Source organism: Schistocerca americana, chromosome X, assembly GCF_021461395.2.
Source record: "Schistocerca americana isolate TAMUIC-IGC-003095 chromosome X, iqSchAmer2.1, whole genome shotgun sequence".
NCBI lineage: Eukaryota > Metazoa > Arthropoda > Insecta > Orthoptera > Acrididae > Schistocerca > Schistocerca americana.
Genome location: NC_060130.1, coordinates 238,563,599 through 238,851,956, shown reverse-complemented (window position 1 = coordinate 238,851,956; position 288,358 = coordinate 238,563,599). Strand labels below are relative to the sequence as shown.

The following is a 288,358-nucleotide window of genomic DNA, read 5'->3' as shown; positions in this document are numbered from 1 at the left end:
CCACCCTGGTCGGCCTGAGTACAAAAAAGACGAATATGCTTATGTTTAAAAGACAGTGACTGACAAGTGGTGTACCAGCTGCCTCATTCTGTCTCCCTCAGAGCCTTTAACAATTTTCCCAAAAATTTTGGTTATGAATATATACGCGCTCTTTTTAACACGGCACTCACTACTCACTCCCAGAAGTTCCCTAACTGTAACTCAACCAGTCCATCACAGTAAGTGCTTCATACGCATCCACCCCAACTAACCCATTATCACTCACTCATTCATCCCTACTCACTATCACTACCTATTTGTGTTTTTCTCTCGCTGTCTCCTCTCTCACACCCACTCTCTCCTTCGTTCCATCCTATTACCACTTTCTTCTCTCACTGTTCCCCTCTTCTATCTCTTACTGCTTCTCACTGCTGCTGTCTCTTCTCTTTGTCTCTATATCTCTGTTCCTCGTTATTATCATACACTGTCATTATCACTGGCTCTCAACCACTTCCGCTTTCCCCTCCTCCCAATTCATCTCCCCGTGGCGCTGTCTCCTTCACTCTTTTCCTAGCACTGCTCAGTCTACATCTACATCTACATCCATACTCCGCAAGCCACCTGACGGTGTGTGGCGGAGGGTACGTTGAGTACCTCTATCGGTTCTCCCTTCTATTCCAGTCTCGTATTGTTCGTGGAAAGAAGGATTGTCGGTATGCCTCTGTGTGGGCTCTAATCTCTCTGATTTTATCCTCATGGTCTCTTCACGACAGATATGTAGGAGCGAGCAAGATATTGCTTGACTCCTCGGTGAAGGTATGTTCTCGAAACTTCAACAAAAGCCCGTACCGAGCTACTGTGCGTCTCTCCTGCAGAGTCTTCCACTGGAGTTTATCTATCATCTCCGTAATGCTTTCGCGGTTACTAAATGATCCTGTAACGAAGCGCGCTGCTCTCTGTTGGATCTTCTCTATCTCTTCTATCAACCCTATCTGGTACGGATCCCACACTGCTGAGCAGTATTCAAGCAGTGGGCGAACAAGCGTACTGTAACCTACTTCCTTTGTTTTCGGATTGCATTTCCTTAGGATTCTTCCAATGAATCTCAGTCTGTCATCTGCTTTACCGACGATCAACTTTATAAGAATATTCCACTTTAAATCACTCCTAATGCGTACTCCCAGATAATTTATGGAATTAACTGCTTCCAGTTGCTGACCTGCTATATTGTAGGTAAATGATATGGGATCTTTCTTTCTATGTATTCGCAGCACATTACACTTGTCTACATTGAGATTCAATTGCAATTCCCTGCACCATGCGTCAATTCGCTGCAGATCCTCCTGCATTTCAGTACTATTTTCCATTGTTACAACCTCTTGATATACCACAGCATCATCCGCAAAAAGCCTCAGTGAACTTCCGATGTTATCCACAAGGTCGTTTATGAATATTGTGAATAGCAACGGTCCTACGACACTCCCCTGCGGCACACATGAAATCACTCTTACTTCGGAAGACTTCTCTCCATTGAGAATGACACGCTGCGTTCTGTTATCTAGGAACTCTTCAATCCAATCACACAATTGGTCTGATAGTCCATATGCTCGTACTTTGTTCATTAAACGACTGTGGGGAACAGTATCGAACTCCTTGCGGAAGTCAAGAAACACGGCATCTACCTGTGAACCCGTGTCTATGGCCCTCTGAGTCTCGTGGAGGAATAGCGCGAGCTGGGTTTCACACGATCGTCTTTTTCGAAACCCATACTGATTCCTACAGAGTAGATTTCTAGTTTCCAGATAAGTCATTATACTCGAACATAATACGTGTTCCAAAATTCTACAACTGATCGACGTTAGATATATAGGTCTATAGTTCTGCACATCTGTTCGACGTCCCTTCTTGAAAACGGGGATCACTGTCAGCTATGTCCCGCTGTCAATATGTCCCTCTCTTCCTCTCGCAGTGCCATTTTCTCTGTAGGCGGCTGAGCCAAGACACCTCTGCGTGAAGTCAGGATAGTTGTTGGAACCTGTGAAGAGTCAACGACGCCAGTAAAACATAAGAATTCAGTTATTAATTCAAAATGTTTACAAGTTGTCGTTCTTCTGCGGCAGCGTCAGCTATTGCTAAATCAGCTGCGTACTGGATTCTAGCTGACGTCCGTCGAGTCACCTCAGCGTTTGCACACCCAGGAAGTGATGTCAGCGACCCTGGCAGAGTGGCGGGTGCTGGCTGCGGCACAGCGCGAAGTGCTTCTCGCTCCGGCTGCGGAGTGTGCTCGGTCCCACTCTGAATTCTACGAGGACCCTCCACGAGTACTACTTGGTGTCGGTAGTCTTGTGTTCGGTTGATCTCCTCCCTACCCCTGATAGGTTTCAGCACCGGAAGGCGCCAGAGTGTTGACCCCAAGAGGCCCTGTTACTAACTTCCGCATTGAAGTTCGATGGCCCGCATCTCGTGGTCGTGCGGTAGCGTTCTCGCTTCCCACGCCCGGGTTCCCGGGTTCGATTCCCGGCGGGGTCATCGATTTTCTCTGCCTCGTGATGGCTGGGTGTTGTGTGCTGTCCTTAGGTTAGTTAGGTTTAAGTACTTCTAAGTTCTAGGGGACTGATGACCATCGATGTTAAGTCCCATAGTGCTCAGAGCCATTTGAACCATTTTTTTTGAAGTTCGATGTTTGCAGCACTCTGCGATGTGATGTTGTCGGAAGGCAATCAGTTTCTCTATCAGTAGATGGCAGGCTGCGAGCAGCATGACGTACATCCGGTGAAGGCCATCATCTTCAGTACATCTTCAGCGAGTTCATAGACTATGCTGGAGCATCTATGACATACGAGGGCTATCCACAAAGTACATTACGTTTTGGAATTAAAAATAAATAAAATATTGGAATTTTTTTAAATTATATACAGATGAAAGCCACACTTAAATACTACTTTTCTACATAGTTGCCATTTAAATTAAGGCACTTATCGTAGCTATGGACGAGCTTGGAAATTCCTTCGTCGTAAAATTCGGCCGCCTGCGCCTTCAACCACGTGGTTACTTCTTCTTGAAGCTGTGCGTCGTCATCAAAACGCTGCATAGCCAACCACTTCTTCATTGCTGGGAATAAGTGGAAGTCGCTCGGTGCCACGTCGGGGCTGTACGGCGGATGAGGAAACAACTCCCACTTAAAAGATTCGAGAACTTCACGAGTGGCATTTGCCGTTTGGGCCCGGGCGTTGTCGTGAATCAGCAAGATCTTTGAGCCCAACTTTCCCCTGCGCTTGTTTTGTATTGCTCTTCTGAGGTTGTGCAGAGTTTGGCAATACCTTTGAGAGTTTATTGTAGTGCCTCTTTCCTGGAAATCCACAAAAATCACACCTTTTCTGTCCCAAAAGACAGTCGCCATCACCTTCCTTGCCGACATTGTCTGCATGCATTTCTTGGGTTTTTGGGGGAAATTTGTGTGCCCCCACTGCATTGACTGCAATTTTGTCTCGCAGTTCACATGCTTAACCCACGTTTCGTCGCACGTTTCGTCGCCAGTAACGATGCGATCGAGTAATGAGTCGCCATCTTTCTCGTAAGCGTTCAAAAACGTTAACGCTGCAGCCATTCGCTGATTTTTGTGAATCTCTGTCAAGATTTTTGGTATCCATCTTGCACAAAACTTGTGGTAACCAAGCTTTCCGGTAATGCTTTCGTGCAACAAACTTCGTGAAATTTGTGGAAAACTCATAGAGAGTAACGTTATTGTGAAATTACGGTTTTCACGGACCGCGGCATCGACTTTTACGACAAGTTCGGCAGTCACTATGCTGGGTCTTCCACTTCGCTCTTCGCCGTGAACGTTAGTTCGGCCATTTTTAAATTTTATGACCCATTGACGCACTCCACCTTCAGTGATTATGTTGTCCCCATACACTTCACAAAGCTGCCGATAGATTTCTATCGGTGTACAGTTTTTTGCAGTCAGAAACCTTATTACAGCACGCACTTCACACTTCGCGGCATTTTCAGTTAACGCTGACATTTCAAACTGTCACAGTAACTCACGGAGTATAGCACGAACTTCTCACTAGCACGGCAGGATGCCAACTGAGCGGCGGAATGCCATGACACCAAGATGGCCGCGCTAGCCTCGCCCCTAACGGACACAAACGAAAACGTAATGTACTTTGTGGACAGCCTTCGTAGATTCACTACAGCGCCATAGTCAGGGAATCGAACGCTATTGCTGTGAACACCATCGATCCCAATTATCAACTCATGGCAAGATATGGAGAGCTGGAGTATTTAAAGGGAGTTAGCGTGACGCTATGACAAAGCTGGGTTCGTAATGATCGAATGTGTCCTCCTTATTCTGCTACGTTCACTTAACAGGCTGTTAGCTGCTGAGTCGGTCCCTCGCTTTATGAAATAGATACAGTTTCTTGCATCATGCCTTACGAGATAACAAACATACTTACCTCGCATCCTTTGGTTTTCCGTCCTGTTTCCTGTTGAATGCTTATTCCTTACTCGGCAGACATTGTCGTCAACCTGACCCACTCATGACATAATGCCTCGCTTCTGGCATGATCTGAATTTGCCGGAGGCGATGTGATTGAGTTTTAATAATTTTTTTTTTCTAATTTCTGCCCCTTAGTATTCTGTGCCATAACAGTACAGTGTTATCTATCGTGAACAGTACAGGCAGTGCACGTATTATTAGATGCGTGTCTGCTGCTCTAAGAGCCATCCGAACATTTCGCCAGTTGGCATGATCTGAATTTGCCGGAGCCAATGTGATTGAGTTTTAATAATTTTTTTCCTAATTTCTGCCCCTTAGTATTCTGTGCCATAACAGTACAATGTTATCTATCGTAAACAGTACAGGCAGTGCAAGCATTATTAGATACGTGTCTGCTGCTCTAAGACATGCTATGTAACATATTGTGCATACATAGGAGAAGAAATCCAGTTCCATTCTTTTACACTATTTCTAGAAACAATAACTACCGCAAAGTATCAAGGTGTAAGCATCGAGAGGGACCTAAAGTGGAATGACTGCATAAAGCAAAAGCAAAATAAGATGCTGCACTGCGAGAAATTTTAAGGAACTGTAACACATCCACGAATGAAGTGGTTAACAAAACAATATTACTGATAAAATCGCATACGTGATTAGTTGTAACTGACCTGCGAAGTAGCCGCATCAATAGAGATGATGTTGTGGATAGTGCTGGAAGCTCCATTAGGCGGCTAGGATCGCATTAGGTTGGTATATCCCCTTTGAAAAAGTGTAATATAAAATGTCGGAAAAGAGACGACGTGAAATGTCATTGGTCAAATTTTAACGAACTAGGAAACCATTTTGCCACCACCGTCGTATATCTGCATATCGATGCTATGGATACGATAAAAGAGATTAGGGCATGGAAAAAGGCCATATAGACTGTCACTTTATTATTCGATCAGTGGGTGGTTGCAATAGGAAAGGAAATCGATAATAATGTGTAGGAAGACCTACAGCCATTGGTGGAAACGGTAACGGCCATACAACACCTAGGAGTACAGTGACCTAAAGTGGAATGAATACATTAAACAAAACCATATGCCGAGGGGGGGGGGGGGGTATATTCTGAAATGTATCCACAGAAGAAGCGCTTTACAAAACATTTATTCGACCGATACTTTTGCGAGACTTGCTCGTCATTCTACGACCCTTACCTGGTTAGACTAATTGAAGAACAAATGCAAAATGAATGTTTAGTCGGCACGTCTCCTGCGGCATATGCTACAAGAGGAGCGATTCATTTTTTTTTTCCACTGTGGTATTAGTCGACAAGAGGTGGTGGTTAAGACAGCTTTCTATCTAATGAAATGGTACCGTTGCATCGTGATCGGGTTCTGAGAGAATTACCTATAATGTTACACTATACGAAACACTCAAAGTACATAGAATACTATATATAATGCATAGATGTAAAAACAACTTGAGAGTTACTTATGTGGATGTTCGAACGAATATCATGTCGACCTCTGTGAGTATCAGGCCATTTTTGCATATCGCCCAGAGATTCCGAACTACAACTAGCGCTTTTCTCCGGAAAGAAGTATAAGTAATGGCTTTGTTTCCCAAATAACTACCACTACATGTATGTGCACTGCACATGTTGGAGGAGATGTACGCTACCCTAGGCAAAATCCGACATAAAAGGCATTCAACTCTTGAATACCACATGAGAAATATGAAAACTGTAGTTATTGAACCCCTAAATCTCTTCATGTGCTCAAAGTAACTCTGCATTGTGTTATAACCTCATGAGAAGACATTGTTGTGGAAAGTAATGCCGGTCTGTGGGTATTATACTAAACAACGTACAATTAAAGGTACAGCAGCAAGCATTATTTGGTCATTATTCTGGAGAACTTTTAATTTGTCTTTCCTATAGTCTTGCCACTGTTATGGGACTGTCTTTTAGAATGGAGCTGCAAAAGATATGTGTGGTGTGCGTACTGTAAGACCTTCGGTACACACACCATCAGATTATTTGACTTGTCGCTCTAACGAAGTAGGCGAGTGTCAGCAATATGTCTCGTGGTCTTATCGTGGTGTGTTTATCTTCCGCCGTTAGGTCAGACGATAGAAATGCCACTTGCACACTTAGAGTAGCAGACTGACGGTGACAAACTTTAATCAGAACTTGATTAATTTTCACACACATTTATTAAAATAATAACAAGCATAAAATTACTTGACTTGATTCTGGATGCTATTTACAATTGACAATCTGAAGTTCCTTTGGTCCTGGTACGTTAATATTATTCTCACATATCTCTGATACTTGACAAAGTGTCTATTCATTTATCTTCATGGCTGTGTACAGGAATAAGGAAATGTTCGGGAAGCAAACTGGACGACATGCCCAGTGAACCGAGCGCCAGGACAGTCGAGCGATCCGTTGCACTTCTTTGGAGAAGGCACCAAACTGAGCGCCAGTCACACAACGGCTAGGTCTTGGTTGGGCTTTCTCTGACGCTCTGCGGGAGAGCTTCCTGTAGTGACCAATTATGAAAAATCTTCGTACATCCATATTTAAATTGTATGTTGGTGGGACATCAACTGGTATAATTTATATTAAAAATGAAACTCCTTCAGCTGTACTTAAGATTTCATATTTATTTGGCTACTAGTTTCGACGTTGCGTCAACGCTATCTTCAGACCCTATATAACACACCATACACAAAACAAACAATGTGAGCATCAGTAGTCTGTGAGCTATTGTACAAAATAAATATATCATAAACATATTATATAAAGGACGAATTCATTAAAAGTAGTTACATTTCGTTAATTTTCATTAAGATGCAATTTACCTTGACATTAGCAATTCATATGGAACAAACAAGTACAAAGGAGGTTATATATACACGATTATTTCCATTACAGATCAATACCAGACAGTTGAATAAAATGGGGGTATATATAAAGGTGACAAACCGTTACTCTTAGACATAATAATATAGTCATAAAACAGTACTGAAATTGTGTTAAAAGCGAATAATAATACCCTAAACCTTTCTTTGTGTGCACAATTTAACTAACAGGAAGGAAAATATGCATTGCCAATCAGACATACGTAAGATATGACTCCATTGTTTACAAATAGTGAAAGGTGGAAAAGGTGGAAAGGAGTTACCTTTGCATAACGCTGTATCGTCATCACTATAAAGTAACAAAGTGAAATAGGTTACTTGAACAACCTCATTCATAACGATACGAAACACAAGTGAGGAGGAAATGGAAGAATGGTATGGAACCCAGTTAATATACTAAAAGGTAGTCAATGTTGTAAAACAAATACACTAGTCAATTCATGAATCTACTCATTCCAACAAGAGAAATGTAAGCTAACATGCCACCAAAATATACCATTTCAATGTCGGTGCCTCATTTATTGCCACAACCCAGGTCTAAATTAATCTAATTCTAATAGGCCTGCATTAGTAAAAGGACGATCAAGTACATAACAGTGCTCCAAATAGAAGTGAACAGGGTGTTGTCAGTCAACACAGTTCGTCACATACGTAAAATACTCGTAATTCCTCTAATAACTAATTACTAAAGAAGAGTACACAGTAAGATATACAAAGTACAACTCTCGTATTGTTATACGTAATCTAGTCAAGGGTTGACATAAGTCAACAACAATCCCTGAAACGCCGAATCACTCACTTACTTGGACGACTAAAGTCTAACATTTATATCATCACTACACCATAAGTACTCACTCATTTCTCCTATCCTTATAAACCTATTCTTGTATAAAATTACTAGTTTAAGTATATTGACTATTCACGCATTTACGAGAACGATTATGAGAGTGGGGGGGTAACTATTCTGAGTAAAAGGTCCATCAAATGATTAGGATAAAACTGGATTATAGCACTGACTCGTATAAATGAAAGATGATAATGTGTCAAGTATAGATTGTGTCTAAGGGACGCTTGTTCTTTCATCGAAGTGACAACACAGTGACCTCCGCAGTACATACAAGCGAGTACAGAAACATGAACTACTTGTCTTGTAATCAATACTATACGGAAAAATCTTCACACCAGGGGAATCAATCCAAATATACGAGATTCGACGCAGTGTAGAGCCAAAAATCTTTCTTAATGATTAGTATAATGGTTACCAGACATCCGCTAACCGTTAACAGGAGGATATATCTCGCGATGATGCATTATGTGATCGAAGGAATAATGTCAGTCATATTACAACACTACATTTGTAAAGACCTAAGATATTATTTATCCACATTAACGAAACAATTCAAAGCAAGGGGTTAGTTACTGTTCATACTATGGACATTAATGTTCTACACTCGATGTCAAAGGCTACCAGAAGTAGTGGTTCTAATTGCAAAGACGGCTACTGATCAAAGAATTTGGAGTCCAATTACACAATCGTCACTACTGTGCAATAATCATGGAACAGAACACATCGGCATCATTATTTCATCACCAAACTACAACTACAGCCTCTTGCATTGTTTAACCATAGGTGGAATATAATCGTATTTTCTCAGGTGAGAATGTCGTTACTGTCGCTGTCAGTAACATATTTCAAACATCTGACGATCCTGTAGTCACTACTAATATATGGAATTATAACGCAAAATACAGATCTCTGTACGGACACAAAACGTTCCGGATCAAAGACGTTCATTATGAAAAATTGTCATGACGGTACCAATAATCAAGGTGTAATTGAACTTCATGTTAATGTCTACAGTGGAACGGGAGGCATAAAGAAAATGTCTATACTGAAGGTGAATGTCCCACTTTGCCTAACGTTACGTTCCTCCAGCACTACTAGCATAATCTTCTAAATGAACAGTGATAGGGGAACTAAATACTTTAATAAATACGTTAACTATACAAATTGGCACGTAGTTTCCTATTCGATATTGCACAAAAATCTACCATGTTACCTTATTTTATAATATATCAGGTACACGGTTATTCTGTTAAAATAATCCGGTAAAGTTCAGAAGCGACATACATAGGGGGAGCGGGTGCCTTATAAGCACGTCGTTTACATAACCATGTTCGTAGCAAACGTCAAACTCGTGACCTTCAAGCCTACAAGGAAGATAAGTCATTCCGAAAGTGACGTGACAGTAACACACGGTATACGAATAGAGGAACGGTCGTATTTCGTTGTTGCTACTTATGGGACGTCTATGTAAGCAACATTTTACAAATAACTCACTTCGATGATATTATTTGTGTGTGGCTAAGTACTAGAAGTCCGCGGTGAGACCAGTACGTGCTCCACATGGATGGCGGCCAGTAACTAGTGTGAAGTTTAAACCAGTGGGTCAAAGGTAGTAAACAGATAACTCCATCGACTAAGATGCATTGCCAAAGGAGAAGCCAACTTATAGTGTCGAGAGTCGTTATTTTGAATGCAGAATGTGTGAAAGTCGCATGGATACGATGTAAACTACTCCGAATCAAACTCGAAACTCTTCACCGTGATTATATTATTAAAGTAACTTTATCATTTGGCTGAAGAAAGTGAGAGACCTTTCATACGCACGAAAGTGCAGTTGATAAGTCATACATTACACATCGAGTGTAACGAAAGAGGGGGACAGAGGTGATGTGGTAATAAAGTAAAAAAGTAAAAAACGTGAGCAAAAGTTCAAGACACTATGGAATACTTCATCATATGTGTGATTGCAATGCATGTAGGCTGTATATCAAAATAGTATTCAATCCACATGCAGAAAATACTATGGTGTCACATGTTTACACTTGAACAATATAACAATCGTTCACAGACTTAATTGTCCACATATACAGACAGGTTGTAACCTCCCCCTCACTTATCGACCTTAATGACAGTGAAAAATGAAACCGCGTGTACCTAATGGGAATTTCGGAAAACCAATCGTCACCGAAGTTAACCTGTCGGTAAAGAGGGAGGAAAGGGTTACATCTAAATGAAAGGAAAAATGCAAGTGAAACTGGTGGAAATTAATTTTGAAATAGGGATAAAGTTAATAAAGAAAGTAAATGTGCGGCCGTTACGTTAACAATCAACTAGCGGTAATTAGATATTTGAGATTTGGGGGAAATTACGGTCGCCAGTCCTATGGACAATTACTATAATAACTGAAAAAGAAAGGTTATTACACATATAATTAGCACTAGAAGCGTGGCAACTGAAGGTTGACACGTGTAGTGTGAAAACTGAAAGTTTGTCAGAAGTAATAAATTTCGCTACACTTAATTTAGCAAAAGAATTAATGAAACCGGAAAATCGAAAGTTAATTTAGTGACTGAAGTTAATAGTGAGCTTTCTTTCTGAAGCACATCGAAATACAGTTAGTCTTGGACTACCTCAACAATCATTTCTAAAGCTACTTGAATCTACGCAATTTAGAAAGAAGAGATTTAACTTTGAACTTGAATTAAACGATTCTGAACAATTAACAATAGTAAAATTTAGTACGTACCAAGCTGAGCTGCAGTCACAGGTAAGCTAAAATACGGTAACAAAACTCGCACTCTTAATTTGTGCTTGTGTAATCTAACTATTGTAGCCAGCTATGAATACTTAAATTGAACTTTGAAATTAAAGCAGTGAAATGGAATTATGCTGGCGTTTGAATTTCAACGACACTCGGGTTCATTTCGGAAAAGGAAGGGACCCTGCTTGGCAATGCAATTGGGACAATGAGCAACAAAGGTTCATGCTAAGTTGCTGTAATTTTGCGAGGCAAATGGAACAATTTGAAAAGCTGAGGTCTGCCATACAGTTCTGAAACTTTACGTGCTTTTAGTCTTCCTTGTTGGTTGATTGAAGGTTTGAAGCCGTCGATCGAGGAGGTGGCGACAGTCACTCATTGCCGGCCGTCGCTGTTGCAGAAGCTGGATGTTGGCGCGCCTTCTTCTCGACACGGTCACCAGGCGAAACGGGCTCTTGATGTGCGCCAGCTAATGCTTCCCGTCCGCGACACCATGTCAGAAACTATCATCGCGAGTCGAGCGCAATCACATGCTGCCAAACTCCGAAAGCGCGGCAACTCGCGGGAGCGTCACACAACACACCTGCTCCACTCGCTACTCCAGCCAGACTCCCACAGCTCTGCCCGCGCTCCACGCGGCAGAGTTAACACTACCAAAGATCTTACACACTTTGAGTCTTCACACGACCTATCGATGTAATCGTTCGATAGCAGTTTTCCCTAGGCAAGACCCAGCGTAAAAATACAAATAATATTTACGAAACAAACCAATTATACATCGACATAAATGCATAAATATATATATACAAATAGTAAAACAATTACAACATGTAAAGACACAGAAATGGCATATATTCAGGTAACAAAAATAAGGAAAACAAATTATAGTAAAATAGATGGAAATAGGAGGATATGCATTTCCGGCGTTACACGTGCCCCACATTGTCTGAGGATGTTCGTGTAACGTAAACAGACTCAGAAAATGTCCAAAAAAAAAAAAAGAAACAGCGGAAATGCATATGCTCAAAACATCAACAAAATGTAGCATTCGCCTAATTTACCATAAACCAATTTTTAAACGATAATAATTGAGTGGAGACACTCCTAATCTTATTCCACTCTGTCATCTTGGTCAAAATAAAACAGGTTGACAACATATTAAAATTCATAGAAAACATAGAAAATGGTTTAGCTATTCTAAAAATCTAAATTCCTAGTAGTATCAAGAAATGGAATACTATTTACAAAATTAATCAGATTACATGATCATAGAAAACAGGTATATCAAAATACGCAAATTAATAATTAATTACATAGAATACGTATTTTATATAAACTTTTCATAATTAATATTCTCGTCATGAGTGTGCACTTAACGCTAAACAAGAAAATAATATACAGCAGATCGACAAAAACATAAATATTGACAACAGAATTCTTTCATATCAGCTGTCTGGGAAGAAAAACAACTCCGCCTTCCGTACTCGCAAGTACAAAGAATGCCGACAGCGGCACCAGAGCCGACAGCGGCACAAGAGCCGACAGCGGTTCCGCCCCGCCAGTATTGTTGCGCCCGCCTGTGCGGCACGCTTGATCTCTCTCGCCCTTGTAACGGCATTTCCAGAACGTCCGTTTCACTGAATTCCTTCGGTAAAACTCACTCCCGAGCAATCTCAAGGAGTCCATAAACACTATCACAGTGGATAACTCAACACTGTCCATCATTACACGCATGTACTAGCCTGAAACTTAAAACAGCGTCTAAGTACATCGGCAGTGACTAGTAAATCACATATTTATGGAATCTTACAGCTATTTACAAAATCATATTTACATTCCTTAATCTACTGTGACTCAGCTGAAAACTTAAACTAGCAGCTTGGATTTTTCAGTTGATTAGATCATGATTAAATTGATTAAAATTAAATTGATTAATCAAAATTAATTACTTATTAATTACAACTTCTTTAATGACCTTGGTCAGTCAAAAGCATGGCAATCTAGCAAATCGTTACATCTTACACTCTATTTTACATACTGTACAAATTACCCCTTCTGTGGTATTAATCAATCCTAGGCTGGTACAATTTCAGGTCTACAATGTTCCGTATACCTAATAGTTTTCCAGAGCTTGGATACTCTAAGCAATAAGCATTTGTGTGAGGTATACCAATGACTTTATATGGTCCATTATAAACAAACTTAAATTTAGAGATTTCATTATCTATCTCGCTCGATTTCTCATGAGCTTTTACAAGTACTAAGTCTCCGATTGCAAACTTAGCAAAACGCACTTTAGCGTCATGACGACGTATGCGAGCATCGGCTTTTAGCTTCATTACTTCTCGCAAACGATCTTTTTTCACACAAATACTAATGTCAATCCGTGGAGGGAATTTGATTATCTCTTCCACTAAACTTTTACTTCTGTCACCCAACAGGATTTCCTCTGGAGAAAATCCCGTAGATTCATGTCTCAGGGTGTTCATAATTCTCTCAAATACTGCTACATATTTGCCCCATGCCCTATGGTTGTGATGGCAATAGGTACGGCAAAGTCGGCCTAGCTCGCGCATATACCTCTCAGCGGGATTCCCAGCCGGACAATAAGCTGAAATATGGATCACCTCGACCCCATTACTTTCCATGCCTTCATTCCACAACTTAGAAGTAAATTGTGCCCCATTGTCTGATAGAATCGCCTTGGGCTTACCAATATGAACAAAATAATCGTTCACAAGCTTGCTATAGACCGCTTTGGCTGTAGCTTTCCTAATCGGGTATAGTTTGATGAACTTGGAAAAAGCTTCTAGCACTACTAAAATGTAGGCGAAGTTTCCTGATGACTTGGGCAAAGGTCCGTACAAGTCCACACACAGTAATTCAAAGGTGTCGTTAGGCCTTATACTTTGCATAGGACCACGACTCGTACAGTTGGTAACCTTCACCTTCTGACATAAATCGCAAGTTTTCACTCTGTCAGTAACGCGTTTTAACATGTTGTTAAAATGCGCTACTTCACTCAGCTTTTCCGTACATTTCTTTGGTCCACAGTGACCATACGCCAAATGGTAGTAGTCAATTATTTCCGTGACGTATTTGGTGGGCCAGCATACCCGCCAAATATTACTATCTTCACTCTTACATATGTACAAGATATGATCGTGTATCTTGTAATACTTCCTTAATTTTTCTTTTTCTGGACTCCTTTCATCATATCGGGTTTTCACCATATTTAAACAACCGTCCTCGTTCTGATGACGACGTAGATTCTTACAGACGTTCATTATTAATTTACGTCCCTCAACTTCTTTAAAATAGTATAATTTGACCACTCCATCTGCCTCATCTTTCAATAGACCTTGATTAGACTCGGGCAAACGCGACAGCGCATCCGCTACGCAATTGTCGGTCCCTTTTACGTAACAGATGTCATAGTTAAATTGCTGTAAATACAGTGACCACCTAGTCAGCCTTTCGTGAAGTAGTTTACAATCCTTCAGATAAGTGAGCGCCTTATGGTCCGTATGAATAATCACCTTACGGTCCCATAGGTAACCCTTGAACTTTTTGAATCCCCACACGATAGCGAGACACTCTTTCTCAGAAATCGTGTAGTTTCGCTCACTTTTTGATAAAGTTCGACTCGCGAACGCTATCGTCCGGTGTTCCTTATCCTCTCCTTTACCAACTTCTTGGAACAGTTCTACCCCCACCCCATAATTCGACGAATCCGTTCCCAGATGGAAGGGTAGCGATAAATCAGGATGAAATAGTATGTTAGATCTTAACAACTCGTCTTTTAAAATCTCGAAAGCGGCCTGACACCCGTCAGTCCACACAAACTGAACGTTTTTGCGTAAGAGGTTATTCAAATTTTCATCATTAAACACTTGTCCTTTTACAAATTTACGGTAAAATCCTGTTAGCCCTAGAAAACTTTTTAACTGTTTCCTAGACTTGGGTGGAGGACAATTCCTTATTGCCTCTAGTTTCTCTGGGTCCTTTGTAATACCAGCAGTGGTAATTACATGCCCTAAAAATTTCAGTTCCTGCTTCACAAATTCGCATTTCTTTAGCTTTAGAGTCATTCCGCCACGGCGCAATGCTCTAAAAACTTCATCTAACAGGTCACAATGGTCATGCCAAGTGGCATTGGCCAACAATAGGTCGTCAACATATACAGTTAATCTTGAACTCAAAGCCGGTCCTAGCACTTTATCTAGGGCCCTGATGAATACGGACACAGATATATTAAGTCCAAACGGCAGTACTCTATACTGATAACACCTGCCCGCAAACAAGAAGGCGGTGTATGGCCTAGATTCTTCTTCGAGTTCTATTTGCCAGTAACTAGCCGTCAGATCGAGGCTAGTCATGAATTTAACGTCATGAAAACGTTGCAAAATGTCCTCCATACTCTCTGGTCTGTCTGTTTCACGTTGAACGACCCTATTCAACGTGCGTGCGTCAATCACAATACGCACACTACCATCCCGTTTTGCTACAATGACCAAACCGTTATTATATGGACTCCTACTTCTTTCAATCACTCCCCATTCGATCATCTTATCTATCTCCCGTTGCACTGCTTCCTTTTTGGACAGCGGTATAGCATACGGTCTCACGAAGAATGGTTCGTGCGGAATCACATGCAACTTGCATTTGCATTTGTCTGAAAACACACTCTTATTCTTCATTATTACTTCATACAGGCCTCGTCTTTGTCCGTGTGTTACGTTTGACACACCGTCTACAATACTTTCCAATTCACTTTCTACACTATTGTCAATGCCGAGATTCCTCACATTACAGTAGTTCAAATTCATACCTACGTCAATAGCATCCGGCCAGTTAACAATGTGTATAGGCTGGTATTGCCTATGCACACCGTCTCCTGCCTCGTCAAAACTAACTACTATTGTTATATCTTGTGACGTACATGTCAAAGTTTTGCTTTCGCAATTAATCACTGCACGGTACTTTAATAGCCAATCTAACCCGATAATTACTTCCGTAGTCAAGTCTGGCACGACGACAAACTCTTGTTCAAATCGTGCCCCACATATCTCGAAGTGGACAAAAATCTGTTTTGTGACCGGTTTACTGGCCTTCCCAGTAGCACCGATAATTTTCACTCCTGTTACTGGCATAACTACGATGCCAGGTCTATCTTTCAGTAACTCAAATATTTTCCCAGATACAACACTCAATTCTGCACCGGTGTCAATCAACACGTTTAGTTGTAGGTCGTGCATATTAACAGACACTACTATCTGTCTACAGTTGTCCTCGACTGTTTCTTTATTTTCCCACAGTAAATCCTCGTCTATATCCAGGTCATTCCAGAAAAAACCATCCGGCTTTGATCCCAAATCCGGCTTATCTGGCGGCTTTTTCAGCCTCTGTTCACTTACAGTTTTAATTTCAACACGTTTGTCCTGAGGCTTCGTCTGTAGCTTCGCCTCCAATACCGAAACCTTTTCCTGTAACTCGTCAACTAGCGAGTGTTGCTTTGCTATCAATTCACTAATTGTCACCTTCGTTGATTCCTCTTTAGCCAGATTGATCTCATCTGCCAATCTACCTGGAGAAATGTGCCCAGTAGTATCTGCAATTACTTCCTCTAGATCTGCGCAGCCCACACTGTTATCGTCTGACCGTATAACGTCAGCTCTAACCTCATACACACTGTAATCTACGTGGTTTTCTACCAATCGTGTCCGGCTATCACTAAAATTTTCGCAATCTTTCTCCTTAATACTTTCGCAATGTTTAAACTGGAGGTTTGCGTCGGATGGGTCGGCTACTTCTACGACTGAAACTTTCGGTAAGGTCTGCCGGTTAGGGCCAGAACTTTCCGTTACTACTTCAACATCCAACTCTTGCGGGACGAAACACGACCAATCTTGCTCGTGCTCCCCATTAACATCAACTATTTCTAGTAAAGTCTGCCGGTTAGGGCCAGAACTTTCTATCATTTCACAAACACTATCTTCCTGCGGGACGAGACGCGGAAAATCCTGCACGCGCTCCCCATAAACACTTCTCCCATACAGGCCCCTATAATCTCTTAGTTCGTCGTATAAGCGACCGAACTGCCTTAACCAGACCTCATCCCTCTCTGCATCCCCTCGCTCGATGACGGACGTTTTATCCGACATCTGGTCTTCTCTCAACACTTGCGAATCATTCTTAAACTCAATCTCCAGTTCCGCTGTGGGTATTACAGCTGCCACTTTATAATCGATTTCCGGAACACTACTTAAATTGTTCTCACTGACAGTGAATGTACTTCCTACTGCCGTGTATACAGCTGATCTACTACTTGTGGGCGCACTCCTTTCTCCTAACACTGGCACACTCTCCGGCCGTTGATTATTCCACACGGAATTTTCATATCGACGACACCTGGATTTTCTCCTGCTATTGGGCCGCCAAAATTTCTCCACGCCCGGTCGGCCCCTCACCGGCGCGGCTAATGGTTTCCCTGTCTCGTCCCAGCAGATACGGTCCCCGGATGCTGCTGAGGCGGCTGATCACACCCTCTGGCGTTATTACTATTCTGTGAAGCCCGTATCACGTTAGTATGATACTGGTTTCCGTCATTCCTGTTATTATTTGCATTTTACCGATTGTTATTACGATCCGAACCATTATTGTTATTGCTGCCATGGTTGCGGTATGCATTATTCCCATGGTTGTCGTTGTGGTTGCTGTGGTACCCGTTGCTGTTACCACGGCCTCTACCACTGTCGCGATTATTGCGCCAATTGTCCTCGTCCTCAACTCTTTCTAGGAAATCATTTATTGTTCTGTAATTGCTTCCTACGTAGCGTTTTGTATCATCTGGAAGCTTTTTGTAGAGTTCCCAGACTATTTCGGATTCCGTGCGGCGATCACGCAAGTATTCCAACTTGCGGATCCAGCCCTCACAAAACTCCTTCATCGAACCGCGCGAATTCGCATCGAAAGGCCTCGATACGACAAATTCGCGCCAGACACTTTGCTGTTTTTGCTCTGACCAGTATTCAGCCAGAAACAAATTTTTAAATTCGTCAAAAGTCAGGACCGTAATGTTGAGGTTTAAGCCCCAACGCTTGGCATCACCAGCCAACACATCAATAATCGCATTAATTTTTCTCTCATTAGTCCATGATCTGGGTAAAACTCTTTCACAATTCTTAATGAAATCCGTCGCGTGTATACCGCCTTTTTTCAAGGGGTCGAACCGCTCCTCTTTCGTCAACAATTCCGAACTATGTGCATAGATTGGCACATAGCTCTGTTTTTCGTCAAGTTTCTTTTCTAATTCCGACACTCTCGTAATTACTTGGCAAGTGGTTGTCGCAAGCGTTTCTACTTCCCTTTTTTTCTCTTCGCAGGTATTAGCCTGCTTCGTCACTTTGGTATCTACTTCGGATACTAAAGCCTTTAAAGTTTCCACCTTCTTTTGATCCTCTTTTTTCACTAATTGAATTTTTTCCGTCATCTTATTCTCGATGATCGGAGAAACTGATTCTCCTACACTTTTCTCGATTCTGCTAATTTCGGAATAAAAACGAGTATTTATGCTCGCAATTTCCGCCTGAACGCCTATCATTTCCTGTTTAAGATTACCGATTTCGCTATTAATCACAACAATATCTTCTTTGATTTTATCAACTTTTGTGTTAACAACTCCAACATTGTTGTTAACAACATTAATAGCTTTGTTGTGACTGTCTAGCTTTCGTTCAATTTTTTCAGACTGAGCTTCTTGCTTGGCCGATTGACTCTTGATTTCGTTAATCAAAACATTCAATAAATCAGTTAAATTCCCGGAAACTACCGGTTTTACTTCCGTAGCGGCTTCCTCTTTAAATGTCCCCCCGTATTCGTCATCAAGGGATTCACATTTGATTTTCACTTCCGACTCCGAAACATTTTCTAAAGTGTGGAATTCCATTTCTGCTCTTTGTTGCGTTTCGGCGGTCGCGTCTTTCATGCTAGCCGCCTGTCCCTGAACAATGGGTACCGCGGTGCGCGTTTCCCACTGTTCGACCGATTGTTCCTTATCCAAGCCTACCAAATTTTGATAATTGTTGCCTTCACTCATTTTAATAATTTTCAATATAAATGCCAAATCTCAAATCTAATTAGGATTCCTCACACTAATATTCTCACTGACGTATCGACCATTTCGTAACCAGTACTTTGTTACGAGATTTGTACAATGCAAAATTCGTGTCCAGAACAACCTCAAATTTGAAGATTGTCCTGTCACCAGGTCGCCACGTGTAACCTCCCCCTCACTTATCGACCTTAATGACAGTGAAAAATGAAACCGCGTGTACCTAATGGGAATTTTGGAAAACCAATCGTCACCGAAGTTAACCTGTCGGTAAAGAGGGAGGAAAGGGTTACATCTAAATGAAAGGAAAAATGCAAGTGAAACTGGTGGAAATTAATTTTGAAATAGGGATAAAGTTAATAAAGAAAGTAAATGTGCGGCCGTTACGTTAACAATCAACTAGCGGTAATTAGATATTTGAGATTTGGGGGAAATTACGGTCGCCAGTCCTATGGACAATTACTATAATAACTGAAAAAGAAAGGTTATTACACATATAATTAGCACTAGAAGCGTGGCAACTGAAGGTTGACACGTGTAGTGTGAAAACTGAAAGTTTGTCAGAAGTAATAAATTTCGCTACACTTAATTTAGCAAAAGAATTAATGAAACCGGAAAATCGAAAGTTAATTTAGTGACTGAAGTTAATAGTGAGCTTTCTTTCTGAAGCATATCGAAATACAGTTAGTCTTGGACTACCTCAACAATCATTTCTAAAGCTACTTGAATCCACGCAATTTAGAAAGAAGAGATTTAACTTTGAACTTGAATTAAACGATTCTGAACAATTAACAATAGTAAAATTTAGTACGTACCAAGCTGAGCTGCAGTCACAGGTAAGCTAAAATACGGTAACAAAACTCGCACTCTTAATTTGTGCTTGTGTAATCTAACTATTGTAGCCAGCTATGAATACTTAAATTGAACTTTGAAATTAAAGCAGTGAAATGGAATTATGCTGGCGTTTGAATTTCAACGACACTCGGGTTCATTTCGGAATAGGAAGGGACCCTGCTTGGCAATGCAATTGGGACAATGAGCAACAAAGGTTCATGCTAAGTTGCTGTAATTTTGCGAGGCAAATGGAACAATTTGAAAAGCTGAGGTCTGCCATACAGTTCTGAAACTTTACGTGCTTTTAGTCTTCCTTGTTGGTTGATTGAAGGTTTGAAGCCGTCGATCGAGGAGGTGGCGACAGTCACTCATTGCCGGCCGTCGCTGTTGCAGAAGCTGGATGTTGGCGCGCCTTCTTCTCGACACGGTCACCAGGCGAAACGGGCTCTTGATGTGCGCCAGCTAATGCTTCCCGTCCGCGACACCATGTCAGAAACTATCATCGCGAGTCGAGCGCAATCACATGCTGCCAAACTCCGAAAGCGCGGCAACTCGCGGGAGCGTCACACAACACACCTGCTCCACTCGCTACTCCAGCCAGACTCCCACAGCTCTGCCCGCGCTCCACGCGGCAGAGTTAACACTACCAAAGATCTTACACACTTTGAGTCTTCACACGACCTATCGATGTAATCGTTCGATAGCAGTTTTCCCTAGGCAAGACCCAGCGTAAAAATACAAATAATATTTACGAAACAAACCAATTATACATCGACATAAATGCATAAATATATATATACAAATAGTAAAACAATTACAACATGTAAAGACACAGAAATGGCATATATTCAGGTAACAAAAATAAGGAAAACAAATTATAGTACAATAGATGGAAATAGGAGGATATGCATTTCCGGCGTTACAAGATAACCCTATATATATAAATAAATGCATCTAAATGTGTAAGATTTCCTGGTTAAACAATATAAAACAATGACAGTCATACAGTTAAAATAGAATACTAACCATCGAGTATGACAAGGGTAAAATATGTGGGGTACGTGGGCTCTTAACTACATAAGAGATTCCGAAAATTATCGAAGAATGCCTTATTCTTTGATTCGACCTGATCATTTAGGAGGGTCAATGGTTCTTTCTGTGACGAAATGTAAATTTCTAGATCTTCTAATTGGTCCATAGTCCCCCCTTTGTCTACAAAATGCAGTATTTTAAAATTCTTATCAATACTCGTGACATGCTGGTTCTCGGTTAGTAGATGTTGTTTGAACGTTGAATTTTTTACAGTGTGAGGTGTTGTGAGTTCTCGGTACCTTTCCTTAAAACTTCTTCCTGTCTGGTCAATGCAAATGCATTCACAATCATCACAGATAATCATATAAATCTCAGATTTCTGGAGTGGTTCAGAGTGCTCAACCGAGTGTGTAAGTAATCTAGACAGCATGTCTTTGTTTCTAAAACATATTTGAACGCCAAATTTGTTAAAGGTCCGTGCAATGTTATGGGATATTGAGCCGATGAAGTCCATACTGGCGAAAGATACATTTTTACTTTTATTTATAACCTTTGAATGAATGCTGTCGACAATTTCGGGTTTGAAGCCATTATTGTAAGCTATACCTTTAAAGACACTTGAATAAAATAACTCTCGAACGTTACACATTCTTCCTGCTCCTCCTCACTTGTGTTTCGTATCGTTATGGATGAGGTTATTTAAGTAACCTATTTCAAAAAAAATGGTTCAAATGGCTCTGAGCACTATGGGACTTAACATCTATGGTCATCAGTCCCCTAGAACTTAGAACTACTTAAACCTAACTAACCTAAGGACATCACACAACACCCAGTCAGCACGAGGCAGACAAAATCCCTGACCCCGCCGGGAATTGAACCCGGGAACCGGGGCACCTATTTCACATTGCTACTTTTAAGCGATGACGATACAGTTTTATGCAAACGTAACTCCTTTCCACCTTTCCCACCTTTCACTATTTATAAACAATGGAATCATACCTTACATATATCTGATTGGCAATGCATATTTTCCTTCCTGTTAGTAAAATTGTGCACACAAAGAAGGATTTAGGGTACTATTATTCGCTTTTAACACAATTTCAGTACTGTTTTATGACTATATTATTATGTCTAAGAGTAATGGTTAGTCACCTTTATATACACCCCCATTTTATTCAACTGTCTGGCATTGAGAATGAGATTTTCACTCTGCAGCGGAGTGTGCGCTGATATGAAACTTCCTGGCAGATTAAAACTGTGTGCCGGACCGAGACTCGAACTCGGGACCTTTGCCTTTCGCGGGCAAGTGCTCAACCAACTGAGCTACCAAAGCACGACTCACGCCCCGTCCTCACAGCTTTAATTCCGCCAGTACCTCGCCTCCTTCCTTCCAAACTTTACAGAAGCTCTCCTGTGAACCTTGCAGAACTAGCACTCCTGAAAGAAAGGATATTGCGAAGACGTGGCTTAGCCACAGCCTGGGGGTTGTTTCCAGAATGAGATTTTCACTCTGCAGCGGAGTGTGCGCTGATATGAAACTTCCTGGCAGATTAAAACTGTGTGCCATACCGAGACTCGAACTCGGGACCTTTGCCTTTCGCGGGCAAGTGCTCTACCAACTGAGCTACCCAAGCACGACTCACGCCCCGTCCTCACAGCTTTACTACTGCCAGTAACTCGCCTCCTACCTTCCCAAACTTTAGAGAAGCTCTCCTGCGAACCTTGCAGAACTAGCACTCCTGAAAGAAAGGATATTGCGGAGACGTGGCTTAGCCACAGGCTGGGAGATGTTTCCAGAATGAGATTTTCACTCTGCAGCGGAGTGTGCGCTGATATGAAACTTCCTGGCAGATTAAAACTGTGTGCCGGACCGAGACTCGAACTCGGGACCTTCGCCTTTCGCGGGCAAGTGCTCTACCAACTGAGCTACCCAAGCACGACTCACGCCCCGTCCCCACAGCTTTACTACTGCCAGTAGAGCACTTGCCCGCGAAAGGCAAAGGTCCCGAGTTCGAGTCTCGGCCCGGCACACAGTTTTAATCTGCCAGGAAGTGTCTGGTATTGATCTGTAATGGAAATAATCGTGTATATATAACCTCATTTGTACTTGTTTGTACAATATAAATTGGTAATGTCAAGGTAAACGGCATCTTAATGAAAACGAACGAAACGTAACTACTTTTAGTGAATTTGTCCTTTATATAATATGCTTATAATATATTTATTTTTATACAATAGCTCACAGACTACTGATGTCTCACATTGTTTGCTTTATGTATGGTGTGTTATATAGGGCTTGAAGATGACGTTGACACAACGTCGCCGGTTACGGGTGGCCGAGCGGTTCTAGGCGCTTCATCTGGAATCGCGCGACCGCTACGGTCGCAGGTTCGAATCCTGCCTCTGGCATGGATGTGTGTGAAGTCCTTAGGTTAGTTAGGTTTAAGTAGTTCTAAGTTCTAGGGGACTGATGACCTCAGATGTCAAGTCCCATAGTGCTCAGAGCCATTTGACACAACGTCGAAACTAGTAGCCAAATAAATATGAAATCTTAAGTACAGCTGGAGGAGTTTCATTTTTAATAAAAATTGTGAAAAAGGTTTTATGTGATGGAGATAGGGGGAACCTTAGCAGAGGGTGCTATTGTCTGCCGAACGTTTGGGACGGACAGTGGAAATCACTATTGGGCAGGTGAAAAGAAAGCGCCGAGCCTTTAAAAACCACTGGATGCCACAAATACTTTGTTTAGAAATGTAAGAAGTGTGGATACTGGTTCATATGGAACTTCTTCCCAGAGTGACTGACAGCACGGCAGTGCTGAAAGGAAGTTCGCTTAATGGCTGAAGAAAGAGAAAGAGTAAGGAATGGCTTTTTTCCGGGTAAATAGTTAGGAAGAACGTGAGTGGTTAAGCAAGTTAACGACAATCTAGGGAAGGGGAGCTGTGCTCTCAGGGACGCTTTTCTAGTGGCCGGAGCGCACAAGAATTAGAGTCCTGCCAATCAGGGCTACCTCGTAACGAAAAAGGCTGTAAAGCGAGGATTCCTTGTTGTGCGCCGTTGCACAGTAACCACACAATTCATCTGACTCTTCTCTCCACCAGCTCGCCTCACATAGCTTCCCCTTACGACGCCAACTTACAAAGAAGGACTCCGGCGCTACCGCAGAGTGAGGCCGCAGCATTTCTGCCCCCAAGGGAGACTGAGCCACTTCTACGTGAGATGTAGGGCAAGTCATTTCAGCTACACCCTAGAGCTTCACTCTAACGATTTATTTTGCAGGCCACAAAGTACTTGCTTCCAAATTCCACAATAGGTGCGAGATAAGTGTCCAAGGAATAGAAAAGCAACTGGAATCACTCAATAGAGGAAAGTCCACTGGACCTGACGGGATACCAATTCGATTCTACACAGAGTACGCGAAAGAACTTGCCCCCCTTCTAACAGCCGTGTACCGCAAGTCTCTAGAGGAACGGAGGGTTCCAAATGATTGGAAAAGAGCACAGATAGTCCCAGTCTTCAAGAAGGGTCGTCGAGCAGATGCGCAAAACTATAGACCTATATCTCTTACGTCGATCTCTTGTAGAATTTTAGAACATGTTTTTTGCTCGCGTATCATGTCATTTCTGGAAACCCAGAATCTACTATGTAGGAATCAACATGGATTCCGGAAACAGCGATCGTGTGAGACCCAACTCGCCTTATTTGTTCATGAGACCCAGAAAATATTAGATACAGGCTCCCAGGTAGATGCTATTTTTCTTGACTTCCGGAAGGCGTTCGATACAGTTCCGCACTGTCGCCTGATAAACAAAGTAAGAGCCTACGGAATATCAGACCAGCTGTGTGGCTGGATTGAAGAGTTTTTAGCAAACAGAACACAGCATGTTGTTATCAATGGAGAGACGTCTACAGACGTTAAAGTAACCTCTGGAGTGCCACAGGGGAGTGTTATGGGACCATTGCTTTTCACAATATATATAAATGACCTAGTAGATAGTGTTGGAAGTTCCATGCGGCTTTTCGCGGATGATGCTGTAGTATACAGAGAAGTTGCTGCATTAGAAAATTGTAGCGAAATACAGGAAGATCTGCAGCGGATAGGCACTTGGTGCAGGGAGTGGCAACTGACCCTTAACATAGACAAATGTAATGTATTGCGAATACATAGAAAGAAGGATCCTTTATTGTATGATTATATGATAGCGGGACAAACACTGGTAGCAGTTACTTCTGTAAAATATCTGGGAGTGTGCGTACGGAACGATTTGAAGTGGAATGATCATATAAAATTAATTGTTGGTAAGGCGGGTACCAGGTTGAGATTCATTGGGAGAGTGCTTAGAAAATGTAGTCCATCAACAAAGGAGGTGGCTTACAAAACACTCGTTCGACCTATACTTGAGTATTGCTCATCAGTGTGGGATCCGTACCAGGTCGGGCTGACGGAGGAGATAGAGAAGATCCAAAGAAGAGCGGCGCGTTTTGTCACCGGGTTATTTGGTAACCGTGATAGCGTTACGGAGATGTTTAATAAACTCAAGTGGCAGACTCTGCAAGAGAGGCGCTCTGCATCGCGGTGTAGCTTGCTCGCCAGGTTTCGAGAGGGTGCGTTTCTGGATGAGGTATCGAATATATTGCTTCCCCCTACTTATACCTCCAGAGGAGATCACGAATGTAAAATTAGAGAGATTAGAGCGCGCACGGAGGCTTTCAGACAGTCGTTCTTCCCGCGAACCATACGCGACTGGAACAGGAAAGGGAGGTAATGACAGTGGCACGTAAAGTGCCCTCCGCCACACACCGTTGGGTGGCTTGCGGAGTATCAATGTAGATGTAGATGTAGATACTGTCTTCCATAATTCTACGTGTTGCCTTCAGCAGTCCGTCAACAAACTTATTTCACAGTGACCATTCAGTACTTATGTGATTTCTTTTCAGTTTCCCCCAATACCTATGTCAGATTAACAGATTTAAGTTCGCACAGGCTGCTTTGTCGACATGTTGCCACAGGATGCGTTTATGAAATACACTCCTGGAAATTGAAATAAGAACACCGTGAATTCATTGTCCCAGGAAGGGGAAACTTTATTGACACATTCCTGGGGTCAGATACATCACATGATCACACTGACAGAACCACAGTCACATAGACACAGGCAACAGAGCATGCACAATGTCGGCACTAGTACAGTGTATATCCACCTTTCGCAGCAATGCAGGCTGCTATTCTCCCATGGAGACGATCGTAGAGATGCTGGATGTAGTCCTGTGGAACGGCTTGCCATGCCATTTCCACCTGGCGCCTCAGTTGGACCAGCGTTCGTGCTGGACGTGCAGACCGCGTGAGACGACGCTTCATCCAGTCCCAAACATGCTCAATGGGGGACAGATCCGGAGATCTTGCTGGCCAGGGTAGTTGACTTACACCTTCTAGAGCACGTTGGGTGGCACGGGATACATGCGGACGTGCATTGTCCTGTTGGAACAGCAAGTTCCCTTGCTGGTCTAGGAATGGTAGAACGATGGGTTCGATAACGGTTTGGATGTACCGTGCACTATTCAGTGTCCCCTCGACGATCACCAGTGGTGTACGGCCAGTGTAGGAGATCGCTCCCCACACCATGATGCAGGGTGTTGGCCCTGTGTGCCTCGGTCGTATGCAGTCCTGATTGTGGCGCTCACCTGCACGGCGCCAAACACGCATACGACCATCATTGGCACCAAGGCAGAAGCGACTCTCATCGCTGAAGACGACACGTCTCCATTCGTCCCTCCATTCACGCCTGTCGCGACACCACTGGAGGCGGGCTGCACGATGTTGGGGCGTGGGCGGAAGACGGCCTAACGGTGTGCGGGACCGTAGCCCAGCTTCATGGAGACGGTTGCGAATGGTCCTCGCCGATACCCCAGGAGCAACAGTGTCCCTAATTTGCTGGGAAGTGGCGGTGCGGTCCCCTACGGCACTGCGTAGGATCCTACGGTCTTGGCGTGCATCCGTGCGTCGCTGCGGTCCGGTCCCAGGTCGACGGGCACGTGCACCTTCCGCCGACCACTGGTGACAACATCGATGTACTGTGGAGACCTCACACCCCACGTGTTGAGCAATTCGGCGGTACGTCCACCCGGCCTCCCGCATGTCCACTATACGCCCTCGCTCAAAGTCCGTCAACTGCACATACGGTTCACGTCCACGCTGTCGCGGCATGCTACCAGTGTTAAAGACTGCGATGGAGCTCCGTATGCCACGGCAAACTGGCTGACACTGACGGCGGCGGTGCACAAATGCTGCGCAGCTAGCGCCATTCGACGGCCAACACCGCGGTTCCTGGTGTGTCCGCTGTGCCGTGCGTGTGATCATTGCTTGTACAGCCCTCTCGCAGTGTCCGGAGCAAGTATGGTGGGTCTGACACACCGGTGTCAATGTGTTCTTTTTTCCATTTCCAGGAGTGTATTATTGAGAATTAAACATTTTTATCAGAATTGCGAATATATAAAATAAATGATTATTAATACAATTTCATTCATTTAAAAACCACCTGCGCCATTAAGAAAAGTTCCATTTAAACTACAGTCTTCATAATATATAACATGTGAAGCCCCAGCAATTGTCTCCTTCATTTGAAACAAAAGCTGTTATTATCTTCAGTTCCTCTCTTTCTGTAACTGTTACATCACAGTTTGGCAATCGTCCAACAGTGTACTCAACTTTCGTTATTTATATAATGGTAAACCCTTTCCGCAATATAGCGAAAGACAGTACTTTGCAGCGTAACTCTAAAACAGGACTGACAGAAGTTGTGTAGGCTCTCTCTTTTATGTTCATATGTCACCTAGAAGCTTTAACATACAATTCATTACATAATGAGCTTTTAGTAAGTCTTGAGAATGAGAAAAAAAGGACTAAGTAGCAATAGCAGATGTTTGGTTTTTTAACAATGTCAGTGTCAAATTCTTTCGTTGCGGAGGAACCAATTGCAAATAACCACTTTTTCTACTGTTAGTCATGATTTTCTTTTTAAATAAATGCTAAATAGTGATGGCAGATGCGTTTTACATCAAATTACATAGTTCATGGGTCGAATAAATGATGTAATCACGTCTTAACAGTTAAAATTATGCTTCATTACACAAAATGGAGATGGAATGTTAATAGTAACATTTCTTTGCTGAATATATTACAGTTATCAAATTATTAAAACATGTCTGGCTGGTGTTAAGACGCGACCTATCTGTTCTCATTGCTGCTGAGTGGAAAAATAACAGTAACTCTCAGCATTTTCCTCATCCTCGAACAGAGCTGCTGGATGTGCTATTGACGCTACACCGCTGACTCAGCTAGAGATGACGGCGTGGGCTGGGCACTGTTCGGTGAAGCCTGCAGCCCAGGGCATCGCAGAGGCAGGACAGCCATGGCGCAGGCAGGTGCAGAAGTAGTGTAGGCTCTCTCTCTTGTGTTCATATGTCACCTAGAAACTCTAACACACAATTCATTACATAACGAGCCTTTGTTAAGTCTTCAGAATGAGAAAAAATGGACTACATAGCAATAGCAGATGTATGGTTTTTTAACTGTGTCAGTATCAGACTCTCGTTGCGGAGGAAATGATACCAAGTCCCAGCTGGGACATTGCCGCACATCTAGAGTCCCAGGATTGTGGAGTGAGTTGCTGTCCAGGATGGCGGCTCAGTCCTCGGTGTCGCATAGGCGAAGGCCTTCCAGTTTATGGCTGAGATAGAAGTGCCGTATGGAGCTCAGCACCAGCCTAAATATCCGCCTTTTGGACGGATACCTGCAGACCTAACTTCAGCACGTGATATGGAGGATGCATGAAGAGCTGCAGTTTGTCAACGACATTATCTGTGGAAGATACCATCCCACATTTTGTTTGTTTCTTATACGACATCGTTATTATTCCTGTCCTATCCTGGTGGTGGTGGTCATGGTGGTGGTAACCGAAGAAGTGTGGGAAATTGTTTAATCATGGTATATCAGTGTAATTTACCGCTGTCTTGTGTGTGACCTGCAGTGAGTTCAAATGGTTCAAAAGGCTCTAAGCACTATGGGACTTATTAACATCTGTGGTCATCAGTCCCCTAGACTTAGAACTACTTAAACCTAACTAACCAAAGGACATCACACACATCCATGCCCGCGCAGGATTCGAACCTGCGACCGTAGCAGCAGCGTGGTACCGGACTGAAGCGCCGAGAACCGCTCGGTCACAGCGGCCGGCCCTGCAGTGAGTCTTTTTTAATGTACATGTATGTCTGTATAAACGTTCCTACGTGCCATGTCTTTAATATTCTGCTGCTTTTACACATCCTCTGTCATCTCATGTGTTGGACTCACCATGGGCAGTTTTGTAGTGATGACATAGAGTGTCACCTAATTTTTGGATTATAAATTATAGCGATTACTATATGAGTGTTGTATGGATCGAGACAGCCATGTTATCGCTGTGGATGGCTTTGATAAACATCCAGTAGCCATCTTTCGTCCTAAATTATCCTTATTAAGATAAGGCTAAATACACAGGTGGCAATTTTTAGGTTATAAATTATGGCAATAAAGATAAGATATGATGCATCCCTTTCTGGAGAAACATCCACAGAAAAAATCAAGTAGTCACAAAATCTGACAAATTTACTGATAAATATTGTTCCAAAACTTCTCCAGTTCCTGTGAGTCTCAATGGAACAAAAACAAAATGAATGAAAGTTCTTCGCCAATGAAATAAGTTAGAATTTCAAGTTCACCAAATAAATAATTAAGTTCCACAATGCTTGAAATAGTCAATCACTTTAAGGAACCAAATAAAGCAATATTCAAAACTTGAACCTGACCAGAAAAAAGCCTTGCTCAACTCGGTTTTAGTAAACAAATCTGCAGCCAACTAAAGTTTATTGAAAGAACAAACACTTCACGGAATCTTAGATTGGTACTACAATTACTAAGTATAAAGTGGCCAACAGTGACAAAAATTTGTAAGTCCGACAGGGATAGAAAAAATATAGTCTAACATTACCTTGTCAATTAGTAGGACAACAGTACAAATGATACCAAGTCCCAGCTGACACATTGCCGCACATCTAGAGTCCCAGAAATGTGGAGTTGGGTTGCTGTCCAGGATGGCAGTTGAGCCCTCGGTGTGGCATAGGCGAAGGTCTTCCAGTTGCTGGCTGCGATAGTAGTGCCATCTGGAGCTCACCACCAGCCTAAATACCCGCCTTTTGGACGGATACCTGCACACCTAATTTCAGCAAGTGACATGGCGGATGCATGAAGAGCTGCAGTTTGTCAACGACCTTTGCTGTCGTCGTGTACACTAACTGTTTCCCTGCCAGAGTGCTGTTTATTCACTCTGCTGGCTTGGCCATTGAGTTCTGTGATTGCAGAGTCCCACATCATCTGAACTGTAGGTACTGAGCTTGCTGCAACCTGTGTGATGTACATGTTGCACGTGGTGTCGTTGGCATCTGCTGTCTAGGGGGCACCATGGCATTCCTACTACCCCCGCCCCCCATGGTCACAGAAGGAGAGAGGTGGAGGCAGACCGCAGACATCAGAATCTTCAGCACAGTCCGAGTCCTCTGTCCCATGGAGGGACAGAGCCTGTCAGAGATCGACACCGATAGGGGTGTCGTACAGTATTTTCCAACACCCCGCATCACTCTAATGCATGTCAGCTAGTGCAGATCCTGGAGAGATGGTGTCTACTGGGTTGCGTTACTGGAAGAGAGAGTTGTGTAAGATTTCCTGAGGAAGACATGGAATCCCAACAGGGCGAACCCAGCTGATATGTTTTGTGCGCTGGGTGCCATCCTGCAACTCGACGTCTAGCATGACATGGGCAAAGGGGCATGTAACAGTAGCAGGGAGCCACTGCGATTGAGCTCAGGAGAAGGAGAATGTGCAAAAAGAATCTTGTAAGATAAAGCGATGGCCTTGATCCTGTGGAGTGCGTGAGTTTGTTAGATGGGGCTGGAGAACGGAGAGTTGCGAACGGTGTGGTCACCCAGGCAGTTTTAAAATGAGCTAAGAGCCATCCTGTAGTGTGGCTCTGTAAGAAGTGAAAAACAAGGTGAGGGCATTATCCACAGAATGGTGACTGCGAAGTTTCGCCACCTCTTTTTTGAATATTCTAAAAAGAATTTGACAGCTAGGTTGTTGGAGGCTGGATGAAACGCTGCTGTGTGGATGAGGGAGATATTGTTGACAGTACAAAACATAGAGAATTCGTAGGATGTAAAATGAGGTCCACTGGTCATGACTGTAGTCTCCAGAATGCCCACCTAGTCAACAATGTGCATCAGGACTTAGATGCTATGAGTAGAGGACGAGGAAGCTATCTTGATAACGAAAAGGAAGCCAATCTAGCGTCAATGACCATGAGCCACAAAGCTCCCAAGAATGCAGCAGCAGAATCAAAGCGCATCTGAGATCATGGCGTGGAGGTAGTTAGCCAATGAAAATAATGTAATGCAGAGGCAGCCTGCTTGCTCTGGCATGTGGAGGAAGACGTCACCATATCTGTGATAGTGGAGTTTACCTCGCGAATAAAAATGGTTCAAATGGCTCTAAGCACTATGGGACTTAACATCTGAGGTCATCAGTCCCCTAGAACTTAGAACTACTTAAACCTAACTAACCTAAGGACATTACACACATCCATGCCCGAGGCAGGATTCGAACCTGCGACCGCAGCAGCCGCGTGGTTCCAGACTGAAGCGCCTAGAACCGCTCGGCCACCGCGGCCGGCACCTCGCGAATAGACATGTTGGCATGCCACCCTCTCTGTAACAAGAAGAACTCCCGTGCATCCGCCATGGACTCGACACTGCAATGCATGAGGATGATGACGCACATCTTTCCGTTGTCAGCTTGAATGAGGATGATGCCCTGGAGGGTAGAGAGCTTCTGCCAGTGGGCTAGAGGTAGACGGGACAGTAGGTCAGCAACAGCATGATGCATATTGATTGATACTTAAATTCATATATGTAGTTGGACAGGAACAGCAATCAGCATTGCAGGTAGTGCGCCGTCTTGGTTGTGATGGGCTGAGAACTTGAACATCAGCAGCAGAGGTTTGTGGTCGGTCAGAAGGGTGAAGTTTCTGCCATAGATGAAGTAGTGGAAGGATCTGAGGCTGAAGATGCACTTGTGAGTCCAAAGGGAAGGTGGTTGTACCTATACAAGCGGACGGAAGTATTGATGACTAACACTTCGTGGGATGTGGCGTCAAGTGGAAGGTGAAGGTATGCATTTCAGATGACACCTTCGCCTCCAGCAAGCTACACAACACTGTCTTCCTTCTTTGAAATAGGGTACGATTCTATAAGAGATTGAAAATTCACTGTTGTACTAAAATCACCACAAATCCAGAGGGCGCCATTAGGCTTTTCAACGACAATGATGGGGGCTACTCATAGACAGTTCGAGATAGGCGTCTAAATCCCTTCATCTTGAAGTCACTGTGACTCAAGGCAGAGTTCGTCGTCAGCAGCAAACGGCACCGTATGAGCTTTGAAAAAATAGCTGTGGATATTGAGTCGGCCAGTGTGGCCGTGTAGTTCTAGGCGCTTCAGTCTGGAGCCGCGCGATCGCTATGGTCGCAGGTTCGAATCCTGCCTCGGACATGGATGTGTGTGATGTCCTTAGGTTAGTTAGGTTTAAGTAGCGCTAAGTTCTAGGGGACTGATGACCTCAGATGTTAAGTCCCATAGTGCTCAGAGCCGTTTGAACCATTTGTGGATATTAAGGTGATGTGTAGATTGTAGTTGGTGGTCCTAACGGAGAGTGAAGAAAACACAGATGGAAACGTGGAAAAGGATTCAGAGGTGTATGAGTCGAGGTCCAAACCGCTGATGTCTGAGCCAGTATTGTGAATTTGCAACCCCAAGGCAGTGAAGAGATCGAGACCAAGTAAATTAAAAGTACTGGGTATGGTGACCACAGGGATCTAGGGGGTGAGACCTGCTGGTCCGTATTGTATCTGGGCAGGGAAGGAGCCCAAGACTGAGATGAGGTCCTTGCCGAAGCTGCTTAGGGGGGTGCGAAAACACTGGAGGGGAAGGATCCCTACTTTTTGATAAGTGAGCCAATCAATGACGATGGTGGAAGACCCAGTATCAATTTGTAACTCAACAGGGACCCCATATAGCACCACTGTAACTGACATCAACTTTATAGAAAATGGGAGGATCAATTGCATGAACAACACATCAGGGCGACTGGAGTCCTCGACTGCAACACCAAAGTCCTGACAGTCAATGCACGTCGAATCGACCACCAGAGCAGATGCGGAACGGCAAACTTCTGCCTTGTCGTCCGATTTGTTACATGCTGAGCATCTCACCCATCTGTGCGAGCATAGTTGTGTTTAGTAGCTAATGAAGCACTGGCTACATGACAGAAGTTGGCGAAAACAGCGGAGGCCTGGTTTCCTGTTGTTTAGACAGGGGAGGGCCACTACGAGACAGCCAGGATGCAAAAAAAGGGCTAGTTCCTGCTGTGCTACCAACGAAAGCTATGGCTTTCGAAGGTACGGATAATAGGGAGACATGCCTCCAGGAACGTAACTTTGAGCTTCAACAAATTGTGGCACAAAGCTTCATCGGAAGAGTTGACCAGCACCTTGTCTATCATGAGGGAGGAGGTGACAGATGGTTTGCACTGACTATTGGCACAATGGAATCGACACTCCTGAGAGGCACAGTCCGTTCCCTATAGGATTCAGAAGACAACTTGTGACAGTAGAAAAACTTGTGCTGGGCTGCCGCCACATGCACTTGAATGTGCAAAACACTTGCTTTCTGCGTGGTGTGAGGGAGCATGGGGCTTAGGTTTTGGGTGCTACTGTTGGATCAGCTGGTAGAATGACAGTCTCCCATTGGTAAGGAAGAATGTGTGTTGCTGCATGTTACCTCTTATGTAGTGGATGACGAAGGGTTGTTCCATCCGGCCCAATGTAACAGGACCATATTTCCATCCTGTGATCAAACTGTTGAAATAGTTGAGGCGTTGGTCAGGTGTTGTGCACAGAAAAGTCAGTCTGTGTAAGATGGTCAGCAAATTCTGGCGCTGACTAGCGGAATGCCATCAGCTGCTCAAAGAGAAGTTCATTGGTGTGTTGCGTCCTCTGAAAGAGAATGAACATTGGATGTGTTAAGTTCACTTACTCTGCATCTGTTGCCATGACTGAAAGTGTCCATACAGAAAAAGAGCTATCTGAAACAAGTTATGTGTAAAATGTCCGTTATCTGCTCGTCACTATCTGATATATTTCGTTGTAGGAAAACATCCACAAAACAAGGCAAGCAATCACAATCATACAGATTTATTGATAAACATTGTTCCAACACTTCTCCAGTTCCTGTGAGTCTGAACTGAACAAAAGTCTCCAAAAACAAAATGAATGGAAGTTCTTCGTGAATGGAGCTCCTTTAGAGTTCCAAGTTCACAGAATAAATAATTCAGTTCCACAATGCTTGAAATAGACAATCATTTTAAGTAACCAAATAAAGCAATGCTCAAAACTTTACTTGAACAGAAAAAAAGTTTTGCTCGGCTCGGTTTTAGGAAACTAGTCTGCAACGAAATTCGTTTTATAGAAAGAGCTAACACTTCACGAAATCTTATACAGATACTTTACTTGCTGAAGTATCAAGAGCCCCACGGAAATGAAAATTTATGTCTGACAGGAGTAGAAAACTTTAAGTCTGACCACGCGGCTCCTCCCGTCGGAGGTTCGAGTCCTCCCTTGGGCATGGGTGTGTGTGTTGTCCTTAGCGTAAATTAGTTTAAGTTAGCTTAAGTAGTGCGTAAGACTAGGGACCGATGACCTCAGCAGTTTGGTTTGGTCCCATAAGACCTTATCATAATTTCCAAATTTTTTTAAATCTGACGCTATCTTGTCAGTAGACCAACAGTACAAATTATCGTGCTATATAGCGCTGTAGCTGAGGCTTTGGTGCAGCATGTGGAGGTCATGTGCTGGCCTAAACATCCGCCTTGTGTGTGTTCGGAACATGACACAGTAGATGCATGAAAAGACTTCTATCATCACCATTTATGCCGTCTGCTGACCTGGCCAGAGTACTTTTAATGCCATCAACTGCGCTCGCTGCTGAGTTCTGGGGATGAGAAATGCCATGTCACCTGAACTGCAGCTTGCTGCAACTGGATGATATACATGTCACATGTGATACCGTCACTGCCTGCTGTCTAGTGCGCTGTGGCAAGGTAACATAAATATAGAGTCAGAAGTGTTATGATAAAGGGTTATAAATTATACTCATGAAGATAATTGGTTGTGCCAGCAATTATGAAAAAATCCCACTATTTATACAGCTCCTAATTGACCTAGAGATGTGGATGTGCTAGAAGGAGAAACGAGGTGACCTTGAAAGTGACAGGTGGTGTTTGTTTACATAAGGGTCATCAGTCATACCACCAGTAATGATATAGCCCCACTACCACTCTATTGCAGCCATATGATTACGTGCAGAGTTACAATTATAATTTTATATTCATGTGGTTTCTGTGTTTCTAGATTGAAACTATTTACAGTCCTCATGAAGATTTAACCTCCAACCGGTATCTCAACTAATGTAGACATTGGTTGGTAAGAAATGTAACTCAAGTAAATATACATCTCTAACAGTTCACACCACAGTTTCACATTATAATACCGTTTACTCTTCTTTTCTGGAAATCTGTACGCACAGGATCTTTAATGGATAATACTACCATCTTATCCTCTTTCTGAGCTAAAAATCTCACTCGTTATCGATAGATTCTAACTCATTTTTTCAGACAAGCGAACGGTAGGTTGCAGTACACAAAAAGGGAGGAAAACATCATCGCCATGATCTGGATGCCAGCTGAAAATGTGTGTGTTATGTAGGGGTGTAGATATTTTTTTCTTCTTGGGGGGGGGGGGGGGGGGAGAGGGGGTAGTTCCTTTCATGAACAAGATGTTCACTCAGGTAAGTATCGCAAAATATCAGCAGTTGAACTATCATAAACTGTTTCAACGTTTAGAACTGAAACACAGGTTAGGTCTACTGAAAATTTTGTTCCTGTGGTAGCGAGTGGCGTTGCCATGTTGAGAGGTGTGCAACAACATTCAGGGAACATTTTTACTGACTACATAAAATCTTAACTTACAAATCAAAATCAAGAGACATCCCTCATAGTTAACCATACCATACAACAGACACCTTACAGTAACCTCAAAACACGGCCATGAAAAGAAAATTTAGAATAGAAACACTTATACACAAATCTATCAGATTCAGTTCTCACAGTTTCTAGTTGCGAATGAAACACCATAAAAATCTTAGATGTGTGCTGCCATTTACATTTGCCTTTTTAAAATAATTACATAACGTGTATTATTATTTCAAATCCAGTTAGGCCCTTCCAAAAATAAAATAAAAATCATCAAACAGCATAGGAACACAGAATGGTCAAAATACGGTCATCCTAAATACTTAATTCTCAGAACATTAGGAATAAGGGGGCTAGGTATTATCACAGATAGACTTAGGAAAAAAATATTGCCATTCAAATGGCAACATAAGCTCATGTGTAACTTTCATGATGTCAGTAATGAACAGAAAAGATTTGTACAAATAAGAACACAATCCCCTTACAACTTGTCAACAGCGAAATTTATAGGAGGTCGAGAACCGAGTACCCCTGACACCCAGAAAGTTGCTGGCGAGCCAGAAATGCAAGAAGCCAAAATTACTCCTGTCAGAGCACAAAAATGCGAACATGTTTCTCTTTATAAGATTCTGACAGGATAGTTGGGAACCAGCTGTCTCAACTTTCATTTCGCCTTTCTCACGAAAAATCTCGGCTCTCTTAACACAGAACATTCTATTTCTTTAATAAATCCTTTCAACTGATGTCTTTTTCTAATTAAGCCTTCATACTACGCATCTCCATCTCACTGCATTGTGTACATACGTCTCTCCCACCGTCTCCTATTTTCCCATTGATTTACAGTATTTTCCGCTGCCACTGTCTTCTCTCTCAGTTACACTGTCTAATTTTGTCTTTCTTCAACACTGCCACTGTCTCCACCGTAACTCGGCAGCTCAAAAATTCTAGAGGCACCAACTTTAATTTTCCCCAATAATCACATGTTAAAAATTTCGGTCCAAAATGCGCCCTTCGCTACACCTACGTGTTAAAGTTCACGATCTGGGAAGCAGATCCCCCAATTGTCTGCATGGTCCCTACCGATCTATATTTTTTACTTCCATTTTATGCACTCTTCTGCTGCTACTGCTTCTATCTCCATCCCACTTCCTTCTCTCTTACTGCCACTGTCTCTTACTGACCATCAATATCACCCCTCTCTTTGGGTCCCACTGCTATTGTCTTCATCCCTCTCTCTTCCTCTTTCGCTACCACTTTCTCTCTTCCCCCATCGCCACCTCCTCTCTCTTACTGTCCCACTGCCACTGTCTCCTCTCTCTTCCACCGTCAATGTCTCTCTGCTACTCTCTTTAAGCACAAGAAAGCACCAACTTTTAGAGACGAACATATTTGCCTTTTTTTCTGGTCTGAAAGGAACGTCTTTCCGCTGGTCCTCTTCTTTTCCCTACTACACAAGGGAGTGCTGTTTATTTTAAACGAATTCTACAGGTAACTGAAGTTTTGACAGTTTATTTATAAATTTTGACACATATAGACAACAAATAAGTATACATAACATAAGGTTAACACAAAATCGTTTGTTTCACATTTATTTCTGGATACTTTGTTCATCAATCGCAATTCACCGGAAACACCTGACTTATGATATGTATCTCGAAAGAGTGAAAGTGTTATTAGAAATATTTTACTGAATTTGCAGTCTTCCCTTACATAATTTTTGGCAGTCATTTTAAGTTATTTTCAGGCACGTTAAGAACCTTTTTAGCCCACTTTTTGTCGCTGCAGCATCACTTTAGCCATATTTGTATAGACGTTAAGTGTCCATTGTACAGAGGCGGCACGTCATAAAGATGTATTGGTGAAAAAATGCTGATAAAAACATAGTTGGGTGACCTCAGAACTCTTGTGATGACCCTAGAACCCTTCCCATGTTTTCATTACATCAGGTAAAACTGCATTTACGCCTTAGATTCGACGAATCCCCCTGAATAGACTTTATAGGAATGGCCATTTCCAGAACCCAAAATACATGGACTCTCGGTGTTTTCTCAGGAACCACCAATGGACAGATGGGGCTTTTATGAGTAGCCTAGGGTCCTCCCTAGAACATACCTAACGCAAAAGAATTAACCGATTTTCTAATTTTGATTGGGCTGTGGGAAGTGGGAACTGCTTAAAGGTATTCAGATGGTCGCTAGGTCAAGGGTTATCAGAAACACATGATCCCTTATCTCTGTTTTCAATACAACCGGAGATATGACACCCTGAAATATCGCTTTTTACCACACGTCTTTATGGAACATATTGTCATTCACGGACCTACACACTTCAGCTCCATTTCATACAAACTAAACCTAGCCAAAACTGAACCAAGGTAATATGCCAGCGACAAATCTTGTTGGTAAGTGCAACTTGTTCAAATGGTTCAAATGGCTCTGAGCACTTTGGGACTTTACTTCTGAGGTCATCAGTCCCCTAGAACTTAGAACTACTTAAACCTAACTAACCTAATGACATCACACACATCCATGCCCGAGGCAGGACTCGAACCTGCGACCGTAGCAGTCCCGCGGTTCCGGACTGCAGCGTCTAGAACCGCTCGGCCACCCCGGCCGGCTGCAACTTGTCGGCATGTTTCCATGCTGATAGCTAGACAGGGGAGAGCTCACACAGAAAGCCGTGCCACCAGAATGGGCCCCAGAGAAGCCCCCTCAGTAGACGTTACTACATGTTAAAAAAATGGCTCTGACCACTATGGGACTTAACATCTTAGGTCATCAGTCCCCTAGAACTTAGAACTACTTAAACCTAACTAACCTAATGACATCACACACATCCATGCCCGAGGCAGGACTCGAACCTGCGACCGTAGCAGTCCCGCGGTTCCGGACTGCGGCGCCTAGAACTACACGGCCACCGCGGCCGGCACTACATGTTAGATGTCACAACATTGCAAAAAAACAAGAAAGTCTTCAGTGTAAAAGAAAGCTCGAGTTAATTTCCATATCTACTCACATTCACCAAATTAATGTCCAAAATTCTGAAATATGTACCCCAATAGTGGATTTCAACATCTGAAATTCTACAAATTAGGCCTAAAAATTGATGTCGTACAATAATCCAGACCAGCTTTATAAGCGCAGAAATCTACGTGTTAGTTAAGCAGGCAAACAGGCAGACCGAATGTAACTACTCATAACACATCTCAAAAGAAAATATTTCCGAGGCAGTGCAAAAGGTACATCGCTCGCTGAGATTAATACATGGAAAACCCTTTCTGATGTCACATTATTGAACAAAAGTCTGCAAAGCACTGAGTTAATATCCGCATACAGGGCCCGAAATTCCGCAATATGCACCCCAAAAGTTGACATTTCAGAATGTCCGCTTAAAAATGCCATGTCGTAAAACTACCCTAAGCAGGCTTACACCAGCAGAAAAACAAGTATTACCTAAGTAGGCAATAGACAGGCTGAATGCAACTGATGAGACTCACCCTCAAATTAATTATTTCTGAAACAGTGCAAAAAGTACGATATTCGTGTTGTCGACCGAGGTTAATATACCCTCTAAGTACGTATATCCACATTTTTAAATACTTCTCAGCCATCAGTGTAGGACGAACATAGATAATGTATCGTTTTACTCACTAGAAATGTTATAAAAGAAGTTATTCATTGCTAATTATTGTTGTTATACAGACAAAACAGCCCTACGAAAGGATGTATAAATAACAACTGTTTGCAGTCAGGAGGCTACTTACAAGCTTTATAGACGGTATTTGTTCGATATTATTGCCCAGAGTATCCTAAAAAATACGTCAATAGCGCTGTTCACGTTGTTAAATACGTAAATACGTTAAGCGAGAATTCAGTGTGTGCAGTTGCATTTCTGCAAACTATGGCTTGTAAAAATGAAAATCAGTAACCACTGCAAACACATGCATAACACAATTGTCTTTTTAGGAAAGGATGGAAAGAGTAAGTTGTTTTTTATTACCAAAATAGTTACTTAGACAACGGAACATGTAGCCTACAGCTCGTCAACACACGATCAAAGACGATAACAGTGGTAGATTTGACATCTCAAAAGACAATGTCAGAGTCGACATCTCGGAAAAAAACTATGTATCATAATATACTGCGAGACGGCTCAGACTTTGCAATCACAAATTAAATATTGCTGCATCTAAATTGTCTGTTTAACCTATTAAAATACATGTTTACTGCAATATAACCGAAAACGTCACGAAAATTCAATTTCGCGCGATTTGCAAACACAAAGTACCAACGTAATAGGCGTATGCCTAACACAAGACTTTGTATGACCACCCTGCATTGCAATAAAGGCTAAACACATGACACAACACGGGTTAAAGTGATGCTAATCTCTATAACGTACAGATATGTAGATGTGGAAGTCATTATGTTCCAAACAAAATTTGTGGAGCCGACTGGAAATGACATTAGAGATTCTACCAAAACATTGATACTACCACAACTGGAATATGTGCTTAACATCAAGCCCTTAACCACATCATTCGTGGTAGGACTTCCAGTAAGTGAAGCTTAAACAAAATGCACTTACACACTACAATCGTAGAAATGGAAGATTGGTCAGCTTTGAAAGAAAAAAATGGTTCAAATGGCCCTGAGCACTATGGGACTCAACTGCTGAGGTCATTAGTCCCCTAGAACTTAGAACTAGTTAAACCTAACTAACCTAAGGACATCACAAACATCCATGCCCGAGGCAGGATTCGAACCTGCGACCGTAGCGGTCTTGCGGTTCCAGACTGCAGCGCCTTTAACCGCACGGCCACTTCGGCCGGCAGCTTTGAAAGAAGACCTTTCGACGTCGTGGGCGTGACTTTATTCACACCATTTCATCTACTAGACGCGAAACCTGTTTTCTTTGTACCCTCCTCCAGTGCTCCTATAGATTAGTACCAGCTATTATTCTTGCCTTGTTCGCGTCCATTACATTTCGTTAGGGCCTTAGTTACCAGTAGGACTGGCAATGTGCTTTGTGAATAATGTCCAAACAGGGTTACTATTTGCCGGCCGGTGTGGCCGTGCGGTTAAAGGCGCTTCAGTCTGGAACCGCGTGACCGCTGCGGTCGCAGGTTCGAGTCCTGCCTCGGGCATGGATGTGTGTGATGTCCTTAGGTTAGTTAGGTTTAATTAGTTCTAAGTTCTAGGCGACTGATGACCTCAGAAGTTAAGTCGCATAGTTCTCAGAGCCATTTTTTGGTTACTGTTTGTATGTATCCACATGGTCCGACTACTTACGCCTTTCAACATTGAGTCTGGTAACCGCATGCTGTTTAGTACGTATCTCAATGCATTATTATTATTCTATTTATGGGGCTGTGGAAACATCACATCTGTTACCATTGGGGAAACAGTGTAATTTGAAACCAAACATTTCACAATTAGGGGTGTCAGGATGAATCATGCAGAACAATATCTATCTGAGGGGTAATGTGCATTAGAGGCAACAGTGCACAGGACTGACTGCGTGTTTATGCTGTATGTGCTGCCCATCAGACAGGGATTAGTTGTGAGCGGAGTAACTCGCCCATGACAGACTCCAATGTACATGCGTACACGTATCGAATTATCTCATTGTAAACCTCCAAGCCAGTGTGGCAGACGTATGGCATACACGAACGATGAATATGTGGATATGCTTCTGGTACTTGGTGCATCTGATAACTGGGTTGTTGCCACTCGTGAATATGCTGCTAGATATACTCATCGACACCACCCAATGTGTTTCGTCATCTGGAGCTACGAATTTAGGAATCAGGTTCTCTCCTTCCACCATCACTTGACAGAGGTCGTCCACGGACCCGCCGTACTCCAGCTACGGAGGAAGCTATTCTGGAGGTCATACACCAAGAACCTCAGTGAAGTACACGTGGTGTAGCAAGGCAGCTGCATGTCTCACAATGCACAGTTGTCAATGCGCTGCACGAGCATCACATTCGCTTTGCTGTTAATTTCTGGACCGAAATATTTGGCGACAGGTATTTGGGCCCTACATGTTGCCTCACCAGTTGACTGCACGAAGATATCATGCATTCCTCTCAAACTATCTACCTGATATGCTGGAAGATGTTCCACTACATGTTCGGCGGAGGATATGGTTCCAACATGATGGTGCACCTCCACACTCTGGAATTAATGTGTGACAGTATTTGGATGGAACATTTCCAGGGAAATGGCTCGGACATTGAGGTCCAGTTGTATGGCACCGCGTTCACCTGGCCTAAATACCCTGGATTTCTTCCTGTGGGAACACCTGAAGGAGCACGTGCACTCCACTCCACTGACGAATGTGGGAGAATTGGTAGTATATTTTCATTCACTCTTTTTAGTGTGGACATAGCTTAGCTGTATGATCTGGAGGGCTGCGCAGTGTTTGAATGTGCAGGGAGGTCGCTTTGAGCATCTGTTGTGCTGAGGACAACGTATTCTGTTGTGAAGGTCATGCGGTCATTAATATGGATATTATTATTGTCACTGGTTGCTAATGTGCGACATCTGAGCATTCATATTACGTGTAGTATAAATGACAAGTAGACGTGTTATTGTACTGTGCTATCATCTTTAGCATCTCGAAATTGATACTATTGTTGTAGTTATTCTGTCCGATGACAGGTCATCTGTTTCAACCATCTGTTTCTTATTTGTCTAGCCATGTATTTGTTATGTTCCACGTTACAAAATATTGTAAATTTAGGACATATGCGAGCTAAGAAACAGTGTATACTACAGTATGAAATGTCAGTATGAAATTAGCACATAAAAGAATGCACCCCAACCTAGGATCGAACCCTCGACCTCCTGCATTCTAACCCAAAACTGTATCCCTCGCACCAACTGTACAGCACGATTTATATGTACTCACAGAGGTAGTTACCATATGTGTGGTTACAGTATTGCCAGGCTGCCACTCTTTAACATCCTTTTCCTGCCGGGTTTAATCGCCAGACGAAATTTTGTAGCAGACATTTTTTTATCGCTGGCATTTGAGGAGTCGTGCTGCGAATCCCAATTGCGCGAATTCTATATATATATATATATATATATATACTTCATAATGTTGGTGGGTAGAGTTATGAATTGCGCATGTGGCGCCTAGAAGCCAAAGGGTCCAAGAAAAAAAGCATTATTTCGAGATAATTGAAGTTAAAGTTAAAAAAAAATCCAGTAGGTCATGTTTGGAGTTAGGTAGTTTTGTTTACATTATCATACATCTCAAGGACATAGTTCATCATAAAAGCATATTAAAACATTATTTTGATTATACATAAACATATTTTTATATGCTGGAAGTTCACCATGTTTTGCACGCTGCACTTGTATCTCTTGTACAGCTGCACTTGGACCCCTTGCCTTCTGAATGTAGGTCAATAATGAAACTATTTTGAAAGTAGAAAAGCACTTATATTTATTTTTAAGTACTAAAATTCTGTATTTCAAAAAAATAAAGATCAATCAAAAAATACACAATCTAAAAGGTGGAACAAAATACAAATTTTCATTTTCATTCATCCTCATCAGTTTCATAAACATTGTCCAGAGCTTCATCTTCTTCATCCCCGTCACTTAGTTCTGGCTCTTTATCACGCTGACTTGCTGCTTGGGCTTGAAGCCGAGTGGCTACATTTTTTAGCTCCAAATAAAAGGGATGATGGATGGGTGGTACAAACTGGAGCAGCTCTCAATCAGGTCTTTCACTTTTTGTAACGGAATGGACCGTGTCTTGAAAGGAGGATATAAGACGAACATCAACAAAACCAAAACGAGAATAATGGAATGTAGTCGAATTAAATCGGGTGATGCTAGGGGAATTAGATTAGGAAATGAGACACATAAAGTAGTAAATGAGTTTTGCTATTTGGGGAGCCAAATAACTGATCATGGTCGAAGTAGAGAGGATATAAAATGTAGACTGACAATGGCAAGGAAAGCGTTTCTGAAGAAGAGAAATTTGTTAACATTGAGTATAGATTTAAGTGTCAGGAGGTCGTTTTCGAAAGTATTTGTATGGAGTGTAGCCATGTATGGAAGTGAAACGTGGACGATCAATAGTTTAGATAAGAAGAGAATAGAAGCTTTCGAAATGTGGTGCTACAGAAGAACGCTGAAGATTAGATGGGTAGATCACATAACTAACGAGGAGGTATTGAACAGAATTGGGGAGAAGAGGAGTTTGTGACACAACTTGACTAGAAGAAGGGATCGGTTGGTAGGGCGTATTCTGATGCATCAAGGGATCACCAATTTAGTATTGGAGGGCAGCGTGGAGGGTAAAAATCGTAGAGGGAGACCAAGAGAGGAATACACTAAACAGATTCAAAAGGATGTAGGTTGCAGTAGGTACTGGCAGATGAAAAACCTTGCACAGGATAGAGTAGCATGGAGAGATGCATCAAAACCAGTCTCTGGACTGAAGACCACAACAACTTTTTGTGGTTTTAGTTTAGGCTTTGTTGTTGCTGGTTGTAGAGTTGTGAGCTTTGCAGGTAGTTTTCCAGTTGTGTTTTGTTTCAGACTTAGTTGACTGCATGGCTATAGGTATCCTGCCGAATACTTGTAGTGTACGATGCCTGGCGTACTCTTCTTAAATTTAAGAATTTGCATTTTTCTGATGCCTTTTACCTTTTGGGTGAAAACGTTGTTCAGGGCATCAATATCAACAAAGTCTTCATCTCTCATTTTAGTTACAATAAACTTCCGAATTGCTGATGCTACTAGGTTCGCCCAGTCGTCCGGAACGTTCATGTCTCTGTTGTCGTTTTTTTTTTTTTCTTTTTGATCTCTATGTGCCCAAAGTCTCAGTCACATTCATTTTACGAGTGGCCAGGTACAAAGTAGTGCTGGGTGACTGACTGTCTCAGTGGGTGTGTTTCTTATTACGTACAACCAAAATTTTGACGTCAATTGGTTCTTGTTCTGGCCTCAATGTATTTGATGTAGCTACGGAGGGTCTTGATGTATTTTAGAAGGCAACTCATTATTTCCTGACACCCCCTGCTGGCTTGTCCCTCATGCCACATATACATGTTTCTGGTACCATCTTTGAGATTGTGGACATTTATGTTACATGTCCACAGCTGTCGCATATAATACGCTTTGGAGTTTTTAACTGCAGGCGTTGGCATTATTCTTTGAAGGTCAAAAAAGGTCGATGCTGTATCTTTTGCCTTGTTTTTGGTGCTTTTTTCTTTTAATTCTTTTATAGCTTCAGCCTTTCTCAAGTGTGATTCTTTTTGTTTCATCGCCAACTTTTTTTCTTCTTCTGTGCCATGCAAAATTTTTATTTGGAACTTGTCGCAAGTGACACAGGTATTTGTCTGAGGCCTATTAAAACCCATATTAAACTTTGTGTTGAAAGTTTTTCGATAGAAGCTTTATATTTCCGGCACGATTCCTCTTTCCTCTTATGACTCTTTGTACAGCTTGTACATAATTGTTATGTTTAATTCTGGATTAAGGAACTTTTTGTTGACAGCTTTTGCTCTGCTGTAGTGACTTGAGTACTCAGGGAAGCTTCTAATGCGTTCTTCAGTAACTGCCACTCTTTCTGCTGAAATTTTGTTTGCAGGTTCCGTTTGACGTCTTTTGTCCTCACAGAGCCACACATGATGGGTTTTCTTTCCTTTTTGGAATAATATTTCTCACTCTTTTGTTTGATACACCAATGGTTCTCAAAAAAAAAAAAAAAAAAATCTCTGCTAACTCTGTAGCCATTAAGGTTGTATGTAACTGAGATGTCTTTTCTAACAACAGCTAATTCTTTTCGCCTTTTGATAGAATTCAGTTCTACACCACTGTGTATGTAGGCCGTTTGCAGTTCCCAATCAGCTAACTTCCAATATGCTTCAAATATGACTTGGCTTTGCTCTTGTGGAATATTTTCATTGCACTTTCAACGACACTTGTGGTTATACTCAAGGACCTACTTCGATGCATGATATTTCGATTTATGGTCACGATAAGCCTTGCCGCAGTTTCGTAAATTCTTGATTTGTTCTCGCTTCCAGAGTCCCGCTCTCCGAGCTCGTTTTCTTCCAGGTTGCGTCGGTGGTGGTATTGCACTATCTGGTAAATCCTCGATAATTCCCCCAACCATTTCAGCTTCTGATATTCCAGCTAAAAAGGAAAATTGAAGGATAGAAAAGGGAGTTACGTTTAGAGTAAGAAGCCTGGGTTAAGTTAGGCAAGGAGTTACATTAGGTTAGAGTAGGGCTATGAATAAACAAAAATATGCTGGTAAGGTAAAGTACGTTTTCGTTATGGATTTTTCATATCAAAGGCATAAAAAATAAAATTAAACTCTCAATATCAGGCTACCACGTTCATCGCTTTCACTTGTAGTTTCATCATGACTTCTGGAAACAAAATTGGGATCCGCATCAATATCATGTCCGTCTCGAAATAAAGCAGCATATAAGAAATTCAGACTAGACTAAACGAAGAGTTTTTTTAATCAGCAAATAAAGAAATATCTAGGAAGGTTGCTAACCTGACTCAGACGAATCTTCACGCTGGTCACTCATATTGCAATGAACTTTTAACTTTTGATGTTTTAAACAATTCTCTTTCAGTTTAAAAAACAATGAATTGGTTCAAAACAATGAGAAATTATAGTTTTACTGTAAACGCCAAAATTCACTTTAAAAAAACTGTTAAGTTTGAATAATACACATAAAATTGACTAAAAACATGTGACACTAATGCTCATTATCTAACAACAACAAAACAATTTGCTCCTTTATTTTGGTGGTGCAGGAATCCAAGTGACAACTTGGACCCTTAGCGCTCCAAACGACTAACTACCATCAAGAGTTGGTTTAGGGGCACCTTGCTAAAAGACGATACTAATTTATTACATTTTTCTCTACATATGTAGACATTTTTCAATACAAGCTCATTTTTTTCTCCTCCATCAAAACCACATACTTTGTGGTAATATTTGTCAAATAATTTTCTTTTATGCACCCTAAATGGGCTGCTGTGAAATCACCCATCTTATAGCCAACACACTGGCGATGTTGAATAATACCAGGCACAGTAGTACTGAACACATTCTTCACATCATCAATTAATGGATGTATCTGAACAGCAGCAAAACATATCGCCTCACATTGCACTTGGATGTTCGCAACATTTTGTTTTTTAATAATGTACAATAATTGTCATACAATTCAATAATTTAAGTGCAGTGCCACTGAAAACACTTACTACTGATGCGGTAAAATGCTCAAAGCTGAAGAAGACATTCATGTTGACATTGGCATTGTTTGGTCTGAACTCATTGGTTAATTGGCTCCCAACGTTCAATAAACTATCACACAAGTGATACCATTATATTTGCGTGAGTCGCACCATTTCTATGACATACCACATCCTCTACTTCAAACTCCACCTGCCATAACCCAATGACAGGAGAGATGTCAACACTGACACGCTGCGAACCACAGCCACTTGAATAAAACGTTCTAATGGACAACAACGCCGCATTAACAACTAGGAAACATGGTGGTTTCATATGCATGCATATAGTCCTTCCCTTCCCACAACCCTTGCTCCCACAACTGTGACTCTTGATATCCACTGTTCTGCAACTGTCGAGGACTGGAATCACAGTGCACACTGCTGCATCACGTGCACCTGCAATGGAGAAATGACGACTCAACACAGCAATACCATGGCTGCTGTGACCTGCTGGTGCGACATGAGAGACAGTTCAGGTCCGCAAGGCTCTTCTTGGTATCAGCCAAGGTTGAGAGAGACTGAGAACCAACGACATGACATTGTGCCTGTTGGGACCTGTTCATGCAACCAGAGAACAGTTGGATCTCTCACTTATCAACAACTGCTGTGCCGCACCTGCTGGAGACAAGTTCACTTGTCAGACCCTGTATGCAGATCAGTTTATGTATTGCATGATTTGGAGTTTACCATATACAGAGAGGCTCAAAAGGGACACTAGAACCAACTAGCAATCACTGTTGGCACTTTGGACGTCGTATTGATAAAGTCTACAAAATTATTTCTCCCAGTCATCAAAAGGAGCACAGATGACATACATTAAATATTTACCTTAAGCCTGTAAGTGAGGAGGCGGAAAAAATGAAGGAAATAAATCAAAAATCAAAAAATTATTTATTGAGGCATGTGTTATTTATAATACCAATATCACCAACAAGGTAGTCATCGTTCTCCATTAATAATGACAAACCAAAGCATTTGTTGGTTGGTCTCTTCTTCCTCCCTGATAGCTACAGGGATGTTTAGCACAGTGGAGGAATACATGTTAATACTTTCCATTACCACAGATGCCTCCTCTTACACTCTAAACATCAAAGATGGCAGTGCTTCTGATGGCATTATCTTCCACTCGATCCTTCCAAATTAGCCTGCATTTGCCGTCAAATTGTAAACTCCTAGCTCAATTGCGCAATTCTATCTGTGTGTGTGTGTGTGTGTGTGTGTGTGGGTGTGTGTCGGTTTCTCACAGGCCTGTCAGACGTCGGGCACTGAGCATCATGTGTCAGGTGTCAGGGGTTAGGCAACCAGCACACCTGTTTGCATCTATGTACTGTTGTTGGGAGATAATAAGGTAACACCTCCTTCTGACATGCTGATACAACACATAATAACCAGTGCTGCAGTAAGATAGGTGTAAAGCCAGAGGAGAAGAAAGGCACACAATGTCACTCGCAGGTAGGCAGAACCACCTACAGGAAACGATCAAGTGATCTGCAGTTTTTAAGGCTTAAGACAGAGATTAAGAGATCCGTAACATATTTTTATACTATGATACCTATGTAGTTTGTGAGTTTCTCGACGAGTTTTAGAAAAGCAATGTATGTATTCTACGTATCACAGTTCAAATGGCTCTGAGCACTATGGGACTTAACATCTGAGGTCATCAGTCCCCTAGAACGTAGAACTACTTAAACCTAATTAACCTAAGGACATCACACACATCCATGCCCGAGGCAGGATTCGAACCTGCGACCGTAGCGGTCGCGTGGTTCCAGACTGTAGCGCCAAGAACCGCTCGGCCACCCCGGCCAGCAATTACCATAGTGTTACATATTACATAGCAGCCAGGATGCATCTATTTGCATCTTTTGGTTTTAATGTTTAACAAAATTATTATGCTGATCAAAAATGTTATTACGGAGGTGCTTCGCGAACTGAAATGGAAATCTATGGAGGGAAGACGACGCTCATTTCGCAAGGCACTACTGCGGAAATTTAAAGAACCGGCATTTGAGGCTGCTGCAGACCGATTCCACTGCTGCCAGCGTACTGTACACTTCGTGTAAGGACCACGAAGATAATATGAGGGAAATTAGGACTCGTACGGGGGCTTTTAGACAATCGCTTTTCCCCCCACTCTGGTTTAAGTGGAAATGTTCAAATGTGTGTGAAATCTTATGGGACTTAACTGCTAAGGTCATCAGTCCCTAAACATACACACTACTTAACTTAAATTATCCTAAGGACAAACACACAAACACATGCCCGAGGGAGGACTCCAACCTCCGCCGGGACCAGCTGCACAGTCCATGACTGCAGCGCCCTAGACCGCTCGGCTAATCCCGCGCAGCTATCATGCTGTGCTACTTGGTTTAGTGTGTGGTATCACTGACATTTCCCACACTTTTTCAACATTTAGGCATTCTTTCCATATTCGATACATAAATGTACAATTATAAATATGCTCTCACTGCTAATTAACCAGGTGTGATTTGCTCAGCTGAACATCAAGATATTAACCCTTTAATGCCTAAATACATTTCTTCATGGAAGAAAAACATCAAAAATAATGTCGCTCTAGGCACTGGCGCTCGAGAACAGCTCCAGTTACACTTATTACAGTGGCACTGGTATGATGCGAATTCGCAACGCCTGGCGCTAAGAGGTTAATGTCTATGAGTCAACTTTCTACCCAATTCTTGCAAAATAATCTTGAGTTAGTGATCATATTAGCAACGTAGTAGTAAATTTTGAAAATTTGTGTTAAGGACTGTGGGACCAAACTGCTGAGGTCATCCATTAAAAAAAATATTCAGGTGAACTGAATTCAGGTGTTCTGAAAAGTCGTTCAAATTTTCATTGCCCTGATGCCAAACAACAAAAGTAGCATCTACATACCTGAAAACACACAGGTTTCCAGCGGCCGAAACCAAGGCACATTCCTTGAAGTCTTCCATAAGAAAATTGCCAATAATATGTGACAATGGGCTTCCCATTGTAACTCCATCTGTCTGCTCATAGTACTGGTCAGTGAATAAAAAGTACCCAGTGACAGTCTTACGATAATCGAGATTGAGTTGTGATAGGAACCCAGTTGCCATCTGTTATTGCCAATTTGTTAATGGGAGACTTCGATGAATGTGCCTTGGAGACGGCAGCTTTGAAACCGGCGTGTATTTTTTTCATGTATGTAGATGATACTTCTGTTGTTTGGCCTCGATATCGATTAACTGTGCACCGGATGAGTCGTGATAATACACTACTGGCCATTAAAATTTCTACACAAAAAAAGAAATGCAGATGATAAACGGGTATTCATTGGACAAATATATTATACTAGAACTGACATGTGATTACATTTTCACGCAAGTTGGAAGTTGGTTGCATAGCTACTGAGAAATCAGTACCCAGAACAACCTCCTCTGGCCGTAATAACGGACTTGATACGCCTGCGCATTGAGTCAAACAGAGCTTGGATGGCGTGTGCAGGTGCAGCTGCCCATGCAGATTCAGCACGATTCCACAGTTCATCAGGAGTAGTGACTGGCGTATTGTGACGAGCCAATTGCTCGGCCACCATTGACCAGACGTATCCAATTGGTGAGAAATCTGGAGCATGTGCTGCCCAGGGCAGCAATCGAATATTTTCTGTATCCAGAAAGGCCAGTACAGGACCTGCAACATGCGGTCGTGCATTATCCTGCTGAAATGTAGGGTTTCGCAGGGATCGAATGAAGGGTAGAGCCACAGGTCGTAACACATCTGAAATGTGACGTCCACTGTTCAAAGTGCCGTCAATGCGAACAAGAGGTGACCGAGACGTGTAACCAATGGCACCCCATACCATCACGCCAGGTGATATGCCGGTATGGCGATGACGAATACACGCTTCCAATGTGCGTTCACCGAGATGTCGCCAAACAAGGATGCGATCATCATGATGCTGTAAACAGAACCTGGATTCATCCGAAAAAATGACGTTTTGCCACTCGTGCACCCAGGTTCGTCGTTGAGTACGCCATCGGAGGCGCTCCTGTTTGTGATGCAGCGTCAAGAGTAATCGCAGCCATGGTCTCCGAGCTGATAGTACATGCTGCTGCAAACGTCGTCGAACTGTTCGTGCAGATGTTTGTTGTCTTTCAAACGTCCCCATCTATTGACTCATGGATCGAGACGTTGCTGCACGATCCGTTACAGCCATGCGGATAAGATGCCTGTCATCTCGACTGCTAGTGATACGAGGCCCTTGGGACCCAGCACGGCGTTCCGTATTACCCTCCTGAACCCACCGATCCCGCATTCTGCTAACAGTCGATGGATCTCGACCAACGCGAGCAGCAATGTTGCGATACGATAAACCGCAATCACGATAGGCTACAATCCGACATTTATCAAAGTCGGAAACGTATGGTACGCATTTCTCCTCCTTAACACGAGGCATCACAACAACGTTTCACCAGGTAACGCCGGTCAACTGTTGTTAGTGTGTTTGTGTATGAGAAATCGTTTGGAAACTTTCCTCATGTCAGCACGTTGTAGGTGTCGCCACCGGCGCCAACCTTGTGTGAACGTTCTGAGAAGCTAATCATTTGCATATCACAGCATCTTCCTGTCGGTTAAATTTCGCGTCTGTAGCACGCCATCTTCGTGGTGTAGCAATTTTAATGGCCAGTATCAAGGTGGCATCGATGTCTAAAGACTTTTTGCCTTATGTAAAACAAGGTTGGTCGTGTTTTGCGCAAATATGATGTAAAGTGTCGTTTTCGACCACCATCTAAGACTGGGATCCTTTTAGGTTCCGTAAAGGATTACCTTGGTTTGTGCCGTGCGGTTAAAGGCGCTGCAGTCTGGAACCGCAAGACCGCTACGGTCGCAGGTTCGAATCCTGCCTCGGGCATGGATGTTTGTGATGTCCTTAGGTTAGTTAGGTTTAACTAGTTCTAAGTTCTAGGGGACTAATGACCTCAGCAGTTGAGTCCCATAGTGCTCAGAGCCATTTGAACCAACCTTGGTTTGTGTAAGATGAGTGTCTCCCGTATTCCTTGCAGTTGTGGCTCGTCGTATGCGCTCTGTCTTCAGGCCACAAGTGGCCAATTGGGACCATCCGACCGCCGTGTCATCCTCGCCGAGGATGCGGATAGGAGGGACGTGTGGTCAGCTCACCGCTTTCCCGGTCGTTATGATGGTTTTCTTTGACCGGAGCCGCTACTATTCAGTCGAGTAACTCCTCAATTGGCATCGCGAGGCTGGGTGCTCCCCGAAAAATGGCAACAGCACATGGCGGTCGGGATGGTCACCCATCCAAGTGCCGGCCACTCCCGACAAAGCTTAACTTCGGTTACCTGATGGGAACCGGTGTATCCACTGCGGCAAGGCCGTGTGGCTCGTCATATGTTGGTCATCATAAAAGGACTGTGGAGGACCGGTATACTGGGCTGAAAAAAATCCGCCACTGCAGAACAGTGTCTTGGCACCCGTGATCCTATGGCATACAGCAACAGAGATTTTGGTCCGCACTTCCAGTTATTGGGATAGTGTTAACAAGGAAGCAGTTTAAATTAAATTAGCAAGTGACCATATACATAGAGATGGTGGCTTTTGTTTAAATTCTGCATGGAATTCAGCCCTCTCCTTTGCCAAAAAAACAAGAAAGACAGTGTTTATGCTATTTCACCTGTGATTTATTAATTTCACTATCGATAGCTTCTGACACTGGTCATCTTTGGTTTGTGATGGTGATAGTGTCTACAGTGCGCGCGCGCGTGTGTGTGTGGTTTTTTTTTTTCTCCGAAAACCGAAGTCTTAAATGCCTTGCAAAGTGCTTACTTGGTGCAGTCATGTCTCGAAAATGACAGGGCGTGCTCCAGTCGAAATATCAGCGCCAGTCGAAATATCAGCGGCTGTCGCCGACGTCATCTGCCTCCATTCCTGTAAGTTATGTGAATAGCTCAATGTTTCGCTCTTAATTTCTTCTGCCGCAAAGAATTTGACATGTTAAAGCTTAGTCTAGTGAAATGCAGAGTTTGTGATAGCAAGGCCTCCATTATATCAAATGTCAAAATTCTTCCATATGTTTAATGTTTGATGCCCTTTCCGGATCATCTAAAATTATAGCAAATGTGCTTTCCAAGCTTTCAAAATTTCATACTTATATTTCAAAAATCTTGATACTAGCTTGGCAGCTGAACACATTTTCAGTCACAAAGGACTCTTTCTGGAAGAATGATGTACAGTCACTTTGCTCTAAATTGCATTCTCCTTACAGTTATACAGTAAGTGTCTCAAAATATTAAATTTTTACTATATACTTGCGTGGTTAATTAGAGAAGTTTTAAATTTCGTATTTAGGAAATTGTTCACACAGGAGACTCGTACAGACATACTGTCGTTTGGCCATCGCACAGAGTCCCGTATGAACGGCACACAAGGAATCTTCCCCGGCACACAGAAACAGCTGATATAGTTCAAAACAAATAAGTCGCCAGGTCCGGGCAGAATTCCAATTCCGTTTTACAAACAGTACTCTACGGCACTGGTCCCTTGCTTAGCTTGCATTTATTGCTAATCTCTCACCCAGCGCAAAGCCCAAACGACTGGAAAAAAGCGCAGGTGACTCCTGTATGTGAGAAGGGTAAAAGAACGGACGCGCAAAATTACAGACCAATATCTTTTACATCTGTTTGCTACAGAATTCTAGAACATATTCTGAGTCCCGAGTATCACAAATTTCTTTGAGAGTGAAAGAGCTTACGTCCATGAATCAGTATGGTATTGAAAACATCGCTCATGCGAAACTCAGCTTGTCCTTTTTTCACATGATATACTGGATGAAGGGGAACAGGCAGTTCCCGTATTTCTAGATTTTCGAGAAGCATTTGACAGAGTGCCCCACTGCAGGCTGTTAACGAACGTTCCCAGAAAGAAGAGTGGCACGAAGAATTCCTAAATAATAGAACTCGACGGAAAGTGTTCATCAGAGACAAGGGCATCGTCAGCTGTGGCCCAGGGAAGTGTGACAGGTCATCTAATAGTTTCTATATGCATAAATTTTCTGGTAGATAGAGTGGGCAGCAATCTGCAGTTGTTTGCTGATAATGCTGTGGTGTACAGGAAAGTGTCGAGGTTGAGTCACTATAGGGAGATATGAAATGATGTAGACAAACTTTGTTGCTGGTGTAATGAATGGTACTAGCTCTAAATGTAGAAAAATGTAATTTAATGCGGATGAGTAGGAAAAACAATCCGTAATATTGTATTATGGTAGGGAAGGCAAGTGATTGACTTTACTTGACTGGGAAAATTACAGGAAAGTGTGGCTCATCTGTAGAGGAGACAACATATAGGATGCTAGTGCTCGAGTGTCTGGGACCCGCACCACGTCGCATTTAAGGGAGATAACGAAGCAATTCAGAGGCAGGGTTCTACATTTACTACCAGTAAGTTCAAACAACTTTCAGATGTTACATGTATGTTTCGGGATCTCAAGTGGGAATCCGAAGGTGACGTTGTTTTAGAGGAACACTAGAGAAAATTTAGACAACCGGCATTTAAAACTGACTGGAGGACGATTCTACAGCTGTAAACGTATCTTTTGCATAAGAACCACGAAGGTGATACCTGAAATTAGGACTCATACAGCGGCATATGAAAGTAAATTTTCTCTCTCTGTATTAGCGAGTAGAAAAGGAAAGGAAATAACCAGTAGTAGTTGTAGTAGTAGTACAGTGGTTTGCTCAGTATGTAGACGCAGATGCAGGTTGAGTGGTTGTTGGAGTTAAAAGGACCAAACTGTGAGGTCGTCAGTCCCTTCATCGTATCTGTAAAGACCCAGGAATAATACTCAGAAGAAGGATACGAAAGTCAGATCCTGGGAAGCCCGATTGTAAACAAGATACGATAACACAGAGATAAAATCATGGCGATGTAAGAGGTGAGTGAGAGGGCTAAGCTGGACGAGCCGCTCTGTCCACGAGGCAGTTGGAGGTCCATGGAGCATGGTATGAGGTGGAAGACACACTTTCTGCATCCCAGCACCATCATGTCACCATCCGCTACCCCAAGAAAACGAGCAGCATAGACAATACGATAAAATTTTAAGAAAGATCAAACACTAAAAACGACAAACATAAAAGAACAAGAATAATAAATAGATGGGAAGGGTATGGGCCAGACGTGACCATCGAGCAAGAGCCATCATGGGACCCCTGGGCCAGAAAAGTCAGTAAGTCCAAAGAACCTGACCTTGCAGAGACGAGTAAAAACAGTTGATGGCATAGAGTTGACTGAACGTCCAGTTCTGGGACCACCATTTCTAAAATCGGCATCCCGCTAGCCACCTTGGCCAAGCGGTCGGCATGTTCATTCCCTAGGTTTCCACATGTCCAGGAGTCCAGACAAGGACGATTGGCTCTGTAGCTTAATGGAGGTCAGAAAGAAGATCCTGAATCGTCGTGACTAACGAGTGACGAGGGTAGCACTGGTCTATAGCCTGAAGGCTGTCCAGGGAGTCGCTGCAGATTAGAAGTATCTTGCCAGTGTACGAAAAAGCATGACTAAGGGCATGTTTGATGGCTACCAATTCACCAGTGAAGAAACTGCGTCCATTTGGTAAGGAGCGAAGTTTACTGCAACTTGAATATGCGTATGCAAACCAGTTCCTCCACCAATTGTTGAGCCATCAGTGTAGACCTTTCCCGAACCTCAGATTGCATGAAGGACAGCCAGGAACAGTTGGCTAAACACTGTGGATCAACTGAATCTTGCAGTCTGAAGCATAAATCAAGTTCGAGGTACACGCCATGACGATGTACGTGATTGCTCTATAACGAAAGGCAACAGTGGGGCAGTTTGAGTTCAGAGCAAAGACGTAGTTGGACTGCAGTTGTGACTCTAGTTCTGGGTCTCTGTTGTGGGAACTGGACCTCCCTGCTAGGAAAAACGGCATGATAGTTTGGATGCTTGCGGAAGCTGCTAACATGTATAGCATAATAAACTAAGTAGCTGTTGTTGGCACCTGATCTGTAGTGAAGGGACACCAGCCTCCACAAGTAGGCTGTTCACAGGGCTAGTTCGAAAGGCTCCTGTTGGAAGTCTAACACCACAGTGGTGTATTGGGTCCAGTGACCGCAATGCTGAGGGCTATACCGAACCATATGACATACTCCCATAATCAAGATGGGACAAGATCAGGGTTTTGTAAACCTGCAGAAGGGTAGTGCAGTCTGCATCCCCAGCTGGTGTTACTGAGACAGCAAAGTGTATTAAGGTGTAGCCAGCACCTTTGCTTAAGTTAGAGCAGATGGGGAAGCCACATCAGCCAGGCATTGAAGGCCAGTCCCAAGAAGCATTAAGTCAACACTACATTGAGCAACTGGTCATCGAGTAAAGTTTGGTTGTGAATGAACAGTAGGATGGTGACAGAAGAGCAAGATGCGAGCCTTTCCAGTAGAAAACTAAGAGCCACAGGTGAGGGACCATAACTGTGCCTTTTGAATGGCACCATGCAGTTGCGTTCTGGAATACCCACACTAGAGGAGCAATAGTAAAAGCAAAAAATTGTCAGTGTGCAAGGAGGGTGTTAATGAAGACACCACACTTGCTGCAAGACCATTGATGGCTACTGAAAAGAGGGGGCACTTAATGTAGGATCGTGTGGGACCACACTCTCTTCGATTTGGAGGATACTGTGGGAAGTACTGTCAAGAACCTGGAAAGTATGATGTGACAAGTTCTGGACAAAATTCGAATCAGGCCCTGGAGATCCCACTCATGTAATGTGCAAGGATGTGGCATCGTCATGTGATGTCATAAGCCTTTTGCAGGTCGTAAAAAGACAGCAATAACTTGATGATGTCAGTCGAAAGCCGTTTGGATGGCAGACAACAGGCAAACCAAATTATCAGCAGTGGAATAGCCTTGATGAAAACCACCCTGTGACAGAGTCAGAAGACGATGTATATTACATCGTAGATCAGTCTTAGCATAATTAGTTATAAGCGACAACATAGCTCACGAGATATTCACTTCTAAAAGCATACTACATCTCCACTGCAGGAACCTCGGTAGTCTCACAAGTCCGCACTCCGAAGTATTTCTATCTCTTGCAACCACGCGCAAACAGCTCCACTCTCAAAGTCCTTACGCCGACTCCACATGCTAAGACTGATCTATGATGTAATATACATCGTCTTCTGACTCTGTCACAGGGTGGTTTTCACCGAGGCTATTCCACTGCTGATAATTTGGTTTGCCTGTTGTCTGCCATCCAAACGGCTTTCGACTGACTTTTTGAAAAATCTCTTATAGGGAAATGTACCACCACATGTGATAATTTGGAAGGAAACTGCAGATGTTTCCTTGGTTGTGTAACACACAAGGATTAATTACAGGAGATATTTAATGTTACAATGCACTGAAATGTGGGCAGAGGGAAAGCCACTGCCCTGCCTAACGAGGTGTACAAGACACTAGACCTCAACACCACAGCAGCATTCTCTAGTTATCTTAAGGTGTCTGCCAGAATGGGAGGTATCCTCCAAATATTGTCCTGAGCACTGGTCCATTACCAAACTACTCATTACTATACTTTATTTCACTATCATTTAATGTTGTGAACTTGCCAATACACACAGTGAAACTGACTTGATCAGATATGCTGAATTTTGCAGAGAATCAGGTTTTGACCAAGTCACCAGGAGCATCACACGAAGCACCTTTGCTACAACTTTAATCCCTCCCATTATGACAAATTTAGACATTCTAGCATTTTGAAAAATGTTATGGAACTTCATCCATACCTACTGAATTATCACAATCAACTGGAATTAGGATTTTTCTGTGTCTTCAGTGCTAACTATTTCATCATTTGGGATATGACTTGAAAGTTTTGTTTTAAGAGTGTAGGAAATTTCTAACTCAAAACAGACACCATGAAAACGACAAATGGGAAGATGCCACACCTCTCTTCTTCCACCCCCCCCCCCCCCTTTCTTTTAAGTGAACCCTCTGGTGGGAAGTGTGTATAGAGGGTTATCTTCTGATTCATCTCACATTTTATTCAAACATACACCTTTGCATCTTTCTGATGCTAACAGTTGACACAATGGTAAGTTTTGCACCCTTTTATCTTCAGAAACTCCAAAGCACTTGTTATTTTAAATGTACTGCACACTAAATTTTACACACTAAGTTGTAGAGTATAGACCTATAAAGTCATCTAAGCCAGAAATGTGAAATATTTCATAGCCAAGTACTTTGTTATTACACCATCTCACCTGTTTGGCTGTATTGGAAATGTAAGGTATTTATAGTGAGTGCGGAGTCCATGAGCCAAGAGCATGATAGCATCTTCATGAACAAAGCAGAAAGCCCTGACTGAGCAACCCAACATTACAGTTAACCTTTAGTGGAGTCTGCACCAAATTTGTTTTTGTGCCAAACATAAGCAGCAACAAGGAGTAACTCTAATTTCACAAACTCTTACGAAGTCTTGCATCCTGAAGTAAGGTTTCCTTCTCTAATGATGCCAGCTCTCAGATCTTTGTTTCAGTTCAGCAAGAAGCCAATTTCTCACTTTATTACAAAAATACAAATTTTTATGCGCTATACCGTTGTGTTGACTGCTGCACACTGGCAGCCTCATGGATGTGTGTCTAATATTGACGTTGTATGAGCAGCAGCTTGTCATTTCCACCAAATGTCAGACTGCCAAACAAGCCAAAGAATATGTGCATTTTGTTATGGTAGGGGGTTATTTAGGGATAAAGAAATTTATCAGCATTTCCATAGTGTTACGAATAATGCTAGGAGTATTGTTCTGTCAGGGGTCTCATAACTATTTTATGTGTGGCAGCTTGTTTCTAAAGTATTTTTAGCCAACAATTCAAGTACAGTCATGATAGAATACACTTCAGAATATGCTTGGTTGTATTTGAGGAGAATGCAGGTGGATGCCACCCCCACTATTTTGATTGGGTACACTGTCTCAACATTTTCTCACTGCAGTACCTCAGTTTCATTGTCCCTCATTCTGTTATTCTCAGTGCTTTTTGTAACACTTAGAACATTAGCTATGACTTCAATCTAGCATTGTTAAATCACCCACACTGAGAAAAATGTAGCAATGAACATGAGGTACATGGCATCAGGCATATGTCAAGTTACTGCACAATGTCATTTTAGATACATTTCAACAAATGGCAACTAAGCAATGGGAGAATTGATACATGGCAGACAATGGGACACAGCCGATAGTTGAGTCTACTCTTTCTTCCCTAGTATAAGAGAGTGGATGAACTTCAAATACATAAATCCAACACATGGAATTGTGCACTTTCTGAAGTTCCATGACCCACATCCTGTTCATCTCCACAGGTATGGCCTAAAAGACACTTGTGCCTGTTGTGAGAATGGCACACCTGAACACTTATCTACTATGCCTTACGGCAAGAAGGGTTTAGGGACCCAGGATGAACAGTTAATACACAGACAAGCAGACTAACTCACAGATGAAGTATCTTGAGCACTACATGCAGCATATGAACAGGAGTGACCATATGCTAGAGTAAGACCGGCTCCATATCAGACTAATCAGCAGTACATAGTGTGCAACACAGAAGCACATGGAATCTGATGCTATATCCCACACAAAGTGGAGATGAGATAAATATACGAACATAGCAAAAGCACACAATGGTTCTACAACACTAAATCAAATCAGTCAGATAATTGAACTATGTAGCTGTTTATACCATTTTGCAACACAATATCTGAAGATTTGACATTTCTTTTGCTGCCTCAGGTCTGATAGGCTTTAAGTTTTCCCGAGCTCTTCCATCTGACTGAGCTTACCGACATTTAAAATTGTCTGACAATTTTCACTGTTACCGTTTGGAAACTAATGCATTAATTAATTAGGTTTCAATTTAAGTATCATCACTGTCAAGACAACAGATTTAACCATACACTCAAGGTATAATGGAAGGGACCATCACATATCTCAGCCAGAATGCCATCCGTTTTTCTATTAAACAATTTCACATTTAACTACAGCCACAACCTATTGTGTATCTTATCAAAGATAGCAAGTTTTGTTTCAACTGTGTATATGCATTTGTACTTCAGAATTTGTTTTATCCTTTTGTAAAATAGTAAACAATGTACTAATAACGCTGACTTGTACAAGTGTAAAATCAAAATGTATGACCTATGTAACAAGCAGCATGTCTTTACTTGAGATATTAAGAGATATGTACCATGTTCACAGAAATTTAACAAAACTCTTCTTCCTTCCACTGATGATGCAAATGAACTCTTCAAATCAAGACGGTAAAAACCATTTCCACTACCTTGTTGAAATTTCATTCATTCAATGATGCAACACCTCTTATCCACTAATGTGGCAGTGTGAAGCAAACAGTATACCTATTACTTTGTCATTGTCACGCCTTTGGATTGTATGTTCACAGTCCCATTGTCAGCAACTTTTATGTTATGTCACATCCAGCTTAAGTATTGCAGCTCAGTTTTGTTCTTAGTGAAGTTGCAGATGCAATGAACAGTTCTACCGACTTCTACACTTCTACAAATTACTTTTCTATTTGAAAGCCTCGCATATTACGTTAAGTGATAGGTGTGCAAGTTGTGCTACTAATTGAAGGGTATGTTTTCAGCAAAGTAGATTGCTTCAGTAGATCGATTTCCAGAGTTTCAACAACAATGATCCATGTGGTATGAAAGAATTAAACAAAACAGACGTCTACATCATATACAAATAGTATCAACACAGGTATTTGATGTTAAGGCAAGTTATGTGTAGTAATTCCTTGTTATTTGTAGTCCTAAAACATCTGTCAGAATTCTAGTATATAGAAGGACTATGATGAAAGATGAGTTGTTACTGCCTAAGGAAGGCAAGCTGGGGTGTTCCATGTGTACAGATGTGCAGAGTATACAAGCGAGCAATGACAAGGGAAGTACATTTCTAAGGAATGGGGTATTATTTTGGTGCCCAGTGAACAAGCTCTGTTAACCGAGAAAAGAATTCTTAAATATAAGAATTGAAGCCCGCTTAAGCAGGCAAGGAGAAAATTTTCTAGAAAACCTGTAAGCTGAGATTTTTGGAAGAATTAGGAAAATGTTTTGCAAAGCACATTTTATAACAAAGAAGAAACCATATTTAGACTTCCATGAGCTTTTGGATTTGCAAATTTAAAATAGTCTCTACATGGACAAAATGATTCCCAGTAAGTTCAATTGTGCCAAAATCTAGGACTGCATTGTGGACACTAAGGAAGCAGCTCTTCATCTAACACCAACAAAATTTATGAGTGTACATTTGGGACTTTGCAATAACTTAATAGTGTATTTAAGGTCAAATTGGTGACTAATGTCAACAGCCTTGTCTTGGGTATCACTGACAAACATACGCAGAAACAGAAAAAAAGCTTTAATGTGTCATAGCATGGTTTTTCAGGTTATTTGAATGACTGGAGCAAACAGTGATAGTGCTGATGTTACAAAGGAATTCAGTTCTTGCAGAGTAACTGAAGGTCAGGTACAAAACCAATTCATATGGAAGTATCTGTGCCACCGAATTTAATTAGCAGTTGCCAATGAAATTTAGGAGGTTCCTGTTGCAAACCAAGCTTTTTAGTAAGCAGTATGCATTGTACAAACAGTCTCCAAAGAACCTTAACTATCAATGTTGGCGACAAGTTAAGTAAACATATCTTAAGCATAACTGTGTGGCCTCATGCTTTGGAGCAGTGCAAACAGTGTGACATCCTGCCAGGTGCTCAATGCTCATTTTTGTTGGTGTTTTACTCATCAGTCTATAAAATAAAATGCAAGCAAGGGCTGAAAGGACTGTAGGACATTATCAAGCCTCAAGTTTGTGCGCAACATCAATAAGAGTCACTGAACAATTTAAGGAAATGCCAAGTGCTTGCATAAATTAAACAAAGCTATTCCAAAATGGAAATTCAAAGACATGTCACTGGTTCCCAGAAGGTAATCAAGACACCCAGATTAATAGCCAACAGTTTTATCAGAGCATTAGTGACAATTTTTGGTGAAGCCTAATTTCAAGTGACATTAGTTCAAATTCATGTACAAGCGCTTCTGGACACTTAAAATCAGCCCTGACACTGGACACACAACGGGAACACTAAGAAAAATGTTTACTCTTTTTCATTACCAAATGTAGTAAGAAGGTTTAATGCACTATGTTGTCAACAGGAGAGAACATTCCTGAAACAAATGTGTTGGCACACTCCCACTGAGCACACTAGACAGAGGCTTCACACCTGATTAATTATGACATTGTGGAATTTACTTTCTACCTCTTGATTAATCTTTGTGACATCTGCTGCATCTGTGTAAACAGAAGGGTAGCCTCAAAGTAAGGATCAAAGTAAGGATCAAAACTTGCATGCCTGCCGAGAACAGTGAATGCAATGTGCAGCTGTCTCAGTGATACCTAAACATGTCTTTACGTCAAATTCAACACTGGTAGTAAGTGACGGTTGTTAAACACTCACTGGCATGAATATTTACACATGACCTGAAGTTCAGCAGAGTAACACTAAAAACTGTACATTACCTTGTACATTCAGACGTTTAATGCAAAAATCAAACTTCCTTTTTAAAATAAGCCCACATTCTGAAGTAACAGGATATTGCTGAATGATCAGATGCACAACAAACAAAATTAAATGCTTTCAGTATTTTCATGTGCTGGAAGTCAAACCACTGGAATTTGCTGTGGAAACTTACCTGTTCATTTGATATCATAATGCAGAAAAGCATCAAACTTATGTGAAGCCTTCTACTAAAATACATTTGAAAATGTTTGTCATGTAAAAGTAAACAATGTGACACTCAAGATACTAGGGGAACCACAATGAAAATTGCATGTACACAATTTTTTTTTGTGAAATAGGAATGGGAAGTGAAACATTTAAGTAATAAGCCCCAGTAAGATCAAATTACTTTATATTTCAATTAACATTTATAAACATTTCTCCACTGGAATGACGACCATGCAGACACAGCTAATCAACTTCCAAATATAAATACACTGTACAGCAGATCTTATCACTCAGCTGACAGATGAAGGCACAAAATCAGTTTTAACAAAATATGTGCATCTATTTTCAATGAAAAATACTGAATCTTGGATTAATTGTGGCAATACAATGAAGCATACACATTTGATGGTAAAAGAAGAGTTACACACCTCACTAAATACATGATTCCTACATACAAGGCTTATTACATAGCATATCACTCAACATCTTCAGAACATTTACACCCAAGGTTTCAGTAATACACCAAATAGTGGATCCACAGAATGCATTCACACCACAGGAAGTTTATTATGGCATAAGCCAAATGAAAAATGTTCGATACATTTTAAAGCCTACAGCAACGCTGACAAATCTGCAGTCACATCACGGACAAAGTCACTTAATAACCCAAAAGGTCAGAATATTCTAACTATGTTACAGTGCTTAAATAAACTCTTCCGCAGCCTAAGTACAGTTTAACCTTATGGGAAATACAGTCCTGACAAACCATTCTGAGCTATTTTTGATATAGCTCCAAAGGCGTTCATTTGTAAGTAAACAAGTTCCCATTCGTCAAAATTCAGAATAAAAATGCATTCTTTTCAGTCACGCACAATAACATTACTTTCAGCACAAAGCAGTTACATTACTCTACAACAACATATTCGAGTGAAATCGTGAAGTTATAGAACTCACTGTAGCGTGACTAAGTAACGTCTGTAGAAAAATGCTAGAGCTCAAGAGGTACAGGTACAGCCACAGCCACACTTGTGGCGGACACCCGTGTCCAATTCAGCACTATATTGAGGCATACTTTTGTAAATATTCTGAAATACGTGTATATGACATTCACTGGTCATATCAATTTTCTATTTGTCAAATATGGCTACAACAAAATTGGAGCAAAAATGAAGGATAACAGCAATCTGAAGTACAGGATCCTCTGGTCCAGTCTTTACGGCAGTAATACGAATCACTATCTGTGACACTATTACTATCTCACCGTAACAGTTTTTCGCAAACCACTGCCGTTCTATAGCCCCACAATCTCCACGGTGTCCTCTTACAATACACAGGGTGGCAAACATGTGGCTCTGACAACCGGTTACAGGGGTTTAGAAGTATTGAGGAACTGCAAAAGAAATGTTCTAACAGAACAGAAGGGTACAGACATTTTCAGGACAAAGACAGACATTCCACACATCCTCACGTCCAGCACAAACACTAGACGGTAATCTGAATACGGAAATCTACAGAGCTTATTGTGAATCTTTCAAACACAGCTATTACAAAACTAACACTTCGTCTACAAACCTAGATTTGCCAGTAGATGCGCTTTCGAGAAGAGCTGTCGAACTAAATAGCACAATGAAAACTTTGTGGGGAAAGTAAAAGTTTCGGAATTTTAAAGCTCTAAAGCTCCGACACGTATTTCCAGGGTGGAGCAGGTCTCCACGACACTTCACAAGAGCACTGCACAGCGTCAGTACACGCGATCTTTACAGCTCACGTCCAGCTTCTTCATGGCTACACATACACCTTGTACTTAACACAACTCTGTGGAGAGCGTTCGAGTAGGCAGAAAACGGCCACTAGCACTGGCGGAGATAGAATCTCTAACCGCGTCCCGCCGCACCGCGCACGCCCCCCTACACACACACACACACACACACACACACACACACACACACACACACAGTTTGTAAACACAGCCTTTTTTCTCATGACAGGAAACGACTAGATTAAAAAACCACACGGTGGCTCCGGTGCGGGCGGAGACGTGGCGATGGTGTTCAGGCGACGCACGCAGGCTTGTGGCGGCTCCAGGGCGGCTCTGCGGCTGCCGGCGCGGGCGACGGTGCGGCGGCGATGGCGGCAGTGGGGGCGGGGGCGCTTGCGGGGGCGGCTTGCTCCTGTGCCGGCTCCGCGGCCAGCCCCGCGGCGGGGCCCGCCTCCGGCGTCTTGGCGGCGGCGGCCGGCGACGACCGCTGACTCAGGCACTGCTCCAGCTCCACCAGCTGGCCCATGAAGTTGAGGTTGGGCGAGATGATGGGCCGGGCCGACTTGACCAGCTTGTACGCGTCCACCATGCTCAGCAGCTTGTGCTTCATGATGTAGGCGATGGCGATGGTGGCGGAGCGCGAGATGCCGGCCTGGCAGTGTACCAGCACGCTCGTGCCCGTCTTGCGCGCCTCCTCTGCAACAGTATCGTGTTCCTCACAACGTGCACCGTATCAATTTCAAAACGTCAAATCGTCAGACCCCAAGGTTGCGTGCATGTACCAGAAAGTGAACGAGTGCTATGTTTAATACATCTACATGATCACTCTGCAATTCACATTGAAGTGCTTGGCAGAGGGTTCATCGAACCACAATCATACATCTATACCATTCCACTAACAGCGCACGGGAAAAACTAACACCTAAACCTTTCTGTTAGAGCTCTAATTTCTCTTATTTTATTTTGATGATCATTCCTACCTATGTAGGAATGATACAGGGTGGTCAAAAAGTCAGTATAAATTTGAAAACTTAAACCACGGAATAATGTAGATAGAGGGGTAAAAATTGACACACATGCTTGGAATTACATGGGGTTTTATTAGGACCAAAAAGTTCACAAAATGTCAGACAGATGGCGCTGGACAGCAGAACGTCAGTAACTGCTACCGTGACGGGTGAGGTACGCCGATATGTTACACAATCTCATTCTCAGCCTGGCTCATAAACACCTGCTGGAACGTACGATGTTCATGCAGGATGGCGCTCCACCCCATATTGCTAGACGCGTGAAAGCAATCTTGTGCGCGTCGTTTGGTGGTGATCGTGTGCTCAGCCGCCACTTTCGTCATGCTCGGCCTCGCAGGTCCCCAGACCTCAGTCCGTGCGATTATTAGCTTTGGGGTTACCTGAAGTCGCAAGTGTATCGTGATCGACCGAAATCTCTAGGGATGCTGAAAGACAACATCTGATGCCAATGCCTCACCATCACTCCGGACATGCTTTACAGTGCTGTTCACAACATTATTCCTCGACTACAGCTATTGTTGAGGAATGGTGGTGGACATATTGAGCATTTCCTGTAAAGAACATAATGTCTGCTCTGTCTTACTTTGTTATGCTAATTATTTCTATTCTGATCAGATGAAGCGCCATCTATCGGACATTTTAGAACTTGTATTTTTTTGGTTCTAATAAAACCCCACGTCATTCCAAGCATGTGTGTCAATTTGTACCTCTATCTACATTATTCCGTGATTTATTCAGTTTTCAAATTTATATTGACTTTTTGATCACCCGGTATTTTCGCATTCGGAAGGGAAAGTTGGTGACAAATTTCGTAAATAGATCTCGCCGCGACGAAAAACATCTTTGCTTTAATGACTTCCATCCCAACTCGCGTATCATATGTGCCACACTCTCCCCTATTACGTGATAATACAAAACGAGCTGCCCTTTTTGCACCCTTTCGATGTCCTCCGTCAATCCCACCTGGTAAGGATCCCACACCACGCAGCAATATTCTAACAGGGCGAACGAGTGTAGTGTAAGGTGTCTTAAGTGGACTTGTTTCATCTTCTAAGCGTCCTGCCAATGAAACGCAACCTTTGGTTCGCCTACCCCACAATATTATCTATGTGGTCTTTCCAACAGCAGTTGTTAGTAATTTAAACACCCAGGTACTTAGTAAAATTCTCAAGGCTGTCAATTCAACTATTTATCGAGTAATCGAATTCCAAAGGATTTCTTTTGGAACTCCTGTGGATCACCTCACACTTCTCGTTATTTAGCGTCAACTGCCACCTGCCACACCATACAGCAATCTTTTCTAAATCGCTTTGCAACTGATACTGGTCTTCGGATGAATAGGTGGCAGCGACAGTTTTCTGCGTGTATAAATGTTTATAGGGAAAATCAGAAGCAGGAAACCAGTAGCCCGATGTGGCCCTAATGAAGTTTTCCTCTACTTCACACCAAAAAAAAAATCAAGTTTGAAGTCAGTGGAAACAGTACTTCTTGGAGTAACTTTTTCGAACTTACGCTACCATCGCTATGAAGTTGATACCGTCGAGGGCACCCTATCCTAAACTCTTGGCACGTTCTGAAAGACTGCCGGACCACCCACCGGCCAGTAGTCCTACGACAATGTGTAGGCTATCTGAAAATTTTTGCTGCATTCCACATTCCATCACCGCGCTAAGACGTCAAGTTCTGTTTTTGCTCTACCCTGTGTGGCGTGCCTAGTGATCGAGTCTTTTCTACATGTGTTAAAAAAATTTAACCGAACGCGTCTTTTGGTTGCAACCAGTTAATTTACGCTAGCGATTTCTACAGGAACCTTTAGTAACTAAATAAGTTGGTTGACATGTGAGAAAAAGCATTTTCAGAATGAAAATTATATCCCAGTCCTCTGGCAGAGCAGATGTTATGATTAAGACTTCTTAGGCACATTAAATTCTCTATGGCAATACAAAGCTAAGGCCGGTATTACACTATCAAATTTCTTTGTGAAAGATTTGATCAAAGATGTGATCAAATATTCAGTCAAATATATTTGACAAAGATCTTTGACGTAGTGCTAGAAGGGGTATTACACTGTCATATTTTTCGTCAAAGTTCAAGCGGGCTGACAACTTGTTATTAACCGCTGCAGTTGCTTGCACCACAACTGCACTGTGTGCATATGCGGAAGAGGGGAGGGGAGGAGGGGGGGGGGGGGGGGGAAAGGAAACGTACCTGGGTGAAGCCGTGGGGTTTACGACGACACGATAAAAGCATTCAACAAAACTTGTTACGTGAGCTTATAGTGGCGGACGTCAAGTCGTATATCAATTACTTAAGAATGTATGAGCATACATTTCTGTATGTGCTCAATGAAGTGTATCCTCTTATCACAAAGAACAATATTCACTTAATAACTACCAAATCTGCAGAAGACAGGCTCACTGCAACATTACCGGAGAGGGTTAGGTTAGGTCTCTAATCTTCGTAATCTATTTTCGTATTCAGCGTGCCTCACGTTGTAAAGCGCATCATCAGCTTCATACATCTCTTAATTTTGTAGTTGTCGGCACACACAAATAGTATTCACCGGCAATGTACACAAAAACACTACAGACGACAGAATGCAGCTATGCTAGCGCTCCATGTGGTAACATGTCACACTGCTGTGAACAGAAGACAAGCAACTTCTTTGACCAAATCTACAGCGAGGCCCTAGATTTGATCAAATATTGGACGACATTTGACAAAGTTCCCTATTACACCATCAGATATCGTTGAGAAAGATTTTGGACAAATATTTGACAAATTTGATAGTGTAACACCGAGCTAAGGCGCAATATACGGGTGAAGCACTTAAAAATATAGTATTCGTGCAATTATGAAGTGTTTCTGAACTATCGTGCAAGTGCGTCAATCCATGTGGACTACGTGCTTGCGGCCTCCAACTCTGCGGGAGTTACATGAGAATATGTGACTCCATTCGCTATCGGCCCACACATTCGGTGTAGCGAGTGACAGCAGTGCGCAGGCGCGGCGCAGCTGGCCGGAAGCGGTTGGCTGTGAGTCATTCACTGCCTCGTCCTCGCTGCCCATGCGTACATCTCACACGAGGATGTGCTGGGAAAACTAACACTGCGTGCGCCACATCCAATTTCAGTAAGACACGAAAAATTCGCCACACACTAATGACATTAGTAAATACGAGAATAGTTTCGTTTTATGCCATGTATAGCACGACGAACTCTTAGTACTGTAAAATGGAAATAAATTTTTGAAACGCGTCAGACTACTCAAAAACGTTAACTGGTGCAGTTCTCGTACTTTAATATTAATCGACAGTCACAAGCTTTCCAAAGACATAGCCTATGACGGATGAGAACCTCCGAACAGAGCTAATTTGATAGCCACAGCCAATTCGCTTCCAAAGCTACTGTCTACAAGGAAATACCGTCGCCGGACGATTTACAGGAATGCGAAACGAGTTCGTTGTCTGTTCAGAGATCACGAGCATTCCATCTGTAATAGGATCATTTCCTGGTGGAGAACTTGCGTCAAAACCAACCCACGGATGCAAAGCAGTTTTACCATTCTATGTTCTTATACAGTGAAGAACACTAAGGTAATAGGATTGTTAAGCTACTGGAATCATATTTAAATGCCTCAGAGGTGAAGAGTGCCAACTTTTCTGTATTGGGGTAACACGTGATATAGGAAAAGCGAATGATCGAATTAGGATTCTGAGGAAGTGCGACATTTTTAACTGTGCTGCAAATAAGTTGTGTCAACTGGAGTTATTGCCCTATTCTTTCAAGCCCTTATCGAGTAGGAATCAAAGACTATTCAGCGACATCCTACGATAACAGCAGGCTAATAACCGACCACACGAAAGTAACTTCAGGGCGATCTACTTAGAACTTTAGTTCAAAGAAGTTTATGTAACAGATCTGCCATAAATTTGTGTAGCTCATAGGAATAGATCAGGGCGCGTACTGAGTTACTTCACCATCGCTCCACCCGCGAATTGGTACCAAACGCCTTCCGTCGTGCGCTAGGGACCTGTAGAGATGTGAGTGCTGAAATGCCAACCTTGTTTAGGTTATAACAGCTCCAATGAGAAGAATTTAGTGAATCATGTGACCCTGTTTAACTCTCTCAGACTTAATACAAGCAAATCTTAGCTGCTGGAGTGCGATTGTAACGCCGCATTTAATTCACGAAAAAGATAACTTACTGAGAACATCAATATTTTACGTATCGGATCTAGGCGCAATGCCTGTTACTTCCACAACTGGTTTAAGAAATCGATGTTTTTTGTGACCAGAAAATCCAGAGACCGCAACGCTCAAAATAAAGCAGTAACACGAAAGCGTATGTTTTTTAAACTCACTATCTTAATATAGGCAATGTCTGGTAGTGATTGCTGTCTATGGAAGTTAGCTCACTTCTCCAATTCTAGAAACCAACATTTCTACCTTGCATTCAGCCCACATGTATTCCAGTGAAGTTTACAGTTTTTATATGTTTGCCACCGTCAGCTAAGTTAAGTTAACTTCCACTTTTTCGACATTCAATCAGTAACTATGCAAACTCTTCTCACCTCCCACCCTGTCACAGTATTTCTTCCCCTTTAACCATGACAATTATACCGACTGAACATGAACCTCCGTTTGGAGATCGCAGTGGCTGGTGGATCCAGCCTTTGTGCTCCAATAAGGATAGCTTGCACGAGGCCTGATTAACGCTACGGAAGAGAGACCGATAACTAAGCTACTTTCAGCAACATACACGCCAGTGCAGTAAGGTCAGCCTCTTTCTATGAAGGAAAAAACCAGCAGTGGAGTACAACAAACCGGTTTGCACATTACCTACTACCGAAATGGCTACGCCTCTATTCAAGACGCACTTTTCTTAGTTTTATCAACTTAAGAATTTAGCTTACGCGTTATATATACACTGCCTGACAAAAAACGGGTATGTAAATAATTAGAGCTCCAATTGTTTGTGACAGAAGGTCTAATGAAGAGCGTTAGTGTTGTTATAGTGTCCTTACCAGGCTTGGTAGAGCAGTTAAGGGACACGAAGCGTCGCAAGGGTGAGTGATCACTGAAGCACACGGAGATGGCGCGTACGAGTGCCAAATATTTGGATTGTGGATCTCCATTTGGCCAGCAGAGACCAAGCAATGGACAACTGCTAAAGTGGGTCATCTCAGCCTGTTGATTTGAGAACAGCAGTAGCTGAACTTCGGAATTTCTGACCAGTGTACAAGATGTCATTCACAACACGAACGGCTCCTAGTATGGTGCGGTGACAGTAAATCTTGGACTGCTGGTGAATGGCATCGCATTGCGTTCAGTGTAATTGCTATGGTGGTCATCCAAGGTAGTGCAGAACCGCGAGTAGTGGCGACCTAGGGGAAAGTATTTTTCCTGTGATCTGGAGAAGCACAGCTGTTATCTCGCGAGGTCACGCCATGGGAAGTCATTGCGTATGACTTCAGGTCATGGCTGGAACTGGGGCACGACGCTACACCACCGACATCCTGCGTCCTTATGTGTTATCCTTCATGCGACAGTATCGTGGTGCCATCTCCAAAGGAAAATTCTCGTCCGCAAGTAACGTTTCTTTTATGAACTGTCTCGTCATTAAGAACTATCGTGGCCAGCAAGATCCCACGTCTAACCCCGACAAAAATATGGGCTCAGCTCAGACATCAGACCCCACAAGATGAATGACCAGTTACGAAGCGGAAAAGCTTGCCTCTGGACAGAACGGCTTTACGAGACCCTTCGCAGCTGAATCAGTGCAGGCAATCTGGCCACAGAGGATGCAATGCCATACTAAAAAGTGGTCCATATTCCCAAATTCTTCGTGAACTATTCTGTAGCAATCTAAGTAACAGAACATACCCTCCTCTTCTGGGTGCTTCACTACAGCATATCACACTGGAAATAGAATTTCGCTTTTATCTTTCAGCCAACGTAATACTGAGACACTTAGCGTTCGGCGTGTGGCAAGCTTTGGACCAGGGCCTGGGGTAAACGCACTCGCCAGGATGCCGCAACCATTTGCATACAAAGCCCAGCGGATCGCGTCAGCAGTGTCTTCTATTTGTGAGACTGGTCTTACGCATGGAGCTCTGCTGCCTCTAACCGTAGCGTAGCTACCTAAGGAAATTTAAGGTTCTACACCTTACTGCGTTTTGCAGGTGTTCTGCAAACTTTCAACACTCGTACCAGCACGCAGGCGAGCGGTAATGTGGTTGCAGTGCTGATAGGGGTGCAGGTACGAAGAGGTATGAAATCTTGTCAGCGGAAGACTTCTGCAGATGTTAACTGCCATAGAATAACGAAAACGGGAACAGGGCACTAAGATCCACGTGGCTCTACACCCAGTTCTTGCGACGACTTCGACCAAATCCCTGTAGGACACAAATTGAAAAATTACACCTCATCTTAGCGAGTCCATGATTTGCAGCTGTCCAATACTTTCGAATCATTCTGCGCATCAGCGTTTTAAAATTATCAGTCAAGGTCAAACGGCACGCAATCCTCACGCCACGAATTACATGTTACGCGACCAGACGCTAATTTGTACCTATATTGAACTTACAAATTAACTGCAACGGAGGGCAGTAACCGAAGGCTAATGTCACGAAGCTTCTGTAATTTTGACATCTCAGGAGCTGAAACATTTATGACTAACTGCTTAACAGCGTGTATAACGCAAAGGAGTAGCGCCCGTGCGTAGCACGAATTCGATAATTACTTGCTAGATTTCCGGACGTGTGCAGCACCAGGTCACTATGCACAGGCTGCACGAATCCAGTAGATTACGGGACAGTGGCTTGAGGGCGCCACATGTGTTCCTTTGGGTCCAGGTCGAGCTACTTTCGTGGGCGAGACGACTTTTTCACTATTGTGCACAGTGTGGGATAGCGATGGCATCAGTTAACTGAGCGATAATTCAACAGGCAATGGTGGTGGCCTAAACCATGTTTTCCACTCACCAACAAACTACTGCTCAGCGGTCCATAGAGTATTATTCCGCATGCAGCTTGTCCGCTAAACCTGTTTTGACGTTATCTACCGTCTGTGCTGGGATTATTCCTTTCCATTTCACGTCTGGTCTACAGCGCTATAGAGGATGAGCGTATTTTCAAACGGAACATACCTACGAGAGCGCCCGGGTTCATAACTCTTAGACGAGCACTCTACACTGAGTAACGTTTTACGCGACTGGATTAATGCTTAATTCCCTAGCTTAATTCATTAATTTTTATATACTTCATTTCCATTTACTGTTTTCGTAATCTAAAAGACGTTGGAAATTTGATTAAGAAAGCCTGTTCTTACTAGGGAAGACGTTCCGAGTAATAGGTCTCTACAACCTTTTGAAACTTAATTATTGTGACTATCATTACAATATGCGAGCCTTATCCAACCCCCATTACGGCAACCTATGCGATAACCTTACTAAGCATGTTCAGATTGACGGTCGACAGCTGCCATGTACAACCTTCGTTGAAGACAATCATTTCATACTTTCACATTTTCCGTGCAGTTTAGCTCCACCATAGCCGCCAGTTCTTCGTTACACGAAATTTTCCCTAAAAGAAATGTCGACCTGGAGGTTTATTTGAGCAGCATAGTGTTTCAATAGGCACGGTATGGTACTGTTGCCCACCTCTGACCTTTGAACTGACTGAACCTGCTGGTTATGAAGGGACCTTCAGTTTAAGGTAGATTCTGAAACATGGTTTAACTCAGCATTTCTCACATTAATAGATGTTGCTACATGTGTAAAAAGTGGGAAAAGAATTTTAGGACCGACAGGGGATCGAACCGTAGACCAATTTATTGTGACTACCACTGCGGTGGATTAAATCATGTCGGCTCGACCGACAAGTATGGTACACGTCCGCCAATTAACTCTTCGGAAAAATGTTACTAGGAGATTCTGCGCTAAACTTCTCCAGCCGCCGTACAAGCATCTTTAATTTCTCTTACAGGTTTGCATAGATACTGCACCAGTGGCCATTCCACCAAGTCTGATCTCAGACTAGGTTTGTCACTATCTGTACTATAATCCAATGTAACTACGCCGCCTCCATCGTAGAAGTGGAAAGCATTGCTGTGATACATTTACACACGATCCTATCGCATCATATTGAACGTTATGCGTGGCGTGAAAAGCCGCGTGCCGTTGGCTCCATCAGTTCACAAACGGCCGACAGCAAGGTGCTCTAGTTGCAAATGCTAGTGTCAGCCTCACACTAGTTCTGATGACTGGCATTAACTACCTTTCCACTTTCTCAAAGACAGGACAGAGCATCCGCGTGACAATGTTTATTATTGGAATTCCCACTTGATAACGGGCAGGCACTGTTCTAACACATGTATCATTTTTCTGTTGCCCGAGCAGCCACGATGACGTTTAAATCAGACGTGACCTGCAGTACGCGCGCTGTTCTATTTCATCGGTGTACGTCCGAACGCGCGTTCAGATTATTTGACGTACGTAATACTGCTTCTCGCGTTCCCAACATCTCCGTTAAGTACCTTTTCCACTGACCTCAGTAGCACGTTTCCGTTCGAATTCGAAACTCGTGCTAGAAATTGGGGCCCTAAACATTGGAATCACGGAGTTTTGCGCGTCACGGTTTATAACGCTTCGCCCGCTGCTTCGCTATCGTCCTGCCTGTAGCTTATCCGCTAAATACCGAATGTTAGTCGTTAGTATAATTCTCTGCTTGTGTGACTGGTCAAAATGGTGACTAGTTTACACAGAAAGTTAATGTTTAAGTGCAGAGGCAGCCAATACTATGAAACTGTTCCAAATCATGAAAAAATTTTACAGCTTGGAATGAAAAGCAACCAGTCACTAACAAGCGACAAACTGGAAAATTTTAGGATCTCCCTTAATGTCTCATGAAGTCTATAGAACGCTAACTTTAGATAATTCGTCCTTGGGTGGCAGTATTTTCTTTCCCATAATTTGCTCCTCACAATGGCATCGCCTGCAGCAAACAACCACATACTCTATGGGTAGCACTAAAGAACTACAACTACTACTACAACAATAATCATTCAGAGAGCCTGAAGTTCGTAAAATCTGACTGCATTCACCCTGAGTTACCAATTTCGTTCATCTTTAGTATGATTTTAGTACACACAAATTTATTAATACGATGTGTCTCAGAAGTGTCTTCGAAAACTAGCTGCTCGAAAACTAGGCTACATTTCTTCCTTTCCTTTCACTCTTTGTTACTGTTATGGACAAAATTACTTTTGTAATCTTAGGTCGTGGGTCATACGATTTACAGGTAAGCAAGAAATTACAGTTACTCTTAGAAACCACTGCGGAGCACAGATGAACCATGAAAATGTGAATCTTGTGAGCTACAGTCAGCAGCATTTTGACACTGCATGAAAGTGTAAAAGGAGCCTTAGTTTCCATTACTTTCGCAAATACAGCGGCGACTGGTGTTCAGGTAACCACAGGTGACTAACAATTCGATTCAGTTATCCGCATTAGATGCTATCGTTAATTACTGCAGACGTAGCAACGCGTCTGAGTTAAAAGCTGCATGAGTACCGCAGTCTAGCAGTAAGTACTGGGCGTTGCTCTTAACTCGAACGCGTTGTCACCAGCCCAACAATCGACTGACGTTATCTGACGAGCGGCAAGTAATGTCAGAAGCCATTTTCCGCACAAATTTCTGTGGACAGTGGCAGTCCTTAGTTACCTCCAAAGACGAATTACGTGGAACTTACTAGTTAATATTAACAATTAACATACCATCAGATTATCCTATAACGAAAGTATATACGCCTGTGCTACGATCGCAGGTTCGAATCCTGCCTCGGGCATGGATGTGCGTGATGTCCTTAGGTTAGTTAGGTTTAAGTAGCTCTAAGTTCTAGGGGACTGATGACCTCAGATGTTAAGTCCCATTGTGCTCAGAGCCATTTATACGCCTGTGTTACTTATAATGATACATAATTCAGCAGTGGTGAATTTACTCACTGGTCATACCACACTAGAGTCCATTACCGCAGCAACGTATTTTCGCTGTGTGTTCCCGTCTTGCGCTATTTCCTTCAATTCACCTTTAATACCTAGGCTCCTCGAACCAGCCTTCACGTTGTCCTTCCATCTACGCCTCTGTCTCCCCACAGGACGTTTTCCCTGTAAGTGCCCTACCAGTACTCTGCGCGCTGCCCTGCCCTCATCCATTCGAGCCACGTGACCCGCCCATCACAGCCTCCGTGATTTAATAATACTGATTATGTCAGGGCGTGAACAAACTACGTGAACCTCTTCGTTATGCAGTTTTCGCCACTCTCCGCTAATGTCATCCCTTTTTGCTCCGAGAATTTTCAAAAAATGGTTCGAATGGCTCTGAGCACTATGGGACTTAACATCTGTGGTCAGCAGTCCCCTAGAACTTAGAACTACTTAAACCTAACTAACCTAAGGACATCACACACATCCATGCCCGAGGCGAGAATTTCTCAAAATTTTGTTTTCAAATACTAATTCTACACGTATTATATAATGTAATTGGTTGAATTGGTGGGTGGCTAGAGACCAAATAAATGCAGTAGGAGCAAATGTCTAACACTATAGGGCTTTAATAGTCACGATTGTACGTTATCGTCTTCCTCAGACCTTCGAACTGAGTTACCCAGACAGTTTTTGGGGGTGGATCTTTAGTTCAACCTCGACCCCAGCCAGGGTGAAATTATTTTTCCACATCGCCAAAGGACGAATAACTGTACGTGACATAAAAACCAAGGAATAACAGAAGTTCGAACCCGAAAACTCTGAATCCGTATTCTAGAAGATAATGACTGTCAGCTTGGATTAGTGTGCTCACCGATGAAGTCGAAGGCCTCTTCGAAGTACTGCTTGATGTTCTGGTGCGTGGAGTCGGCGGCGGGCAGCTGCTTGTAGGAGATGTCTGGCGCGGCAGGCGGCGGCTGCAGCTGCTGCGTCACGTTGAGCACGCGCGTCACGCCCAGGCGGCGCAGGCAGTCGAGGTTCTGCGCGTCGCGCGCGTTGCCCAGCACGAGGAACGGCAGCACGCGCGACGCCGGCGCCTCCTCCACGCGCTCCGCCGCGGACGACGACTCCGCGTCGCCGTCCGCGCACAGCAGCGCGTTCTCGCACAGCGCAGAGTGCCGCCGTTGGAACTCCTTGTGGCCGCCCGCTGAAAACAGTCACATCTGTGCAGTTACTGTTTCCAAAATTGCCAATAAACGTGCACAAAAATCACTGCAAAATGAATGCTCGCTTACAGTATTATAGGATGACTGAGGACGACCGTCTCAATCACGGAGTATCAGGGCCTCCGTGCTAACTCATCTCTTACGGGAAAGTAACGAGAAAAATGTCCGAAAATTGACAGCACTTAATTCCTGTACTGCCACATAAAATTATAATCACGAACAATTTAAATTGGAAGGAATACACAAAATGTGGGGAAGGCTGACCAAAGACTGCGTTTCATTGGCAGGACACTTAGAAAATTTAACACCCACAAAGACTGCCTACACTACGCTTGTCCGTCCTCTTTTAGAATACTGCTATGCGGTGTTGGATCCTTACCAGATAGGACTGAGTACATCGTAAAAGTTCAAAGAAAAGCACGTTTTGTATTGGCGCGAAATATGGGAGAGTCACGAATGATACAGGATTTGGGATGGACATTAAAAGAAAGGAATTCTCACGAAATTTCCATCAACTTTCTCCTCCGAGCGCGAAAATATTTTGTTGACACCGACTTACATAGGGAGGAACGACCGCCAAGGTAAATAAGGGAAATTAGAGCTCGTACGGAAAGATATCGGTGTTCATTCTTCCCGCGCGCTATACGAGATTGGAATAATAGAGAATTGTGAAGGTGGTTCGATGAACCCTCTGCCAGGCACTTAAATGTGATTTGCGGAGTATCCGTGTAGACGTAAATGTAAAATGGGCAAATAGATACTAAATAGCGATAAAAATCTCGCCGTTAAATTACGGGGACGACCAGGGCTTGCTGCAGTACAGATAGCTGCGTCGGACCCTCCCCGAACATGGCGAGGAAACTCGTCTCGCGATTCTTAATACATCTGAGGTGGAAGCCATCGGTTTGGGAGTAGAGCGAAGCTGGAGATGTTGTGGTCTTCAGTCCTGAGACTGGTTTGATGCAGCTCTCCATGCTACTTTATCCTGTGCAAGCTGCTTCTCTCCCAGTACCTACTGCACCCTACAGCCTTCTGAATCTGCTTAGTGTATTCATCTCTTGGTCTCCCTCTACTATTTTTACCCTCCACGCTGCCCTCCAGTACTGAATTGGTGATCCCTTGATGCCTCAGAACGTGTCCTACCAACCGATTCCTTCTTCTAGTCACCATCTAATCTTCAGAATTCTGTAGCACCACATTTCGAAAGCTATTCTCTTCAAACTGCAATCTTCGAGCGGCCACCCTTCTGTAGTGCCCTATGTATGGCACGGAACGTCGACATACCTGTGGAAACGTCTGACTCCTTTCAGTGCTATAAATGTGCTGCGTTTCTGTATCAATAGGAGACAAGCGTATCTTATCACTTTCTCATACAGGCAACTAAATCTCCGATGTAGAAACTTACTACCGGGCGCACAGCCACGGACACGCACTGCTGTTAAATACGGACACGGGTGTTGCTTATGACCTGTTTCCCTTATTTTCACCGGAAGAGCCAACACTTCCGGGCAAGCTTCAACGCAGTCTTAACGAAAGGGGCAAAGTGTAGATACTGCTCCCAATTTTTCTTTTCGAATTAAGTTCTTGCGAGATTTCATTCTGACAGTCTCCGGTCATTTGACATGACAAGCTACGACTCCATCGCGTATATACGTTGTACGACGATTTCACGTTTCTCTACAGCCTGCACAAGGTGTCTTCAATACCTAATCGGAAATATTTCCTCATATGTAATCCATCCAGATTGCAGCAACACTATCCTAAATAATACAAGCGATGGTCCATCTAGCACACCAAGATGTTACCTGTGTCTGCAAATTATTCCGAAGGCTAACATGCTGTAATTCCAGGCCCCTGTGGACGTACTGTCCGTATTTAACGTCTATGCCTAATGGAACAATCTTTGTAACTTATAACACGAACTACCCTCTTAGTTCTATCCGTGCCGGAATATTTTGGGTGAAAGCGCGCCGATTTTCTGCACGATCTCGTTACTAGGGGGCAATGTCTTTACAGGTAGATCACAACGTTCCGATTGCCACATAACCGATAACACCTGCTTTTGAACTGTACCCAATGGGTAATTTCGTAAGCCCTATAGCGTAAAATAAGTTTATCAGCACATACGGCTGTTCACACGATCCAGAGATAGTATAGAGCGACGTGCGTCAGACTATCACGATGAAATTGAGCCCAAGTTTTACGATAATTTCGCCACTGAATTTTCTTCCATCGCCTTGCCACGTCCCTGCAAGTGTACATTCCGTTTCATTGTGTGTCTACATTTTATGAGTTTGTGAAGTCAACTTAAGACGCAGAAATAGTAACCACCTTGCTGCACCGACGTACACTGATTAAATAAGTTCGTGACTTCCCAAATTAAAAACCACTGTCTGCACCAACAAAGGCAGATATTTATCAAAGTCCCAACGCCTTCCTTAATAGAGAAAATGGATGTTAATACCAATAAGGGCATCATCTATGCAGCTGAGGAAGTAGAAGCACAGCCTTGCAAACGTAGCACATGGGTCGTACGTTATTACAAACGACTACAATATTCAGATGTATTATAAAATTTGTTATTTGTTAATTTTGCAAGTAGTTTGCTTACAACGACCCACGAAGCAGGAAGTGTGAAAAATGAAAATTCCGCTTTAATGCTTTCACGATTTTCATGGAGGCTTGACTCAAAAACATTGCCTCTAATAGCTTTGTTCAGCCTTTGCTGATCACCTTCAGAGAAAATTGCAAGAATTTTATCGTGGTAGTGCTTCAGTCAGCGATCAATTGTCAAAATCTATTCCAGAAAATGATTCCCATGCGACTTACTGGTAGACAGCCCCATCTTGGGCTGCCACACATTTCAATTTTGTAGAAGTATTTAGCTGTGCAAAAGATTTGTTCTCTCTATGTTACCGTAGGTCGGAAACACGCAAAGTCAAATGGTGTAAAGACAATACTCAAAAAATCTGCCGACCTAACTAAATTCGTATGCGCCATCATGTGACGAAACAACTTTGAAATATCCGTATTAACAGTAATTTAACACCTAAACCTTCAGATTCCAGACACTCTGATCGGTACCAAACACCGTGTCTGTAGGGTATCAACCAAACCACCGATTTAGTTCGTGCTGTGTGCTGATGTCCAGTAGAACATGCGTAAACGGTAATTAAAAGTAACACCAGAACTACGGAGTACAGGCAAACCATACCTGAAGTGTGAATGTTCAGCTCTGGTGAGTTGACAGAGCGCCACATCGTGGTACTAAAGGTCACGAGTTCGAAATCCACTGATATCTTTTTTTACAGATTACGCGTGAAATTGTTATATGGGAGAACAGTTTTCTGCCATGTAAAAGGATGTTTCAGAGTTTGTAGCAATGTTCTTTTGGCAGTCTGCTTTCGCTTCGTTAGTTGAAGGTAGTAAACAGTTGATTTATATAGATAGGTGTTTTATCTATACAAATTGACGCTGTGCGTTTGCTACTTTCAACCAACGCAGCGGAAGTAGACTGCTAAAAGAGCATTGCTACAAACTCAAACATCCTTTTACATGGCAGAAAAATTCTCCCACAATCTCACGCATAATTGTTAAAAAAAATCAACGTGTTTCGAACTCGGGACCTTTAACACAATCTGACGCTCTACTAACACCAACCAGAGATCTACACATTGAGCTTTCACAGGTATGGTTTGCCTATACTCCGTAGTTGTTACTTTAATTACCATTTACGCATCTTCTACTGGACGACAGTACAAACTAAATCGGTGTTTTGGTTGATACTCGATCGAAACAACGTTTTGTACAGAGCTGAGCGTCCATCTGGAGGTTTGGGTGTTAACACCAACAGACTGGATTATCCACGACTGAAAGTAACTGTCGCGAAGAACTTTCAAGAAATTGATAGCTTGTTTCTTTTGTTGCGTTAAACGTTTGCCACAAGCCATTGATAAAATCGACAAAAACAACGTAGGACGGCGCATTCTTCAGCTGTCGGTACGCGTGGCAGCTACCGGAACGGTGACACGTCGAATTCGTGCCGTATGTGCTGTCTCACTGACAGCTCTAAATCTCGACAGCGAGTTTCATCACAATGTAGTATCCTTCCAAAGCCATAACATCAGTATCAGAGGAGCAAAATGTTTCCACAATTGTTTCCAACACATTTTACAGCCTATCAGATTCAAACTAATGTTTCTCTAAACATTTTTGGTACAAATGTTTGTTTTTATACAAACTTTAAAGTGCGGCCTCGTAGCAGAGATATCGTCGCAATTAGTGAAAGCATTCTCCACTACGAAAGACGCACCGCTGCCGCGGACCAAAGCTATCTAGAAAACCCAGCTACAGAGAACAGAACGTAATGCAAACCGGAAATAGTGATAGTATCCAAGCGAGCAAGATTCATTTCTGCTAAAAGGCAGTCCATGTGACTAAAGCGATACCGTAACAACCTCAAGTCTGTTGTGATCTCCGTTACGTAGTCCCAGGTCTCGGGTTTATACCAGTAAGATGACAATTCGGTTGAGTGCTGGTGAAGCCGATGAACGTTTCAAGCTAAGTTTACAACAGATTGTCCATAAGTGTAGCATAATGTTCCCGTTCGCGACATGTTTAAACAGTCACATTTAACACTTCACAAAAATCAAGCAAGGAAAATTCAGAGAAGCATACTGGATAACATACTAGACTGATGAGTCGTTTATGCATGTTATGTACATATATCGCACAAAATATGGGAAACGTGAAACGGTGAATCCCACTGCGAAATTTTTTAACAGGGCGTTCCTACCTGACTGCCTCTTCAGCATTACGGTGGCGCTATTTGTAATCACTAGTGGCCAGGAGAGTCACTGTCATTCTCTTTACAGCCTCGGCAGCTGTGAGCAAGCGAGCAACCGGCCATTCCATTGAGGGCCGGGCGTGAGTCAGCTGCCGTGAGTCACACGTCTGACTCACCCGCTATCAACAAGTGCTGCGCCTCCTTCCGCCCTTCTTCAAACACTTCTGTGCAGTCTAAACGTAATCTCCACTTTGCAGACAGTATACCCGTCTGTCAATTACCATTGCGTAGCCTCCGTTGAGTCAGAGGCAAATGGTTTCACGATAAACAATTCCAATGTTTTCGTTTTTAAGCATAGCAAACCGACCCCAGCCAATGATCTGAAGACTAATTCGTTGTATCAACGGACAAAGTAGCGCTATCTTTAGGACATAGTAGCGCACCTACTGAAGACAGAAAAAGCACCACAACTAACCTAGTTTAACGTAGGTACCCAGACGAAGATAGCTACTTCAACACTGAACAGCGTCTGCATGCAAGTTTTTAACACTTTCACAAAAACAAAAATACAGCTTAAAACGGAAAGAAACGCCACACTTTACCTACGTGTTACATTAAATCTGTGAGCTACTGGGTAGCTGTGCGTAATCTAGTCTCATTTCCGGGATAGACAGCTAATAACTACACAAGTATTTCAATGTTCTGTCAGAATACACATTCGAATACGAAGAATGGGATTTGAGACCCTTTTTGTCTAATCGATTACGAAAAAATAACTGAAGAATAGTACAGAAATGAATTATTCTATGTCACTCGCTCACTACGTGTTGAGATGGTAACGGAAAGAAAAATCCGCATGGGGAATGAGAAGCTTCTACTTAAAAAGCTTTGGGGGAGAAACAAACAAAGCGCTTTACTAGAGAAATGCTATGCTACATACCCCAGGAATGCAGCGGCAGGAACCTTAACACTAGACACGGCGCGTCCTTCTTCATTGCTACAGCAATACCGACTGCCAGCCGCCAGGAACAGGGGCCAGCGGCCAGATGTGTCACGCTGACGTCAGCCCCCCCTCCACCGCGCTTGCTGGCCATGAAATCGCCCCTCCCGCCTCGCCAGCGCCACACACGGCAGATCCCAATTACGTCAAGCACGATGAGTCGCCTAGGAAATACGCACAATTTGGCATTGTCGAGTAGTCTCACACGCTTTCCCTTGGCTGCCGCGCTTCCTCTATATTCAATATAACAACTCGCTGCATTTGGCGGACGTCGTAAAGCGAAATAACTGTTTCCCAAACTCGCGACACCGGTTGTCAGTTGAAATTCTAAGCGGACATCTTCAGCCGTCATAAGTTACTGTAAATGCCAAAACGATCAGTAAAAGATAACACACGGCAGGAAAGATTGAGCAGTACTATCAGGTTCGTGCTAAATCGAAGTTTCAAAGTACCCCACTAATGTCATGGCCACAGTTGAGCGAAGTGCAAGCTAATGGCGTATCTCCATTTACGTTATAACCCCCCCCCCCCCCCCCCTCGTGAGTTTACGTTTATTTTCTGCACAGGCCTTCCATATCTCAGTGCTGATAAATCGTGTGTGGCGCGAACGAAAGAGCTTTTTTGTTTGTTAACTTACAATCATCTATGAAGCAATAGTTACAGTAAAGCTATTTTGTGCGTCGAGTAAAAGTGAAAAAAGAGTTTTAATATATGATTTCAGTATTGTGAGCCCTTAATGGTATCCACATTTAGGGAAGTAGCTTGTTCTCTTTAGAAGCGCAGTTTTTATTTTCCTACTATAATTTACCGTTATTAAAGTTCACTAATCGTGTACAAAAAAACTAGTATCAAAGAGGAAATACATACATTTTCTCTTTATACCCCCCGGGAAAGATCCTTTTCGTCTCGTACAGGAGTAATTTCCGAGTGCACATGTAACTTATTTCGTTCATCGCAGATTCCATGGGTTCCCATAGATGACGGCAGTAGCGCTTGGAGGACTACTGGCAAAGCGCATGCCTAGAAACCGAAAGGTCGTGGGATCCAGCTCCCAATCAGAAATTGAATTTTTTTAGTGTGCCATTACGCTAGCCTTGACCGCTCAGTGATGGGAAGATATACCAGGAACGACAGGTGGTTCGAATCCCGCGTTGAACTGTAGATATACTGGGTGGGGGCATGCAAGCCGCCGAGGTGGCACCCAACTGAAAGACTTGCACCAGATCGCTGAACATGCCTCCTAAGGGATTCCTAGTCAATCATGGCATACGGCTATTTATTTATGTTTTATGAGGATAGTTTTACGTCTTCAGTCACCGGTCTAATGGATATCCCGCAGACGTGAGAGCTAGAGTCAACGCTTATATAGATATAGCCACTGAGCCAAAAGATTACGACCACCTGCATAATAACGTACTGCAGCCGTTGTGCGTGCCATGGATTCGACAAGTCGTTGCTAGGTTTCCGGACCTCAGTGGCTCCAGATGTCTACGCCCATAAATTACGGGCCGACGTCTTGTCGGTGCGGAGCTGGCACTTGATGTGTTCCATTGTGTTCAGATCAAGCTAATTTGGCGGCCAAGGCAACAACGAAAGTTCAATATCGTGTTCCTCAAATCACTGTAGTCCGATTATGGCATTTGTCAGGGACAGTTATTATCCCTCTGGAACGTAGCATCGCTGTCGGGCAAGATATCGAGCATTTAGGTATGCATGTTGTCCGCTATAATGTTCATGTAGCATGCAGCTGCCATGGCGCCTTCAATTACTACCACAAGTCCAACTGAAGCTCACGTTAATGCCTCCCATAGGGCACATCAAAATCTGGACCTACGAGCTGCGTTCGTGGTGCAGAGCATGTTTCGGGCAACTATCGCCTGGATAACGGCCTATCTGGACACGACCTTCGACCTGGTGCAAAGAGAAACGTGATTCATTCGACCAAACGACACGTTTCCGTCGGTCTACGATCCAAACTCTATGATACCGTGCCCACTGCAATCTTATGGGTCAATGTGGGAACACGTATGGGTCATCTGCTGAACTCTATTATCAACGTGGGCGGAGTGCTGTGCTTCTGAACACTTGTGCCTGCATCAGAATTGCAATCTGCCACCAGATTGCCACATATCGCAGCCTATGCTACTTTACAGAGCGCGCAAGTCTCCGACCTGCACATTTTGTGATGAGAGATGGACGCCCTACAACTTGGGGCCTGCTCGTGGTTTCTCCGTCGGTCGACTACTTTCCACACGTGCTCACGACAGCAGCACGCGATCTTCCCACCAGTTTCTCCGCTTCTGACGTGTTCGTTCTCAGGTGGCGGGCCATAACTTTGTCAAAGTCGCTTATGCCAGTGGGTTTCCCCTTTGCGGCTCGTGTCGTGGGTACAATGATTCGCCACTCTTTTTCTGTATTTTACTGTGTAGTATGGGACACTTCATCGTGTCACGTTAAACAAGATAAGATTTCTTTATCTATTTCTTCGTTTTGGGGAGGTTTTGGAGGGCATCTGGGACTCTCAAACCCACCACCAGTGGTATGTATCAAATGGATGGGGCGTTAACCTTGAGGAATAAGCGTGCACGGAATTTCGTAGCGGTGCCAAGCCACCGGCTCCGCCACTCCGTCTCTTGATGTTGCCTTGTTTAGACTCAGACTCAAAAAGTTCGTAGAAAGTTGCAGAACTTTTCCTAATCGCTTCATAGGTGATTTCCACGTGGCTTTCGGTGTGGAGATCTACTATCCTCTTTTATTGGTGCGTGCGCAGTATACTGCGAAGGTATATATTCGTAGGACCTGTATCTTCTTGCACTGTATAGGGCTGGCTTTTCTCCACACTGAGCTACTACAGACGATCTTCGCTTAAACAGCGGACTTAAGAATCTGAGACTGGTAGGCGTGCGTGCCGGCCGGGGCGGCCGAGAGGTTCTAGGCGCTACAGTCTGGAACCGCGCGACCGCTACGGTCGCAGGTTCGAATCCTGCCTCGGGCATGGATGTGTGTGATGTCCTTAGGTTAGTTAGGTTTAAGTAGTTCTAAGTTCTAGGGGACTGACGACCTCAGCAGTTAAGTCCCATAGTGCTCAGAGCCATTTGAACCATTTTTAGGCGTGCGTAAATAGACACTGTTAACAAAAGGCATCAATTCTGTGGCCGTACTTGTGGCGATGCTGGGTAGGTCCTCAGCGTGGGCGTGAAGAAGAGCTGCTTGTCTAGCAGGACGCCAAGTATCGAACCTAGGGACTAGTCGAAATGTAGGTACGACGGTCTGTTCATACTGAAATGGTTACAATTAAACTTTCGGTACTTGAGAGGGCCCTCATGAAAAACGAGTGATTGTAGAACAATAAAACTTTGTGGAAACAATTGTAAGAACAAGTGGAAGAGAAATAACGAATAAACCATTAAATGAAACACATTTTTGATTTCCACATGAGAAGGTAACATTTGTTAACTGTGTACCATATTTACGTTGCTCAATGTGAGGACCATCTGCATCCATGACAGCCTGGAACAGCACTAGAGATACAATTTCACAAGCGCTCGCAACACTTTTCGAACAGTGGACCACGGAATGTTCAGCTGGCGTGGAACGGCTCGTGCACTGTTTGAAGATCACACAATGCGTCCAGCATTCTCAGCTATGGCAACTGTAACTTCTTTAACAAATTGTGGCGCAATCGGCTGTCGGCCCCTCCCAAGAGCAATTCCCAAATCGCCAGTTGAGTCTAACTTCCGAACCACCTTCTCAAACCCCGGTGTGGAAAGAGGACCTCCCCGTATTCTTTGAAAGCGTCGACACTCGCGACGAGCAGCAGCACAATTGCTGTTGTTTTGATAACACAGCTTTACGAGTAAAGCCGTGTCCCTCTTGCCCAGGCCCGTATAGACCGTCTGTAACTGTAATGCAATCTGATGCTTGTGTTTCAACCCTACGTTGCCGTACGAGTACCGCGCCTAGCCGCAGGTAATGACACTAACACTACAGACAACACAAATCCAGGAGGGCACAGTCTGAAAATCATACACGTAAAGTTTGGTACTCATATGGTAAGTAGTTTCCCGTCTATACTGACTCAAGTTCAATTACAACCTCCCTATACAACATCACTGTCATCTACGGGTTAAGTTTCATCTCTTTGTGACGGCACCAATCGCAGGTCAATTCTGACTGCCTCTGAAAACGTCGTATATTAGTCGCAGGGCGTCTGCCAGTCGTGAAGAAAGTGGTATCATCAACGAACTGGGCCAACTGAACGTTTGGGACCGTAGATATGTCAATTACACAAAGTGGGAAAAGTACCAGCGATGAAACTGGGTAGGCCGGCAGTGGTAGTTTTTGCATCCTATCACCTGTCGGCAACCCACACAACCACTTGCCTATCGTGGAGAAAGCTGACGAGAAGTCGCTGGTAATAGTTACTTTTGTGGTCTGTTCTCGTATCTTCCGCAGAAGGTTCTCACGTCACATCTTGTCATGCGCACACCCATTGTCACGGAAGACCGTGGCCGTAAATCGACTTAAGCTAAAGTTGGAGGTGATACGTTCCAACAGACGGAGAAGTTGCAATTCGGCGGACACTTTCTGTTGAAAGCCAAATTCATCGAGGCGGATAATTTCGTCTGCTATTCGCTTCTTTGGAATGTGTTCCAGTAGCTTGGTCGCACTTCTGAGTAAGCTTATTGGACGATAGTTCTTCTGGGCCGTCTTCCACTGGCATGGAAATTAATAGGTCTGTTGATGGGCGTTGTAAATATGCATAAGAAGCACGAGAGGCTTACGTGGTAAATTCTTGAGGCTGAGACTCAATATTGCAACTAGCCCAGCGGACTTGCTGTTGTTCTGCTCCTTGATGAACCCTCGAACCTCGCTGGGCGTTGTAATTCGTGGATGATAGACAGAAGGTAACTCAAGTTAGGAGACTGAGCAAAGAGAATACTGCCATTTTCCATTTTATATCGCTTCCCTGTGTTATCATTCCTCATTTGTCAGCCACCGGTAGCTGAGTTGTTGCCAGCACGGTAGCTCAGCGTGTTCGGTCAGAGGGTTAGCTGCCCCCTGTAATAAAAAAACCGAGTTAATCGATCACCAATGTACATAAACGGATGTCCTACGACGTCCGCCCTGAGGAGATTCAACGAACAAAAGCGAACAAAATGAGACTAAAAAAAATAGTGGTCAGCGCGACAGACTGTCAATCCTAAGGGCCCGGGTTCGATTCCCGGCTGGGTCGGAGATTTTCTCCGCTCAGGGACTGGGTGTTGTGTTGTCCTAATCGTCAACATTTCATCCCCATCGACGCGCAAGTCGCCGAAGTGGCGTCAACTCGAAAGACTTGCACCCGGCGAAAGGTCTACCCGACGGGAGGCCCTCGTCAAAAATGGTTCAAATGGCTCTGAGCACTATGGGACTCAACTTCTGAGGTCATTAGTCCCCTAGAACTTAGAAGTAGTTAAACCTAACTAACCTAAGGACATCACAAACATCCATGCCCGAGGCAGGATTCGAACCTGCGACCGTAGCGGTCTTGCGGTTCCAGACTGCAGCGCCTTTAACCGCACGGCCACTTCGGCCGGCAGGCCCTAGTCACACGACATTATTATATTCCTCCTTTAAATGGTACTACAGTCTCCAGAACTTTACCACCCATGTGGTTAATGTTGCTGCTGCCTTCTTTGCTCTTGCACATGAACGTTAACTCGCATTGATTCAAATTTAAATAGAGGTGCTGTTGAGTACAACACGTTCAGATACTGTAAGTCGTTCTGCATCGCCTTTGACCCGTCTGTAATAGGATAATAAACCACATTACACTAACGACCTAATGATTTCCATTTCGGTTCGGGAAAACTACGCAAACGAGTCACACGCTACTGAGAAATCATTTCCTGAAAGATCATTCGTAAGCCGCGCAGTGCAAGAAAGTAGGGGAGGCGGCATTGACGTAAGCCTGTACTAGGACAAGCGGTGAGTCACTGGAAACTAAAAATTGCAACACAGGGCAGCGTCGCCGCGTGCGTGCTCCGCGCGCCGACTGCCACAGTGGATGGTATTTGCGTTTCAGCGCAGAGCATATCGCACACCATTACTACTTATTCCGCCTTTTGTCCCACAACAACCAACTCAGTTGTCAATAAGGCACCATTTCGCGCATCTGACCACTTGCATCTTAGCTGTAAATGGGTTCAGACTAAAGACGTTCAAGATTACGGTTAGTACCAAACATCACTGCAATATGAATGGCCGGGAGTGCGTTTCAGTCCACTATACACGAATGGGGTTTATAAGGAATTGCAGCTTATCCGAAGACCGCGCAGTCCTCGTGTACTCACGGACAGGAACCGCCGAGCATTGCGGGGAATGGCTATAAAATATGACATGAAATCAGAGGATGCAATGGTCGGGCATCTCCTCATAAGCTACACACTTCTGCAGTCAATACTAAGCCAAGTTTGGGGTTGTATATCGAGCGACGCCCCTGGATATTACACTACCGGCCATTAAAATTGCTACACCACGAAGATGATGTACTACAGACGTGAAATTTAACCGACAGGAAGAAGATGCTGTGATATGCAAATGATTAGCTTTTCAGAGCATTCACACAAGGTTGGCGCCGGTGGCGACACCTACAATGTGTTGACATGAGGAAAGTTTCCAACCGATTTCTCGTACACAAACAGCAGTTGACCGGCGTTGCCTGGTGAAACGTTGTTGTGATGCCGCGTATAAGGAGCAGAAATGCGTACCATCACGTTTCCGACTTTGATAAACGTCAGATTGTAGCCTATCGCGATTGCAGTTTATCGTATCGCGACATTGCTGCTCGCGTTGGTCGACATCCAATGACTGTTAGCATAATATGGAACCGGTGGGTTGAGAAGGGTAATACGGAACGCAGTGCTGAATCCCAACGGTCTCGTATCACTAGCAGTCGAGATGACAGGCATCTTATCCGCATGGCTGTATCGGATCGTGCAGCCACGTCTCGATCCCTGAGTCAACAGATGGGGACGTTTGCAAGACAACAACTATCTGCACGAACAGTTCGACGACGCCTGCAGCACTATGGACTATCAGCTCGGAGACCATGGCTGCGGTTACCCTTCACGCTGCATCACAGAACGGAGCCCCTGCGATGATGTACTCAACGACGAACCTGGGTGCACGAATGGCAAAACGTCATTTTTTCGGATGAAACCATGTTCTGTTTACAGCATCATGATGGTCGCATCCGTGTTTGGCGACATCGCGGTGAACGCACATTGGAAGCGTGTATTCGTCATCGCCATATTGGCGTATCACCCGGCGTGACGGTATGGGGTGCCAGTGGTTACACGTCTCGGTCACCTCTTGTTCGCATTGACGGCACTTTGAACAGTGGACGTTACAATTCAGATGTGTGACGACCCGTGGGTCTACCCCTCATTCGATCCCTGCGAAACCCTACATTTCAGCAGGATAATGCACGACCGCATGTTGCAGGTCCTGTACGGGTTTCTCTGGATACAGAAAATGTTCGACTGCTGCCCTGGCCAGCACATTCTTCAGATCTCTCGCCAATTCAAATCGTCTGGTCAATGGTGGCCGAGCAACTGGCTTGTCACAATACGCCAGTCACTACTCTTGAAGAACTGTGGTATCGTGTTGAAGCTGCACGGGCAGCTGTACCTGTTCACGCCATCCAAGCTCTGTTTGACTCAATGCCCAGGCGTATCAAGGCCGTTATTACGGCCACAGGTGGTTGTTCTGGGTGCTGATTTCTCAGGAACTATGCACCCACATTGCGTGAAAATGTAATCACATGCCAGTTCTAGTATAATATATTTGTCCAATGAATACCCGTTTATCATCTGCATTTCTTCTTGGTGTAGCAATTTTAATGGCCAGTAGTGTAGATGGATGGGAAGAGGTGATTTGGAGTGATGAATCACACTATACCCTGCGGTAATCCGTTGGAGAACGTTACCAGCCATAATCTGTAGTGCCAACAGTGAAGCGTCGGAGGAGGTAGCGTTACGGAATGGAGATGTTTTTCGAGGTTACGGTATCGTCCCCAAATTGCGATTAAGAAAACGATAGATGCGGAAGGATACGAGCACATATTCCGGCATTGTGTGCTGCGTACAGTAGAGAAACTGTTCGGAGACGATGACTGGTTATACCAGCATCACAATGCACCTTGTCATAAAGCAGCACCTGTGAGGCAATGGCTCATGGACAATAACATTCCTGGATTGGACTGGCCTGCCCACAGTCCCTTCCTCAACGCAATGGAAAACCTCTAGCTTGAGGTAGAATGCCAAAGCCCTGCGTTCGATAGCACTATCTTTAGACTCTTGAGAAAAAAAAAAATGGGCTACAATTCCTCGACAAAAATTCAGAAACTTCACTGAAATTGTCCCAGTAGAGTTAAAGCCGCCATAAAGGTGAAAGTTGGGCATACCCTATATTAATGCCCGCTAATAGACATCCGGGTACTTTTAATGAGAAGTGTATTCTGCCATGTTACGGCTTTAGCCGGTCGCGCTAACGCCACTGCCCTGCGGCTGGCGCTTTCGAACGGTATTCAACACCCGCATAAAGCTTCGAACCTCTACCTATCGAAAACAATGGAGATGCGCGTCGCACTAGAGCACCAAACGTTACAACTAAGTATGAACTACAAATACGCGAAAGGACAGGAAAATCGGTGACCATTTGGGTGTATGTTTCCCTTGTAAACATCAGTAGTATCGAACGTCTTTTGAAATTCGAGGAACAGAGATGCCTGGCGCCTTCAGGATCTCATTAGTGACAGTACGGAAAAGAAATTTCTCTTTCGTGATCGAAAGTCGACGCGAAGGGGGGGAGGGGGGGGGGGGGAGGGAGGTGGGTTTATAGGCGCTCAATAATAACAGAAGCAGCAAACTTTGTAATATGACACACGCACTAAAAGTATGCATTCTTGAAAAATAAACCGCAAACAGCTGTTACATAGTTCTCTAATAGTCCTACCCGTTTCACGACGTTATAGAGTTGCATCTTCAGGCACATCTAAATAAATAACAGCAGCCTATGAGGGATTTACAAATCATAAAAAATTTTAGAAATGGCAAGTAACTACGGTGTAGGGAATTTTTTTAGTCGAAATAGTGACAAAAGTATAAAAGTACGTCATCTCTGAAAGGACGACAAGTTGTAGAACCAGGAAATTGGATTTATTGTGCTGGCAGGTGCCCGTAACGGTTCTTACCGACATCAAGAGATCCGTTCCAGGAAAACTGGCTTTATTTGTTTTGCATCTCTTTACTGTTCTCCTATCGATTCTAATTTTATTCTACAGCCACTTTTTTGGTGCTCTTCACTACATTCTGTTTTATGATCGCTACTACTGTTTAACATCGTTATTCATCTTTAAGTGCTTTATATTGGTTTTGCTAGTTCATTGCCCTTTCAGAGCTGACCAGTTTTTACTGCCGTCTTCTTCATTTCGCCTGTTTCAAATTCTGACTTTCGTCACTATTTCGACGAATTTATTATAGCCCGACAGGGAATGATGGAATATTCAACGCGCTCAACTTTTTCGTGTAAATGATATGAAAATAAACGAGTTGATTACTATATTTCAGTTTGCTTTTGTTTAGCAACTGCGAAGCATTGCCGGGTTCCATAGCATCTTTATAATTGCGACACGAGATGTGTTTACAGAGTTGCACGTATACGCTCTCGTGCACACTATGGCATGTCGACTAAACCACACAACGTTAGAAAATGTCTGGCATAATATGGAACGGTAGGTCAAGCGTATTCCTACAGGATATAATCGTTAGTGAGTGATTTCACTTATATATGGCATACCTGAAAAAACTTGTCGACACTTCCTCGCCAAATTTGGACCACCATGGAGGGTAGAGAGGGTGTTAGCGTGATGTCTCAGATGTGCTTACAACTGAAAGCTGGGAAGAGTGAAGAGGGAAAACTCGTATTGAACGACGACGAGCGAGTAAACGGCTGCATGCTCGCATCTCACATATCAACTGGTTAAATGGGTCTACAAGTAATACAACGGCCAGCTAGCCTCTCGTTTGCCGTGTAATGCGGGATTAAGAAGGATCAATCTGATACATAAGCACGGCGCTCTACTGATTTAGAATTACTGTTCATTCGTCTTCCCTGCATAAGCTACGATCCCAGCCACAACTTGCCTCACAGCAATAACTGTGAGACATACGTCCCACACGTGTCTTAATTAGACAGAGTTATTCGCTCTCATTGTCATGGTACCGATGGTGCCCATACTCGATGGCAAGGGGGACCGCCCCGCCCTCTTTCCATAGCTCTCAGAGAAGGAAAAAAATATGGCGTAGCCAGGTGTTTTTCCTTCAAGAAAATGATTTAAAAATCGGTATTACGCAGGTTTTTAACTGGGTCTGGACTGGAACTTCTTTATGGCTATCAAAATATCCACGGGTGTACTGCCGGTCTACAGTGTCCAACGGGCACAATATTTCGGCGATCATACATGTCGCCATCATCAGATGGCGATATGTATGATCGCCGAAATATTGTACCCGTTGGACACTGTAGACCGGCAGTACACCCGTGGATATTTTGATTATCAAATACGCCGGGAGAAACTCAAGAATCACTTCTTTATGGCTGCTTACAAGTCACCATACCAAAATATTAAAAGTACTCCGCCCCTCCCAGACATTCTCCTCCTCCTCCCCCTCTCCCCCTACAATCTATCGTATTGGCGCCCTTGTATGGCATTCTGGCATTCAGTTGAGCTGACTGCAAAATGTCTCGCTTCTGCGTCAGCAAGATGTATGCGCACCCGTGCGCTTATCACATATATCAGTTATATTAAAATAAGAGAGCCGCTCTGATAGCACGCGGTGTATTTTTGCTTCTAAAGAATGTGTAAAATCGTGTTATTAAGTGCTTAGTGAAAATAATTTCAGTTATTTATTCGTTACCGTGTTGATCGCTACCTGGTTTAGACGTGCCCGTCCTCTAAGCTGACGACAAACTTCCTTCCTTAATTCCTAAATGTGCGAGCGTGAAGAATAGTAGAGGGAGTTTTCACAAGCGACGTTATCGCTTAAAACTAGCGAGCAAGAGTTTAGAAAGTACAAGATTTAAATCGTCCTTGTTCGCTTAAACCATCTGGAAATCTCCCTCCTTGCGACGTAGAGAAGGACACTACATGGCCTGTTCTCTATCGTCTACGCTCTGAAGTCGAAATGTCCTAACGTAATCTCCACAAATGTGGATTTGCTGTCATGACTACCAGCTGACCAGCGTCCGGCACCGAGGAAGCGATCCAAATGATCTCGACGTTGGCCACGTTTGGTCATCCGTGGAGTATTTTTCTATGCACGGACTTGTTTACTCTAAGTTACTTGACTTTCGTGTTCTGTAACCTTTTGTGTTTCTTCGTATCGATGATTCTGACACCAGTAAACCAATGAGAAAACTGAGCCCGATATCCTGCGATGAGGTGCCCTAGCATTCTTCGATTCTGGTACTCATCACTTAGACCGACAGGACTCGTTTAAGACCACATTCAACACTGAGGGATGGCGAACAGAACAAGTTTGTTGAAGCGCCAGAAAAAAGGGCGACACGTCAGGATAAAAAAGTAAGGTAAACAAACTAGCGACGGCTTCGAAAGAGAGCAACAGCGCGCTGTCGCTAACACCGGGGCGCTTGATAACACAGCATGACTCAGTACTCGTTAACGATTATCTGCTGGCACGATTGGGAGATAACATGCAACACCGCGAGATATCTTCTTTTAACGTTGAGGTTACAATGAACGTCTCGCATGAAGACGTGTTACTGCTCCCTGCTTCGAGTTGCACTTACGCAGCGTCAAAGGGAAAATGCCGAACGTGTGTTGTGGCACCGTTCCAGTTGCGCAGTAAACCTCGTGCGAGATGGAGACAATCGTCGATAACTGGTATCATCCAGGGAGTTTGCTTGTAAGGTACTCACGAACTGGATCTGTAGCCACAACACATGTTCTTTATTTGACGTGCCGGGCTTTTATGCTCAACTAGATTTCCTCTCTGTTGGACCACCACCCAACCAAACGCGGAAGCAAGCGCCAAATAATTCACCGATTGGTCACACTCAGCATTAAGTTAATGCAGACCGAGTTAAACCGAACGAAAAAATAATTCGACAAAGAAAGACAATTCTAAAATTACAGTGGAGTAATACAGGGTGAACCACAACTCGACAGACAAAATTTCGGAGATCGTACAGAAATTTTTTCTGGGTATTTTAGTTATGGAATCACATCTTACAGAGTAATACCGTAATTATGATTCAGTGTTTTTTTTCTTTTTTACCACAGTTACTTTGGCTCTGTGAAAACATTTTCACAATAGTGAAAAGGCCTGTAATATCCAATACATTCTAACATGCAAGGATACGTACAGATACAAACGTACTGTGATGCGACTGACGTCGCTGCGGAAACAGTTCTGAATAAGAAACTTCGTGGCAGATTAAAACTGTGCGCCGGACCGAGACTCGAACTCGGAACCTTTGCCTACACTCCGCTGTAGATTGAAAATTTCATTCTAGCAACAACCCCCAGACTGTGGCTAAGCCATGTCTCCGCAATATCCTTTCTTCCAGGAGTGCTAGTGCTGAAAGGTTCGCAGGAGAGCTTCGGTGAAGTTTGGAAGGTAGGAGACGAGGTACTGGCGGAATTAAAGCTGTGAGGACGGGGCGTGAGTCGTGCTTGGGTAGCTCAGTTGGTAGAGAGAGCACTTGCCCGCGCAAGGCAAAGGTCCCGAGTTCGAGTCTCGGTCCGGCACACAGTTTTAATCTGCCAGGAAGTTTCATATCAGCGCACACTCCGCTGTAGAGTGAAAATTTCATTCTAGTTCTGAATAAGGTCGTTGTGACGCTCTTCCGTGAACGACCCACAAGGCGCAAATCGGTCAACTCTCCATTAGTAAACTTATCGCTACTGCTCTGTATCTCTGTCAGTGCACACGTAACGCTGCAGGAAAAACAGTCTAGAGACAGAACTGAGCAGTACTGAATACCAACATGGAGACGAAGAGTAAAGTGAATATTACTTTGGCAACAGCAGGTACCGACAATGAACAGAACCAAGTTGTTTTCGAAAAAGACACAAGACACATAGAACATACCGTCGTCAGTTGATTTGCACTGCTGTGCAGATACACTCTGTGGTGGAAACGAGCTATCGTGTTTAAACGTGGCCTTGAACCAAATGCGAATGAAATTTCTCGATCTATTAATGTATCAGCGTGGACTGTCGGACGCGTTTATAAGGTATGGTGTATGCGTGAATGAAGGCAAGTCGTTATGAATTACAGTTTGCAGACACGCCAGCACGTGTTTATTTTCCACAAAGCGCCGTAACACTCCACGGAATACAGATATTAATTATTGATAATACTACTGCAAGAAACGCATAAGGGCAGAACCTACGTATATCTCTCCATACTGATATACACAGCTGCAGGGGAAATAGTTCGTAAGTCATTCTGCATAGCAGCTGTAGTGTTCTTCTGGGAAAAGCTACTTCCCCCACCACCACCACCCCACACTTATTTGCAGCTGATAACTGAAATTTATGTAAAATCCGTCTCCATAAACAATGGCTGAGAAGTGCTCAATTTGTAAGTGTGACATTGTAGCATCTTGCCGCTGTCTGTCGTCGACAGCATATTGTAAAGAGGATGTCAAATTGAATACCTTTCAGCCGTCAATTTTCAACCTTACTTTATTTGGCAACCAGTTTCAGCGTTTTATTACGCCATCTTCAGGCCCCTGACAGATGTGTAGGAAGAATCTACCTCGGTTGTGTTCAAAACAGGGGCCAGCGATACTGGTATTAGTAGATACTTGCTGCAGTAATCACTTCAACCACTGGCAGGTAATTTTCAATTAATTGAATATCATAAAAGACACATGTAATGACATTAATATTCACAGAAATTCCGATAGGAAAATGAATGATGTAAAGAAAAGATGAAACAAATGAAATATATTCATACGATGGTTGACATAATGTGGCAAAGGAGCAGATGTAAAAAAAATAGATTTAAAGCAATTAATCGAATAAAAATAATGATCAAAGTGATTTCAATAAAGATTTAAAAATAAAAACTAGAGCACAACTTTCAACCTCACGCACGGGAAACTACTATCCTATGCATTACACCACGCAACCAGACTGTGTAATTCGCCTTTTTAACGTTACTGAGCATTTTTTCGTTAATTACTCGCAACCATACTGTGTAATTTGCCTTTTTAATGCTATTGAGCATTTTTTCGTCAATTACTCGCAAACGAGGTCCCACCAAGGTGAATGACTTCAGGGTGTGATACTGGGATCTTAACCTACATCACTGTATTTCAAAAAATCGATCCCACCGCTAGGGACCTCTCCTTGTCAGTAACAAACATCAAAATGGCAGTACAGTTTATGCAAAGTAATCGCAGATGACTGTCACTGACTTGCTAAGTAGGCACATGTTGATTGTGATAGTCGCCTGCGATTAACTTGTAAAGTATGTACTCCCAGTTTAATGCTGCTTATTAAGATGAGGCAGACTCATTAGGTCACGCTTCGGAATAAACCAGTTGGTTCGTAACTACTCGCCATACATGTGCACTGCAATTGTAGCAGATTTGTTAATAAACGCCTCATGACATATACATTGTCATATGTATGCATGACTTTCAGCTTGCGTATTCTGCTGTTATACATGTAAGTTACGAACAATGCTGACGTAGGCACTTTATGTTCAATATATGTTTTATTACTTACTGTGTGTGTGTTGAGAATGCTTTACATGTGTTCTTGCTGTAGCACTAACGACATAAAAACAGTTATCAGCACAGATACTCTTCCACCATGTTAAAGTGTTTAGTGTTACGTAGCGTCGCCAAATGTGGGATGAATTTAGTGACGCCTATGGGCAAAGGTGTGTGTTTGTGTGTGTATGTGTGTGTGTGTGTGTGTGTGTGTCTACACACAGTAACTAATAAAATACATTCTGAGCAAAAGGTGCTTATTTCAGAACTGTTTGTTCAAATGGTTCAAATGGCTCTGAGAACTATGTGACTTAACTTCTGAGGTCATCAGTCGCCTAGAACTTAGAACTAATTAAACCTAACTAACCTAAGGATATCACACACATCCACGCCCGAGGCAGGATTCGAAACTGCGACCGTAGCGGTCGCCCGGTTCCAGACTGTAGCGCCTAGAACCGCACGGCCACTCCGGCCGGCAACTGTTTGTAACTTAGAAATACAATAACAGAATAACATATAGAATAAAAGAGTAAAGGGTACAGTAAGAGGCTGAAAGTGCTGCATACATATGAAAATACATTTTGTACGTCAGGCAGCTGACGATGTCTTAATCAACTGAGGCGAAACGCGTCTGGCAAAACAAATAACGCCTTTATTTAATTGCTAACAGGCGATCCTAACAAAAAAAATCATAAACATAACAGTAAGAGCACCTGAAGATTGACATATCAACAATATTATTGTTACGAAAAGAGATTAACAATCGCTCCAATGGGTACGAAAAACTACGCAAAGACGTTGTTTAAAATATTCCGATGTAATTGAGAAAGATTGGAAAATTCCATAGCACGTTCGCTCCTCAGAAGCCACCTGCAGGCACGTTGGCGGTCAGACCCACGAGATAAACACGCCAGCACGTCCTTCGCAGTTAGTCACTGGCTCCGTGGAACGAACCTTCGCTCAGGAGATGCGTCACCAGAATGGCGTGTGGGCACGATTCATACAGCGTGCTCATTCTACGATCCGGGGAAGGCCAATCTTACGTCAGCTCGTGCTCTCAAGAGCCGCACACCAAATAAATAGTCAGTGCGCATCCTGGTGTGCAGCACTCGTACCAAAAAGGAATTTTTCTAATGTACGCAAAGGGGGGCAACACGAATGGTCACAGGTACCTCTGACCCATAGAATACCGTTACTGAGATGCTGGACAAAGTGAACTGACAGGTGCTTGAAGATAGAAGCAAACTATTCCGTGAATTCAAGAACCGGCTTCAAGTTAGGAATCTAGGAATACACTACAACCCTCTCTGTATCGCTCCCTTAGGGAAAGCGAAGACAAGATCGCTGTGCGCAACGAGGCGATTTATAAGTCGTTTTTCCTGCGCTCCATTCGAGAAGGAAACGGGTAATAAGTGATACAACGAGAAGTACTTTCGAGTGGTTCGCACACTACAGGAATAAAAGTTAAGCTTCGCTAGGGTCAAAATACACTACTTCAGCATGCGAGTCAGTTTCCTAGATATTGATATTTTATAACGTAACATGAAATATAATAGCATATAAAAGGGAAGGCTATAGTAAAAGTTACGAAACATTAGACAATAAGGTGGTTGGATCATAAGGAGAGGATGAAAGAACAGGGAACCAAGGCGAATAATGAAAAACAGATGGCATTTCATCACATGCAAGGGGCGACGAAGAGTAGTGCGGCTGGATGCTGTGATCGCTGACTCTACCATGATGGAGATCTTCGGAGGGAAGAGAAAAAAGGTAGGGCCGTAAGGCACGAATGGCAGGGTGACCCCGAAGGGCAGGTTCAGACGCCTAATTGGAAAGATTGTCTCTGTCATCCGAGCCACAGGCACCTTTAATCCGTGAAGTACGTGAGTTGTGTGTGGAAGTGTATCTGTTAAGCGTAGGTGACTGAATTGGTGTATGTGTAGTGTAGTTTCGTGTTCATGTTGGAGATGATGAAATACACCCGGTGCCGGCCACCAGCACAAAAGGGGTCGCCAGGCTTAACGTGCCCCCCCCCCCCCCCCATATGCGTATCCGACGGATGGATCACTTCAACAGTGTCGCATGCCTTCACCTCGTGAGACACTGCGGAGAGGTTTGGAATCGAATCCAGGACACTGGCGCAAAGACTGGTGACCTGTGACTTCAGCAACCACCTCTCCAGGGAAAATTGTCAACACCACGCGGTATACTTGGACTGTCGCCCATCCATGTACTGGCCACCCCCGACGGTGCTTAACTTAGGTGATCTGACGATAACCGATGTACCCACCTTGCATTGCCCATTGACGAAAGAGAAAAGAAGAGAGCAGTAAGGAGGCAGACTGCTGAGGAGGCCAAAGCCCAATGAGGGTGGTAGTGTCAAATAAAACAAACAAGTTGTACGTCCTGGTGATGACTCCGTTTACAAAACACAGTAAATTAATCTCTGCAGTGATTAACGAACGAGCGTCCCGAGCCGTTACAAAGAGTTGAGTAACAACTCGGTGACTTGGACTATGGAAATGAATCGGTAGGAAAGCAGGCAACCTCCCAGTTGATTTTTTGTTGATGCTCCTTAGGTATGCAAAAGTAGGACAGCAGTACCAGTTCACGGCAAGATAACGATCTTATCACATCCGGTGTCACGTTTCACATCCGGTGTTAGGTCACCCAGTTGATCTCCTCGGTCACTCCTCCCTCCTTCCCATGTCCCCCGGGAAACCACCAGGAACTGATCAAGGTCACCCTGCGGAACGATCCAGGGCAATTTTGCTACTTATATTCAAGGTCATGACGTAACTCAAAACTCGTCATGTGACATAAACAGCCGGCCGGGGTGACCGAGGGGTTCTAGGCGCTACGGTCTGGAGGCGCGCGACCGCTACGGTCGCAGGTTCGAAATCTGCCTCGGGCATGGGTGTGTGTGATGTATTTAGGTTAGTTAGGTTTAAGTAGTTCTAAGTTCTGGGGGACTGATGACCTCAGAGGTTAAGAAGTCCCATAGTGCTCAGAGCCATTTGAACCATTTGACATAAAAATGACGGTAAGCCTAATTGACCAATAGGAACCGAGCTCTCCCCTTCCCTGCCTTTATGATCGTATCATTTCAGCAGTCACCATTATTCGACACCTGAAGTTCATACTGATATGATGACGAAGTGCTAGCAGCATCAGCAGGGCCGGCCGTTGTGGCCGAGCGGTTCTCGGCGCTTCAGTCCGGAACAACGCTGCTGCTACGGTCGCAGGTTCGAATCCTGCCTCGGGCATGGATGTGTGTGATGTCCTTAGGTTAGTTAGGTTTAAGTAGAGCTAAGTCTAGGGGACTGATGACCTCAGATGTTAAGTCCAATAGTGCTTAGAGCCATTTGAGTATCAGCAGGGATTAACCTAGCAGCCTCAGGCATAAGAGAATAAGACTTGGAGTAAGCGCCTAATATAATTGTTATTATTGTTATTAACAAATATATACTCGAATATATACTTATTGTCTGCTATTGTTCGAGCAACACAACGTGTCCCTGAACCTGTGGTAGCGGAACTGTTTGATGAGGACACGCACATACTTCTGATGGATTGCCGCAGTGACAGCTGCTCGCAGACGGACTTCCTGATTTATCGAAACCGTACTAAACTCTACCGCCGCCTTCGTTCAACTATACCGAGTCGCCGCAGCCGTCACTGCCGCAGCAGATCGCAGAACCACAGCCAAGTCCGCCGTCAAGGGTACTTGTGTTTGCAAGTACATATAACGTTACTGCGTCTGGATCTAAACAAGTAGTGGATCTGAATCCTAAAAATCACTTTGCTGTGTTATTGAAATGGAAACGCGCAACGCGCTGATTCTAAATTTCAATATTCATGGTACGAGTGGGAATGTATGAGCAGCAAGACGGATTATATAAAGAATAAGGTGACTGACGAATATGATCCATTAAGAACACCGATTGATTTTCAAATTCTAGCCCGTAAAGTCACAATAGTTGATTGTACGGCGAGGCCATGTTAGAACTAACTTCGTGGCGTCCGAATATACACTTAAAATTTTGAGAAATTAGGTGATATGTACAGTGTAATAATGATCGCTATAGAAACACTGTGTCGTTGGCAGCGGTATATAAGAGCTGCTTACTATGAGTTTGTAGACTATTTAAGCAAAAATAGTTTTACAATGCACCAAGTGCAACAGTGTATAAATTCCCGTGTACCCCCTGTAACAAAGTGTGTATCTGTAGAACTTGTCCGCTACGGTCGCAGGTTCGAATCCTGCCTCGGGCATGGATGTGTGTGATGTCCTTAGGTTAGTTAGGTTTAAGTAGTTCTAAGTTCTAAGGGACTGATGACCTCAGATGTTAAGTCCCATAGTGCTCAGAGCCATTTGACCATTTTGTAGAACTTGTAAAGAATGTCGAGGGAGAGTTCAGAGATGGAATTCCTGTGTGAGTAATGCCGCCAATTGGCTTGAGCGTCATTCAGGCCGACATCACGGCCTACAGACAACTATTATTTGCCAAGTTTTGTACTGTCGCTACGTAATGCGCCTAAAAAAGTGAATAAAGCTCGGTGTGTGTGCGTAACGAGTTTTTTTTCCCCCAGTCGTTTCCTGTCCTATCCGACAAAGCAATAGAAGAATACACAGCTTCCTCAAAACGGAAGTCAGAACGCCACTTACAGGCCCCGCTGCCGCCGGGGGCATAAGTCCCTCTTTCCTGGAGCTGTATGTATCCCACCCGAGCCGATGGGTCCTGAATGAGTGGCCAGATACGAAGCGCACTTTGAGCTAGCTGCAGGCAGGCGGTTATCGGTTCTCCGGCTAACAACCACGCAGCGATCGAAGCGGGCGAGGAGCTACGAGCTGTGGCCTGGTAAACGCCTACAAAATAAACCACATAGAGAGTAGCAATAAATCATTTATTGTCTTCCATTTTACACCAACAAAGTGCAGTTTAATGAATGGATGCCCGTCGATCAAGCATCGAGCAATCACGCCATAACGCATACAGGGTGAAAAGTATTTAAACCGACAGACTCTGGGAGGTTGTAGGGGACATCAAAACAAATATTTTCCCCTAATGTCATTTTTTCCTATGAGGAGTATTTAAACCGGTAGAGGAAGATCTATCTTGCGGCAAATTAAATAAACCAACAAACACTTTTCCATTTTTTATGACCAAGAGACAACTCATTAACACAACCCAATTTCAATTACAGTAGATTTTCAAAAATTACTCCACTGACACGTAAACAAAAGTTACACCGTCGGATCATGTTCTGTCTGACACGGGCAAAAACCCCAGGAGTATCCTGAATTTGAATTGTCCTGCTGCTGCTACTATCCGGGCAACCAGATCCTCTTCTGATACAACAGGAGTTGCGCAAACAAGGTTGTGCATCTCTCCCCACACAAAAAAGTCCAGAGGGGACATATCTGGGGATCGAGCAGGCCATGGTACAGGACCACCTCTGCCAATCCACGTTTCTCGGAAACGTCGGTCCAAGAATCGACGCACACGACGACTGAAATGTGCCGGCGCCCCGTGATGTTGGAACCACATGCGTTGCCTTGTAGGTAGCGGGACGTCTTCCAGCAATTCTGGCAATGCTCTGGCGAGAAAATTGTAATAGTGCCTCCCATTCAATGGCCTAGGTAGCAGTTACTGCCCAATTAAACAGTCCCCAACAACACCGACCCACACATTAACGAAGAACCGCACTTGATGAGCGCTAGTAACTGTGGCATGTGGGTTATCCTCACTCCAAACATGCCAATTTTGCATGTTGAAGACTCCATCACGCCCGAACGTTGCTTCATCGGTAAACAATACAGAGGATAGAAATGTTGGAGGCATTCACACTGTTCCAGGTTCCTCTGCGAAATCTGTGCTCTGGGTGGATAATCAACTGGTTACAGGTTGTGGACACGCTGTAAGTGAAATGGACGTAACAATTGCTCTCCAAGGACTGTTCTTACATTCGTCTGATTCGTCTCCATGTTATGTGCAATTGCACGAGTGCTGACTGAAGGATCCCGCTCCACATGCTGCAAGACAGCTTCCTCAAATTGCAGCGTTCTTATCGTGCGACGGCGTCCCTGTCCAGATAATATTCTAAATGACCCGGTCACACGCAGACGTTGGTACACAGTAGCAAAGGTCGTATAATGCGGAATATGGCGATTAGAATATTGTTGTTGATAAACCCGCTGTGCAGCTCGTCCGTTGTGGTGCGCTGCATAGTACGCACCAACCATATCAGTGGACTCACTCCAGGTGTATCGCTCCATTAGTAAACAGAGACAATGCACTACTACACTGGTGGACAGCAGTTGCCTACAACTGATGAGCGTAATACGCCCTCTAACAACTGAAGATACGGCCTCTAACAACTGAAGAGCGTAATACGGCCTCCACCGGTTTAAATAATCCTCATAGGAAAAAATGACATTAGTGAAAAATATTTGTTTTGATGTCCCCTACAACCTCCCAGAGTTTGTCGGTTTAAATTTTTTCGCCCTGTATAGCACGGTTCACAGAATATAAGTTTATCATTTTTAAAAGACCGAGGCAGTAACTTAAATCTGTGCGAAATGTCATATAGCCGAGGTATAAGCTGTGTAGGAAACAGGTAATGGCCCAATGCATTTAAACTGGAAATTTCGAAGAAATGTCCATAAGTACTTTTATAAATATTTCGTGATTTCAGCTACTCGAACACATAATATGTGGTCGTAGATAGCTCGTCATCGTGTTGTAACCTGTAATTCTCCAGATGAATCGTCGTAACATATTCAAGAATTTTCAGCCACTAAACAGAGATGTAATAGTCAACACATCAGCGGATCCGACTTTTAGTATACACTCACTGCCCTCGCTTGCGATGAACGGCCCGTAGAGTCCAGTGTATTCGTAATTCATAGCCTGATTTCTTTTTTTAAAGCTGCTCACAGCATTGCAGAAAAAGGTAAACAAACAGTGCTCGACGAATAATTCACCCGGTTGTCAGAGAACCAGCAAACGAGTAAGATTTCGAGGCACACAGCAGCAGCAAGTGAGGTGAAGATGCCACATGACGTGGTAATTATGTTGTTTAACGTTAGCTGCTGTTTGAACAACACAGTCTGTAAACGTGGCACTGTTATTATGATTTCTCACCCAGAGTTCTGGTCGTATTTGAAAATCGACGATTTTGTGACGTTATATTATCGGCTGATGAACGGTATGGTTCAAATGGCTCTGAGCACTATGGGACTTAACTTCTGAGGTCATCAGTCCCCTAGAACTTAGAACTACTTAAACCTAACTAATCTAAGGACATCACACACATCCATGTCCGAGGCAGGATTCGAACCTGCGACCGTAGCGGTCGCGCGGTTCCAGACTGTAGCGCCTAGAACTGAACGGTATGAACTAGGCGATAAGTCAAAGCAATTTCCGCACTTTTCCACGGCAACGTTCATTCGCCGTCGCTTCTGCTGAGGAATCATAGTCACAGTAGGAGACTTCTCTGGAACAATTGAAATACTTGACAACAGCACGTGTATGCATCTGCTGGAACAGACTTGTAAGACACTTATATACGCAGGTCGTAGTACGAGGGTGAGTCAAATGAAAACCTTAAATTGGTAATAACAAATCGAAATTTCGCGCCGCTATCCTGTAAGTTGGTAAGCGTGCTACGAACAGCTTGCAGAATGGCCTGTAGGTGGCAGCATAGTGCAGATGCACACATACCGTCGCAGTATCAGTATAAAGATGGCCGCCCCACTTACGAATTGCGCCAGGAAAGAACAGCATTCTGTTATTCGGTTTTTGCGTAGTGAAGGTGTGAAACCTATTGAAATTCACCGACGAATGAAGGTTCAGTACGGTGATGCATGTTTTCCACAGCAGCAAGTCTACGAATGGAATAGGAAGTTTGCAAATGGTGTGACTTCAGTGGAAGGTGCTCCTCGTCCAGGTCAGGCACAACGAGTTGTGACTCCACAGAACATTGCAGCAGTTGAAGCCATAGTGAAGGAAAACCGCCAAGTGACACTGAATGACATTGCAGCATGTTTACACATTAGTCATGGGTCAGCACACCACATTGTGCATGATGTGCTCCAGTTTCACAAGATGGGTGCCACGGCAACTGACTCCCGAAATGCGAGAACGACGTGTTGATGCTTGTGAAGAACTTCTTCGGAGCTTTGAACGAGAAGGTGATGGTTTTCTTGCAAGAATCGTTACTGGGAACGAAACCTGGGTTCACTTCCACCAACCGGAAACGAAGAGAGCGAGCAAGGAATGGCGCCATTCCTCATCACCAGACCTTGCCCTTCCATATGTTTGGACCACTCAAAGACGCAATGGGAGGAAAGAAGTTCCGTTCTGATGAAGAGGTACGCCGCGCGGTGCATGAGTGGTTGCGCGAACTACCAAAAGAATTTTTTTCTAAAGGAATTTATGCACCTTGTAAGCGCTGGAGGAGTCGCATTGAGCGTGGGGGAGATTATGTTGAAAAGTGATACAGCTTTGTACCACTGCTGCACAATAAATAATATTTAAAAAATATTTAAGGTTTTCATTTGACTGACCCTCGTATAAAGCATGGTGGAGACTGCCGACTAAGGTGGCAATCGTACGTCCACCGATTGTACAACATGTTCTGGAGTCTGCTCGTCGAACTCTGCGTCCATCGGAAGAAACTGTATGATTCATGTTACGCCGGAATAGAGGTGGAAATGTATGAGGCAATGGTGTCAAATATTGTTGTGGTCTAGGCGCGTCCACTTTGACGACAACTTCGCTGACGCTGAAAAGAGTAATACAGGTGTCCTCGTAGGACAGATGCTTGGGTTCTAGGGCGGCGCACACATATTGATAGTAAGACAGAATAGTGAATAGTAAAATACATTACTCGACTTTGGTAACGCTGGTACAGCAATTGCAGAACGTGTCCTGCGTTGGCTAAAGTTCCATGAACACAAACTAAATAATTTTCTCTGAACTAAAGTCGGAAGAAAACTAATCTTCTGTCTTGATGTACTATTCGAAGAACAGTTCCAAACTAACAGTACACAGTTAAATCTCGAGGCACGCCGCCTCTGCCTATACACGATAATACTACTCACTGTTCTACCTAATAGCCGGTATGTCCACCTTTCGCCCGGAAAACAATGGCGATGTGTCGTGGAAGGGAAGCAATGAGACCTTCGTAGGTTGCTGGAGGAAGTTGGCACCACACCTTCTCACACGAGTCACCTAAATTCTGTAAATTCCGGGAGGAGAGCAATGAGCTCTGACGCCACGTAACGGTGAAACCCCAAAGGGGGACTAAACACTCAAAAAAGTAAGGATGGGAAACAAGACAAGAAGAAATATAGGAAACCAGGTGGATGTAACGTCGAGAGAGGGGAGGTGGGGGCAGAGGGGAAGTAGTAAGGACAGCGAGGGAGGGGTACGGGGAATGAAATGCAGCCCGGGGAAGAAGAAAGAGCCAAATGGCTCAGGGTCCAGTGTGCGCCATGCACGAATTCGCGAAAGAACCGTGACACGCCCGGGTTCCCGGGTTCGATTCCCGGCGGGGTCAGGGATTTTCTCTGCCTCGTGATGGCTGGGTGTTGTGTGATGTCCTTAGGTTAGTTAGGTTTAAGTAGTTCTAAGTTCTAGGGGACTGATGACCATAGATGTTAAGTCCCATAGTGCTCAGAGCCACAGCCACAAAGAACCGTGAGCCCATGGCAGAAACGGAACTGGATGTGTTTATCAAGGGAGCGGGTATGAATATGGAGTTGTATTAGTCCCTGATGGTGGATATGAATGAAAGAGTCCATCAAAATGAATCTGACATAGATCAGTTAAGAAGGCGAACAAACTATCATCACTAGAGTATATAATATGTGTACTGCGCGACAGAATGTCGACAAAATGCAAGGTCATAGAGACATGGAAAGCTATTCGTCAGTAACTTACAACTGAGACAGCGTGACGTCTCTCTCTGAAATGTTTATATCTGCACTAGAAAGCATTTAACAGCCCTTGGTAGCGACGTCAGATGGTGGTAGAAGAATAAGAAGATTTATTCATTTATTTCTCAAGTAAAGATCCGCTGCCTGTTGCTGCGTAGCAGGTTGTACATTGCGTGATTTTACATGTTACATCATACAAATTCAGTTTTATTACTAGAACTTCCTTTTTGAGAATTTTACAGACAGATAAACACACACATATATAGGTACAAATTTATATATACAATTTTGCTTAAACTTGTTGCTAATTTACATAATGATAATAAATAAGATACATAATAATAGGTCTTGGATGTATTTTCAATTAAAATAAAAGTGTATTTAACGGAAGAAACAAGATATGGCAATTTGACTTACAAGGGGACCCTCCATACTGTAAATCACGGATTTTGATGCGCTTCAAATATATTATAGAGGCACTTACCCTGAGTACCTGGTTATCCTATTTTTTAGCGACGGGACTTGGTGTTTGAGGAGATCGATTTTGAAGTTCATTGCGCGCTATATTCCGAGCAAACCAGCGTAGCGCAGTGCTAAAGGTTCACGGTTACCGCGCCGGAGGTATCGTGCTCGTATACCTTTTTTTTCCAAAATCGACCGAATTTTTCAGTTTTATTTCAAAGAATATCAACAAACAGTGTAAGGTGTGCGAAATTATAAAGATTTATTCGGGTTTTAATTTTTTCAAACATTCATTGCGTTTATGGTTCTCAGTTGGAGTTCAAAATGTTCGTACAACGGTCGCTTCTTGTATTACCTGAAATCGATCTCCGCCCATTATCGTCCCCTCTCCTGTAAATACCGTTAGCCGTAACGGGATCCCCGGCTCCTAGGCCAATGAGGATGCGAGTTGCATTCCTTTACTTTCGCATCTAACTACTCGCGAAGCGTCTCTAGTGCCGCGTGTTAGAAAAATTCTGTGAAATGGATGAACCAAGTGTTTCTGCAGTAGCGTAGGCAGAAGAAGATCCACAAGTAGAGTTGAACGAAGAATCAAAAGGCGAAATCACAAATGCCATTAAATACGCCGAAAATCTACTCCGCAACTTGAATCTCGTAACGAATACACCGCTTAGCGTGATCTCCGCCAATTCCGTTGCAATTGGCGATGAGATATGTATCGCAATACAGGATCTCTTGGCCGAAAGACAGATCATTATTGATTGTGAATTGATAGATTTCAACGAAGAAGATGAATTAGGAGAATATGATGCGAACCACAAACGGAATGAATATTTGAAAAATTAATAACTGAATATATCTTTATAAATTCGCATACCTTACACTGCTTGTTGATGTTCTTTGAAATAAAACTGAAAAATTCGGTCGATTTTATAATAATAAAAAAACCTACACGAGCCGGATTCGAACACTGCACCTCCAGTGCGGCAGCCGTGAAGATTTACCGCTGCGCTACGCTGACTTGCTCGAAATGTATGTAATGATACAGGTATACAAAGCGCGCAATGAACTTCAAAATCAATTTTCTCAAAAACCAAGGCCCGTCGCTAAAAAATCGGATAACCAGGTACTCAGGCTAAGTACCTCTACAACATATTTGAAACGCATCAAAATCCGTGATTTACAGTATGGAGGGTCTCCTTGTTAGATATGATGTGACAATTTCTCCTTTATACCTTCTATGTGTAAGGTTACGTCTGTTACATATGTTGTCTTGTCTATGGTATGGTAATAAGTAATGACGTATTGATTAATTAGTTTACAATGTGTCTACAGTAACTGTGGAGATTGGGAGTTGCTTTAAATTGCCATAGCAAGCTGCATCAGATGCGAGGGCTCGGTAGAAAGTAAGAGAAATATCAGTTACCGTTACGTGCTAGCTATGAAACGGTATAACAACTAACTACATAGACAGTTACACTCTCATATCTCGTCTTCACTTCCTGTATGTGATATAGCATACGATTCAGTATCTGTGTCGTCTACTATGTACTGTTGATCTGTCCGATGTGGAGCCCGTCTTATTCTAGAGTATGGTCCCTCCTGTTCGTATGCTGCATGTAGTGCTCATGATATTTCATCTGGGACACTGTTTATAGAGTTCTAGTCATCTTGTCTGCGTATTAACTGTACCATGTCCTGGGTCCCTAAAGTCGGTATTATATGTCTTAGGGCATTACAGATGAGCTCTTTGCGTTCAAGTGTGACGTTCTCACCACAAGCACAAGTTGCAAATCAGTTTTAGGCCAAACCTGTGGAGATGCACAGGATACGGGCCAAGATTGTGAGAAAGTGCACCATGCTGCGTGTTGGATTTATGCCCTTCAGATTCATCTGCCCTTGGATACTGGGAAAGAAAGAGTAGACTTGTCTTCCATTATCAGTTGTGTCCTGTTCTGTCTGCCATGTATCAATTTTCCACTTGTTTAATTTCCATTTGTAGGTTATGTCTTGTCCAGTTATTTCTCTTATTTTGTCGCGTATACCCCTCTTCAGCCAGTAGCCAGCTGCTCTGTGGCGAACTGTAATATTTACAGGGAAAACTCGCAATACTGCACACAGTGCCTCAATCGAGGTCGTGCCTAAAGCCCCCGACCTTCTGAGTAGAACATTGCTGTGGTCCCGGCTCTCAGTGCTTTTAGAAGTTCTTAAGCATAATCGATATGCCCAAGCACTAGTTTTTTGACTCAAAGAGTGATTTATAATGTGTCCTCACTGTTGCAGGGTAGTCTGTATCTGATAATGTTCAGTCTTGCAAGTTTATGCATGAGTTCCGTCGCTTTCTCAATTGTTAGTCTAGCATGTTCGTTAAAGTGTATATGTTTGTCAGTATAAATGTCGAGATATCTTGTCATAGCTTTCCTTTTTATAGATATGCTGTTAAAGTTTATAATTGGATTTCTCTTCAGTGTGCCCCCTAGAAGAAGGTAAACAGGTTTATTTGTTGCTATTGTGAGTCTGTTGTTCGTGCAGCATTCACCTATGAACAATGTCTGCTACTGATGTGCGGATTAGCCGCGACAGCAGCTAAAACACCTACTTGGGCATCATCATTTGTTGCAGGTCGTGGTTGACGTTTCACATGTGGCTGAACACTTCCTGTTTCCTTAAATAACGTAACTATTCGGCGAACGGTCTGGACACTAGGATTATGTCGTCCAGGATACCGAGCAGCATACATAGCACACGCCCGTTGGGCATTTTGTTCACGATAGCCATACATCAACACGATGTCGACCTTTTCCGCAATTGGTAAACGGTCGGTTTTAACACGGGGAATGTATCACGAAGCAAATGCCGTCCGCACTGGCGGAATGTTACGTGATACCACGTACTTACACGTTTATGACTATTACAGCGCCATCTATCACAAAGCGAAAAAAGTGGTCCAACTAAAACATTCATATTTCTTTACCTCCTACACGAATATGTAATAAAAAATGGGGGTTCCTATTTAACAAAACGCAGTTGATATCCGTTTGACCTATGGCATCGCCATCTACCGGGCCAACCATAGTGCCATGTGGCTTCCCCCTTCAAGTTAGGCGAGTTTCGTTCTTTGTAGTTTTTTCGTTTGGTGCTTATTTCGTGAGATATTTCGCCTGGTCACGATCAATGGACCACCCAATATATACGTAACAGTGGGGAACTACAGTTTTCCGGGGAGATAGATAGAGACAGAGAGAGAGAGAGAGAAATCCGGACACACATACCACGATCGACTGGTGCCTCTGATAGATGAGAGAGAGAAAGGTGTTGCGCTCTGCATCCCACGCAAGAAGTAAGAGCTAGCAGATCGCGGAAGTCACACGCATCTCGCACCGGTGTTATGCACCATGGCTGCACAGGGCACTCCACTTGTAAAGATGCGTGCCCGCCAGCAGTACCTGCGCATCAAGGGAAGGAGCACACCTCTGTAGATCGGTGTACAGATAATCGATTCAGTGTGCTGTTTCATTAAGTGTCAAAAACTCCACATGGAGCGACGTTAATAACTTTTTGTGTGTCTGCTATTAGTCGTTGGGGATATTTCCAGAAATGAAACGTTGTTAACATTTCATAACCCTGACAGACAATCTTTCCGGGCGCGACTTGTACAGTAACCACTTTTCTATGTAGGCTTGACATATTCTTCCTACCTGTGTAGAGCTTTACTTCGGTCGCAAACTATAAGAACGCGAAACTCCTGTCCAGTAACAACATGAGGAGTGCAATGAGCACTATCTAGGTCATGGGTCTCCTATGAAGACAGTTGCTGGGCTTTCCTTCGCGGATTAAACATACCTTTTACTACCTTCCAGCGCCAGAAAAAGTTATCGACCCGAGAAAAGAATATTTCAACAGTCGCCTTTCCAGACCACAACGATTAATTGAAAGTCTTTTTGGATTAATGAGCGATAGGTGGAGCGCATTTTGGAAGACAATAGGAATTTCACTACAGTTTGCTGACAATATTATGAATTTTCCGAGACACAGAGGTTCAAAGATACCATTTGTATTGTACTGTATGTGAACCGGGGACCTAGAAACGACGGCTCCGTCCCCGCCGCAGCCGCAGTGGTCCACAACCCCACGACGACTACCGCAGTCCACTTCACACCTCCGCCGCCCCACACCGAACCCAGGGTTATTGTGCGGTTCGGCCCCCAGTGGACCCCTCCAGGGAACGTCTCACACCAGACGAGTGTAACCCCTATGTTTGCGTGGTAGAGTAATGGTGGTGCACACGTACGTGGAGAACTCGTTTGCGCAGCAATCGCCGACATAGTGTATCTGAGGCGGAATACGGGGAACCAGCCCGCATTCGCCAGGGGAGATGGAAAACCGCCTAAAAACCACCCACAGACTGGCCGGCTCACCGGACCTCGACACAAGTCCGCCGGGAGGATTCGTGCCGGGGACCAGGCGCTCCTTCCCACTCCGGAAAGCCGTGCGTTAGACCCAAGTTTAAAAGTAGCGTGTAAAGTGTCTCCGTTATCATCAAAAGGTCTCCGAGAACCCCATGTTGTAGTACTGGAGCACATGCAAAATTTTTGTGCACGTAAAATCTGGTCTGAAGTGAAAATTAGGTTTGCGTTATTTTAGTTTCACACAAAGTATCAAAATTTTACTGACCCCTTAAGTTCTTTTCCCCTGGACGTGCCGCGGCTCTCCGCTGTAACCGCAGCCTTGAAGCGAAGTGGCACTGGAGCACTGAGCGACCTTGACGGACAGCGGCTGCGGATATTGGGAAGAGACGAGTGTGGCTTCCGCAATCTGTCGGTTATTATTTCTTGTGTGGGATGCGTATGACCTACCGCACAGCAGGGTGGCTAGGCAGGTACAGTAACGATCAATCGCGGGATTCGCGTGGAGGGTTGAGGAGACAACCTCGCATTTGTTGCTTGTTTCGAATAAGGTGCACGTCTGTCCAATTTCCCATCATATATCGGTGGTTATGGTGGTGCTGGTGATGGGTTGGGAGGTAACTGTTTATTTAAATTGTAAATTTAGCGATGTGTTGTGCGTGTTCATACATGAATTTTCTGCCGTTTTCCGGAGTGCTATAATCCTATAGTGTCAGACTCCTCTAAGGCAGTCATATAGTGACGTCATTGTTTTTAACACTCTAATACTGCACGGACAAGTCCCTCGCAGTAGAGTTTATTTGCTGCACTTTAGTAACTATTCAGTCTCGTTTCTGTATGTGTCTTTACAATGAGTGTTTGGAGAAAAGGGGTCTACAATTACCTCTGAATTTTAAACAGCAATGGGAGTTAGCCGTACGTTGAGTGTCAGACTCCTTTAAAATATCCTTATGGTGATGTCGTTTTTACTAACATACAAAGACGTCACAAATTAATAATGCTGAGACATGTTCCTCATAAATTTCATATAGAAAAAAAGTATTTGCTTAAGTAGGCACCAAATGCACTGCATTTTCTAGATACTAATTTATTTCCTTTTTCTGCTAATTTCAGCTAACATTGTAAGGTTTGTATCTAAAGCTATACTCGGCAAGCCACCCTGAGGTTTGTGGCGGAGGGTAGTACGTGTACCTGGTTCCGGGGAAGAACGATTGACGGTAAGCCTTTTATACTTATAGCCTTTATGCGAGATATATGTAAGCAGAACCAATATACTTGTATTTGTTGACACTTCCACGAACATATGCTCTCGGAACAGTAAACCACGTCATGATTCAGAACACCTCCCTCGAAGCGTCTACCATTGGAATAGGTTGATTATCTGCATCAGGCATACCTACGTAGGAAGAAATGATCATAATAAAATACGAGAAGTCAGAGCTCCTTCGGAAAGATTGAAGTGTTCGTTTTCCCGTGCACTATATGAGAGTGGAACGAAAGAGAAATAGCTTGAAAGTCGTTCGATGAACCCTCTGCCAGACACTTCATTTTGAAGTGCAGAGTAATAATGTAAATGTAGATGCTTACTAAATGGATCTGTAAAGAACTACGCTGCTCTTCTTTGGATCTTCTCTATTCCCTCTATCAGTCCTATCTGGCACGGATCCCACACTGTCGAGCAATACTCAAGTATTGGTCGAACGAGCGTTTTGTGAGGTACTTCCTTTGCTGGTAGACTGCATTTCCTGAGGATGCTTCCAATGATTCTCAATCCGGCATCTGCCTTACTAGCGATTAATTTTATGAGGTCGTTCCATTTCAAATCTCTCCGTACATATAGGCCTACCCCTAGGTATTTTATGTAGGTATCTGCTTCTAGTGATTGTTCTGCCATTGTGTAATCATAAAATAAAGGGTCTTTCTACCTACGTATTAGCAATACGTTACATTTGTTTATGTTGAGGCTCAACTACCGTTCCCTGCACCAAGCACAGCATTTCGCTGCAATTTTCTAGCGTCTCGATTTCTTTGTATGCAACACCATCATCCGCGAAAAGCCTCATGGAAATTCCAGTTTTTATCTGCTACGTCATTTATATTTATTGTGAAAAGTAATGATCCTGTAACAATCCGTAGGGCACGCCCGAAGTTACTTTTACGACTGCAAGTTTCTCTCCGTTCCGAATCACATGCTGCGTCCTGTTTGTTAGAAACTCTTCAGTGCAGTTACGCAGTTGGTCTGGTATTCCATGCGCTCGTAATTTGTTCATTAGGCGGCAATCTGGAATTGTATCGAATGCCTTACGGAAGTCAAAGAACACGGCACGAATCTGGGCGCCGATCTCTAATGCCTTCTGGGTCTCGTAGACGAATATAGCGAGCTAGGTTTCGCACCATCATTGGTTTCGGAATCCACGCTGATTCCTACAGAGGAGATGTCTTCGATCTCCAGAAACGTTATAATACACCAGCATAAAACATGTTCCAAGATTAACAAGAGACGAACGTCGGAGATAAAGACCTATAGGTTTTGTGCGTCTATTGGACTACGGAGTCATGGCAGAAAGTCATTTGGTGGGATGAGTATTGTTACACACCGTTTCCAACTTCTGGCCGAGTTTACGTCCCAAGAGTGAAGCGTGGCGGGAGTCCCATGTTTTGTCCACCCCTGTACAACTAACGGTGCCCGTGACAGAAACGAGCAGTACTGAATGCAACCTTTAGGGCGAAGAATTAAGTGGACATTACTGTTGTCAACAGCAACTATCGTGAGTGAGTGCAGCAAGCTTGTTTGGAAACAAGACACAGTGCGTATTGTCTATATTTGCTCTGTTGGGCAAATATTTTCGTTTTAATACATACAAAAATTATTGGGTATGAGGAATCAAACGAAATCCAATTACTGTGTAATGAGTCACCGGTGACGAAGGGTTCCTCATACCAAAATACTCAGAAAATAACTCTTAACGGCTCCTGAAATATTGTCGGTGTAGTTCGGGCTCGTCCCGTACACATTTTGACGATAATGCGCAGATAACGTGTATGCCATTCTTACAATGTAATTTATAGTCCGTTTTACGGCGCGTACCAGTTGATGAAAATCGGAAGACCGTCAAGTGGTGGCTGAATAAAGCAACATGGTTGAGAAACATAATGTCATGTAATACTTCTTCGGTTCGATCCTATTCTCGAAAGGTTAAAGAGGGACTTGCACTTATTTCATTGTCTGTAGTGCAACACGCGTAGCGCGTCATCCACAGTATACAGCTTATACATGCCAAGTGAGGAAACAAAAAATTGGACGTGGTCAAAAGATTCATGGAACTGAAGAAATTTGAGATACTTGATACATGTACTTTCTGCCGTAAACAAGAAGCTAAGTGACAATGAAATTTGCAGATTTGGAAATCGTGGCCATAAACATCTCGAGTATCTATTTTGCCCTGTCTAAAGAGAAGAAGGACATACGAAGCAAATATACGTGACAACAACGCTTGATAAATAGCAGCAGAGGTCACAAGACATCTGATGTTTGACTCATCGCTGCAATTATCGATTGCAGCTGAAGATTACGACGGTGGACCCTTTATCTACAGGAAACGTGCCTGATGACTGGTAGAATCATATATATCTCACCGTTGGTCTTTGTGTACTGCCTCATTCCTCACAAGTTTTGTGTCCTATCAGTGCTGACCCTCTTATAGACATATCCAATTTATTTCGCCGTAAGGGAGAAAAATATTATTTTTTTCTTCTTTCTGTTAAAAAAAAAAACACATAATATACTAGACAGGACGAACATAAATCCGCCTACAAAATTTCAGAGCTATTCAGGGATATTTTCAGAGCATTTTGGTAGGAGGGACACTTGGGCCCCAGTGTCTCGTTGCACACCAATTGCTTTTCGTTTGACTGTTTGAGCCATTTAATTTTGTGTGTATACTGCAGTGAAAATACCTAAAAAACAGTGCACACGTGGACATCATGCGTTGTGTGTCTTGTCTGGAAACAAACTTGTTGCGTTCGCTTTCGGAACTTGCTGCTGATAACAGTAACGGCCACTTTACTGTAGCTTGTATTCGGTACTGCTCCACTCCGTCTTGGGTTTGTCTTCCGGCATCGTTAGTTGTACGTCAACAGCAGTATGGATAGGTACACTGTTGAAGAGTTGGTCCACACGCACCGCGTCTACGCGTTCACTAGATACAATGGGACGACGGCGTCAAATGAGGTTACTGACCAGTGACCTTTGTAACGGATTAAATTACAGAAATCACTCTGTCGGTCACAAGTCAGTTTATTAAAAATCGCGACCGGTTTCGGCTTTGTAGCCAAAATCAGATCTAAAAATGAGAAATTTAAAGAAAAGTCTAGACTCATCTCATTTCCATATCTAATTCTTTTAGCATCGCCTTGGTTTGTTAGACTACATTTCATTACCCTTGTTGACGTTCATCTTGCAACGAGGATGACACGCGTAAAGCTGAAACACTAAACACCTTTCTCCAAAGCTGTTTCATAGAGGAAGACCGCACTGCAGTTCCTTCTCTAAATCCTCGCACAAACGAAAAAATGGCTGACATAGAAAGAATGGAAAAGCAACTGGAATCACTCAACAGAGGAAAGTCCACTGGACCTGACGGGATACCAACTCGATTCTACACAGAGTACGCGAAAGAACTTGCCCCCCTTCTAACAGCTGTGTACCGCAAGTCTCTAGAGGAACGGAAGGTTCCAAATGATTGGAAAAGAGCACAGGTAGTCCTAGTCTTCAAGAAAGGTCGTCGAGCAGATGCACTAAACTATAGACCTATATCTCTGACGTCGATCTGTTTTAGAATTTTAGAACATGTTTTTTGCTCGCGTATCATGCCGTTTCTGGAAACCCAGAATCTACTCTGTAGGACTCAACATGGATTCCGGAAACAGCGATCGTGTGACACCCAACTCGCTTTATTTGTTCATGAGACCCAGAAAATATTAGATACAGGCTCCCAGGTAGATGCCATTTTCCTTGACTTCTGGAAGGCGTTCGATACAGTTCCGCACTGTCGCCTGATAAACAAAGTAAGAGCCTACGGAATATCAGACCAGCTATGTGGCTGGATTGAAGAGTTTTTAGCAAACAGAACACAGCATGTTGCTCTCAATGGAGAGATGTCTAGAGACGTTAAAGTAACCTCTGGCGTGCCACAGGGGAGTGTTATGGGACCATTGCTTTTCACAATATATATAAATTACCAGTAGATAGTGTCGGAAGTACCATGCGGCATTTCGCGGATGATGCTGTAGTATACAGAGAAGTTGCAGCATTAGAAAATCGCAGCGAAATGCAGGGAGATCTGCAGCGGATAGGCACTTGTTGCAGGAAGTGGCATCTGACCCTTACCATAGACAAATGTAATGTATTGCGAATACATAGAAAGAAGGATCCTTTATTGTATGATTATATGATAGCGGAACAAACACTGGTAGCAGTTACTTCTGTAAAATATTTGGGAGTATGCATACGGAACGATTTGAAGTGGAATGATCATATAAAATTAATTGTAAGGTGGGTGCCAGGTTGAGATTCATCGGGAGTCCATAGAACATGTAGTCCATCAACAAAGGAGGTGGCTTACAAAACACTCGTTCCACCTATACTTGAGTATTGCTCATCAGTGTGGGATCCGGGATCCGCACCAGGTCGGGTTGACGGAGGAGATAGAGAAGATCCAAATAAGAGCGGCGCGTTTCGTCACAGGGTTATTTGGTAAGCGTGATAGGGTTACGGAGATGTTTAGCAAACTCAAGTGGCAGACTCTGCAAGAGAGGCGCTCTGCATCGCGGCGTAGCTTGCTCGCCAGGTTTCGAGAGGGTGCGTTTCTGGATGAGGTATCGAATATATTGCTTCGCCCTACTTATGCCTCCCGAGGAGATCACGAATGTAAAAGTAGAGAGATTCGAGCGCGCACGGAGGCTTTCCGGCAGTCGTTCTTCCCGCGAACCATACGCGACTGGAACAGGAAAGGGAGGTAATGACAGTGGCACGTACAGTGCCCTCCGCCACACACAGTTGGGTGGCTTGCGGAGTATAAATGTAGATGTAGATGAACGTCTTTTCATGACAATATCCATACCGTTCACTTGCTCTTCCTAGTCGTTTGCCCTCTCTGGCAACAACAGGATAACAACCACATTATTTACACTCCTTCTCCCTGTCTAAATTTGCCCTCGCTTTCTTTCACTGCTTGCTCAGTGTATAGACTGAATAACGTCGGAGACAGGCTAAAAGGAACTACTGAAGTAGCGAAGAAGTGACTGTGCCGGATGAGGCCTTTACCACTGCGACACTCCGCTCAGGCTCCCAGATGGAAAGCGGCCTTGCGTCTGCGTGACTCACGAATCACCACTGCCGCTTTCTCCTGGCTGCGGCGAGGACACCGGACACCGTCTGCCCTCTACCGTCTTCGGTGGTCTGTCACAGAACTCACACAAAAACAGAGTTCTTTCAACTCTGTAGAAGGCATCATACATCGTCACCAACATGAATACGACACGGGGCAAAGACGATACGTGCTACTGATTGCTCAGATTTCTTGGATGTGCATATTGATGGATATCTGCACTTCGTAAGCCACCTTATTGTGTTTGATGGTGGACACTTTGTGTACCACTGCGACTTTCAACCTATCCTGCTACAGTCGCGAATGGTATGCGGGGAAGAACGATTTTTGCCAAGTATCTGTGTGAAATCCAGTCTCTCTGAGTTTATCTCCCTGGCCTTTTCGCGAGATATACGTAGTAGCCGAACTATCAGTTTAATAAATCACGGATGCAAAATACTAACGCGAATTCTTTACAGACGAATGGAAAAAACTGGTAGAAGCCGACCTCGGGGAAGATCAGTTTGGATTCCGTAGAAATGTTGGAACACGTGAGGCAATACTGACCCTACGACTTATCTTAGAAGCTAGATTAAGGAAAGGCAAACCTACGTTTCTAGCATTTGTAGACTTAGAGAAATCTTTTGACAATGTTGACTGGAATACTCTCTTTCAAATTCTGAAGGTGGCAGGGGTAAACTACAGGGAGCGAAAGGCTATTTACAATTTGTACAGAAACCAGATGGCAGTTACCAATGTCGAGGGACATGAAAGGGAAGCAGTGGTTGGAAAGGGAGTGAGACAGGGATGTAGCCTATCCCCGATGTTATTCAATCTGTATATTGAGCAAGCAGTGAAGGAAACAAAAGAAAAATTCGAAGTAGGAATTAAAATCCATGGAGAAGAAATAAAAACTTTGAGGTTCGCCGACGACATTGTAATTCTGTCAGAGACAGCAAAGGACTTAGAAGAGCAGTTGAACGGAATGGATAGTGTCTTGAAAGGAGGATATAAGATGAACATCAACAAAAGCGAAACGAGGATAATGGAATGTAGTCGAATTAAGTCGGGTGATGCTGAGGGAGTTAGATTAGGAAATGAGACACTTAAAGTACTAAAGGAGTTTTGCTATTTGGGGAGCAAAATAACTGATGATGGTCGAAGTAGAGAGGATATAAAATGTAGACTGGGAATGGCAAGGAAAGCGTTTCTCAAGAAGAGAAATTTGTTAACATCGAGTATATATTTAAGTGTCAGGAAGTCGTTTCTCAAAGTATTTGTATGGAGTGTATGGAAGTGAAACATGGACGATAACTAGTTTGGACAAGAAGAGAATAGAAGCTTTCGAAATGTGGTGCTACAGAAGAATGCTGAAGATTAGAAGGGTATATCATATAACTAATGAGGAGGTAATGAATAGGATTGGGGAGAAGATGAGTTTGTGGCACAACTTGACTAGAAGAAGGGATCGATTGGTAGGACATGTTCTGAGGCTTCAAGGGATCACCAATTTAGTATTGGAGGGCAGCGTGGAGGGTAAAAATCGTAGAGGGAGACCAAGAAATGAATACACTAAGTAGATACAGAAGGATGTAGGTTGCAGTAGGTACTGGGAGATGAAGAAGCTTACACAGGATAGAATAGCATGGAGAGCTGCATCAAACCAGTCTCAGGACTGAAGACCACAACAACAACAACAACGTAGTAGCAAGCAATATTTTGACGCATTGATCCTTCTAGGAACGTACGCTCTCAGAATTTTAACAGGTAATCATATAGTGATACCCAACGCCTCTCTCGTAACGTATACCACTGGAGGTGGATGAGCATCTACATGATGCTTCAAGCTTACTAAATGAACCTATAACGAAATGCGCTGCTTTTCTTTGGACCTTCTCAATATCTTCTATAAACCGTTTCTGGCAGGAGTCTCAGACTGACGAGCGATATTCAAGTGTCAGTCACACAAGGCTTTCGTCGTGGGTGAACTACAATTCCTTAGCATAATTGCAATCAATCTCAGACTAGCATCTTCTTTTTCTACAATTAGTTTGACATGACCGTTGCTCTTTAAATCGCATCCTATGTATACTCCCAGATACTTAATGGATGTGACTGCTTCCAGTCCTTGTTCGGCAATCTGCAGGTCTTCCGGCATTTTGTTACAATTTTCTAGCGTTGCGGCTTCTTTATATGCAATGTCATCATATTCGACAGCCTCATGGATCCTCCGACATTCTCCACTATGTCACTTATGTATATAGTGAGTAGTAATGGGCCTGCAGCACTTCACTGGGGTATGTCCGAAGTTACTTCCACGCCTGAAGATTACTCTCCGTTAACAATGATGTAGTGTTTTCTGTTTACTAGGAATTCTTTAAAAAATTGTTCAAATGTGTGTGAAATCTTATGGGAATTAACTGCTAAGGTCATCAGTCCCTAAGCTTACACACTACTTAAATTATCCTAAGGACAAACACACACACCCATGACCGAGGGAGGACTCGAACCTCCGCCGGGATCAGCTGCACCGTCCATGACTGCAGCGCCTAAGACCGCTCGGCTAATTCCGCGCGGCGAATTCTTCGATCCATTCACTAATCTCTTCTGATATTCCGTATGCGCGTATTTTGTTCATGCAGAAATGTATCGAACGACAATCTTGGGGGTGGCATCTACTACCCTGTGGGCCACAACCTGAATTATAGGTTAACATATTATATACCTTATCAAACGCATGAGTTCAGGAACATCTCATCTATGTATAACTGCTGATTTTGGTGATGAAATCACTACAAAATTAGTTTACTTTGTATACATCAATTCACTGATGCCATATGGAATAATTTTCTGCGGCAATTCCATACATAGATACGAAACGAGCCGGCCGCTGTGGCCGAGCGGTTCTAGGCGCTTCAGTCCGGAACCGCGCTGCTGCTACGGTCGCAGGTTCGAATACTGCTTCGGGCATGGATGTGTGTTGTGTCCTTAGGTTAGTTAGGTTTAAGTAGTTCTAAGTCTAGGGGACTGATGACCTCAGATGTTACGTGCCATAGTGCTAAGAGCCATTTGAAGATACAAAGTGTTGAACCGACAGAAACGTGCTGTAAGAACAGTATCTGGTGCCCATCACCGAACTTCATGCATGCAGCTGTTTAAAAAATTCGCTATACTAACAACATCCTCATAATTCACCTACTCTAGTATAATGTTCGTTGCGACGAATTACACACAGTTTGAAAATAATAGTAGCATTCGTAAATATAATTCTAGGAACAACAATAGCTTCCGTGGTCCTCTACTTTAACTTACTCTTGCACAGAAAAGAACAAAGTGTGCACCCAAAAATATATTTGACCACTTTCCTTGTGAATTAAAGGTGTTGGCAGATAATGAACGTTATAAAAACAAACTGAAACCATTTCTACTTGACAAACCCTTGTACTTCGTAGAAGAATTTCTGATTACATATTACGCATGAGTTTGGGTTTCATTTACAAAATTTTGTCATGAACTACGGTTAAAACCCAAAATCACGTCATGTAAATTTCCAGCATGCAGCTATGTTTTTATCGAAACGTTCCACAGCCTGATGAATATGATCCATGGAAGATTAAAAACTAATTTTGACAATGGAAGTACTCCAGCGATAGTAGCTCAAACCGAACAAAAATACGGGTATGTTTCATACATCCAGATGATTTATCTATTGCTTTTTTTTCGTAAGTTATCATTCTTCTTCCAAGTGCAAATGTGGAGTTCAAATGAAGTGATTAAATCACAGGGGAACAGAAAAGCTCGCGGGAAATATCTGTATAGTGTGACCGCTTCAGTGCAGATACACCGAACTGATGTGTCAGCTACATGTGTTATGTTTGACTCACGCTCACGTCTGCAACTCGGAGACGAATAAGAACGCACGACAGGAAGGAAGCCTCATTTGGTTGGCACGTAAGTGACGTTTCGTAGCTTCTCGCAGCTACAACAGAGAAATTTCTTCTGGGGGATAAAAATGGCTGTGTAAGAACTGCATATCTTACTACATATAATTTGCGTTGCTTTCTGTCAAATAACACTTCATCTGTGAATCTTGTTGCTTTGTCTGTTACAGGGTATTGTTTCGTCAGCGACTCATTTTTTTGCATTCTTTAAATTCAGTGTGTCAGAGAAGATAGCATTTACATACCAGCACTGATGTAGCGTTCTTCTCGGACACTAAAATACAAAACAAGACTTGAAAAGCAGTTAAGTCGCAAGAGATTTCACACACATTTGAACACTATATATATATATATATATATATATATATATATATATATATATATATATATATATATAGTTCCATCGAATGTTAGACGAATATTTCTCCGGAGACTCCCGGCACTATAAGGAATATTTACAATGGAAGGCGGCTATCGATCGCCATTTTTTACTATGTATCTGTGCATGAAGATGGCTCACTTGTGGAACGGCTTTACCTTATGTCTTCAATTTTTGCCACAAGAACGATGCTCTAATATGAAATGCCTTATTCGTAATATCCTTGGAAAAGTGAGTTCAACCGTCTCAAAACTAACATATTTGTAAATAAACATCATCTGAACGACGACGCATGTTGTACATCGTAGAGGAGTTTATTAGCGTCAAAGGCTGTATAATCATATTATTATGGATAAATACAAACTCATTTATGAGATCGCATGTATTAGAAGGCTAGTTGAATTCGTGAATCACTGTTAAGATTACAAAACAGTAGCTCTAGGTTTGTATGTTCAGCTTTGTTTTATAAATAAATTTGGTTGCTGTACTTTCAAGTTGACTGCTGAAAATATAATTTAAAAAGTTCTTGATCAGTTAAGGAAATTAAAGAATTTTAATGAAATGAAATAGACCTTAATAAAATCTGAGACTGAACTGAGGATCCTAGGGTGCTTTGACGTGTCGAAGAAATTCTGACTTGGTTTTCAGACAAGCAGTACATCTAAGTAGGCCATAAGAGAAAGATAGCTATTGTCAAGAGAGATTTGAAGCCATTTAACTTTGTAAGTTACACAGCCCAACGTTAAGATTTTTCTGCTCTGCTCTAAACTTCACTCTGATATTAGCTGTTTATGCTTCATCATCAATGACAATAATGTAGACAGGGCATTGTTGGAGTTCTAACGATATATATGAGAACTGGAAAAAAGAGATAAATTCGTGATAAGATCTTAAGATACAACACCTTACAGCTGATGATATTACTGTATGGCGTACATGTAGATGTGTTTTTGTTAATAGTACTGTACGGGTACATTCAACAGCTCACAGGCGTGTCCAGCGATATATATAAGCCGTAAAACGATAATGGTTTTAGGAGATTTTTATTCATAAATCTTCTGCTGGTTACTTCGCGTTTTCTACAGGTGACACGCTAGTAGCCTCATCAAACAGCGTCCTGTGGACCACTGGCGTGTGGACCACGTTCAGTTGTCGCTTTTTTAACATATGCGGAGCCGAGCATCCCGTGGACAGTGTTATGAAGATGTCCGTATGGTGGTAGGGAGGTATTTCTTGAGCGTTAACGCTAGTGATACACACAGGTCGGTGAGTCACTCCTTTATCAGTTTGTGTAGGCAGTTTTCCCTTAGTTGCTGTCACCCAATGACCGCACTCTGAGGCTGTGAACCCCAGGACTAGGGTTCATTTATGCAGAGAATACAGCTGATGGTTAAAAGGCATTTTATAAAATACTTTGCGGCTGTTGAGCCTCACCTTATGCAAACATTACAAAATGCATTGACAGAAAGTTCTCTCTTGACTGTGATGAACGAACATAAATGCTTCGTTGATTCGTTCATGTACCTACTGTCATTTTTAAAATTAATAGTCATTGTTCATTTTTTGTTTATAGTTTACTTAATTGATTATTATTTGGTCTTAGAACACGTTTCTTAAAATTTTTGAAGAAAATTTTCTTTGTTTTTTATGTTAAATCCGAAAAATGTAAATGTACATATAGCGAGGCCTCCTGTCGGATAGACCGGTCGCCTGGTACAAATCTTTTTAGTTGACGCCACTTCGGACACTTGTATCTTGATGAGGATGAAGTGATGATGAAGACAACACAACACACAGTCTCCGAGTAGAAAAAACCTCCCACCAGGCCACGAATCGGACGGGGCCCCTCGGATGACATTCTGCCATTCTGACCTCTCAGCTATGGAGGCGGACAATACCAAAAACTTTGTCTAGGAGTCTAGTGTTAATGTAAGAGCTGTAATTGTTGGCAAGATAATTTTTTAATAAAAATTGATTTTTCATAAATAAAAGGCTTTCTTGATTCTTCAACAACAGTTCAGAGAAATGTAGAAATAAATTAAGTTTCAAGACACAAAGGAATTAAAGACGTTAACTGCCAGTGGGCACTGGTTTATGTCAATGGGGCGAGTTGAAAATTTATGCCGGAGTGGATTTTGAACCCAGGTTTCCTGCTTTGCTTACAAGCCAAATACGCTGACCACTACGTCATATGGACACAGCGGTCACCACAACCACATGGACTACATTAGCATGCCTCCTGTCACACCCAAATTTTCAAAAAATGTTCAAATGTGTATGAAATCTTATGGGACTTAACTGCTAAGGTCATCAGTCCCTAAGCTTACACACTACTTAAAATAAATTAGCCTAAGGACAAACACACACACCCATGCCCGAGGGAGGACTCGAACCTCCGCCGGGACGAGCCGCATAGTCCCCAAATTTTCAACTTACACCACATACTACTGATGCAGTGGTCTACTCATTAGCCTCATTACTCGCGCCAGCTCTACCGATTCCCGTAAGCGATGTGCATCTGCACTGGAGGGATCATTGGCCGTCATCGCCTTAGTTTTATGCCCATTTATGACCCAAAATATCCTTTCTGAATCAGAAGAGTGACCACGAAAAGAAATAATTCCGTTATGTCATACGCAGAAAATAATCCTGCGAAGTTCATTAGATATTTACTTTAGTTTCATAAAATAGTCTGAACAGGTTTTGCATAATAAATTAATTGCGAGTTATAAAATTTAATTTTTCGACTGCAGGACGGTTATTTTACGAGTAAATTGCCACTGCTGACATTTTCTACTAGTCAGAAATCTGTCGCTTCCTGCCTTAGCCGCTACTACAGCTAAGAGGGAATGTTCACATTATCGATGCCTTACTACCGTGTGCTATAGCCATGGATTCAAATCACGCTGGAAAAATACATTTAAAGACAGATGTTTTTCCCCTCTACTGTAATTAAAACGACCAGACAGAAATCAGAAACGAAACGCTAAGAAACCCATGAGTTCGCACTGAAGTGAACTGCTGACAAGGATGCACCATTTCATAATCATATGACTGATGGCGTATTTTTTTTTTTTTTGCTATTTTCTTTTTGTTTGTTATCTATACAGGGTGGTCCATTGATCGTGACCGGGCCAAATATCTCACGAAATAAGCGTCAAACGAAAAAGTACAAAGAACAAACTTGTCCAGCTTGAAGGGGGAAACCAGATGGCGCTTTGGTTTGCCCGCTAGATGGCTCTGACATAGGTCAAACGGATATCAACTGCGTTTTTTTAAAAATATGAACCCCCACTTTTATTACATATTCGTGAAGCACGTAAAGAAATATGGATGTTTTAGTTAGACCACTTTTTTCGCTTTGTGATAGATGGCGCTGTAATAGTCACAAACGTTTAAGTACGTGGTATCACCTAACATTCCGCCAGTGCGGACGGTATTTGCTTCGTGATACATTACCCGTGTTAAAATGGACCGTTTACCAATTGCGGAAAAGGTCGATATTGTGTTGATGTATGGCTGGTATTTTAGCTGTCAGCGAGTTCATCTTATGCCACAGTTTCTCATTCCTTACTGTATTACAGACTGTTGTATTTCCAAATGCGTTCCTGTCCTGCTCCATAACAACTTGTCTAGTGGAACAATCCCAGACGATGTGATGTTGGGTGCCGATTGCTCCACATTCACCAGTGTCTGTGGTGCGCTGTCTTACTTTTAGTAAGCAGCTGGGATATGGACCATGTCTCGACAGGCTGTATATAACTCCCTTGGTCGGAACGAAGTATTTTCTTTTATGTTAGGAAGGAACCGGTAGGTTTTCCTCCCTGTTTCTGGACTGTCCCAGATTTCTTGCCATTCTTTGTCAATGCATGCCTTTATTTCGTTATTCGATAGAGATCTTGTGCCCAGTGTATCCTGTATCACATCATATTCGCGCCAATATTGTCCACCTCTCTTTCTTACTGCTATGCCTAGAGGTGGCAAATCTAACATCACCAGCAGTGCCTCAGTCAGTGTGGTTCTATTCGCACGTGTCAGGAGCACACTTATCTTTACTCGCCGTGAGCCTGTGTTTTCCTTACCTCTCTGACACTGTAAGCCCATACGCTCGACTCGTAGGCAACAATGGCAAGTACGATTGCGTTGTGATACGTTCTTATTGCACTTAGTGGTCAATTATTGCAATTTTAATTAGGACTTTAATGCCTCTCTGGCAGACGATTCATGGAATAAGCCAAACTTCACTGATTATACCTACACTATTATTTGCTAGTTCACAGTCACTTTTTTCTCGCTGATTTTCACTGTTTTTTGAATAACGAAGCGAAAGAATGGAAACAATAATCACCACACGAGATATTCGTTTTAGCTGAAGTATTCATCGTCATAGCAACAGCAGAATACACTTTCACATAATATAACAACAAGAAAACGGTAAAATAGACATAAAACTGCGTCCACAGTCATAATTATGAGATCTGCATAGTGTATGCGATGTGTGGGGCGAAGGAATTGGCGTGAAGGATTCTGTGGCAGACTATAACACTAGTTTATCGCCTCCACAACGAGGTGATTGTCCGCGAAAAAAATTAAGTCATTGGCAAGAATATGCATGCATAGGGCGTTCTGACGGCATTAACTGGCATTTAATGAGTATGTGTTGCGTGTGGGTCTTGGGTCTTGATGCCATTCACACAGTCTTCAGCAGTTCTTCCACAGGCAGAAATTAATTCTGGGCTGAGATTGGGTTTCTTAAACGTTTCAGCGTAAATATCTTTGGAGCAACAACAGATACTGAGAAGCGACTTTCATAGGAATGAATGGAAGGCAGGGGTCATGAAAGTAAATACTATGAGACATCGAAAACGTAAGCAAACATTATTTTCAACCCAAACTTATGTTTTTCTAAACGAACACCCCGTGTTATTTCTTAACCAGGCAATAACATGAAAAATCACGAAAAGGAATAGCGTTGGTTGCATCAAAATACGTCAATTACATCCCGAGAAATTGCAAAGCGCCGGCCGGCGTGGCCGAGCGGTTCTAGACGCATCAGTCTGAAACCGCGTGACCGCTACGGTCGCAGGTTCGAATCCTGGCTCGGGCATGGATGTGTGTGATGTCCTTAGGTTAGTTAGGTTTAAGTAGTTCTAAGTTCTAGGGGACTGATGACCACAGATGTTAAGTCCCATAGTGCTCAGAGTCATTTTTTGAAATTGCAAAGCGAAATTGTCGCATGAAATAAACGGAACTTGCTGCTGTTGCACATGTTGAGATGCAAGTGTGAACCATACGTATCTCGAAATCGCGACGTGGTTGATGTACTAAGATGGAAAAAACACTGCGCTCACGTTATTTACACTGTTACTAAGTGGACTTTGTTTTTTCTCTCGTAGTCAGTTTTGACTTCAATATCAGGGAGTTTAAACCATTACACATTGCTTTCCTTCCACATACTTTCTTTCTCCTTATTTATATTTCTAAACAAAAATTGTATAAATCACAGTGTGCTGTTTCGTTTTCTTCGCCACAGTCGGTTTTAAGAGGAAAGTAAATGTTGTATTTATGGCTTATTGGTTTATGATTAGAATACTATTACGTAATGTGAATCATCCGAAACTTTGCAATCCTACTCGTTTACAGATTGTAACTATGAGAAATACTGTTATTGAAGCTAACAGCCTCACAGATCCAGCACTTGGACAGGTCTCTCCTATAGCTCTTATATTAATGATCCGATCAGACTTAACCATTCATTATAAATGATTTCATTTCCCATTCGAGGCTCCGTTTGCGGTAACATTAAATAAGGCTCAAGGTCGGTCACACACACACACACACACACACACACACACACACACACACACACACACACAGAGAGAGAGAGAGAGAGAGAGAGAGAGAGAGAGAGAGAGAGACAGAGTGAGAGAGAGAGAGAGAGAGAGAGATGGGAAGAGGAGATGGCCAGAGAGGGGGAGAGGGTGAAAATGGACAGAGGGAGGGGGAAGGACAACATGGCCAAAGAGGGGGGTTAGGAGGATTGTAGTAAGACTGGGGAGCGGAAGAGTAGCTGGACAGCGAGGGAGAAGGATGAGATGGAAAAAGAGAAGGGGAGAACGAGATAGACAGAGGGGGATTGGGGGGGGGGGGGAGATTGGGACGTATATATAATTCCGATACATATCTAGCAATTGTGAAACATTGTTGGGTTCGCTAGTACTGTAACATCTATTAGTAGATGATATTTCTTGTTCTTTCAGTATTTATAGAGTGATTGACAGTTTTGCTTAAGGATGACTTATTCTTCTCATTACTGTCAGCACTTTGTGTTCCTTGTTCCACGTTCTGATGAAAACTGCTTCTCCTTTCATGTTAGCAGAAGCCGAAGTCGAGTTTGCACTTCACACATTCGCTTGTCTTCACTTTCTCCACACTCCTTCACAGTTTCCTTGCACAGTAGACTTTCTTGATTTGGAACTTCACATTATTCGTAGCTTACGAAATCTCTATGGACGTTCAAGTTTTGCAATCAATGCTGTGTTGCTGTCTTTTCGTTTCTGCTCGTCTGTTTTGGAGATAGTGCGAAAGACAGCATTTTAAAGAAAAAATTTTCTGAGTCAGTTACTATCAATAGACATGTTGCCTCCTCTCGAGACTCTGCAAAAATGTGAATCGCGTCTGTGAACGAACAAAATTGAATGTGGAGGGGGAAGAAAGGAAAGGGAAGGAACTAATGGTGTCAGTTGCATCGGGACTTTGTGCGGTATTAGCGGCGACGAGTGAAAATGTATGCCGGACCGGGATTCCAACCCAAGATCTCCTGCAATTGCGATAACCATTGTAGGTTGCCTCTTGCTTCTCAAAATGAATAAGCTGAAATTGTGGCAATGAGTAATTTATTATCTGGTTTCCTTTATGGGTATACTCTAAGTGCAAAATTTCCATGTTTCTTTAGTACGGCACATAACAGCACGTAAACGCAAACCATTCCAAACTCCAAAGTGTATAATATCTTGCTAATTCGGCCGATTAGGCACGCTCATGTTACATATATTGTAGAGAGTGTTCGTAAACTCCCGTTAAGAACTTCTAGGACTTGTGAGGGGAGTGAGTAGATAATACTTTCAATTGGAATCCATGTCCGGAGACGTACCGTTTCCGTCCTACAACCATTTGAAAACATATTGGAAATGCGGCCACTTTTGCAAGTACCCACCGCTCTTTCTTCTTCTGCGCTTAAAACATTAAAAAGCATTTTGAAACGATGACGATAATGTGGCTGGATCGAGAAGCGGACGGGCAGTTCTCGTGGACGTGCAGAACTGGATTACATCGGACTGATACCAGATCTTCAGCGGCAGTCTTTACACGGCAGAGACGGACGATAACAACGCTCGAGATACAAACTGGGCCTTTTACTATTCAAGTCAGCAGCTCAGTCAAATAGCTTAGAATCTTATGTCGACAGCAGACTGACTAGGGCGCGACATGTGGAATATTTGATTTCCAAGGTCGGTCGCTCACTCAATAATCATAGGGGCGGTACCCGCGTATGGTGGGGAGCTGAAGACGCATTCCTACTCTCTGTTTACCGAGGCATGATTCATTCTATATCTGATTATGTGTGCACGTTATATCGAAACGCCCTGACGTCTCTGCTAAACAGCATCGATGCGCCATACAAATATGTCTTCGAATAATGAGTTGAATACATGTGAATGCGTTTTTGGTGGAGGCAAAGGAGGCACCCCATCAATTACGAAGGACTTTCTTGACTCTGTAATTTACACTTGGGGGACGTCGATTAATTACACAAGCTAACAATGGTGGGGGGGGGGGGGGGGGGAGGGGTCAGAGGGTCCGGTAAAATCTCACCAAATCTCATTTCAAGGGAGAGGAGAGGGGAGGGGGGATGTAAATCTAACGTCAGCTTTTTAATTCAGAGAATATACATTATTATAACGGTAACAATTTGTTTTATAAATTTAATCCCGAGCATACACAATATTAAGGTGCTCACCGATATTTATGGCATCTGTGAACTGTAGTGAGTGTTTTACATGCTTGTATGCCAGTGGTTCTCAGATTTGAAACAACTGCCGCGCAAATGTCAGATTTCATTCGCGGAGTTCCCTGCTGCGCCGGCTGAAATCACTGCGTGGCAGTTAGTAAGTCAGTCATGAGTCATGACATCTGCAACGCATTTAAGGCCAATGTTATTGTGTTGAACATAATTTGCATCAATAATTTTACATTCCATATGTTAAGCGGCATGCCGACAAATAGAAACAAATGCACCAGCAAGAGGTTACTCTTGTAAGGACGGAAGCTAAGATGAGGCTGACAGACAAGGATTCTCTTGGTGATCATATAAATCAAGAGATTCAATAGCTATATGACCATACGGTTCAGAGGAAGGTACAAACAATGTTGTCTTTCGTCTGCAAAGTAAGTGAAGGTTCAGTGACATTTAATGTATATTATATATTAATAAAGGTTCAGTTATTTCGAGATCCTTCAAAACGATTAATACTATTTTCGCGGAGCCTTTTTGTTCTATGAACAGTGGTATGCAGGCCATATTGGAGAAAGCCTGAATTTGGTGCAAGTATTATACAGGATGATTCAGCAGCCCTATCGCTGTTGTTTTATGTTAGCCGTAATGTTGTAAGTGGCCTTTATAAACCACGCGCAAGATTTTCATATTCTCTCTCTCACTGCGCGAAAAATATTAGTCCTACAGAAAAAAAATCAGCACGACCTTCTTGTAGGAAATTTAGTGTAGTTAAATTTTGTACTGGAATACGGTTTCAATGGAGGCCACGGTTTTAGAGTTATTAAAAAAAACATACAAAAATGAGTTTCAAACGCACCTCCGCCCCACATTCACTCCTCAGCCGTCAGGATTTCTAGTATGTTTTCGTGGCACTCCCTGCTACCACTGTACAAAATTGCGACTTCATGAACTATTCCCAATATTTGACCTCCTTTGGCGTCTATTGATCGGTGTTTTACGCCACTAGCATTTTCGACCACTTCGTTAACGTTACTAATTTAAACTTGGCCGTGAGGATAATGAAAAGAAAAGCTTTGGTAAACGTTACGCTAAAACTAATTACGTTGACAACTGGATCGAAACTAGTGAGAGAGGTGGCGAATGGTTAGCCCACTGGACTCGCATTCGGGAGGACGATGGTTCAAACACGCGTCCGGCAATCCAGATTTAGGTTTCCCGTGATTTCCCTAACTCGCTTCAGACAAATGCGGAATGGTTTCTTTGAAAGTGCACGGCAGATTTTCGTCCCCATCCTTGACACCGTACGAGCCTGCGCTCCGTGTCTAATGATTTCAATGTCGACGGGACGTTAAACCCCAATTGCTCGAAACTAAACCCTTACAAGCACAGTAGTTTGGTTGTCAGAAGGTCTGACTAATACAAGGATGTAATTGTTTACTTTATGCTGCTAAAATTCACAAAATCGTCAGGAAAAATTTACACAAACATCTATTTTACAATTTGCAGGTGTTCCACTAAACCGGTGGCGCAATACGGCCAATCAACGAAGACCAAAAAATGTCTAATATGGGAAATAATTCGAGCAGTCTTCAATATTTGTACAGTGGTAGGAGGAAGTGCTATGAACAACATACTAGACGTCCTCACCGTTGGGGGCTTAGTGCGAGAGTGGCGGTGCGTTTGATGGTCAAAAATGGTTCAAATGGCTCTGAGCACTATAGGACTTAACTTCTGAGGTCATCAGTCCCCTAGACTTAGAACTACTTAAACATAACTAACCTAAGGACATCACACACATTCCTTGCCCGAGGCAAGATTCGAACCTGCGACCGTAGCGGTCGTGCGGTTCCAGACTGTAGCGCCTAGAACCGCTCGGCCACCTCTAAAATTACGGCCTCTAGCGCAACCTTATTCCAGTACAAAATCCAATTACATCACATTTCCTACAAAAAGGTCCCGTTTGTTTTCTCTATAGTACTAATAGTTTGCGCGTAGGGAGCGAGAGAATATGAAAATCTCAGCGTGGTTTACGAAGGCCAGCTATAATGTTGCGCGTTGCATAAAACGAAAGCTGAATCACCATGTGTACACTGAAGTGATACAGGTCCTGAGATACCTCCTAATATCGTATCGGACCTTCTTTTGCCCAGTGCAGTGCAGCAATTCGACGTGCCACTGACTCAGCTTGCCATAGGAAGAACCCTGCAGATATTCTGAGTCATGCTGCCTCTATAGCCGCCCATAACTGCGAAAGTGTTGCCGGTGCAGGACTTTGTGCACGAACTGACCTCCCGATTATGTACCGTAAATGCCCGACTGGATTTACGTCGGGCGTTCTGGGTGGCAAAATCATTCGCTCGAATGTCCTGAATGTTGTGACATGGCCCACTGTCATCCATAAAAATTCCATCGTTGTATGGAAAGACGAAGTGCATGAATCGCTGCAAATAGTCCCCAAGTAGCCTTCCAGTTAATGATCGGTTCAGTTGGACCAGAGGACCCAGTCCATTCCATGTAAAAACAGCCCACACCATTATGGAGCCACCAACAGCTTGCACAATACCTTGTTGACAACTTGGATCCATGGTTCCGTGCTGTCTGCGCCACACTCTTACCAACCGAAATCGAAACTCATCTGACCAGCTCACGGTTTTTTAGTCGTCTAAGGTCCAACCGATATGGTGGAGAGCCCAGGAGAGGCGCTGCGGTGATGTCGTGCTGTTTAGCAAAGGTACTCGCGTCGGTCGTCTTCTGTCATAGCTTATTAACGCCAGATTCCACCGCACTGCGCTAACGGATACGTTCGTCTGGCGTCCCACATTGATTTCTGCGGTTATTTCACGCACTGTTGCTCTCCTGTTAGCACTGACAACTCTACGTATACGCGTTGCTCTCGGTCGTTAAGTGAAGGCCGCCTTCCGCTGCGTCGTCCGTGGTGAGAGGTAATGCCTGAAGTTTTGTATTCTCGGCACACTCTTGACACTGTGGATCTCGGAATACTGAATTCCCTAACGATTTACGAAATGGGATGTCCCACGCGTCTAACTTCACCAACCATTCCTCGCTCAAAATCTGTTAATTCCCGTCAAGCGGCATTAATCACGTCGGACACCTTTTCACATGAATCACCGGAATACAAATGATAGCTCCGCCGGTGCACCGCTTTTTTGTGCCTTGTGCACACGATACCAGCGCCATCTGCATAATTATGCAGAAGCAGGTTACAATACACTTGTTCGCCCACTCCTTGAATACTGCTCATCGGTGTGGGATCCGTACCAGATAGGGTTGATAGAAGATATAGAGAAGATCCAACGGAGAGCAGCGCGCTTCGTTACAGGATCATTTAGTAATCGCGAAAGCGTTACGGAGATGATAGATAAACTCCAGTGGAAGACTCTGCAGGAGAGACGCTCAGTAGCTCGGTACGGGCTTTTGTTGAAGTTTCGAGAACATACCTTCACCGAGGAGTCAAGCAGTATATTGCTCCCTCCTACGTATATCTCGCGAAGAGACCATGAGGAAAAAATCAGAGAGATTAGAGCCCACATAGGGGCATACCGACAATCTTTCTTTCCACGAACAATACGAGAATGGAATAGAAGGGAGAACCGATAGAGGTACTCAAAGTACCCTCCGCCACACACCGTCAGGTGGCTTGAGGAGTATGGATGTAGAGAAGAGATACTGCTATCCCGTGACTTCTTTCGCCTCAGTTTATGTACGTTCAATATGCAACCAGCCGAGTTTTGAATGTGATACGATTTATTGCTGCATTAACTAGTTTTCGGCCTACTGCGGGCCTATCATCAGATGGAGGCTTTACAAAAATACTATTTTCTTGGTCATGTGTAGCTAGATGCTAGGAACATGGTGATGACGAAAATAACAGAAATTGACGCATAAGTTTGGCCAGCATCACGACCACTCCGTGTAGAAGCACAAGAATAGTTTTGTAACACCTCCATCTGAGTTTGAACATTCAGTGGATCAAAAACTTGCTAATGGAACAACAAATCGTATTAAAACTCAAAAAGCGGGTGGTTGCGCACTATACTTACATGTGTAAACCGGCAATTTTAATTGCAGTTACAGTTGATCGTTCACAATGGATATAATGACATTCGCTTGTAAATTTCTGGAACTCCTCGAGATTTATGAGACTTACTTGTTACGCTATTTTATTTTCCAACAGTTAGCACCTGGTCCATTGATAGTGACTGGGCCAAATATCTCATAAATAAGCATGAAACGAAAAAATTACAAAGAAGGAAACGTCTAGCTCGACGTGGGAAACCAGATGGCGCTATGGTTGGCCCGCTTGATGGCGCTGCCATAGGTCAAACGGATATCAACTGCGGTTTTTTTTAAAATAGGAATCCCCGTTTTTATTACATATTAGTGTAGTACGTAAGGACATATGAATGTTTTAGTTGGATCACTTTTTTCGCTTTGTGATACATGGCGCTGTAATAGTCACAAACGTGTAAGTACGTGGTATTACGTAACATTCCGCCAGTGCGGACGGTATTTTCTTCGTGATACATTACCCGTGTTAAAAGGGATCGTTTACCAATTGCGGAAAAGGTCGATATCGTGTTGATGAATGGCTATTGTGATCAAAATGCCCAACAGGCGTGTGTTATGTATGCTGCTCGGTATCCTGGACGACATCTTCCAAGTGTCCGTACCGTTCGCCGGATAGTTACGTTATTTAAGGAAACTGGAAGTGTTCAGCCACATGTGAAACGTCAACCACGACCTGCAACAAATTATGATGCCCAAGCAGGTGTTTCAGCTGCTGTCGCGGCTAATCCGCACATCAGTAGCAGACAAATTGCGCGAGAATCGGGAATCTCAAAAACGTCGGTGTTAAGAATGCTACATCAACATAGATTGCACCCGTACCATATTTCTATGCTCCAGGAAATGCATGGCGACGACTCTGAACGTCGTGTACAGTTGTGCCACTGGGCACAAGAGAAATTACGGGACGATGACAGATTTTTGCACGCGTTCTATTTAGCGACGAAGCGTCATTCACCAACAGCGCTAACGTAAACCGGCATAATAAGCACTATTGGCAAACGGAAAATCCACCATGGCTGCAGCAAGTGGAACATCAGCGACCTTGGCGGGTTAATGTATTGTGCGGCATTATGGGAAGAAGGAAAATTGTTCCCCATTTTATCGATGGCAATCTAAATGGTGCAATGTATGCTGATTTCCTACGTAATGTTCTACCGATGTTACTACAAGGTGTTTCTCTGTATGACAGAATGGCGATGTACTTCCAACATGATAGATGTTCGGCACATAGCTCGCGTGCGATTGAAGCGGTATTGAATAGCATATTTCATGACAGGTGGATTGGTCGTCGAAGCACCATACCATGGCCTGCACGTTCACCGGATCCGACGTCCCCGGATTTCTTCTGTGGGGAAAGTTGAAGGATATTTGCTATCGTGATCCACCGACAACGCCTGACAACATGCGTCAGCGCATTGTCAATGCATGTGCGAACAATACGGAAGGCGAACTACTCGTCGTTGAGAGGAATGTAGTAACAAGTATCGCCAAATGCATTGAGGTTGATGGGCATCATTTTGAGTATTTATTGCATTAATGTGGTATTTACAGGTAATCACCCTGTAACAGCATGCGTTCTCAGAAATGATTCAAATGGCTCTGAGCACTATGGGACTTAACAGCTGTGGTCATCAGTCCCCTAGAACTTAGAACTACTTAAACCTAACTAACCTAAGAACATCACACACATCCATGCCCGAGGCAGGATTCGAACCTGCGAGCGCAGCAGTCGCACGGTTCCCGACTGCGCGCCTAGAACCGCGAGACCACCGCGGCCGGCCTCAGAAATGATACGTTCACAAAGGTACATGTATCACATGGGAACAACCGAAATAAAATGTCCAACCGTACCTACGTTCTGTATTTTAATTAAAAAAAAAACTACCTGTTACCAACTGTTCGTCTAAAATTGTGAGCCATATGTTTGTGACTATTACAGCGCCATCTATCACAAACCGAAAAAAGTGATCCAACTAAAACATTCATATTTCTTTACGCACTACACGATCATGTAATAAAAAATGGGGGTTCCTATTTTAAAATACGAAGTTGATATCCGTTTGACCTATGGCAGCGCCATCTAGCGGACCAACCATAGCGCCATCTGGTTTCCCCCTTCAAGCTAGAGAAGTTTCGTTCTTTGTAGTTTTTTCGTTTGACGCTTATTTCGTGAGATATTTGGCCCGGTCACAATCAATGGACCACCCTGTATATGAAAAATTGTAAACGTTTTAGTCAATGTTCTTACTCTTCCACCACGCCGAATCGATGCTAGAGGCACACTAGGCACCATTAGCGTCATACCTGCGGGGGTGGGTGACTAATTTTTTTTGTCCCGGTGTTTACTGTGGTGTCGTTAGGAATGAGTTCTCAAATAGTACACTGGCGAAATGTCGATGTGGTTGCTCGAAAGGAAAAGGACGGTAAATGCGAGAACCGCAAGTCCGCGGTGGAGACGGGAGTGAAGAGTGCCCAGGAATGCAGGCGGGAGCGAAACGAGGGCCGCGGCGCGGCGGGGCACACGCACGTGCGTGGTGTGTGTGGCTGAGTCAGCGCGCCCAGGCAGCCGCAGCCGGCGGTCGATGCGTGAGTCAGCGCCGGCGTCCCCACTGCCAGCTGCCAGATTTAGTCGCCGCCACACACCTGGCTTCGCCCGTCCCGGCCGCTACACGGCTCCCGTGCATATTTCTGGCGCCACCACGCGCTCACTGCCACGGGAAAAGCGCGTCAAACTGAGGCCATTTACGTAACTGCTCTGTAAGCCTTTGTACGATGTACGGCGGAGGCTAGATTTCCCCCTTCTATTTCTTTCGCTGTGGGTATGCAGGTAGAATGGAATGACGAGTAGTGTTTAACGCCCCGTCGGCACCGAGGTGATTAAGGACGGAGCACTAGCTTGCATCAGAAAAGGATGAGGAGGGCAATACGCCGTGGCCTTTCCTCAAGCAATTTTAGGGAAAAAATGGTTTAAGAAGACTGATAACTTTGGAAATTGTTATTTACGAAGGAGCGCCAGAATATCTAGAATCGAGAAAAAACTAATGACGGAGTAAGAGCTGGAATGAGGACATACGAAAAAGTGATAGGCAGGACTGAAATGAAACCATTAAACTAGTATGGAAATTTGTTGACAAAGCTACAGCGTTGGTGGCCAAACGAAATTTTCCTGTGAGAAACACCTGGCAGACGGAATCGCTACCGATCACGACGTTACTGGAAAGACCATACAACGAAATAATAGAGCGTCGCCGTGAACGCAGTGATGGTTCCCCTAATAGAGAGGTTTAGAAAAGGATAACAGGGATACAGCAAAATACTGTTGTTAACTGACCTATGTACTAATTAATACTGATGTTATAGAAGTAATGGAAAATAGATCTGGAATGTCGTCCTCCCTAATGCTAACTCACAAAGACTGTCGGTAACAATCTGTACAGAGAGTTCGGAGCATCTAGGACAAAACATATTTTCACATTCAACAAAATATTTTCACATTCAGTGGAGAAAATGGTGATTCAAAAGTCGTGAGAATATCTCGCTTCGATGAAAACTGCATTTTTTTCCTATGACTTGTACCCCAACTCGCTTATCATATTCGTGACACTACTCCCCTATTTCGCCAAAGTACACAATAGTTCTACTCTTCTTTAAACTTTTTCAGTGTTCTCTGTCAATCCTGTGTGGTAAGGATCCCCTACCGGTCAGTAATACCCCAGAAGCGGCCGGACAAGCTTAGTGTGTGCAGTCTCTTTAGTGGATCTGCTGCAACTCCTAAAAGTTCTGCCAAAAAAAAAAAAAAAAAAAAAAAAACGCAATCTTTCGTTCGCCTGCGCCACAACATCTTCTGTGTCATCGTTCCATTTTGGGCCCCAACACATCTTTAAGGAACATCATATAAAACCTAGGCTTCATCGGATGACTTACCGTCAGTTAGTACGAATTGTGACCATTCTGACAGGAAATCTGGAATCCAGTCGCATATCTAAGACGATTCTCAATACACCTGGAATTTGATTAGGTGCCGTTTGTGAGTCGAGGCATGGTATCAAAAGCCTTGTGGAAATCTAGAAATATGTAATCAACTTGAAATTTCCTGCCGATAGCCCACATTACTTTGTGGGAATAAAGATCCATTTGCACAATTGACAAGAACGATATTTTCTGAATTACGCCACGAACAACCGAACTAAATAACGTAAAAATTCCAGGGAGAAAAATTAAGCACTTTTGTCACTAGCAAAACTTAAAATTCGTTTACCTTACATTATTCCGAAGGAAAAAGAAACAAATGCACCTCGATTGGCATGCACAACAGCAACAGCACCTCGGTGTGACGACCTCTCACGTACTGCCTACTAATCATGTTATGGTACACTCTCTCCATGACACACCGTACCTACTAATCATCTTATGGTGCCCTCTCTCCATCACAATTGTTCTTTCATCAATCCGAACTCGCACGGTTTGACATTCTGCTGTCGCATACATGAAAAGCACAATGGAGTTAAAGCCAGCCACGCAGTTTTTTGCTGTGCAGCGGACAGTCTGTGTGACCTGGTACCCTTTTCTTGTTGCATAGCGTAACAGTCAAACCCGAAACTGTGCTCTTCCCCTGACGAGACCCATCATTCGTGTAGACCAGAAACGGTACCTTTCTGCAGATGGGCGCCTATTCAGATAGTGTGCACTCAGTCTCCTTTACAAGGTCGTTACCAAAATTTCCGATAGCTTGTATGTACCGAAATTTCTCTCAGTTGATAACATTTGTGCGAATATTTGAGGCCATTCTTCCTCAGTAGCTACCACAATTATTTTAACATGTAGATAAGAGTAAATAATATTTGTATTTCGCAAGTGTTTCATTCAAACATCTTTGCCTTATAGATATTATACATCATTTGTCGTTTATCAAATAAAATTGTTTAATTGTACCTATTGCCGGCCGAAGTGGCCGCGCGGTTCTGGCGCTGCAGTCTGGAACCGCGAGACCGCTACGGTCGCAGGTTAGAATCCTGCCTCGGGCATGGATGTGTGTGATGTCCTTAGGTTAGTTAGGTTTAACTAGTTCTAAGTTCTAGGGGACTAATGACCTCAGCAGTTGAGTCCCATAGTGCTCAGAGCCATTTGAACCATTTGAACCTATTGTGTTACGAGATGTTTTTTCTGTCGGCACATTCTCATTTTCACGTGATGATCTTTACGTCAACATCTGCATACATAATGTGCAAGCCACCGTAAGATGCATGAAGGAAGGTACCACTACTTGTCATTTCTGTTCGTGTTCCACTTGCAAGGCGCTCAGTCACGGACTGTGCGGCTGGTCCCGGCGGAGGTTCGAGTCCTCCATCGGGCATGGGTGTGTGTAGGTCCTTACGATAATTTAGGTTAAGTAGTGTGTAAGCTTAGGGACTGATGACCTTAGCAGTTAAGTCCCATAAGATTTCTCACACATTTGAACATTTCCACTTGCAAACGGAGTGGGGGAAAAGCGATTGTCTAAAAGCCCCCGTACGAGTCCTAATTTCTCTCATATTATCTTCTACATCTACACACCTATACTCCGCGAGCCACCTTACGGTGTGTGGCGGAGGGTACTTATTGTACCACTATCTGATCCCCCCTTCCCTGTTCCATTCACGAATTGTGCGTGGGAAGAACGACTGCTTGTAAGTCTCCGTATTTGCTCTAATTTCTCGGATCTTTTCGTTGTGATCATTACGCGAGATATATGTGGGCGGTAGTAATATGTTGCCCATCTCTTCCCGGAATGTGCTCTCTCGTAATTTCGATAATAAACCTCTCCGTATTGCGTAACGCCTTTCTTGAAGTGTCCGCCACTGGAGCTTGTTCAGCATCTCCGTAACGCTCTCGCGCTGACTAAATGTCCCCATGACGAATCGCGCTGCTTTTCGCTGGATCATGTCTATCTCTTCTATTAATCCAACCTGGTAAGGGTCCCATACTGATGAGCAATACTCAAGAATCGGACGAACAAGCGTTTTGTAAGCTACTTCTTTCGTCGATGAGTCACATTTTCTTAGAATTCTTCCTATGAATCTCAACCTGGCGCCTGCTTTTCCCACTATTTGTTTTATGTGATCATTCCACTTCAGATCGCTCCGGATAGTAACTCCTAAGTATTTTACGGTCGTTACCGCTTCCAATGATTTACCACCTATGGCATAATCGTACTGGAATGGATTTCTGCCCCTATGTATGCGCATTATATTACATTTATCTACGTTTAGGGAAAGCTGCCAGCTGTCGCACCATGCATTAATCCTCTGCAGGTCCTCCTGGAGTACGTACGAGTCTTCTGATGTTGCTACTTTCTTGTAGACAACCGTGTCATCTGCAAATAGCCTCACGGAGCTACCGATGTTGTCAACTAAGTCATTTATGTATATTGTAAACAATAAAGGTCCTATCACGCTTCCCTGCGGTACTCCCGAAATTACCTCTACATCTGCAGATTTTGAACCGTTAAGAATGACATGTTGTGTTCTTTCTTCTAGGAAATCCTGAATCCAATCACAAACCTGGTCCGATATTCCGTAAGCTCGTATTTTTTTCACTAAACGTAAGTGCGGAACCGTATCAAATGCCTTCCTGAAGTCCAGGAATACGGCATCAATCTGCTCGCCAGTGTCTACGGCACTGTGAATTTCTTGGGCAAATAGGGCGAGCTGAGTTTCACATGATCTCTGTTTGCGGAATCCATGTTGGTTATGATGAAGGAGATTTGTATTATCTAAGAACGTCATAATACGAGAACACAAAACATGTTCCATTATTCTACAACAGATTGACGTAAGCGAAATAGGCCTATAATTATTCGCATCTGATTTATGACCCTTCTTGAAAATGGGAACGACCTGCGCTTTCTTCCAGTCGCTAGGTACTTTACGTTCTTCCAGCGATCTACGATAAATTGCTGATAGAAAGGGGGCAAGTTCTTTAGCATAATCACTGTAGAATCTTAAGGGTATCTCGTCTGGTCCGGATGCTTTTCCGCTACTAAGTGATAGCAGTTGTTTTTCAATTCCGATATCGTTTATTTCAATATTTTCCATTTTGGCGTCCGTGCGACGGCTGAAGTCAGGGACCGTGTTACGATTTTCCGCAGTGAAACAGTTTCGGAACACTGAATTCAGTATTTCTGCCTTTCTTCGGTCGTCCTCTGTTTCGGTGCCATCGTGGTCAACGAGTGACTGAATAGGGGATTTAGATCCGCTTACGCGAAGTGTACAGTACGCTGGCGGCTGTAGAATCGGTCTGCAGTCAGCCGCAAATGCCGGTTCTTTAAATTTCCGCATTAGTGCCTTGCGAAATGAGCGTCGTCTTCCCTCCAGAGATTCCCATTTCAGTTCACGAAGCACCTCCGTAATACTTGTGTGCTTATCGAACATACCCGTAACAAATCTTGCAGCACGCCTTCCGAATTTCTTCGCTGTCTTCCTCGAATCCGACCTGGTGGGCATCCGAAATACTCGAGCAGTACTCAAGCATGGGCCATTATGTCCACAGATAAGGATAATTGTGATTATGAAAATGCGTCCTCGTTAACATTACTCTGAGATTTTCACAACAATGGCTTCCTGCTGTATACAGCAGAGTTTATAGATTTCAGTTAAATTCAGTATACCTCAGTGAGTTTGCTAATTCGAATACACGGTGCAACATATAATTCAAATTCTATCTTTCCTGACTGATTAGCTTATGGCAAATATACTGTTACACACGAATGTGTGGGTTTTGCCACGCAGACATACCTTCAAAAATGGTTCAAATGGCTCTGAGCACTATGGGACTTAACATCGATGGTCATCAGTCCCCTAGAACTTAGAACTACTTAAACCTAACTAACCTAAGGACATCACACAACACCCAGCCATCACGAGGCAGAGAAAATCCCTGACCCCGCCGGGAATCGAACCCGGGAACCCGGGCGTGGGAAGCGAGAACGCTACCGCACGACCACGAGATGCGGGCAGACATACCTTACTAGGTCTGCTGCTAAAAGAAAAATGTCGATTCTAGTGGCCTTTTTAGTGTCTCATCTCGGACTACGGAGTTTTGTTACCTTGCTTGCCTTACAGCGCTGAATCACTGGTTGTAATTTAAATGACCCTTTTAGCCGATAGTATACGTTTTCCTGAGTATTATTTGTCTAATGAACGTGTTGGGCATAATTGGTTGGCTGCTGGACGTATCTCTGTACTCTGTGTGTAAAATATCTCTCACACAAGCCGCCCCGACAATACATTTATCCCACTTTGAGAAAGGATGGTCAATGCCTTCTTGGAATATGGTTGTGGTCACCTACGGAACTATGTCCTCCTTCAGGGTTTCAAAAATATGGAAATCGCAAGAGGAGAGGGCGAGACTGTACGGAGAATGTGTACGTATGGTCTTCCCAGCGAAACTTCTGTAACGTACTCGATGCCACCTTGGCGACATGTGGGAGGGCCGTGAAGAAAAACATTCGTGGCCGTCGATTTGCTTCGAACGAAGAGGTGCACCCCTGAGTACAATCATGATTCCGTAGCCAACCGCAAACACTTTTCCATGAAGGACTGACCGTCTTGTTTTGCAGTGGGATGGATTTATTAATTATTATTATCTTTACTCCTTTTCCTACCTGAGACTCTCTTTGATCTTCTTTGTCGGTTCATAAATAATGTTTACGCCGTTTCTGCGCAATATATGGCCGATTCTGTCCGTCACTCATGGATGTAAGGCAGAAAGACAGTTCCCGATACTTCTTTTTCCGATGTGCCACTTCACCGAATATTTGATTCTGTGGCACTTTTTATGTAACTCGTGGAGCACCCTCAGAACGCTTTGCAGATGTTACATCTCGCGTCTGAAGTGCTGCAGCTCACGTATTCGTGTTGCTCGCGTTGCGAGCGTGTTAATCATGCCTGTTTTCTGGCTCGGGTGGTGTGGCATTATGGTAAACAAAGAAACAACGCCAAAGCCGACCAGAATGTCGTTTGGTGCAAGTTTTAGTTTCTTCAGTTTCCCAATGACATATACTGACAAGGGGAGGCCGCCAATTGTGAAATTCAGATTCGATTCATACTGCGAATAATAAAAGCTCATGGCCAGCCGTGTAATGTGGCAATGCACCAAGATGCACTTCTCAGCCGTTGTCGAGAAAATCGACAGTTAAAAGAAACCATTGCGGTGAAATACTCTCTACGATTAATGATTTTCTACAGCGTCATTGCTTATGCATGTTGGTGAAGGCGGATCGCTCTCCAATTGTACCGCCTCCATTTTTCCGTTTGTTTAACAGGGTGTACCAAAGCTGTCCCGTCCGCTCTGATTTTCGATGTTATAAGTTGCGCTAGGGACCACATCTACCTTCTTTCGAAGTTAGCAGGCAACTACGCTGTTATGGGGCGGCTCGTTTCGGCCCATTCAACATCTGTCCTTCAAGTGTAACGGAGTTTATATTTCATACCTGCCACAGCAAGTTTGTGTTCGTGGGGTCTCTATTCTAATTCGAACGTTTGACTTACGCTATACGTATTCGTTTCTACATCTTCCGTTAACTATACGTGGTTAACATTATGAAGACAATTAATAACATTTGTGAAATACAACTTTGTTTGCGGAAAACATAATGATGTTCGAAGTCGCCAGTTTTTCCACGACAAACAACTTTCAACAACTTATTATATGCATAATTGTTGCAACTGATTGCCGGGAATTATATATATATATATATATATATATATATATATATATATATATATATATGAATTACAAAAAACAAATACTAAAAAGAAAGTTGCAGGGAGCGAGATTCGATCCGGCGACTTTCGGATTACGAACCCGAGCGCTTACCGCTGCACCACCACGCTGTAGAAAATTACTAATCGTAGAGAGTATTTCGCCGCAACGTTTTCTTTTAACTGTCGATTTTCTCGACAATGGCTGAGAAGTGCATCTTGGTGCTTTGCCACATAACACCTCTGGCCATGAGCTTTTATTATGCGCAGTATGAATCGAATCTGAATTTCACAATTGGCGGCCTCCCCTTGTGAGTCCCTTGTATATGCGTCTGTCTTTCCTCCGTGCGGCGGGAGCAAAGTGGGCGAAGTGTTTCGCTAGTTAATACGTCGGTGAACCAGGAGCGCTAACAGTCGGTCTTAAAGGAACATTATTTTTATGGTAATAGGTAATCCATACTGCCCAGGTGGTAGCGATTCTGTGTTGCGCAGGTTCCTCTATGTATCCGCCGAGAGAGAAGACGTCTTTATGAATCGATTCCAATTCCGTGTGATTCGCTGCGTCGGAGCTGGACCTAGGTTTCGGTACATCGCCGGATTTAATAAGTCCCGGATCTTCTGCTCATAATCTTCGGCCTTTGTTACGACGGTTGCATTTCCCTTATCGGCTGGCATTGCCAGCGTACTCTTGTCGGCGTTATTACCCTTGACAGCTTGCAACTCTTCTTTCTTCAGGTGGCAAACTGGTAGTTTTGCTCGGCGAATTATCCTGCCGGTTTCAGTGAGTATTTCCTCAACTCTTTCACAAGGAAGGGTCCGAATGACTGTTTCCATATTAGCAATCATATCACCCATAAAGGCCGGCCGCGGTGGCCGTGCGGTTCTAGGCGCTTCAGTCCGGAACCGCGGGACTGCTACGGTCGCAGGTTCGAATCCTGCCTCGGGCATGGATGTGTGTGGTGTCCTTAGGTTAGTTAGGTTTAGGTAGTTCTAAGTTCTAGGGGACTGATGACCTAAGATGTTAAGTCCCATAGTGCTCAGAGCCAACCATTTCATCCATAAATATAATTCTCGCGATGACAGCGAAATTCCCTTCTTTTTTAAAGACAGACTGTTCTCGTTGGTCAGTTGTCGTTCGGTGAGACTGACCACAGTGCGTGACATGTCGGGAATTACATTGTCAGTCTGCTTCCCGCGTCCTGCACACTTTTTCTTCTGTGGCTCCGTCCGCCGGTCGAGTTCGTCCTGCATGCGCCGTCTATCTTGTCCCAGTCGTCTCTAGTCGTCTCTAGTTGATAGAATATGTCCAAAAGTTCCGCAATCTTTTTGCCAAGTGTCTCCATGTTGATTGCTCACGAAGAAAAGCTCGTTCTGTTCTGTCGTAGATACGATGTGATTGTGCAGTGGTGATTAGGCGCTTACATTTCAAGTACTTTGGTGTGGCCTCTTTATCCCGACACCGCGACGGAAAGACAAAAGAGGTAAACAATCTCGCTTTCTTCCTCCGCCGTTGGTCAAGGCGTTGGTACAACCCAGAAATCTCCTCTCCGTAGTACGTAGTACAAAACTGTTAAAGCTTTCGTGGTCACTTCTTGGCAAATTGCCTGTTGGCTTCTGCCTCGGGTTCTTCGGCCGATGGTTGTTCCATAATTTTTCTGACGTTTCGTGAACACGAGTGGATCTGGCGCGCCAACATCAACGGGCTTGCCCGTGGTCATTTCCACTGCGGATCACGTCTTGCCACTTGCAACGGTCTTCCTCTGCAGGTCGGTGATTTCCTAAGACACCTGAACAGCCTACACGCCAACGTAAAATTTACCATGGAGGTAGAAGAGCACCAACGGCTACGTTTTCTGTATGTATTGGTCACGAGGGATGTTGAAACCCTGAGACACAGTATGTATCGAAAACCGACAAATACTGATCAATACCTGCACAAACTATCAGATCACCACCCGAACCAGAAAAGAGGCATGATTAACACGCTTGCAAAACGAGCAAGACGAATATGTGAGCCGCAGCACCTCACACGCGAGAGGCAACACCTGGAAAGCGTTTTGGGGAGCAGCGGCTGCTCCACCATTTACATAACAAGTATCACAGAATCAAACAGTTGGAGCCGGCCGCTGTGGCCAAGCGGTTCTAGGTGCTTCAGTTTGGAATCGCGCGACTGCTACGGACGCAGGTTCGAATCCTGCCTCGGGCATGGAATGTCTGTGATGTCCTTAGGTTAGTTAGGTTGAAGTAGTTCTAAGTTCTAGGGGACTGATGACCTCAGATGTTAAGTCCCATAGAGCTCAGAGCCATTTGAACCATTTTGAACAAACAGTTGGAAAAATGACACATCGGAAGAAGAAATGTCGGGTGCAGCCTTTTTTGTCCTACATTCCGAGCGTGACGTACAGTGTCGGCCATATATTGCGCAAACATGTCGTGAAGATTATTTATAAACCGATAAAGAAGATCTAAGACTATCTCAGATCGGCAAAGGACAAAAGGTACCCATTTGCAATGTCGCGAATATACCGAAAACCATGTACATGTGGAAAAGTCTGTGATGGAATGACTGGACTGCAACTCAACACCAGGATCACAGAACATAAGTGTCATTTCAGGTAGGAGCAGGTAGTGAAATCTAACCGGCGGAACACGCGCTGTGTTAGACCGACCACACTATAATTCACAGACACGAAAGTTTCTCCTGTAGAGAAGAGCTATTACACCTGCTTGTTTATGGAAGCTATAGAAACACACAACATGAAAATAGCTTCAACAAGAAAGAAGAAAGCCTCAGTATGAACGGAACATGTATTCCCGTGCTGCAGACAACGACCGTAACAGGTAGCAAGGGGTGATCGGCAGCGGAAATGATCAGGGGAAATCCTTGGACGTCGGCGCGCTAGTTACATTAATCTGCGGACGCAAACTCGACTCCAGTCCACAATGAGCAATGAAGGGTGAAGATTTAACAATGGCAACCGCCCGTGCTGGCAAAGTCGTCAGAAAAATTATGAAACAAAAGTTGGCAGAAGAACCCGTGACAGAAGCCATCAGGCAGTTTATCAATGAGTGGCCACGAAACCCTAACCGTTTCGTACTAGTCGGTGAGTTTGGCTATTTGAGCAGCAAAGAAACTGATGATAGCCGAAATAGTGTCGAAGTTAAGTGACTATAGGAGGATACAAGATGACTTAGATGAAACTTCCAGGTGGTGTGATGAATTGGAAACTAGCTCTAAATGTACATAAATGTAAGTTAATGCGGATGAGTCGGAAAAACAAACCCGTAACGTTCGGATACAAACATTAGAAGCGTCCTGCTTTGCACAGTCACGTCATTTAAATTTCTGGGCATAGCGTTGCGAAGCGATATGAAACGAGCATGTGTGGATTGTGGTAGGGGTGTCTAATGGTCGACTTCGGTTTATTTGGAGAATTCTGGGAACGTGTCGTTCATGTGGACATAATGATGTTGATCCTTGAGTCTTACTTCCCTGTTAGTTGCTTCAGTCATACTGATAACACCGAAGAACGTTTCCGTGCCTGTGCGTCTCTTCTTTGTACATGTTTGTTCGCGCCACTTTTCATACTTGTTAATTATTCAGTTGAGTCCCAAATCCACCGTCAGAATTTCTGTGGTTGTTAAGGGATAGCTCCTGAGTATATGTGTAACGGATCATTGCTACCCAGTGGCATACACAGAATAATTGCATTTAGTTTGATTCTTACCCTTATTTATCTTTGTATTTCGCTGAAAATGTGTGCTCAACAGTGCACATGTCGACTTGTTTGCAGACAAACTTTTTCCCTTCAATAAGGGTTCTTCCTGTTGAAGCAGGAATGTCCGCTTTCCGCCGGCCGGAGTGGCCGAGCGGTTCTGGGCGCTACAGTCTGGAACCGCGCGGCCGCTACGGTCGCAGGTTCGAATCCTGCCTCGGGCATGGGTGTGTGTGATGTCCTTAGGATAGTTAGGTTTAAGTAGTTCTAAGTTCTAGGGGACTTATGACCACAGCAGTTGAGTCCCATAGTGTTCAGAGCCATTTGAATCATTTGTCCGCTTTCCTCTTCGCCCTCAAGCTTGTATTCTGTCTCGGGCTTGTTTTTCCGGCACTGTTACTTGTACGGTGGTTGTAAGTTCCTATTGGACCAAACTGCTGAGGTCATCGGTCCATAGGCTTACGCTAAGGGCAACACACACACCCATGTCCGAGGGACGACTCGAACCTCGGACGCGGGCAGCCGCGCGAACTGTGGCAAGGCGGCCCAGACCGCGCGGCTTACTTGTACGTCAACATAAGATACGCAGTGGTAGCGATAGGTTTACTGATGAAAAGAGTTGACTGATATAAACTTGGGGTGTGAGTTTACTGAAAGCAGTGGGAAAGAACGTAGTACAACGACGCTGTTGGTAGGTTGATTTGGGGGAGCGGACGAAACAGCGAGGTCATCGGTCGCATAGGTTTAGGGAAGGATGGAGAAGGGTGTCGGCCGTCCTGTCTCAAAGGAACCATCCCGGCATTTGCCTGAAGCTATTTGGGGAAATCACTGAAAACCTAAATCAAGATGGCTGGATGCAAGTTTGAACCGTCGTCCTCCAGAATGCGAGTCCAGTGTGCTAACCACTGCACCGCTTCGCTCGGTAACAACGCTGAACCGAGCTGTTTGGCAGTCACGTCGCTGTACTTTTGCGTCAGAGGTAGAGGAAGTTCCGTCCTGTCCCTAGACAGGCGGCCGGCCGGGGTGGCCGAGCGGTTGTAGGCGCTACAGTCTGGAACCGAGCGGCCGCTACGGTCGCAGGTTCGAATCCTGCCTCGGGAATGGATGTGTATGATGTCCTTAGGTTAGTTAGGTTTAAGTAGTTCTAAGTTCTGGGGGACTGATGACCTTAGAAGTTGAGTCCCATAGTGCTCAGACCCATTTGAACCTAGACAGGAGAGTCGCGCCCGACCTACCGATGTGCCATCCTCTGCCAAAGGCGTATCTAGGGGCATGTGCTCAGTACACTGCTGCCTCGGGTTTCTTCACCTTGGAACCTGTATTAAGGGGAGGTTTACCATGTTTTGGTTCAAAAAATCGATTTTTAATAACATTTTTGGATCCACAAAAGTGTTTAGAATCCACCCCTGAAACGGTTTTTCCGAATACGGAACGGAAATGTTTGTTATTCGCGGCTGAACAAAAAAATGCACCTGCCTGAAATCGGCCATTTTCACGCACCAGTTTTTTTTTCTTTCGTAGGACGAGTTAGTGTATCGGTGCTTGGGAGGAAACACACAAAATTTAAATGAAAGTTTGAACGCGTATGTTTGGAAGTTAGCCTCCAAGCATTTGCATTCTGATGCAAAGACTGTGGAGATTGCGACTTTCCTGGCAGTGAGCAGATTCAGCGAAGGGTATACACCAGTTCTGAAGACCATGACAACGATGGGCGTCACCCTGGGACTCTATTCGACGCAGTTCGCCAAGCATTCGGACGACCACCGGATTCAAGCGGCCGAAAACCGCTTGTTACCGGCCATACGAGCGGCTCTGGAGCACCGCAGGATGGCCCAGATCGAGCAAAACGCCCCTATGAGGAAGAGGAAGGACTAGTTTATGGATCTGGAATAGCATATTGAACGTACGTTGCATAATATTGCATTTATATGTAGTCAAAACTTCAAACGCGTTTTCCTCGAAATGACTTTTTTTTTTTTTTTTTTTTTAATCGCGCGGTATGGTAACTTCAAATCTACTGAACCGATTGGCATGATTATTTGTTTCCGACGAAGCTAACTAAATTGTCTAGTAGTTGTACCACTTTCATTCCGATCTATCGACTACAAATATTTTTACTTGGCCAGCGAAGTCGAAAAATCGATTAAATAAACTCTATTTTTTCAAATGGCCGCCATTTTGTTTCCTATAATCCAAATAATTTAAGCGAGGTACAACTCCTAAAGAATCTTATGTTCTTTGCTAACGTCAACTCAATTTTGATTTCAGACGAGCCGGCTGACCTGTGACGTACCGCGCGTGGAGATCTACATCGAAATTTTGTTTCGTTCCGACGGCACTTCCGCCTTTGCTCTTCGACATTTCCGGCCGAAAAAATTTCAGTCTGTAGAGGAAATATCAATCAACATTTTGAGCAAATTTGACATTGATATCTATAACACATCCCGAGAAAAAAAAGTCTCAAAGAACATGTTTTTTTCGGGTCAAAGATAATAAACCTCCCCTTAATCGGGCGAGCAGTTCCTCAGTTGGCCTTACGAGGCCGCGTACTGTTTCCTCCCACCACGGAAAAGTTCCTGGCAATACCTGGGTTCGCCACATGGCAGTTAGCGCTCTCATCAACCAGCTATGGAAACGGACTTTGGATCGGTGGGCTATTTCATTAATCTGTGTTCTGCGCTGCTCATCTTCGTGACTGCAATTACAGGCTTTTTCACTTTTGTGAAGGAATTTTGACGGAAATGATGGTAGTTAGGGTAACAAAAGTAATAAATCACATTTACATTATTACTCTGCACGTAGTCCCGGAGACGTGGACCCACTTACACAAAAAATTCTCAGGAAATATCGGAACAAACGTCCGAAATTTTGTGGGTGGAGTTCATGTTCACCTTGCACGTGACGAAGCAATTGCACATTCATGAAAATCTCTCATGGCGTCGTGCTTTCCATGTCAGCAGTCCAATAATGAAACAGTACTCGTAGATGGCTTGCGGAGGGCCGGTAACAGAGTGTTTTGGAACTACTATTTCTGCGTGCAGACGATGGAAGACAGCTCTTCTCACTTTATATTGTTAAAAGTGGATTGATAACAGTATCTCTACGATTTCATGCCATTACAAACGAATGACAACAAAGTCGCACCCACAGGTGGGCCTCCATGGCTAAAATAAGATATAAATCCACAGCTCCAAGATTCAATCCTGAATTCGTCCTAAGCTTTTTTTCTGTAACTTGTTGCTTTCTATACTTCAAGCCAGTATTTATTAATGTGAAAAATCCCAAGTTATTCCGTGTTTCGGAGACCACATTAAATTGTATGGCCAAAACTATTGGCCCGGTACGCTAGCTCAAAAGGGGCAATAGAACCATGTCTGGTAAACTATTGCGGTGTTCAAACTTCCCGGTTAAGAACACCTCCTTCAACGTCCCCAAATATGGGTGCAGTGTGCTGTTTTTCTTTGCATCGGTATATCAAAGACTTCATCAAGTGCTAACGCGAAACTCTCATTCCAATGCGCTGAATGGTGAATACGACCTAACTCTGTCTCTCTCTGCGCTCGCGCGCTTGTGTGTGTGTGTGTGTGTGTGTGTGTGTGTGTGTACTAAAAGGGTGCGCGTAAAATTCCCACGTTAACTCTATTAAAACGCACATTTCCTCTTCGACCACGAAAAGGAAAGTTCTAAGTCCAATTAATGACACAGGCTTATAAAAGTACAAATTTGGAATACTTCCCCGCATAAGATAAACATTATTTCATCATTCCCACATTCTAGTAAAACCCCAAGGTCAGTCTTACTTGATCACTGTTCCTACCCAGTAGCAGAATCTTTGCAACATGTGAATTACGAAGCATAAAAGAAAAAGGAGCAAAATATCTTTATACAAGTAACGCAAGCTGTCCTGTATATTAAGCCAATCCAACAAAGTCACTCCTCAAAAAAAGGTGAACTTATATTTACATAACATCAAATATTATATTATATACTTATATAAAACTAATAATAAAGTATCAGAACCGAATAAAAACGCGAATGTTAGGAAAAAATTTTGGAAGTGGCAAGACACGAATCACCGCCCCGACATTCAACTTTACAGCGGACCGAAGTGGCCGTGCGGTTAAAGGCGCTGCAGTCTGGAACCGCAAGACCGCTACGTCGCAGGTTCGAATCCTGCCTCGGGCATGGATGTTTGTGATGTCCTTAGGTTAGTTGGGTTTAACTAGTTCTAAGTTCTAGGGGACTAATGACCTCAGCAGTTGAGTCCCATAGCGCTCAGAGCCATTTGAACCATTTTTAGATATATATATTACTAATTGAAATTTAATTATAACAAATTGTACCAAGAAGAATGCGTTTTGAGTGGACCTTCAGTGTGTCGCTGCCTTCAAATAGCCTACTCTCATAATACGCAAGTTGCAATAATTTTTTTACCACGAATATGATGTTTCTCATTATTTTATTGGAACGAATCACACAGTTAACAGCGGGTTTTCTAGTGATTCTCAATTTTCTGGTGCTCAGAAACGGCACATATACATGTACGCTTGAAATGAATGCCAACATGTCGCCTCACAACTCTGTACTGAAGGGAGACGGCGCGCGTGTGACGTAGCTGGCGTTGAGCCATCTCATTGGTCAACGCTCAGACGCACGCTCAGAATATCTGACATGCCAGATGTTGCTCTGCACGTTCGGAAAGACTCTCGAACGTGCTATTCCACGCTAAGACGTCAGAAACTCGGCACGCCCAACGCTCGGATGCACGGTCCGTGTGCCGACTGCTTTACAGATATCTCGAGGAGTCAGCAACACAAAGCGCTCGTTGCGGTTGCGGCGTGACGCATTGCACAACACTGCTGACGCTAGCAGGTGCGCCTTCCCGCTTGGGGACGACAGCAAACGAGTAGCCCATCGCCGTCGTCTGCACTCGGTTGCGCTGTGCGAGAGAGAGAGCGCGAATGAACTTCGCAAACGTCGGCGGAAACTGCCGAAGATAACCGATGTTGCCTCGCCTAGTAGCGCTTGTCAACGTCCACCTGGATACCACCGATTAGCACTCACTTGTTACGCTGCCTATCTGCAGTGTGGGCATTGCATAACGTGCTTCCCTTCCCACCAATGTAGATAAAAATTGTTTCAGTGACGAATACAGGTAAAAATGATTATTAGTTATTCGTGTCCTAATCCAGTGAAATGATTTCAAGAAAACTTGGTACACGCATCCCTTACTGACTAGAAATATCGCAGTGGAGGTAAGAACCGACAACCTATCAATGGGGTGGCGACGAGATTGAAAAAGCAGTACAGTCCATCAAGCGCTAATACCCATAATTTAGTCATCCAGTATTTGAGAATGACAACACTTGGAGAATTAAAACAATCTTTACACATAATGTCAAACCTTTACGAAACTTTTTCTCACTGATGAGCTTCACAATATGATGAAAGGAAAAAAGTTTATCATTTACTACATTTTCGCTGTTCATGCAGTAATACTGTCACATGAAGCACGATGTTTCGATTTATTACTCCTTTACCACTAACTGTATTCGCGACACAAAATGGTTCAAATGGTTCTGAGCACTATGGGACTTAACATCTGAGATCATCAGTCCCATAGACTTAGAACTACTTAAACCTAAAGACATCACACACATCCATGCCCGAGGCAGGATTCGAACCTGCGACCGTAGCAGTCGCGCGGTTCCGAACTGAAGTGCTTAGAACCGCTCGGCCATTCGCGACACATTTTGCAGACGCTATTCACATATATCACTTAATGTACCAGAAATCATATCACTGTACGACACACAGTTCAGGTGATATGACACCAAATACAGTGGTATGTGAGAAACTGCCACGTCATGCATGACGTTTTAATTTATTACTTCTTTACTATTGATTTTATTCACGACTTATTTCGCAGGCAGTAGCCACATACGCCACTGGATGTATCCGCAAAATTACATCAATACACAACACGTATTTCAGAAGATGCGATGTCATTAACATTGAGCTGCGTGTAAATGAAACTGCAGGAGATTCATTGGAGATACAGGTGGAACATATGTAAAGCATTTCCAGATTCTCAGAGCTTCATTTGACTGGTATATCACAATTCCGTGGCTGCAAAACTGTTTCTCAATAGACATGTTTACGCCTGCTTCCATACTTAACAATCGTATGCGATAGCTCGTTCGACGAAAGATCTGTACCCAAAGACTGTAAAGTCGCACAGCTCTCACCAATATTCAAGAAAGGCAATAGGAGTAATCCACTAAATTACAAGCCCATATCATTAACGTCGATATGCAGAAGGATTTGGAACATACGAGTATATTGTGTTCGAACATTATGAATTACCTCGAAGAGAACGGCCTATTGATAAATAGTCAACAGGGCCTATTGACACATGGTCAACATGGATTTAGAAAACATCGTTCTTGTGAAACACAACTAGCTCTTTACTCACACGAAGTGTTGTGTCCTACCGACAAGGGATTTTAAATTGATTCCGTATTTCTAGATTTCCAGAAGGCTTTTGACACTGTACTTCACAAGCGGCTTGTAATCAAATTGCGTGCTTGTGGAATATCGTCTCACTTATGTGACAGGATTCGTGATTTCCTGTCAGAGAGGTCACAGTTCGCAGTAACTGACGTAAAGTCATCGAGTAAAACAGAAGTGATTTCTTGCGTTCCCCAAGGTAGCGTTATATGCCCTCTGCTGTTCCTCATATATATACACGATTTAGGAGATAATCTGAGCAGCCGTCTTAGGTTGCTTGAATATGACGCTGTCGTTTATCGTCTAGTATAGTCATCAGAAGATCAAATAAAAAAAATTGCAAAGCGATTTAGATAAGATATCTGAGTGGTACGAAAATTGGCAGCTGACCATAAATAATGAAAAGTAACATATCACCCCTTGAGTGCTATAACGAATTTGTTGAACTTCGGCTACACGATAAATTAATCAAATTTAAAGGCCGTAAATTCAACTAAATACCTAGGAATTACAATTACGAAAATTAAAATTTGAAAGACTACATAGAAAATGCTGTGGGGAAGGCGAACCAAAAACTGTGTTTTATTGGCAGAACACTAGGAAGACGCAACACATTCACTAAAGTGACTGCCTACACTACACTTGTCCGTCCTCCTTTGGAGCACTACCGAGCGAGGTGGCGCAGCGGTTAGCGCACTGGGCTCGCATTCGGGAGGACGGCGGTTCAATCCCGCGTCCGGCCATCCCGATTTAGGTTTTCCGTGATTTCTCCAAAGCGTTCCAGACTAATGCCGGGATGGTTCCTGTGGAAGGGCACGGCCGACTTTCTTCGCCGTCCTTCTCTAATCCCATGAGACCGATGACCTCGCTGTTTCTCGTGGTCGTGCGGTAGCGTTCTCGCTTCCCACGCCCGGGTTCCGGGGTTCGGTTCCCGGCGGAGTCAGGGATTTTCTCTGCCTCGTGATGACTGGGTGTTGTGTGATGTCCTTAGGTTAGTTAGGTTTAAGTAGTTCTAAGTTCTAGCGGACTGATGACCATAGCTGTTAATTCCCATAGTGCTCAGAGCCATTTGAACCATTTTTTTTAACCTCGCTTCTTCGGCATGGGTGTGTGTACTCGTCTTTAGGATAATTTAGGTTAAGTAGTGTGTAACCTTAGGGACTGATGACCTTAGCAGTTAAGTCCCATAAGATTTCACACACATTTGAACATTATTTAACCTCGCTGTTTGGCCTCCTCCCCCAAAAACAACTCTTTTGGAGTACTGCTGTGCGGTGTGGCATCCTTACCAGATAGGATTAACGGAGTACATCGAGAAAGTTCAAAGAAAGACAGCACGTTTTGTATTATCAAGAAATAGGGGAGAGAGTGCCACAGACGTGATACAGGATTTGGAATCGCAATAATAATTGAAACCAACGCGTTTTTCGTTGATGCGGGACCTTCTCACGAAATTCCAATCTCCAACTTTCTCCTCCGCATGCTAAACTATTTTGTTGACGCAGACCAACATAGGGAGAAACTATCATTATAATAAAGCAAGGAAATCAGAACACGCACGGTAAGATACAGGTGTTCGTTTCCTCCGCGTGCTGTTTGTGAGTGGAATAACAGAGAATTAGTATGATGGTTGTTCGATGAACCCTCTACCAGGCTCTTAAATGTGATTTGCAGAGTATTTATGTAGATGTACTACTTTCGCTTAGCTCTACGAACGATTTTGATGGCCTAACGGATGTCAGTTTCGTCCCGCGACATGTTGATGATGTGGCATGTGACGTCATATATGCTCGCACAGGAAGAGAACAAAACAGACCACATTTCCCTGCGCGTATTTTTTATTTATTTATTTAGTTTTTTTGAATAACTGATCTGTAGCGTAGCCCCAGGCTTAGGTTAGGTTGTGAGTTGTCAGTTTGGTTGTAAGTTTACGATGTCATTGGTAAACTTTGTTGTGTTTATTTCTTCTACCTGGACTTTAATTCCATTTCCAAGTATCTCCATGCTTCCTTTCACAGCTTCCTCTATGTATAGATTAAATAATACGGAACATACAGGGAGTACATAAAGTCCGGGAACACTTTCAATTATTTATTGCACAAGAACCAGACATTGTACAGGTATCATACATACGTCATTTTGAAGAGAAACCCTGAAAGTTTTTTTTTTTCATGTATACAGCCACAGCGTAGTCAAAGTTAGTCGCAAACATGGCGAATTCAGGTGTGGAGCGAGCTTTCTGTGTGTTCGACTTCGACAAGAACAAGTGTGCTGTAGCTGTTCAACGGATGTTTAGAATCAAGGTTCTAAGAGTACAAAGCGTCCACACGAATACAATGAATTTGAGTGTGATTCTCCAAAGGTAAATGTTTTTTGTGCCTTGTCACGTCGAAAACTGTGCGGGCCACTCTTGTGTCACTGGATATTCCTACTTGGACATGATGCAGCAATGGCTGATGCCTGAAATGCAATCGGACTCTCCGTTCATCTTTCAGGAGGATGGGGCTCCATCCCATATTCATCGTGAAGTTCGTGGGTATCTGAACACGGAACTGCCCCATCGATGGATCGGCAGTGCTACAGAAGGGGACAGCTGTTTCATGAAATGGCCTCCCTGACCACTAGATCGCACTCCGTGTGACTTTCTGTGGGGACACATTAAAGATCTGGTGTATGTACCGCCTCTATCACGTGAGAATACGGAAGAGAATACGGGAAGTGACTGCCACAGTCGACTATGCCACGCTGGCACAGGTATGCCAACAATTCGATTACCGTATTGACGTCGGCCGGGTCACTCATGGTTTTATGACATCTGTACAATGTTAGTTCTTGTTCGATAAATAACTGAAAGTGTTCCCGGACTTTATGTGCACCCTGTAGATTACATCCGTGTCTCACTGCCTTCTCAACCACTGTTTCCCTTTGGTTCCTTCGACTCTCATAACTGCGGTCTGGTTTCTGTAAAAGTTGCAGATAATCTTTCGATCCTTTTATTTTAACTCTTCTACCGTCATAATATAAAAGAGCGTGTCAGAGACAACATTGTCAAAATTTTATATCTAAAAATTCTATAAAAGGGGGTTTCTTTCTTTAAACAATTGGTGTCATTATTTTTCCAACTATGAGTTATTAAACTACTAGCTCATCAATATTCACACATGTCAGCACCTGCAGGTTTTATTATTTTAATTATTATACTCTTTCCGAAGTCTATGGGTATTCTTGCCTGTCGTGAGGCGGAAGTTGTTACTGCAGATACGCTACACAGAACCGGCACATGGAAAGCGGACAGCCGCGGTAGCCTTGAGTCATCTGCACAAAGCAAAAAACTTTGTAATTCAGAATATGGCGGACATGACAAGATGAGTACTATGTCTAAGTACCTCATTACTGTATCCATCCAAGGAAAGACGGGAGGAGGGCAAAACGAGCACAGGCTTCTGTAGCCGCCGGCGCTCTAGAAGCTGGCTGTTAGGCAGAGCTCAGAGGTCATAAAAATAGTGCGGCACGCTGCCAAATAGTGAATGTAACTACTAAAATACCACTGTTACACGCTGGACCCTATTAAATTTGTAAGTGGGCAATATTCGCCAACACAAAAGCGAGGTGTTACAATACACCTCTATTGGATAGCAATGCGAAAACAACTCAGTTTTTATTGCAATACTTTTCTAATTGATGTTAAAATTTTCTATTTTGTAAAAAACATCAGTACCATTCGTGTGTAATCACTGCTTCATAGTTCTATCACAACCCAGAGGATGTTTGCCGGCCGAAGTGGCCGTGCGGTTAAAGGCGCTGCAGTCTGGAACCGCAAGACCGCTACGGTCGCAGGTTCGAATCCTGTCTCGGGCATGGATGTTTGTGATGTCCTTAGGTTAGTTAGGTTTAACTAGTTCTAAGTTCTAGGGGACTGATGACCTCAGCAGTTGAGTCCCATAGTGCTCAGAGCCATTTGAACCATTTGAACCCAGAGGATGTTTACCAGTATGGAAGTGCAACAGGTCCCGCGCTGCTTATTTAGTCGGAGAAAATTAATCGCGAGTAGTTTCTACACGATAGTATTAACACCATTTAATTATGTGGGAATGATTGTGCACAGTGTTTAGAGCACCAGAAATAACAGATCACTGATACAAAATTATCCATTAAAGGAAAAAAAATACAGCACCAAGAAAGAATTGTGCGGCGTAACCGAAAATTGGTAGGTGTGTTTCTACACCTGAAAGATGATGTCTGCTCAGATTTCGTGCCAGTCGCATAAGCGTAGTGCAAGTAGCACCACTATTCGCGTGCAGATCAGGTTTGCTTTAAATACACGCTGCAACGTTCGTGAGCTTTAGTTATCTTTGAGAATGGACGTAGTTAGTTGATGCTAGTCAAGAATGCCTTTAAGGCGACAAAGATACCATTATCAACACCTCACTGAGTTTGCACGAGGTCGTGTAATACGACAACGAGATGCTGGATGTTCCTTCTGCGATACTGCAGAAAGACTTGTTAGGTATGTAGCCACTATACACGACTGATGGCAGCGGTGATCACGGGAAGGTAAGGGCGCATCAAGACCAGGCTACAGACGGCCATGTGGTCCATCGTGTTCAGCGAATGGCTCTGGCCCATCACACTGCATCTGTAGCAGCAGTTGGGTTGTTTGGGGGAAGAGACCAAACAGCGATGTCATCGATCTCATCGGATTAGGGAAGGAGTGGGAAGGAAGTCGGCCGTGCCCTTTCAAAGGAGCCATCCCAGCAGTTGCCTGGAGCGATTTAGGGAAATCACGGAAAACCTAAATCAGGATGGCCGGACGCGGGATTGAACCGTCGTCCTCCCGCATGTAGCAGCAGTCTGAGCAGTAGTTGGCACTACAGTGACACAGCGAACTGTTACAAATGGGTTACTTCAAGAACAGTTCCAAGCCAGACGCCCTGTAGTGTGCATTGCACTGACGCCACACTACCGCCATTTGCGACTTCAGTGATGTCAACCGAGAACTTATTGGAGAGAAAAGTGGTAGTCTGTCGTGTTCCCTGACGAAACCTGCTTCTGCCTCGGTGCCAGTGATGGCCGTGTCTTGGTTAGATGGAGGCCAGTTGAGGACCTCCAACCTCTGCATGCTCGAAACACTGGACCTACACCAGGAGTTAAGGTCTGGGATACGATTTCATATGACTGCAGGTGTACTCTAGTGGTTATGACACGCACGTTGACTGCAAATTTGAACGTCAATCTGATGACTGGATCTGTTGTGCTGCTAATCATGAACAGCATTCCAGGGAGCGTTTTCCAACAGGATAATGCTCGCCGACATATAGAGTGTCGACATGTTGCATTTGCCTCCTCGATCAGTAGCTCTGTTTCCAATCGAGCACATACAGGAGTCATCCACAACCAGCATTAACCGTCCCTGTATCGACCAAGTGCGACAGGCATGAAACTCAATCGCACAAACTGACATCTGGCACCCGTTCAAATGGTTCAAATGGCTCTGAGCACTATGGGACTTAACATTTTAGGTCATCAGTCTCCTAGAACTTAGAACTACTTAAACATAACTAACCTAAGGACATCACACACATCCATGCCCGAGGCAGGATTCGAACCTGCGACCGTAGCAGTCCCGCGGTTCCGGACTGCAGCGCCTAGAACCGCATGACCACCGCGGCCGGCTGTGGCACCCGTATAACACAATATATGCACGTCTGTTTGCTCGCATTCAACATTCTGGCGGTTACACTGGTAATTAATGTATCAGCATTTCACATTTGCAATGGGTTATCTCGGCCTTACATTAACATGTGACCTTGCTGTGTTAATCACTTAAATATGTAATTTAGACAAATGTATTCCAGAAATTTTATTACTCTACTTCAACTATTTTTATACTTATATGGTGTGTGGACACACAAGGTGAGAATGTGGGTCTCGCGGGAGGCGTGCGCGAGATAGTCTCTGCAGTCGCAGTAGCCTCTGTGCCCTCGGTGGCTCTGCTGGGAGCCGGCACGGTAGCTCAGCGTGTTCGGTCAGAGGATTAGCGACCCTCTGTAATAAAAAAAACTGAGTGAACAGATCAACGAAGAACCTAAACGGGTGTCATCGGATGTGCGCCCCAAACAAATTCAACGAACAATATAGAACAAAATGAGATAAAAAAAGATGGATAGAGCGTCTGCCATGTAAGCAGGAGATCCCGGGTTCGAGTCCCCGTCAGTAGCTGAAGGTATTAATATAATTCTAATTTCAATTATTTTTGGTGTTGCGATTTTTTTCCGTCAGTGTACTGTCGAACGTCTGAAGAAAACATTCGACATGTATTAAACGACATTTTGCACATTACAAATTGGCACATGGGTTTTATTCGCAGTCAGAGCTGACACTCGATACGGTGGCTGATGTGAGCAACTGTAAACATTCCCATTAACGATCGCTCCCGTCAGCCACCGCACCGAGCGTCAACTTGGATAACGTTAGTAATAGGTGTTCTTTTGTAATTTTGTCTGTGCGCATTATTACTTATTTGTGCCACCATATCGACAGCAACTACAATTTGCTTTCCACTGAAGCTCGTCTAAAAAATAAACTACTGGACATACTTCTGTGTGGCAGAAAACTATGTCGTGTGTTAGAAATTTTGCCGAATCTACAGTTCGAAGCTTTTTGAGTTTGTAGTGCAACACATTTTACATTTTAATCTGAACTGCAACAAAAAAATCTCTCTCGAGGCAGTGGTCAATTAAGTCAAATTTCAGTTTGTGGTGTAACAGACGGCAAGTGGCCTGTTGCATGTGCCATCTATCGCCCCTGGCCTAGGGCAAATTCGAATTAAATGATAAAATTGCGGGTTAGGATTTGTTAGTTATGTGCATAAATACTGCGGAAGTATTTGGTTTTTATATGTGCAGATAATTCAAACACCGAGCCAGCAACCGGCGCGGACTTTCGTTGACGCGGCAAGTAGCGGGCCGCCATGGAGCAAACACAGTGAGGCTGATGATGTCGCTCCATGGAGGTCCAGAGTCGCGGCGGCGGGATACTCCGAGGCGGTTGTTGGGCTTCGGAGGGAAAAAACGAGGAATGTATAATGAGGAACTTTGTGTATGACAGCGACAGTAGGAAGAAGCAATTTAACGGCCGGTAACGCAGTAGGCGATACCTCGAGAGCCGACTGTACATGTTGTTGTTGTGGTCTTGAGACTAGTTTGATGCAGCTCTCCATGCTAATCTATCCCGGGCAAGCTCGTTCATCTACCAGTACCTACTGCAACCTACATCCTTCTGAATCTGCTTAGTGTATTCATCTCTTGGTCTCCCTCTATGATTTTTACCCTCCACGCTGCCCTCCAATGCTAAATTTGTGCTCCCTTGATGCCTCAGAACATGTCCTATCAACCGATCCCTTCTTCTAGTCAAGTTGGGCCACAAACTTCTCTTCTCCCCAATCCTATTCAATACCTCCTCATTAGTTATATGATCTATCCACCTAATCTTCAACATTCTTCTGTAGCACCACATTTCGAAAGCTTCTATTCTCTTCTTGTCCAAACTATTTATTGTCCACTGTACATAGGTATCAGAAATAAATCGCTGTAACTATTGTAAAAAAGGAGTTCTGAATAAGAGTTATTACGAGAAGCAGTCAGACAGCGTCAGTTACTGGTGAATGATCGCCATAGGCGACTTTTCTTCATCAGCTGCGCCGTCCCCTCTTTCGCTCGACGAATTTAGTCAACATCAAGACAGAGCCGAACTACGCAAATAATAAAACTCATCAGGGGGGCGGGGACAGCGCAAGTTGTGCTTGCCGGTAAAAATTTGTAACAGTTGTTAGCCAACTTTTCTCATTTAGAGGAAACAAGCGGTAGGACACCCAGTTCACTTAGCATATTTTGGTGAACAGTAGTCTTTCCTCACTATATTAATGGAGGTGATAAGTGATGGCTCTCGATCTTCCACCATAATCGAGTCCATCAACATGAGGTGGCAAATATGAGGTAGCCAAGGAGGTGGAAACGTGGGTTCTACTATGCCAAGACTGCTTGGTAGCTACAGCAGGAAGACACAATTAATTAGCAGGAGTACAAAATAAGAAAGTATTTATTACTTAACTTTGCTGTAGTCCAGTTGGATGACAATTATAGAAGACGCGACTAGACTAAGCGTCTGTAGAATGACATAATTTACAAGTCACAAATCTTGCAGCGACGAATTAATCTCTCGTAATCTTGAATGTCGAATCCGGTGAATTTGAAGACTAACTTGGAACGGAGCTACAAAGACTTGATGGCAGCATTGACTGAGCTGCAGACGATGACTAACATCGGCGCTGGCTGACCACTGAGCGCGGTAATGTAGATAATGTTTGTCAGATAATTATTTAAAAATTACGATATATAAAATTTGTTTGGCTTAAATACATGAAAGTAGATGTTATCTTCACATTCTATACGGAACTGATTTAGTAGATCCAGTACTGCAGGCCCTGTACGTTATCGGAGCATATTATCGATAGTAGGGCCCGGCAATATTGACTGTCAGTATTGACGGCTACACGAATCATAGCCAACTGTTTGGCAACATTGCCGGACACTGCTGCCAGGCAATACGTTTCCGGACCAGAGGTGGTCATAAGGACCATAGTGTTGCCGAGAAATTGACGGAAGCGAATTAGTGCGGCTCCCGTGCTTTTGAATTCCACAACGAAAAAAATAATATGCGTGGTCGAGTCCGACAGAACGGACACCGCGCATTCATATAATTGTTTCGCCTCGACCGGCTATGAATCCACTATCTTCGGTAGGAATCCACAACCACGTTCGTCCTTCTGCGGAAATCTAGAAGTAGCGAACAAGGGGGAGATGGACGGGGACTGTGGATAGGTGGAGATAGGAAGGAATGTGGGTCGGCGGTGGGGAGTGCCGAGATAGCCTGCGCAACTGCGGAAGGCGTGTGTGCGGGTGCGCAGTGGCTAAAGCAACTGCCTAATAAGCAGGCGATACGGCACACATTTTCACTCGTTCCCGCTTACTCCGCATACAGTCCCGACGCAGCTGACATCACAAATTCCTGGCGAGCGACGTGGCGCAGTGGTTAGCACACTGGACTCGCATTCGGAGGACGGCGATTCAAACCCTCATCGGACCCTCCTGATTTACGTCTTCCGTGATTTCCCTAAACCGTCTGAGGCAAATGCCGGGATGATGCCTTTGAAAGCGCACGGCGAATTTCCTTCCACATCCTTCCCTAACCCGAGCTTGTCGACGGGAGGTTAAACACTAATCTCCTACTGCTCTCATGAATTCCTTCCCTTTCCTTTCGTTTCTGCCCCCACCCACCTTCAATTTACATACCGAAAACAAGTAGAAAGAAAACTGTTAATACGGCTTTGCTGATGTTTTCTTTTTTAAGTAGGCGATCTGCTTGCCAAACTTTTACTCGTGAACCGATACTTTATACCCCATTGGTGAGACCCCCACCACTGGTCTCCCCCAGTCATCTCTGACTGGTAGTCATCATGATGATATGCCATTCACGATCTGCATGTCTGTCAATCATCATCATGAAGCATCAGCAGAGATTATCGACCCCACACAGAATAAAATGGTTCAAATGGCTCTGAGCACTATGGGACTTAACTTCTGAGGTCATCAGTCCCCTAGAACTTAGAACTACTTAAACCTAACTAACCTAAGGACATCACACACATCCATGCCCGAGGCAGGATTCGAACCACACAGAATAAAATGGAACTGTACAGTCAAATGTAATTACTATTAAACCCATCCTCTCATTATTATAAATTATTACAATTTACAGTTATCTGGTAATTACGTGCAGTTTTTGAGTTATTTTTCTTATTTTTCTCCCAGTATTCCATACAGCCACTTGTAACTACTTTTCAAGAGTGGAGTCTGTGTAAACTACACAGATATATTCCAAGTTTAACAAGTACCACACAGTTATGTTTAAACAAATGCACGTTTGCTACATATCAGTTACACGATGGTGGTAACATGGGTTCATTTAGCACACTCTTGATATCAAATGCACTTGAAACAAACAATATAGATATCTCACATCTCCATGTTCAGTTGTCAGCTGACTGGCATATGACAGGAACGTCTTTATTAACTGAACAAGCAAAAAATGTGGATATTTTCAGTGATCTGTTAAACATATTCGTATCATGCACCATAGCCGCACTGCCTGCTGGGACCGGGAGCCACTCATGTCTACACCAGTGAGTAGCGCTACAGTCGCCACACAAGCAAGAGGAAGACTACCAGAGCAGCGATAATGTTATAGTGAACAAACGGAAAGACTTACATCATCCTTGGCTAAAGATGATTGTATGCCCAAACTAGAAACTGCTATTTTTCTAACTATGGAATGGACCATGTGTTTGACCCTGTGGAAACTTCCTAAACGTATTAAATGCCAACAAAAAGCGGTTTTTTTAAAACTATTGTGGTGTACATTACATTACAGGCTCCAACAAAGGCAACACATGAATTATACATCAGTGTCATCCTAAAGATGGAGAAATATATTTTTCTGAATGTAGGACTTTGATTCTCTACAATACCGTCAAACATACGTAGATATTGCCAAATTAGGATTGCTTCCTACAAACAATGTTATTTCACATACTTTAAGAAGGCTGGCTAACAAAAACCATTCCTTATTAAAGATACTGAGTGCAAAATATGTAGCTCCACTGTTATTCTGCTATTTTTCCACAGGGGTAATAAGGACATACAAAGTTGGCATTTGTAGAAGTTCACCTTCCTGATAATCGAGATCAAGACAAGATTATAAACTGTGGTGTCACCGCCAGACACCACACTTGCTAGGTGGTAGCCTTTAAATCGGCCGCGGTCCGTTAGTATACGTCGGCCCGCGTGTCGCCACTATCAGTGATTGCAGACCGAGCGCCGCCACACGGCAGGTCTAGAGAGACGTCCTAGCACTCGCCCCAGTTGTACAGCCGACTTTGCTAGCGATGGTTCACTGACAAAATACGCTCTCATTTGTCGAGACGATAGTTTAGCATAGCCTTCAGCTACGTCATTTGCTACGACCTAGCAAGGCGCCATTATCAGTTACTATTGATATTGATTGATGTACCGTCAAGACCGACGTTCTTCATTAACGGATTAAAGTTAAGTATTCCACCAGCTACGTCCGTTTTTCTAAATTCTAATTTCCTTGTCCTGTTCCAGACCTCACGCCAGCCTGCGTGAACTAAAACGCGTGCCTTTCGGCCTCCTCTAGTAACACGGTGTTGGCTCTCCTGCCAACCAAAACAAAACTATGCTCTGTTAGTCCACTGTTTTAATTATTTACCTGTAAATTATGTGGAAATCTTTGTTACACGTCGGGTTCCCTTGCTCTACTGGAGTACTGGCTATTATTCACAAACGAGTTTCATTTCAAAATCAGGAGCATGGAAGTTTGGGGCATATATGCCGTAGAAGGCCGTGTTGGATGTATACCATGGAGAATATCCTACTGCATTACATAACAATTAGCAATGCAGTTTGGAAATTTGTGGTAAGGACTATGGGACCAAACTGCTGAGGTCATCGGTCCGTAGCCTTACACACAATTTAATCTGACGTAAACTAACTTACGCTAAGGACAACACACACACCCATGCCCGAGAGAGCACTCTAACCTCCGACGGGAACAGCCGTGCGAACTGTGACAAGGCGCCTCAGACCGCACGGCTACCCCGCGACACCACAATTAGCAATACGAAGAGATTGCTGTAAGTTACGATTTGTGTACCTACAGTTTTAATTAAATACCGATAAATTAGGAGGAGACTGAAACTACCTGGCTTATTAAACCTGTGCGCTTCATTGTGACTTGAACACAAGACTCTTCCTTTTCCACACAAGTGCTCTACCAGCTGCTCAAGTTTCGTATCAGCGCACACTCCATTGCAGACTGACAATTCATTCTAGTAGGAGACTGTAAACACAGGCGGTACAGGTATTATACAGAAGTGCTATACTAAAGCAGGAGAGATATATTATTCCCAATCTGGGAACTTGTTAAAGTGATGCACACCATATCAAAATTTGAGCAAGATGGATAATACCTAAAAGAACCAATGTGCTGAGCAGACGTAAACCATCCCATATTAAAGATTTTGTGTATCAAGCATTTATGTGGCACTACTGTCATTCTGCCATTTGTCTGCTGAGGGTAATAACAACACATTAAAGTTGTGTGATCTAGAGGAGTTCCTTCTTGATTATCAAGAGAGAGAAGGTTATGAACTATTCTCTGTATATATATATATATATATATATATATATATATATATATATATATATATAACAGCACATTGTTAATAGAGACGATACAAATTTTATACATAAGCTGTGCTATGTGTTTCTCGTATTACCTGTGAGTATTTGCGATATATCCTCTGTCATATGCTTCCACTGTAGTGTAAACTGGTAAGTATCATTCATTACAAAAGTCCTAGAAATTCTAGTTGTATTACCCAACAGTATAGGGAGAAATGTTGCTTACATACATTACATCCGCATCCCTGAGTTGTTTTATTGCTGATGTTACTTAGTGGAGTGTGAAGTTGCAGACACACTCTGATTGCATTCCGAATGCTGTGGTGTTATTTCCCAATATCTGTGAACTGTGAGTCATATGTATATGGAATGATAAAACAATATTTGCAAGTAACCATCAAAAGCAATAGAAAGTGGAATGATTCTGTAAAACAAAAGGTAAGGAAAAAGTTATTCACATGGAACATGTATTTACACAACTACTGATAAAATCAGTTTTCAAGATTGGTTGGTTTATGATGTTTTCAATGTGTGTTTGCTGTATGTCAGAGTCCTTACTGCTCTAACCACCAAACCGCAGAGGTTCGCTGCTTCTACTGACAAGTGAGTGATAAGCATACACACGTGGGCTGCTTCACGTCAGCTATGTAGTCACTGGCTGTTTTATAATTAACCATACAATTGCTGGCTGTTACACAGCGCCACCTATACAGTCGCTCAAATCTGACTACATGACAATGACCTTGACTTGACATCTGGTCGACAGTGGACAGTGCAGCTGTGATGCGAGACTGAAACACCTTGCATGATGCTTGTTCATATAACACAGAAGTTCTTGCCGTGGGTGGTGAGGTATTGTTTAAACATGATAGCGTGGAAAATCTGTGGTGTTTGATTACAGTGCGATTGATCGATACCAAGGATGTGCTAAATGAGCTCATAATGCCTTCAGAGGTATGTAACGGGATAGTATTTGTTTAACTGTTACCATGTGGTAATCGTTAAACAAGGGACATCTGTGTGAATTTGTAAATGTTTATTGCAGCAATGTTATTAAAGTGAATCTTAAATTAGTCTTATGTAAACATAATGTAAGAGCACAAGTGGACTTTTAGGAGATGAAACCGGTAAGGACGTATTTGTTTAAATATTGCCCTGTGGGAATCATTTAACATTGGATATGTTTGTAATTTACATATTATTCTTGAAAACTGGTTAAATGTGGGTATTTGGAGTACTGCGAGAAAATCGCCAAAAGTACCTCAAAACTGCAGCAAATTACCCAAAAACTGCCAATACCAATAATTATAAAAATGTGAGGGAGGCGTTAATAATACTTACATTTGACTACGCAGTTTCTTTTTATTCTGTCTGGAGGGTGGTTGCAGTTCCCTGAAAATGCTTCAGGATGTTGATCTACTTATTGAACCACATGTGACTGACTTGATCAGGTGGGAAAAATCAGTGTTGTAGGAAATACAACTTTATTTTATATATATATATAGTCACAATAGTTAAAAATAGTGTCATTCTTTTCTGTGTTATTTCACAAATAACTGTTTTTATATGCCTTCACTTCGACCTCTATGCATCCACAGCTATAAAGGCAGTTATATGACCAGTTATTCGATTTGTAAATTTAGCTTTTATTCATTTAATAGTTATGGGAAGATTTGTAGGGCACTTCGGTACTGTATGAACATACGAATTTATACACAGTTCTAAATCATTCACATGCATACTATATTCACACAAATTGTTTACAAAGCCACTGAATAGGGCAAAGACATACACCTGCCAGCGACTCAACTTGTCTGCCAAAATACATAATGCACTTTGTAGATCACATTAGTTAATAAAACTCCAATGATTTAAACAAATGGACTACTGTCCACGTTACCTTGAGTGTTGCAGCTCTGTACATGTCTGTGATGGATGTGTTTCTGCCAAAGAAGCTGATGTCAATAGGCGTATGGGAAGCATCATATACACTTGCCATTGAACTCCCTCATGCCACATCGATAGTCCTACTTAATACTGTGTATACTCCATTTTAGACAATGTTTAACATTCTCGATTTCTATTACAACACAAGAGTCAGTATGTTCTCCTACGCCTCTATTTACAGGCTCGATCCTCTGGCAGTCGAATTACATGTTGTGGTGAAGAGTAGTACATTGGAACCACTCAGCAGCAGCTTAGCGTTCTGAGGATTTAGTTTCTACTTGAATGGCTGTGTCACCTGATCCCATATATCATGCAGGCTTACTGTGGGATGAAGCTGTGATGGTGCAGACGCCAGAAACCAAAATGGCTGATCCAATAAATCAGGTAACTCAGCTTTGTGCTGCTGCAGCTCGACAAATGATGTTGCTGCAAACTGGTGTATGTCCAGCTGCAACATATCAGGTATTGCTGCATCAGAGGCTTGTTGCACTATTCACCAAAGAAAAGAAAATCATATGTATTCCCAAAATTATACACTTACGCAGTAAGAGAGAAGAGTAGATTAATGCTTCCAATCGAATGCGACAGCCTTCTTATTCTTTGTATTCTGTCTGGGGTGATGGCTGATCTCTGATGACATTTCATGATGTTTACTGACAGATTTACAGTGCGTGAATACCATCACATGACGATGACTACCATTCCCAGGGGAGTGTGGACGGGAATGGTGGTTGGGATCATATCAATGGAGTAGCTCTCTGCCATCACCTAGTTAACCAAAAGGGCTGGGGGGAAACTGATAAGAAGACAAGTAACACATGTGAAGGCGACAGAGGCTATATCCATATACCCAACAAACAGAACAATGCCCCAGCCATCCTATTTGTTTTTACAGCCATTTTCAAATCACACAGTTGGTCTAGAGACGATGTGGAGGGAAGGAAGAAAAATGTGGGTGTCCTCATTACAACAGGATACACCTTTATGAATTTTCCATCAATTTTTGAATTTCCCGCTGTTTTATACGTAAGTTAATTGGTCTACATCGGAGGGTAGGAGATGAGAAATTTGACAACATGGATGATGTCACGGGTGAAGAAGGAAATCTGGAAAATTTCGAAGTGGATTGTAACAGGCTCTCACCTGCTATTGATGTTATTTGACAGTTATAAAACGAGGAACAAATGATAAAGCGAAAAGACGATGTTTAGTGCCTTCAAATACCGTTTGGTGTGTTTGTATGTATACATATTCTCGAAAAAATAAATACTGACGTTTTCAAATATTTGTGTGACACTTTTAGTAGTCATTCAGTTCCCGGAAGCATGGACAATTTACGCTAAGACCTCTGTCAAGAATTTCCGTTATGAATATTCTTCGTCATATTCTGCTGTCACTGCTAATTCCTCTTTTCTGTAACTACATGTAAACATTATTGAAAGAAGGTTGGTTTCCATTGTTCTGATACTAAACTACGCAGCAGACAGTTCTCAAAACACATGGAATTTTGTCGCCAATGTGTGAGAAGAAACGACCACTGGTATTAAGACAGATTTAGCAGAGGGGCGCTGACGTAGAAACTCCTGCCATGAGCAACCGACAGAGGCAATCAACTCGGTTCGTGAGAAGGAGCTTAAGCCTTAGCGCAAAATCGAACTCAGTACGCTCGCCTTCGGTAACATTAGAGATGTACACATAGTTTTACACGCATGGCTAAAGGACAAATTCTGAGCTGAAGATACATTAATTTCTGGAGGAAAGATAGCTGTTCAAATGGCTCTGAGCACTATGCGACTTAACTTCTGAGGTCATTAGTCGCCTAGAACTTAGAACTAATTAAACCTAACTAACCTAAGGACATCACACACATCCATGCCCGAGGCAGGATTCGAACCTGCGACCGTAGCGGTCAAGATAGCTGTTGCCTATGGGAAAATTAAGGAGTTCTTTGAGGAAACGAGAAGAAACTATATAAGTATTCAGTTCTCAAATTGCACTATTAAGTGACGAAGGAAAAGCTAAAAGTTGGAAGTAATATATATAAGATCTAAACAAGCGAAATTTAAATACAACTTTACATGACAGGTGAGGGAATGTAAATACAAATGAGAAGGAAGATGTGGTACTGCGAGAAGAATTTGACACAACACTCAAAGGCCTAAATAGAGAATAGGTCCCTAGAGTAGACGATATTTCCTCGGCATTATTGAGATCACTGGGAGAGCCAGCTATGACAAAACTGTTCCACCTTGTGCGCAAGGCGTATGAGATTGGCGAAATACCCTCAAGACTTCAAAAAGAACATAGTAATTCCCATACCTAGAAGGTAAGTGCCCAGTGGCGTGAATATAGTTAAACTGTCAGTTTAGTAAGTGGTCGGAAGAGAACGACACGGATTATTTGCAGACGACTGAAAAAACTGGAGAACACATTTTTCGGAGAAATATGGGACCACACGAGACAAGGGTAATTCCATACCTTGGCTGTTATAAGTGAACAGTTATTTACGTCACTGTCAGCTGTTTTCGGCCTTTAGCCATTTTCAAGTGAATATTCCCATATTTTTAAAGACATGGGTGGTACAACCTTCTATGCTAGTCAACACTTTAATAACTAATGCCGAAGTGACATACGCACGAAAAAGTAACTCACTACACTACTCGCGCGTAACTTCGATCTCGCCCCGTTAGTTCGACACAGGCCAATCGCAAGTAAACAGATGTTCAAAGATATACTGACAAGGTAACCTCCCCATCGCACCCCCTCAGATTAGGTTATAAGTTGGCACAGTGGATAGGCCTTGAAAAACTGAACACAGATCAATCGAGAAAACAGGAAGAAGTTGTGTGGAACTATGAAAAAAATAAGCAAAATATACAAACTGAGTAGTCCATGCGCAAGATAGGCAACATCAAGGATAGTCTGAGTTCAGGAGCGCCGTGATCCCGTGGTTAGCGTGCGCAGCTGCGGAGCGAAAGGTCCTTGGTTCAAGTCTTCCCTCGAGTGAAAAGTTTAATATTTTATTTTCAGTTTATGTGACAAACCCTTAGGTTTTCATCACTTTTTTGGGAGTGATTACCACATCCACATGAAAACCTAAATCAGACAAGGTAGAAGAATCTTTTTACCCATTCGCCAAGTGTACAAGTTAGGTGGGTCGACAACATATTCCTGTCATGAGACGCACATGCCGTCACCAGTGTCGTATAGAAAATATCAGACGTGCTTTCCGGTGGAGGTATCGGTTGACCTATGACCTTGCGATCAAATGTTTTCGGTTACCATTGGAGAGGCACGTCCTTTCGTCTACTAATCGCACGGTTTTGCGGTGCGGTCGCAAAACACAGACACTAAACTTATTACAGTGAACAGAGACGTCAATGAACGAACGGACAGATCATAACTTTGCGAAAATAAAGAAAGTAAACTTTTTACTCTAGGGAAGACTTGAACGAAGAACCTCTCGTTCCGCAGCTGTTCACGCTAACCACGGGACCACGGCACACCTCAGTTCCCACTGTTCTTGATGTTGCCTATCTTGCGCGTGGACTACTCAGTTTGTATATTTTGCTTATTTTTTTCATAGTTCCACACAACTTCTTCCTGTTTTGTCGATTGATCTGTGTTCAGTTTTTCAAGGCCTATCCACTGTGCCAACTTATAACTAAATCTGAGGGGAGTGCGATGGGGAGGTTCCCTTGTGAGAGTTACCACTGCCCAGCTGATCATACTTATCGATATGTGCCAGGGATATAGTGCCTCACTCTTATATCGTGTCTCGACGTATCTAAAATTATTTTATCTATGGAACCTGTTCCATCTCGCAAATACAAATATGTTGACGTCCTTTTCTATAACAAGTCATCATAAAAAGCAGTCAAACTTCAGCACCGACATTATCAAGCATTAGATTTTAAAAACTATCAAGTTCAACAAGATTGTAAACTGTCATTTAGCAATTACAGACTGCGTGGGCAGTACGTGCAACCTTCACACCGTTTTACCTCATCAAACACAGTTAAATTTCTGTAAGAACTTTATTCTATGTGGTACTGTTTGTTCATTCAGCACACTGTCCAGCTCCCTTTTAGAATACGTTTAAATTTCGATCTCCTCTAGTCGATTCATATCCCTTTCTTTCCTACTTTCATGAAAAAATTGTCTAGCATTGCTGGTCTCTGAAACAGTGTGTGTGTGTGTGTGTGTGTGTGTGTGTGTGTGTGTGTGCGGTCTCTTTCAAATATGTTGCCAGTGTAAAATTATTGCTCTTGGTCGACCGACTGTGCTCTTTGAATCTAGTGCCAAATTACGTGTTAACTGACCAGTATATAATACAGAACGTAATTCTGGCACTATATTCAAAGAACGCACGGAGCTGACCAGGAGCAATTATTTTGCAGTGGAAATATATTTCAAGGAAACTGGCCACGCTATTTCTGAGGCCACCAAGGCCGTGCAAGTTCTACATAAAAGTAAGAAAGGAAGGGTTTTGAAGGCACTGGTGGTAATAGAGATTTACTCGCATACCAAATGGGAGTGGGGCAATGTGCTGAACTACATAGTATAAGGTTCCTCCATAGTTTTAACCGTTGGTCTGATGAGGTGGAATGGTGTGAAGGTTGCGGATATGGTGTAGGCAGTCCGTCATTCCTATTGTCCTACTGAACGACGATTTAAAATCTAGCAAATGTGATGGTTTTTAAAATCGAAATCTTGATAATGTCTGTTTCAAGTTCGACTCCTTTTTATGATGCCTTACTATAGAACAGGACGTAAGTTTCAACATGTTTGTACATAGGAGGTGAAATACACTCACTGAAAACGAATACAATAATTAGGCACCATCATAGAGCATAAATATCTATGGAGTGAGCACAGCCTACTGCACATGTTCTCAACATCAAACCGGGCTAGTCACGTCGTAATGGGATGTCGCTGCTTGTCTGCAATTTGTGGTAACAGCTAAACTTTAGTGCTACACGTATTCACCTGTTTTTACATACGTTTCTACACGTTTTATTGGTTGGTTTGTTTGGTGGAAGAGACCAAAGAGCGAGGTCATCGGTCTCATCGGATTAGGGAAGGATGGGGAAGGAAGTCGGCCGTGCCCTTTCAAAGGAACCATCCCGGCATTTGCCTGGAGCGATTTAGGGAAATCACGGAAAACCTAAATCAGGATGGCCGGACGCGGGTTTGAACCGCCGTCCTCCCGAATGCGAGTCCAGTGTGCTAACTGCTGCGCCACCTCGCTCGGTAATGAAGGGAAGGTTGGGAGCTAAAGATTGTAAAGGGCAACTAAGTTTTACTGTAATAAGCAGGTTCAACTGGATGCAGGTCACTACAATTATGCAGAGATGAACAGACTAGCAGCGGATAGTACAGCGCGGAGAGCTGCATCACCACAGTCTTCGGACTGAAGGTCATATCATCAACAACAACAAGAAAGGAATATATTAGCTTTACGCCTGGTCATACAGAAAAAGCAGAGAAAACCTACATGTGTGTGGCCACTTTCTCCCGGTACTTTCTTCAACCACTGTGGTCGCGAACGATGCACAGGAACAAGTATTGTCGGTAGCCCTCCGGGTGAGCTCAAATTGCTCTAATTTTACCTTCGTGGTCTTGAGAAGGGATGTACGTATGAGAAAGCAATATATTGGTTGACTTTTTTAGGAGGGTATTCTCTCGGAATTTTAACAGCAAAAACCACTGTGAGGGACGACGCCTCCCTTGTGGTGTCTGCCACTTGCGATGAATGATCATGTCCGTGACGCTTTCGAGCTTGCAAAACGAACTTGTGATAAACCGCGCAAATCTTCCTTGGATCTTATCTATCATTCTTATCTAGTGAGGCTCCTACACTGACGAACAATACTCAAGCGACCATTTTGTAAGGTACCGATACCAACTTTGTAGCTGGCTTTTGTCTTACTTACACGTTACAGCGTTTATTTAAAGCAAACCTGATTTACATTCTCATAGTGGAGTTACTACCGTCACTCTTATGCGACTGGCGCTAAATCTGAATAGCCATTATCTTCCAGATGTAGAAGCACGCCTACTAACTTTCATTTACGTCACACAACTCCTTCTTGGTGTTACAATTTTTTTTGCGTCAGTTTATTACGTAAATTTAGGGTGAAAAGGGAGGGAAAGGAAAGAAATTATTGACGTCAGCTGCATCTGGATTTCATGCGAAATCAGCAGCAATGATTGAAAATGTGTGGTGGACCAGGATTCAAATTGGGGATCTCCTGCTTCCAAGGCTTTTCCGTGAGCCACTGCGCTTTCTCGACTCGGTGTTTGTCGCAATGGCGCAGATTATCTCAGCACGCCTCCAGGCCAAACCACAATCTTGCGGGCGCCACCTACCCCAAGTGCCCATCCATGTACTCCACATTCGCTACTTTGAGATTCCCGCAGGAGGTCGAACGTAATGGTGAATCTGCACTAAAGATGGTCGATTCATAGACTATCGAGGCGAATCAATTATATGAATGTGTGGTGTCTGTCCTTTCGGACATGTCTAAAAGAACAGACACCGCTGCAAATAGGTGGCACTCGACAGGACTGTGGGTTAGCTGGGGGACGTGCCGAGACAATCCGAACAGCTGCAATAAACACTGTTTCCGGATGGCGCAGTGCCTAACGCAGTCCCCAAGTAAGCAGGAAACCCCGGGTTCGAATCTCGGTCTGGCATATATTTTCACTCACCGTCGCTGGTTCTGTATAAAGTCCCGATGCAGCTGACCTCTGTAATTCCTTCCCTTTCTCTCTCCTCCACTTGCAATTTACATCACATTTACAGTGTCTGTCATGGTCAGTTGCTGAATATAAGTAGGATACCACCAAGTGCATTTCACTCATTCTGAACACAACATCATAAACTCCAGGCAGGAAGTACCAATATTCTACTTCAAAGATTCACGCCTCTACATGGATCTAATTTCTTTCGAACGTATGACACAAACTGCTAGCCCTTCGTCTCCTATTCAATGATGTTTTAATTTGAACATGCTGTGGCTCTGAGCACTATGGGACTCAGCTGCTGAGGTCATTAGTCCCCTAGAACTTAGAACTAGTGAAACCTAACTAACCTAAGGACATCACACACACCCATGCCCGAGGCAGGATTCGAACCTGCGACCGTAGCGGTCTCGCGGTTCCAGACTTCAGCGCCAGAACCGCGCGGCCACTTTGGCCGGCGAACATGCTGTCTCTGGTATCTCTGGTATCTTTGCAGACTATGCATTAACCCCTGCGAAGACAATCAAAATAATGAATTGAAAATAGTATGAATCTGCCTGACATCATACAACATTTTAGATGTAACTATACCGCGAACAAACGTACTATAACGGAAAAACGGGTCTTTTCCGCAACAAGCTGTTTTGATTTTATTATAATTCTAGTCTTGGTTCAAAAATGGCTCTGAGCACTATGGGACTCAACTTCTGAGGTCATTAGTCCCCTAGAACTTAGAGCTAGTTAAACCTAACTAACCTAAGGACATCACAAACATCCACGCCCGAGGCAGGATTCGAACCTGCGACCGTAGCGGTCTTGCGGTTCCAGACTGCAGCGCCTTTAACCGCACGGCCACTTCGGCCGGCTCTAGTCTTGGATCACAATGTTTATTTGTAGTTAGGTAATTTAGTTTGGTCGGTAATGACCATCTTCAGACCTGAATAGAAATTTGTTGCATTATACACATCACGCCATTAAGTGTGATGGTGTAACACATATAATGCAACACCTTCTACTGAAATACGAAGCTCGTCATTGCCAACCGAAATTAATTACCTTATTACATAAACATTGTGATCCGAGACTGGAATTATAATAATGCAAATATTTCCCTAGATCGCTGAAAACGTTTTCACGACTATAGTGACCATGTAAAGCTGTCTTTCATAGAAATATACTGACGTCAGAATGAGTGCCGCCTTAATTCACTACAGGTGCACTACGTGTTCACATTGTCGAATGACGAAATGTTCTCGGGTAGCTCATCTTTATTGAAGAAAGCTTTCATTCCCCAAAGCGTGTTGTAAGAACACAATATGATGCTAAACCGCGATCATCTCACAGACATCTTTTGCAGGAGTTAGGCATCTTACTTACTGCTTCACAGTTTGTTTACTCCCCCATCAAGTTTGTTGTAAATAACCGGTTCAGCTCAAAAGAAACATTGATGTACGTAACTACAATACAAGATTAGACTGGGTTAGGTTAGATTCAGTTTTCGTTGCACAGACCCAAAAATGAGTCTTACTACACGCTTTTGCACTCCAAAATCTTTTGCTTTGAAATTAAAGACTTGTTTCGGCGCTTCAACAGTCCTGTTATTTAGCCTTCCCACCTGAATTTATCATCAAGTTTTAATCCCAGGTGTTTAACACTGTCGACTTGTTCTATCGGCATGTCTTCGTACTTTATACACATGCTGTTAGGAAATCTCTTAAAGCTCCAGAAAACCATAATGTGAGTCTTTTCAAAGTTTAATGACAGTGAATTAGCTTTAAACCATTAGTTAATGTCAATGAAAATTTGATTAGCAGCCATTCATACTTGACATGCTGTTTATAGTAATGCTTGTATCATCTGCAAACAAAATCAACTTCGCATCTGGCAGTGTAACAGACGAGAGGTCATTAATGTACACAAGAAAAAGCAATTGATCCGAGATGGAACCTTACAGAAGACAACATGTAATTCATTTCCATTCACACGAAGAATGATTACTTAAACCATTTTGCAGTACTTATTATTTACAATAATATTCTAATTTACTTAAGAGAATGCTGCGATTCACACAGTCAAAGGCTTTCGACAGGTCACAGAAATTGCCAGTAGCCTTTAATTCATATTGTAATGAATTAAGCACATTCTCACTGTATGTGTGAATAGCCTTCTCTATATCGGAACCCTTAAGGAACCCAGTCCAAGACTTGGACAATACATTGTTTGCACTCAGATGATTAAGAAGACGTTCGGACGCAGCCTTTTTCAAATATTTTTGAAAAAGCCGGAAAAAGAAAAATGACATTCATTATTCCATATTACAATTTTCTTTAGTACAAAAAGGGATACACAGTACTGTCACCGAAATATTTGATCACCAACGAAATGACACAGTATGTCTGACGGACAACAAAGTCATATTTGAAAATAAATTGAAAATGTTTCTCCTTGACAGTTTCTTCATTCCGCAGCATAATTTCCGTTCATATAACATTTAAAGTGTAGTTAATGCGAAATACCAATTCAGATTTTTATTCAAAAAATTGTAAATAGTCAGCATAAAGCCATACTTATATACGAATGTATAATAAGAACTCTAAATAGTTCCTTCCTTTATTCCCATTGACAGTAAAAACGAACCATATTTTTCAAATGTTTTAAATGGCTCAAATGGCTCTGAGCACTATGGGACTTAACATCTATGGTCATCAGTCCCCTAGAACTTAGAACTACTTAAACCTAACTAACCTAAGGACATCACACAACACCAAGTCATCACGAGACAGAGAAAATCCCTGGCCCCGCCGGGAATCGAACCCGGGAACCCAGGCGCGGGAAGCAAGAACGCTACCGCACGACCACGAGCTGCGGACTTTCAAATGTTCATTCTACTCGTATATAATACATGAAGGTAGCGTCTCCTAAAATTTTATTTCATTAAATTAAAAACAAACACACGCTGCACGGTTACATTTTTGAACCATTATCTGAACTACACTATTAATACTAGTCTACGTTCTAAAACTATCCAAACCACTGTTTGATCAATCAAAGAGTTAAATGTACGCCTTCCTAACAGGAAAAATTTTAATTGCTGAGATGTCTGTGCAGTGCCAGTCGAGTCATGTGGGAGAGTGCTTTCTCGACTCGACCTCAGATCCTTACCTGCACTGACGGGCAGGATTACAAATAGAACGAAAAAAATGTCTACTTTACAACACCGAAATTACAACACCAACACTCAGATCTACCTGTAGATAAAACACATTACAACACCCACTTAAATGTAATAGTTACATATTAAGTCAGAGATATATATCACGTTGCAATATCGTAGCGAACGCATCCTCTATAAGGGCGGAAATGACGTCACGCAGTGGCTTCGAGAATAGCGGAAGAAGTTGGTTTCAGCCCGCTTTGCTGGGCGGCGTTGCACATAAAGTGCAGCTAATCACAGAGATCCCGTTTGGGCTTTATTTATTGTATAACAGTCTAACTTGGTAGATATACTAATGCGTTAATGCGGAGCCGATTCACGCTGTTCTTCTGTCTGAATCTTTGAAGACATATTAATACAGAGCTCTTCAGTACTATGACCAGGTGCCTCTGCTGTCTTCTGATGAATATATACATAATCTCCTACACTCAGCCGGTATCTATCCAAGGCAGGTGCTAATTTCTCCGTAATAAAGCCTGTGGAACGTCGCTTTGCACGATTCTCAATGAACTACGGTCAGAAGTATGTTCTAAAAGCTCACCGTCATTTACCTCACTGTCATATGATCTTGAAGACGCTTTATCTCATTCTCAACATGATAAAGAAGGAAGTATAGCAGAGAATTGGACGTAGATGCCGTGTACTTTTGTCTTCTTCCAGTTTTCTCTGCCTCGTACTTTCTTCTTTATTCACAAGTACTCGATCTAGTCCCTGCAACGTAGCCTTTATGCCCTGGCTCTCTCTGTCGAAGAAAAAATATTCTGAATTCTACCTACTTGATTGATTGTAGAGTACTGGCATGTTCGATATCAAATAAATGGTCCAAATGATTTACAAAGTTCTATTCATGGCGCTTAAACACATCTCGACTTTTTTTTGCATTTTTTTGCTATTTACTCCAGTCTTAATGCAACTTATTAAGTTCTTGTAAACAATGCTGAATAGCTCTTCGCATTCGCGCTTTCTCCTAAAATATAATGCACTCACGAACCAGATGATTACCACATTAACTAATGATTGATTTTACCTCCCTTATGTTATAAAATAAAATTTTCAGCACTTGTCTATTTGATGGTAATTTGTGTCCAGCTATATGGTGCTTTGATATCTACTACTAAAAACACATATTCCTGACGACTGTGTAGCTTATGTGACTTCTTACGAGGATGTGCTGAAAAGTAATGCCTCCAAATTTATTATGAGCAGACTCTGTAAGCTTTCTAAACGAAAAAAATGTTCGTAACATTCTACATTTTTGTTCTTCATGTCTACATATTTAGAGCCCTCTGTCGTTAGGGGGTTCGAAATTGTAGTGTGTAACATGACAGTGTGTAACGTAAATGTGTTGGTGTGTGAGAAACAGCAAGCTATAATCGAGTTTCGAATTCGAAGAGTTCGTCCTTACATGGAACACCATTTTCTTGAGCATGACAATGTCAGACCACACATGAGCGCTGTGACATCTGCAACAGTCCGATGGCTTGGGTCCACTGTCACTGATTATCCTCCATACAATCCCTACTCGGCTACATCCGATTTTTATTTACAGAACACATTTGAGGACTTCACTCTGATAGAGATGAAGTCGTGCGGGCAGAGGTAAGGTTCTGGCTCCATCAACGAAGTTAAACATACTACAGTGACGGTATCAACAAACTAGTCTCTTGCTGGGAGAAATAGGTTCGTTGCCAAGGTGTCTTTGTTGAGAAATAAATATGAAGACACAAAGAATAAGGATGTGGAATATTAATAACTTTTGTTTTATTTAAGAAGCTTTAAGGATTTTCGCGCAACAAATTCAGAGGGATTACTTTTCAGCGCGCTCTCATATATAGCAACTGGAAAATCCGTGCGACACGATTGGTAACAAATAAATACTGCACTACATGCACTCAAGTTGGTAAACTGAGGTGACGTCACCATGACATCTGCGAACGATGTGAAAGATCGTGATCGTCCGACAAGTTCGTGGTCAAATCAGCATGGATTAAAGTGCTTCAATCACAAAAAAATTTTGTGCAGACATGTTTTAGAGTCATTCAAAAAATATTGGAGGGTGAGCGCTCAAAAAATTGAAGTCAGAAAATAAGAGACATCCTACTAAGTATACATCAAAATTCATCAGCCTCAGAGGAAGAAGATCGAAATCTCGAGTAAATAATGTACAGCTGACCGATACTGTCATTGTTCCAGTTAAGTTGTAGATTATCATATGGGTAATATAAATAATTTATGAACAATTTTGCATTGGCTGGGTTACTGTTAATGAACGCGCTGAAATTCTTAGTTACATACATCCTCGCCTATCTGCTCGCAGCCCCAGGATAATGAATTGAAGCGTTTCTAGTTCATCGGATGTCTCAATCGCCCAGTAATGTCTTGAAGCCATCGGTAGAGCTGGATACTCAGCGTTCCAATGAATTGAAACTTAATGACAGTTGAACGCCAGAGTTCGACTCATGTAATGTTTCAGATGGGTCTCATCTGACACAGAAATGTGCGGTCCTTTTCACACTAATTTATGGAAAAGACTTATCTTCCACTGTGTGTGCATATTGAATGTATACGTTATTATCTTTTGCACTTTTAACGAGAATCAGTTCAAGCTTAGCACTCATAATGGGCCAGTTATTGCCCTCAAAGAATTCCATAGGCATTTTGAGAGCGATGCACATTCTGAAGTGTTTACTTATCGCTCCGTCAATGAACAATCCCCCATTTTCTAGTATACTGAGATCTGTATTTAATACGGATATGTAAGTTTTGAGTGTTGATGTGATTTCAACGTTTCTTGTTCGGTTGACTTCGACACCAATAAGTTTGTGTCATATTTCTTGAAATAGGAAGCAACACATTACGCCTAAGTCATGATGTTTCTGCTGGAGCACCTTCCATCATTCTTCATAAACTGGCCTTCAAAGTATAGAAAGCTGCTGCCTATAATTGTTAAATCATCTTGATGCTGAATCAGTATTCGTATCTCATCGTTATTACTGCACCTCACCAAAGCAAAAGGTTTGTGAGATATGTAATCCTGATGAGTGCTTCGTTCGTTATAGTGAACCGGTGTTGTTATTTCGCTTGACGTCACTGTGAGGTTTCAATCCTACTGACTTGAGGAACTCTAAATGGTGAAGTGTTACCACCTTGTCCTTTCACTGCAGCGTGGCATAGTGACTAGATGTGAGTTAATTTTCTACCTCATTCCCAAAGCGCTGCTGCTTCAAATGAGTACGTATTATGATTTTCTCCCCTTGAGAATCAACCAGGTTCCTGCCCTGGTCAACAATGCTCAATTCAACATGGTCTGTCGGGAGGACGAAGGTTCAATCCCGCGTCCGGCCATCCCGATTTAGGATTTCCGTGATTTCCCTAAATCGCTCCAGGCAAATGCCGGGATGGTTCCTTAGAAAGGGCACGGTCGACTTCCTTCCCCCTCCTTCCTTAATCCGATGAGACCGATGACCTCGCTGTTTGGTCTCTGCCCCCAAAACAATCCAAAAATCCAATCAACATGGTCTAACGTCGGACCAGGCACTGGGGGTATACTGACTGTTGGGAACCTCAACGAGTTTGTATCACGTTCCCACTGTAGAAAACAAATCAAATTGTATGTATTAACCAGATGTTGATGTGAGAATTCCCAGCGATACTGCAGTCAACATGTATCTTACTAACGGAAATAGTATCCACTGGTCGATCCGACAAGTAAATTTTCTCAGTATTCTTGGTACTACTAGCTGAAACTTTGCTCCTCCAGAAAAGGAGTATTGATCGTACAGAGCCATTCGGCTAAAGGCTATTATATGTTTTGTCGTTTTTATCTCGATTTGCACATTACTTAAATAATTTTACAGATTGTTTTCTAATTACATTTAGATTGTCAATGCCATACAGCCCGGAGGATCTCTACAACCTTACCGACGGCAAGGTGAAGTTTATTGTACGCCTCGGTCATGTTTGGAATGCTGTTATGTTCCCAGACCAATCCATGCAATAGTCCACTCATTCACCCTCGCTTAGATCTATTCGGTGGAAGCAATTTGCACTCATACAGATGAGTGCTATTTTAAAGTAGGGTGTGCGACATGACACCTGAGGCTCAACTGGTGTGGTGATGTGCATGCTGCCTGTTTTTTACATTCATCAGGAGAAACATTAGACAGACATGTCCACGGAGGTATGAATCAAAATCTTGTCAGAACCGAAAATTGCAGAACACACAGATACTGGCGAAGTAGCGACGAAATTCTTCTGGTGGCTCCTAAATCCCCATGTCAGCCAAAGTACAGTACGTTATTCTACATACGCAACTCTCTGGATTCCAGGTCCTCCTGTGATGTCTAAATTTATGATCCCACATGCCTTGCATTTCCAAATCGTCTTCGGCAAAGTCTTTCGCATAAACACACAAGATCTTGAGATTTTGATCTTCTTGACGAGTCTCAGTAGATGTGTATTGGTAAGCGGTCTGAAAGGTAAGTGTAGTTAGGCGATTTTTTAAAATAAAAAACCCAAACCCTTTCTAACGTGGTTTTATATACAGTCCTTTACCGATTACGAAGGCGTCCATCATCCTATTATGTCTTTAAGATTCCTGTAGTTGCTCACGAGCTTTTTATGCGTTCCTCACTGTTCGGAGTATGGTGGTACCCCAACGTGCTAGTGTCCACACTGTCGATAGCCCTGCTAACACTGGAATTAGAGAAACAGTCTGATTTTACCAGATATCTAAGGTACTAGTCAAACCATAGGCGTTTTAACACAACCTCTTCTCACTCCTTTCTCAATGATTTTTTTACACTATGATCACTGACTGATTATGCTTTTTAAACACCCAGGAGGCGTTTTTTTCTTCAATGTGTCACGAGCTACGTTGATTGTTTGAAATTAAGTTTGCTACGGCTCACAGCTCAACCGAGATCCTTCTTTTATGAGGGCATCAGGATGCTTGTACGACGATGGACCAAGTGCGTTGAAACTCAAGGAGGCAATGTCGAAAACTGTTCTTGTAAGTTTCCTATTTGATTACAATAAAATTTTGTAACTATTTTGCGGATAATAATTGACTTACCCTCGTAGGAATCTTATTGAAAGATGTAACAGTGTAAAATCTGTTACCTACATAGCTTATACCTCGTCAAACGAGACATTTCACACAGATTAAAGTTACTGACTCAAATGTTTAAAAGTGGTATGCTTCTTTCTATGTAAGAGCACTGCTATAAACATTACGATGTGAACACTTAACAACATGTTGATGGGCATCCGTCCACTCAACTTCACTCTGTTGGTTTTAAAAATGGAAAATGATAAATGATGTTTTCCTGCCCAGTGTATTTTTTTAAAAATAATATGTGTACGCAAAGAGGTTTGCGATGTGTGTAAGCCACAATCCATATTTCAATGAGATACAATTGGCTCTTGCTTGCTCTGACAGTTACTGACATATGAGCCACACTTCGTGGTTGAGCAGTCGCAGCCACTTACTGAGAGCCCAATAAGCCATTCGGCATCTGTCTCAATGAGCGGCCACATCGAACATTCATTAAATAGTGTTTCACTGTGGTGGCAGCACAAAAGAGCAGAAGGTGGCAGCGATGGCGGCAGCACAGGAGGCAGCTGCGTATTATCACCCTGACCCCCAAAAGAAGGAGCTATACTCGTATATTCTTTTAAAAGGTTGTTGGATAGGATATGGCTGGGTGGAGGTCTCTGACTGAAACAATTCATTAGGAAAAAAACACTGTGTTTTATTCATTTTACATAAAATGCATAGTATCAGGACAAAATTAGAAAAATATCTGTAGCCCTCAAGTCAGCCTGTACAGCATTCAAGCCGATTGGTGGCATTATCCACATAAAATTCCATCTGTGAACTCACTCTCTGCTGTTTTTACAGGTTCTAGATACAAACTGTAGCATGAGGAGGATTGTGGGGTTTCTCAAGAGGGGCAAAAGAGGCCCAGAACTGAACTGGAGAGGGGGGTGACAAAAAAAGTGAGCCTTTTTCCAGAGGGGTGTGGAAGGTGGAGGGGGAGGAGTGGAAGTTTCTCAGAAGGACAAATTATCCTCACGGATGATAAATCAACTCCCAAGGGATCATAAAGCACTTAGCAGAACAGTAGATTATGGGGAGGAGGAGGGGTGCTTTAACTGGTCAGTTTAATTAATTAGATTATCAATTTGATATCAAAAGCGCACCAGAACCTCCTTTGCCCCACTACTGACAGATATGGTGGTCGGTCTCTGCCGGCCACTGTGGCCGAGCGGTTCTAGGCGCTTCAGTCCGGGGCCGAAATGCTGCTATGGTCGCAGGTTCGAATCCTGCCTCGGGAATGGATGTGTGTGATGTCCTTAGGTTAGTTAGGTTTAAGTAGTTCTAAGTCTAGGGAACTGATGACCTCAGATGTTAAGTCCTATAGTGCTTAGAGCCATTTAGGTCTCTCTCTCTCTCTCTCTCTCTCTCTCTCTCTCTCTCTCGCATCATCATCATAATCATCATCATCATCACGTCTGCGACAAGTAAACACCCTGGCTGCAAATCTAATACATGAAACTCTTGGGTGGAAGAAATATTTTACCACATGGTTTCCTTAGTTTAGATTTACCGATTTCGAAGGCCCAAACGGACACTTAAGAAAACTGTGATACAGTCAATATTCAGTTCATTGGGAGTAAGCATTAAAAGTTCTTTCCGGCCAGGCCTTAAGCTAAGCATTCCTCAGCGTTCGTTGTTACATCACTGGATTCTCTTTCCCCTCCGAACGTAACTACGCCCTGGCGAGTAAAGGCAGCAACGATTATTACAGTAAATTCTTTTCTGTTGCGGCTCGAACATTGCCTTACTGGTGTATTTCACCTGCAGCTGCGCTGCCCTCCCCCCCGCTCCCCCCCCCCCCCCCCACCCCCCCTTTATGACGTCTCGAAGGCCTTTTAACGGTTTTTCGCACATATTTTTCACTGCATAACATGAAGCAACTTTTTTGTATCCCGCCTGGATAGACGGAGCGTGGATCTGCTCCTGTGAACTGCTTCTGTAATAAAGGCCGAGAGTGAAGGAAACGAGTAGGAGGAGGAGAGGTGAAGCACTTGGGTACTGTGTGTAACTTTAACACTTTTAATAGAGTCAAAAACACAAGTAAATATCAGATGCATACATAACTTTGGCTAGGATGAGCACGTAGGTGTGAAGCTGTAGTTCATGTCTAATACTGTGAAGTTAGGATGAGTGTTCTGTATAATCTCAGAACTAACAAATACTCGTTGCTGTCCAAACATGAACTAAACGTAACTAATATAAAGTCTCTATAAGATACAGATGGCCGGCCGCGGTGGTCTCGCGGTTCTAGGCGCGCAGTCCGGAACCGTGTGACTGCTACGGTCGCAGGTTCGAATCCTGCCTCGGGCATGGATGTGTGTGATGTCCTTAGGTTAGATAGATTTACGTAGTTCTAAGTTCTAGGGGACTGATGACCACAGCTGTTAAGTCCCATAGTGCTCAGAGCCATTTGAACCATTTGAGATACAGATGGCCGTACCGTAGGTGCAACCACAACGGAGGGGTATCTGTTGAGAGGCCAGACAAACATGTGGTTCCTGAAGAGGGGCAGCAGCCTTTTCAGTAGTTGCAGGGGCAACAGTCTGGATGATTGACTGATCTGGCCTTGTAACATTAACCAAAACGGCCTTGCTGTGCTGGTACTGCGAACGGCTCAAAGCAAGGGGAAACTACGGCCGTAATTTTTCCCGAGGGCATGCAGCTTTACTGTATGGTTAAATGATGATGGCGTCCTCTTGGGTAAAATATTCCGGAGGTAAAATAGTCCCCCATTCGGATCTCCGGGCGGGGACTACTCAAGAGGACGTCGTTATCAGGAGAAAGAAAACTTGCGTTCTACGGATCGGAGCGTGGAATGTCAGATCCCTTAATCGGCCAGGTAGGTTAGAAAATTTAAAAAGGGAAATGGATAGGTTAAAGTTAGATATAGTGGGAATTAGTGAAGTTCGGTGGCAGGAGGACCAAGACTTTTGGTCAGGTGATTACAGGGTTATAAATACAAAATCAAATAGGGGTAATGCAGGAGTAGGTTTAATAATGAATAAAAAAATAGGAGTGCGGGTTAGCTACTACAAACAGCATAGTGAACGCATTATTGTGGCCAAGATAGACACAAAGCCCGTGCCTACTACAGTAGTACAAGTTTATATGTCAACTAGCTCTGCAGATGATGAAGAAATAGATGAAATGTATGACGAGATAAAAGAAATTATTCAGGTAGTGAAGGAAGACGAAAATTTAATAGTCATGGGTGACTGGAATTCGTCAGTAGGAAAAGGGAGAGAAGGAAACATAGTAGGTGAATATGGATTGGGGGGAAGGAATGAAAGAGGAAGCCGCCTTGTAGAATTTTGCACAGAGCATAACTTAATCATAGCTAACACTTGGTTCAAGAATCATAAAAGAAGGTTGTATACCTGGAAGAATCCTGGAGATACTAAAAGGTATCAGATAGATTATATAATGGTAAGACAGAGATTTAGGAACCAGGTTTTAAATTGTAAGACATTTCCTGGGGCAGATGTGGATTCTGACCACAATCTATCGGTTATGAACTGCAGATTGAAACTGAAGAAACTGCAAAAAGGTGGGAATTTAAGGAGATGGGACCTGGACAAACTGAAAGAACCAGAGGCTGCAGAGAGTTTCAGGGAGAGCATAAGGGAACAATTGGCAGGAATGGGGGAAAGAAATACAGTAGAAGAAGAATGGGTAGCTCTGAGGGATGAAGTAGTGAAGGCAGCAGACGATCAAGTAGGTAAAAAGACGAGGGCTAATAGAAATCCTTGGGTAACAGAAGAAATATTGAATTTAATTGATGAAAGGAGACTGCTACGGTCGCAGGTTCGAATCCTGCCTCGGGCATGGAAGTGTGTGATGTCCTTAGGTTAGTTAGGTTTAAGTAGTTCTAAGTTCTAGGGGACTGATGACCATAGATGTTAAGTCCCATAGTGCTCAGAGCCATTTGAACCATTTTTTGATGAAAGGAGAAAATATAAAAATGCAGTAAATGAAGCAGGCAAAAAGGAATACAAACGTCTCAAAAATGATATCGACAGGAAGTGCAAAATGGCTAAGCAGGGATGGCTAGAGGACAAATGTAAGGATGTAGAGGCTTGTCTCACTAGGGGTAAGATAGATACTGCCTACAGGAAAATGAAAGAGACCTTTGGAGAGAAGAGAACCACTTGTATGAATATCAAGAGCTCAGATGGCAACCCAGTTCTAAGCAAAGAAGGGAAGGCAGAAAGGTGGAAGGAGTATATAGAGGGTTTATACGAGGGCGATGTACTTGAGGACAATATTATGGAAATGGAAGAGGATGTAGATGAAGACGAAATGGGAGATAAGATACTACGTGAAGAGTTTGACAGAGCACTGAAAGACCTGAGTCGAAACAAGGCCCCGGGAGTAGACAACATTCCATTAGAACTACTGATGGCCTCGGGAGAGCCAGTCATGACAAAACTCTACCATGTGGTGAGCACGATGTATGAGACAGGCGAAATACCCTCAGACTTCAAGAAGAATATAATAATTCCAATCCCAAAGAAAGCAGGTGTTGACAGATGTGAAAATTACCGAACTATCAGTTTAATAAGTCACAGCTGCAAAATACTAACGCGAATTCTTTACAGACGAAAGGAAAAACTGGTAGAAGCCGACCTCGGGGAAGATCAGTATGGATTCCGTAGAAATGTTGGAACACGTGAGGCAATACTGACCTTACGACTTATCTTAGAAGAAAGATTAAGAAAAGGCAAATCTACGTTTCTAGCATTTGTAGACTTAGAGAAAGCTTTTGACAATGTTAACTGGAATACTCTCTTTCAAATTCTGAAGGTGGCAGGGGTAAAATACAGGGAGCGAAAGGCTATTTACAATTTGTACATAAACCAGATGGCAGTTATAAGAGTCGAGGGGCATGAGAGGGAAGCAGTGGTTGGGAAAGGAGTGAGACAGGGTTGTAGCCTCTCCCCGATGTTATTCAATCTATATATTGAGCAAGCAGTAAAGGAAACAAAAGAAAAATTCGGAGTAGGTATTAAAATTCATGGAGAAGAAGTAAAAACTTTGAGGTTCGCCGATGACATTGTAATTCTGTCAGAGACAGCAAAGGACTTGGAAGAGCAGTTGAACGGAATGGACAGTGTCTTGAAAGGAGGATATAAGATGATTATCAACAAAAGCAAAACGAGGGTAATGGAATGTAGTCAAATTAAGTCGGGTGATGCTGAGGGAATTAGATTAGGAAATGAGACACTTAAAGTAGTAAAGGAGTTTTGCTATTTAGGGAGTAAAATAACTGATGATGGTCGAAGTAGAGAGGATATAAAATGTAGACTGGCAATGGCAAGGAAAGCGTTTCTCAAGAAGAGAAATTTGTTAACATCGAGTATAGATTTAAGTGTCAGGAAGTCGTTTCTGAAAGTATTTGTATGGAGTGTAGCCATGTATGGAAGTGAAACATGGACGATAACTAGTTTGGACAAGAAGAGAATAGAAGCTTTCGAAATGTGGTGCTACAGGAGAATGCTGAAGATAAGGTGGGTAGATCACGTAACTAATGAGGAGGTATTGAATAGGATTGGGGAGAAGAGAAGTTTGTGGCACAACTTGACTAGAAGAAGGGATCGGTTGGTAGGATATGTTTCGAAGCATCAAGGGATCACAAATTTAGCATTGGAGGGCACCGTGGACGGTAAAAATCGTAGAGGGAGACCAAGAGATGAATACACTAAGCAGATTCAGAAGGATGTAGGTTGCATTAGGTACTGGGAGATGAAGAAGCTTGCACAGGATAGAGTAGCATGGAGAGCTGCATCAAACCAGTCTCAGGACTGAAGACCACAACAACAACAACATAAGATGCTAGCCCACTCGATAGCAGAAGCGATATTTCCAGGTCGTCTGCTCTTGATGAAATGAGCGAAATCAAGACGGCACTCCCTTAGCGCCAAAGCGTCGGCCAGAGGGCGCTGTGGTCGGCGTAGTTAGTCTTCTCTCGCAGTGCCAACTTACGAGAGTGTGCACCTGCGTTGTGACATCGTAACTCTCGACGCCACAAACTTCACACATTTTCACAGCATATACCAAGAGAGGAGGACATGACCACGGATAGTGGGACAGAAAAAGCGACTTTCTATTCAGATTTGAAGCAGTAACTAATTGTGTTAAACACGTAACACGATTATTCGCTACAACACTAACGACTTTGAATGTTTTATACACGCTAGAAAAATAACGAAATGATCAGTACATTTGTCGGCCCCGTTTCCAGTGACTTCACGACTTCTGGTGATCGTGCACCGCGTCCGCCCCTCAATCGCCAGCTCGGAACATTAGGGCTGAGCTTACGATGAATGGAGTACAGGATCTGGTCATTATCAGTGCCGTCGTCTCATACATCTGGCAATATTTCTGCATTTCACAAAATGAATAAAATCGGCAGCCTGCAACTAGAGATAAAGATTTTCGAATAGAGACATTTTGTTTAGGCAAGTGGCAACACAGAGTGCGGTAGTTGTGTGCGAGTGCTGCTGTTAAGTGAAACGCCGCGCTGACAATTGGTCGCTTTCCCCTGTCGGAATTGAGAAAGCTGGCGGGAAGTTGCATCGGAGCGGAGATCCCCACAACAAAAAGCGGAACAGAGTTCTCGTAACGCCACTCGTCGCAAGGCTGCAGCATCTTACCACTCTGTGGAAACGAGTCCACCTGTTTACCTATTACGAAAAGACGCAAGTAGGCAAACCATCAGTTTTATGACGATGATGCTAATTACAGCGTCCTTATTTGTTTGAAACCAATTGTACAAGCAGGTGCACGAAGGAAGGGAAAGAAATATCTAAAATACGATTTAAACTACCTGTCATTTAGCTTCCACAATGACATTTTCACTCTGCAGCGGAGTGTCCGCTGATATGAAACTTCCTGGCAGATTAAAACTGTGTGCCGGACCGAGACTCGAACTCGGGACCTCTGCTTTTCGCGGGTAAGTACTCTACCAACTGAGCTACCCAAGCACGACTCACGCCCCGGCCTCACACCTTTACTTCTGCCAGTACCTCGTCTCCTATCTTCCAAACTTTACAGAAGCTCTCCTGCGAACCTTGCAGAACCAGTTTCATATCAGCGCACACTCCGCTGCAGAGTGAAAATCTCATTCTGGAAGCATCCCCCAGGCTGTGGCTAAGCCATGTCTCCGCAATATCCTTTCTTTCAGGAGTGCTAGTTCTGCAAGGTTCGCAGGAGAGCTTCTGTAAAGTTTGGAAGGTAGGAGACGAGGTACTGGCAGAAGTAAAGCCGTGAGGACGGGGCGTGAGTCGTGCTTGGGTAGCTCAGTTGGTAGAGCACTTGCCAGCGAGAGGCAAAGGTCTCGAGTTCGAGTCTCGGTCCGACACACAGTTTTAATCTGCCAGGAAGTTTCTTAGTTGGCATTTGACAGAGGGAGCTGTACTGCCATCGTCCGCCCCACTGTGTCGTCGCAAAGCCAGTCAGCTGTGAGAGAATCGCGTAATGTTTAGTTTCGCCTGCCTTACCATGTACGACGAAGATACATGATATAAGGCATATGTAACACTATATACATCTATGTCAAGAATTTCTGAATTTTTACTTGTTTTTTGTAGGAGGCAGAGGTTAAAAGTTTCATTTTTTAAGACTTAAAAATCAACAAAATATCGTAAAAAAACGAACTTACGCATATCAAAGGCAATACGATATGCATCTTTGGAAAGATCCGTTGCACAACGAGTTACTTAACTAATCAACGAAAAAAAAAATGGGATTTCATTGACATAAATAATTTTCGACATACAATGTAATACGTTTGAATTTGTATCCCGGATGGAAAAAATTCGTCCAGAAAAAAAGACATACTTCTGGCTCTAATCAAAGTCAAGAACAGATATTTTTACTGTCTTAGAGAAAATTTTGACCTAAGTACGACACGTAAATTTAAGTGCTTTTATGTTATTTTTGTAAGGAATAGAGATTTTTAAAGATATTTCCTATGATCATCGCTGCCTGCAGACAGTGCTTATCGCGGCAGATTCAGTGGACAGGTGTCGTAAACGTGTTTTCAGTTTTTTTAAAGTCACACGAGAGTTAATAATATTTATTATTTAAATACTAAGACATATAAAACACACCCATACGTAAGTACTGACACGAACCAACAACCTCCGATTGTTTTACAACGTCAGATACGGACGACTTCATAACGAACCGTTAATATTCTTATGTTTGACGCCTCTTAGTCGGATTATTTGCGAATTTCAGTTTATTTACGGGAACAAGCGACAGAATTGTTTCCAGAATTCGAGTTTCCAATATATCCAGTATATGCACTAGGATCACGTCAGCAGCATTGTACTGTGCATCTGATGGATTGGAGCAGACATGAAATCAGCGTGCAAAACTGTTTCCGGGCTTTGTGTTTCCACCCTCATCACACTCATCCAGCCCCTTCCATCATATAGTGGAGTAACGAGAGTTGTGATATTCTCTGTCTTACCTTGCACAAGTTGAGTGCAGGTGGCAAAAAGCGCCTCGATGTAGGAATCTCCTCTGATCATGAAATGAATATAGAGACAATTTTTGAAAATCCACGATTTAATGACATGAAGCTAGATGAAACAAGCAAAAGGAAAGTGAATGACATAAACTGTATCAGAATTCAACACAAATAACTGCAATTATCAGCGCTTGCAACCTCAGAGTCCTCAACTGTCACGATTTAGAAGTACGCTGAGAAATGTCTTATGTATAACGTAAAACACAATTTATGTCAATTTATGTGAAGAATCAGATGGGAATCATTTAAAAATTCAATGCGAACCTGGACACTAGATTACTTTCTGTTTATAAGAAGGATGATTGGAGTTTAACGTTTTGTCTACATCGATATCAGAATTTCCATAACACAAAGGCACACCTATAACGAAAACCACTGCTAGTTAAAGAATAATTCTATCACCCATCAAGAGAGTATATGGTCATTATGGTACAGATGGTTGAGAATATATGTTTATGAATATATGACTAAAGCTACCTGGGCGCCTATCTGAATCCATAATACGAATCTACTGCTACTACTATACTGAATTTGTCATTCGACTTACTGTTTGAATCTATGTAGACCTCTACCATTTGCAGCACACCAACCACACATGCTTAAGAATTATTATAATGCATTTTCCTGCACAATCACCCTATTAATTGACTGTGTTGAAAGGCTTAAATCGTGCTACAGTGGTCTGAGGAATACTCATGTCGATGTATTGGCCACGAAATTCGTCTGATCAGGGTGCATTTAAGATGTTCTTGGCTGTCAGCTCTACACCTGCATTTTACGGAATGCATGTGTGAACATGTGACGCTTGATATCTCCGGAAACCTAGAGGAATCCACTGTAGCATGTTTCATTTGTCGACAAAAAAAAAAAAACAAATTGCAATACGAATAAGAAAAGACATCTGTATGGCGCGAAAATTGGCAATTGACCCTAAATAATGAAAAGTGTGAGGTCATCCATGTATGTGCTAAAAGGGATCCGTTAAACTTCGGTTACACGATAAATCAGTCAAATCTAAAGATCGTAAATTCAACTAAATACCCAGTAATTACAATCACGAACAACTTAAATTGAAAATAAAACACAGAAAATGTTATGCGGAAGGCGAACCAAAGACTATGTTTTATTGGCAAAACACATGGAAGATGGAACAGATGTACTAAAGTGAATGCCTACAGTACAGTTGACCGTCCTCTTTTGGAGTACAGCTGCGCAGTGTGGGATCTTTATCAGATAGGGTTAACGGAGTACATCGAGAAAGTTCAAAGGAGAGCAGCACGTTTTTTATTATCGTGAAATAGGGGAGAGAGTGTCACTGACATGATACAGGATTTTGGATGAACACTATTAAAACAAAGGCGTTTTTCGTTGCAGCGGAACCTTCTCACTAAACTTCAATTACCAACTTTTTCCTCCGAATGCGAAAATATTTCGTTGACGCCGATTTACATAGCGAGAAAGGATCACCATAATAAAATAAGGGAAATCAGAGTTCGCACAGAAATGTATAGGTGTTCGGTTTTGCGCGCGCCGTTGAAGAATGGAATAATAGCGAATTATCGTGAAGGTGGTTCGATGAACCCTCTGCCATGCACTTAAGTGTGATTTGTAGAGTATCAATGTAGATGTAGGATCTTGAACTGTCACGTGAAATGCAGTCTCAACGTCGTGACAGACACTCACTGTCGTGAGCGTTCGCACCTTCGTCAGCAAAAACCTTCTAGCACATACAGGTTGTTGAACTAAGCACAGCTTTATTCATCTGAAATGATTTAGAAATCTTATGCAAACATCGGATGTCCATACCGTACTTATAGATGCATACCCTATAGACCAATGCCCACTAACACAGCTCTGCTCTTGCGAGGGCTGTCGGTGTACCCATGTTCATCATCCTCATGATGATATTCAATTGCATAGTTCACAGATCCGCATGATGTTCAATCTCAGAACACAGTGCCATTAGAAATCCGCTGGAAACGTTAGATGTCTTATGCACAACACAAAGCATTTATAATATATGATTGGAATCGCTTAAAAATTATGATACTAGCCTGAGTACTATATCAGTTCCCGTTTATAGGCGGATTATTACAGTTTAATGTACTGCTAAGCGTCTGAGAGTATCGTATTATTCCAAGTTAAGAGCTTTCACGCTGCTTCTGCAAAACATAATGCGCTTGAGAGATGTAGTGCCGATAAACATGTGAAACTGCGTCATCATATCAGTCTGTTATGATTATAACCATGAAAACTTTTCGCAGTTACAGTGGATCATTTGCATAATAACACAAAATGTCTGACCGGTAGCAAAGCAAGTCTGAAAACTTATACACAAAAAGCAAAGTCCCGACTGACTGACTCATTCCTGACTCATCATGAAATTCGCAGAGGGTGTTCATCTTATATTGTAGGCATCGTTTCCCATATTCCATCCCTAAGGGGGTGAAGTATCTGTGTAACTGTCTTGCAGGTGTCAAATCGAAGGAATACGATCGTCACGGTACTTCTACTTCTTACCGCGAGAACTAGAACATCTCCTTTTTTACTCGCGCTGAAAGCTGCAATATCTACTGTTGTAGTAGCGATAGTAGTACGTGTTCGAGTCGTTTTTGCACGGGATGTGGCTGAAATTAACGTACGGAACGAGCACACGACACATAAAATTTTAGAACTGACAATACCCCACGTGCGCATTTCACCACTTACAAGCACTCCCTTGCGCGTGGTGATCCCAAAGGCCAAGTCCTGCGGGATTAAGAACACATCTGTAGACTTCTCTCCACTGCTGTGCTCGCGTGGAGGCGTTGCGCAGGTCCGCGCCACTCGGTCTCCCATTTAAAACCGTATGTACGAGAGTGGATCAGTCGCATTGTGGTAGCCCTCGATGATATTTATGACCAAATTTACGATACTAAAATCTGCTTTCATTTAATGTGGATCGTGAGCTACCAAGTGCCAGTTATTCTATCGCAGATATTTTTGTTGTTGTGGATTATGGAAGCTGCACATGGCACATAAACCTGGCCTGTTGCTTTGCAACTATATCCGTCGTCAGATGAGACGGTGTGTCGAATTCCTGTCGCTGTCGCTGTTATCTGCACTACTGGCCATTAAAATTGCTAAACCAAGAAGAAATTCAGATGACAAACCGGTATTCATTGGACAAATATATTATACTAGAACTGACATGTGATTACATTTTCACGCAATTTGGGTGCACAGATCCTGAGAAATCAGTACCCAGAACAACCACCTCTGGCCGTAATAACGACCTTGATACGCCTAGGCATTGAGTCAAACAGAGCTTGGATGGCGTGTACAGGTACAGCTGCCCATGCAGCACACGATACCACAGTTCATCAAGAGTAGTGACTGGCGTATTGTGACGACCACCATTGACCAGACGTTTTCAATTGGTGAGAATGTGCTGGCCAGGGCAGGATTCGAACATTTTCTGTAACCAGAAAGGCCCGTACAGGACCTGCAACATGCGGTCGTGCATTATCCTGCTGAAATGTAGGGTTTCGCAGGGATCGAATGAAGGATAGAGCCACGGGTCGTAACACATCTGAAATGTAACGTCCACTGTGCAAAGTGTCGTGAATGCGAACAAGAAGTGACCGAGACGTGTAACCAGTGGCACCCGATACCATCACGCCGAGTGATACGCCAGTATGGCGATGACGAATACACGCTTCCAGTGTGCGTTCACCGCGATGTCGCCAGAACACGGATGCGACCATCATCACGCTGTAAACAGAACCTGGAGTCATCCGAAAAAATGACGTTTTGCCACTCGTGCACCCAGGTTCGTTGTTGAGTACACCATCACAGACGTTCCTGTCTGTGATGCAGCGTCAAGGGTAACCGCAGCCATGGTCTCCGAGCTGATAGTCCATGCTGCTGCAAACGTCATCGAACTGTTCGTGCAGATGGTCGTTGTCTTGCAAACGTCAGGGATCGAGACGTGGCTGCACGATCCGTTACAGCCATGTTGATAAGATGAACGTCATCTCGACTGCTAGTGATACGAGGCCGTTGGGATCCAGTAGTTCTGCTAACAGTCATTGGATCTCGACTAACGCGTAGCAGCAATGTCGCGATACGTTAAATCGCAATCGCGATAGGCTACAATCCGACCTTTATCAAAGTCGGAAATGTGACGGTACGCACTTCCCCTCCTTACAAGAGGCATTACAATGTCTGACCAGGCAACGCCGGTCAACTGCTGTTTGTGTATGAGAAATCCTCATGTCAGCCCGTTGTAGGTGTCGCCACCGGCGCCAACCTTGTGTGAATGCTCCGAAAAGCTAATCATTTGCATATCACAGCATCTTCTTCCTGTCTGTAGCACGTCATCTTCGTGGTGTAGCAATTCTAATGGCCAGTAGTGTATATGGGTGGTAGGTGCGACTCACCGACGAGGTAGACGGGCTGCCAGCCGTCGGCGAGCAGGCTGCTGACGACGAGGTGCAGCGCGCTGGCGGCCGAGATGCGGCCCGCGCCGGCCTCTGCGTCGGGGCAGTCGTCCGACACGACGACCACCTCCCCCGGCGGCCGGCGCAGCGCCTGCCGGCCCTCGGCGCTGCCGGCCAGCTCCGCCAGCGACACCTTGCCGTGCTGCAGCCGCCGCCGGTTGAACCGGTCAGAGCAGTTCACGTTGACGGCGCCGCGCACGTGGCTCACGTTGAACGAGAAGAACGGCCGCAGGTCCAGCACCACCAGCGGCCTGCAACACGCAACCCGGAACACTGTCACCACTGGCCGACGCACGGTGGCCGGACAGAGGCATTTTGGCAACGGAACGGGCCGCAAATCGGAGAATCCACTGACATAAGCGACTCTGAAAAAAGACTGATTATTACTGCCTGGCCGCTGAAAAACGAGCCTGTCCGGAACAGCGATTTGCGTGCTGCCGTCGTGACAGTCTCCACAAAGTCGACGTCTCATTACGAGTCTTACCAGGTCAATAATGAAACGTCCCCTTAGGAAAATTTATGAGTGACTGTGCTGATAAACCTCTTACATTATTTGATTTTCAAACAGCTGAGCAGAACTGAACGTACTCAGACATTTCGCTCTTTACCTATTCTGATCATCACTAAGCTGACACACAATATTTTTAGCGCAACGCAATCTGACTTTCAATAATCCCTACAAAAGAATGGCCCTGACAAACATTAACCTATACCTTTCACAAATCACTTACCTCACAAAAATCTTCGTTACTCGAACTACTGCAGTACAAAAATGGTTCAAATGGCTCTGAGCACTATGGGACTCAACTGCTGTGGTCATAAGTCCCCTAGAACTTAGAACTACTTAAACCTAACTAACCTAAGGACATCACACACATCCATACCCGAGGCAGGATTCGAACCTGCGACCGTAGCGGTCGTGCGGTTCCAGGCTGTAGCGCCTTTAACCGCTCGGCCACACCGGCCGGCTACTGCAGTACAGCGAGCGCCACTACTGCCAGCTAAATAAAAGATTCTAACTACTGAAGGCACTAACTACTGATAGGCATAGTTAGCAAATGAAAGATTTTGATAGAAACAAACAATGTATTTCCGTTAATAGTGTTCAAAAGTCATAATATATATATATCAGATCATGAAATCCAGTCTTACAAATTTACTGTACCTGATGGACACACATCCAGATAATCCGCTCTCAAAACTCCGCCATTTCTCTCCCCACATCCACCACTGCTGGCGGCTCACCTCCAACTGCGCAACGCTACGCGCTGTTAACAGCCAACTGCCCAAAACTACAATAGCGAATTCCAACAATGCTGACAGCCACAGACTGCACACGGCACAGTCAGTGATTTTCATATAGAGCGCTACGTGGCGTTATCAACATAAAAACCTAAACAGCCTACTTACAATAACGCAGGATAGGTGACATTACCGGCAGATCCGACAGCTGAGCATCTTGCTGGTGCGGGCGTAACTGTTTCGGATCACATCATACAACGCTCATACTCGATTAGGGAGTCCCTACGTGATTCCACGTTGACCCAGCAACATCGTAAATTACGATTGCAGTCTTCCACGGGATCATCGAAATTGGTCAACATATAAATGGCAAAGTGTAGCCCGGCCCGATGAATCGTGTTCCTTGTGGTGGTTCAAAAATGGTTCAAATGGCTCTGAGCACTATTGGACATAACATCTGAGGTCATCAGTCCCCTAGAACTTGGAGCTGCTTAAACCTAACTAAGGACAGCACACACATCCATGCCCGAGGCAGGATTCGAACCTGCGACCGTAGCGTATGTGCGCTCCTAGGCTGAAGCGCCTAGAACCGCACGGCCTTATGGTGGTGGCGGCGGTAAGTTCCTATGGGGCCAAATTGCTGAGGTCATCGGTCCCTAAGCTTACATTCTACTTAATCTAACCTAAACTAACTACGAGGAACACACACACACCCATGCCCGAGTGAGGACTCGAACCTCCGATGGAGAAAGCCGCGTGACCCGCGCAAGACGTCCCTAGACCGTACGGATAAGTTTCTTTAAATACCAGGTCGATGATCGTGTCCGAATACGCTGTCATTGAGGCGGTCAGCTGCTCGAAACACACACCGAGCCACGGTCACAGGTTCAAATGGCTCTGAGCACTATGGGACTTAACATCGGACGTCATCAGTCCCCTAGAACTTAGAACTACTTAAACCTAACTAACCTACGGACATCACACACATCCATGCCCGACGCAGGATACGAACCTGCGACCGTAGCGGTCGCGCGGTTCCAGACTGAAGCGCCTAGAACCGCTCGGTCACGGCGGCCGGCACGGTCACAGGCCATTCACCTCGGCTTCCGTGGGATCGATGGTAGTAACCAAAAACTGTGAGGCAGCTGTGGAGTACGTGGACATTACAACCGAATGCGAAACCGTCTGTCGTGGAGCTTACAGCGAAACTGGCTATCCTTTAAGGCGTAGCTGCAGATACTGCGATAATATGTTTTAAAGGCACGGAAAAAACACATATCTAGGGACTGAATTTGACCAGTAGTGCCGCGCGGGATTAGCCGAGCGGCCTAGCCGCTGCAGTCATTGACTGCGCGGCTGGTCCCGGCGGAGGTTAGAGTCCTCCCTCGGGCATGAGTGAGTGTGTTTGTTCTTAGGATAATTCAGGTTAAGTAGTGTGTAAGCTTAGGGACTGATGACCTTAGCAGTTAAGTCCCATAAGATTTCACACACATTTTTCCAGTAGTTCCAGGTGGTATGACTTGCAATGCCACAAACCTTTCAGGAGGGACAGTTTACTCTAAGGGAGTATGGTTTTTATACGCAGACCAGAAATCAAGTAAATGCAAGTTATTTTGCCCAGCTATTCGCCAAACGCAGCACACATTCTATAGTTGTAGTTTTCTTTGGCCCATTTTCTCACTCTTACTTGCTGTGATGTAAATATTACCTACAGCCATTGCAAGATGACGCACACCAGCTAGAATCGTAGGGGGAAGAGCACCTCCAACTTTTCGCAGCACAATAAATAACTTTCCAGCCAATTTACCACCCAGATTAACAGTAGGCATAAATGTATACGAAAGCGTTAAGCACTGATGTTAATCGATATTGGTACAACTCTCTTGGTACCAGTAATTTCCAGGGTTCCATTTCATTTTCATTTCCTCTTCAAAACCCGATTGGTCGGTGTTGAAAACAAATTCCTTACTGAACGATGGGATGAGTTAGTTTATCTCATCTCCAAATTTTCGGACCCATTCCGCAGTTTGCTGTACATCATCAAGTGAACGCTTTGTTTAAGTTTCGTTATCTAACTTCTTCCACTTCCCTAGCACTGTTTGAAGTTATGCAGCCACCCACTCCTTCCCCTGAAATGACTGTAATAAGTCGCTCGCAGTTTGATGTGCTTAATGTAGTAGGCCACTATCCCGTAAACTGTAGCAAGCATCCCTGAAACGTGCAAACAACAATTTTGTAACAAGAGCGCCACTTCCTCTCTTGAATATAGTAGTTTTTCTTCTGCACTACATGGTCATATTGCTGTGGACATATTCGAAATCTGTTCATAATTGATTTTTTTACTATTCTGCGTATGATATTCCATTTATTTAATTACGTTTAGTACTCGCTCCTTGGATAACGATTGTCCTTTGCTATTTTTCACTGGAGACGAAATATGTGGCTCTCTGTTCGATAAGTATGATGAACTACGAGGGTTGCCCAGAAAGTAATGCACCGCATTTTTTTCTTCAACAAGTCTTTATTGAACATAATGACAATTACACACACGAGAGAATGGTGTTTTACTTACGCACCCTATTTTTCCACGTAATCTCCATCCCGTTCTACGGCCTTCCTCCAGCACGAAACAAGAGCGTGTATGTCGGTACCAATCCTTGTCCTGGTGAAGGAGCCAGTGTTTCACTGTGTGAATCACCTCCTCATCGTCCTCAAACTGTCCTCCACGAATGGCATTCTTTAATGGCCCATACAAGTGGAAGTCCGAGGGGGCTAGGTCACGAGTGTCAGCTGTGATAGCCGTAGATGGTCTCCCCGATCGCTGCAAATCGTGGAACTCCGCCGAACCTCCTTCTGATGACCTCACCCGTCGTGCCTAGCGACTAACTGTACTTCTGTCGACAGCAGATGCTCCATAGACTTTGCACGAGCGTTTGTGAATATTCCCCACAGTTTCTTTCTCTGCAGTGAGAAACTCAACGACGGCACGTTGCTTGTAAAGTACGGAGGATGCTAAGTTCACCGGACTTGGATACGATGTGACGTCATTATGACGTATACACGCTACATCGAAAACGATAGAAACCGTATATCGACTATTCGACTTTTGTGAACTTTCGAGAGGTTGTGACAGGGTAGCGCTGTGCTCTGCACCATTCGTTGACATGTATTTTGCGTTCCTTGCGTTTAAATCGTGTATTGTACCGTGTTTATGTCCTGTGCGTTGTTTTTCGTCTGCTCGTCTCTAATTATGTGTTCAGCATTCGAGAGACTAACGAGAGAAAATCTGAAAGAGTTCAGCATCGATGACGACAGGCAATTGCGTGGTTATTGTGAATCTCAAGCAGAATTTGTTGTACTTCTGACCCAGCTGAAGTGCGTCGGTTATTTGTACTCGGAGAGAAGAAGCACTCAGCAGCCAAAATCTTTAGATGCGTCAAGACACTAACCTTTCGTTAAGATTACATTGAGAAATCCACTTCCCCTCGTATTTCATCTCCGGTCGACGATTTTTCTTCAACAATGCCTCATATTTTTCTTTTTAAGTTCGAAATTCAATTATTCTACACACCAGTCATTACTGGACACTAAGGTACCTGTCTCTGCGGTCCGAGTGTAAAATTACTTGGAATTATGGTTGATAAAAAACTATCTTGGGATGGACATATAAATTACTTAGCTAACAAACTTGCACGAGTTCTCTTTCAGCTATATAAATTAAGAAAAAAAAGTCAGCAAGAGTATGCTGCTACAATCTAATATGTACTGACAAGACCAATTGTATGAAACCATACTAAAATATTGATAATAAATAAATATTATTTTCGGCGTAAGCGTTCAATACAACAATCACACAATCTAATCTGGTCAGGACACAAGAAGACTTCACTTTTTTACGAAACGTGTTGTCCGTGGTGTTTTCAAGGCCACGGTCAGGAATATTTCTATTAATATCCAGCTCTTTTACTTTTATTTTTGCGAAATACATATACGCTGCCACACTGAGCTGTTATCAGAATCGCACGTGTCAAAACAAACCACTAGCTGACGACAGTTTAGAATCTCGAACGTTCGTAAAAGTCGATAGGTGTGTTAATCGACTAAAGCGTGTTACGTCATAATGACGTCACATCATATCCAGGTTGGGTGAACTTAGCATCCTCCGTAAAGTACATCACCTACAGACGCCATTTTGAAACTGTCCTGCAACTACGCTATCTGTCAGGAGTGGGGGAAACTTGGCACGCTCACTCAGGGGACTTCAAGAAATACGTACGTAACGTTTCGCATTCTTAGCATTGTTTGCGGCTGAGAGAAAAAATGCGGTCCATTACTTTCCGGGCAACCTTCGTAGATGGCTCGATATTTGTTTTAGTGTCACTTTCACTCGTTAAGCACCTACCATTATCAGTGTACTCCTGATGTAGACAGACCGCACAGTCGAGCGTATACGACACCACACATTTCACTGACCATCTAGCAGAAACGCTAATATTTCGTCTGCCACATCTTTCTCACAGTGCTAAATTCCTTCGGTTCCTTTCTGACGATATTTCATCTTCGGCAGTTGTTCTTGCACACATAATGCAATATTTGCTTTGCTTAACGTTGCCATCACTCTGCTGTGTATTAAAACCGCTAGCACTATAGCACTGTAGCCTGATGCTGTGCTCATCACTGGATACCCCCAGTCCAGCCCGCTATTGCCATCAGCAGCCAATACTGTGGTTGCATGGTAGACAATACGTGGGGCGTTGAATGCCGTAAACATCACTTGCCTCTTTTGCCACCTCACACGCAAGGGGGATCAGTCTAAACAAAGTTATGTCTCTTGAACTATACGTCATAGAATCACATAATTTTGTAGTTACATTCAGCGGCTTATACGAACACTGTCTGCGAAATGTGTTAATAATGGTATTAGTAGCAGAGAAGTAATGAATTTGAACGTCATGCATGATGCAGCAGTTCTTCACGCACCTTAGTGTTTATATCATTTCTTCTCAACTATGTGTCGTACAATTATATAATTTTGTAGGTACATTCAGTGGTATATGTGAATGTCGTCTGCAAAATGTGTCTTGAATACATTTAGTAGCGAAGAAGTAATAAATTAAAGCGTCATGCCTGATGCGGCAGTTTCACTGTATGAACAGCGAAAATGTAGTAAGTGATATACTTTTTCCTTTCATTATTTTGTGGGGGCTTGTCAGTGGGAAAAAGTTTCGAAAATGTTTGAAATTACGTGTAAAGTTTGTTGCAAGTCCACTAAGTGAAATGTTGGCTACATAGTCTGGCAATTCCCGCGCGAGAGCTACACTTGTTTCTCAGTCCCACTGCCGCCCCTTTAATAAGTACGTGGTTCTCTCCATTATAGCGACGATATACCGACAGTGAGTGGTATGTGTACCAAGTCCCGTGGAAATCGATTCAGTGGTTTAAAAGGAGATGTGGAACACACAGATACACACCCACTCTCTCTCTCTCTCTCTCTCTCTCTCTCTCTCTCTCTCTCTGGGCGAGGAAACTCTTAAAGTTTTTTAAATTAAACAAACGTTATTAACATTCTGACAACGGCCTTGCCGCGGAGGATACACCGGTTCCCGTCAGATCACCGAAGTTAAGCGCTGTGCCGGCCGGAGTGGCCGTGCGGTTCTAGGCGCTACAGTCTGGAACCGCGTGACCGCTACGGTCGCAGGTTCGAATCCTGCCTCGGGCATGGATGTGTGTGATGTCCTTAGGTTAGTTAGGTTTAAGTAGTTCTAAGTTCTAGGGGACTGATGACCACAGCAGTTAAGTCCCATAGTGCTCAGAGCCATTTGAACCATTTAAGCGCTGTCGGGCGTGGCCTGCACTTGGATGGGACCGTCCGGGCCGCCATGCACTGTTGCCATTTTTCGGGGTGTACTCAGCCTCGTGATGTCAATTGAGGAGCTACTCGACCGAATATTAGCAGCTCGGGTCGAAGAAAACCATCATAACGACCGGAAAAGCGGTATGCTGACCACACGCCCCTCCTATCTGCATCCTCATCTGAGGATGACACGGCGGTCGGATGGTCCCGATGGGCCACTTGTGGCCTGAAGACGGAGTGCTATTAACATTCTAAATCTTTATTTTTCATCTCTATATACCTGCGGTCCTTTGTCGCTAGGGGGCTTCAATTATAGCGTGCAACACTGCGTTGAGTAATGTAACTATGTCGGTGCGTGACAAACAGTTAACTGTAATCGATTTCGAATTTAAACAGGTCGTCCACACAGGGAATATCCTCCCTTTCAGCATGATAATGCCAGACCAGACGAGAGCGATGCGACATCTGCAACAATGCGACGCCTTGGATTCACTGTCACTGCGACGGTATCCACAAACTCGTCTTTCGTTAGGAGAAATATGTTCGTCGCCAGGGTGACGATGTTGAGAAATAAATACGCAGACATGAAGAATAAATATGTAGACGGTTTGTTTTATTCAAAAAACTTCAAGAGTTTTCAGATAAGAAATTAGGAGGCAATACTTCCCAGTACGCCCTCAGACGTACGTACATCCATTTTTATAATATGCATGCATTCCGATTGCAAATACAACGAGATATCTACTACAGCAGCTGATGTTTTCTATTTTCGATCAAAAACAAACCCTGGAGCACAGCAATCGGTAGTAACATGCGTTACTGACAATCCACATTATTTCGAGATAAAGATGGGCTATTCGGTTGTTAAGGTCCCATCGGTCGCGAAATGGAAACCTCAGTGAAAATCCGATGAAGCTTTGCACAGATGTGTTGGGCAGTGTGTCTAATACGCCCGTCCACCGTGTCGCGTCAAACTTTTCAGTTCTAAGCACTCAGTGAGCTCGTAAACGAAAATAGTGCCTCCCGCCAAGTACGACTGCCTGCTGAGATATTTCGCTTGGATTCATGCTGCAAAAATTAAGTAACTGTCATGCATTTCCTTCCTAATGACAATTCACGGCCGCGCACTGCACGGGCAATGCAGACTCTCCCTCAGCTCACATGAACCGCTGGCTATGAAGACAGAATATTGGCACAGACAACGAGCTGCCGACCAGCGTACAGAACTGCTGGAAAGCACTGGCGGCTGCCTTCTATGACGAAGGTACTCGAAAGCTGAAACAAAGCTACGACAAATGTCTACGTCGGATTGGAGACTATAAAGAGAAGTAGCTAGGAGACGTACTAACTGTTGAAAAAAAAGAAAAAAAATTTTGATTTTCACTGTGATTTCCATTTCGCCACTGATCGGAGCGTATAGCTCTTTTATACTGAAGGCTCCGAAACCACAGGTAATGGCACAGTGGGTTGTACTTTCATTTGTCAACGCACAGGTTACAAGGAACTGATTTCACTTTCCATTGAGGTTCTAATTCTTCTGCTATTCTTGCAGCTCTATATACATACAGGCGCTCACAGTAAACTGTATTTGGATTATAAAGGATTTCAGAAGCTTGCTGCAATACAGGCGGATCCCACTCCACAGGAAGAAGACTATTTTGCAGAATAAGAACTTATTGTCCTTTATTTTCAAATTAATTCGAAACAGTTTTATTTGAGGGTTTTCATTTATTACGATCAAATTCGAAGCTTTGTTGGCTTCATTAGAGAGAGTTCAACACGATACACTGAACATGTTTATCAATAACAATGAACTCTTTGTCGGAAAAACGGAGCTCTCCTGTGATGGAACCATATACTTTTCATAAATATTTCATTTATCGTATCGTAAATAGTGTTGGTATTGAAGAGCCATCGAGAGAGATGCTTTCAAATGTGAATGTGCCTCATTTCGTTTACGTTTTGAAGACGTTGAATGGGAAGATGATTGAATCATCGCGAGGAAATCTCCCATGATATCCAGCGTCTCCGATGGCGCGCTCCTTCCAACTGGGGACCCCATTCACAAGGGGGCGCACCCGCCTTAGGTGATTGTTCACACCTCAGGTTCAGAAATGGCTCTGAGCACCATGGGACTTAACTTCTGAGGTGATCAGCCCCCAAGAACTTAGAACTACTTAAACCTAACTAACCTAAGGACATCACACACATCAATGCCCGATGCAGGATTCGATCCTGCGACCGTAGCGGTCGCGTGGTTCCAGACTGTAGCGCCTAGAACCGCTCGGCCACCACGTCCGGCATACCTCAGGTCACACCTCCCGAACACCTGATAGAGGGACCAATTGGCAACTTGGGAAGGTTACAGTTCAGGCGACCGGCCTCCCTCGGCCAGGCCTGTACCAGGGGTACGTGCGAACCCTACCGGTCGAACCGGGGCTGGGAATTACGCTTTACCCAGTCACCTGTTACGCGTCAGACGCGTGGGCCGGCCTTCGGGAGCGCATTGGGAGGAAGAAGAAAAAAAAGAGGATTCTCAAACGCCGAAGCGGAGGAACGAGAGGAGAAAGGGAAACAAAGAAATGGAAAGGGAGCGGAAAAAAAAGGTGAGACTGTTCGTACGTCAGTGACAGAATGCAGAACATTCCCAATAAGACCCCAGACGTGTTCCCCAAGGAAGGGGGAAAAGAATAGCAAGATGATAGACATGCAGCACGGAATGGAGAAAATGCTGCGAAGGCTGGGGACCCGTGGTGGCCAAGCACGAAACCTCTAAAGAGTGACGAGCCCCCTGCGGCAACCATCTCGGGATTTTGACGATCTAACGCGCCTGCGATGTCATGCTGTTAGCAACGGCATTCGCCTCGTCTGCTGCCATAGTCTATTAATACCAAATTTCGCAACACTGTCCTTATGGACACATTTATCGTACGTTCCACATTTATATCTGCGGTTTTTTCACACAACATTGCTTGTCTGCTAGCACTGACAACTCTACGCAGAGCCCGCTGCTCTCTGTCACTAAGTGAAGGCCCTCAACCAGTGGGTTGTCCGTAGTGAGAGGTGATGCCTGAAATGTTGTATTCTCGGCACACTCTTGACGCTGTGGATCTCGGGATATTAAATTTCCTAATGATTTCCGAAATGGAATGTCGTTTGCGTCTACTACAACTACTATTCCGCATTCAAAGTCTGTTAATTCCTGTCGGGCGGCCGTAACCACGTCGGAAAGCTTTCCACCTGAATCACCAGAGTACAAATCAGAGCTCCACCAATTCACTGCCCTTACCTTGTGAACACGGTACTACCGCCATGTATATCGCTGTCCAGCGAATTCTGTCACCTCACTGTACAACAACCAGATTTTGGCATTACAATCATATGTATGGAGACATAAGTATTCACACACATGAATACGGGAGGAGCATAGTTACACAGGGTGAGCGTTCCACAGCCTGATGAGCAGCACTTGGCAATGTAGTCAGTTAACTGTACTTTGGTCTTGTCCTGGCATTCTAAATACCATGAGCTATAGATTAGTAGCAAAGAGAGCTATGCATGTAATAGGACATGAAATGAGTTTGAAGGGCATGCGATCGGAGGCTTTCCCTGCGAGCAACTGTTCCGCTCCATCAGGTGGTGCTGATTCCATCAGTACCACCTGATGATGGCCGCACGATTGTTCGCCGAAATATCGTTGGTCTTTGATGATTCCATCCGACAGTACACCCGAGAAACTTCCAAGAGAGCTTATAGAATGTTCCATAGAGCTGGTATGATGGTCAAAAATCTCTCAAACACGAAATTAGAATTGTGGCAACTGGACACACACACATACACGCGCGCACACACACACACACACACACACACACACACACATAGTTCACAGTTTTTAAATTACACTTTTGTTATGCAAATCATGTTCAGTGTGAAAATATAAAATCTGCACTTTGCCAATGATGTTATTTAGACAATACTGATGATTGTGAAGGTAACATATCTAAAATAAACTCCGCTCGAACAGGCCATGAAGGCCTAACGGTACCGACCGGCCACCGTGCCATCCTCAGCCCTCAAGCGTCACTGGATGCAGATACGGAGGGGCACGTGGTCGGCACACCTCTCTCCCGGCCGTATGTCAGTTTACGTGACCGCTATTTCTCAATCAAGTAGCTCCTCACTTTTCCTCACAAGGGCTGAGTGCACCCCGCTTGCCAACAGCGCTCGGCGGACCGGATACTCACCCGTCCAAGTGCTAGCCCAGCCCGACAGCGCTTAACTTCAGACGGGAACAGGGAAGATAACAAAGTTAGCTATTATACGAGATGTTCATCGTAGCCTAACACAGCCATGTTGTAGACCATATTTTATAGAACTAAAATGTGGCTCAAAACAATGCATATTTGCAACAGTATTACAAAATACTGTTTTGTTTGCAGCATTTACAAGAGGCCAATATTTGTACTAAAAATATGCTGAAAAACATTAAAGGACCTGTTATGAGGAAGTGTTTTATGTAGTGTGTGATCGTATTTATTACTCAGCTATAATTTCTCGCTGTATAAGGCGTATGTCATTATTGTCTCAAAACATACAGAAATATTCTTTACCATGTACAATGTTTATTATTATCATATGAAACAAGGTTTCGTAAATAGAAAACTGAACATATATCTGTATTGTTAAACTATTTTTGTCTGTCTAATTTTTTTCTCATGTTCACTTCATGTGTATGAACTTTGAGCTGACTCATACATGTGTTCACTCACTAAATATGATGATGAAGCAAGAATTACCCTACGTAATAATTTATACTTTTTGCTGGTATTGTTACTGAGATGTACTCAGAGAGATAATTTCTGCTGCTATACAGAGATTGTTAAAAGTTATTGAATTTCAATATCTTAAATACCAATGTACAAGCTACATTTTCAGTATCGAGAAAAACATTTCAAAAAGGCGACATTGAATACAGAATGACATCACAAACAAAATCAAACAGCCATCATGGCAGATTGAGTCTTGATGACTACAAGCTGTTACTTGACTCACTCCACACCATATCAATGCTGTGGTCTGTGAGGAAACTCACGTTCCACGAGTTGTTAAATTAGGATGTAACAACTGATACGAAATGAACAGGTTAGCACAATGATCTGTAGGCGGTGATGTATCTCCATTAGAGCAGTGCAGTACTTATGTCTGAAAAATGTGAATATTTTTTAAAACAATATAAAATATTAGGAATCACCACAATATTTGTTTAGTCAATCGTTGATATTTGCATTTTGGTGCTAGACATTACATCATCATGCCAAATTTTAAATGGGTAACTATCCTCAACAATTAATACGCTGCTCTGGGAATGACAAAGGTTTTGTTATGGTTTCTGAGACCTGTTTATGTTGCTATGTGAGTGTACTGCATCTATGTAAACTCCACATGAACAGTTTTTATTAGAAATTTGCTAAAACTCTTTGCAAGGACCTAAAATTACTTTACATTTATATGGCCAGCTTCATTTACTGTGTGAAGAGTTGTGATCCATATGAAGTGATAATGTATTATCCTGGTGTATTCCACACTTCTGGATATGCAGCTAATAAAATTTATGGAATAAAGCCTGAAAACAGTAATATTTTCGGTCTAATGAAAGATAGATCGTAGAGTTTGTATGCTTCCTTTCAAAAATGTATGCTTATCGTAAAGTTAAATATTTTTTCCATGTAAATAAATGATGCAAGCATATTCCTATGGAACCGCTACGTTTGCTTCAATAATAACTTAGGAGGTACATTGTAAATAGTTCTTTTATTATCAAAAATATTAATGATTTGTACAGAAATAAATATACATCATTTGAACATTTTTTATTCTTGTTATTCATTTTACATCCTACAATATTGTTTAAACAAATCGGTTTCATATGTAGGAAATTCTGCTTGTATGGTTTTCAGACCAATAGGCGCAATGCTTTTCTTAGATATACTGTGTGTTATTTATTCTTGTGTTGATTTAATACCTATAGGTGTGATCGCAGTAAGCTTCAGTCTGCATGCATACATGTAAGCTTACTGGACGAAAAAGCAGTCATCCCTAGAGAAATAATTATAAGCATTATTTAATACCGCGTAATGCCGCCCCTGGACTTTATAGCCACCTGGATTCGGTTTGGAAGTGAGTCCATATGACTGTGCAGGCACTTCTCATCCAGGTTAAGCCACTCGGCGAGGATTTCATCACGCGATTCTACTAAATTACGGGGATGCTGATACCGGCGTTTATGGACTGTGCGGCTGGTCCCGGCGGAGGTTCGAGTCCTCCCTCGGGCATGTGTGTGTGTGTTTGTCCTTAGGATAATTTAGGTTATGTAGTGTGTAAGCTTAGGTACTGATGACCTACGCAGTTACGTTCCTTAAGATTTCACACACATCTGAACATTTTGAACATACCGGTGTTTTACCAGCTGTCAAACGGATTTTCTATGAGATTCAAGTCAGGTGATTTCGCAGACCAATCGAGCTATAATAGTGTGGGGGAGTGTTTCGAAAACCATTCACGTATTCCTCCAGTCCACTGAGCTTTGCTGTTGTCATCTTTATGTGATGTGTGAGAAATGGCCTCTTGAGAGGTGACGGACTCCAAATGTTCATTGGATGCGGTTTCCGTTGCAACGCTCTCTCACTAACAGGTTGGGATGGACCTTCATTCACTGTTTGCATCAATTCCTGTCGGGTTTGGAAGCGATTTTCTTTCACACACTGTGAAACACGTCTCCAATCCCTCTCACTCCGGCTCTTTCCACGACCACAATTTTGACGACATCTTTCGTGGTCATATGTGTTGCACCATTGCCTGTAGACATGTTGAACAGTCCGCCGTCCGGTGTGGCCGTGCGGTTAAAGGCGCTTCAGTCTGGAACCGCGTGACCGCTACGGTCGCAGGTTCGAATCCTGCCTCGGGCATGGATGTGTGTGATGTCCTTAGGTTAGTTAGGTTTAATTAGTTCTAAGTTCTAGGCGACCGATGACCTCAGAAGTTAAGTCGCATAGTGCTCAGAGCCATTTGTTGAACAGCCCGCCGCAAAACAGCAACTTCACAAGCCGATCAGCGAAGGGCACGGCCCTTTTTGCCATTCTGTCACGTCCTTAAATTTATTCCCTTTTTACGTACTATGTCCACCTGAAACATAAATATCTTACTCATCGCTACTGCCTTACATTCACGGAGGCAGCGAGCATGCGGCTGAGCACGACTCGATCGCTGTGTCATGTTTAAAGGCTTATCGAATCAACTTTGTGTAGCCGGCCGAAGTGGCCATGCGGTTAAAGGCGCTGCAGTCTGCAACCGCAAGACCGCTACGGTCGCAGGTTCGAATCCTGCCTCGGGCATGGATGTTTGTGATGTCCTTAGGTTAGTTAGGTTTAACTAGTTCTAAGTTCTAGGGGACTAATGACCTCAGCAGTTGAGTCCCATAGTGCTCAGACCCATTTGAACCAACTTTGTGTGTGCAGAGAGGTGACAAATTTTTTGTCAACTGAGGTTAATTATACTTTTATCTAAGTCCTCATGAACACTAAGTTCGTGCACATAATTGACTACGTCATCAAATAGTATCTCGAAATATGGTTGCCACCGAATCCGTCTGTCTGCTACACACACTGCATTGCATACATCATGCAAGTTCACTATACTTGAATAACGGAATTAAAAAGTACTTTTAAGAATCTTCTGTTGTTAACATCGCTATACACCGAGATGACAAATGACATGGGATACCTCCTAACGTCGTGATGTACCTCCCTTTTCCCAGCGTAGTGCAGCAGCTCGACATGGTATGGACTCAACAAGTCACTGGCAGTCCCATGCAGAGATATTGGGCCATGTTGCCTCTACACCAGTCCATAATTACGCAAGTATTGTCAGTGCAGGATACTGTGCAAGAACTGCCTCCAGATTACTTTCCATAAATGTTCAAAACGAATCATGTCGGGTGATCCAAGTGACTAAATCATTCAACTGAACTGTCCAGAATGTTCTTCAAACTAGACGTGAGCAGTTGTGGCGTAGTAACATGGTGCATTGCCACCCATAAAAATCCATCACTGTTTAGGAACATTAAGCCCATGAATGGCTGCAAATGGTCTCCAAGTAGCGAAACAATCATTTCGAGTCAGCGATTAGTTCAGCTGGACCAGAGTGCCCAGTCCGTTCCACGTTAATATAACCCACACCATTATGGAACCACCACCAGCTTGCACATGCCTTGTTGACAACTTGAGTCTACGGCTTGGTAAGCTCTGCGCCATAATTTAACCCTACCATCAGCTCTTACCAACTAAAACCGGGGTTCATCTGACCAGGCCACGGTTTTCCAGTCGTCTAGGGTCCATCTGATACGACCACGATTCCAAGAGAGGTACTAAAGGCGATGTCGTGCTGTTTAGCAATGGCACTCGCGTCGGTCGTTTGCTGCCATAGCCCATTAACGCCAATTTTCGCCCACTATCCTAACGGATACGTTCGTTGTTACTTCCACGTTGATTTCTGCGGTTATTTCACGCATTGTCGCTTTTCTGGTAGCACTGACAACTCTATGCGAACGCCAATGCTCTTGATAATTAACGATATGCCAGACGTCACTGAGCAGACCATCATCAGAGGTAATGCCTGAAATTTGATATTCTCGGCACACTCTTGACACTGAGGATCTCTGGATATCGAATTGCCTACCTGTTTACGAAATGGAATGTCCGTTTCGTCTAGCTTCAATTACCATCCCGCATTCAAAGCCCTAATTCCCATCATGTGGCCACAATCACTTTGGAAACCTCTTCACAAATCATAGCCCTGCCAATCCACAGGCCTTTCATATCTCGTGTGCACGTTACTAGCGCCATCTGAAAACACGCATATCGCCATCCCATGATTTTTGTCACCTTAGAGTACGTCAGTTATGGATGCCAGTCGCTAACGATGTTGATGCCTGGACGAGGTTACGATGGGTCGTACCTTGCCATCATCTAGCCATCGATGTATTTCCTCTTGCTACACAGGTGAAGCCACACGAGCTCAATAAATTGAACTTAATTATTATGTTGAACATTCCTGATTTCAATTATTACTTCTCAGTCACTATGTAATGCTATGACTACTTTTACGTATCTCTACCCGTATCCTGTTACAATGTCTGTCATGTCTGTACCAGTAAACAGCAGTTATTCTGAAATAAGCTAACAATATGGTCCAAATGATAGAGGTTCACATACACACATGCAATCTCTGCTAAGAATGACACAAGAGCACTCTTGGTTGAAAGTGTAGTTGCGTCCCAACCAGAAACCTTACAAGTGGTGGTTTGGATTACAGTATAATATACTGTTTCAACCAGATCTACAGACACCAGTCAACCTCAGCGCGCGTCCACCCACCCACACACACACACAGACACACACACTCTCTCTTTCTCTCTCTCTCTCTCTCTCTCTCTCTCTCTCTCTACTCAACCAAAACACTAAGTACACCTACCTAACGGCTGGTATGACCATCTTTCGCACGGATAACAGTGGCGACACGTTGTGGCATGGAAGCAATGAGGCCCTGTTGGGTCTCTGGAGGAAGTTCGCACCACATCTGCACATGCAAGTCACCGAATTCCCGTAAATTCCAGGGAAAGGGGGGGGGGAGGGGCGATGAGCTCTGACACCATCCTCAATCACATATCAGGTGTGTACGATCGTGTTTTGATTTGGCGAGTGGTGGGGCCAACACATCAGTTGGAGCTCGCCACTGTGTTCCTCAGAACACTCCATCACACTCCTTGCCTTCTGACAGGGTGCATTATCTTGCTGACAAATGCCTCTGCCATCGGGAAACATTATCACCATGAAGGGGTTACACGGTCTGAAACCAGTGTACGATACTCCTCGACCGCCATGAAATCCACTGGAACCATGGATGCCCACGAGAATATTCTCCAGAAGATAATGGAGCCGCTGCCGGTTTGTCTCTGTTCTGCAGTACAGTTGCCCAAGAGTTGTTCCCCTGGAAGACGATGGATTTACGCCCACTCTGTAGGTGACGCTGCTGTCGCGTGGACGGATTTACACTGAAGAGCCAAAGAAACTGGTAAACATGCCTAATAACGTGGAGGGGCCCCGCGAGTACGCAGAAGTGCCGCAACACGACGTAGCATGGACTCGATTAATGTGTGACGTAGTGCTGGAGGGAATTGACACCATGAATCCTGCAGGGCTCTCCATAAATCCGTAAGAGTACGAGGGGGTGGAGATCTCTTGTGAAAAGCACGTTGCCAGGCATCCCAAATGTGCTCAATAATGTTCATGTCTGGGGAGTTTGGTGGCCAGCGGAAGTGTTTAAACTGAGAAGAGAGTTCCTGGGGCCACTCTGCAGCAATTCTGGACGTGTGGGGTGTCGCACTGTACTGCTGGAATTGCTCAAGTCCGTCGGAATGCATAGTGGACATGAATGGATGCAAGTGATCAGAAAGGATACTTACATACGTGTCGCCCGTCAGAGTCGTATCTAGACGTATCAGGGGTCCCATATTACTCCAACTGCACACGTCCCATACCATTACAGAGCCTCCAACAGCTTGAACAGTCCCCTGTTGACATGCAGGGTCCATGGATTCATACCCGTGCACGTCCTTCCACCCGATACAATTTGAAACGAGACTCGACCGACCAGGCAACATGTTTCCAGTCATCAACAGCCCAATGTCGGTGTTCACGGGCCCAGGTAAGGCGTAAAGCTTTGTGTCGTGCAGTCATCAAGGGTTCAAAAGTGGGCCTTCGGCTCCGAAACCCCATATCGATGATGTTTCGTTGAATGGTTCGCACACTGAAACTCGTTGATGGCTCAGCACTGAAATCTGCAGCAATTTTCGGAAGGGCTGCACTTCTGTAACGTTGAACGAGTCTCTTCAGTCGTCGTTGGTCTCCTTCTTGCTGGATCTTTTTCTGGCCGCAGCGATGTCGGAGACTTGATGTTTTACCGGATTCCTGATATTTACGGTACACTCGTGAAACGGTCGTACGGGAAAATCCCCGTTTCGTCGCTACCTCGGAGATGCTGTGTCCTATCGCTCGTGCACCAACTATAACACCACGTTCAGACTGACTTAAACCTTGATAACCTGCCAAACCTGCCATTGTAGCAGCAGTAATCGATCTAACAACTGCGCCAGACTCTTGCCGTCTTTATAGGCGTTTCCGACCGCAGCGCCCTGTTCTGCCTGTTTACATACACTGAAGCGCCAAAGAAACTGGTATAGGCATGTGCATTCATTCAAATACAGAGATATGTAAACAAGCAGAATACGGCGATGCGGTCGGCAACGCCTATATGTGTACAAGTGCCTGGTGCAGTTGTTAGATCGGCTACTTCTGCTACAATGGCAGGTTATCATTATTTAAGTGAGTTTGACTCTGGTGTCATAGTCTGCGCGCGAGCGATGGGATACAGCATCTCAGAGGTAGCGATGAAGTGGGGACTTTCCCGTGCGACCGTTTCACGAGTGTACAGTGAATATCAGGAATCCGGTAAGAAATGAAATCGCCGACATCGCTGCGGCCGGAAAAAGGTCCTGCAAGATCGGGACTAAAGAGTATCGTTCAACGTGACAGAAGTGCAACCCTTCCGCAAATTTCGCAGATTTCAATGCTGGGTCATCAACAAGTGCCAGTGTGTGAACCATTCAACGAAACATAATGGATATGAGCTTTCGGAGCCGTAGGCCCACTAGTGCACCCTTGATGACTGCACGACACAAAGCTTTACGCCTCGCCTAGGCCCGTCGACACCGAAAGTGAACTGCCTGGTGGGGCGAGTCTCGTTTCAAATCGTATCCAGCACCACTATTGGAGAAAATACTGAGTAAACTCAATTCGTGCTCACTTTCTGAAAATAAGTGTACCGCTTCAACACTCCTCTGTGACATTCAGCTGCTTCTGTCTTACCCTGACATAGTTGTAACTCACGTGCCTGTGCGCTAATCTACACCATCCTAATCAGGCAGACCGTACGAGACATTATTACATAGTTTTATTTTTGTAGTTGTTCTTGTGTCTTTACTCATACCCATTTCCCTATAGCTTTCCACTTCACTGGATAAAAATGTACCATAAGGCATTGATAGTGAAAGGCTATTAACAAAGAAAAAAAAGTGTCCAAAATACAACATTCTATAATAAAATAAACACTAGAACAGCCCAAAAATATCAAAACACACAAAATTAACTATTTCACATGCTACTGACAATACATTTCACAAACCCATAAAATTAAGTTATTGTTGACTTAGGATATCTTTTCCTTTCTGGTTGTGTTTAACATTCTGCAGTGGCGATGGCACTGGTATCTGCGGTAAAGGGCAAACAGCTCCTTTCAATGGCTTGACACACCCAACATGCAGAATTGAAGTTTTCGCTGGCTATTGAAGCTTCAAGTTCACAGAGGATGTCATTTCTATGACTGATATAGTTCTTGCACCGATTCATAAATTTCTTTTTCTTGCCGTTAGGTGTGTAGTGTTCGTCAGTAAAACCTACAATCCAATTCTATTGAGGTAACTTACCGGTACGCCATTTAACCTGTTCTGTTCGCTCAACTGCTATTGTATTAGCATCTTTCACATCCTGCTAAACTCGCACATCATCTTCACAAATTAAATTCCTCTCCATTTTCTCCTTGCTTAGGCTTCAGTTAAGTCAAAAGGTAACGGCATCTTCTTACCTTATACTACTCCACAGAGGGAAAGCCCAATATTACTGTGTATTGCTGCAACGCGAATAACTATAGGCGTGGATTTGGGGAATTACTGAAAATTTTCCGCAGCTGTGGCCAGAAGGCAGAAGTTAAGAGGACCGATAGACACATCGGGTAGCAGGCGCTGGCAACGATGATATTAAGCAAACAGGTCTGTGAGGCAGGTTGACACCACTCGCAGGCGAGGAAATATGGCCTCGCGGGCGCTATGACCAAGTGCGACCACGAGTGAGTAGTTATCAGGCGCAACACGGAGCAATAACGTGCAATGAAAAACCCATATGTTGCTGTTACAACAGCACTTCGCAACCTATACTACTGGCCAATAAAATTGTTACACCACGAAGATGACGTGCTACAGACGCGAAATTTAACCGACAGGAAGAAGATGCTGTGATAGGCAAATGATCAGCTTTTCAGAGCATTCACACAAGGTTGGCGCCGGTGGCGACACCTACAATGTGCTGACACGAGGAAAGTTTCCAAGCGATTTCTCATACACAAACAGCAGTTGACCGGCGTTGCCTGGTGAAACGTTGTTGTGATGCCTCATGTAAGGACAAGAAATGCGTAGCATCACGTTTCCGACTTTGATAAAGGTCGGATTGTAGCCTATCGCGACTGCGGTTCATCGTATCGCGACATTGCTGCTCGCGTTGGTCGAGATCCAATGACTATTAGCAGAATATGGAATCGGTGGGTTCAGGAGGGTAATACGGCACGCCGTGTTGGATCCCAACGGTCTCGTATCACTAGCAGTCGAGATGACAGGCATCTTATCCACATGGCTATAACGGATCGTGCAGCCACGTCTCGATCCCTGAGTCAACAGATGGGGACGTTTGCAAGACAACAACCATCTGCTCGAACAGTTCGACGACGTTTGGAGCAGAATGGACTATCAGCTCGGAGACCATGGCTGCGGTTACCATTGACGCTGCATCACAGACATGTGACTGCGATGGTATGGTGTACCCAACGACGAACCTGGGTGCACGAATGCCAAAACGTCATTTTTTCGGATGAATCCAGGTTCTGTTTACAGCATCACGATGGTCGCATCCGTGTTTGGCGACATCGCGGTGAACGCACATTGGAAGCGTGTATCCGTCATCGCCATACTGGCGTATCACCCGGCGTGATGGTATGGGGTGCCATTGGTTACACGTCTCGGTCACCTCTTGTTCGCACTGACGGCACTTTGAACAGTGGACGTTACATTTCAGATGTGTTACGACCCGTGGCTCTACCCTTGATTCGATCCCTGCGAAAACCTACATTTCAGCAGGATAATGCACGACCGCATGTTGCAGGTCCTGTACAGCCTTTCTGGATACAGAAAATGTTCCACTGCTGCCCTGACCAGCACATTCTCCAGATCTCTCACCAACTGAAAACGTCTGGTCAATGGTGGCCGAGCAACTGGCTCGGCAGAATACGCCAGTCACTACTCTTGATGTACTGTGGTATCGTGTTGAAGCTGCTTGGGCAGCTGTAACTGTACACGCCATCCAAGCTCTGTTGGACTCAATGTCCAGGCGTATCAAGGCTGTTATTACGGCCAGAGGTGGTGGTTGTTCTGGGCACTGATTTCTCATGATCTATGCACCCAAATTGCGTGAAAATGTAATCACATGTCAGTTCTAGTATAATATACTTGTCCAATGAATACCCGTTTACCATCTGCCTTTCTTCTTGGTGTAGCAATTTTAAAGGCTACTAGTGTAAATTCCTCCCCATTTTCTCCCCGTTCAGACTTCACTTAAGTCAAAGGGAAACGGAGTCTTCTTACCTTATACTACTTCACAGAGGGAGAGCCCAATGTTACTGTGTATTGCTGCAACCCGAATAACTATAGGCATGGATTTGGGAAATTACGGAAAATTTTCCGCAGCTGTGGCCAGAAGGCAGAAGTTTAGGGGTCCGATGGACACATCGGGTAGCATGCGCTGGAAACGTTGATATTAAGCTAACAGGTCTGCGAGGCAGGTTGACACCTTGCAGGCGAGGGAATATGGCCTACCGGGCGCTATGACCAAGTGCGAAGACGAGTGAGTAGTTATCAGGCGCAACACGAGGCAATGACGTGCTATGAAAAACCCCTATGTTGCTGTTACAACAGCACTTCACAACCTCTATGTGTGGACCGAAGCGGGCTAGAAAAATTTGAAGTTAGAATTATTGAAGAGCACTCTACTCGTCCTCTTCGGAGGGACGACGTAAGAGGCGTAGAACAAGGAGTATGAAAAACGGAGCCCAGAGGCTCAAGGCGAACGGTCATGTCGCCATTCTGACTACGTCTGGAACCGCAGAGAATGACAATTGTTGAAGTTGCAAGCCAACCACGACGACCGTCTGGTAACGAATTTCGGCGGCCTGCCAGCCCGCTGAATCAAACAAGCTCCGCTGTACGGAAGCGTCGCGGCCGCGGCGGGGTGGGAGCGAAACTTGACGCTTGCACGGGTGCAGAGGGCAGGGTGCGGTCAGCCTCCGCTCTCTGGGTGACGTCATCCAACAGACTGCGAGATGACGTGCGCAAGGGTGGAGCCGGGGCGCGATCTCGCAGCGTCCTGGGTCCGAAGCTGTCCTGTATCAACGATAGTGTCGGAAGTTCCATGCGGCTTTTCGCGGATGATGCTGTAGCATACAGAGAAGTGTCAGCATTAGAAAATTGCAGCGAAATGCAGGAAGATTTGCAGCGGATAGGCACTTCGTGCACGGAGTGGCAACTGACCCTTAACATAGAAAAATGTAATGTATTGCGAATACATAGAAAGAAGGATCCTTTATTGTATGATTATATGATAGCGGAACAAACACTGGTAGCAGTTACTTCTGTAAAATATCTGGGAGTATGCGTACGGAACGATTTGAAGTGGAATGATCATATAAAATTAACTGTTGGTACGGCGGGTGCCAGGTTGACATTCATTGGGAGAGTCCTTAGAAAATGTAGTCCATCAATTAAGGAGGTGGCTTACAAAACACGCGTTCGACCTATACTTGAGTATTGATCATCAGTGTGGGATCTGTACGAGGTCGAGTTGACGGAGGAGATAGAGTAGATCCAAAGAAGAGCGGCGCGATTCGTCACAGGGTTATTTGGTAAGCGTGATAGCGTTACGGAGGTGCTTAGCAAACTCAAGTGGCAGACTCTGCAAGAGAGGCGCTCTGCATCGCGGTGTAGCTTGCTGTCCAGGTTTCGAGAGGGTGCGTTTCTGGATGAGTTATCGAATATATTGCTTCCTCCTACTTATACCTCCCGAGGAGATCACGAATGTAAAATTAGAGAGATTCGAGCGCGCACGGAGGCTTTCCGGCAGTCGTTCATCCCGCGAAATACGCGACTGGAACAGGAAAGGGAGGTAATGACAGTGGCACGTAAAGTGCCCTCCGCCACACACCGTTGGGTGGCTTGCGGAGTATAAATGTAGATGTAGATCGAGCCGCCCTGGGCTGGCGACTGGAGAAGCAATTTTCCGTTTACATAGCTTACATCCAAATTCTCTCTCTCTCTCTCTCTCTCTCTCCCTCTTCTTCTTCTTCTTCTCTCCTTCCTCCCTCTCCCTCTCCCTCTCTCTCTCGCTCTCTCGATCTTATTCATTTTCGGCCTAGTTTCAACAGCGTGTTCTACCCTAGAAACACAAAACAAATAGTGAAACTCTTTCAATTTAAATTAACATAAAAATAATCTTTTCTTAACGAAAGACGAAAATTTTTACTTGGAACGTAAACAGTCGTCTTCAGCGATAAAATCGCCCGACTGAGTTGCGATAAACTACCTCGACTTATGTAATCTGAATGTCCAGTAGCCGGCCGAAGTGGCCGTGCGGTTCTAGGCGCTGCAGTCAGGAACCGCGAGACAGCTACGGTCGCAGGTTCGAATCCTGCCTCGGACATGGATGTGTGTGATGTCCTTAGGTTAGTTAGGTTTAACTAGTTCTAAGTTCTAGGGGACTAATTACCTCAGAAGTTGAGTCCCATAGTGCTCAGAGCCATTTGAACCATTTTTTTGAATGTCCAGTAAAGGAAATGGGTGCTGAATTAATGACGTAATAATGTTGCGTTCGTGAACAGCAAACGTTGCTCTTCTGCGGGCGTTATGCGGTTGTCTTGTGTTCCTGAATCGTGCGAGTAATGTACATGTCCTAAGGCGTTATGCAATTGTCTTGTGTTCCTGAATCGTGCTAGTAATGTACATGTCCTAATTAAACTGAAGTGAAGAAACGAAGGAAATCCCCTTACATGTAGAGTGAATGTCTCGTCACTCTACAATTATTTTCAAGTTCAGTTTTCCACCCTTAAAAACCGGGTAGGATAATACACTCCTGGAAATTGAAATAAGAACACCGTGAATTCATTGTCCCAGGAAGGGGAAACTTTATTGACACATTCCTGGGGTCAGATACATCACATGATCACACTGACAGAACCACAGACACATAGACACAGGCAACAGAGCATGCACAATGTCGGCACTAGTACAGTGTATATCCACCTTTTGCAGCAATGCAGGCTGCTATTCTCCCATGGAGACGATCGTAGAGATGCTGGATGTAGTCCTGTGGAACGGCTTGCCATGCCATTTCCACCTGGCGCCTCAGTTGGACCAGCGTTCGTGCTGGACGTGCAGACCGCGTGAGACGACGCTTCATCCAGTCCCAAACATGCTCAATGGGGGACAGATCCGGAGATCTTGCTGGCCAGGGTAGTTGACTTACACCTTCTAGAGCACGTTGGGTGGCACGGGATACATGCGGACGGGCATTGTCCTGTTGGAACAGCAAGTTCCCTTGCCGGTCTAGGAATGGTAGAACGATGGGTTCGATGACGGTTTGGATGTACCGTGCACTATTCAGTGTCCCCTCGACGATCACCAGTGGTGTACGGCCAGTGTAGGAGATCGCTCCCCACACCATGATGCCGGGCGTTGGCCCTGTGTGCCTCGGTCGTATGCAGTCCTGATTGTGGCGCTCACCTGCACGGCGCCAAACACGCATACGACCATCATTGGCACCAAGGCAGAAGCGACTCTCATCGCTGAAGACGACACGTCTCCATTCGTCCCTCCATTCACGCCTGTCGCGACACCACTGGAGGCGGGCTGCACGATGTTGGGGCGTGAGCGGAAGACGGCCTAACGGTGTGCGGGACCGTAGCCCAGCTTCATGGAGACGGTTGCGAATGGTCCTCGCCGATACCCCAGGAGCAACAGTGTCCCTAATTTGCTGGGAAGTGGCGGTGCGGTCCCCTACGGCACTGCGTAGGATCCTACGGTCTTGGCGTGCATCCGTGCGTCGCTGCGGTCCGGTCCCAGGCCGACGGGCACGTGCACCTTCCGCCGACCACTGGCGACAACATCGATGTACTGTGGAGACCTCACGCCCCACGTGTTGAGCAATTCGGCGGTACGTCCACCCGGCCTCCCGCATGCCCACTATACACCCTCGCTCAAAGTCCGTCAACTGCACATATGGTTCACGTCCACGCTGTCGCGGCATGCTACCAGTGTTAAAGACTGCGATGGAGCTCCGTATGCCACGGCAAACTGGCTGACACTGACGGCGGCGGTGCACAAATGCTGCGCAGCTAGCGCCATTCGACGGCCAACACCGCGGTTTCTGGTGTGTCCGCTGTGCCGTGCGTGTGATCATTGCTTGTACAGCCCTCTCGCAGTGTCCGGAGCAAGTATGGTGGGTCTGACACACCGGTGTCAATGTGTTCTTTTTTCCATTTCCAGGAGTGTATCTATGAACTTCTGTTTCCATACGAATTCAGAGTCCTACTTTCCATCCATCGTTGTACATCAGAGGTCGACCAAAAGAGATTAATACTCAGTCAACGAACGTAAAGCGCATTAGGGGACTCGTGTCACTTGGTCTAGTTGTGCCGGTTTCCAACAGTGCAAACTTCGAAAGTTTGTCTTTTACCAGGGATGGTTATGCAACTTGCAATGCTCTCCTGGGCAGGTGATTTGTGGAATACGACAAAGTGCACAATATTTCTCATTAGCCAAATGTAGCTATAGTGTTATGCACTCGGGTAAAGGTTCCACGCGCGATAGAGGGCGCCATACACTTGCACGGCGATGGCAATGGTTCTGTTCATTAAAGCCAGCATTCTCCTGGTCCAATGCCAAATTAGTACTTTATCTCCGCAAAGAAGCAAGTGTTCCACATATTCGACCAGCAGCAAATGATGACAAGGAGAAGTCGGCTTGCAGCTTAATTTTATGGATTATTTCAGGAGTAGGGATAATCCTACCGATGACGTTGTACCGAGAGGAGCTTGCTACGGTATGGAGGATAACGGTGGAGACCTCGTGCCAAATATTTTTCCAGTTTTTTTCTGGGATACTTCACTTCATGGGGTTATGCGAACACTGTGCTGTGAGTGATTCGTAGTTCTTCTCGGTGGCGATTTGGTTCGGGTCAAGGCCAATATAACCGAATTCTACAAAATATACGAGTTACGTAGTGTAGCTCCGCATTTACGAAGGGCGTTCAGAAAGTAAGCTCCGATCGGTCGCGAAATGGAAACGACTATGAAAATCCGATAAAGCTTTGCACAGATGTGTCGGGTAGTGTCTCTAGTATAACCCCAGTTAGCATCATGTCGCTCTTCTCATTTCTGAGCTCGCAGTGAGTGCGTAAAGATGTCTAGAAAATAGTGTCTGCCGCCAAGTACGAGGGCCTGGTGAGAAATTTCGCCTGAAGCTATGCAGCTAACATTACATAACTGTCGTGCTGTTTCGTCTTCACGACAATTCTCAGCCGCATTCTGCAGGGGCAATGAAGATGCTCCTGCATCGTTTTCAAATGGAAATGTTAGATTACCCACAATACAGTCCGCAATTGTCTCCCCCTGAGTTACATCTCTGGTCACATGAACCGCTGTCTTTGAAGACAACATTTTGACACAGGCAACGAGGTGTAGGCCAGCGTGGAGAATTGGCGGAAAGCACTGGCGGCTGCCTTCTATGATGAGGCTATTGAAAAGTTGGTACAACGCTATGACAAAAGTCTAAGTCAGAACGGCGACTACGTAGAGAAGTAGCTGAAAGGTGTAGCTAATTGTTACAAGTAAAACATTTCTGATGTTCACTGTGGTTTCAATTTGGCAATCAATCGGAGCTTACTTTCTGAACAGGCCTCGTATATGTCCGAAACTGCACGGGGCGACGATCGCCGCAGGTCTGAAAGTTTCATACAGGTGTTGTGGTACCCCGGCTCGTTTGTGTGCGTTATTTTTGAGACCTGGTTTAGGAATATGGCATTAGTGAGTGGCCGCGCGGGATTAGCCGAGCGGTCTGAGGAGCTGCAGTCATGGACTGTGCGGCTGGTCCCGGCGGAGGTTCGAGTCCTCCCTCGGGCATGGGTGTGTGTGTTTGTCCTTAGGATAATTTAGGTTAAGTAGTGTGTATGCTTACGGACTGATGACCTTAGCAGTTCAGTCCCATAAGATTTCACACACATTTGAACATTTTTTGAACATTAGTGAGTGTCTGAACGTGTCCTAAGTATATTTATTTATTTTTATTTATTTATTTCATTAACAGTACAGAGTAACCCACCGCCTTGAAATGTAAGGTGGGTCGGATGCTTCTGAATCTTATTGGTATGCTGTTGATAATGCTTATTTTTTAAATAAAGTAAAGAACGTAATATATAAAGATTTCTATGAGGTTACAGCAAATTGAATGCTTAACAATCGTTAAAACGTTTCCATATAATTTGTTACTACCTAGTTGATGAGAATATCATTTATATAATCCAAACGTCAAAGAAAAATAAAAAAAGAAAATTTAACACAATGAGCGTGGTGAAAATAATTTGATGTATGTAGAGGGAAGTGATATGCTGTATTTGCATGTGTAATACAGCCTGACAGCCTAAGTAGCATGTTGGTTGATAATGTCCTATTTCTACCTATTTCAGATGAGAAGGTCTCGGTACAACCTCGAGCTATTCTCATCTGAAATGGTTTGTGCTAATGCATGTTTATACAAATCAAATGCTGATTCAGCACTTAACACACGGAATACATGAATTTTAGCTTTACATGAGAAATACACTTACGTTTGTAACTTATTGGTAGAAATAGAATATAGTTCATTGCTACTTGAATGAAATATTTCTTAAATAACTTAATACATTTCTGATATATAAAATTCACTGATTGTAGCTTTGAATAGAGAAGAGAATATACTTCTGTCTGCACACAATAAGACGAGCAATACATTACTGCTTGTGTGCAGTATACTTGAAACACTATGTAGGATGTCATTGGGGAGGAGGAGCCTCGGAAGAAAAGATCTTCGAGGCTTCTCCTCCCAAACGACATTACCTTATTACTACAGTCTCAGTATGTGGTGCCGGTGTTTATTGTTTTATGATTGTTGTGTTGTTTGTGACTGTGTTGTGACATGCAGAGTTATGCATTGTCGGTTTTGGTTCAAATGGTTCAAATGGCTCTGAGCACTATGAGACTTAACATCTGAGGTCATCAGTCCGCGACTGCTACGGTCGCAGGTTCGAATTCTGCCTCGGGCATGGATGTGTGTGATGTCCTTAGGTTGGTTAGGTTTAGGTAGTTCTAAGTTCTAGGGGACTGATGACCTCAGATGTTAAGTCCCATAGTGCTCAAAGCCATTTGAACCATTTTTTTGTCATCAGTCCCCTAGAACTTAAAACTACTTAAATCTAACTGACCTAAGGACATCACACACATCCATGCCCGAGGCAGGATTCGAACCTGCGACCGTAGCGGTCACGTGGTTCCAGACTGAAGCGCCTAGAACCGCACAGACACCACGGCCGGCGTCGGTTTTGGTCCCTTACATGTTGATCCCTTCTGAGTCATGTTTACTTAGTGTTCCTTCCTCTGTTTCGGAATCTGTGGCCGTGTTTGTGTCCTCCCGAGTGGTTTGTTGTGTTGTTTGTGCTTGTCTACGCCTTATTCCGTAAGGGTTTTCAGGGTTGTATTCTTCGTGCAGTGTGTTCGATACAATATCGGCTTCGCTATTTATTGTGTTCCAGTCATCGGGATTACGTATTATTCTGGCGATGTCATTGTCGTTCTGTACAGGTCTCACTTGTGCTGGCGTGTTGCACAGCATTGTGACATGTTCTGGTGTCCCAGTTTCTCCGCATACGCATACTTCATCGTTAGTTAGTCCCATACGGTTTAAATGTACCGGGTACGCCCTGTGGCCTGTCAGGAAATGGACTATCCCCCGGCTTGGGTCCACATGTTACAGTTGTAGTGTTTCGTGTACATAAGGAAAGATAAGAGTGTGCTCTGCGACCCTTGTCGGATGCATCCCACTCTCTCTGCCGTATTTGAATCCGCCATTGATTCGAAACTTCCTGGCAGATTAAAACTGAGTGCCCGACCGAGACTCGAACTCGGGACCTTTGCCTTTCGCGGGCAAGTGCTCTACCAACTGAGCTACCGAAGCACGACTCACGCCCGGTACTCACAGCTTTACTTCTGCCAGTACCTCGTCTCCTACCTTCCAGCGCACACTCCGCTGCAGAGTGAAAATCTGATTCTGGTCGCCATTGTTCATTTGTGTTTTATTCGTAACGTTGGTTCCCGTAATTTCGGTGACTTTATCGAGCCTCTCTCTCTTTGCTGTATCCACGGACCCAACCAACCAACCAACTCGCGCACGCACGCCCTGACCGTGACGTCGCTGGCCACAGTTCCTGTCGCGGCCGTCGGCGCCTCAGGGCGTTACCGCCGACGGAAGAGGTCGCGCCATGGCTGAGCTCGGGTCCGCAACGCACTCTGCCTTTTGCATATAAGGAGGAGCGCTGGCCCCGAGACGGACAGTCTATTGTCGATTGTCTATTGCTAGCCCTTCGTGGAGTTTATAGCGGAGCCATTGCAGTGTTATATTTGCTATTGTATTCGACTAGGCTCAGTACACGGATTACTCTTGGGTATTACTTGGACTTGTATTGCTGGTGCACGTTTCGTCAGAAATAAAGATAAGTTATCTCTTCATTCTAGCTGGCGTAATTCTTGTCATTAATTATTTTTCGGCCAACAGACATAGCTACATCCTGGTCACTACCCAGACTTTATACAATTTGTGGTGGCTGCTCCAAAAGTACCGTCGAGGACCTTGGGTTTGGGAGCCGTTCAAAAAACTGTTCAAATGTGTGTGAAATCTTATGGGACTTAACTGCTAAGGTCAACAGTCCCTAAGCTTACACACTACTTAACCTAAATTATCCTAAGGACAAACACACACACACCCATGCCCGAGGGAGGACTCGAACCTCCGCCAGGACCAGCCGTACAGTCCATGATTGCAGCTCCTTAGACCGGTCGGCTAATCCCGCGCGGCTTGGGAGCCGTCACAAAACTCTTAAGCCAGTAAAGTGCAGCTCTATAACGTATTGTTATGTCTATAGGGCAGGTCCCCATCACAACGCAAAGTACATCTAGTGACGTGGTGTTGAAGGCTCCGCTCATTCTCGGGAGTACACTACGTTGACCTCGACTTGCAATTGTCATATTATTGAGTTTTGGAGGCTTTGTCAATTGTCAAGTCTGTCCGAAGTGAAAGTCGCTCCTTTCTCTGCCTAACGCTGCCGCGCCGAAGGAATGCGCCTCGCTTTCTAGGTGCCGATGCTGTACTTACTTGTCGCCGCCGAGGACGAGGCGCGCGGCGAGGGCGTCCGGGTAGACGATCTGCACGGCGCTGGCGAGCAGCGGCTGCGCCTCGGTGCACGGGCTGGGGGTCGCGGGCAGGCTCAGCGGGTCCAGCTTGCAGCGCTTGTTGCTGCCCGCCGGCTCCGACAGCGACCGGTTCAGCGACAGCTTCAGGCCGTCGCGCGCTGCCCGCTCGCACACCAGCGCCGACATCTGCCACATCAGTCATTTCATTAGCCTCACCTCGCCCAGGAATATCGCCTACAAATATATACCAAGATTTTAAACATGGCTGAAACAGCAACTTTTGAAATTCTTCACGATAAGAGACGACAGCCAAAACAGTTGCAGGATAGAAATTTATTAAAATTCTTGACCAAGGTTTCGGCATATATGAATATACCTTCATCAGAAGTAAAAAGTTCTGAACAGGAAGACACTTTCATTAGCAAAACCTTAGTATCAGAAATAAGAAACACTAAAGCTTAAGTAACAGTGAAATTACCAGAGTAATAAGGGCACAAAATCTTTTAGTTACTTACTAAAATTACATCATGCAATGCAGATTAATAAAACAATTGTGCCAAAGGCGTCGTCAATAATTAAGACATCTTCTCCATTCGTACAACATGATTATGGGCACAAAGTCAATGCGAACAGTTTAGCACCAGTACTTCGCCTATGAACTATCGAGACGAGAGTGTGAAAGCACTAGGGCAGATGGTTTCGCCGAGGGAGGGCACTTGTGGTATGTGCCAGACACTCGCGCATATTAAAATCTATGGATACCTACATAAGCGCATCAAAACTATATAAATAAAACAGCCGGCCGCGGTGGTCTCGCGGTTCTAGGCGCGCAGTCCGGAACCGTGCGAATGCTACGGTCGCAGGTTCGAATCCTGCCTCGGGCATGGATGTGTGTGATGTCCTTAGGTTAGTTAGGTTTAAGTAGTTCTAAGTTCTAGGGGACTGATGACCACAGCAGTTGAGTCCCATAGTGCTCAGAGCCATTTAAATAAAACATATCAGACCATTTAAAAACATTTATGTAAAATAGAAATTATGGAACCAATTTACATGTGTCCTAGTGTCAAACAGATGAAGCTTGCGCTATGGAACACGTCTAACGAGATAGGGCACTAGTGTAATGCGCGAGAATCTCGCGTAACGTAGGCGGTGAAATACATACTAGCGAGAACAACCAAAATGTTAATGAACTAGCAAAACTTTTAATAGTTTTGATGCGCTTATGTAAGTATCTATAGATTTTAATATGAGCGAGTGTCTGGCACATACCGCAAGTGCCCTCTCTCGGCGAAACCATCTGCCCTAGTGCTTTCACACTCTCGTCTCGATAGCTCATAGGCGAAGTACTGGTGCTAAACTGTTCGCATTGACCTTGTGTCCATAATCATGTTGTACAAATGGAGAAGATGTCTTAATTATTGACGACGCCTCTGGCACAATTGTTTTATTAATCTCCATTGCATGATGTAATTTTAGTAAGTAACTAAAAGATTTGTGCCTGTATTACTCTGGTAATTTCACTGTTACTTAAGCTTTAGTGCTTCTCATTTCTGGTGCTAAGGTTTTGCTAATGAAAGTGTCTTCCTGTCCAGGACTTTTTACTTCTGATGAAGGTATATTCATATATGCCGAAACTTTGGTCAAGAATTTTAATAAATTTTTATCCTGCAACTGTTTTGGCTGTCTTCCTTTATCGTGACAAATATATACGGCTATCTAAATTACATTCGTCGGGAACTGTTGCTTTTAGATAGTCTGCAACTGCCTCATTAATAATTTAAATACGAGGGTCACTCCAAAAGAAATGCACTCAATTTTTGTAACAATACAGTTTTCATTCTGCATGTGCGAAAGTTTTACAGTGTGTAGTTACATCCTTCCAGCTTGTTTTCAAACTTAGTTCAACCTGTTCCCGTGAGTGGCGCCGTCACAGCACGTCTTCAAGATGGCTGCTACACTTGACATTCGTCAGAAGCAACGTGTTGTCATAGAGTTCCTGTGCTGTGAAAACGAGACAGTGGGAAACGTCCACAAGAGGTTGAAAAATGTGTATGGAGATGCTGCTGTCGATCGCAGTACAGTTAGACGGCCGGCCGCGGTGGTCTAGCGGTTCTGGGCGCTCAGTCCAGAACCGCGCGACTGCTACGGTCGCAGGTTCGAATCCTGCCTCGGGCATGGATGTGTGTGATGTCCTTAGGTTAGTTAGGTTTAAGTAGTTCTAAGTTCTAGGGGACTGATGACCACAGATGTTAAGTCCCATAGTGCTCAGAGCCATTTGAACCATTTGAACAGTTAGACGGTTGGCAAGCACGTTACGTGATGAAAGCGGGCACGGCAATATTGAGGATTGTCCTCGCAGCGGCAGGCCTCGTACTGCACACACTCCAGAGTCCAGACAATGTGCATGTGCAGAGTTAACGAATTGGTGACTACTGACAGACGCATCACAGTGAACGAATTGTCACGCTACGTTGGGATAGGGGAGGGAGGTGTTTGCAGAATACTGAAGTGTTGGCGTTAAAAAAGGTTTGTGCCAGGTGAGTTCCCAGGATGTTGACAGTGGCTCACAAAGAAACAAGAAAAACGGTATGCAGCGATCTTTTGGAACAGTACGAGAATGGTGGAGATGAATTTCTTGGAAGAATTTGACAGGTGATGAAACATGGCTCCATCATTTTTCACCAGAGACGAAGAGGCAATCAATGGAGTGGCATCATGCAAAAAAAAAAAAAAAAAAAAAGAAAAAAAAAATCAAAACCACACCTTCTGCTGGAAAAGTTATGGCTACGGTGTTTTTCGATTCCGAAGGCCTCTTGTTTGTGGACATTATGCCAAGTGGAACCACCATAAATTCTGATGCATATGTGACGACACTGAAGAAACTGCAAGCTCGACTGAGTCATGTTCGACCACATCGGCAAAAGCAGGATGTTTAGCGGTTGCACGGCCACATGTCAGTCGAAAAACCACGGAAGCGATCACGAAACTCGGATGGACAACACTGAAACACCCGCCTTACAGTCCTGACCTGGCTCCATGTCACTATCATCTCTTTGGGGAAACTGAAAGACTCTTCGTGGAACAAGGTTTGAAGATGATGACTCCCTTGTGCACGCTGCCAAACAGTGGCTACAACAGGTTGGTCCAGAATTTTACCGTGCGAGTATACAGGCGCTGGTTCCACGATGGCGTAACGCAGTTGAAAGGGATGGAAATTATGTGGAGAAATGAAAATATTGTTCCTAAAGGATGTATCTACACACTGTAAAACTTTCAAACATGTAATATAAAAGATGTATTTAAAAAAAAATTGTGTGCATTTCTTTTGGAGTGAACCTCGTAAAAAAACACCGTGTACGTTCAGTTTTTTCGCGAACAGCACGACACGTTACGTGAATTCTTCACATTCTCGAATGCTACTATTTACATCGGTATTTTACCTGACGTCTGCGCGTACACGAGAGAGGGTGACCAGCAGACACCGTAAACAGTCGCATTAGACAATGCGAATTAATTCCTGAAGCGCGTTGTGCTACTCGTTTAAAAAGCAAGTGGTGCGGTAATTTATTTTTTTTCAATCGCATATTCGAGAATGCCGAACCCAGCCCGAGAGACCCAAACGATTAGACCCCATAGAGCTAACAGAATGGGAGGATGTCGGTTGGTAGGTTTTACTTTCTACTCCAAATCTTTTCTGTAAGATTAAAATCGTTTGAATTAAGGGACGATCGACGCGCACTTGAGTGTCGGAGTGTTCGTCAGACCAGCAATGTGTGTATGCAACTCAGTGCACACGGCTACTGACATCTCGGAAGAATACCCACAAAGCACGACTATCACGAGAATACGCAGTTGATGGATTCTGACACCAGTCCGCTTCTCGACGGCCCCACGCGACTATCTTCCAAAAGGAGAGACACACATCGCTCACCCACAAAGCCATGTAACGTGCCTGGAGTCAGGAAATGGGCTCGTCTGCAGTAACACAGCCAGCGGCGACTTGTCTGACTCCGAACAGGGCGACTGTCATTGCAGCTTCTCTTGATCGCCAGCAGAGGCTCCGACAGTGATGCGCCCGACGATCACACTGGACACGTAAGTAGCAACACCTTTCTTATTTGGATACTCCGAACAGAAAGAAAGTTACCAGATTGCATCTGCCTTCCTCATAGGGGACCCAGCACCTTTCGTGGTGGCATGGTGCGGACACAACACCCTTTCTTCTGGTTTGCATAGCCTTTAATTTAGACAGCAGCCGTTACACGTCTGGTGTGTAAAGTGGACGGCTGTGTCGTACCTTCGCGGTCACCCGTAATGTTATCTTTCGACAAGATAACGAAAAACCCCTGTTGCCCACAGCGCCCTGATCTACCTGGATACAGAGGTTGCCTCGACCAGCACACGTGGCACACTAAAAGCATCGGCTAATGGTTGCAGACAGACTGGCACGCCAGCACTGGCCAGCCACTTCCACTGATCATCTCTGGCACAGATCTGAAGCAGCATGTGTAACTGTTATCCGACCCAATGACCAGCTGCATGACAGAAATTTTTGCTATTTTATTCCGCCTACTGTAAACCCCGGAATCACCTAACATTTATTCATGTACGGTCGGTGACAGAATTCGCGAGACCCCTCGTCTATTCATTATGCTCTACTGCACAGATTTGCTGTCTAACACGCAGAATTACAGGCTACGGAACATAATGCTACCAACATAAAGTCACCTGTGTGACCAGTAAATCTTACACGAAACGAAAGCTGAGAGGAAAACACTCAATCTACGATGAGCATATCCAGAAAAACAACTCACGCAGTTTCCTTTCTGAGGTGGACATCGCAAATGTATTTTCAAACTGCTTTGCACGTTTCACCACGGTGTTATACGCTAAACTACTTGCGTATGACATTTTTTCATCCATCCCTTTCGCCATAGTTTCAGTGAATGAAGACAGTAATAAAAGTTAAGATGCTACAATACGGGCAACATTATTCTGACATTTCTGAATGAGAATGGAAAAGACGCTTACATAGCACGAAATTCCGTGAATTAGAGGACAGAAAGGAATTATGGATCACTTAAAGTAGCCTTGCTTACACCAGACGTTTTTAGTGGGAGCTACTCGGGCACACATGCTGGTGCCACGCTAACAACACTTATATGAGTTGACGGTACAGAAAAAAAGATATCGTTTCTACACCTTTTGTTACGAATCGCTACGGGCCACACTGCACCATGATGTTCGGACAGGCCTTGCGACGATTTCCTCCCACTGCTTTTTCAGTCAATAGAATGGCGACAATTATTTTTCGTGGCGGGTCGCTGGTGGTTTTCTCGAGAGTAAAGATTTCGTTCTAATGGTCTCGTCCACTGGTTTCAACATATACTATTGATGTTACAACTAAAATATTAGTGTGAATCTAACAAATATAAACAAACTGTGTTACCACATGCGACAGTTCCCTCTATAGATACGTAAAATATAAAAAGCTACCGGGTGTCATAGATTGATCTCGAAACAAGCATTCTAGCGGTACCCAAAGAAAAATAAAACATCGACTAGCAGTGTAGAGTGGTTATTAATTTTATTAATAGCGCGTCTTAAGCGCACAAATTACAGAATATTACTCGAAATACACTGTCAGCTGTAAGCCTAATTCATATTTATATTTCCTATACAAAGCTACGAATGTCTACAACCGATTCTGAACCTTTACAGCTGCAGTTAATTTATAACAAGTCGGTGTCTTATAAAAATGATCAACGATCATCTATTGGGAGTTAATGCTAGTACACACGATTATTTCAAATGAAAACTCTGAGCACCGAGTTTTGCTAAAAGAAGGTTGTTTATTAACTCTGATCAGCTAACATACCACTGGTCAGAAAATGGCAGCTCGAGTTTTCCCTTTGTCACATTTTTCTTGCATTTCTACATATATCTCATTATCTTTTCCTCATCAAAAACAAACTCATATAATTTTAATAATATCGAATATCGCAAACATTATGTCGAATTTATTCGATCAACTTCGAAAGTCCGAATACGAGAAAAAGAAACGTGTGCAATATTGAAAATAAAGATAAACGTGTTTCGGCTCTTTTCTAGACATTCTCCAGTAACTGAAAAAAGTCGAGGTCAAAGTTAATGACGAGGTATCTCAGCGTGTTCAGTCAGGGGGCTAGCTGCCCTGCGTAATGAAAACGAACTGAGTGAAATATTCAAAAATCAACTGGAACAGTTGTCATATGACGTCCACCCCGACCAGCTGCAGAGAACAACAATGAAGTTGTTAGACTACCAGACTGCGGGTCAGTGTTCGATTCGTGGTCCTTGCCGTCCTTTAGTCGACGTTTTTTTCCGCTGCATCTGATAATATTCTGATAAGCAGGGTACTTTTCTTTCCCTTTTACTGCAGTAAAACAATGGAAGGTGTGATTAATTATCAAATAAGTATATATAAATAAAGTTCTTTTCTTTGCATTTAAAGAACAAAAATACACTGTAAGTAAATTATTGCGTAATCCCAGCGTTTTCGCAATGACTGGGGTGACACTTATCATAGAAACAGGCAAAACATAAACAATTCTCGCAACATACGAACGAAATCTCGCCGCATTGCTGGTGGAAAACATATCCGATTCAGGTTGCCAAATGCACCGCCCGATGCAGAGACGCAAAGAAAAGTATTCCGATGATTAGAAAATTATCAGATGGACAGAAAAAAAAACATCGAATGAAAAAATGCCACGACCAAGACTCGAACGCGGACCAGTGGTTTGTTTGTCTAATACCTCGACTGCCGACCTCGCTTGGTTAGACTCGTAAGCTTACGTGTACTGACCTCTGCCATCCTTCCCAAGAGGCGGGCATTAATTTGATATAGTGAACCTCGAAACTAAAGATGTAAGGTAATTTGTAAGAAGTAAAATTACATGCGTAAGATTCTAATTTTCCGCTGCTTCTTTGTAGTGGCAGTCGTACTGTGGGAAAATAGGGACAAAAATGAAAAAAAAGAAGATTCTCTTGTATTTAGATTCTCTTGCATTTAGAAATTGACTCTTATTCGGCTGCGAACGCTGATGTATACGAGGACAGCATTATACTGTAAAGGGTCTCCGTTTGTACGTAGAACTCAATACCACGGTTTCTCGTTAGCAAAGAGTGCATGGTTTCCGGATGACGTTTGTCACTTCTGCATAAATGGTGTTCCTGCAGAAGTTAGAAAAACGGTAATGCTAAGGTATATAGCTATCTTCTTACAGGGCAGGGGACGGAAGCTTGCTCACCCAGTTTAGACATAAATCAAGTTCATGCAATTTTGGACAAATCTCGAGCAAATCAGATTCAAAATTATTGATGCTGTCCGGAATAAATAATACGTTCAGACTATATTTGGGGACTGGTAGCGCACTGATGCGTAAAATGAGGTCCTAGGATCAAACCGATCTTCTAGGAGGTTTATTTTTCAACGTACACTCATTTCACTCATTTACGCCAGTAAAAAATGTGCTCTTCATATATTGACATTCATAAATACGTAAGTTATGTGCCCAACAAAAACTTTTTACAGGAAGATAGTATATAAAAATTTCAAATCGCCATTCAACCTGTTCATATCACATTTTAAGGGACTATCACACGTAAAATTTTGAAATGTCTACTCAACGTGCTAGTATGATGATTCATATTCGGTAGCTACCGTGAGAATTGTTGGACGACTAACCAAAGTACGTTTTTCAATCGCTGGATTAATGTGTGTCCTTAGTTCGCTCCCTGCTATAAATTGAAAATTTGTTTGCGTGCAGATGTTCTGAGCAGATCATCACTTCCACCGAAAGAATGGAACATAGATGCTATGAATCATAGTTTGAATGTGTTCCACGGTCAGATCATATTTCTGCATAAAGGATTTCCTTGAACAGAGTTTTCAGGCCACACAACGTGCCGTATGCATTTATAAATATCAAATACAACAGTAAACATAATATACTAGCTCAGATGGGAACAAACTGAAAAAATTAACGTATATGTGAACTCATAACATCGATTCCGCATGCACGAGCAGAGCGCTTATTGCTGAGCCTCTGCTGGCCCGGAGTGACGAGTACATACCAAGTGAAAAAGACCTGCATCATCGATCTTTGAATGATTTTTTTTTTCTCGACAAAGGTTGAGAATTGTTCCCTATGCTTTTGCGTATTGGAATTTTCAGTCGTGAATTTTACATATGATGAATGAGAGTCAATTCAGTAAGGGAAAATTCGCATCCCTCCTTATTCGTGAAAATTCAATTAGTAGAAGAGATTTGTTTCATAGTATCGAAGTTGAAACATTGCTCGTAGCTCTTAAGGTATGCATTTTCGACCCTATGTTTACTGAGACTTTTTTGCTTTTAGTATCGTGTACTTTCAACGTTGTGCGTTTACGCCATTAATTATAATACACCCTGTGTATTGGCGGAAATATGGCAGTACTTTAGCAACCTCATCATGAAGACGTGGAAACATTACTTGAGGAAAGCAATGTAGACATCATAGACACTTTTAGAGTTAAAGGGGTTCGTCTTTAAAATTCGAATTACGCTGAAGATCAATCAGTTACACTGCACACGCGCAGGGGCACTTTCAACTGAAATTTCAAACGGTCTTGAAAAAATCTCGACAAGAGATATAAGACTTACAGTGTCCTCAAAACGTTTTAGAAACTGGAACTGTAATTCTTTCAAAGCTACAGTGAATTCTTCTAACCTCGCGTTTTTTTAACACCAGTGGGCTAGGGGAACTGGACTGGAATATGTCCCTTCTACAACGCGATTTTCTTTTTAAACGCATCCACATAAAATCAGAAAGTAATTGTTTCTCACCTAGTACTGTCTTACTGTGGGCAGTGTGCCATCAGGTCCACTTAAAATGCGATGTCTGCAATCATTCCGGATGTTCTAATTTTCGTTCCGGTACACCTGTTTCCTTCACAAATTCAACAATAGCGAGCTTTAAATCGAAAAATCGTTCCAGGCATGCCCTTTCATTTGACTAATGTAATTTGCAGTAATATGTAACGTGTACATATTCTCCGTTCAGTTCCATCGAAAACTGTTGCAACTGACACTGGAATAGAGATGGGAAAACTCGTTCATCCTAGGGAATTAATTCACTGGTGGTCGCTCCTTTTTGGGGAGCGTTCATTTTTACTCGTTCACCGTTCATTTGTGCTTGGTATACGGTTCTTATGAAAAACTGAAAATTAGTAACATAGGGGGCTGAAGATGGAAGGCGCCAAGAGGGGGCACTTGCCTCCGGCCTGGAGTACAGAATTTTTATTCATAACAAAATTCACACACACTTGTAATTTTCATGATTCTGCAAAACCTCTCGTTTTGCCAACTGTAGCGTTATGTGGCTGATCACAATGAAATAATATAAGGCAGCGCACGAAAAACCGGCCCCGAGTGCGGACTGATCGCCAATTACGCACGATTTGTTGACCGCTACGAGCAGAACAGATAAACATGTAATAATTAGGCAGTGAAGGAATAACATATAAGCTAATGCAAACAACAACTTCGAAACAATAGCTGACGATTGGTAGGCGACAATGAGCAGTCTAGTATTCGGGGCCGATTTTTAGTGGGCCACCCTGTACCATTGAAATATTGTAGAAGTTATCATATTCTCTTTACAAAATGTGACACCAGACACTCGATTATGGAACGCCGACTTCATTCGGTTGTAAGTCGGTCTGCCTTCCATAACAATGAACATGCTCTTTTAACTTGGATCAAGAAAAAGACGGAAAATGGCCACTCGTGTGTGCCGTGCCGACTTCCTTTGCATGTGTAATAACCAAAAAAACCTTGCCTTTTTACAAGTATTTCTTCTGCTGTTTATCGAAATAGTGAAGTAAGCTGACATGCCGTCTTGTTAACTGAAAAGATGTATTTATTACATACCACGTAATTTTATGTAATTTACGTAATTATAAAAAATGGCTCTGAGCACTATGGGACTTAACATCTGAGGTCATCAGTCCCCTAGAACTTAGAACTACTTAAAACTAACTAACCTAAGGACATCACACACATCCATGCCCGAGGCATGATTCGAACATGCGACCGTAGCAGCCGCACGGTTCCGGACTGAAGCGCCTAGAACCGCTCGTCCACCGCGGCCGGCTACGTAATTATAAAATACATTTATATTACCGGTCATGGGCGCTGAATGGAATACGAAAAGAACCAGAAGTTCAGAGTTCAAAAAGAGTTTGAAACAGATCTAGAATTGGCGTGCGCAGCGAACGAAACGAACAACTCTATACTGAACTAACTATGAGCAGTCGACAGTAGAACTGCGTCGAGTGGCCACGCGAAGAAAGACGAGTCCGGCCGACGTGAAGGAGACCCACCGTTTCCCGTTCCCGGGAACTATAAGTAGAAAGCCGCGACCGGAGTGAACTTTAGGACCGTACCTGCGAATTCTTTCATCGCTCGTTTCGTTCATCTTGATGAATCGTTTCTTTGGACCCGTCAGCTCGCGAACGACCCATCTCTACATTGGAATAATGGGTGCGACTTCAGAAATTTTACTATTTATACCACCAATTTCAAGTGCTCCAAGCCTGCAAATTTAGCACAAAGTGCTTCTAGCACATAAAAATTAATCCCGTCTGTCGATCATTCTTCCCTTCATTTTCAACTAAATTTTTTAATTCTTTCTGCGTGGTCTTTTAATCTAGTTTCATACGTAATTTACAGTACCCGTCGCTTATGCGACAGAACAATACATATCGAGAATTTTCATCCCTCTCTTCTGTGGTTCCTATTCAGTTTCAAAGGCTAGTAACAATAGATTGTTAAACTGCGCCTCTTTGTGCAAATCGTCAGTGGATCTGTGAATGTCCCTCAAACCACGAACAAACAGCGGAGGGTAAACTGTCCTGACAATACGATTCTGCCGAACTGAAGAGAGTTGTGCCGACCGAAACATGCCACACCGCAAGTGACTGCGAGAAAGAACTTCAGCGCGTCATGGTCTGCCCTATACACGCTATGTAATCAAAAGTATCCGGACACCCCCAAAAACATACGTTTTTCATATTAGGTGCACTGTGCTGCCACCTACTGCCAGGTACTCGTATCAGCGACCTCAGTAGTCATAAGACATCGTGAGAGAGCAGAATGGGGCGCTCCGTTGAATTCACGGACTTCGAATGTGGTCAGGTGATTGGGAGTAACTTGTCATACGTTTGAAAGCAAGATTTCCACACTCCTAAACATCCCTGGGTCCACTGTTTCCGATGTGATAGTGAAGTGGAAACGTGAAGGGACACGTACAGCAAAAAAGCGTACAGGCCGGCCTCGTCTGTTGACTGACAAGAGACCGCCGACAGTTGAAGAGGGTCGTAATGTGTAATAGGCAGGTATCCATCCAGACTATCACACGGGAATTCCAAACTGCATCAGGATCCACGGCAAGTACTATGACAGTTAGGCAGGAGGTGAGCAAACTTGGATTTCATGGTGGAGCGGCTGCCATTATCCAAGGAACCTTCCAGCCACTGAATGAACGTATGCCTACGAGAGTGGAAGCTGTCATCAAGGCTACGGGTGGGCCGACACCATATTGAATTCCAGCGTTACCGATGGAGGGCGACACGAACTTTGAAGTATTTTCAGCCAAGTGTCCAGATACTTTTGATCACACAGTGTAAGAGCTTCCCAGCGTAGTCAAACGAGAGGCATTCCACCTCCGCGATAGTCTCGACGACATTTTCTTTGACTGCAAGTGCTCACTGGTCATTGTGGTGCTGTGTTCCAGAACGTCGCCTAAGGCACAGCCGTATGTGGTCACTTTGAAAGAATTGGAGCGGGCCTTCGACGTCAAACGCTTAGGAAAGTTATGGGACAGCATGATTCTGTTGCAGGGTAATGCCCGCCCACTTGTTACAAAGATTGTTTCGAGTACGCTGCAGAAGTTTCACTCGGATGCTCTAACATATCCTCCACAAAATCCTGAACTCTCCCCTTGCGATTTCCATATTTTTGGAGCTCCGAAGAAAGACATTCGTTGCCATCATTTGCTTCGGACGAAGAGGTGGATGGCTGGGTACAATCGTGTTTCCGTAGGCAACCGCAAATACTTCTCCATAATGGCACTCATCGTCTTCTCTCACAGTGGGATAAATGTATTAACAGTTGCGGCGATTACTTTTGAAATAATAAACAGATAACCTACTTTTTTCCAGCTGTCTCGTTTTCGTTTAACTGCCCCTTACAAATTCTGTAGCAAATAAATGCGTAAGTTTTGAAATGGTTTGATGACTTCTCAGTAGCGTGGCTAATTTTACCATACAACCTTTGTGAAGAACATTCGTTATGAATTACGGTTTTGCTATTTGCTGGAAACAAACTATAAAAGAAACTTTTACGAGTTCTAATTGTTCTAATAAACTGGAAATTTTTATATCACGTCTCTTAAGCCCCGTTTCGCAGTTTTGTGAAGTGCGGTTGTACTGAAGTTCTTGCACAGTTCCGTTTGACGATGTCGTTGCCGTCCGTTCAAATGTTCAAATGTGTGTGAATTCCTAAGGGACCAAACTGCTGAAGTCATCGGTCCCTACACATACACACTACTTAAACTAACTTACGCTAAGAGCAACACACACACCCATGCCCGAGGGAGGACTCGAACCTCAGGCGTGGGGCGGGAGAGGGGGAGGGGGGGGGGGAACACGCAATCCGTACATGGGGCCTCTAACCGCGCGCCACTGCGATTATACGCAGCCAGTTAGAGGAGGGCGTACAAGCTGCACGACGGTTCACGTTAACAATTCGTTTCCAGGATTGAAACGAGTGACAAATGACTGAAAAAACGCCAGAATTTTGGATATGAAATTCTGCAGGTTGCGTACAGAATATACACCATGTGATCAAAAGTATCCGGACACCCCCAAAAACATACGTTTTTCATATTAGGTGCATTGTGCTGCCACCTACTGCCAGGTACTCCATATCAGCGACCTCAGTAGTCATTAGACATTTTGAGAGGGCAGAATGGGCCGCTCCGTGGAACTAACGGAATTCGCACGTAGTCAGGTGATTGGGTGTCACTTGCGTCATACGTCTGTACGCGAGATTTCCACATTCCTAAACATCCCTAGGGCCACTGATTCCAACGTGATAGTGAAGTGGAAAAGTGAAGGGATACGCACAGCACAAAAGCGTACAGGCCGACCTCGTCTGTTGACTGACAGAGACCGCCGACAGTTGAAGAGGGTCGTAATGTGTAATAGGCGGACATCTATCGAGACCATCACACAGGAATTCCAAACTGCATCCGGATCCACTGCAAGTACTATGACAGTTAGACGGGAGGTGACAAACTTGGATTTCATGGTCGAGCGTCTGCTCATAAGCCACACATCACGCCGGTAAATGCCAAACGACGCCTAGCTTAGTGTAAGGAGCGTAAACACTGGACGATTGGACAGTGGAAAAACGTCGTGTGGAGTGACGAATCATGGTACACAACGGGGAGATCCGATGGCAGGGTGTGAGTATGGCGTACGCCTAGTGAACGTCATATGCCTGGTGAACGTCATCTGCCAGCGTGTTTAGTGCCAACAGTAAAATTCGGAGGCGGTGGTGTTACTGTGTGGTCGTGTTTTTCATGGGGGGGCTTGCAACCCTTGTTGCTTTGCGTGGCACTATCACAGCACAGGCCTACATTGATGTTTTACGCACCTTCTTGCTTCCCACTGTTGAAGAGCAATGGGGGGATGGCGATTACATCTTTCAACACGACTGAGCACCTGTTCATAATGGACGACCTGTGGCGGAAAGCTACACGACAATAACATCCCTGTAATGGACTGGCCTGCACAGAGTCCTGACCTGAATCCTACAGAACATCTTTGGGATGTTTTGTAGCGCCGACTTCGTGCCAGGCCTTACCGACCGACGTCGATTCCTCTCCTCAGTGCAGCACTCCGTAAAGAATGGGCTGCCATTTCCCAAGAAACATTCCAACACCTGACTGACCGTATGCCATTCTAGAGTGGAAGCTATCATCAAGGCTAAGGGTGGACCAACACCATATTGAATTGCAGCATTACCGATGGAGGGTGCCACGAACTTTTGAGTCATTTTCAGCCAGGTGACCGGCTGCTTTTGATCACATAGAGTAGCAGGCCTCTATCCCTCTATCTCATGTCTACGAATGGCAAGTCCACCCGCTGTTTCTCGTCACGCGAATGCCTTCTCCGTTGTCTCACAGCCAGTACCGGAGTTGGCAATACGTGTAAATGACGAAGTAGATAACGTCAGATGCTCGTTGAAGATTTTCGTGGTCAATGCTGCTGTATACAGTCAAGTCGCAGAGTACAAGAAGGATCGACGCTTTGTGCTGCGATTGGCGGTAAATGCAATGTACTGAGCATAAGCAGCCCGAAAGAACCGTTATTGTATGATTACATGATTGTCGGTGCTGGGATTAGTCACATCCGTTAAACATCGGTATGGGTACGGAGCAACACAATTTGAATGACCACATAAAACTAATCGAAGGAAAGACAGATGCCAGACTAACATTCATTGGAAGATCGGCTACGGAGTGCAATCTATGCATGAAGGAGGCAGTTTACAAAACAGCTCGTTTGACGGACGCTAGAGTATTAGACGATAGTCAGGAGCCATTACCAGATATGGCTGATACACGAAATAGAGAAAATCCACGTTTTGTCACACGTTCGTGTAGTAAGTCGCAGACGCAGCAAGAGCACAAGCATCCGTCACGCTGTGATTTACTGGGAAGATTCCAAGAATGTACTGCTTCCTTCTACGTATATTTCACGTAAAGATCCTGAAGGTAAGATTAGAGAGATTGAAGCGCACACTGAGGCTTACCAACATGTTAGTTAAAAGTCGAGGAAAGACGATGCATTCTATTTTCTACTCAGTCAGAGCGCATGTCGCTTCGTCGAGTCAGTGCTTAAGGCCAGGGAGGGCTCTGCATCATCCACGCGGAGTAACCGCGTGGTCTTGGACGCCTTGCCACGGTTCGCGCGGCTCTCCCCGTAGGAGTTTCGAGTCCTCCTTCGGGCATGAGTGTGTGTGTGTGTGTGTGTGTGTGTGTGTGTGTGTGTGTATGTGTGTGTGTGTGTGTGTGTTTTGTCCTTTGCGTAAGTTAGTTTAAGTTAGATTAAGTAGTGTGTAAGCGTAGGGACCGATGACCTCAGTGGTTTGTTCCCATAGGAACTTACCACCACCACCACCACCACCACCAACTGAGAGCTCGGCATCAGAGTAAACTGCGACATTAGACAACACAGTGAGCGGGGAAAAATAAAATTTCCTTCTAACACGGCAAGCTACTGCAGCTAAAATTCATGGAATGAACTTCAGTTCGTTTCAGACGTTTCAGTTACAAGTCAGAGTCCAGCAGCTATGACGCTACGCAACGCTCCCGCAGTAAAAGTAAAAATAGTAACAGAAGGTAGTGAAGATAAGTTTTTATTCGGCCAGCGAAGGCTCACTAGAGCCTCACGTAATGTCCAGAGGCTTCAGGCAGCTGCTTCGCGCAGACTCCGCCTGCGGGCGATAAGTGGTAATAAAGCTTCATGGCTGCATCAACCTTTTACTGACCTCTGATGTGTATTTAAAAAACAATGACAAAAATCAGAATGTTTTGCGGAAAACACACTGCGAAGAGTGCTTATAGATTATTCTGCAGTGCTTTAGACGAGCATATGTTTGCGTAATAGATTTCTACGCTAATTATAGGCACATGGATAATGTTTTCCATTAGACCTCCGCCTATCTAACGCAGTTGAATCGATTATCAATATCGGTAGCAAAAAGATGTGAGTAAAGAATCCAAACGCCATCATTTTCGGTTATACCCTCTAAATGAGGGTGCAATTACACTCACTTACTTTCTCTCTCTCTCTCTCTCTCTCGAATGCATCATCTTTCCACTATTAAAGCATATGCAGTGTTATGTGCCATTCTCCCTCTTATTTCTGTTCGTTACAGCCCTCTCCACGGATTCACCCGCCTGTACAATGCTTTTTATTTTTAATTTCTAAGTGTATGTATGACATCACGTGTCTCCCTCCCTCTGTATAAGCAAACTCCATATATTTTTTCTAAGGCTCTGCGACCTCTCTCAAACCTTGGCGCAGATTTCTCGGTCAATTTGGGAACAGAAGGTGCTGTGATTCCAGCGATTCTCTTCCTTGATACGAACTTGTGGCTTTCAAGGAAAATATCGAAGACATTTCCAGACACTTTGGTTTTGTGATTATATCACAAGAAATTTCGTCTCCTTCCTATGTATAAATACAGATATCCAGTATGACTAGGTCGTATCCGGATTTTAACGTAAAAAAATGGTTCAAATGGCTCTGAGCACTATGGGACTTAACTTCTGAGGTCATCAGTCCCCTAGAACTACACATCCATGCCCGAGGCAAGATTCGAACCTGCGACCGTAGCGGTCGCGCGGTTCCAGACTGTAGCGCCTAGAACCGCTCTGCCACTCTGGCCGGCGAGTTCAACGTATCTTTTGCCGTTTTCACGTATTTTTCTCACTTTTCCATATTCTGTACGGAAATGTACAAACGTATATAATCTCTTACTGCTTACATTACTGTCCATCTATGATGCAGTGTCGCAAACTAGCCGTGGTACCTATAAAGTATACTTCCTCAGAATGTCAACACAGATCCCTCTAGCTGCCAAAGCCAAAGCTTATAAACACACGTATGAACATGGATTGTTGTGGAAGCTGAGTGTTGGCATAATTCTGCTGTCAACACAAACACATGGCTCAGTTACGTTTTTATGTGAGTGTTATATTCCCATGGGGACCCCACTCTCTTGGATGTGTTGGGAGTAGCACTTGAAAGGTGGATCTGCCTGCAGTAATTCTGGAACATTGCTCACAGTAGATGCAGAACATGCTACATCCAGGGATACTACTATGTGTGGATCTAACATGTTCTATGTCTGGGGATCCCTTGTCTGGGGCAGATCCACCTGCACAAGGTCTGGAATAATGGTTGGGGTTGATCCACCGGCACGAATCCCAGGATAGTGTTCGGGGTGGATACATCTATGAAAAAATTTCACGGTAATACTTGGAACATATTCATTCATGCATGATCTGTGATACTGTCCGGAAATGCATCAACTCATGGCAGGTCTGGGAAGTATGTACCAGGGTCCTGTGAGAAGCCAAAATGAGATGCGTGTATCAGTGTTTATGACAGAATAATTTCAACATTCAACGTGAACAGCAACCCATGTACATGCATGCGGTTCTTTAGCACAGACTATGGGACTTTGTGTTGTGTGTGTTGAGCCGCCCAGAGTGGCCGAGCGGTTCTAGGTGCTACAGTCTGGAATGGCGCGACCGCTACGGTCGCAGGTTCGAATCCTGCCTCGGGCATGGATGTGTGTGATGTCCTTAGGTTAGTTAGGTTTAAGTAGTTCTAAATTATAGGGGACTGATGACCACAGCAGTTAAGTCCCACAGTGTTCAGAGCCATTTGAACCATTTTGTTGTGTCTGTTGACACTTGGAGAAGTATAACTTGCAGATAGTATGGTAGCTCAGTTGGGGATGTGTATCACAGTTGGATGGTAATGAAAGCAACAAATGCATACATACACTTGTACATTTACGCAACAGAATATGGGAAAATGTGGAAAATAAGGAATCATGATAAAATGCCAGCCAAACAGGAAGATCCGGATATGGCCTGGTCATACAGGGTCTCTGTTTATACATAGGAAGCTGCCGAAGTTTTTCGTGAAATATGCACTGCGTCAAAATGTCTGGAGATCTCTCTGATATTTTCCTAGAAAGCTACAAGATTGTACAAAGGAAGAGAATTATTAGAAACATGGCACCATCTGTTCCCAAACTTGCCAAATTAACAAATCTACGCTAAAGGTCAAGACAGCTTGCAGACACCCCCTTGGAAAAAATATTTAGACTTATTTATAAATTAGGAGGTACAGACATGATGTCACACATACATTTAGAAATGAAAAAACATTGTACAGATGGGGGTGATCATGCGGAGAAGGGCTGTAACGAGTAGATACAAGAGAACCACTTATAATCATGCCAAGACGACAGATTCGAGAGAGAGAGAGAGAGAGAGAGACGGCGACAAGACGACATTGTCACTCTGCCACTAGTTTTGTATGCGGAAACGGTTTTTTTCTCTTTTTTTTATTCTGCATGCTGTGGTATTCTCTATCAATACATGCGATTTGCAAGTCATATGTGTTTGGAGTCTTAAAAACAACTGGATACATAGATATTAACAGGATATCGATTCTGCAAGAGCATGTGAAGTTTGCTGATAGAAGATGAAAGGGGCTCTGTGCACAACAAGGATAGCATAAATTTCATATATATACTGATATACAGCTTAGATTAGCACCTAATACTACTGCTGCTCGGAATTTGTCTAATATTTAAAACTATTTATCCAACATTTAACCAGAAAATGGTTCAAATGGCTCTGAGCACTATGGGACTTCTGAGGTCATCAGTCCCCTAGAATTAAGAACTACTTAAACCTAACTAACCTAAGGACATCACACACATCCATGCCCCAGGAAGGATTCGAACCTGCGGTCGTAGCGGTCGCGCGGTTCCAGACCGTAGCGCCTAGAACCGCTCGTCCACCCCGGCCGGCCATTCAACCAACTTTTCGACTGTTTTCTCTGGCATTATCCGTTGTAGGACATTTACTGCTTTCAACACATAGACAGTGAGTGTTTTGCAGAAGAATAATTGTATGTTGGAGAGCGACATAGTCAATGTAGATACAATGGATATCACATCTTTATGGTGCAGTGCCGGTGTGTGGCGGAGGGCACTTTACGTGCCACTGTCATTACCTCCCTTTCCTGTCCCAGTCGCGTATGGATCGCGGGAAGAACGACTGCCGGAAAGCCTCCGTGCGCGCTCGAATCTCTTTAATTTTACATTCGTGATCTCCTCGGGAGGTATAAGAAGGGGAAAGGAATATATTCGATACCTCATCCAGAAACGCACCCTCTCGAAACCTGGACAGCAAGCTACACCGCGATGCAGAGCGCCTCACTTGCAGAGTCTGCCACTTGAGTTTGCTAAACATCTCCGTAACGCTATCACGCTTACCACAAAACCCTGTGACGACACGCGCCGCTCTTCCTTGGATCTTCTCTATCTCCTCTGTCAACCCGACCAGGTACGGATCCCACACTGATGAGCAATACTCAAGTATAGGTCGAACGAGTGTTTTGTAAGCCACCTCCTTTGTTGATGGACTACATTTTCTAAGCACTCTCCCAATGAATCTCAACCTGGCATCCGCCTTACCAACAATTAATTTTATATGATCATTCCACTTCAAATCGTTCCGTACGCGTACTCCCAGATATTTTACAGAAGTAACTGCTACCAGTGTTTGTTCCGCTATCATATAATCATACAATAAAGGATCCTTCTTTCTGTGTATCCGCAATACATTACATTTGTCTATGTTAAGGGTCAGTTGCCACTCCCTGCACCAAGTGCCTATCCGCTGCAGATCTTCCTGCATTTCGCTGCAATTTTCTAATGCTGCAACTTCTCTGCATACTACAGCATCATCCGCGAAAATGTGTGTGAAATCTTATGGGACTTAACTGCTTAGGTCATCAGTCCCTAAGCTTACACACTATTTAACCTAAATTATCCTAAGGACAAACACACACACCCATGCCCGAGGGAGGACTCGAACCTCCGATGGGACCAGCCGCACAGTCCATGTCTGCAGCGCCTTGACCGCTCGGCTAATCCCGCGCGGCTGCATGGAACTTCCGACACTATCTACTACGTCATTCATATATATTGTGAACAGCAATGGTTCCATAACACTCCCCTGTGGCCCGCCAGAGGTTATTTTAGCCGGCCGTTGTGGTCGAGCGGTTCTAGGCGCGTCAGTTTGGAACTGTGCGACCGCTACGGTCGCAGGTTCGAATCCTGCCTCGGACATGGATGTGTGTGATGTCCTTAGGTTAGTTAGGTTTAAGTAGTTCTAAGTTCTAGAGGACTGATGACCTCAGATGTTTGTCCCATAGTGCCCAGAGCCATTTGAAGGTTACTTTAACGTCTGCAGACGTCTCTCCATTGAGAACAACATGCTGTGTTCTGTTTGCTAAACACTCTTCAATCCAGCCACACAGCTGGTCTGATATCCGTAGGCTACTTTGTTTATCAGGCGACAGTGCGGAACTGTATCGAACGCCTTCCGGAAGTCAAGGAAAATGGCCTTAGCCGCAAGTGTCAGTTCGTTCTGATGCCTATAATGACTTATGTAGAGTCTATGGTGCGTGACGCAATTATCTGTTTAGCTCCGCACAAGGGAGTGCGCCAGAAGGCTTCACTCTGTGAAAGCTTCCCGCTGGCTGAAGTTTTGCAAACAGCACAATCTTTTTGAGGTTTCTCGGAAAGCAGGTGAACAAATTGAAGCGTGGTGTGGTGTGGCAGTAGTGTCAGAAGATGTGCCCAGTAGGACGACAGATAGCTTGCACGAGGAAGCGGCAGCGGCGGCGGTAAACATGGGGGCCCAGCACCGAGCAGACACAAGGCCGCGTCCTACGTAATCGACAGAAACGACCGACAGCGCGCTGCAGCGTCAGACGACGTAACATCACCGCAGGTTATGGTTACAGAAGCGTCCTACGTGTGCGAAGTCTGCGGCGCTGCCTGTTCTCTGCTACAACTTGCGACGTTTGAATTCAAACGTCTACGAATCTTGTCGCTTCAGTACGCCCCAGAGCCACGTGTCTTCTCCGCGAAACAGCGGAGCGAGCGGTCCGGTAGCTATGAAATACTTATCATCCCATTATAAGAAAACTATTCGGCGAAAAAATGTGATTCTTCCGCACAATCCAGGTTGATATCTTTGCTCGATAACGGTCTGAATTTATTTTCGCTATTCGTCATAGTTTACTGTGCTGCACGAAACTGAGTACACGACAGCACGAAATTTTTAAGAGTTATGCAGAGGTAAAGCCGCATTGCGTACACTTTCCGTATAGTTCATTTTAGGCCATACATTATTGCGTATGAAATGTAACCAATATATCTAAATTGTATTTAAAGTTGAGACCGGAAGAATCTCTCTTTTCATTCTTGAGATATTGGTTGTTGTATCCGCAGACAGGTTGCTCGCGGCGCGTCCGAATCATTTCCTGCGCATCGCGAATCAAGTGGTCGTAAAAATCGTTGTATCTCCTAAACGGTTCAAGATATCGAAATGACGTTTTTTTTTGGAAATGACAGTACGCAGGAAGGGCTATTTTAGCGTATGATTAACACTCGATAAGTTTTTGTGAACCCGTGAGCAGAGCAAAAAGAAGACTTCCTATAAATTACACCATGAGGTTTTGTCCGAATTTTCATAGCCAAACAAAAAGAGAGAAACAGGCAAACGGGGTATCAAAGTGACCAGTGAGGCCTAGTTTTGCATGAAAATATTTAACTGCCTGAAAGTATTAGGGTAATTAAGAAAAACTTAATTAATGAGTTGAGGAAAAATTGAAATATTTCACGAAAAGCTGCTGCCAAGCTACGTAAATTAAGTGTCAAAAAGTTCATCTGTTCACGATCTAGCTATTTTGCTCATAAAAAGATACATTGGTGCGGTATTTAAACGTCAAAAAGGCTTCTTTCGAATCAAGTACCAAAGGTAGGATTTTCGAGAACAGAAGACGTTAGGAAGGCAAAAGAGGAATCGGTAAGATCATGCTTTCTGAATAAAACTTGAAAATAAAAAATGAAAGAAATCAGTCAAATATTTTGTGAATTGATGTGTGAAAGAAATAATTATATCAGAGAAACGTTCTACGTGCCTTTGAATGATGCTCGAAATCATGAACAGGAAATAAGATGCTTCAAACGTTTCCCTAATATTTTTTATTTTATACTTTTAGACAACTCATTTCACAAAAATATTGACTTTCTTTTCAAACATTTTGTATGCTTTACTTTTACAGACTATTTAGATTAACTGAAACTCTCGGCCTTGACACTGACTGCTGATGAATTACGTTGGCAACTTCAAACATCTGTAAAATTTCATGGTTGTTCAATGTAATTTATTAGGAGTTTACTGTGTGTGATATACTGGGATAGGTGCGTATATACTTACAGATCACGTACTTTGGCAAGAGCTTAAAAATATGCCGGCCGCGGTGGTCTTGCGGTTCTAGGCGCGCAGTCCGGAACCGTGCGACTGCTACGGTCGCAGGTTCGAATCCTGCCTCGGGCATGGATGTGTGTGATGTCGTTAGGTTTAAGTAGTTCTAAGTTCTAGGGGACTGCTGACCACAGATGTTAAGTCCCATAGTGCTCAGAGCCATTTGAGCCTTAAAAATCTACTTAGCGATGCAGTGTAAACAGTATACATAAAACTTAGTATACAGAATTGTAGCTGAAGCAGTTGAAATATACGAAATGGCTGGGATCGAACTCACGACCTTTTCATTACCTCCACTGACAATCCGGGAATGTTACCGTTTTTCATTGTTTTTTTTAATCTCATTTTGTTCGCTTTTGTTCGTTGCATCTGCTCGGGGCGGACGTCGTAAGACATCCTTTTAAGTTCGTTGTTGATCGATTAACTCAGTTTTTTTTATTACAGAGGGCAGCTAACCCTCTGACCGAACACGCTGAACTACCGTGCCGGCTATTACACCACAGCTAGCCTTTGGTTGCTGTGTTGTTCTTTGCATTTACAGTAGTCAGTCATTCTTCCGCATTTATCGGCTGTTAAAAGTTCTTGGTCATGTAAAAATCATTCGTCTTTAATTTATTGATGAGATAGTCTAATGCTCCTCTGCCCATTCACGTGTATTCGAAGAATTAGTCTGATCTTCATAGTTGATGATATAAATTATGAAATTATCCATGAAGATTCCTTCCATTGTAAATTTCACGCATAGCATTCCTTTTCGCTTTATTTTCCTAAGCAAAGCTAATTTTTTAGCCTTACTCTCAAGGTACAGTATTCTACAGCTTAGAGGCGCCGTTTTATAGAAACTGGCCGGATCTAAGTAGTCATCTTGTAGCGAGAGATGGTCGCTCGCACGCAGAACACCCGAGCTGTTCGCCCAATGCTGCTGCTTGTCGCTTGAGTGTCGAGTATCCAGACGTCGTTCGCTGTCGGTCGCTTCTGACGCTTACGTGCGACACGGCCTTAGGCTTTACATCAATGTACAGCACGTACTTTAGGAGATACGTTATAAACAATGCGCTACGTGAAAATGAATCTTCGGGCCGAAATCCACTAGAGACACAGGTGAAATATTTGTAGAAATACGAGTGAAATACGTTAAACATACATGCAGTATGCAGAATGAGATTTTCACTCTGCAGCGGAGTATGCGCTGATATGAAACTTCCTGGCAGATTAAAACTGTGTGCCGGACCGAGACTCGAACTCGAGACCTTTGCCTTTCGCGGGCAAGTGCTCTACCATTTTTCTAACCTCATTTTGCTCTATATTGATGGATGAATTTGTTCGTGGCGGACGTCCGATGACAGCCATTCAGGTTTTTTGTTGATCCGTTCACTCAGTTTTTAATTACAGAGGGCAGCTAACCCTCTGACCGAACACGCTGAGCTCCCGTGCCGGCATCATCTGAGCTACCCAAGCACGACTCACGGCCCGTCCTCACAGCTTTACTTCCGCCAGTACCTCGTCTCCCACTTTTCAAACTTCACAGAAGCTCTCGTCTTCCAGGAGTGCTAGTTCTGCGAGATTCGCAGGAGAGCGTCTGTGAAGTTTAGAAGGTAGGAAACGATGTAGTGGCGGAAGTAAAGCTGTGAGGATGGGGCGTGAGTCGGACTTGGGTAGCTCAGATGGTAGAGCACTTGCCCGCGAAAGGCAAAGGTCCGAGTTCGAGTCTCGGTCCGGCACACAGTTTTAATCTGCCAGGAAGTTTTATATGCAGTATGTTTGACATGTGTGAACATGGGCAAAGGCACGCATCGGTTGGATTTTAACAAATTTTGGTACACATATTAGTTACAATCTGGAAAGAAATACTGTGTGGGTAAGAACCACCAGACTCCTATTGTGGCGAGCGTGATAACGTTCAGAGAGGGAAGGGGTAGGGCGAAGAAGGAGAGTGACTAATGGATGATTGGAGTAAATACATGCACAGGCAATGCTGTGTACTCAGCTAGTGTATACAGGCTGTTTGTTGTAACATGAGACAATTAAATATCTGAAAAACGGTGCATCGTAGGAAAAAATTTTGTAGGTGAAAAGTTAAGATTAGTTAAGGGGACATCTGAGTGTGATACAACTGGACACCTTCTAAACACCACCACTGCGTGTGTGAGGCAAATTTACACTTTCAGTCGGGAACCCCGCCCCCCCCCCCCCACTTTTATTCCATATTCGGATTCTACGCTAAAAAATACGTACGTTTTACTCAAGCCATTGTTTTCCATTCGTAACAGAAGGCACTGTAATCGAAAAATATCAAATGTGTGTTTCTGCAACTAAAAATCGTCACATCTGATTCTACATTTCATTTACAACGTAAATGTAAACCTTTGTATTCTAACGATTGATATTTATGTTCGAAACTTACTTTAGTGCTGCAAATCTGATTGCAAAATTCCTAAAACAAAGTTGACACCCGGCGCAATGGCTGATGGGAGTGACTGTAAATGGGAGATACCTTTACGGTCGCTCCCATCACCCACCGCGTCGAGTGTCAACTCAGCGCTTAAAGCACAGTAGAATACGGTTAGCCATTTCAGCATCTGGTTGGAAACTATATTTACCGTCTTCCAGGAACAACGATCTAGATGTAGCAGTTTTCTGTTCCCATATGAATGGTTAATAGTGATGAGCTGCCTTTAGGTGCAATACCGAACACGGCGACAGCGACCGACCGCAACTACCGACGGAAAACGGCAACACTGTCCCCCGCAGTCGACGTGTTGTGGAACGTAGCGACAGCTAAGCAATGCAGTCGCTTGTAAGAACGTCGCGAGGCGAGACTTCTGGTAAATCCACCTCAGTTATTGCGCTGTTATTGGAAGAGGAAGATGATGACATTTTATTGTTACATTAAAGGAAAAGACGAAAGCTGGTAATGCGCTTATATTAAAGTAGAACTGCAGAAGGCAGTTACACAGCAGTGATAAAAAAAAATTGGTAAGTAATGAAAATATACTCAGGAGCTATCGTCGTTTCAATAAAAGACAGGTTAACTTCATACTCAGTTTTATTAAAGATGACAAAACCACAATGCCTAAGAAATGCAGTAAGTGAAGAAGAAAATTATATTTGACGCTGAGTTCAAATGGCTCTGAGCACTATGGGACTTAACTTCTAAGGTCATCAGTCCCCTAGAACTTAGAACTACTTAAACCTAACTAACCTAAGGACATCACACACATCCATGCCCGAGGCAGGATTCGAACCTGCGACCGTAGCGGCCGCGCGGTTCCAGACTGTAGCGCCTTTAACCGCTTGGCCAACGGGCCGGCTAACCTCAGCAGTTAAGTCCTATAAGATTTCACACACATTTGAACATTTTGAACTAGTTTTTCTTATGGCTTCTGCCTTATAAACTGGAGGTAAACTACTTACTACTACGCTGATTTTATGGAAAAATTACGTCAGTATCAAGATCTTTGTGTTCCATAAACCTTTCTAGTTAATGTTGCCTAATTTCGTCGCTTCCTTTCCATTTTCAATATTGTATCATCATTAGTACGAACTTTACTAACTTTTCTTTTCCGTGCTGGCACACAACGTTCATCGTTTGTTACCTCAGATGTTTCACCACTATTCTCTGTTCCTGCCACACCTTCTTCTTGTCATGCCGAAAGGTCCAGTTGACGAGTTTGATCTCCAATGTCTTCTTTGCTTTCTTATGTAGTTGGCTGTGATGATGTCAATGTAATATTTGTTCCACCATATCTGTGTTGTGGAACACTATCAAAGAATGACAGCTGTTCGTGTATCTTTTTCCGAATTTTTTGAGGCAGCAGAGCCCGTTCCTAATTTCCTTTTCTTCTTGAACCTCTGATAAACGTTCCTTATAACTTTCACTACTTCTTACAGTCATCATCTGTATATGGAATTATATTAGCTACATGTTTTCGATTGTTTCAGATTCCTTGCCACAGACAGAAACTTATAGGTCTTCATCATTTGCGTATCGTATATAACCATGTTACATAACAAGAACTGTGAAAAATATTTTGAAGATTTTAAGGCTAAGGCTGCTGCCCATGTTGATGCCACCTTATACTGAATCAAATTTCAGACGTGTTCAACAAGAATTTTGGCTTAAACGGAATATACCTGATTGTGTAGGCACTATAGACGGCTGGTTGATTCTGGGTGGGGGACCAAACAAGGTCATCGATGAGCGCTATAGATGGAAAAAATATGAACATATGAGCACCAGAGAAGAGTGGATCGCTGTTTTTTAATTACAAAGACATTTTTCAGTTGCTTTGTTGGCTATTGTCGACATAAACTGTAAATTCCTCGGCGTTGATGTCGACGTTTACGGAAAAAGAAGTCTAATAACGGGATATTTCAGAAGTCGGCTATGGGCAAGAAAGTAACCGCAAAGGAGTTTAATATACCTCCACCAAAATGTCCTCCGGGCACAGCTGTGATGTTACCACGTTTCCTGATAGAAGACGAAGCGTTTGCTCTCATTGATTGTATGATGAAACTTTATCCCAGAACAGTTGCTACATCACATCGCGACAAACAGACCTGTCACTATGGACTATGCCGGGCTCGTGAAGTATCAGGAAACGCCTTTTTGCTGCTAACCCAAGTATTTAGAGTATTTTATAGTCCTATTGCTGTGGCGCCTGACGATCTCATTTGATCGAAAAGTTGTTTACACAATTTTCTATTAGACCGTTATCTTGAAGAAAATGGTATTCCATTTTATAGCTGCAATGTCAAAGAGGCAACCAGCCAAAACAACACATCTCGTTTTGGAGGATTTCTGAACAGCAGTGATTTTGATATTAGAGGAAAAAAATGGTTCAAATGGCTCTGAGCACTATGGGACTTAGCATCGGAGGTCATCAGTCACCTAGAACTTAGAACTACTTAAACCTAACTAACCTAAGGACACCACACACATCCATGCCCGACGCAGGATTCGAACCTGCGACCGTAGCGGTCGCGCGGTTCCAGACTGAAGCGCCTAGAACCGCTCGGCCACACCGGCCGGCTATTAGAGAAAAACTTAAGGATTTTTTCTCCAGTGAGTACGATTTTGTGGCGTGGCAAGAGGCAGCTGTTAACAATGGGTTGTAAAAACAATTGACATATGGATCTATTTGTTAATAATTAACTGGTTGAATATATATACACTAATGGCACCACATACCACCACGCCGGGTGATACGCCAGTACGGCAATGACGAATACACGCTTCCAATGTGCGTTCACCGTGATGTCACCAAACACGGATGCGACCATCATGATGCTGTAAACAGAACCTGGATTCATCCGAAAAAATGACGTTTTGCCATTCGTGCATCCAGGTTCGTCGTTGAGTACACCATCGCAGGCGCTCCTGTCTGTGATGCAACGTCAAGGGTAACCGCAGCCATGGTCTCCGAGCTGATAGTCCATGATGCTGCAAACGTCGTCGAACTGTTCGTGCAGATGGTTGTTGTCTTACAAAACGTCCCCATCTGTTGACTCAGGGATCGAGACGTGGCTGCACGTTCCGTTACATCTATACGGATAAGATGCCTGTCATCTCGACTGCTAGTGATACGAGGCCGTTGGGATCCAGCACGGCGTTCCGTATTACCCTCCTAAACCCACCGATTCCATATTCTGCTAACAGCCATTGGATGTCGACCAACGTGAGCAGCAATGTCGCGATACGGTAAACAGCAATCGCGATAGGCTACAATCCGACCTTTATCAAAGTCGGAAACGTGATGGTACGCATTTCTCGTCCTTACACGAGGCATCACAAAAACGTTTCACCAGGCAACGCCGGCGAACTGCTGTTTGTTTATGAGAAATCGGTTGGAAACTTTCCTCATGTCAGCACGTTGTAGGTGTCGCCACCGGCGCCAACCTTGTGTGAATGCTCTGTAAAGCTAATCATTTGCGTATCACAGCATCTTCTTCCTATCGGTTAAATTTCGCGTCTGTAGTACGTCATCTTCGTGCTGTAGCAATTTTAATGGCTAGTAGCGTACATAACTCCTGTGTTAGAGCTTTCCAGACATTATTTTTTACTAGAACATTTCTGTAGTCTTCATGTCCTGCGTCATAAATTACAGAATATTTTGCCACATTGTTAATCAACTTTTCTTCATCGGAGTCCGAGAAACCCGTCTTCACTGAATTGGGCACGTCCAGCTAGTAAAAGCAGTTTCTGGTCGCTATGCGGTTTGTCGGCAGCGGCACTACTGGTTGCTGACCGGATGCGCGGTCAGTCGCCAAAGCAGGTATACGGCAGCAGACGACGCTGCCTCACATTACGAACAATGGGAACCAGTGCTGCCGCCTGTAACCCGTCAGTGCAGTCTGCGGTCTTGTTCGGAATAGCACGTTAACCCTCTCGCCACCAGGGCCTCATCCTCTAATAATGTTTTTTTCGATCTTCTCTGTAACATCCATTACGCCAGCTGTGCATTACAGGCTCCAGAGAGGGGTTGGACCGTGAAGTATAGTGCGGTGTTCGAAAGACTCCGGCGCTGCAGTGGGACCTGCCACGTGGTGTGGGGCGAGCGTGTGAGTGTTTACACGATGTGTGTGCATTCATAGCAGCTGCATCTGTCACTACCACTTCGTGGATATTTTACGTTAGTATAATGGTTGCGGTATGTATTCCACCCGCAGCCGCGTAGCGGCCTGCTTGAGAGTCAGGGCGGTTGGATGGAAACACGCACCAAAGTCGGTGTTACGGCGTAAAGTCAAGCGCCAGCACGCCAGTCGGGAACGACAGGGAAGAGAAGACTGTGAGAAGAAGTCAGCCAATCGCACGCTGACAAGACCTCCCTTCCAGGACGACAACGCGACAGCAGCGGACCCTAGGTGAAGAGGACTGGTGGTGGCCCAGTTCAATAGCAGCTTCAAGATTACCCACTTGGATAGCAGCGTCAACGTTAGGAACTTCGATAGCAGCTTTAACATTACCGACATCGACACCAGAACGGACAGAATTTTGTCAGAGATCAGCAGTCATTGCTAAGACTGATTATTTCATATGTCGCCCTTTGCTTGCGACACTCTGTGTAGTTGCCAAAGATTAGTATTGTATTTGATTAGTGGTAATATAACTCATTAATACGAGCTGTTTGTTTTCACAACATTTCCGGGCTGAGATGTCGTGGTCCATACATAAGACTCTCCCCTGACGTTTCGCCTTCGACTGCGGAAGGCATCCTCCGAGGACAATCAGCGAACTGCAACGAAAGCACTAGTGAGCACCGTATATATAAGCCATCCAGAGGGCGCCGCTGTCAATCACGTGTCGTCGGCTGTGCTGTGATCTCTGATACTGCCAACTTTCTCAATTGAAACTAATCGATTGTCACGCTGTTGCTGCAATGTTGACATCCATATCTTATCCGGCTTAATGCCTTCATCTTTTCTATTAAATTTATTTTAGTGTTTGGCACTCTCTGTACATTCGCGCATAATAATGCGACGTCTTTGCTATGACGGTCGTCTCACTAAACTTTATTTCATGATCACCTTCCTGAACACGTCAGGGGAGAGTCTTATGTATGGACCACGGCATCTCAGCCCGGAAATGTTAAGTGATGACAACTCCTGCCGTGAAAGCCTTCATTCTATGATCAGTTGTTTATTTGTCTAGCGAACCGAGTATGCAGGCTTCCTAGACACTACAGTCAGTAGCCCTGATGACGGGATTCGAGGGTGGCCAAGAAATCAAGCATTCCGGTGGTTTTGAAATTTACCACAAACAACCTCGCCGGAAGCAGAAAACTACGTTCCTATGAAAGTAGTTTACTTGTCAGAAATTTCAATGTCCAGCCACACTATTTTTATGTGCCATCACATCTGCAACACTCAAATAACGTGAAGATCAGTATCAACCAACAGACCACAGAGGCTTACATTTACATCGTAAATGAAGTGTATAATCAAATGGTTCAAATGGCTCTGAGCACTATGCGACTTAACTTCTGAGGTCATCAGTCGCCTAGAACTTAGAACTAATTAAACCTAACTAACCTAAGGACATCACACACATCCATCCCCGAGGCAGGATTCGTACCTGCGACCGTAGCGGTCGCTCGGATCCAGACTGTAGCACCTAGAACCGCACGGCAAAGATAATGTATATTCAAACTTCGCGCCACTATGAGGATGCAAACAGGTTTGCTTTAATTATGCGCTGCAACACTCGTGAGCGTTAGTTACCTTAGTGACTGGACGTGGTGAACAGATTTTAGTCAAGAATACTTTTCATGCGACAAAGACACCATTGTCAACACCTCACTGAGTTATAACGAGGTCGTTAATAGCGCTACGAGAAGCTGTATGTTCGTTCTTCAGAAAGGCATCGGCAGGAATGTACCCGCTGTATATGATTGATGGCAGGGGTGGTATGAGAATTTACGGTCACAATAAGATCGTGCTACATATGGCCAATGGTGTCAAGTGAGAGCTCATTGGAGGGCAGGGTGTAGATCAGTTGTATTTTCTGAAGAAAGCTGGTTCTGCCTCGGTGCCAGTGGCGGCTGTAAGAGCATTCTCGTGGTTATCCCACGCGCTCTGACTGCAACTTTATACATCGATCTGTTGATTCGACCTGTTGTGCTGATACTCATGAACAGCATTCCAGGGGGTGTTTTCTAACAGGATAACACTCGCCCACATACCACTGTTGTAACCGAACATGGACTTCAGAGTCGACATGGTGCCTTGGCCTGCTCGATCACCACACATGGGACATCACCGGACGACAACAACAGCGTCATTCACAAACAACATTAACCTTCTTGTACTGACCCACCAGGTGTTACAGGCATATAAATGACACCTGGTACCTGTACAACACAATGCATGCATGTTTGCATTCAACATTATGGCAGTTACACTGGTTGTTAATGCTCCAGCTTATCATATTTGCAATGGTTTATTTCGCGCTTACATTAAACTGCGATTTTGCAACATTAATCACTTAAGTATGTTACCTCGATAAATGTAATCCAGAAATTTCATTAATCTATATTAATTATTTCTTGATGTTGTGTTTTTTATCCATCAGCGTATTTGACTAGTGCGTATGCGGACAAAGTCACCGATTTGAAGATCGTCAATCCCTGAAACGGTTTCAACGAAATTTGGTGCACTTATTAGTTACAATCTGTGGGGGTAAGAACCACTAGCCTCCTATTAGCGTGAGCATGATAACGTGGAGAGAGAAGGGGGAGGCGGAGATGGACAGAAAGCGATTTGGGGGGGGGAGAAGGGAGGAGGAAGAGGAGATTGACAGAAAGCGGGGGGGAGGGGGAAGGAGATGGACAAAGAGCCGGGGGTGCAGGAGATCGACGGAGGAAGGGGGTTGAGAAAATGGACAGAGACAGAGTTAAGGAGCTGGACTAACAGAAAATTGGAATTAAAACATTCCCGGGCAACACCGGGTACGCATCTATTATGCAATAAAAATGGGGGGGGGGGCGGAGGGGAGTTCCCATTTGAAAATACGAACGTGATCCCGCTCACACAGGAGTAGTAGTTAGCGAATGTAAACAACATTACACTCACTGCAGGTTTCGGGTGTTTTAAGTGTTGGATGGTTCGGGGGATAGGACCAAACAGCGAGGTAATCGGTCCCTTCGGATTAGGGAAGGATGGGGAAGGAAGTCGACCGTGCCCTTTCAAAAGAGCCATCACAGCATCTGCCAGAAGCGATTTAGGGAAATCACGGAAAACCTAAATCAGGATGGCCGGACGAGGGTTTGATCCGTCGTCCTTCCCAAAGCGAGTTTAGGGGGTTACCACTGCGACATCTCTCTCTGTGTGTTTAACTGCTGCCAGGGGACGTTAGTCTGTGGTTTGCTATCGGTTCGAGTAGACGACGTCTTCGTTAAGTTAAGAGTTCTTCAAAATGTTCTACGCAGAAGCTGAGACAGCTGGTATGGCTTTTATTTCGACAAATTTCGTCAATCTATGAGTGCAGCAGTGCGATTGGACACTACTGGCCATTAAAATTGCTGCACCAAGAAGAAATGCAGATGATAAACGGGTATTCATTGGACAAATATATTATACTAGAACTGTTGTACGAATCCTACCTCGGGGATGGATGTGTGTGATGTCCTTAGGTTAGTTAGGTTTAATTAGTTCTAAGTTCTAGGCGACTGATGACCTCAGAAGTTAAGTCGCATAGTGCTCAGAGCCATTTGAATCATTTGATTATACACTTCATTTACGATGTAAATGTAAGCCTCTGTGGTCTGTTGGTTGATACTGATCTTCACGTTATTTGAGTGTTGCAGATATGATGGCACATAAAAATAATGTGGCTTGACATTGAAATTTCTGACAAGTAAACTACTTTCATAGGAACGTAGTTTTCTCCTTCCTGCGAGGTTGTTTGTGGTAAATTTCAAAACCACCGGAATGCTTGATTTCTTGGCCACCCTCGAATCCCGCGATCAGGGCTACTGACTGTAGTGTCTAGGAAGCCTGCATACTCGGTTCGCTAGACAAATAAACAACTTCCAAAAAACCAAATTCATCTGCTCAAAATTTGACACTCAAAAACTGACTACAAAATATGGACAAATTGAGAGAGTTCCATTCTTTAAATACTTAGGCGAGGTCCTAGAACCCACAGGGGGAGAGAAAACTGCACAAAAAGTTCGACTGCAAAAACTGAAAAGAGCATACTGGAAAACCCACAACATCTACAATAAATGTGTCTCTCCATTCACTCAAAAATACGACACTACAATACAGTAATCAAGCCCGAAGCACTACATGCCAGCGAAACACTCACACTCCATAGAAAAGGCGACCTGGAAGGCATCCTGAAAGAGGAACGCAAAATTATCAGAAAGATTCTTGGCCCAAAAAGAACGGAAGATGGATACAGGTTACAGTCTCGGAAAACTACAGAAAAATTATCTAACCTCGCCGCAGACATCCGGAAAAGAAGACTAAAATTTTACGGTCATATCCACAGACTCCCAACACCCAGACTCTCCCACAAAATTTTAATATACATTGAAAAATTGAAAACCATACCCTGGATACAAGAAACCAAAACAGATCTAGCAAATGCACAAATAAATTCTTCAGAAGTTATAAACAGAAATGTATACAGGCAAAAAATCAATAGTTGGAAAGTACAACCCGAGAATGAAGTTTGCAAGAGACAGGGGACAAAATGGACAGAGGAAAGAAAGAGAATTCATGGGGAAAGAATGAGAGAAGTTTGGAGAATTAAAAAATTGAATCGGAAAAGCTTTGCGTGATCCGTATGGGTCCAATCGCACATAATAATAATAATAATATACTAGAACTGACATGTGATAACATTTTCACGCAATTTGGGTGCATAGATCCTGAGAAATCAGTACCCAGAACAACCACCTCTGGCCGTAATAACGGCCTTGGTACGCCTGGACATTGAGTCAAACAGAGCTTGGATGGCGTGTACAGGCACAGCTGCCCATGCAGCTTCAACACGATACCACAGTTCATCAAGAGTAGTGACTGGCGTATTGTGACGAGCCAGTTGCCCGGCCACCATTGACCAGACGTTTTCAGTAGGTGAGAGGTCTGGAGAATGTCCTGGCCAGGGCAGCAGCCGAACATTTTCTGAATCCAGAAAGGCCAGTACAGGACCTGCAACATGCGGTCGTGCATTATCCTGCTGAAATGTAGGGTTTCGCAGGGATCGAATGAAGGGTAGAGCCACGGGTCGTAACAAATCTGAAATGTGACGTCCACTGTTCAAAGTGCCGTCAATGCAAACAAGATGTGACCGAGACGTGTAACCAATGGCACCCCATACCATCACGCCGGGTGATACGCCAGTATGGCGATGACGGATACACGCTTCCAATGTGCGTTTACCGCGATGTCGCCAAATACGGATGCGATCATCATGATGCTGGAAACAGAACCTGGATTCATCCGAAATAATGGCGTTTTGCCGTTCTTGCACCCTAGTGATACGAGGACGTTGGGATCCAGTACGGGGTTCCGTATTCCCCTCCTGAACCCACCGATTCCACATTCTGCTAACAGTCACTCCATCTCGACCAACGCGAGCGGCAATGTCGCGATACGATAAACCGCAATCGCGACAGGCTACAATCCGACATTTATCAAAGTCGGAAACGTGATGGTACGCATTTCTCCTCCTTACACGAGGCATCACAACAACGTTTCACCAGGCAACGCCGGTCAACTGCTGTTTGTGTATGAGAAATCGGTTGGAAACCTTCCTCATGTCAGCACGTTGTAGGTGTCGCCAACCTTGTGTGAATGCTCTGAAAAGCTAATCATTTGCATATCACAGACAGCACCTTCTTCCTGTCGGTTAAATTTCGCGTCTGTAGCACGTCATCTTCGTGGTGTAGCAATTTCAATGGCCAGTAGTGTAATAAAAAATATCTCTCAAGCATATTTTATTCTTCAGAGCATTGGCCAAAAATACAGGTATAGGGAATGGTCTTTTGTTCCTCAGTTCGATACATCTTGTGTTTACAGCGTTCAGTGTCGGGACTGCCCGATGAGATACATTGGCCACTCTGGCAGACCTTTTAGTGTGTGCGGTATCGACCGCTATACGGTCGGCCGCACCTTCAAATACGCGCGCCGCCATTTACGCCGCCGCATTTCCTAGAGCCGCCACCGTGGCACGAGGGCGCAGCCACCAATGATTACGCCGCTGCTAACGAGATGTAAGCATCCCCATTTCGGAGCTCCAGAGGAGGATGTACTTAAGTACGAACATTCATGCACTGAGGCCATTTTTGTGTTTTGACAGTTGAGTAACATTTACGGACTTTCAACAATGGTTCAGATGGCTCTGAGCACTATGGGACTTAACTTCTGAGGTCATCAGTCCCCTAGACTTAGATCTACTTAAACCTAACTAACCTAAGGACATCACACACATCCATGCCCGAGACAGGATTCGAACCTGCGACCATAGCGGTCTCGCGGGTCCAGACTGTAGCGTCTAGAACAGCTCGGCCACCCCGGCCGGCTGGACTTTCATTGTGGCCACGGCTCGACTTCATCTGAACAGTCGGTGTATTGAAGAGCGACAGATTTATAAATCTTTTGTATCTGTATATATGTCTACATTCAAATCTACTGTTACCAACTGACACTAAAATTATAGCAAAGAAATTACGCATTATTTTTACTATTTATGTTGTATGTAGAATAAATTAACATCTGAATTCTCTGTTCATGAATGGCGTCTGTTCCTCGCTCCTGTATCCACTAAAGAACCACACAACGTGCAAAGGAAGTCATAACAATGTGCGTTTCTGCGTGCATCTTAATGTACGCAGATTGCAGTCGTTCTTAAGAGCACATTTTTATGGTTCGGGATATACGGTTGATTACCTGAACTCCAATTTATCTTATTTTACATTGTCAAGAAAGAGGATTAATTCTGACCATCCTTGAGGAGGTGGAGAGCAAGAACTGTAAGAACACCGCCGGCCGCGGTGGCCGAGCGGTTCTAGGCACTTCAGTCTGGAACCGCGCGACTGCTACGGTCGCAGGTTCGAATCCTGCCTCGGGCATGGATGTGTGTGATGTCCTTAGGTTAGATAGATTTAAGTAGTTCTAAGTTCTAGGGGACTGATGACCACAGCTGTTAAGTCCCATAGTACTCAGACCCATTTGAACCATTTTTGTAAGAACACCTTGCCATTTCACACACTGAACAACCATATGGAACTAAGGCACTGTGACATTTTCAATATCTTTGACTGTTAAAAAAGTGGATTGTAATTTCATATCCTTTGTGATTCTACTTATTTTTACGCGAATTACGTTTTCCAACATTGTATATTATGTTATATATCATATTAGGGTGACTGCAAGTGAAGGGGGAGGGGGGGGGGGTGTTTGGTTATTCAACTTGCTGGAGACCCTAATTCAGATTTTTCCTTATGTATATCTTTCGTTTTCACTCACTGTACTTTATACACACATATATATAATAGTGAGCCACCACCCTATTAGCCCTGCTGTCCCGTTTTATATATTCTCACGACTTCTTCTCTTCAGGGCTTTGATTTTTGACCACGAACGTAGGGGGCGTCTTGCCACCCCAAAACATCAGGGAACCTCCACCTTGCTGGACTCGCTGGACAGCGTGTCTAAGGCGTCCAGCCTGACGAGGTTGCCTCAAAACACGTCTCCGACGAATGTCTGGTTCAAGGCATATGTGACACTCATCGGTGAAGAGAACGTGATGCCAATACTTAGCGGTCCATTCGGCATGTTGTTGGGCCAATCTGCACCGCGCTGCAAGGCGTCGTGGTTGCAAAGATGGACGTCGCCATGGACGCCGGGAGTGAAGTTGCGCATCAGGCGTTGCTGTCAGGTTTCCTCCGAGCCATAATCCGTAGGTAGCGGTCATCCACTGCAGTAGTAGCCCTTGGGTGCCCTAAGCAGGGCATGTCATCAACAGTTCCTGTCTCTCTGCATCTCCTCCATGTCTGAAGAACATCGCTTTGGTTCACTCCGAGACGCCTGTACACATCCCTTGTTGAGAGCGCTTCCTGGTACAAAGTAACAATTCGGATTCGATCGAACCGCGGTATTGATCGTCTAGGCATAGTTGAACTACAGACAACACGAGCCGTGTACCTCCTTCCTGGTGGAATGACTGGGACCCCCTCCGTCTAATAGGCGCTGCTCATGCATGGTTGTTTACACCTTTGTGCGGGTTTAGTGACATCTCTGAACAGCCAAAGGGACTGTGTCTGTGATACAATACCCACAGTCAACATCTATCTTCAGGAGTTCTGGGAACAGGGGTGATGTAAAACTTTTTTTGACGTGTGTAATATTTCCCAGAGTAATCAAAGAACCCAAATTTGTGGCCAGAAGAAAGTAGTTTCGTCTGGTCACAACAACATCACTGTGTGGAAAGAATCAGTCTGGTGCTAAGAACCACCTACCTATCAAAACGGTGGGGGTAGGGGTGAAACAGAAGTGTAGCCAACGATGCGCGAAAACTCAGACATTATTAAGCCAGTACTTGTCAATGAGAGAACTTAGTGACTTGCAACTAACTTTACACATAATTTCAAACCTTTACGAAACTTATTCTCGTCGACAATCACCACAAACTGATGAAAGAGTTTGTCGCTTACTACATTTTCGCTGTTCATGCAGCAAAACTGCCGCATGAAGCAGGACGTTTTGATCTATTATTACTCCTTTGCTGTTAACTCTGTTCGCAACGTATTACCGAGTGAGGTTTCGCAGTGGTAGTTTCTCCGTGATTTCCCTAAATCGCTTCAGGTAAATCCTGAGATGGTCCATCTGAAAGGGCACAGCCGATTTCCTTCCCTATCCTTCTCTTATCCGATGGGACCGATGACCTCGCTGTTTGGTCCCCTTCTGTAAATCGACCAACCAACCGCAACATATTATAGCAAACAGTGTCCACATATGCCACTGAATGTACCTTCAAAACTATGTAATTGCACGACACATATTTCAGGAGATATAACGTCATAAACACTGAGCTGTGTGAAAATGAAACTACAGGGCGAAACTCGTTAGCGATACAGGTGATATATGTGTGAAAATTTGTGTGTAATATGTTACATGGGAATGAAATACATGGGACGTGTGCAGGCAAAGCCAAAAGTACAAAGATCCTCCTAAATATAAGGATCGTTTTCATCCAAACTTTGTACACATATCACGTATTATCTGGAAGAAAACATTGTGGCGATAAGAAACAGCGACCTCCTACTGAGGGATGGGGTAACACAGAGAGAGTAGTGGAGAGCTGGAAATGAGACAGTGAGGGGAAAGGAAGAGATGGACAGAGAAAAGGGGTGGAGGAGACACATTTAGATGGGGTCAGCAGGTGAGAGAGAGGGGAGGATGAGATAGACATAAAGGAGGGAGGAGTAGGCGGAGATAGAACAAGAAGAAAGGAGGAGCAGACAGACTGTGAGAGGAGGAGGTGGACCATGACTGGTGAGGTGAGGAGGCAGACAGGGGGGGTGGGGGCAGGAGCAGGTGGACAGAGGGGGGGCAGGACCAGGTGGACAGAGGGGTGGCAGGAGCAGGTGGACAGAGGGGGGGGCAGGAGCAGGTGGACAGAGGGGGGGGGGCAGGAGCAGGTGGACAGAGGGGGAGTGGGAGCAGGTGAACAGAGGGGGGGGCGGCAGCAGGTGGACAGAGGGGGGGCGGGAGCAGGTGGACAGAGGGGGGCGGGAGCAGGTGGACAGAGGGGGCAGGAGCAGGTAGATGGAGGTGGAGGAGAAGGTGGCTACAGAGAAAGTAGAAGGAGATGGACAGATAGGGGAGGAGGCGAAGATGGACAGAGACAGGGGGAAGAATGTGATGGACTATTGGAAGACTTGAATAAATAGTATCATAACTATCTGCAAATGTGTGTGTAGAGCTAGACCTGAAATGTGATGTTCCAAGTAAAGGAATCACTATACATGGTGAACCAGAACTCCTGTGATAAACTTTCACAGGTTGTTCAGGAATACCTTCTGAGTACTTTGGTATGAGGGACCCACGATCTCTGGCAGCTTGTTATAGAGTTAATGCATTTCGTTGGGTTTCATGTCGTAATTACCTGGCTGTGAAGGCCCAATGGACGTCTCCAGGCTGCCGTGCGAATGCGGTATGCAGGGGTATGCAGTCAGCACACACTCTCCCGGCCGGTTTGTAAGCTTTCCAGACCATGAAGCCGCTGCTATTCGCTCAAGTAGCTCCTTTATTGGCATCACGAGGTTTAGTGAATCCTTTAGGAGTCTTCCCACCAAAGAAATGTCCTCGGCTGCATCAGAAATCAAACCTGGGCCCTTCATATTGCAGCCATCTGTGCTGACCACCCAGGTACGGCGGTGGACCGATAACAGCTGTAAAGGCCTCTTCAGGGAGTTTGGTTGCTTGGTGCAACTATCTTTAATTGACGCAACTTGTGCGAATTGACACAACAGTACTTTGGATAGGTTTACTGATGAAGAGTTGACCGATATGCACAATGCACATCATATGTGGATTCACTGAATGCAATGGTTGACTGCGCAATGGAAGAGCGGCACAACGACGTTATGATGACCTGTTCCCGCAACCGACTTCAGCCGCATCGCAGTACTTTTCCATCGTCTGAGGGTTTGAGGGTTGTTGTGTTTTACATTCTGGTGGTATATTCACTGCTGGCTTTTCCACTTTCGTGACGATGTATCCGCAAAGAAAAAAAAGGCAACTGGAGCAACAAACCGAATAAATCATAATTAAGTTATCATTGTGTAACGAGCGGCCGGAGACTGTCCGTGTCTTATATGAGAATACTCAGATGCTATCCCTGGGCAAGTTCTGAAAGTTTGTCGGTGGAATTCTAGTTCAGGCATAAAAATTCTGAAGCGCACATTATGAATTGTATAGGGCAAGCTTACAATGATGCTGCTACAGTGGCCAGAAGACAGACAGGTGTGCAGCAACGAATAAAACATGTCAATCCTAATGTCGAATTTGTGCATTGCCCAAACCACCCACTGAACGTACACTGAAGAGCCAAAGAAACTGGTACACCTGCCTAATATCGTGTAGGGCCCCGAGAGCACGCAGAAGTGCCGCAGCACAATGTCGCACCGACTTGACTAATGTCTGACGTAGTGCTGGGAGGAACTGGCACCATGAATCCTTCAAGGCTGTCCATAAATCCGTAGGAGTATGAGGGGGTGGAGATCTCTTCTGAATAGCACATTGCAAGGCATCTTAGATCAATAACGATCATGTTTGGGGATTTTGGAGGCCGGCGGAAATGTTTGAATTCAGAAGAGCGTTCCTGGAGCCACTCTGTAGCAATTCCGGACGTGTGGGGTGTCGCATTATCCTCCTGGAATTTCCCAAGTTCGTCGGAATGCACAGCTAACATGAATGGATGCAGATGATCAGACAGGACGCTTACATACGTGTCGCCAGTCAGAGTCGTATCAAGACGTATCAGGGGTCCCATATCACTAACTCTATAACAAGCTGCCAGAGATCGTGGGTCCCTCATACCAAAGTACTCAGAAGGTATTCCTGAACAACCTGTGAAAGTTTGTCAGAGGAGTTCTGGTTCACCATGTATAGTGATTCTTTTACTTGGAACATCACATTTCAGGTCTAGCTCTACACACACATTTGCAGATAGTTATGATACTATTTATTCCAGTCTTCCAATAGTCCATCACATTCTTCCCACTGTCTCTGTCCATCTTCGCCTCCTCCCCTATCTGTCCAGCTCCTTCTACTTTCTCTGTAGCCACCTTCTCCTCCACCTCCATCTACCTGCTCCTGCCCCCTCTGTCCACCTGCTCCCGCCCCCCTCTGTCCACCTGCTCCCGCCCCCCCCTCTGTCCACCTGCTCCCGCCCCCCCCCCCTGTCCACCTGCTGCCGCCCACCCTCTGACCACTTGCTCCCGCCCCCCCCCCACTGTCCACCTGCTCCCACTCCCCCTCTGTCCACCTGCTCCCGCCCCCCCTCTGTCCACCTGCTCCTGCCCCCCCCCCCGCCCTACATCATTACAGAGCCTGCACCAGTTTGAACAGTCCCCTGCTGACAAGCAGGGTCCATGGATTCATGAGGTTGTCTCCATGACCATCGGCCATCCGCTCGATATAATTTGAAAAGAGACTCATCCGACTAGGCAACATGTTACCAGTCATCACCACTCCAATGTCGGTGCTGACGAGCCGAAGCGAGGCGTAAAGCGTTGTGCTGTGTCGTCATCAAGGATACACGAGTGGGCCTTCGGGTCCGAAAGCCCATATCGATAATATTTCTATGAATGGTTCGCACGCTGACGCTTGCTGATGGCCCAGCATTGAAATCTGCAGCAATTTGCGGAAGGCTTGCACTTCTGTCACGCTGAACAATTCTCTTCAGTCGTCGCTGGTTCCCGTTCTTGCAGGATCTTTTTCCGGCCGCAGCGATGTCCGAAATTTGACGTGTAACCGAATTCCTGATATTCACGGTACACTCGTGAAATGGTCGTACGGGAAAATCCCCACTTCATCGCTACCTCGGAGACGCTGTCTCCCATCGCTCGTGCGCCGACTGTAACACCGCGTTCAAACTCACTTAACTCTAGATAACCTGCCATTGTAGCAGCAGTAGCCGATCTAGCAACTGGCCGAGCGGTTCTAGGCGCTACAGTCTGGAACCGCGCGACCGCTACGGTCGCAGGTTCGAATCCTGCCTAGGGCATTGATGTGTGTGATGTCCTTAGGTTTAACTAGTTCTAAGTTCTAGGGGACTGATGACCTCAGAAGTTAAGTCCCATAGTGCTCAGAGCCATTTGAACCATTTTGATCTAACAACTGCGCCAGACATTTTTTTTCCTATATAGGCGTTGCCGACAGCAGCGCCGTATTCTGCCTGCTTACACATTTGAATACGCATCCCTATACTAGCTTCTTTGGCGCTTCAGTGTAGTTTGCTTGCATGCGGCTTCGGTAGAGGTAGATTCAGTGACTTTCTTGGGCAAATTGTAAGGCTGTTATGCTTCCTTTTCAATGTTCACCCAGCGATGGGAGTTTATTTGATTGCTATTATGGGCAAGGGTTTGGAGAGGGTGCAGGGCACACATTGGAGCGTCAGAAGCGAGGCAGTAAACATGACACGAAATCATTACAAAAAAAATTTTACAACACTAGTGAGGCCAAGAGAAATAAATGAAAACTTGAACACCTGAACGGATGCAGGAACTTTGTTAGTCGTGATGCAATCATTTTCGTTTTATATGTATCTCGAGTCCCTGAGAACCAGTACTGCGTGAAATGGCTAACATCCAAAACCATTTGCAAATTGAGTGATTCAACGTAAATCAGTGTGATTCAGTAAATAAGCGCCTTACAGACGATATTCTATGATAAGCAGAGGAATTCGTAGACGAGGTTTTAAGTTACGTTTAAAATTTGTGAAACTTTGTTGGCATTTCTGTTGAATTCCCAAGTTGAATTAGGAGGCACATTTCTGGTGACAAAATTAGAGACGCCAGTTTATCGTACGAAGATTATTTAAAATGAAAAATATTTTCTTTATTACACACGTCCCATTTCTCAACTTATAAATGGAATCGAAGTTAGATCACGTTAATATTCTTTCTTGGATCAAAATTTAGTGTAAAAAGGGAAATATTTTCACTGAGGTCATATCAGTTATGTACTCAGTTTAGTTCGAAATAGAGTAGGGTGCTTGCAGATTGGAAAATGTGTTAGCGAAATACAGACTAGAAACGTGTACTCAACACACTTGATCTCAATAAAATGTAATGTATCCGTAAGATAGTATAAAGTTGTCTAGAAAAGCGTTCCAAAATAAGTTCTATAAATATCACTCCCTTTATTGTTATTTTTTGCACCATATTACTCAACGTAGAGAGATCGTGTCAGCGCTCCTAAGCACAGCAGTTCATTTGCTAAAATTCGAGAAACGTTCCTGCAGCTCTAGAATTTGGCCTAAAATATGCCTTTGTAAGGCCTGCGATAATAGTAAGTATCGAAGTTGAGGAATGCAACCTTGACAAAGCTCCTCAAGATATTGACACAGAAGTGTGAGTACGTCTACGTGCTTTCGTAGTTACAACAGACTAAGAAATAACTTGTTGACTCTAGTCTACTGGGGTTAATTTACAGTTTATTTACGAGTCCAGCTTGAAGGAGGCTACCTAGCATGGTTTCACTACGCTGAGAATGTTCCTCGCAGCTGTCATAACTAATTATTGTAGTGAAAGAAGCTTCTGTAAGTTGAGAATGATAAAATATTATTCACCATCTATAGTGTCCACCTCGAAGTTAACAAATCTAGCTATTTTGGCAATCCATCAAGAGGTAAAAACTACCATTTACTAACATACTACACACTCTGAATTGAAAAAAAAAAAAAAACGCAGAATAAAATTTCAGTTGAAGAAAGACATTTTATTTTGAATCCGTTTGAAACGGTGACACAGACTATTTTGCTTTGAAATTCTTTGAATGCATTTGACGGTCGGTATAAGGTAAGTTAGTGCTTCTGCGAACATCGAGAGTTAACGCTGATCCCGGGTGGTTGGTTGATTTGGGGGAAAGGACCAAACAGCGAGGTCATCGGTCCCATCGGGTTAGGGATGGTTGGGGAAGGAAGTCGGCCGTGCCCTTTCAAAGGAACCATCCCGGTATCTGCAAGAAGCGATTTAGGGAAATCACGGAAGACCTAAATTAGGATGGCCGGACGCGGGTTTCAACCGTCGTCCTCCCGAATGCGAGTCCAGTGTGCTAACCACTGCGCCATCCCGCTCAGGCCGCTGATGCTGTATTTCAGATTTATTTTTAAGTTCTAGCGTCTACTAACTGAGTTCTTATACCCTCATATCACGTGTCCTCTCTATAAGGGCGAGCGCAAAGACCATACATTTTCCCAAGAAATCAGGTTTGAATATAATGCTGCATTCAAATAAATACATAATTAAATTTTCGTAGCGCTATGAAACTCGTCCCATTTCTCAACTTATAAATGGAATCGAAGTTAGATCACGTTAATATTCTTTCTTGGATCAAAATTTAGTGTAAAAAGGGAAATATTTTCACTGAGGTCATATCAGTTATGTACTCAGTTTAGTTCGAAATAGAGTAGGGTGCTTGCAGACTGGAAAATGTGTTAGCGAAATACAGACTAGAAACGTGTACTCAACACACTTGATCTCAATAAAATGTAATGTATCCGTAAGATAGTATAAAGTTGTCTAGAAAAGCGTTCCAAAACAAGTCCTATAAATGCCACTCCCTTTATTGTTATTTTTTGCACCATATTACTCAACGTAGAGAGATCGTGTCACCGCTCCTAAGCACAGCAGTTCATTTTCCATGGCGTTCGAAATAATGGCTGAACCACACACGAGCGATTTAGCAAGAAAAAATATACATTCAGGCATTGAGAAATAATTTGTAACAAACAATAACGCCAGAAAAAGCTTCATATATTTAAGACAGTTTCAACAAAGAAAACATATACCTTCAGGCATAGAGAAATAATTTGTAACAAACAATTTCTGAGTCGGTAGGAAATGAGTTTTCGTTGCAATGAATTATGCTATCCTGATTTAAGTTTGGGGAATACTTTCACGTGTCTTAAGTCTAGAACAACTCCTTGTCAGTGGGACCTCAGTAGGAATTCCCACTTCCCATTACACGAGGTGCATCCAATCTGCGTATGGATAGGCACACTCCATTTTGTCGGCGTACCGCTATCTGCAATTGACAGGAATGGGGGAAATAAATACAGTAGAAGAAGAATGGGTAGCTTTGAGGGATGAAGTAGTGAAGGCAGCAGAGGATCAAGTAGGTAAAAAGACGAGGGCTAGTAGAAATCCTTGGGTAACAGAAGAAATATTGAATTTAATTGATGAAAGGAGAAAATATAAAAATGCAGTAAGTGAAACAGGCAAAAAGGAATACAAACGTCTCAAAAATGAGATCGACAGGAAGTGCAAAATGGCTAAGCAGGGATGGCTAGAGGACAAATGTAAGGATGTAGAGGACTATCTCACTAGGGGTAAGATAGATACCGCCTACAGGAAAATTAAAGAGACCTTGGGAGATAAAAGAACAACTTGTATGAATATCAAGAGCTCAGATGGAAACCCAGTTCTAAGCAAAGAAGGGAAAGCAGAAAGGTGGAAGGAGTATATAGAGGGTCTATACAAGGGCGATGTACTTGAGGACAATATTATGGAAATGGAAGAGGATGTAGATGAAGATGAAATGGGAGATACGATACTGCGTGAAGAGTTTGACAGAGCACTGAAAGACCTGAGTCGAAACAAGGCCCCCGGAGTAGACAATATTCCATTGGAACTACTGACGGCCGTGGGAGAGCCAGCCCTGACAAAACTCTACCATCTGGTGAGCAAGATGTATGAGACAGGTGAAATACCCTCAGACTTCAAGAAGAATATAATAATTCCAATCCCAAAGAAAGCAGGTGTTGACAGATGTGAAAATTACCGCACTATCAGCTTAATAAGTCACAGCTGCAAAATACTAACACGAATTCTTTACAGACGAATGGAAAAACTAGTAGAAGCCAACCTCGGGGAAGATCAGTTTGGATTCCGTAGAAATGTTGGAACACGTGAGGCAATACTGACCTTACGCCTTATCTTAGAAGAAAGATTAAGGAAAGGCAAACCTACGTTTTTAGCATTTGTAGACTTAGAGAAAGCTTTTGACAATGTTGACTGGAATACTCTCTTTCAAATTCTAAAGGTGGCAGGGGTAAAATACAGGGAGCGAAAGGCTATTTACAATTTGTACAGAAACCAGATGGCAGTTATAAGAGTCGAGGGACATGAAAGGGAAGCAGTGGTTGGGAAGGGAGTAAGACAGGGTTGTAGCCTCTCCCCGATGTTGTTCAATCTGTATATTGAGCAAGCAGTAAAGGAAACAAAAGAAAAATTCGGAGTAGGTATTAAAATTCATGGAGAAGAAATAAAAACTTTGAGGTTCGCCGATGACATTGTAATTCTGTCAGAGACAGCAAAGGACTTGCAAGAGCAGTTGAATGGAATGGACAGTGTCTTGAAAGGAGGATATAAGATGAACATCAACAAAAGCAAAACGAGGATAATGGAATGTAGTCTAATAAAGTCGGGTGATGCTGAGGGAATTAGATTAGGAAATGAGGCACTTAAAGTAGTAAAGGAGTTTTGCTATTTGGGGAGCAAAATAACTGATGATGGTCGAAGTAGAGAGGATATAAAATGTAGGCTGGTAATGGCAAGGAAAGCGTTTCTGAAGAAGAGAAATTTGTTAACATCGAGTATTGATTTAAGTGTCAGGAAGTCATTTCTGAAAGTATTCGTATGGAGTGTAGCCATGTATGGAAGTGAAACATGGACGATAAATAGTTTAGACAAGAAGAGAATAGAAGCTTTCGAAATGTGGTGCTACAGAAGAATGCTGAAGATTAGGTGGGTAGATCACATAACTAATGAGGAGGTATTGAATAGGATTGGGGAGAAGAGAAGTTTGTGGCACAACTTGACCAGAAGAAGGGATCGGTTGGTAGGACATGTTCTGAGGCATCAAGGGATCACCAATTTAGTATTGGAGGGCAGCGTGGAGGGTAAAAATCGTAGAGGGAGACCAAGAGATGAATACACTAAGCAGATTCAGAAGGATGTAGGTTGCAGTAGGTACTGGGAGATGAAAAAGCTTGCACAGGATAGAGTAGCATGGAGAGCTGCATCAAACCAGTCTCAGGACTGAAGACCACAACAACACAACCGCTATCTGATGGGCTGGATTCAGCCAATCTTTTTACTAGGTTCAAGAGAACTCCACCACTCACAAGAGGTTATCTTCGCGCATAAACTTTCAGTAACGTCGAGATGAAAACAACAGTAACGAGCTGTAATGCTAGGGAGCGACGACAGGGAGGAAAGTACTAGTAGCAAAAGAGGTGAGAGCGAACAGGAATGCTTATACACGGTATGTGTAAGAGGTGGTACATCTTCGACAGATCTGATTTTTGAGGGTGAGAAGATCCATTCACTTTTGAGAGCAACCATGTGTAACTTTTTATAGCCAGTAGTCGAAAAAGGATTTTAATTTAGAGAATTGACTTATCTATAGCGAGGACTAAAAACAATGGCATTCGTTTACCGAATTAAAGCGAATCTTTATTTCTAAAACCGTCAGTAACAATCTGATTAACGTTTTCTTTAGCGATCACGATGCAGTTAAGCTTACTTTGCGTAATGAAATGAGAGTGCGTCTCACGTCATAGGGACGTGGACAGAGGCCGTTCTCATGGGCGTCACAAAAACGGGAGAAGGAACATCGTAACTTCACTACGTTCTGGATCCAATCACCTCTAATGCCCTAGGTCTTGTCCAAGAGAGAAAACCGAATGCAAACAAAGCTGTACTAGTGACACCTAAATTAAGAACACTGTATTTATAAGTACCCAATGAGATTGTTTTATGATTTGTAACATCTTTCTGCTCTGTAGACACGAATTGTTAGGGCCCCTCACACACCCTACTTGCAATCTGTCGCGTTCTTAGCAGTAAACACCACAGGAACAAAAATTTCGAAACTTCTATAATGATGTATGCATGTTTCATCAGCGTAGTACCACATTTCAGTACAGCAGTAATGTCAAAGTGCCTTCACTCTACAAGACGTGAACCCAGTCCCTTCACTTCCAAACATCAAGGATTTTAGTAACACAGGTAGATCATGAAGTCAGGTGTTTAATTTCACATATGCTCATGAAACATTAAGCATCTGATATTAAAACAAGCTGTCCTCTGGAGCTCCTTATTTTATGGATATAAATCAGTTTGGAAACACACCCTTCAAAAGTCCATTTGGCAATGGAGGGAAGTGTGTTTGTGGGGGAGGGGAAAGGAGTGAATACTGCAGGGAGAGACAAGGAGTCGAATACAGTAAGTGGGTTCAAATAGATGTAAGCTGTACAAAAATTTCCGCTACCAGTCACAATAAAAGATTATTTATTCGTCACACTCAGTGCAAATGAGTGGAGAAACTGTCACCAGAGCATAATTATAATACCGATGCTTCATCCTTATGTATATTTTCGACAAATGCTGCTTTGCGACGTACAATTGTTCCACTTGTATCTGTTTCGTCACCAGAAAATAATTTTCTTTGTATTCAAACAGTGATCTCCAGCAATATAAACATGTACATGAAAGTACAAACACCTGAGGATGGGCACAAGCCCGAAACCGGTCGTGTGCCGGATAAATAATCTTTTATTGTGACTGATAGCGGAAATTTTTCTACATTCTAAAAGGAACAGTCACGGAGTTCAACAGCATCCACTATGGATAAAATTCAGTAGATGTAAGTTGCACTAACTATAGATATGATGAAACGATAAGGCTTGCACAGGATAGACACCTGCATCAAACTGCAACAACAACATTATTCCTCTCAATTTCAGCCTCAGTTTCTAGATTCCATCCTTAATTTCTCTGCAATTTTACTGTCTGAATTAAAATATTCTTGCTGTTGTTTGAGAAATTATACGATTTTTTATCTCCTTCACTAAACTTATAGGCTTTTTCTCTTGTTTTTCCACATTAATGATTATCACTACAACTGCTTCACAATCACATTTGCCATTTTGAAGGTGTTACCCCTGTGTGAGGTCAACAATTTATTACCAACAAAGGTGGATTTCCAATGTATGTGTTTTTCAAGGTTTTGCTGTGTGAGTGCATCATTTAAACGCTGCATGGGGTATTTCTGTACGAGCTCTAACCGAAATTCAGTATTGTACCTCTTCCGCCACATGTCAAACAAAAAGTTCACGGACACTGACGCAGAAAGACATGCATCAAAAACATGTAGCTGCAAAACAATTGCTAGGATTATAACTTAAAAATGGCAACTCGTCACAACGTAGATAAATATCTCTTTTGTGAGTAAAGAGTGAGTCAGCGGAAAGAACAGCAGCTAAGTACGCGACAGACAAGACTTCCAGTCCAAAGGTGTGTCTCAATGTGTTAATAGGGCTTTCTCTGTCGCCTTTGGCAATGACTTATTAATATGAAGAATGCTAACCTTTATTTTACCATGGTCGTGGTATTTTTTAGGAAATTATCCCCACGAAAGTTCCTCGAATTTCAAATGTAATGTTTCATGTGGTAGACAACGCCTTTCCTACAGTCCACTATTGGATTTTGTTGATCTCCAATCGCCCTCGTACTGACTACAGAAATTCTGCACTATTGGAGCAGCTAGCTGCTCACTGAAATTTTTCAATTTCTTCAGTGTGTTGCTAAATAAGAAACACAAACAAATGGAAAGCACTCCAAGAAGCATATTTGAAATTACTTAGTTAAACCAAAACCCCACACAAACATTTCATATGACCATAAAATGGCTTCCATTTTATAAGATTCACTAATTCGTCCGGTCTTATATTACATCCACCCAAGTTATAAAGAGTAATGCCAGCTTTACCATCATTGTTATACTCTTACAATTCAAATTCAAATGCGATTACGGTTTCACGTTGTACTCTGTTTATGTTTGTGAGCTCTCAGTAGGCGTATAGTATACTAACTTTCTGCTTTCTGTAGACTTTCTAGAATTTCACATAAGGTATCACGACAGCGTCGTATGCGACCACTGATACAGACTATTGACTTCATCAACGTCATTTTTATGTACAATGGGACCAGCAGTGATGATAAAAAAGTTTTCAGGTGAAGATCTTTTACAATGGTGACATTCAACTGTCATAATGGAAGGGAGTATTACAACGTTCGTCGGGCAGCGATTTTCAGAATCGGTTTCATTTGGAAAAAATTGTTCGTGTCTTAACGTCAATCATCACGCGTGACTCTAGGTCTTGTAAATGTCAGCGAGGAGACACTTGCACATTTAAAAACAAGCACAGCAACGCGCATACCTCAAGAATGCTTCGCGAACATTGTGTATTCTATTGGTACACATGTAATAATTAATTCCTAAGCTTTCACAGTGTTGTCGCACAGTGAGAATTTAGTGGTTTTCCACAACTAACATGAGACCTGAACATACGAAGTATGCATTCCATTGCAAGCTCGAAGAATAACGTACGTAAACCTAAACATGTGTTGATACAGCTTGATAAGAAAAGTCACTCAAAAGAGTTTATGGAATGTAAAAAATGACGAAAAGTTGTCTAAACAGAATTGAGAGTTTCATTCTGCGAGAGATTATGGAGTCTCACCAAACGGTACCTAAATGGTGTCCTCGACCTTTTAACTCAGATAACAAAATTTCTTTCGATAATCAATCACCTGTATTCGACGTGAGAGTACTCTTGTTTCAACGATATCGACAATAACGAAAATTATTGACGCGGTGAATAAAAGGAGCACCCTTGTGTCACTACGGAGTAGCTCTCACTTAGCAGCATTCCTAATAAACAATTATTCCGCAACAGACTATATAAAAGATCTTTGTGCTACTATTCAATGTACTTAAGCACCTCCCAACGCTCTATTTCTTTGCAGGTAATAGTTTGCATCTCGGGAATAAGCATTCATCTCTGGCTGTTGCCATCAATTACGTCACGAAAATGCCTCTGGAAACATTTTAGAAAGAAATCAGCATGTGACAGTAACGTGGAGGGGAAAATGTGGCCAACTGTGTCTGACTCACCGTCTAAATTTAACGTCTGCGGAACTTTCTGTGCTGCTACGGAGACAACCGAACATGGCCGAAGTCTTTCGAGCGGTGAGCAAAGCTCCAGGAATCTCGATACAGACAGGTGCAGTCTAGGCACGTGTTTCTACTCTCTCTCTCTCTCTCTCTCTCTCTCTCTCTCTCTCTTTCTGTGCTTGTGTTTGTGTATGTTTTAATATGAATGACAATAAGTGTGAGCTTAGCAGCTCTTCAGATCGATTTAACCCGCAGTACCAATTTTACTTAACACTATGCACGAAATTTCTACTTCTGTGTTAAAGATCCGGGTTCTCTTAAAATGTCAGCTGTGTATGTCACCTCATCTTTCTAACGTATGGAATTAAAACAAACGTCAGAAAGGAAGCGTGAATAAAACAGCCATAAACGTGAATGGAATAAGTTGTGCGTGTCTGGCAGGTAACACATGCCCACTTCCGTGCTGCCCAGCGAACGTTTGTGTTCCATGTTCCTGTTTTTGTACACAATAGTTCGCCTGACATCTACTGTCGGGCTCATCAAAATGAGAAGTCGGGCAAGTGGCAAACAATTTCATCTCGAAAATTGTGACTTCCGTGGACTGACCACTACAACAAAAAATTCGTGACGATTATCGAACATAAGTGTTAAGTGGAACCGTGTCTCATTAAGTCTGTACTACATCCACCACCCGAAACAGAACGAAAAAACATCACATTTATCTCCAATACATTACTACACGTACTTACATTCTTTAATCAGCGTAGTATAAATGCGGCCTATTAGCATTGTATAAGAACAGGTACGTCTATGACATGCTTTTCTATTTATTTGACATAAAGAATAAAATTTAAATATTTGTTTGTGTGTGTGTGTTTTGCGAGAGCTTGTGTTTAGTCACAAAATAAAGCGTCATACAATCCCAAATACGTTGACACAAATCCGTCTGTACAATTGTTTCGCTCTACGCGTGTTTCTTTCTTCACCCGCCACGGGAAACATGACGGGTAATATTGCTGACTAAAGCGACGACTAGATTTAAAAGCAATTTACAACTTTCTGACATTTTTAATGAAATGAAGAAAAGAAGTTATAATCTGAAGGGACACTATGATGGTTGTACTTACCTGTCTCAAAAATGGAATGTGAAGAGGAGAGCACAATAATCCGAAAGGTGTAGTTTAGTTCCGCAAACACTTGCACAGCGCACGCACGCACTCAAAGTAGCAGGCGCCGACGCCAAACAGTGCGACACCCATGCTGCCGCTAGGCTTGCCGATTTCTAACTGCGTGACTCAGCCGCGCAGCTAGCGGCCGGCGCGCCGCGCGCCTCTGCTGCCACGCAGGGGGGGAAGTGGACGCAAGTTGCTTCCTCGTCCTCATTCATGAAAGCTCTCAACGGAAGAATGCATTACATTTTGCTTACACCTGCCTCTGTCTCCCTCAGTGGTGGTTGCTTCGAGCCACATTTCGTAAACTGTCCATATTCTATTCACGACTTTGAAGATGGTGAATTTCGTTTAGTCCGCTAACTACCTATTGAAGAGGAGCCACTGACAGTGGGACTGTCATACCTGCGGAAGTGGCATTAGAGATCGCCCATTTGTCCGACGGGTCATAGAGAACAGACTAATTAATGTAATGCGAATGATTTGAACCATTGTGACCCTCCTATATGGCCAGCCGCTGAGACTGAGCGATTCTAGGTGCTTCGGTCTGGAACGGCGCGACCGCTACCGTCGCAGGTTCGAATCGTGCCTCGGGCATGGATGTGTGTGATATCCTTAGGTTAGTTAGGTTTCAGTAATTCTATGTTCTAGGGGACTGATGACCTCAGATGTAGTGCTCAGAGCCATTTGAACAATTTCGCCTATATCCTGTTAAAACTAGCCATAGTCGTATGTGTGGTGTCACCTCCAGACACCACACTTGCTAGGTGGTAGCCTTTAAATCGGCCGCGGACCGTTAGTATACGTCGGACCCGCGTGTCGCCACTATCAGTGATTGCAGACCAAGCGCCGCCACACGGCAGGTCTAGTCTAGAGAGACTCCCTAGCACTCGCCCCAGTTGTACAGCCGACTTTGCTAGCGATGGTTCACTGTCTACATACGCTCTCATTTGCAGAGACGACAGTTTAGCATAGCCTTCAGCTACGTCATTTGCTACGACCTAGCAAGGCCCCCTATTCAGCTACTATAATTAATATCTTCAAGAATGTATTCTGAACAGATAATTTTGTGAATCATGTACCGTCAAGAGCGACGTTCATCATTAATGGATTAAAGTTAAGTATCAAACTAATTACGTCCGCTTTCTGAATTCTCATTCCTTGTCATGTTCCAGGCCTCACGTCAGTATAGTTCTTCCCTCGTCACGGCAGCCTGCTTGAGCTAAAACGCGTGCTTTTCGGCCGTCACTTGTAACACGGTGTTGGCTCTTCTGCTAACACAAAAGAATGTACCCCTGTCATCAAAATGAAGATGCAGACGGCAGTTGAATCTGTCACCGGAGGCCATCTGCGAATCGCGATATTCGTGGTACACTTTCGAGATGGTGACATGTGAAAAGATTAATACCTACACAACCTTGGACATCGAGAGTCCCTCTCGTCGGGTAGCCACGATCTACTCTGGACCAGACGTAAAAGAAACGATAAGTGACACAGGAAACCCACGGATCTTTGGATGAGTAATCTGAGCTATCCAACCCGGACTGGACGTTAGTTCTGAAATTCCAAGATGCCGAGGAAGCAGAGGCTGTTGTACTCTCCTTTAAAAAAAAAAGACACAAATAATGACACGCAAAGGTCTGTAGACATTCGTGTCACTGTGAAAAGAACTATACGCAAAGCACACAACTGCCACCACCATCACACCTTAGCGAAGGATCTGGCAGAGAACCCGAGAAAATTCTGGTCCTATGTGAAATCGCTAAGTGGGTCAAGGCTTTTAGTCAGTCCCTTGTTGACCAGTCTGATGTGGCAGTTGAAGACAGCAAAACCGGGCAGTTCTAGGCGCTTCTGTCTGGAACCCCACGACCGCTCCGGTCGCAGGTTCGAATCCTGCCTCGGTCATGGATGCGTGTGTGATATCCTTAGGTTTAAGTGGTTCTAAGTTCTAGGGGACTGATGACCTCAGATGTTAAGTCCCATAGTGCTCAGAGCCATTTTAACCATTGAAGACAGCAAAACGAAAGCCGAAATTTTAAATTTCACGTTCAAGAAATCGTTCACTCAGAATATTTGTGCAAATATACCGTCATTGGACCATCGGACAGACTCCCGTATGGACGGCACAGTAATAAGCATTCCTAGGATAGAGAAACAACTGAAAGATATGGAAGCAAATAAATCACCAGATCAGAAGGGAATCCCAATTAGCTTTTACAAAGAGTGCTCTACGACATTGGTCCCTTACCTAGTTCGCATTTATCGTGAATCTTTCGCCCAGCACCAAGTCCCAGGCGACTGGAAAAGAGCGCACGACCGGCAGAATTACAGACCAACATCCCTAACTTCGGTCTACTGCAGACTCCTTCAACATATTCTCCGAATATAATAAACTTTCTTGTACGTGAGAAACTTATCCCCACAAATCAGCAGGGTTTTAGAGAGCATCACTAGTGCAAAACTCACTTTCCCTTTTCTCACGTGACATACTGTGACCTATGGATGAAGAGCAACAGATAGACTTCATATTTCTAGATTTCCGAAAAGAATTTGACACGGTGCTCCGTTGCAGGCTGTTAACTAATATACAAGTATATGGAATAAGTTAGCAGACATGTGAGAGGCTCGAAGACTTGTTAAGTAATAGAAGCCAGTATGTTGTCCTCGATGACGAATTTTCATCAGAGACAAGGGTATCGTCAGGAGTGCCCCAGGGAAGGATGATAGCACTGCTGTTCTGTGACCGGGCCAAATATTTCACGAAATAAGCGTCAAACGAAAAAACTACAAAAACGAAACTTGTCTAGCTTGAAGGGGGAAACCAGATGGCGCTATGGTTGACCCGCTACATGGCGCTGTCATAGGACAAACGGAAATCAACTGCGTTTCTTTTAAATAGGAACCCTCACTTTTTATTACATATTCGTGTAGCACGTAAAGAAATATGGATGTTTTAGTTGGACCACTATTTTCGCTTCGTGATAGATGGCGCTGTAATAGTCACAAACACATGGCTCCCAATTTTAGACGAACAGTTGGTAACAGGTAAGTTTTTCTAAATTAAGATACAGAATGTAGATACATTTGAACATTTTATTTCGGTTGTTCCAATGTGATACATGTACCTTTGTAAACTTATTTCTGAGAACGCATGCTGTTACAGCGTGATTACCTGTAAATACCACATTAATGCAATAAATGTTCAAAATGATGTCCGTCAACCTTAATGCATTTGGCAATACGTGTAACAACATTCCTCTCAACATCGAGTAGTTCGCCTTCCGTAATGTTCGCACATGCATTGACAATGCGCTGGCGCATGTTGTCAGGCGTTGTCGGTGGGTCACGATAGCAAATATCCTTCAACTTTCCCCACAGAAAGAAATCCGGAGACGTCACATCCGGTGAAAGTGCGGGCCATGGTATAGTGCTTCGACGACCAATCCACCTGTCATGAAATATGCTATTCAATTCCGCTTCAACCTCACGCGGGCTATTCCACCATATTGGAAGTACATCGCCATTCTGTCATGCAGTGAAACATCTTGTAGTAACATCGGTAGAACATTACGTAGGAAATCAGCATACATTGCACCATTTAGATTGCCACCGATAAAATGGGAGCCAGTTATCCTTCCTCCCATAATGCCGCACCATATATTAACCTGCCAAAGTCGCTGATGTTCCACTTGTCGCAGCCATCGTGGATTTTCCGTTGCCCAATAGTGCATATTATGCCGGTTTACGTTACCGCTGTTGGTGAATGACGCTTCGTCGCTAAATAGTAAGCGTGCAAAAAATCTGTTATCTTCCCGTAATTTATCTTGTGCCCAGTGGCAGAACTGTACACGTCGCCATGCAATTCCAGGTGCATAGAAATAAGGTACGAGTGCAGTCGATGTTGATGTAGCATTCTCAACACCGACGTTTTTGAGATTCCCGATTCTCGAGCAATTTGTCTTCTACTAATGTGCGGATTAGCCACGACAGCAGCTAAAACACCTACTTGGGCATCATCATTTGTTGCAGGTCGTGGTTGACGTTTCACATGTGCCTGAACACTTCCTGTTTCTTTAAATAATGTAACTATCCGGCGAACGGTCCGGATACTTGGATGGTGTCATCCAGGATACCGAGCAGCATACATAGCACACGCACGTTGGGCATTTTGATCACAATAGCCATACATTAACACGATATCGACGTTTTCCGCAATTGGTAAACGGTCCATTTTAACACGGGTAATGTATCACGAAGCAAATACCGTCTGCACTGGCGGAATGTTACGTGGTACCACGTACTTACACGTTTATGACTGTTACAGCGCCATCTATCACAAAGCGAAAAAAGTGTTCCAACTAAAACATTCATATTTCTTTACTTACTACACGAATATGCAATAAAAATTGGGGTTCCTATTTAAAAAAAAAACGCAGTTGATATCCGTTTGACCTATGGCAGCGCCATCTAGCGGGCCAACCATAGCGCCATCTGGTTTCCCCCTTCACGCTAGACGAGTTTCGTTCTTTGTAGTATTTTGTTTGATGCTTATTTCGTGAGATATTTCGCCCTCTATACATAAATCATTTGGTGGACAAGATATTCAGCAAATTTGCGGTGTTCTATTGATGATGCTGTGGTGTACGGTAAGGTGTCGAAGTTGAGTGTCTGTAGGAAGATACAAGACGACTTGGACCAAATATTTAGTTGGTGCGATGAATGGCAGCTAGCTCTAAATGTGGAAAAATGTAAGTTAATGCGGATGAGTAGGAGGAACAAACCAGCGATGTTCGGGTACAGTATTAGTAGTGTGTGAGAAATACGGTAGGGAAGGCGAGGGGCCGACTTTGGTTTACTGGGAGAATTTTAGGGAAGTGTGATACACCTGTAGAGGAAATCGCAAATGGTGCGACCTATTCTTGAGTACTGCTCGAGTGTTTGGGATCTGTGCCAGGTCGGTCTTAGGGAAGACATGGAGCAAAGTCAGAGACGGGGTGCTACATTTCTTACCGGTAGGTTCGAACAACACTTAAGTGTTACGAAGATGCTTCATGAACTTAAATGGGAATCCCTGGAGGGAAGGCGACATTCTTCTCGAGAAAAAATGTTGAGAAAATTTAGAGAACCGGCATTTGATGCTGACTGCCGCCAACATACATCGCGCGTAAGGACCACGACATAATACACTACTGGCCATTAAAATTGCTACACCACGAAGATGCCGTGCTACAGACGTGAAATTTAACCGACAGGAAGAAGATGCTGTGATATGCAAATGATGAGCTTTTCAGAGTATTCACACAAGGTTGGCGCCGGTGGCGACACCTACAACGTGCTGACATGAGGAAAGTTTCCAGCCGATTTCTCTTACACAAACAGCAGTTCACCGGCGTTGCTTGGTGATACGTTGTTGTGATGCCTCGTGTAAGGAGGAGAAATGCGTACCTTCACGTTTCCGACATTGATAAATGTCGGATTGTAGCCTATCGCGATTGCGGTTTATCGGATCGCGACTTCGATGCTCGCGTTGGTCGAGATCCAATGACTGTCAACAGAATATGCAATCGGTGGGTTCAGGAGGGTAATACGGAACGCTGTACAGGATCCCAACGGCCTCGTATCACTAGGAGTCGAGATGACAGGCATATTATCCGCATGACTGTAAAGGATCGTGCAGCCACGTCTCGATTCCTGAGTCAAAAGATGGGGACGTTTGCAAGACAACAAACGTTTGCAAGACAACAACCATCTGCACGAACAGTTCGACGACGTTTGCAGAAGCATGGACTATCAGCTGGGAGACTATGGTTGCGATTACCCTTGACGGTGCATCACAGACAGGAGCGCCTGCGATGGTGTACTCAACGACGAACCTGGGTGCACGGATGGTAAAACGTCATTTTTTCGGATGACTCCAGGTTCTGTTTACGGCATCATGATGGTCGCATCCGTGATTGGTGACATCGCGGTGAACACACATTGGAAGCGTGTATTTCCCGCATCTCGTGGTCGTGCGGTAGCGTTCTCGCTTCCCACGCCCGGGTTCCCAGGTTCGATTCCCGGCGGGGTCAGGGATTTTCTCTGCCTCGTGATGGCTGGGTGTTGTGTGATGTCCTTAGGTTAGTTAGGTTTAAGTAGTTCTAAGTTCTAGGGGACTGATGACCATAGATGTCAAGTCCCATAGTGCTCAGAGCCATTTGAACCATTTGAAGCGTGTATTCGTCATCGCCATACTGGCGTATCACCGGCGTGATGGTATGGGGTGCCATTGGTTACACGTCTCGGTCACCTCTTGTTCGCATTGACGGCACTTTGAACAGTGGACGTTACATTTCAGATGTGTTACGACCCGTCTCTCTACCCTTCATTCGATCCCTGCGAAACCCTACATTTCAGCAGGATAATGCACGACCGCATGTTGCAGGTCCTGTACGGGCCTTTCTGGATACAGAAAATGTTCGACTGCTGCCCTGGCCAGCACGGTCTCCAGATCTCTCACCAATTAAAAAGTCTGGTCAATGGTGGTCGAGCAACTGGCTCGTCACAATACGGCAGTCACTACTCTTGATGAACTGTGGTATCGTGTTGAAGCTGCATGGGCAGCTGTACGTGTACACGCCATCCAAGCTCTGTTCAGGGTGTATACATGGACGAGGAAAAAAAAGTCCCGGATTTTTCCCGGATTTCCCGGTTAAAAATACACTTTCTCCCGGATGAAAATACCATTTTTCTGTGTTAAGTAACAGTATACTTTCCCTCAAAACTGTACAACGTATCAATCCTTTCAATGGTTGTAGTTTTATACACTGGCGTAGAATTTCCCGGCACTTTAGAAAACGAAACTCAGGGGGAAAAACATATTTAGAAAGATGTCTGATGTGCAGCAACATGTACACTGCATATTTCGTATTACGAAAGTATAAATTCGAACTCCACCAAACACCGCATGTTACTTTGTGAAGGACTGAGACCGAGATTGCGATGCGCTTTTGTACGCCAGTCGTAGCTCATGTCACGTGATCTCGCCAGCCGATGACAGCGGATTTTCAAAGCATAGGATACGTGATGTAGTCAGCCAATAGCAACATCACTGTTAAGTAGCGCGAACACACAAATAGGGAAAGGTAATGGTTTAAATTAACATACATAGTGTTGCTACAAGGAAAGAAAAGCTTTTATGTATAATATTTGTCTCTAAGGTTAATAAGCTGCAAGAGAAGCTATGCTTTCACACATAACGTTGATGTTTTTTGCGCATGCTACACTTTAAGATACATCACACATATGTGCCAGTAAAATTTTTAACGACGACATAAATGTCTGATCTTCTGGGCTCGAAAATATTCTAAATGGTCGTCCTCAAGGAACTGATTTTTGAATGAGAGTCAAACGCTCTGTGATTTAAGAAATTCATCAGACATTCGCGCACAGAGTTCATCTTTTACTTTGAAAGTAACGCTTTCCAAACAACCATTCGGAATATTTTCCCGCGACCTGTTAGAAATAGATTTGTTTCAGTAGTTGCCAGAAAGCGCCACACTTGAGCAGCTACGATGACGCAGTTTAATACTTTTTGTGGGATCAAAAATTTAAAAACCTCTCTCACACCGGCCTGATTTAGCTTCACTGATCAGGATAGTAAAAAACATGCGTATATTAAGGGAATTTTCATTCACAAAGCAGGCTTATCACATTAACACAGTTCAATACTGTTCTATCCTGATTAAATTGAGCTTAACTTAAATTCCATAAGGCAGTGAAGCAATTTCGAAGTCTCGGTGCGACGAAAATTGTCAGTCAATCTCCTGAAAACATTTGTAATAATGATTAACTTTCGGTGATCACATGGGGAAGACCGGAGATCTGCTGGTAATACCGTGTTAGCCTATTTATTGAAAGTAATAAACTGGATATCTTGAGCATACAAAACAGCAGGTTCGTCCAGTGTAAATCAGACGTTCCCCACTGATCCCGTGCAACACAGCGTAGTAAGCAGACACTGTCAATAATAATCAGTTAAATAATACGCGCACACACTTACTTTAGTTTAGTTCATGTATTAAATTCCTTCTCACACAGAATCTCATCAAGATGGCGACTAGCTCAACAATGCATACATATACATCTTCGTTCTTTCACGGCTAATCGGCAAGATCCCCTTCATTCTTTTCATAAGAGAAAACATAGATAGCAGAGAAGCTATTCCATGGAGTAAATGCACGCTCCAAAGAATAATAGGGCTTGAAACTACTTTGCATTGATAATCATCGGATATTAAAGTTTAGGAATCGGTAAGATAAGAAGAGATATTTCGAGATATGTACTGAGTTATATAATTTATAAAATTTCTGAAAATATCGCGGAGAGACCGCTGCAAAAGATATTACAGCAGGAAACATTAAAAGATCTTACATTAT

General features: G+C 43.7%; 1 protein-coding gene across 1 annotated transcript; it reads right to left on the bottom strand.

Annotated features, from left to right (window-relative positions):
* Positions 1 to 63,413: 63,413 nt before the first annotated feature.
* Positions 63,414 to 280,046, bottom strand: LOC124555093 (dual specificity protein phosphatase 10). The gene is made up of 5 exons (XM_047128888.1): positions 279,900 to 280,046; positions 228,285 to 228,508; positions 197,686 to 197,996; positions 76,892 to 77,224; positions 63,414 to 65,701 (listed from the first exon to the last, which is right to left on the bottom strand). The coding sequence occupies exons 2-5, from the start codon at positions 228,506 to 228,508 to the stop codon at positions 65,298 to 65,300; spliced, it is 1,272 nt and encodes a 423-aa protein (XP_046984844.1). The 5' UTR covers positions 279,900 to 280,046; the 3' UTR covers positions 63,414 to 65,297.
* Between the last annotated feature and the right edge of the window lie 8,312 nt (positions 280,047 to 288,358).

Bases quoted from the DNA above. Each gene is read 5' to 3' on its own strand.
- LOC124555093 (XM_047128888.1), bottom strand. From the start codon at position 228,508: ATGTCGGCGCTGGTGTGCGAGCGGGCAGCGCGCGACGGCCTGAAGCTG. The intron at 197,997-228,284 runs GTAAGTACAGCA...TGCGTGTTGCAG, and splicing joins CTCGTCCTCGGCGGCGACAA to GCCGCTGGTGGTGCTGGACC. The intron at 65,702-76,891 runs GTGAGCACACTA...ATACTGTTGCAG, and splicing joins AGAGGCCTTCGACTTCATCG to AGGAGGCGCGCAAGACGGGC.